Genomic DNA, 288,358 nt, shown 5'->3' with positions numbered 1-288,358 from the left:
TGATTTAAAAAATTAATCGGTCGGTACTTAACTCATTCAAAATCTTATTTGTTCAAGCGTAGTGTATGCTACTAATATCGATAGATGTAAGTAGTATGGACGAGACTATAACTTATGGACGACCTTTGAATGAATCTTAAATGACTGTGAGAAATATTATCCAATCAGAGAACAGTCAAAATATGTTATAAAAATATATTAAACAATACAGTCCATGGCATACGATTAACTGATGCGCGTTAGTTGTCCTTGACCTTGACGAGGATTGATGATTTGTTCGATATTCAATGACCCAACTGATGGATGATTTAGCTAGGGCTTAGTGACATTTCACTAACCCTACAACAGTTTAACTTAGAACTAATGAAATTATGTAATTAAGAAAGAAAGAAAGTACCAGAGAAACAAAGAAGAGAAAATGTAAAACCAAAGTAATTTCTTAATAATATCTCATGTACTTTATAATGTAACATTTGTGTGAAATGCCTAAGGGTAGATAAATGATTACGTCATTACTATCATGTGAATTGTTAAATCTAGTCTGATAGTTTAAATATTCAATGTACTGTTATGTTTGTATAGATGTTATTTGTCCCTTAAGGTTTTTTTTAAAGAGTGTTTGAATGTCATCTCTCTTACCTCTAATTGTAATTGTTGTTTGCCATAAAAGAAAAATGTCTTCATTTTCTATGATAATAAACAAGTTTAAAGATTAGTTAACATACAGACTATCAAAACGTTTAATTATAACCATTTCACTCAATCAGTCAGTCAGTCAGCAATAACGTAGAACTTCAAACGTACTTAGATCACTAGTAAACGGGGTTGTGGAGATTATTAAGTTTTTGATTGAAATCATGAACCGATTGATGTTAGACTACTGTTGGAAACCTGAAAGCACTGGATGTCCGTTTCGTCCTATTGTAGGACTCCTCAGCAGTGCGCATCGACTAACCCGCTCGCGGGATTCGAACTCAAGGCTCTCAGTCTCGCGCGCTAATGCTTAACCTGCTGGACCATTGAACCGGCATCCAATGGTGATAGTATCTAACATCAACCAACCCACAAAATTGCGCGACCATCTTCCATTGTACTGAGGTGGGTCGTGGATGCGCACTGTTGAGTAGTCCCACAATACAGCGAAACGGCCTTCCAGTGCTTCCAGGTTTCCAACAGTGGTCTAGAATCAATCGGTTCATGATCTCAATCAAGTACATACATCAGTTCAAGTTACCATATCACATTATCACAAAGATACAATTGTCTGTTCAAATCTCATAATAGTAGAGGTAGAGATTTGAATCAAACTACCAAAATATAAATGTAAATCATAATCATTTACATTTTTATCATTTGATTATAAAAAGATTTCTTTGTTTTTTCCGTTTGTTAACCCTAGCTGAACTCAATTGAATTGTATATTACGCTAGATGAATGAATTGGGAACTTAATAAGTCAATGTTTACTTTTAAGTATCATCTTAATTAAATGTAGGGCTTATTTAGTTGTTTCTCTTACAAATCAAGTACAATTTAATTTATTTTTTCTATTCTGAAATTGTATTCATCATTTTTATTAGTTTGAATATCATTATTGATATACTTTACAAAGCAATTTTATTAGTAGAATATAGCGATTTCAGCAATTCGGAAGAAACTCCCGGTTTCCTACATTGTACAAGCATTCCATGTACCTAAATAAATGGTTGCTCTGGTTGTCAGAAAGGGCATCGGCTTCGTGACTTCCGAAGGAACTCGACTTTCATCATGAGGCGTCATAACTCTTCTAAATGAAGATTTTCTGACTCTTAGGGCAGAGTTTAAATTGTTGGAATAATTTTTTCTGGTTAGCGTTTTTTAGCGAGTTAGTCTTCCACGTGATGGGGTTGCTAACCCCATGCCCAACCCTCCTCCTTTATCCGGACTTGGGACCGGCAGTAGACTCCGGAGGGTCTTCAGGCAGAGTTCAATGGGATATAGATTGAATGGAATCATGTTCCGTGTTTGATTATGTTAGTACATGATGACTGACTATTCCTTATCCAATAAGTGCTAGAGGATGCTAGAGAAAACTCTAGAATCTTCTTATATAAAAACCATAAATCTATTAACATGCTCCTTGCTTCCATCTACCTTTGTTATTTAGAACATAATTTTGTTCCGGTCCAATCGTATTCTGAATTAAGGACTTGTCGAGTGAATTAGTGTCCAAGAATACTAAGCAATAAGAATAGCTAGGTCATAACAAGAGAAAATATAACAAGTTTATTAACTAAAATTCATAATCAGTAGGTAGAAACATCTCACTCCACAGAATATCCAAACACAAAGAATATTTGAGAGAACAATTGTTTTCAATTACTGTATCATTAGGCTCTACAGTTGTAAGTCCATAATTATTGTGATATGTTACAAAGGCTAAAGTAAGGCATGTATTAATGAATTCGACAATATTATATGCGCCTGTCAAGACAAAAATTGTAAACTAGAAACGTCATTGAATTAGCCATTAACCGGACATTTTATGCAGCTCAACTGTGTCATTATTAAAAAGACAACAACCAAAACAGCACGTAAGCGATTGTGTCTATCAATTTACATGTATTTGCGAAAACACGTACATAGGGAGGAACAATCGTGGTCTGAAACTAAAGGTGGCTGAACACAAACATTCCAATGGTCAAATAAGATCACAGGATAAACAGACATCTTCCTCCATTACGAAACATTCGATTGAGACTGGTCATAAGGTTGATATTAAGCCAGTATTTGTAGTTTTGTACAAAACTCTTCAATGACGTATACCAAGGTTTATTGAAGCATTTGCTATACGGAAACTGAAACCCCCTTTGTGTGTTCTAAAAAACAATTTGTTCTCACGCCTACCCTGGTAATACTGATTTATTATCCAGTTTGATTATCACATTGTTTTCGTATAATTTACTGTCCTTTGTTACGGCTTACTTTTAACCTGACTAGTTGGCCTTTTAATTTTCATATAAAAATGTCTTAACAAGTATAGATATGTGATCAGATTGTATTGCCCAAATATATTACGGAATTTTGATGATCTTCGTCTTCTTGTTGTATTACCGAAATTTTTCAAAGGAACCAACTGCTTTAAAGGTCATTGAATAGAGGTCAAAATGATTTATAGTCGGTTGAAATTAGACATTAACACAGTTGGATGCCAGCCAGCTCAGTGGTTTAAAGGTTAAACGCTCGCACGCGAGACTGATAGGTCCTGGGTTCGGATCTCGCGAGGCGGGATCGCGGATGCGCACTGTTGAGTAGTCCCACAATACAGCGAAACGGCCTTCCAGTGCTTCCAGGTTTTCCATGGTGGTCTAGCTTCAATTGACTCATGATCTCAACTATTAAATTACTATAATATCCACAAAATCCCTCTCTGTTTATAGTAAAGTGTCAATTTATAATCAACATAATGGTAATACAATAAATCGTGTATATAAAAATGCATAATAAGAGAATTTCATCTTTGATTGTTGAGGAGAACTGTTTCAGTATATAAAACAGTTCACCATGCATATTGATTGTAAAATCAGTGATTTAGTATTGAACCTGATCTAAAGTATAATAACAATGAATGGAATAACGTAACAGTTATTTATTTCACTAGTTGGTTGATGAATGATCTAGAATACATTTCTTTCAATTTGTGGAAACATATTACTGACATTTAATAGTAGACATAAAATACGGACAAACATAAATTTAGACTGATCACTATCAGTTAAACAATCGACAATTCAAGCAAAGATGGATAGTCGCCAGCAGTGCAATTCAGGACGCACGTTCCGTCTTATTTGAGATTGGTCAGCTGGATGCATCTGCATCTCAGAGTTGATGTTCTCTCCGGGACTCCAACCCAGTGCTTTTCGCTCCAAACTCCATCGCGTTATCCACTTCTTATCTACTGAGTCATGATAGCCACTTGCTTGTGTAAGGGGATGAAGTTTATATTCACTTGGTATTGTTTACTTGAATCTTCCCATTGATGTTTAGGACTGCAATTAGTCAGTCTCTTATAGGACGAATAGGGCGAAACGCGCGTCCTGGATTCCCCTGCTAGCTACTATCCACCTTTTTTTATGATGCTTGTGAATAAAAGCACTCGGCACAGTATTCACATACGCCAACAAGAGAATGATCAATTGCGTTCCTAAACATCAATTGTAGGATTCAATTAAGCAATACCAAGTGAATTTAATGGGAAATTCAGTTTATTAAATGATGATCTAACGAAAATCAGTTCCTGATATAAACTATCAAAAATACAAAATCCAATCGATAATCGAATGTAGGTGACATGATATTCATACAGACGAGCGGCGTATAAATATTGTAGATAATGATAAGTAGTTTGTTAGTGAATGTTGAAGTGAAACTTCTGCAAGTTGCCTTTAGACATCGAAAAACGATAAAATCAATATGATTAGATAAAAAAAGATGCTATTGTGACATTTGGTACCAATTTGTATGAAACCTAATTTATATTTATAGTACAAACTACTTGATAACTGCTTTGGTGGAATATAAAATCGATTTGATTATCAGACCTACTTACTTACATACTTACTTAAGTTACCCCTTGTGGAGTAGGATACGCCATCCTTCAGCGTTCTTCATCGAACTCTGTTCTGGACAATCCTTTCCAGTTATTTCTGGATTACCACAAAGCATTTAGACTATTTCCGTGTAAAGAGAGCAGAATAATAAATGGATTCATTTTATTTCGTTAGGTTCTCATCAGCTGCTTACAACCTAAATTATTTGAAATTCAACATTATTACAGATATTGACATATTTATACATAAGAGTGTGATGAAGGATCAATACATGTGTATGATGATGTAACAAGCAAAGATTCAGATAGAGTTAATGAGCTCATAAAATGTTTGATTCGAATAAATAAATAAAGTTTGAGAGGGAAAGTTCTGGAACATTGAAATAGTGATTAGAACTCATGAAAATAGATTAATGGTAATAAAGAAAATATGAATTGAAATCAATCAGTTATATATGATGTAATTTATATTTCAGAAAGAGTTGCACTAATGACGTAATAACTAAATAAATAGGAGCAAATGAATAGAAAGGGTGGCGGTTATTGTTACCAGGGTAAAGAAAGATTTATTACTGTCTCTTTTTTTATACATAGATCTGGTTTTAAACGTTTGATTGCTAACGCTTCAGCGAATTTCAAAAGGTTCGAGTTTGATTGTTTGTTAATCACCTTGAAGGACTTCAGTATATCAGCTTTATGTCCTGTATCAAGGAGATGTCTTGCGATAGCACTGTTGAATGAGTTCAATCCATTTAATCTTAAACTTTTAGGAATATGTTCTTTGAATCGGACGTAGGCTGTCCTTTCTGTTCTACCAATGTAACTGCTTTGGCAGATACATGTAAATTTGTATACATTTTATGAGTTGATTAACTCTATCTGAATCTTCGCTACATCATCATACACATGTATTCATCCTTAATCACACTCTTATGTATAAATATGTCAATATCTGTAATAATGTTGAATTTCAAATAATTTAGGTTGTAAGCAGCTGATGAGAACCTAACGAAATAAAATGAATCCATTTATTATTCTGCATCAATCTTTGTTCTTGCTCTCTTTAAAATAATAAAGGGAACTATGTGTATGATATTTCTGTGTACACATACAATCTTTTTAATTTCATAAATTTGAAATCAGTTCATGAAAACAATACTCTTTTAAAAAAAGCATATGATAAACTAACAATTCAACTAAAGACGAATACATGATTATAAGAATTTCAATATGTTAACAGAACTTATTGACAATTAACAATGAGTATAAGACCTTGATTCAGAGCTTCCTATCCATGATTAAGGTAATTGATAGAAGAAAGGCCATTTTTACCTATCCTTCCAACAGTAGTGATCGTTTTAATACAACATAAAGAATATGATTCAACTACCTTTTTTTTTAAAGTTCGAGAAATAACTATCTATACTGTGATGTTCAAAGTATATTTTGACATAACGATTATTCGACTTTTTGGTGAGACGACCTTTGAGTAACACTAAAGTGACCATGAGAGTGTTCACCTAATAACTAGCACCAAATGAGGGTTATAAACCATTATGAGGAATTACATTTATGATTTACACTTGATGGTTAAGGTTGTGAATTAGGTTTAGAGTTTTCATCACGAACTAACATCAACTATAATGTCGAAATTCTATTTAGCCAAATGTATGTGTGAATTTTGCGCTAAAATCCATGACTTGTTATCGTAAATCTGATCGATTCGTCCCCATATTATAGTCTTGCTAATGTTTTCCTTAAGTTATACATTTCTTCCCTTTATTTTTCCTTAACTATTGATTATAGTTAATTATCACTGTTTAACCGGATGATTTCATGCATAGTAATTGGTCTCCAATCTAGATTTAATTGACTGGAAACGACAAAAAAAATATTTGTATTTTGTGATCAACTACTTAGAAGTTTACACAAGATTCATTTAGTTTAATAAATGGACACAAGTCAAACTTTTTACATTTGAATTCAAAATTAAGTAAATCATTTTATACAAATGATCAATTCAAGTATGTACATTTGCATATTCAATGAGCTGGAAATTATAATTATAATTTACAATTGATTGATCATTGAGCAGTGTCTAATGTCATTGTTTGTCTAGTCGTTTAATGCTGGTCGAATAATATTGAAATGTGGCCGTTAATTTAAGTGACTCAATGTCAGTCAGTCAGTGGTCTTGAGTGCTGTTAGAGGTATGAGGGCAGTTATCACTTCCCGGTTGCGCACACCGTGGAAGGGTTCTTCTGAAGGTACCTGAAAAGAAATTAGATTAGAGATGGTCTTAGTGGCCTGAGAGCGTGACCGCAGTGCCCAAGGGACAACTGCTTGAGTTCGGTCACACAAAACCTTTTTATGAGTAATTTTTGTGTTAGCTCCGTACTTGTCGAGACTTTACCGCCGGAGACGGATATCCGTGGGATAAGGCCAGGTGTGCATTTTTAGGGTCGACCTTTTCTAACCCCACACCTCCTTGTAGGAAGGCAGCATCGCTGTCATGCTGATTGTCTGAAGGAAACACCTTACTGCTGTCACACCTCTGTACAGTTAGCAGTACGACTTCGCCTTCGGACCTTGGGTTTGTTGCTGTTAGTCTTAGCGCTCTTTAACCGACCTGTCTGACATGGTAGGACCTTGAGGAACGGTTGTTCGAGCCAGTATAGCTCGGTTGCTTCATCACGATAGGCAAGCCCGACCACCACGTCAAGGTAGCAACAACGGTCAGGACTCAATGTCACGTGCACTATGATGAGATGTAAGGTGAAGGTTGATAGTAGTCGACAGGAAACATTAGACTAAAGATTTATGCTATTTGGCACACAACAATAAGGTATATCTATAATCTCAGGGGAAATGTTACTATCTGATAGAATCAATACTAAGTCATCCAGTTTCACAGTCTTAAACAAGCTAACTAGAACGAGACCTAAGTTCAGAGTGTCCTACCGATTACCTACAATGGTAGTTTACCAGACTGGTCAGCTAGTCATTTTTGTAGCTTTTAATAGCATAAACATAAGCTGGATATTGTTGAATATATTCATATTTAGAATCTTCATTAATGAAGGATAATTGTTGTTATTAGCTTTCATGAAGTTCAAACTATGGGTCCTTACTAGTCAAATGATTTTGATTATTAATGAAATTATAAGACTATGAGATGGTGGAGTTTTGTTCTCTGAGCTGGATGGTTTGGTCGTGGAGCTTTCATCGTTCTTCTGAACGACATCATCAGCACAAACTTCAGATGATGTCGTTCAGAAGAACGATGAAAGCTCCACGACCAAACCATCCAGCTCAGAGAACAAAACTCCACCAAAATTATAAGACTATAGAATATAAATATTACTTCAGACTTTGCTAATACTTTCTCTAATCATTCAAGTCTGATTTATTTATGAACAAAATAACTGAAACCGTTCATAATGTTTTACTTTATTTGGTCAAATCTCTTTTAGAATCTGCATATTCTAAGCGGCGCATGAATCGAGTACCATTCCTAAATTCCACCGATAGTTCCAATTAAAATATACTAACAGAGAAAATATTATCTATCGAATTAATATACAGATTGAGTCATGAACGTTGTAGTGTCGGCTATTATGTTAAGCCCAAATATCTTATTTTAGCTTTCGGATAGGCCAATCTGTTCATTCTAGTTTAGTAGTATTCTGACCTTGTTAATTATTTGCTTATCAATCTTCACTGTTTTTATATGAGCACGTAGGTGTGTGACCTTCTTAACCCATTCATCACATGTCTGCAACTTATTTTTATGCGACTATAAATATTGACTAAATGGAGTTGGCTTACCGACCATCTCCACTGTGCGTCGTTTCCCTTTGTTCTCTTCCATTCGCTTCATATTACAAAATATAACGTATTCAAAAGTCCATTCTCGTTATTTGACTTATTTAATTCCGTTATTCACTCAACCTGGATTAAGTTTATAAACATATACGAGAATAGTCAGGATATATATTTCGACAGCAAACATTCATACGATCTAATTGGAGTCAGATCTCGGACCACTAAAGTTATGAGCCCGTCGACAACATCGTCCAATCTAATTGATTTCTAAATGACGGACCCCACAAAGTACACAAAATTATGTAGTGAAATTATTTCAACCTATAACATCAGTTATTTTTGTCTTGTTTCATAATTTATCATAATGATTAGTTGTTTAATAGAAGTTTGCAAACAATGTGAAGAGATTGTTCGAAATATACTGTTAGAATGGGGGGCTTGTGGAGCTTGTAGTGACTTTAATAATTGAATTCATGAGTCGATATAAGCTAGATCACCACTGATAACTTGAAAACAGTGGATGGCCGTTTTATCCTGGTATAGGACTCCTCAGCAATGCTCATCTACGATCTCATATGCGAGATAATATATTGTTTGCTTTCAGGTTTTCATTAACAATCTAATTTACATTGACTTATGAATTCAACTATCGAAATATATTGCCCAAATAATATCATCAGATGGTCTTGATAATCTTCATCTTCTTATATTACACTATCTAAATTAAAGAGAATGGCTAATTACTTTAAACATGCGAATAACAATTTATTTGGTAAACATGGTATTTAGTTTTATAAAGAATTACTACCTAACTTTTATATAATATAATACAATCTTCTATCCAATTCTTGTTCATTCTTCTCATATCGGTCTCCATTTCTCGAGGCAATGTGTTCTTTGATCTTCCTCACATCTATCACGGCGCACATTAAATCGTGTATTGGGCGAGTTGCCTGCCATCGTGTATACTTGTATATCAATAAGGGTCAAAGGCTCCGTCTTAATAATCCGGCCACAGCCTAGTCCGGTCTAGATGACTTGATTAAGATGTTGCGGTGGGTTGTGCTCGGGTCGTGGCTTAATAACAGAGAAGACAAATCCATTTTGTAATAAGAATGTAAAATGTATGTTTATGAAAGTCTATTTAATCATAAATACACTTTGGAAAAACAAACTATATCTTGGATAAAAAGGAAATAAGATGATATTTAGTGTTCTTTACTTGAATTCATTATGCTTTTTTAGGTGCTATTTATATCTGGTAAGCCTCTTAGTTTCTTTCGGATTACACTATGCTATTTTGAGAGCTTGTGTATATGCTTATGTCTTCATATATTAAATATGAGATAAATATTTTATGTATAGTTAATAAACATTCAACTATCTTCCAAATGAATAATCTTATTTTGTCAACTAAGCTCTATTCATTTTATTCCGATCAATGTTTACTCATTATGTAATCACTTGTTTCTAGCCATCCGAACTGTTGTCACAATCGATGTTGTAGAACGTACTTTCGCATAAGATATATTTACAATATTCAGTCTATTCAATTTATTTACATCCTTGCTATACTATACGAATATGTCTTAAATATAACTTCCGACCAAACCTCTCATGTAAGTCATTTAAACCCATTATGTAATTATGACTCTTGAATATAACAGATTGTAAGCAGATGACGAGAACTAAACGAAATAAAATGAACTCATACTATTCTGCGAGGTACGTTGGTCTTGTTCTGTTTAAAATGATTAAGAGAACGATGTGTATGAAATAAACATTCAGTTGTTTATCAAATGGAATTATATACTAGAAAACTAAATAATTGGATATTCATTGAATTTGATTTAGTTTTCCTTATAAATAGTATATCATGTTCATAAACATTGAAGTGGTCTTTTGTCATAATTGTTAAATAGATGTAGCAGAAGGTGTTTTTATGGAGATACAATTAATTTCAATAGTTGAGATAATGAGTCAATTGAAGCTAGACCACCATGGAAAACAAAGAAGCACTGGACGGCCGTTCCGTCCTAATGTGGAGCTCATCAGCAGTGCCCATCCACAACCTCGCATCGGAAGATTCGAACCCATAATTTATCAGTCTCGTGCGTGAGCGCATAACCACTAGACCACTGAGCCAACCGTCATTTAACGGTGTTAATGTCTAACTCCAACTAATCAACGAAATCGTGTGATACATTCACCATTGTCATCAGTGAGTGATATAAACTGTGTAAGGAATAGTATAGTGTAATATTTGAATAAGATAAATTTATGAAAGCATATAAGGTTTATACACACTGAGATTCTGGGTCAACATAACATAATTCAAATGATAATTGAAAGATGATCACAAGCACACGCGCTTAGTTTAGATTTGCCTTAAATTTCTCAGGAAACAGATGTTACTGTTTAAAAATTATGCTTAATTTTCTGAAAGGAACAGTATATATTGATGGGTGAGTTGTGCACTAATATTCGATTTAATTAGCCAGTAAAAGCTACCTACTCATTCTTGATGTTTTCATTCTAGTAGATGGTTTAGGACACGCATTTGGGAAGTACGTATATAAGTATCGGATTGAGATGGCCATTGGAAATTATGGTGAGACTATAAATTATGGACGACATTTGAGTGACACTAAAGTAACCTTGAGAGTGTTCATTTAATAACTAGCACCAAATGAGGGTTATAAATCAGTGTGAGGAATTACATTTATGATTTACAGTTGATGATTAAGGTTGTGAATTAGATCAAGGATTTTCATCACGAACTGACATCAACTCTAACGTCGAAATTCTATTGAGCAAAATGGATGTGTGAATTTCGCGTAAAAATCCCAGAGACCTGTTATCTCATACCTGATTGGTTCGTCCACAAATTACAGTCTCGCCGAAATAATTCGTTTGTTAAATTATTCTACTAATAATAAAGATGATAATTAAAATTGATCACAGTTAAAGAAACAATCATACATAATTCATTCGACATTAATTCTTCTGTCACCTAATCGTACAAGCCTTTGTTTCTGACATTTGGAGGAATTTGAGGGTGATGGATTGTGACAGATAATGACGTATTCAATAAATCATTGTAAACAATTGATTCATTCTGTCTATTTGGTTCATTTGAACTGTAAGATGTAATCAGAATTTATTATTAAACATTACTTTTCCTTTCATTCATCTTTACCATAAACAATGTTACAATCTAACCATTCAGTTTAAAGTGGGCGATACTATAGTGAACGAAAACACAGGCGAGGACAACCGGATGTGTTCGAACACGCAATTAAACAAGTTCATATTAAAATCTAAGAACCATACAGTAAATAATTCATTTACAAAAGCACAATTAACTGTACCAAACTTGATTGTTCTTTCGTTTCCACAGCAATCATTCTCTGTTGTCATTCTCTTTTCTTTGATTTACTTAATCCTCTCCCAACACATATTTCAATTTCGATTGATGATACATACTACTTACATATGTCGACATCATTAGCAACCACCACAATATTTTATTCAAACACATAAACATTGTTACAAGGAGGTATCAAATAGATAGACGCCACATAAATCATTTGATTTATGTGAGGGTTGGAATACTGCCCGATTGCCCAAACCGAAGCAGGTGGTTTACTTAGGGGTCACACCTCAAGCTATTGACCCATAGGTCTAATCCTCAAGGTAGTGGACTGACGTAAGGAGATGCATCCCCATGGTAGCCAGTGAACAACAGTAGGTTCATATATCACTTGTCTGCTCATAATCCTGGAGCCTATATAAACTATTGGTTTGGAATAATAGTTTTTCAATTCCCTAGATGGATCCTCCTTTACCCACTACAAGATGATCACTGTCTAAAATAGTTACACTAATTTGAGACAGAATTTTTGAGATTAAGCTATATTTTTCTTGATCATCTTGTCATCTTATTCTCTTCTCTATAAACACAATGTAAATTAAATTAAGGTATGAAAGTTAAACTATTCGGAATAGATTCACTTAACCATGTTATCGAAAAAAGGAATCATTCAAGAATGAAGAACTTAAAAAGAGAACGAGGCGTAAACTTCTCTTTTTATCATTTAAACAGGTCTTCTAAACAATGTGTATAATTGACAAATAATGAATTCGCTGTTCAATATTCTACAGATGTTTCGGAAAGTATTCAAAATTAGTTGATAGTGTAGTGACTGTGATTCGTTGATAACCGTCGGTAATGTGGATGAGATTAGAATGTGTAAAATGAATTGAGGATTATTTATTTCATTGATTGGGTGATTAGAAATGAGTTAATATTCTCTATTTATTAAACATTACTAACTTGTTATTATTGTAAATATTAAATGAACTATTCGGAGAGATATCTAAGTTGAGAACTCTTGCATACAATTTGACTATATGATCAACACAATCAAAAATCTACTATTGTTCAAACTAATTCACAATTGCAAACACCAGTCCCTTTAATATCATGTATGTTGTGTTTGAGGCAAGAGTAAAGAAGTAAAGCTGAAAGGAAGTGGAAAAGTGGAAGGTCAACGAACACATTACGGCAGAAACAAAACAGATATGAAAAGGATGAATAGCAACTGGAAAGTATTGTCCAGGATAAGATTGGATGGAGAGTGTTTGTGGGTGGCCTATATATAAACATAATCAGACTTATTTACTTGATATGATATAGTTAACCTTAATTGTAAATGATCATTCAGTATTGTAGAATATTGAAATAATACACTTTTTAAATGTGATATACATATATTACTGATGACAAAATAAGTCGCTTTATTCATCATTACTATAAATGATATTCCAGTAAACAAATCATAGAAACAATGGTGACCATATTCTATTTAACATATATATATGGGTATACTGTGTTATAATAAGAACAGATGAAATAGTTATTACATAATCAATCATTATCAGTCACGAAATGTCTTTATTATTTCAGCTGTTTAGACTAGTTTTTTCCATTTACCCTAAAAGATACATGAATTCATATATCGTCATTTTAAAGGATACACACGTAATTGTCATTGTATCTATTCAAGATGTTTTAGTTTGAACAATAGTAGATTTTTGATTGTGTTGATCATATAGTCAAATTGTATGCAAGAGTTCTCAACTTAGATATCTCTCCGAATAGTTCATTTAATATTTACAATAATAACAAGTTAGTAATGTTTAATAAATAGAGAATATTAACTCATTTCTAATCACCCAATCAATGAAATAAATAATCCTCAATTCATTTTACACATTCTAATCTCATCCACATTACCGACGGTTATCAACGAATCACAGTCACTACACTATCAACTAATTTTGAATACTTTCCGAAACATCTGTAGAATATTGAACAGCGAATTCATTATTTGTCAATTATACACATTGTTTAGAAGACCTGTTTAAATGATAAAAAGAGAAGTTTACGCCTCGTTCTCTTTTTAAGTTCTTCATTCTTGAATGATTCCTTTTTTCGATAACATGGTTAAGTGAATCTATTCCGAATAGTTTAACTTTCATACCTTAATTTAATTTACATTGTGTTTATAGAGAAGAGAATAAGATGACAAGATGATCAAGAAAAAATATAGTTTAATCTCAAAAATTCTGTCTCAAATTAGTGTAACTATTTTAGACAGTGATCATCTTGTAGTGGGTAAAGGAGGATCCATCTAGGGAATTGAAAAACTATTATTCCAAACCAATAGTTTATATAGGCTCCAGGATTATGAGCAGACAAGTGATATATGAACCTACTGTTGTTCACTGGCTACCATGGGGATGCATCTCCTTACGTCAGTCCACTACCTTGAGGATTAGACCTATGGGTCAATAGCTTGAGGTGTGACCCCTAAGTAAACCACCTGCTTCGGTTTGGGCAATCGGGCAGTATTCCAACCCTCACATAAATCAAATGATTTATGTGGCGTCTATCTATTTGATACCTCCTTGTAACAATGTTTATGTGTTTGAATAAAATATTGTGGTGGTTGCTAATGATGTCGACATATGTAAGTAGTATGTATCATCAATCGAAATTGAAATATGTGTTGGGAGAGGATTAAGTAAATCAAAGAAAAGAGAATGACAACAGAGAATGATTGCTGTGGAAACGAAAGAACAATCAAGTTTGGTACAGTTAATTGTGCTTTTGTAAATGAATTATTTACTGTATGGTTCTTAGATTTTAATATGAACTTGTTTAATTGCGTGTTCGAACACATCCGGTTGTCCTCGCCTGTGTTTTCGTTCACTATAGTATCGCCCACTTTAAACTGAATGGTTAGATTGTAACATTGTTTATGGTAAAGATGAATGAAAGGAAAAGTAATGTTTAATAATAAATTCTGATTACATCTTACAGTTCAAATGAACCAAATAGACAGAATGAATCAATTGTTTACAATGATTTATTGAATACGTCATTATCTGTCACAATCCATCACCCTCAAATTCCTCCAAATATCAGAAACAAAGGCTTGTACGATTAGGTGACAGAAGAATTAATGTCGAATGAATTATGTATGATTGTTTCTTTAACTGTGATCAATTTTAATTATCATCTTTATTATTAGTAGAATAATTTAACAAACGAATTATTTCGGCGAGACTGTAATTTGTGGACGAACCAATCAGGTATGAGATAACAGGTCTCTGGGATTTTTACGCGAAATTCACACATCCATTTTGCTCAATAGAATTTCGACGTTAGAGTTGATGTCAGTTCGTGATGAAAATCCTTGATCTAATTCACAACCTTAATCATCAACTGTAAATCATAAATGTAATTCCTCACACTGATTTATAACCCTCATTTGGTGCTAGTTATTAAATGAACACTCTCAAGGTTACTTTAGTGTCACTCAAATGTCGTCCATAATTTATAGTCTCACCATAATTTCCAATGGCCATCTCAATCCGATACTTATATACGTACTTCCCAAATGCGTGTCCTAAACCATCTACTAGAATGAAAACATCAAGAATGAGTAGGTAGCTTTTACTGGCTAATTAAATCGAATATTAGTGCACAACTCACCCATCAATATATACTGTTCCTTTCAGAAAATTAAGCATAATTTTTAAACAGTAACATCTGTTTCCTGAGAAATTTAAGGCAAATCTAAACTAAGCGCGTGTGCTTGTGATCATCTTTCAATTATCATTTGAATTATGTTATGTTGACCCAGAATCTCAGTGTGTATAAACCTTATATGCTTTCATAAATTTATCTTATTCAAATATTACACTATACTATTCCTTACACAGTTTATATCACTCACTGATGACAATGGTGAATGTATCACACGATTTCGTTGATTAGTTGGAGTTAGACATTAACACCGTTAAATGACGGTTGGCTCAGTGGTCTAGTGGTTATGCGCTCACGCACGAGACTGATAAATTATGGGTTCGAATCTTCCGATGCGAGGTTGTGGATGGGCACTGCTGATGAGCTCCACATTAGGACGGAACGGCCGTCCAGTGCTTCTTTGTTTTCCATGGTGGTCTAGCTTCAATTGACTCATTATCTCAACTATTGAAATTACTATAGTATTCAGAGAACCCCCCTTATCATGTATCATTTGGTACATAGTGTATTGTTCCATTAAGCATTTAGTCTGAATTTTAGTCACAGTATTTCGATAATGTAAGTGAAAGATGATGGAGTAAATTGATTTATTCGCGCCGCACATTTTGAACAATCTGGTCGCTCATGTACTTTTTTGACACTTGCATATACGGCTCACTGTGTACAAACGTAATTCCTCCTAACCGTGAATCATCACAGGTAATCTTTAGCTCAGTCTTAGTTACTGAAGTTATACTGTAGTGGATGGAGACTTAGTAATAATCAATTTATTGATAAATGCAATACTACAGAGTATGTTCATAAGATTTCGAAACCGTATAATAAATACTTCATTTGCACATGCTCCATCAATTGTCTATTACAAACTTCATAGTTCACCTGTTGTTGTTGTCATTACAATTACGATCTATTCATATTTCTGTTCTCTTTATTTCAATCTTTTCAATCTTCTTTTGGCATAGTTCCCACATTCGATTATTGCTACATATTACTTATATCTGTCAACATCAGTAGCATACACCATAATATCATTGTGTTTTGACTTTTAATCTGTTATTGATTTTGATTTGTGGATTATTGGGTTCTGTCATTTTTGTATGGCATTATGGATACCTTGTCCCATTCACTGTTTTTTTTCTTGTGGATAAGTGACGTCGCTATAGTTGTTCCTATTTCATTGTAAAACAATTGTCCTACATGTGTAACATTTTTCATGTTGATCTCGCTTTTATATCGACCAAACTACTTGTTTTAAGATTAAACACCTAAGTACAAAGACGTTCATATCAACTTTCTTTATTTTAATGATTCTGCTTACACAAACAGTTAACTTGACTTTTGAAGTTACTTCCTACATAACTGTAAATGGTCGAAAGACTTCCCAGGGTTAATCGTTTTTCAATGATGTTCTTTATTTACGTTTTAGCTTCCTGATGGTATTCTAGAATGTGGGGGATTCACCTTTGATATGTGAATCTGTCAGTGTTACGTAACAATACAAATATTCGTTATAATTAATACTATGAATTTTAATGCGGTAAAGCAATATTACTACGAATAATTCTCTCTTTACCATTGAAGTAATCTGCCAATTTAAGTTTAACAACGATTTTCCAATTCATCATACATAAGGTGCTTGAATTTCAATTTCAATGTCTTTTGTTATGCCAGTGGTTAGATCAAAAGAAAAAAGAAATTAGCCATGAACTGTAATATTTCTGTTCTAGTTTTTCCTGTGATTAGTATCATTACAAATTGTAACCCTTTCAAAATGATAGGTGAGCAAATATAGATTAGGAATTCATAATTATTTAAAGCAAACATCACTTAAACAGTTATGTTAATTTCAATATTTGAACAGTTGGAAGAAATGGGTGAACCAAACATTTGAGCAGGCAAGTGCATTATGACAAAGTTAATCCGTGTTGGGTATAGACAGGTATCTACCTCACTCAGTACAATGGAAGATGGTCGCGCAATTTCGTGGATTGGTTGATATTAGACATTAACACCGTTGGATGCCGGCTCAGTAGTCTAGAGGTTAGGCTTTCGTGTGCGAGACCGAAGGTCGTGGATTCGAATCCCGCAAGTGGGATCGTGGATGTTCACTGGTTAAGAGTCCCATAATAGGACGAAACGGCTGTCCAGTGCTTCCAGGTTTTTAATGGTGATCTAACATCAATCAGTTCATGATCTTAATCATAAATAGAATGGCTTAGTTACTATATAATTTAAATCTATGACTAATCTCCAACTCTTAACCACCGTACGGTTATCATATACGATTGATTTAGATTTTTTTTTCTAGAATCATGATAATCTTCATCCCAATGTCATTTGGTCATGTTCAAAAAGCATTTTATTTCCTGTAACAATTTAGTATTATGAATTTTTATCGCATGATCCATGTTCAGTTTATAGACTATAACAACTGACATTGTTATACATCTAAATTATTTATCCTGTCGTTTGGATAGATTTTAACAATTCAGCTAGCATAGAACTAGTAAATCATTCTTATCATTATTATAATTCTATTGTTTACAATAGGAAACTATGGTTTGTATCCCATATCCTGTTTTTGTATCCCTATAATACTACACAAACGTGTGCACTTGTTTGGATGTCTGTACTTTTATTATTATATTCAATGAGTATTTCTTTATTGTATAACCGATATCTATTTCGAGCAATATCAAAGCTTGTTATAAGTAAGTTACCTTCTCTTGTTCATTTCTCATCTGACTGCCTGTGTTAAGTGAATAACTGAAATAAATTCATCCGGTTTCATTGATATTTTTGATTTTTTTTTATTACCGGCCTTTGTTCAAATAGGGTCAACTTAAGTAAAACATATGAAATCAAACAGAGAATTTATATTCATGGTTAATTCAATGTTCATTCGTTATAGCTGTATACCACGAGGGCATTTAAGTTAACCTGAGGAACACTAGAATTACAACATTTTTCGGATATAAAAATAGGCCACAGAGAGTACTGGTAAAATGAAAATAGGTAATTTTTTTCACTATGATTATTAAAGTTTACCAGTATGGAGATACAAAACAACAGATTTCTAATGTTAAATAATAAGTCACTTCACAGAAGTTTGTATGACTGTCAACATGACTTATTTACATATTTCGTTAGGAACTTAGTAATTACTCATTAAAGCGATTTTATTGACATCCTGCTCGCGGGATTCGAACCCAGAGCCTTTCGGCCTCGCGCACGAACGCTTAACCTACTGGACCACTGAGCTGGGATCGTGGATGTGCACTGTTGAGGAGGCCCATAATAGGACGAAACGGCCGTCCAGTGCTTCCAGGTTTTTAATGGTTATCTGACATCAATCGGTTCATGATCTCATTCAAAAACTTGATAATCTCCACAACCCCGATACTAGCAAAGGTTTTAGTTGAAAAAAAAGATTAATTATTTCTTATCGACATTATCGTTATTGCCGCCGATATACATACGCGTTTCATTATGAGGTGACAGTTATAGATAGACAATAGGAAACTCTAGACCTAAGATTCTTGCTAACTGGGACTTGTCGGCAGGGTTTGTTTGTATAGTTAAAACACCTTCAATCATACTTCAGACTGTATACATTTAAATTATTTAAATGTTTTATTAAACTCATTCAAAAGACAGTGTAATTTGTGTCAGTAACTATTTGTTTATATCTTTATCCTATTATTCCCATGCTTCTATAAATATGCATACTTGATCATGTATTAAAGCCTGTACATACTAGTTTAAATGTTGGTTACTTAAATAGCTCGATAACCCATTCATTTGCTTATATATATATCCTTATTAAATCATATTCATTTGTTGATTTACATTCACATTTCTGCTCGTATTCCCTTCATATGCCTGTGACTTTGTGATCTACTCTTTATATCCTTAAGCTATGGTCTTTTGAAATTTATACACAGTAGAGAGTTACGTATTGAGGTTATCAGGACAAATTATTTCGCAGATATTTCCACTTCATGATTTTGAAAGGAATGAGGCTCCTCAACGGATTAGCTATTACTTTTACTTGGAATACATTGTAATAAGCCTGGAAATAACACGGAGATGTTGAAATGTAAATTCAAACAACATTGAAGTAGCTTTGTTTCTAGGTCAACTAAATAACAAAAGGTTCCTTTCACTGAAACTCTGTAGATTGCTTACTATTGTTGTTTTCCCTTTATGTTAAAACCCAATATTCTTTATAAAAGATGAATAGTCATTATCTGTAACACTTAGTTAACATACGTAGGTATTAAGTTTATTTTCTTAGTTTGTGTATATAGACGAAGAATCAAATCTACAGTATTCATTAGATAAAGCACCGGTCTACATTTAATTGGTATTTTGGTGGACAAAAACATGAATGGAGACAATCAAATGTATTCGAATGCAAACTTACAGAACATGTTACTAAAATCTGAGAACAATATAGTGAATACTTCATTTGCAAAATATCAGTCAATTGTCTAAAACGCGACTGTTCCTTTCGCAAATATCAGTCCATCGTCTTAGATTTCATTGTTCCTGTATTTCCATTACCATTCTTTTCTTCTCGATCTTCTACCGAAATACATTCTATTCCTGACCATCATTATATACTACTTATGTGGATATAATCAGCTCACACCACAGTAGTAGTTGTTTTGCATCTACGATCCAGATTACATTGTAATATACTACTAACCCATTTATATGACTATTTATGGTAAATTATTTCGACATTATGGTGTTTAATCTATAAACAACAAATTGCTTAATTGAAGACGAATATCTGTTCTATTCTGTTGATATCTATTATAAACCTTGTTTAGCTTCGTTAATGTTTATGTGCACAATTAACTGTTACCCAGTTCCCATAGTACAAAAATTAAAATCTAATGAATTCATTAGTTTAATAATGAAATTAATGTTATTACATAACTTTCTTATGTTCCTATTCAGCAAGAACTTAGAACTAGTTTATTTATCTAAGGGTTAGAGTAAATCAAACAATAATTAAGCACAATGTGTTATAAGAAGTATAAAGTTGGATTAGATTAGTGTAGAATGATAACAAGTGGATAACATAATGAAAAACCGGTGGGACTATAATTTATGGACGACCTTTGAGTGACACTAAAGTGACCTCGAGAGTGTTCGCCTAATAACTAGCACCAAATGAGGGTTATAAACTAGTGTGAGGAATTATCATCATCATTTACAGTTGATGGTTAGAGTAAGAATTAGATCTAGAGTTTTCATCACGAACTGGTATCAACTATATTGTGAAAACTCTATTTAGCCAAATGGATGATTGAATTTAGCGCCAAAATCCATGACCTGTTATCGCGAATCTGATTGGTTCGTCCATAAATTATAGTCTCACCAATAAATATAATAAAATTTCATAGTTTGTTCAAGCCTAATCATAAAAATTTAATATAAAAGTACCCAAGAACGTAGTTATGTAATAGCAATAAACTATTAGTTTACTGCTTGAGTAAATTTTCATAGTTAAAAGATTTTTATTTAACGATCTTAGGAATCCTTAGTTCGAAACCATCAATTAATAGAAAAGAATTCAATACATTAGTGATTGTTTCTGGTTTACAGAGTAATAATAACAAAATTGTTCATGATGGTCTAGCTTTAATCGATTCATGAATTCGACTAATAAATTATATTTTTGATTGAAATCATAAATCAATTCATGTTAGATCACCATTGAAAACTTGGAAGCATTGGACAGATATTTTCATCCTGAGTAGTGCGTATCCACGATCCCGCCCTACAGGCTTCAAACCCAAAACTTATCGGTCTTGCACATGAAGGCTTAACCACTAAACCACTGAATTAGCATTCAACAGTGTTAATATATCCAACCTCATCATATAAACGTAATAATACAATTGTACAAAATGAATAGGAAACAACAAAACACTAACACACACTTACATAAACCCTTTAAAATAATAGAAAAATATTTCATTCTATTATATGTCACTGATAAAATCTAACAGTTCATTCAATGGATATTGACAATGCATTAAAATAACACTTATTTATTTGTTTATATTTAATTCTTAAATATAAATCATTTACCGCCAATAGAATGGTGTTAATGATTCGTTTGCTTATCATGATCATTATAATGAAGTGAATTGTCACTTTATTACGTAAATAAATTATATCAGTAGTTTGTTATTGTGTTAATGAATGATAAAAACATATAACTATTGTATATTAATGAATTACAGTTTAGTAATAATGAGAAAAATAAGGAACAGTTACATTATTTGTAGTCGTATCAATTGTATATATATATTAATATATGTACTGGTGAAGTAGTGAAACTTCATCAGTTGAGATGGCTGGGACACGTGTTACGTATGCCCAACCACCGACTGCCTCGACGTGCGACTCTCAGTGGTATAGGAGTAGATTGGAAGAATGCTAGGGGCGGCCAGATCAAAACATGGCACAAGTCCATGAAGTCACTGACAAGTGGACTGACCCATGTTGTTAGATGTAGACTACCAGGTTGGGGACCGAGAAATGATAGCAGCCGATGGTTAAAGACCCTGAATGACATGGCTCAGAATCGTTCGCAATGACGCAAATGCATCCACTCTTTATATTCTCCTAAATTCTAATTTTCTGAATCCTCCTTGTCTCTTATTTTCTCTTTCCAAATTTATTTCACTGTATTATACTCCTTGAATAACATCTTAAAACCCTAATGTTTCCGATTACTGCTTATGTGGCGCGTGCTACTTATATCGATGTAAGTAGTATATCATCTGTGTTCTTCACTACACTTATACTCTTACTACCTCTACCACTACGGGATTTAAATCAACAGCTGCATCTCTGTGCTAATGTGGTATGACAACTCGAACTGATGTACGTATATATATATATATATATATATATATATATATATATATATATATACTTGATTGTAATTAATGATATATTCTTTGTAAATGAGGATATTTTCATCAGTATAATGTAGAATGTAAATAGAGAAACTTATTTGCTGTTTTATTTCATCAAACAAAATATCACAGAGAGACTATAATTTAGGAACGAACCAATCAGGTATAAGATAATAGGTCTTGGTTTTTGACGCGAAATTCAATCATGCATTTTGATTAAATAGAGTCTTGACATTATAGCTAATATCAGTTTGTAATGAAAATCCTACAATGTGCTGTAATATTGTTGATATGGAAACAGAAAGAGGTTTTCCCAATAATTCACATATTATAGAATAGAATGAAATCTTTTACTTATGAACATCATTAAAAGAGATAAGATGACAAGTGGTTGTTGCTTTAGATGGTAAACTTGAACATCAACACAAAAATCCTGCTAATTCTACATTAATAAAAGAAAATAGGGGAATTACTGTTCAGTATATGATATGTTATTGTTTACTTATTTCTTCGTCGAGATTATAATTTATGAACGAACTAATCAGATATAAGATAACAGGTCGCGGATTTTGGCCTCGAAATTTACACATCCATTTGGTTAAATAGAGTTTGACACTACAGCTGATGTCACTTCATGATGAAAATCCTAAATCTAATCCCTAACCTTGACCATCAACTCTAAACGATAATGATAATTCTTCACGCTAGTTTATAACCCTCATTTGGTGCTAGTTATTAAGTGGACATTCTCGAGGTCACTTGAGTGTCACTCAAAGGTCTTCATTAATATCACTAATAAAAAGGCAGTTTTCAATATATAAAAGACAGTTGGTTACAAGTGAGTCTTTTTTTGAAAAGTTAGATGAATATTGATGAGTCTTCTAATTGAACGCTAGATTTGATTCCTAAGCTCTTCTAGTAACCGTCAGACTAAATCTACACAGCGACGTCAACAAGTGAGAAAAGATCCGAGATATAGAAGAAAAGCTTTACTCCAAAGGTTCGTTCATATACAGAAAATCTAGGGTTTTTATAGTATTTTAGATATCCTTTGGCTTTCCAGAAAATTCTTGAATGCTACTAAACATAGTAGCAGTATAAGTAATAATCCAATCAGAGACTCGACATGTGACATTTCAATTTCTAGATGTTTCTGGTAAAACTTTTAGTGGACGCTGATTGAATAAGATGCTTCTCAACGTTTTCAGTGCCTTTCTTGACTTTTTTCAAAGAGTTTTCTGGATCTCTCCAACCAATATCAATAGAGTGAAATTCAAATAAGAGGGATAATGATAAAAAATAAATAGTTTTGGCACAGAATCATAGTCACTAACTCCAAACTTAAATATCATCTGTAAACCACTTTTATATCATCGAAGATTTTGATCAGGAATTTTAGATTCAAAGGGTTTGTATAGTAGAACAACGCCTGAAAATGTAGCTTTCAAGATTTGTGCAACACATTTCTTGTTTAAGGAATTTTTGAATAGTCTTTTGAAATAAGTTCTTAATTTCCGAATTAATCAAAGGTAAACTGTAGTTTTGATCAGCTTAATATGGATCTATCAGTTTAACCGCTTTTGTAGACACATTATCACATCTGGCTAAGTTGTAGGGGCTGGTACTATATCAAGTCCACATGGGTTATTCTAGCCTCTGGACAGTCAATCTACTCATTCTTCTTGAGTTACATTTTTACAGTGACACTTATTTGCTTATTAATTCTAACTGTTATCTATATGATCGTATGTGTGCTAATTACTTACCTTACTCATTATGTATCTGTAACATATTTTTGATTGATTATAAATATCAAATCACACTTGGCTAAATTGAATTGGCTCACTCACCTTCTCTATCGCGCGTCATTTTGTTTTGCTTTGCTTTCCGATTAACAATTTCACGAAATAAACGTATTCAAACATACCTTCTCGTATTTAACTTATTTAATTAAGTTATTCATTAATGCGAGTTAAGTTGATAATTATATGCGAGGATTGGAGACATGTATATCTCAATAATAAGCAGCAAAAGATCTACCTGGAGTCAGATCTCGAGCCACTAAAAAGTATTACTACTAAAATCATCATTGAGTATTATCTATGATATCAAAAGTTCTGAATCAAGGAGTTTGGATTAAGAATTTCAGCAGTTTGAAAATACAGCATTGATCTCTGTATCCATAACATTTGTTGTTAGCCGAACCATTTACTATGGTTTACGATTATTTCCAAAATCCAAAGTTCTCCATTTAACTTATTCACTTATTGAAGTAAAGCATTGAGAAAATAAAGGGAATTTCCACAGCTACGTAATGTATTAACAAAATACATTTGGGAAAATTCAATCAAACCTATACTTATTGAGTCATTTATACACGATAGATAAACTAAAAAAAGTGATCTGATTGACTTCTACCGGAAGTTTTTGTTGATAACGTCGTTCAGAAGAACGATGAAAGCTCTACGATCAAACCATCCAGCTCAGAGAATAAAACTCCGTCAAAATCATCCACCTGAGCTAAAAATCTTCTCCAACATCTCAACATCTGGTTGAAAACAATATTGTTTTCTTATATATGTTGTACTAATTCTGTTTATTTTTCAATGATTCTATATTACTTTCCATCGAGTAGTTCATTCACAACTAATTGTATATTATCAGGAAATAGATTTATTGTATTGTATGAGTAACGGCATTATGTCAAGTATTTTGTATAGAGGAACAAGGAAATGTTAAAATCAATAATTTCAACTTGAAAACGAAATTTGTTTACTGAACTTACTTACTTATGCCTGCTACTCCCAATTGAGCATAGGCCACCGACCAGTATTCTCCAGCCAACTCTGTCCTGGGTCTACCTTCCTAGTTCTATCCAATCGTTCTTCATTCTTCTCATGTCTATTTCTATTTCTCGACGTAATGTGTTCATTGGTCTCGGTCTTCTTCTATGGCCTTGAGGATTCCAAGTGAGGGCTTGCCTTGTGACACAGTTGGGTGCTTTCCTCAATATGTGTCCTATCCACTTCCAGCACTTCCTCTTGATTTCTTCCTCCACTGAAATCTGATTTGTTCTTTCCCATAAAAGGTTGTTGCTGATAGTGTTTGGCTAATGGATCCGAAATATTTTATATAGACATCTGTCAATAAACACTTGTATCTTCTAGATGATGGCCTTCGCAGTTGTCCAGGTTTCCGCTTCATACAGTAAACTGTGTTGACATTTGTATTAAAAATTCTGACTTTGCTGTTGGTTGACATTTGTTTTGAGTTCCAAGAGTTCTTCAGTTGTACATATGCTGCTCTTCTTTTGCCGATCCGCGCCTTCACATTTGCATCAGATCCACCGTGTTCATCAATGATGCTGCTCAGATATGTTAAGGTTTACTGAAACTAATTAATTATTTTATTAATCAGTATATCCAATTTATTTATTTTGTAATAGATAATGTTTATTTTCTCCCAATGGAATCTATCATTCATTGAATACATTACATGCAAACATTTCTTAGTATAAAGAGACAATCCATATAGGATCCACATATGCCAATAAGAGACTGATCAATTTCAGTCCTAAACATCAATCGGAAGATTGAAGTAAACAGTACCAACTGAAATTAAACTTTACCCCATTACACAAGCAAAAGGTAATCAGGACTCAATAACTAAGAAGATAACACGGCGATATTTAGATTGAACAGTACTGAGTCCCGGATTGAACATCAACTGCGGGATGCAGGTACATTCAACTGATGAGTCCCAAATAGGACGAAACGCACGTCATGAATTCTATTGCCAACCATTATTCATCTTTAATATCTGATGGGTTTTGTGGATATTATAGTAATTTCGATGGTTAATATCATGAATAGTTGAACCTAAACAACCAAGGAAAACCTGGAAGCACTGGACGGCCGTTTCGTCCTATTGTGGGACTCCTCAGCATTTTGCATCCACGACCTTGCCCCCTGCGAGATTCGAACCCAGAACAAATGTTGATAATTATGTTACAATGACAATTCATATTATTTATTCAGTTATTTTCATTGGATTTGAATTGTTTTATTATTTCTCTCGGTTTAATGAACTCTTTTTAGATAAAAATACTCTGATTAGTTTTTGAAACATAATTTTTAGATTTCATTTGATGTTACATTTTTGTTTTATCTCTCCCTCCCCCTACAAATGATGTTTATTGTTTGCATTCAAAAGGATGAAATTTTGCAGTGAAACCATTTTCTTTTTGATAAACTTTACATATGATCTGTATAGTTCCCATCATTGAATGTCATATCTTTGTTTCAGTTGACTGTAAGTAACCTAGGATATGAATGTTTTTGAATTGATTCAGTTTTAGATGTTTTGCGTAGAAGTAAGTTGTTTTAATGGATAAACAATCCATTCTTCTGACTGATGTTATTGACTTTTGTTGTCATATTATCTTGATGTTTAATATTAATAATTTGAAATGATAATCAGATATTAGATGACAACATAATATTGTGGTGTATGCTACTTATGTCGACAGATATAAGTAGTATGTAATATCAATCAGAAGTGGAATATCTGACAGCAAGAGAACAGAAATGTAAATAGTTCGTAATTGTAATAATAACAGACACTTAAGATGTTTCAAATGGCTAAATATTTTATCAGTATAGGGGTTGTGGAGATCATTAAGTTTTGGGTTGAGGTCATGAACCGATTGATGTTAGACCACCGTTGGAAACCTGAAAGCACTGAACGGCCGTTTCGTCCTATTGTGGGACTCCTCATCAGTGCGCATCCACGATCTTGCTCTCGTGATTTGAACCCAGGGCCTTCAGTCTCTCACGCAAATGCTTAACCTACCGAACCACTGAGCCGGCATCCAATGGTGTTATTATTTAACATCAACTAAATATTTTAGTCAGTTACATGTAGAGTCATATTATTAAAGGATTGAATTCGGAGATGTAAACAATTTCATTTTAAATTTAGTGCAACTGACAGGAGATATGAAATTCCCTAATCCATTTCTTTATTGATTTACATGTGGCGATTTATGAGAAGTCACGAGTTGGGACAAAACACATATCTAGTCTACTCTGACAATCAATCAATCAATCATAAACTGAATTCTTCATTATTCATTAAAATAACTAGTTTACTATTTCTATGGTTGTTTCTTGGAGAAATCAACACCAACTTATTTAAGATTTTTTTCAGAAACCAAGTGTCAATAACAAATTTGGTTTTGTTACATACGTCAGACAAAACTTAATTAATGAAATGGAAGTTTATTCTTGTAAACTATTGTTGTCTAGATTTGCCTATTAAGTACCAAAAATAAAAACTATCATGTCTTATATTGAATAAAAGTAGATTTATTTTTATTTTATTTTATTTTAACACATAGATATTGGTACAAGGAGGTACCAAATACATATGCGCCACACAAATCTCATTTGATATATGTGAGGGCTGTGATACTGCCCGGGTGCCCAAACCGAACCAGGTGGTTTTCTTAGGTAGCCACACCCGGAGCCTTTGACCTGAAGGTCTGATCCACAAGGCAATGGAGCAACGTAAGGAGATGCAGTCTCATGGTAGCCGGTGACCAACGATTGGTTCATACACCATTTGTTCCTTCAGGATACTGGAGCCCATATGCACCATTTGTCTGGAATTATGGTTTTCGAACTTCCCTAAGTGGAGTTTCCATGTCCACCAACCTGGTTAAGGCACCAGACATTTGCTTTTCGTCCTCTCAATTTCGTAAACAACACCCCCGCCACGAGACGGTGATGAGTAAGACTTCCCTGGCAGAGGCTATATACGCGTGACCATGTGAGAACATTTCGAGAGGGAGAGCGGACTCTCCCCACTCTCGGCCGTACCAGAGCATTTGGGGGCGAATAAAAGTAGAACAAATGTAGAGCTCATCGAGTGAACTGTCGATTTCAGATGTCTAATAGTAGATAGTTCACCAACTTAGCGTTCTAAGCAGTTGTTCAATTATTAGAAACTTGTTTGAAAGGAGTTTAATTTTAATTTATACTTTGGATTATTAAGTTAAGTATATATAATAAAGTATCATGAAATATATAAATCACGATTTGAAATTGATCTGAATCAGTATCTATGTAAGTAACACTGTGCGTTTCGGACTTTATGTCATTAAACCTGATTTTCAAAGAGTAGATGCTTCCATATTCAAACAACCTCATAAAATATGGACATATTGTCTAATATGAGTTATGCTAACTTTGTTAAATTTGTAACGATATCATTCTCTAAGTATAATTTAAATTCATCCTATGTGACAAAGTTCTAATTCGTATTAAGATAATCCATACAGGATGTCAATATGCTAAAAGCGACTGACAAATTACAATCCCTAACATCAGTTAGAAGATTCAGAAAGTAAATACAGTTTGTCTGAATTAACGAATTAGTACTTATAAAAATACTTGAAGCATTCTGGTTAACGGATAGGAAGGCTCAGACATTAATATCGTTGGATGTCGTCTTAGTGATCTGAATACTAAGTATGAGAGATCAGAGTCCCTGGGTTCGATTCTCGCTCAGATTCGTGGGTGAGCACTGCTAAGGAATCCCATACAAGGATATGGGGCTCATTTAATGATCCCAAGTTTATTCATTAAAATTATAAGTTTTATTTACTCGCTACTCACTAGACATGTTGTTCATATCAAGTGTTACTTATTTCATTGAAGCAACTGATTTGAGCATCATCATATATTATTACACTTCACTTATTATTATCATTAGAAAATGAGTTATTAGTTAGTTGAAAAACAATAACATTTTTTCATTACAATGATAATGAAAATTGTTTGTTTCGTCCAATCTACCAACAAATGTACTATTATTACTATTGTTTGATAGGTAAATCAGTAATTTGTAATCTGTAAAAATGATCCATCATTGTCATTGTTCAATGAATACGTTTAAAATGGGAGACAATTACTGATTAGTAGATATTGCCACATACATATTTCATACATTGATGTTTAAAGATATTATCACCAAATATTATTTTGCTAATATTATATGTGTATAAGTTCAATTTGTGTTGTTTTACTTGTATCTTCCCATTGTTATTTAAGACTGCTATTGGTCAGTTTCACGTTGGTATATGTGCCTCATATGCGGATTGCCTCAATATAGTCTTAAGTCACAAGCTTTTTCAGCATAGATGGATAGTGGCTAGCAGTGAAACCCAGCCAACATGAAACTAATCAATTGTAGTCCTAAATAACAATGGGAAGATACAAGCAAAACAATGTCAAGTGAATTTAAACTTCACCCCATTGCACAAGCAGGTGGCTGTCAGGACACAGTAGCTAAGTGGATAACGCGATGACGTTCGAAGCGAACGGTACTGGGTTCGAGTTCTAGAGTGAACATCAGCTCTGAGATGCAGGTACATCCAGCTGATGAGTCCTAAATAGAACGCGTGTCAAACTGGATTTCATTGGGAACCACTATCCATCTTTGCTTATTATATATATATATATATATATATATATATATATATATATATATATATATATATATTGTCGCAATGCATTTCGAACCATTCGCTCACACACACTTGTCAAGAACATTTATATATAAATATAGAAGGTGACATAGACAAATAGAAGTTAGGAAGAAACAAAGATAATAAATAATATAATGTGAAATGAGTGTGTAACTCATCACTCTGGATAATAAACCAATATTATCAGTGCGGGTTCAAGGCGCGAACAAATTGTTTCTGATTAGATAAGAGAGGTTTAAATTTTCGTATAGCCAATGCTTCAATCAACCTTAGTATACACCCTTGAACACTTTTGTGCAACACCGAAAGAACCGTGTTAAAATCAATCTTATGACATGTTTCAACTGAATTTAGCAACAGTGGGCGATGGATATTTGTCGTCTACTCTTATTGGATTAATCGATTTTATTTGCTTTTGCAACCACTTTGATACACGTTCAGAAACCCTAATTCACAAACCATGATTTCTCCCCCCGTCTTTGCGTATGACCACACATATGTAAATTGATAAGCACGGTGATATGCAACACACATGTTTACATGCCATTTATGTTTCCGATAGAGCATCGACTTTGTTTTACAATAAAATGAACTTCTCAGAATGGTACGTTCTAACCAAAGTATTAGAGTTTGAAGCCTATTTTCAGAACGCTGTAGTGACCTACTTTTATCAAGAGAACTCGGTTGGTGTAATGGAAACAATTATTATTATAACTAATTGTAACACGGATTGTTTTACCGTACTTGTTTGTTTAACTGTACCAAAACACATACATTCCTCTGTTGATTGTGACCTTGCACGATTTTGGTATTCTTTCGATACCACGAGATCGCCAACAAAGACATCTCGACTACAGCCATCAGCTGCCTTCTGGTATTTGGCTTACGGTGGATCATATCGGTTGACTGGCACGTAGTCTTCCTGTAGTTGTGATCATAGTCAGCCACGACTCGACGCCACAGTGGTAACGTCTTTGACTGTGAAGCTGGGTGACACTGGATCGAATCCGTAAGGGGGCACCAGTTCCCTCAAGATTACAGGTAAACCTTGCTGACGCGTGCCAAGTAGCACGAAACCCAGGTCCAGGGTCTTCTGTCGACTACCTCCAACCACCATATAATCTCAGCATATAGTGCCCGCAATGTCGAGTCACCTAGACTGGTGGCCAAATCGGAACATGGTCGATAGCATACGGTCTGCACAAAATAAGGACTTGACACACATGACATTGATCACCACCCAGTGATCAACCAATTGTGGGTTCAACACTTTATTTGGTAGCAAGGTTTTAATTTGCACTTGGTGAAATTATCCACTGGATAAAATAAATATAATTCTGATCTTTTTCTCAATGATGTACTGGGACTACTGTTTAAAAAACATTGAACTATGAAAAAGGAGTTTGAAGTTACTCTAAATATGTCCGAATCGGATAGTTTTAATTCACAAAAATTTTGTCTTGAAGATAAATCAAAGGACGGTAATTTGGAATATTTTCACACCTGATTTTAAGCAGAGCTGGAGGAACATGAGACTTATAGACTGGCTACAAAGAGCATCATCTTGAACCATACCCTGATCCGACAGTGGCGCTTGAGTAATCGCATTCAGCTAGTAATGGCCATTAAAACTGACGAGATCGTTAGCTCTATGGAATGTTTGCCTCATCATTTAAAACAGTCACTTGTAAATAAAACTTAATCAACTCACTATAATGTTTCGAATTATTTGAATTATAGTACGAAATAAGAGTCCCAGAAAGAATGCAATTGAATCAAGAAGTACTAGATAAGCACAAACGAATGTACTGTATTTAGAATTCGAAATCAAGCATTCAACAAGTACAAAGAAATCATCAGTTCATTCAAACACCACATTCACGCAGTTTGAAATATCTTCACCTCCGGAAGTTTCTACTTATACTTAAAGTAACCCACATCATACAAAGCAAATAGAATTGTAATTATTCCTATCCATGGTTCTGATTGATTCGTTGCGAATTACCTTGCCTCTGAACAATTCCGTAATTGGTGTCACTGTTCTCCCATTAAATTTTTCTTTTGCTAGAAAATTCACAATTTAGTGTGGCGTCGAGTCGTGGCTGACTATGATCACAACTACAGGAAGACTACGTGCCAGTCAACCGATATGATCCACCGTAAGCCAAATACCAGAAGGCAGCTGATGGCTGTAGTCGAGATGTCTTTGTTGGCGATCTCGTGGTATCGAAAGAATACCAAAATCGTGCAAGGTCACAATCAACAGAGGAATGTATGTGTTTTGGTACAGTTAAACAAACAAGTACGGTAAAACAATCCGTGTTACAATTAGTTATAATAATAATTGTTTCCATTACACCAACCGAGTTCTCTTGGTAAAGTAGGTCACTACAAGAGCCATCCGCTAGAATGGGTTCACGCATTTGATACGTAGCAGTTTCGTTCGTGGGACTAATCAGCAAACGTGCTATTGTATGACGATATGGTTGGCATAACAAGAAGCGATCATTAATCCTCGAGTTGTCACCGAAGGTCTTTTAAATAGAACGGTACCACAAGAAACGTGCTGTATCTGTTGCTCGAGTTAGCGTACCACACCAGATTGGTTTGTCTCCAGGATCTGAAGATTGCATTCGTAGTGGTTCGGATAAGAAAACGGTGCAGACGTAGGACAAAACCACGTTGAACGAAGAAACCAGAAGCGACCATAACAATGAAATGCGAGACCAAATGTATGCCAGACATATTCGGAACCAGAACATCGACTGAGTTCGTTGGCAAGAACATAGTTGGTCAGGCCAGCTTTCGCCAAAATTGGCTGAAGTCGACAGTACCAAACTGACGATGGTCGGAGGCGTTGGCTCAAGATGCAAAAAAAATCGGAGAAAAAGAGAAAAGTTGTAGCATGCATGAAGTATAGGGTTAGAGTCCGATGCCGTATTTCTTGTTGATTGGGCGGTTGGTTGCGAAGGCGTATGGGTAGGCGTACTCAGCGACCGGAACGTGAGACTCTAGTCTCGTTCGTACTTTGTGAGCCTGCAATCTCATCCGAAGTCAAGGGCAGCGTGGTTTGCTGATCTGAAGTCTCGTCCGTAGATGGTGCAGATGACACGTGCTATAGACTGAGACGTGAGAATGAGGTCTTTGATGTATCCGATGTACATGTAGGGATCCCTCTAGTAGGTTTGATGGGTCTAGCATTATTATTATTATTATTCACAAACATCTTATGGGTACATAAGTGTTGTGAAGAAACCATTTTGGGTTTCTTCAAAAAATGCAATAATACACGATTTTCAATAATGTCAGCATTCTACTTACCATTTAAAAAAAAATTTTGAGCAATAATCAGGTAGGGCGCTGTCATCGACGTGTGCTGGTTCGAGACGATCAATGCTGAAGATTTCGACACGATCGTGTAGATCAACCTTGAAGGTCATTTCGTGACGAGAAATCACATGGCAAGGTCTTTCGTAAGGCTGTTGCAGAGGCTTGCTTACCGAATCTACTCGCATGAAAACAAGTTAACAAGTAGATAACTCTCGAGGGTGAGCGACCTGTCGATGTTGTATTCGAGTTGACAACAGGGGCAGTGTTCGCACGAATTCGAACAGTCGTTGGAAGCAGTCTGATTTACTAAAATCGTCACCGCTACGTGGTGTGAAAAATTATCCAGGAAGACGCAACGTCGAGCCATATACAAGTTCAGCGATGGAACATTGAATATCTGCCCCTAAGCTCGTTCTGATACCTAAGAGGACGAGCAGTAAGGTTTCGTACCAATTGTTGTTTTCGTGTGCTCGAAGAGCACTTTTAAGTTGGCAATGAAACCGTTCAACTTAATTATTTGATGCTGGGTGGCAGGCGGTAGTGCGTATGCGTTCCGTACCAAGCAGCCGGGTCAGTGAGGTGAGTAGCTAATTGGGGAACTTTCTCGAATAAAGCGTGGAATATATCGTCACGCGAATGAAAGGCACCTAGGATTCGATACGCGTTCATCGGGGTCTATTATATAATTACCATTCTTATCGTTATCCGTCATCTCAAGTTGTTGCCAGAATTTTATATATTGAAAAATACCAATATCAAAATGTGCAACAGACGTGGATAGATCCACCGTAGTAGTCTTCCTTGGGAGACTTTCCAGAGGTTGAGACGTTTTCCCAGATTTGGCTCACCAGTTGTAGCATGGCGTCGAGTCGCGGTTGACTATGATCACCACTACGGGAAGACTATGTGCCAGTTAACCGCTAAGATCCCCCGTAGGCCAAATATCAGAAGCCACCATAACAGACAATTGCGTTTTCCGTGCCTCTAGGTAACCCTCGTGCTGTTGATAGAAGAAACCAGAGAAGTAGTGAATAGGTGTTTATTTAAATCTTCGTGCAGTCACAATGGAGCGTGGGATTATTTGTTCAGACAAACAAAGCCTCTCAACATTCAATATAAGGTAACAGAAAATATAACGCCTATACAAAATAAGGAAGTGAATGAATACTTGAACTATACTGTTTTGACATATGCTTAGTTGTTTGAGGTGAACTCTTAACCAACCAACCTAAGCTGTTACACGTTCTCTGAATAAAAGTAGGTCACTACACTATCATCATCGGTTTCGTTATAGGCCGACAATGCAATGATATGGAGAGTGATGAAAAGCAAAGATGTTAGTTTAGAGCTTGAAAATGACATGTATACAGTATTCGTGCATCGTAAACTTGAGTTCCGCATACAAGCAGCTAGCCCTCACCTAATAAAAGACGGTGAGCTGTCGGGAAGGGTTTGTAGCGTGGTGTCGAGTCGAGATTGACTATGAACGCCGCCACAAGGAAAGGCGTACCAAACAAATCAGAAGGCATAGGTTGAACGTAACCAGATTTATTTCGTTGGCGATCTCGTGGTATCGAACGAATACCAAGATCGTGCCAAGAAATGGCACAAGCGAAAGCAGGAGAATGGAGTACGTGCAAACAAAGCCAAAAACCGCGGAACAATGATGGAAGGTAGTGAAAGTACAAAAATGGCTGTAATTAGCACAGTTAAACAAAAACACATTAAAATAAGCACTTGTACAGTTGGTTATAATAATAATTGTTATCATTAAACCAGTCGTGTTCTCGTGATAAAAGTGAGTTACTACAGATTCAGGGAACTGCAACTAAGCCGATTCCCGGAAAATCAAAGCTCCCGTGTGATAACAGACTGGATAAACTCCACGTAGTTTTATTACCATATATTCAGTGTTTGACAACGCTTTTACCAGCAACACCTAATATAATTTGTACCCACCGAAAGGAATCAAAAAACAGAGTCGAGGAGATCGGGAGAGTGTATTTGGCGATTACCAATATATCGGGATTCTCTGATCTAATCTGGCTAGCGATTGAGCACAGCGTTACCACACGTGATCTGGTGCGGATGCATGACCGAGCGCCTTCAGCTAGAGGAGTCTATTAAAACATATGGTCAGCATCCAATGTCGAAAACTTACAGAGCTATTTATTTTGGGGATTTATTTACCGCTACAGATCACTCCCCCCCTAGTGGTGAGTGATGACCATGAGACGTGGACAGCCAGAAGTTTAAACCCAGCGAGTTTGTCGTTGGTAAACACTCTTCTGATAGCTTGCTAGGATTAGCAGCGTCTGGTCGTCTTTCCTTACTATATGGGACCGAGGTACAACATAGTAAAAAAAGAAAATGTATAATGAAAATTTCAGCTCCTCATAAACGTCATCGTTCTTTTCCAGCCGTCCTGGAAAAGAAAAAAGGAAATGTAAGTGCATGTCGAAATACACTCGTATGTGTGTAAAAACACAATGTCGGCGAAAAGAAATGGAAAATAAACTCAAGCACACGTAATAGACTTTTTAAAAAATTTCCCATGTTTTTTGTTCGTTTTTTGTTAAATATAAATAAAAGTATATAAGCATATTAAAATTGTTTTTAAATATTATATATCGTTAAAAGAGAGATCGAGATAATATAAAATGTCGAGTAGTGCTTACGTGCAGTAGTCGTTTAAATGTTCTGTAAATCTTACTCTTCTTCCAGAACGCGTCGTTTTAAGTTTATTTTCAGATACATTCGGAGTATCATCGCTAGTGTTGGTTGTCGGTTGAGGAATTATGAGTGTAGGAGTCGTGTTTTGCGATTGTACCGAAGGAAAATCGACGTGGATAGGATTTCCTTCTAAATACGCTGCTTTTAAGTGATCGACGCTGATGCTATCGTTTGTTCCGTTCTTATCGACTATATAGTACTTAGATTCACGTTGAAGAACTTTGAAAGGCCCTCCGTACGCTGATTCGAATGGTCGTCGATGCGAGTCTCGACGAACGAAAACGTGTGTACTATATCGTAAGTCAGGTTGAACGAAAACATCGGTTGATTGTGGTCGAGTGGAAGCAGGTTTAACTGATCGCATTGCGTTTGTAAGCCTGTTCGTGTAGGAGGTTAGATCCATGCTCATTGAAGAGGATGAAGGATCCACCAATTCTGCTGGAAGTCGAAGTGTCGTTCCATAAACGAGTTGAGCCACAGTGTATCCAATGTCAGCTTTCACTTGTGGTGGTTCCCAAACAAAAGGAGCTTATACAAAATAGATTGATACACTAGGTTAATAATGATATACCAAAAAAATTAATAGTAAAGAAACCTAGTTGTCTGTCCGTTAGTAAAACCAAAGGTAACAAAATACCGTTAGCAATACAAAAGGTATATTAAACAAACAGACGCTAACGGTTACTATAGAATGAATGTTGCTTGTGAACTGCCTCGTGAGAACAACGACCACAAACTGAGTTCACTTGATTGACAGGTGTTCCTCTGAAAGTGACTGCACCAATGACGTAATGAGGAAGACGGAGTCCAATAGTATTATACAATAGTAATCCGCGCCAAAAGTCCAACTTTGAGTCGGAAGGCTTATAATGATGTTATAATACTATTATAGTCTTCAATCAAAACGGTGGCCAATAAAATAGAAGAACAAACGGCGTAGACAGTGTTCTTTATTTTAAACAACGCGGTAGTAGTATCGTATATCATTCATCGTCTTTTTAACAAGTGATACAGCAAAACAACAGATGTTGAATAAAAATGTGGTTACAAATAAAGTGTGACAAATTAGAGAAAAAACGTGGTTTTTATTTTTGTTGTTACAAAAATCACTGAATATATGTCACCATACACTTCATTGCGGATACCTAGTAAGACGAGTGGAAGAGCGTCGGTCCGCTGTGAAACGTTTGCAGCTGATAGTGAAGCTTTTAGTTGTCGGTGAAAGCGTTCTACCAACCCGTTTGCTTGTGGATGGTAGGCGGTCGTTCGGAAGCGAGTGATTCCTAAAAGTGTGGTCAGACGACGGAAAAGTTCAGATTCAAACTGACGTCCGCGATCTGTAGTGATGGTTGAAGGGTAGCCGAAGTTTGCTACCCATCGTTCGACGAAGGTGCGGGCCACTGTTTCAGCAGTGATGTCCTTGATAGGTACTGCTTCTGGCCATCGAGTGAAACGGTCTACGCAGGTTAAAAGATAAGAGTATCCATTTGAATCTGGTAAAGGTCCTACCAAATCCAGATGAACATGGTCGAAACGAGCATCAGGAGTTTTAAACGAGCCAAAGGGGCATTTATTGTGTCTGATAACCTTAGATTTTTGGCAGCTTACACAGGAGCGTGCCCACTCCCTCACGTCTTTATTCATGCCAGGCCAGCGAAACCATTCTGCGATAAGCTTGATGGTTGCATGAACACCTGGATGAGAAAGTTTGTGCAACTTGTTGAAGACGTTGCGTCGATAACGTTTCAGCACGATTGGGCGATCCCTACCTGTAGATCTGTCACACAGTAAGGTTTCCTTACCTGTTCCCATCTGTTTGATGCGTAGTTTAAGAGTTGTGGACGATAACTCGTGCTGAAGATCAGTGTCTTCTTTTTGAAGCTCGGCGAGTTTAAGAAGGTCGATTCCTTGGAAACTGATCATGGAAGTTATGCGAGACGAGGCGTCTGCAACTACATTGTTTGCTCCAGAAATATGTTGAATATCTGAAGTAAACTGCGAAATGTAGTCCAGTTGTCGAGACTCACGAGGAGAGTACTTGTCTGAAGGAGAGCCTAACGAGAAAGTGAGCGGTTTATGGTCGGTGAAAAGAGTGAATTCACGGCCTTCGATACAGTGTTGGAAATGCAGTACAGCACAATACATAACTAGGAGTTCCCTACCGAATGTGCTGTACCTTGATTCGGTGTCTAGCAACCTTCTAGAGAAAAATGCCAAGGGTTGCCAAGAGTTGTTAACCCATTGTTGTAAGACGCCTCCTACTGCCGAGTCCGATGCGTCTACTGCTATACTAATGGGTGCTTCGGTGTCCTGATGTGCAAGTATTATTGCTTTGGCGATCAGTTCCTTAACTGTGGAGAATGCTTTTCGTGCGGTGTCGTCCAAATTAATGGATTTCGCATTTCCACGAAGTTGGTCGGTTTGCGGTTTCATAAGTAAAGCGCATTTAGGTATGAATCGTCTATAGAAAATTACAAGGCCGTTAAACGTTCGTAAATGCTTGACGGTGGTCGGTTCTGGGTAATCCAGAATGGCCGCCACTTTGGTCCTAGGGGGTTGAATGCCTTGAGCATCTATAGTGTGTCCTAGGAAGTGTAATGGGTCGGTTCCGATTTGGCATTTCCGAACGTTTACAGTAATGCCATGTTTATGTAGTCGGTCGAAAACAAGATCCAGATGCTTGAGATGTGTCTTCCTGTCCGGACTTGCGAGTAGGCAGTCGTCAACATACGCATGTACGAAGTTGTGACCTCGAAAAACGTCGTCTATGAATCTTTGGAATGTTTGAGCAGCGTTCCTTAGACCGAAAGGCATTCGCAAAAATTCATAGAGTCCGAAGGGAGTTATGATAGCTGTTTTCGGTATGTCGTCAGTAGCCATAGGGATTTGGTTATATGCTTTAACCGAGTCGATTTTCGAAAAGACAGTTGTACTTTTCAAGGTAGCTGTCAAATCGTGAATGGGAGGCAACAGGTAACTATCAGGAATGGTTTTTGCATTCAATCGCCGATAGTCACCAGTTGGACGCCAATCGTTGATGTCTTTTTTAGGGACCATGTGCAACGGAGATGCATATGGGCTACTTGACGGTCGTATGATTCCTAAGTCTATCATATGGTCGAACTTGTTTTTCGCCAACCTCAGCTTTTCAGGAGCTAGTCGGCGTGCTTTAGAAAATACAGGTGGTCCTGTAGTCGTGATGTGATGTGTAACGTTGCTGGTTACACACGGTAGTTTCGGTTGAGTTTGTTGTATCCCAGGGTACTTACCGAGTAGTGGTTGATAGAGTGGGTCTATCATATGCTTAACTGTGACTGGGGATACTCTGCAACCAGTAAAAGAAGTTACGCAAACGGATAAATTAGTGTTTCCGTCTACTAGCCTCCGTTTGCGAGTGTCGATGATCAGATTGTGGTGTTGTAGAAGGTCCATACCAATGATTGGCATAGAAACATCTGCAACGACGAAAATCCAGTGGATGGGTTTGCGTAAACCCACGTTAAGGTAAACGTACCTTTTGCCATATGTAGCGATCGGTGTTCCGTTTGCCGCCTGTAAGTTTAGAGTCGATTCGTGAAGTCGGTCGTTAGGATTCGCTGGGAGAACGCTAACTTCTGCGCCAGTGTCGACGAGGTAGCGAACTCTCGTTGTCACATCTGTGACGTATAACAGACGGCTATGTTCGCCGGCTACGGTTGCCGCTAACGCGTGCCGGCTTGGAAGTTTCCCGAGTTGTTTTTCGAGTCAGTCGGTTTCGTGTTGGGAAAATTGCAGGGTTTTCTGCAATTTCTGGAAGACTTTCCATTCTGGTTATGATACCAACACCAGTTGGGATTATCCGTCTCTCGTGGTCTAGAGACAGATTGCTTACGTGAAATGCTTCTACGTGGGGTGTGCGAGCGATTACGGTCGTTACGAAGATTAAGATAACGCGTGAGTGTATGACATAACTCGGTTATGTCATTCTGAGTCGTGTGAGGCTTTTCTTTGAGTGAAAATACCTCGGTAGTAGAAGATTTCGTAATTCCTAAGATACGATCAGCAGATGCAGCCAGTTCGTCTAAGGCTTTGTTCTGAAACGAGAGCAGAACCGCTTGCACCTGTTAGGGAAGTTTAGACAAGTAAAGTTATTTTAATAGACCTTCGTCGAAAGTTCTTGGGCCTATAACCTCTCTCATCCTTTGCAACATGTCCGTCGCAGAACCGTGCTGCAGGTCTATGTTATTAAAGAGTTGATCTAACCTTTGTCGATCGGTTAGTGTTACGGGAGAACTGAAGACATTTGGCGGATTAAAACCTTTTATTGTACATTAATAATTTACTGTGTTTTTTGGATGTAATTGTTTTACTTAACTTTGAACTTGTTTGTTTATATCATTATTTCGGACATTTTGGTTTGTCTTTGGTTTGGTATTTTGGTGCTCTCTTTGCCTTTGGTTTGGTATTTGGGAGTTTTGCTCCGGGAACCTACAAAATTGAAGGTTTGTTTTGTATTTGGTATAATTATTGTTGTTAGAACGACATTTGGTCGATTATTTGTGAATTACGAATAAATTTGGTATCTAAATTGGAACTTGGTTCTGTTGTTAATTTGGGTTCGTAATTTGCAAGTGGATCGATAGTCCGTACTTCAATAACTGGAACGAGCAAAACTCATACTTGGACGTAACAGTTAGGTCTCCTCGTTTAAGAATCGAACGTTTTAAGGTTTCATAAGGTTCAGAAACATCATTAGTAAACATACTAGGTGTTACGTACCTGTTGAATTCCCGTGGTAGTGCCTTGACTACTGAGAGGAATTGTGTGTCGTTCACGCCGTGCTCGTGGAAGTCGGCTTCTGCGTAACAGAACCAGGCTTCGATATTGTCGGGCCAGAAGGGCATGAGTTGGAACGAGGGTGGGGACATGGTCTTAATCTTAAATACTTTAGGAGTCTGTTCGGTCATAGGGGAATATTAAGTACTAGAGACACGGGGAAAAATATCAAAATGTATAAAAATTAAAAAAATAAGGCAATAATATATAAAAATCCCAAAAAGGAACAGACTCACAGTTGCAATTAGGTGTACCAGATCACGTCGGTCTCACCAATGAAGATGACACAGGTATTCAGTGTTTGACAACGCTTTTACCAGCAACACCTAATATAATTTGTACCCACCGAAAGGAATCAAAAAACAGAGTCGAGGAGATCGGGAGAGTGTATTTGGCGATTACCAATATATCGGGATTCTCTGATCTAATCTGGCTAGCGATTGAGCACAGCGTTACCACACGTGATCTGGTGCGGATGCATGACCGAGCGCCTTCAGCTAGAGGAGTCTATTAAAACATATGGTCAGCATCCAATGTCGAAAACTTACAGAGCTATTTATTTTGGGGATTTTTTTACCGCTACAACAGTATTTTAATTACTTAGTGATACATTTGCACCTGGTATGCCCTCATATTTTCTGACTTCCAAAACAGATAATTAAATGTGGTTAACATCAATAAAGATTTAAATAAATTTTGAACAATGGTGCACTGATGGTTGTGAGGTCATCATGTAGACATTGAAACCATTTGAATTGGAAGTTGCACCGGACTTTCACGTGTTGCGTTACTTAGTTGTTAGGTGGCAGCCGAATATGAGTGATGAGCTAGTACTGTTAGATGCTCAGTGTGCTTTCATTTTGGGACAACATCAACTGGCTCTTAAAACAATTCAAAAGTTGAAGGTAATATGGTGTATTATATTTTAATTTTATTATAGTCGGGTTCTTCAGACGTAGAATTGCAGGCTAATGTGCTTACTTATCAAGTATACATAGCTCAAAAAAAGTACGGAGTTGTGCTCGACGAAATTCCTGAGGACGCCAAAGAGCCAGAGCTGAAGCTTCTTAGGCTCTTGGCGACATACCTTTCGAAAGGTGTATCTGAGTATGTCTATATTCCATTAATAATGGCGGCAAACCTTCAATGTTTTTCCATATTTGAAGGGACGCTGTGGTAAAACAACTTGACAGAATACTGGAACAACATATGGATTTAAGCCAAAGTGCGATTGTCATTGCAGCAACTATATATCTTCATTTAAATGTAAGTTAGTACTAATTCCTTTGTCTCACTTTAGATGGTGGAATATGCTTTGAAAACCTTAAATAATGGGAGCGACACGTACTGGTGAGTTTCTCTTGTAAAACCATGTTCAGTGTGGAAAGTCGTAATTCAGGGTTTCAGAAACAAACATTTAGTTGGTAGTTCACATAATTGCTTTTGAAGTCGTTATAGTAATCTGTGACTTGAGTAGCTCCTGGTTTATAAGAGTCGGCAATTACATTTAGCGTAATAACCACTTAAAAAACACTTTTAAAAACAATTGACATCGTTTTGCAGCTACTGGAATTTACTCGGTCACACGACATAAATGCTCGCAGTTTGAAAGTGATAGTATGTCTTCGTATTTAAATTTGTAAGGATACAATTTTATGTTAGGCTAGTCCAGAGAAAAGAGGGGATTCGTTAAGCTTACAGTAGTATCTCTAATTCATTATACATCTATACGGGTTCGATTCTTGCATTGTATTACCTTGCTTCTCAGTAAAAAAATTGTCAGTTTCATTTCCCTTTCATGCTTGTTAGCCTTTGTGCTCATCGCTAATATTGTCACTGAGTGTGAAATGACATTACTTGAAAAAATCCTGGTATGAAAAGCAACTATAAACCGTTCACTCAGTCATTGGTAGGTTTCATGATGACAACTACGTAAGAAACCCGATTCGTTGCTACCTCAACATGGTCGTCGGTCTTGCTTAACATAATGAACCAGTCAAGCTACACTGGCTGAAGCTTTCGGTCCCCAAGGTCCCACCATGCCAGACAGGTCGGCCGAAGAGCGGTGAGACTAAAAGCAGCAAACTCAAGATCCGGGAGCAAAGTCGTACTGCTGACCATACAGAGGTGTGACGGCAGTAAGGTTTTTCGTCAGACAACCAGCGTAACAGCGATGCTACCTCCCCATAAGAAAGGGTGGGGTCAGAAAAGATCGATCCTGTAAGTGCACACGAAAGCAAAAGATATAGTGAAGGCAGCGGCTGTAGTTAACTTCAGACAGCTTTTTGGACTAATAAAAGAAACCGGAATTAAGAAGTCAACTGTAAGTGTAACAATTTAGGAAAAAGACGACACTTATCTACTCTCAGTCCAGACGTTTAGAACGATGAACGGAACACCAAGAAGCAGTTCAACTGGCCTTCAGCTACTCTACCACATATCCATCATTCATCAGATTTTAGAACACAGACATGCTTATCGGCGTCCGACAACAGTGGTCCTTCTTGACTTAAAAGCAGCATTCGACTCTGTAGACCGAGATGTTTTGTGGTAGTATCTATCATTGAAAGGTGTGCCTCAGAAGTACATAAAACTTGTGAAGACTCTTTAATCGAACACTACCAGTCGAGTGAGAGCTTATGGCGAACTGTCATGTGATTTTGTAACTTCAAGTGGTGTCTGGTGAGACCGTCCACTGTCTCCATTTTTGTTCAACTTCATACTTACTGCTGGAAATAAAGTTCTCGTCAACTGAATTTTCAGGAATTGATGTCTTTTCAGGAGTTTCACTGATTGACTTAGAATATGCAGATGACATAGTTCTGTTTGGTGAATACGTTGATATAATGCAGTGTTTTGGCAACGCTGAGCAACAATACCAGGATGCTTGGAGTGCACCTAATCAGCCCTAATGTGTTGGTGTCTGACGAAATCTGTACATGAATTCAAAAAGTTAGTTTGATGGCAAATCAGTTGATGAGGTTGTGATTCTACATCGACTGAGTTGGTGGGCCACCTATTACACATCCCCAACCATCGATTGTCAGGGCATGTAATGCTGAATAGTGTTGGAGACTGTTGGGAGAAAGGTAAGGGACGATAAAAGCGAAGTGTGGCATCAGTACATAAAGTCACTGACTTCTAGTCTGAGCCATATTGGTAGATACAGACTACTTAGTTGGGATCCGCGTGACCATCGTAGCCAAGGGTTGGAGACTGGGTGATATGGCTCAGAATCGGTGACAATGGCTTATGTGTATACACTCTTTGTCTTCCCTTAAGCCTTGAAATTAAAATTACTTTATACCTTTCTACTAACTAATTCTTTCTTCCCTGTATTATATCCTTATATGCAATCTTCTATATATTACTACCATTGAAATAACTGCTTCTATGAATTTGGTGTTCATCTTGTTGTGCTAATGAGGAATGGCAACTTGGACCGATGCATATGTTTACCTGGTCCTACACTGTATCTGACTGACTAAACATATAAGAAAATTCACGTTTGTAATCTTCCTGATTCTAAGGTAACCATTAGCCCCCTAAGCTAAAGATCTGGCTAAAATATGTGTAACTCTATAATTATGGACGCTTAATACTGTGACTAATGAGTCAGAAAACTACAACACAATTATCACGTAAATAAATTTTTATTCTTAGCTCTATCAATTTCTTTCACTTTGTAACGTTTACAATAGTTTAGTTGGCTTCTGTCGTTCGTTGGACTGTCAACATTATTATAAACATGTAATTACATCACTGTTTGTTATAATCTGTTTCTTACAGTGTGACACAGCTATTCTTATTGCTTAGTATTCTTGGACACCGAATTACTCGACAAGTCCCCAAATCAGAACACGGTTGAACAGGAAAGAGATTATATTCCAAATAACAAAGTTAGGTGGAAGCAAGAAGCACGATAGGGAAAACGTCAGTATATTTATAATTCTTACATCGGAAGATTCCAGAGTATTCTTCAACTATCGACTAGTGCTGATTGGATAAGAATTAGCCAATCAGCGTGCGCCAAAGCAATCGTGCATTGAGCATACTTTAATCCAGTCTATGTCCCGCTAACACTGTTATGGCTCACTAATCCGTTTATTTATCTCCCTATGGTCATGTAAACTCAAGACTAGTTTGTTTTGGTTTTTATTTCTAGTTAATCCTAGTTTGATAAGTTTACTACAGAATGTTAGCATTTTTGAGAAATTATAGGAAAGCCTAATATCTCAAGTTACTTTTCCTTTTAGCAACGCTTTAACAGTTCAGTGTCTACTTCACATGAATCGTTGTGATCTTGCTGGCAAGGCTGTTCGACGTATGCAAACTGCAGATGAAGATTCTTTAGCAGCACAACTTGCCGCAGCTTTATACTACGTGAAAAAAGTATGTTCCTAATAGTGTTGGTTAAAAAATATATGCATCCCACCATTGTACTTCGCTTTATAAATGATATTCATTTTGTCCAGGGCGGTGATCAGCTACAAGAATCCATTCACATATATGAAGAACTTAGAGAAAAACATGGACCTTCAACTTTACTGTTAAATGGTCAGGCTGCAGCTTTGATGGGTATGAATAATTGGGTTGAAGCCGAACCAGTCCTTCAAGAAGCTATTGATTTGGTTAGTTTATTACTTATTTATTTTTCGGTGTGCAAAAATCATCTCTGAAAGGAAGAACTAAATAAATGAAAACGTCTTCTATCTCCCCGTTTATTTGAGATGTACAAAAGTTTACAGGTTTTATCATAAGTTCTCAATACGACTATTTTAGGAAGAGATAGTTGTTTATAAATATTTATTCCCTTTAAATAATCTGATTGATATTTTAAAAATTTAAGATTTCATTCTGTAAGTAGTTTGACTCCGCATTGTTAACGTACAGGATTCTACTCATATGATAGTTATTATGATTACCCATAATGCAACCCGAATGCAATGAGGGATAAGTTTTATCACCAGTTAGGTGTTCTTATACAGAAAGTTTGTTCGACAGATTCTGTAGTACTAGCCAAAGACTTGAATGCGTAGGTCGGGCGTCTAGGCACAGAAGAGTCATTTAGATGGCCAATGTGAACTTGTTGGTCGCAGGTCAGATAACGGTAACCGTCTACAGCAACTTTGCGCAGACTACAACCTATTTCTGACTAGCACTTGCTATCGGTACAGTCATTACCTATGTGCTACCTGGAGTCCTCTGCATCTCAAATGTGGACTCAAATCGATCACACCGCGATCAGCTACCGCGGGTGTGGCTGTGTACAGGACTGTCGCTTCTTTTGGAGTGCTTATCTGGACTCTGATGATGTCCTTGTTGGCGCAAATCTTATCTTGCGTTTCAGCGGTCAGCAAATTCTTTGTCCTAAACGGGTCGGTTCCAGCTTCTGTTGCAACTAAATATCAAACCAAGCTATGTTCAAAGCTAGCCATCATCCCAACGAAAAGTATAGATAAGCATTGGTTGCAATTGCATGACGCTATGAAAATGGTGAGTAAAGACACTTGTGATTTCGCGAAACATCCTGCTTATAAGCATTGGGTTTCTTCAGGCTCCTTATAACTCATTGGAGCCCGGGTGACCGTGAATTTGACTATAAGTGAGGATTGTTACGCAAAAGAACTGTGCAATCCTTGTGTAAGGACTGAGAAGCTTGGTGGTCGGAGCGTTCAAACGAGTTGGAAAGATTAGCTGCTTGTGTTAATTGCCAGAAGCTCTTTCAACTCATCGGATTCACTGGCAGTAAGAAGTTTGGTGTGAGTGAAAAAGTTTGTGAAGCTGAAGGGATATCAATCAATAACATCTATCAACATGAGGGCAAAACTGCTCTTATTATTATTTTACTGTCATACACTAATTTCTGTTCTTCGTTTCTCTTCTTTTATTGTACTCACTTTCCACTCTTTATCTCCACAACCTCATTGTTATTATGTGGCCCATATAGTACTCCCATGTACCAATGGTAATGTGTTCAAATAAATTAATAAAAGTATAGTATACAGCTATATTGTGTAAGATTGTGCCTGTCTGTTATTGTGAAATGTATTTTGGGTATTGTGGTTTGGTTAGGTCCGGATAAGCATAATGATTGGTAACTTTTGGGATCCATTTATGGACTAATACTATGTGTATATTTTTATTTGTATCAGTGTTAAATAACTAAACTAGACACATTCATGTCCCTCTTATTATAAGCTTTATCTTGACCTATGAACTATTATTATACGATTTACCATTCTTGAATTATGTCCTGTTTATTAGTTCACTGCCTCCCACACTCACAGTCACATTTGGCTAAGTCTTTTACAAATGTTATTTTCTATTTTATGGTACGTTGTGGTCTGTTTGGTTTGTATATAAACTCAGTATGTTTGAAATATAATGATTCATATTGCAGAGGCTAAGATTGGCGTTCTAGACTTAACAGGCAAGGCTAGGCGGAAAGCAGGATCGATAAGGACTCTAGGCTGCTCGTACTTGTTTTATGCGTCATTGATCCGATCGATAAGTCACTGTTCTCTGATTGGCAGTATCGTTACGTTATACATTAGCAGGGCACTTAGGCCACAAATTATAACAGTGGTGCAAATTTTTATCTCTGTTAAGCACATTCTGTAATATTGTTAATACTAGTTATGATTTACGAAAAAGTGTATTATTAGCATAACACTATACAGATGTATTTTCCTATTTATATATTTGTATGTATATTTGTTACATTTTTCTAGGATGGTAATAATCCTGATACAATTGTAAATATGATTGTGGTTTATCATCATTTAGGCAAACCGGCTGAGGTAAGAATGTGTTTATTTTGAAAAAACAATCTTAAATTGTCCACTTTTCTTTTTAAAAAAAAGACTATCAACAGACTAATATCTCAACTACGGGATTGTTGTAAAGATCATCCATTCCTTGTAGATTATGCAGAGAAGGTAACAAAAACTATTCACTTTGAAAAAAACACAACTAATTCTTATGTTATTTTATAGGAGGATGAATTTACACGTTGTGCAAAACATTACGCTCCAAGTGTACCAGGATAATATTCTTTTATATTTTGTATCAGTTTCTATTGTTATAATAACTTCTATTTGTTTTGTTTCTTTTTACTTTTTTTGTCATTTGGTCTAATATAAAATGGTACTGATTATGATCTGATTTTTGTCTTATTGTTTATTTTATCTGGTCTTGACTAGTTTATTCGATATAACTATATGGTCATTGTTATTAGACTTGAGTATGCTGGCTAAAATAAATGTACTTTAGGGTTTTAAATTGTTTTGGAAAATCATAGTAGGGTTAAAATCTGTCGTGATAATGTTGTAAGAAAGCTTCAGAATAAGGTTTCGTTGTCAATAATACCACCTTTCATCAACCGAGTTTTATGCGTTATAGGCAATGTACTAACACGATATAAAGGAACATAGTTAAAATTCAGTTCATTTAGGTTCACTGCTTGTATTATATTTTATCAGAATATGAACGTTACGTAAAAGTTGACATTTTCTTGACTAATCTTATTCTCACTCTGATAACCTTTAGATCTCAGTACAGTAAAATCTTATCGAACGTTTTACGTACCAAAAAAAGCAGTAACATATAGATTGAAGTATGCTAATGACAAAATTGACAGTGATAACGCTTAAAACGTCTATGTTCTGTCGTTGCAAGTACAGTCACTTGCTGAAAGGGAGTGAAATAATCCAAAATTGGAATAGATCACTGTAGAGTTCCAAAGCGTGATATTAATATGTGATCTGTCCGATATATGGGTTCATTTTATTTGATTCCAAGAATTATTTTAAATTTTGAACAGTAATGAAATGGAAGGCTACAAATTATCAGTTTATACATAAATACATTTTCCATTAAATTCCATTTCAGATTACTGATTGATAAACTAATTCTTCTAGGTTGGTTTCCGAGATAATTTTTCTTAAGTTTTGTATATTATTATGATTTAGCAGTAATGAATATCATAGTAATAAGTTACTCCTCATGAAACTTAAAAGTGGTTTGAATTTTCAAGAAAAAATTATGGACCACATTGTAGTAGTCAACAGTGTCATTTCCATATACATGCAACAAAAAAATTAAGGACAGTGACAACTAATCTATATTGACAGAATAAACTATCATATATGAATGAAAGACTTCAAATAGCTCACTCTTATCTGGAGTTTGCTCTGATATTGTTGCCTAGAAAGATTTTATAAGCTTCAGAACTGAACCACATAGCCCAAAGAATGAAACTTCACCAAGAAGTGCCATTTTCATCCTTAACTAACTATGACATCTTGTTTGTAAACACATCTATTGTTCAAAAACTAGTTGTACAACAAAACTCGGCAAATCTGATTGGAATTCATACTCGAAATTTTCTATGGTCACGAATAAAGAATTTGTTCTGTTGAACTATAATTCGATACATTGGTTTCTAATTAGTGTACACATGACAGTTAAACCATATTTGAGTTTAGTGGGAAATTGGGTTTACTAAACAATTTCCCAATATTGTCTGATCTAGATCAATGTAGTGGACACAAAATTATCACAGTTCTCACTGTACACCTCTTTTCATAGAGTATAATTTTCTTTCTATAAAATTAGAAGTAATAATTTGATCATCTAGTGATATTACTCTTTCTATAAAAAAAATGACAAATAGTTAACAGCAAATAAATAAAGGAGATCATACGTACACAAATTCAGAAATAAGGGGAACATAGGATCATCTATCATCAATATATCGTAAAAATTCCTGATGTTTGAAGTTTCAAAAATTAATCAAAGTAAAGATTGTAGAAACATTTTTATAAAGTTATCATTTCAATCAAAAGAACTTCAAGTAATTCATTCGTTAGTGATTTGTAATTGTGCAATGTAGTTAGTATACAAACAATGTTGTAATCCAATGTTATCTTGTTCTTGTTGTCAAAGTAGGTGGTGTATTTTTTTCGAATCATCTTTTTGTCTCGTTGAGAAAAAAAATTCTAATAAGTGTAGTAGAAGTTGACAATGTAAACAATTAGAATGATCTTAATATTCTCCTTGTACACGAAAGACTGACGACAATGGTGCAGATTGATCTGTTCAATAGAAGAAATAAATATAATTTAAACAAATATAAATAAGAAATCGAGTAGTGTTATTGCGTTCTATTTACTATTTGATTTAGTATTCTTCATTCTATAACTCTTATTCTGAAACTAATCTCTAGGACAAAATATATTATCATTTATATTATAAAATAAATAATGGTTCACAATAGATTATTTATCATACGTTTAAATAATCGCAAACAGTTAGTAGTTATGCAAAGATGCATAGTGGTTAACAGTGGAATTCAGGACTCGTGTTTCTTCCCCTTTTGGAACTCATCAGCTGGACGTACCTTCACTCTGGGACTCGACCTCAGTACCGTTCGATTCAAACACCATCGCGTTATCCACTTAGCTACTGAGACCTGTTAGCCGCTTGCTTGTGTAATGAGGTGAAGTTTAAATTCACTTGATGTTGTTTGTTGGAATCTTCCCATTGTTATTTAGGACTGCAATTGATCATACCCTTATTGGCATATGTGCATATTGCCTTGATATAGCCTTAATTCATAAGCATTATATGCAGAGATTGATATTGGCTAGCAGTAAAATCCAAGACTCGCGTTTTTGTTCTATTTGGGACTCGTTATCAGGACTCAGTAGCTAAGTAGATAACACGATGACGTTTGTAGCGAATGGTACTGGCTAGAAATAGAGTGAATATCAACTCTAGGATGCATGCACATCCAGCTAACCAGTCCTAAATAAGATGAAACGCTCTTCTTGGATTCCACTGCTACCCACTATCCCTCTTTGCATATAAGGCTTGTGAATTAAGGCTATATCAAGGCAATATGTACACTATGCACCTATGCTAATAGGAGACTGATCAATGGGATAATTCAAACAAACAACACCAAGTGAGTTAGTAGTTATGTTTAGTTTATTAAGCTTCATGTACTATTGTTTCTCACTATATTGCCTAGAGGTTTTAAATCAGAATACTTAATCTGCACTTCTTTTAACATAAATTTCAGAATAATATTAAACATTGATATATGTTTGTGCAAAGTTCAATTTGAATAATCTTGGGATTTTTTCATTAATATCACAATTTACTGTGATGTAATTTATTAGTTCCTTAGTTTTTAGTCGTTTTACTAATGATAATGATTCATAACGAAAGATTCAAAGAAAAAATTCATCTTTAATATAAGTAATAGTTGTGTTCATCACAAAAGAGTAACTAAGTAATGAAATACATGAAGTTCCAGTTTAAATCCATATCCTGTAGCATTACCTATATGAAACAATTTCATAGAATGATATAATCTTATGGCTAAAATTGTACTTACATTAGATAAATTTTGATGTTAGTAAATTGTGAAATTGTGACTATTTTCAACTGATTATTACCTACTATTCAAACTACTACTAATGGTCATTTTAGTAGTAATATTTGTAATAGTAGAAAATTTCGATTTACATAAATATGTTCATGCAAAAATTGTTGAATTGTGTTGGTAAAAAAGTAACTAATAGATAGAGTAGACCAATTGACAAAGAATAAGTTATCATTTAGAAACTGTACAAATAAAAAGATATTTCAATAAAGTATAGAACAGAATAGAAGAATGAAGAGTGAAGCAAAACTATTCAACAAATGAATATTGAAAAACATGTACAATAATAGCAGTTTCCTCATACATAATTGGTACAGTACCTACTTCCGTATTTAATAATGAGTCTTAGAATGAAATTTTACTTTATCTGCTGAAATGAATTGGATAACCAATGGAACTAATGAATATTAGATAGTTGTTTCATTCTAATTTTGTGTTCATCATGTATAATAAATCTATTATCTCATATACTAAATCAAACCTATGACTTTTACATGTCATAATTAATAAGTTTCAACTAATGAGCACAATGACTTGACGTATAGGTGAGCTTCTTAGTTTCCAACGTTTAAATGAAAACATCTATGATCGTAAAGAAAAGTAATCGTAGTGAAGTGTTGTAACGGGTGGACTGCAGGTTTTGATAAGCAGCGTTTTATCGATCGATCACAGTAACACGGAAAACACGTATGGACGACCTAGAGCCCTGATTGGTCCCGCTTTGCAGTCTGTCCCAGCCAGTTGAGTCAGGAACACAAGTCACAGCCTCTGAGTTATGAATCATTGTATTTCAGACATACTCTATTTATATACCAAACAAATAACCCACATGGTACCATAAAATAGAAAACAACATTTACACAATATGTAACGAATGAATTAAATAATAGCCAATAGGGGATGTACATTTAAAGTCCAAGGCCACCATAGACTTAACACGATAATTATTGGTATATTTTTCCGACTATCCTAACATGAAGATTCGTTACTAGCCCATAAAAGTTATATTTGCTAGGCTGTTTGTCATTAGTGTCAATCAGACAGCCAGTTACAACGTAGGACCAGCCACATATATACATCGGTTCAAGTTGCCACACCTCATTAGCACAGCAAGACGAACACCAGATCCATGGAAGTAGTTAATTCAGTGGTGATAATATATAAAAGAAAAATTACAAATAAGGACATGGTACAGGAAGAAAAAATAGTTCGTAGAAAGAAAGATATGAGGCGGTTTTAATCTCACAGTTTAAGGGAAGACAGAGAGTGTATACACCAATGCCATAGTGATCGATTCTGAGCCATGTCACCAAGAGTCCCCAATCATTGGTTATGAAAGTCGCGTGAACCCCAACCAAGTAGTCTGTATCTACTAACATGGCTCAGACTAGAAGTAAGTGGATTCAAGCGCTGATGCCACGTTTTGGTTTGTCCGCCCCTAACTTTCTTCCAACCATCTCCAACATTAGTCAGCATTGCGCCTCATTAATGTGCCCTCAAGTCATGAATGTAAAGATTGATTACAATGTTCCCTGTTTTTTTATCTGATAGTTCGTCAACATTACTTATTTTGCGACACAGCCTTCATTCAAAGAATAATTTTCCCATTCCCGTAAATAAATCGAGGCAGGAGCAAATCTGTCAAGATAGTTGTACAAGCATTCTGGTAGTCAGCACTTGTGCATATATTTTAATCATTGAGAAAACATTATGTCATAGTTGCTCCATTTTGAGAGTAGATTGAAAATGGTATGTTGGATTTATTGAATTTCAGTTAATTGATTCAATCTCAAATGTCTTACTGTTAGGTAGTGAATTTATTTGTTTAATTCAACCATAGAAAACAGAATTGTGTGGATCACTAAACAGTTCTAAATGTAAAGTGAAACATGTATTCAACTCTTTTTAATGTAGTTATTAAATCAAGACTGATTTACAACCCATATAAAATTGTCTTTTTCAATAGTCTAAATTTTTTTTCAGAAAAACAAAACAAAGTTAATCTAGAAATTAAAGTAGGTTAAGTGTTTGCGTGCGAGACTGAAGTCCCTGGGTTCGAATCCCGCGGGCAGGATCGTGGATATGCACTGCTGATGAGTCCCACAATAGAACAAAACGGCCGTCCAGTGCTTCCAGGTTTCCAACGGTGGTCTAACATCAATCGGTTCATGATCTCATTCAAAAACTTAACAATCTCCACAACCCCTATACTGAAAATTACATTGTATTTGTCATAGATTTTTCAGTATAAACATTCACATTACATATTAACAAACACACTTTCTGTAAGTAAAACCAACATGGACGTTAAATGGTTCTAGTATATTTAGATTGCTGACCTCATGGATACTTATCTTCTTAAAGTATAGATGATCAACACTCATTAATCAATGTTCTATTCAAATATTGTAATATATTTAATTCAAACTTTAATACTGAAAAGTTCAGCAAACATTTTAGTCTAGAACAAATTATCTTGCATGATGTTATGAAAAATAATCTACTTTACGCTCTTTAGGTGAAATGTGTTCAAACCCATAATAACGTGTTCGTAACTGTTATCCTGTTGTGGTGGTTTGGCTTGCATATCATGATGTCACAGTCGAGTTACGTTGGTTAGAATCTTTATTCCCTTAGGTTATACTTCCTCCCGAACGGATCGGTTGGAGAACAAGAAAACTGTAAGTCACAACTTGAAGTAAGAGATTGAAATTGTACTACCAACTGTATGGAGGTGACACGACAATTAATTATTTCTCTCAGAAGACTACAGGTTAAGATTGGTTATAAGAGATTAGTACATCTCGTATTGCCCCCGTGGACTACCATCGCCAGCAGTAAAGTCTTTACTGCTTCAATACATCAAGAACTACCCGGTAAAGGCAATGTATGACTGACTTTAAGCAATTATACTTCGAGCTCTGTAATCACACTCTCAAGTTATTAAGATCATCCCCAACCCAATTTACTTTTCAGTTACCTTAAGAAAAATTGTTTTTCTCCAATATGGGCAACCTGGAAGTAATAACCACCCACGTACTCCTAGAAACATTCGAGATCACCTGATTGACACAAAAAGGTTTCAAAACACTTTGTGTATTGAATCATTTGAAACAATAATTCACATCTAATATGATATAACAGTATAAGTATAAGAATAAATGTGTATCAGATCCAAATGAATTTTACCCATACCCTACAATAAAAGATCAATCGATTAAATGAGTCCGAGAAATAAGAACAAAAGAGAACAAAATCAAAAAACAAATGGGGAACATATAGTGTTTAGACAGAAAAGAATATGAAGATATATATTAAATTCTTGAAAATAATAAATAAATACAACAGAGACAAAACAAAACCAAAGGAAAAAGGAGTTGTTGCTATGCAACACCGATTTATTTGCATTTTAAAAGCAAAAAAAAGTAGGTTGCTTTTTTCTGGGTTAGTTTTAAAACTTCAACTACCAATGTGTCTGAGTAAAAATGTAAACTTATAATCACCTGATACATAAATATAAAGAATAAATTATTCATAAACTAAATAAACAAAAACTTGTTGATGTATGTGTGTAAGGTGAGTCTACTTATAGGTTACTCTCGATTATGTTAAGTTGTCTGAGGTGGAGGTTTCACTGTGAGATTTTCTGGCTGTTTTCAAATATTTTGTTAGTTTCATTTTTAACTATATTTCTGTTGACTGTTATATTTAGTTGACTTGTGCTTATATGATCGCTTAATTGTTTTTGTGTAGATCAGTAAATAGGGTTTATATTGATGTAAATGGTGATTGCAGATTATTATGAGTATCGTGCCCAAAAGTCAGTAAAACAAAATAATCAATATATATATATAAAGAAGAACGAACCGTACGAAACGATTCGAAGGAAATCATACACAAACAAATATGTCAAAAGAGATTGATTTGGTGCAAAACTTAAAAATCTCATTTCTACGCGAAGTAAGTACTGTTAGTGTTGTTCAGAATGAAACTAATGAGCTCAGAGAATAGAATGACATTAAAAGTTTCCACCTGAGGTATAAATCTTCTACGTTATTCGATAGAGAAATACAATTGAAATTCTCCATGAAAATGAACGCTGAATAACTTATGTATTCTTACTCGATTATCACATATAAGAATGAACCGAAAACTTCCGGTTTTCATGAGAAATCAGATAATTTGAAACTGAATTAAAACAAAATATTTATATATATTGGGACGATCAGTGATTGCGAACAATCAGATGGGAGCCCGACTGGCTCATCACGATAGGCCATCCCGACCATTACATCAAGGTAACAGCAACGGTCGGGGCGATGTGAACCATTTTTATAATAACTATTATATGTTAACCCTACGTTGTAAATACAAGTAGTGACTTGATGAGTAAGATAGATTAAGCTTAACACATTAAATACAATATTAGAATTTTATTAATTTGAATTGAGAAGAGAATAATGAAACTTACTAAGACTTTGACGATATTCATAACGACCTGCTTCATGAGAAAATGAAAAAAATGGAGATGATAAGAAATTGATATTATATGGTGGATAGGAAAACTACAAAAGTGATATGCTTTATAAGCTTATTGCTTTATAATAGCCAAGATTTTAAACTAAGTAAAATAAAGAATGATTAATTGGATATATTAAGTGATTGAAGGTAGTCTACAGGGAAACTTTCTCGATCTAAGTTTTGTGGCTAGCTACCTTTCATTAGTAAATCTCAAGTGTAATCTTGAGATAACTAATGCTTCTTGTTAAAAATCGAACCTGCAGATTTTAAGTACTATACGACTACCTCTGCATATTATTGAAATATTTCATTATGTAATTTTTATTTATCATTCTTAGTTTACTTAACAAGTTGGTATAAAATAGCTTAAACTAGCAGCTGAAATATTATAAAACCTCTGGTAAACAGCCGAAGAACGATAGGAGTCATAAAGTATTTTGAATGAAATATTTGGATGAAGGATAACAACCAGCTGACCTCACAAGAACAAAAAGCTTTGAAAGAACTCAGAACTAGAAAGGATCTTGTCATAGTTCCAGTGGACAAAGGATGCACCACGGTGATTATGGACAAAGAATAGTACGTCAAAAAAGCCGAGGAACTACTTGAAGATAAGAGCACATACACACTGACATCATCAAAATCATCCATCTGAGCAACAAATCTTCTTCAGCTTCTCAAAGTCATAAAGTATACTTATTATGCTCACAAATATGTTTTCAGTAAAAGTTGTACGCCTATTCGTGAAAGACTGAATACTCCATTTTTATTAATTGCGTAACAGAAAACTAAATAAAATGAAGAACTAACTGAAGATATTTCAAATGTGAAATAATTGTTTTAATAATAATATTACTCAAAAGAAAAATCAATGGTATTCCACTTCATTAATAATACTTCATCACATTGTGTTTAGTCTTGAATGAATATTGATTAATCTTAGCTAGGACATATGCATCCTAGGCGGATTGACGCAAATAGATTGAATATGGCTAGTAAGGGAATTCAAAATGAAGTTTTCGTCAAATTTGATACTTATTAAATGTACCTACATCCTAGTGTTAATATAAATTCAACTGATGAATCTTAAATGGAACGAAATTCATAAATTGGATTCTATTACTAATTACAATTTTTCTCATGAAAAACAATCTCTATGCAAATAGTTGTTTTTAATAATCATTTTTTTATCGGCAGGGGTTTTGTGGAGATTTTGATCATTTCAATGGTTGAAATCATGAGTCAATTTAAGCTAGATCACTATAAGTAACTTAGAAGCACTGGACGGCCGTTTCGTCCTAGTATGAGACTCCACAGCAGTGCGCATCCATGGTGATCTAGCTTCAACTGACTCATGATTTCAACCAGTGAAATTTCTAAAATCTCCACAAAACCCCTTCTGATTAAATCTTTTTAGTGAAGAGATTGTTGAGCATTCCATAATTTGTGTCTAATTAAATAAATTCGCAAACTGATTAATTGTGTTTAAATGGTTCCCAAATTAACAACCATCATAAAACTTTTAATTTTATAATGATAATAAAAAAACTCTGTTTAAACCTTAAAACTCACATTGAGTTTAAATTAGATTAGAATCAGTCATAAAATCATAGATATTAATCTATACATAAGTAGAGTTCATTATTAAACTGATTATTCTACTATGAAATATTTATTTATTATGTGATGAAAGTTACACCCAAAATACTAAATAAAATTTACAAGTACTATAAACCACAATCTAATAGTAAATACTGTGAAGAAATTGATTTCTTTTTTTAACTAGTTCTTTTAATTGTCTGATATTCTTTTGTTAACATAACAAGTATCACTGATATCTAATGTGAAATCAGAAGTAGAAATGGGCGTTTCTCTAATGAGTTTAACTACTCCTCATACGTGGGAACTTCTCTTTTTATTTCTTTCTGATTTTGGCAATGAATTTCAAACTAACGGAATGATCCTGCTTATTTGCGTCACGGGATGATCATATTTGGAAAATCATTGAAAAACAAGAAGCACTAGACAGAAATTTCTTCATAATGTGGGAATTGTTAGCAGAGAATATGCACAATCCAACCCGTAGTCAAACTAAGGAACTTTGGTCTAATCTTTAAACCATTGAGACTGCGTTTAGTAGTTTAAATGTCTAAGTTCAGATACTGTACAACTATCTTCTACTGTTTACTGTGAATACCAGCTTCTAAGTCACCGTGATTGAACAACGTCAGATAAAGCTCAGTAATCAGGAGGTCAAGAGCTCTCCATAAAACAGAGGGTTTTGCGTCCCAACCCTAGTGGGGCTGTAAGTGCTCATTCCTGAGCAGTTCTATACTACGATGAGACTTGTCAATGCTTGTTAGATTTTAGGAGTGTTCCAAAAAAAACCGTTCGTGATTTAAACTATCCTCTTAACTGTTATGTTTTTTTAGTATAAACAGAGAATGATTTTAAATTTTTCGACAAAATTGATTCAGATCTTAGTTAGTGATAAAATAAGCGATATATTGAAGATTATTTACCTTCTTCTGTCAACTTTCTAGAACATACCAAATTTCATTATGGAGCTATATAAGAATATGTTATATAACAATGTCTACATGTATTTGTTATAATTATCTCTGTTCATAATGCTTGTGACTTAAGGCAATATCGAGGTAAGATGTACATATGTCAATGACAGACTGATCAACTACGGTCCTAAACATCAATGGGAAGATTCAAATAACCAATATGATAATGAATTCTATTGTTTGTTGTATATGAGTGAAATACATGAGAACTATTAATAAAAATAACAAGTATCATTAAACACATGAGGCAACTTATATATGTCAAAACAAAAACTGTAGTCGTATGCCAATAACAGACTGATCAATTGCAGTCTTAAACCTCAATGGGAAGATACAAGCCAAGCAATACCAAGTGTAGTCATATTGTTTTAGAAAAAACTTAAGATACACTATGGCATGTGTTCCACAAACAACTTAGAAATAGTAACACTATTGTACACATATTTTGATGTGTCATCGTTATTTCATCCAAGTTTCCAGAATGTTATCACTTGAATACATATGAAAATAAACGTCAAATTTATTTTAACATGAGACTATTCTGTGACATAAAAATTACTAGTAGCAACCTAACACAGATCAGGATAGTCAGGTAAACATTTTGAAATTCACACATCAGTCAGTCAGTCAGCTACAACATAAGACCAGGCACATATATACATCGGTCCAAGTTGCCATACCGCATTAGCACAACAAGATGAACACCGAATTCATAGAAGTAGTTAATTTTGGCAGAGTTGCTCAGTGCTACCAAAAGATTCTGCATTTTATTAGCGTCTTCACATATAGAAACCAAAATAAAAATTATTATCAGTTTAGTGGTTGTGGAGATTGTTAAGTTTTTGAATGAGATCATGAACCTATTGATGTTAGATCACCATTGAAAACTTGGAAGCACTGGATGGCCGTTTCGTCCTATTGTTGGACTCCTCAGCAGTGAGCATCCACGATCCCATCTGCGGAATTCGACCCAGGGCGTTCAGTCTCGCGCGCGAACGCTTAACCTACTGAACTACTGAGCCGGCATCCAATGGTTTTAATGTCTAACCTCAACCAATTCACGAAGTTGCGCGACCATCTTTCATTGTACTGAGGTAGACACCTGTTTCTACCAGACACGGATTAGCTCCACTGGTCACGGGCTTCTCAAATTTTTTTCAAAATGTAACTAAACGAACATTTTATTATTGGTTAACAAGTAGTTTATTTTGATGTTACCAAGAAATAAAGAAACCATGAGTAATTGAGAAAATTTAGTTAAATTCATAAAAATTAAACATTATAATTGTTGAATCTATTAACAAGAAGAAGAAGAAGAAGGTTCTTTGATTTTCAAGTACAATTACCTGTACAATTTGAAGTACAAGTTCTTTGTCTACTGATGTATACATGTAATCATACATTATTCTCTCTTCATTAATAATTATTTAAAGTTCAATTGAAAGAGTTTTGTGAAGATAAATTTAGATTGTAAATTGAATTCCTAAAAAGATAATTTAGATAAGGTACTAATTTAAACCAAAGAAAATTGGACAATTTACTCTGTTTTGAAGTTCATATCTTGAATTCTCAATAGACAAGGAAGAATAGGAATAGTCTTAAGGTTTATAGAATGATTTAAAGTTGTATAATGTAATGTGAAGTATAGATTCAAAAACTAGATAAGAATATAAAAACATTAAGTGTATAATTTTCCTTAATCTTATCATAAGTAATGACAGACTTCTATAACGACTTGGAAATGGCTGTGAACGGAAATTTTATATATTTTTTTAATAATGTACAAATCATAAATTAGTTTTTGTTAGCAACCATGAAGTGAATCACTTCAGTTTGAGTTCATATTATTAAGATAATTAGACATGATGACACAAAGAGAATGTTAGCCAGACCACTTAAGTGTATGAAAGAGTGTTCAACAAAAACTAGTTATGTTAAATAATTATAAAAAAATACTGAACATTAAAAAAACTAGACGAACTTTTCTTTATCATTAAAACGGAACTTGATTCAAAATTCACTTTAATCCAAACATCCATAGATCTGAGCTAAAAATTTCGTCTAGTTTTTTAATGTTCAGTTTTATTATTATCAGTATAGGGTTGTGGAGATTATTAAGTTTTTGATTGAGATCATGAACCGATTGATTGGTTGAGGTTAGACATTAACACAGTTGGATGCCAACCGGCTCAGTAGTCTAGAGGTTAAATGTTCGCGCGCGAAACTGAAGGCCTTGAGTTCGAATCCCGCGAGCGGGGTCGTGAGTGCGCACCGCTGAGGAGTCTGACAATACGACGAAACGGCCTTCCAGTGCTTCCAGGTTATTGATGGTGGTCTAACATCAATCGGTTCATGATCTCAATCAAAAAAACATATTATTATTATTATTACTTATTATTATTGAGAGAGATTTCAACATATTTGACTGAACTAAATAGTTAAAGAGATTATAGATTTTCCGTAAGTTGTATAGCGCTACACTTCCATTTTTTGATTGATTGAATAATCTAACAATTTTCTTTATTTAATCAAATTCATTACATAGAAATTCTTACATACAAAACATTAAACAATAAGTAGAGGAAAACGCTATTTTGTGACTTTTCTAATTTCACAGATCACAAGTGATTTATTCACCGATCGAAATACCACTTATTCAACATTAGTACTGTGTTAAATCAATGATATTCGACCGGTATGAGCAGCCTAGTGTCCTTATTGGTACTTTGTTCTCCTAACCCTTCCATTTGAGTTCACAACGTAAACAACAGCTCCCACTATGCGAATCATTTGTTTTAAACATACTTGGTTTATATACTAGCCAAACAGGCCTCATCACACCATAAAATACGAAAGAAAATTTATACAAGATCCAGCCAAAAAGTGGCTGTGATTGTGGGGGACGGTGATAAATAAACTGAACATAACTTAATAACAATAAACTGTATCATAATAATCTATAGGTCAAAATGAAGCTAATAATAAGAGGAATATGGATATACATAATCTAGTTACTGAACGGTTATACAATAGGAATATAGATATAATATTAGTCCATTAATAGTACTGAGAAGTTATCCATAATTTAATCTTCAGGTGGATATAACAGTAATGACTACTAATAACTTGAACATTGGACACAAATGCATGTAAATGATGAGTTATTTAAATTATAATCATTTTTTTCTAAACCATAATGAATTAATCAGTATAAATTGGATAATTAGATTATCACATTAAAATTAGTATCAGAAAGGAAACGAACGTTAACCAAAGAGAATCAATGATATTTATTAATTTCCACGTTGTCTCTGTGCTAATGAAAATTATGTATTCAATAGAGACCAATTTTGACAAGGTAATTCTGGAATCTCAGTGAGAAGCTGTAACTAGTGGATTTCGACCATATTAATTGTGAGGCAATTATCCACTGAAGACAATCTGAAAATAGTTGCATAATGTCACGAATTGATTGAGTCTAGGCATATATACCATTGAATGATGGCTTAGCGGTCAGGAGTCTATACATTCTCTTCTAAAGCAAATGTTTTAGGTTCTATCCCTATAACATTTCAGATATTCACTTCTGAAGAGTGTCACGCTACGACGAAATGGCCATTCAACGTTTCCTGATTTCTAACAGCTGTCTAACTTAGGTTGGTTAATGATTTAAGTGACACTCAATAATCTTTAAGAACCCCTTGTTGAATTGATAATTGACATAACAGTTATAGCTGACCATTTATTTGATACTCTTAACAACATATCAAAGAAAATGAGAACATTCACGATTGATAGAATTAGTCAGTATGATCAATAGGGATATTACCGGTTAATTAATTTATGATTATAGCGTAACACAATCGACATATATCATAAATGAATAATAAGAATATAAAACTTGTTTTACTTATGCAGAAATATCTTTCCATACTAAAGTAAATAATCTTTCAGTGAATAATTTACTATTCAGTAAACAGATTCGATAAACAATGGATAGGAATTAATAATATCTAGAAACGAAAAGAATCTACATTTGGACATGAAAGACCTTTTGTATTCTGAAATAATGAGTGATATACATAAATCCTTATGTATTCTACCATTAAAAATGATGAATGAAAGGAAAATAAATGTTATTTATTTATTCTTACAAATTTACTGAATTTCAAACTGCAAATTATTGAATTACATGCCAAGCCAGTTACACTCGAAAGTTTCTAATTGTAACACTATTTGATATAGTTCGAAATAACACACGTAGAAGACCAAAGATAAGTTCTGATGATAAGTGCTAAAAAAATTCCGCCTGGATACTCTCTGGGTCTACTACCGGTTCCAAGCCCAGATAAAGGAGGAGGGTTGAGCATAGGGTTAGTGACCCAATCCCGTAGATAACTAACTCGCTAAAAAAAACGCCAACCAGAAAAAACAGCGTTTTTTTTAGCGGAGGAAGAAATCAGGAAGAGGTGATGGAAGTGGATGGGACACAAATTGAGGAAACCAAATTGACGAGCCCTCATATGGAATCCTCAAAGCCAAAGGAAAAGAGGAAGACCAAAGAACATATTACGATGAGAAATGGAAATAGACATTAGAAAAATGAACAACAATTGAAGAGAACTGTAAAAGATGCCCCAGGACTGGGTGGGTTGAAGAATGATCCATTGGGAATAACAGGCGTAAATAAGTCAAAAAAGCGCTAACCAGAAAAGTGCCAACAACCAGGAAATCTAAATCTTGTTCTGTTTATGAAACCCTCCAGTCCAGAGAATAATACATAACATCACGTAGTTTAAAGAATATATATATATATATATATTTGTAACATATGAATAAGAAAGGCTTAAATACATTAGAATATATTGCCTTTCTGAACATAATTAATAAGTAGAAATAGAAGCATAACATAATTACATTGTTACTTACCACTCATATGAAATTGTTCTATATAATGTGGCTTACAAAATATCACTCCATCTAATGATGCGAAATTCCCAACTCTAAATGAACATATAGAAATAAAAAATCAAAACGATAAAAAAGATGAATTTTGGAAGTAATGAACTGAATTAAGTTCATCAAGAGAACTTTTGCAAAATTGAAATAATTTTTATAACCGGTCAAGTGAACAATAATCGAATGCTTGCAAATAAATGATCTGTAGATTAGATGGTGGTTGGATGTAGTCAACAGGAAACCCTAGAGCCGGGTTTCGTGCTACTTGGCACTCGTCAGCAAAGTGTACCTGTAATCTTGAGAGAACTGGTGATCCCTGACGGATCCTATCTCGTGTCACCTAGCTTTACAGTCAGAAACGTTACCACTGAGCTATCCGGGCAGCAACCAACCTCCTGTATGACTGAGATGTAATCACAATTGATTGATCACTGGGTGGTGAGTGATCAATGTAATGTGTGTCAAGTCCTTATTAGTTCAGATCGAATGCTATCGACCATGTTGCAATGTGGCCACCAGTCTAGGTGATTCGACACTGCGTGCACTATGTTGAGATCAGATGGTCTGCACTAAAAAGGACCTGACACACATGATATTGGTCTCTATCCAGTGGTCAATCAATTGTGCATATATCTTAATCCTCCAGAAGGTCAGTCACGACCTGGATAGCTCACTGTTAACGTCTCTGACTGTGAAGCTGGGTGACATGGGATCAAATCCGTCAGAAAGCGTCGATTTTCACAAGATTACAGGTACGCCTTGCTGAGAAGTGCCAAACAGAACGAAACCTCGGTCCAGGGGTTTTTGTTGACTACCTCCAACCATCATACCAAATTCCTGAAGCTTTTGTTCAGGGCTATAATTTTTATATTTGATCAAATCGAAGACAATACGCTTACAGACGAATAGTAAATAATGATAGTAATAACGTACTGTGAACTCATAAAATGGAAAGTTCTGATCACTTAAAATTAAGTTGTTTGGATAAACAGGTTGGTTCTTAAGCTAAAGCTTACTACGTATACTACTTTCGATGAGTCTTTACAAAGAAGAAAACAGTAAGAGCCTTAAATTATTAAGATAAATATCAGAGTATTAAAATTAGTCACATTATCAGTAATAGCTGAAAACATTTGACACAGAAAGGAAGAAATGAATTAATGGAATAAAAGGTATAAGAAAATTTTTAAAATCATGATCTAAGTGAAGAAAGATTCGCAATCTTCCTGCCCTATTGAGACTCATTTTAAAGAGTTTTACTCAACGTTTCTAAGCATTGATCGCCACTATTACAGAAACTATAAATAAATAGTCTGCAATTATCAACATAGCTGAGATCAATATTGAATGACTCCATAGACTGATGTTACGTCTTGATTTGGTTGTCTCTATCTTCCAACTTACTTTCATTCTAATAAAACTGAGCGTCGAGTTAGGCTGTAGTAAGCACAGTTAATATATGTAGTTACATGTAAATTACTTCAAGTTCTTTATATGCGCGAAATCTGAGTTTTCAAACAAGAGTGAACTCTCGCAGTATAGTTATAGAAATAAGAAAGACATATGCTTTGAATTACAGTACATTTAATCAAAATACAAGTTGAGTATATTCAGTGGACCTTTCAATGAAATTAGTGACTAAACAGGTCATAATTTTGCTAAAATACTTGATAAAAAAGAAAATTCAGTAAACAATTGAGTGAGAGTTAAATAGTAAAAAACTGGTCAACAGTCAACGCCCCCCAAATGCCATGGTACGACCGAGAGTGAGGAGAGTCAGCTCTCCTTCTCCAAATGATCTCACATCACCACGTGCATACAACCACTGACACGGAAGTCCTACTCAAAGCATTCTCACAGCAAACGTGTTCTTTACGAAATTGAGAGGACGAAAACCAAATGTCCGGCACTTTAACCGGGTTGATGGACACGGAGAGTCTACCTAGGGAAGTTCGAAAACCATGATTACAAACAACTGGTGTACATGGGATCAAGTATCCTGACGTAACAAATGCCATATGAACCTATTGTTGGTTACCGGTTACTATGGGACTGCATCTTCTTATGTTGCTCCACTGTCTTGTTGATTAGACATTTAGATCAAAGGTTCCGGTTGTGCCCATCTAAGAAAACCACCTGCTTTAATCTGGGTACCCGGACTGTATCACAGCCTACACACAAATCAAGTGACTTGTGTGACGCATATATATTCGGTGCCTCTTCGTACCAGTATCTATGTGTTTAAATAAATAAATAAATAAAATAACTTATTTATTTTATTGCTAACCGGTGTTGGAGATGGTTGGAAGAAAGTTAGCGCGGTCAAACCAAAACGTGGCATTAGTCCTTGAAGTCACTAACTTCTAGTCTGAGCCATGTTGGTAGATGCAAACTACTTGGTTGGAGTCCGCGTGACTATCGTAACCAATGGTTGGAGACTGAGGGCGACATGGCTCAGAATCGATCACTATGGCATTGGTGTATACACTCTCTGTCTCCCGTTAAACTGTGAGATTAAAACCGCTTCATATCTTTCTTTCTACGAACTAATTCTTTCTTCGTGTACTATATCCTTATGTGCAATCTTTCTTTTATAAATTACCACCTCTGAATTAACTACTTTTATGAATCCGGTGTCCATCTTGTTGTGTTAATGAAGTGTGGCAACTTGAACCGATGCGTATATGTGCCTGGTCCTACGTTGTAGCTGACTGACTGACTGACTGCATACATTCAATAATCATGATGAATTATCTAGTTCATAAGATCATATTGTTTTCTGTTCTATTTTCTTTATATAAATTTTATTTATTTTATATCGAAAGACAAATATATTGATCGATTTATTTGACCATGAATAGGTACTTGAAATTAATACTACTTTAGTTCAGTACTTAAGCTTATTGTTTACTCAATTATTCTTCTTTTTGTTTTAAATATGGAAAGTTATTATTCTCATTTTTTTTATAGATTTAATATAAATGCGTTCTCTTAGCAACAATTTAAGATTTATCATGATTACATTCATTTTTTTAAATGTTCATTTCATTCAAATCATTGTTTTGTTAGTTACAATTTCTCATAGAATCTCATGCAATACACTTTAAGTATTACTTTTATATATGAAAATTGTATTAATCTGTAATGATATGAAGTTTGATGAGAAAAGTAGTAAGTTAGAGTCTCAACATGAATGTCAACACTTGGACAAAACTACATCTAGCTGACGTGCTTTTTGAAATCCATTGCTAGTTGCAATCTATCAGTTCTACAAAACTTGTGACGAGATGGATGACATTCAGCCAATCTTTACAGAACGTATAAATCCCAACAAATCCTGTTACTCGATAGATGAGAAAGTGTTACTAAGGCTTTAACTTATATGGTGTGGCTTTATGAAAAAGTTTACTTTTGATGATTTTCAAATTCAGTCAACCTTTTTATTTTACTGCCCCTCAAATGCCCTGGTACGACCGAGAGTGAGGAGAGTCAGCTCTCCTTCTCCAAATGATCTCACATCACCACGTGCATACAACCACTGACACGGAAGTCCTACTCAAAGCCTTCTCGTGACGGGCGCGTTCTTTACGAAATTGAGAGGACGAAAACCAAATGTCCGGCACTTTAACCGGGTTGATGGACACGGAGAGTCTACCTAGGGAAGTTCGAAAACCATGATTACAAACAACTGGTGTACATGGGATCAAGTATCCTGACGTAACAAATGCCATATGAACCTATTGTTGGTTACCGGTTACTATGGGACTGCATCTTCTTATGTTGCTCCACTGTCTTGTTGATTAGACATTTAGATCAAAGGTTCCGGTTGTGCCCATCTAAGAAAACCACCTGCTTTAATCTGGGTACCCGGACTGTATCACAGCCTACACACAAATCAAGTGACTTGTGTGACGCATATATATTCGGTGCCTCTTCGTACCAGTATCTATGTGTTTAAATAAATAAATACAGTAGTCAACCAAAAGATCACTTTATTTCTACTTTTCTTGAAAGGATGTAGGCATATCTTTTTAAAAAAAAATAAAACAAATGAGATGATGGAAAAGTACAGTCTATAAGGAAAATAGAATTAGTTGAAGCACAAACTTGAAAAGAAATTTAGGTATTAAAATTTCTCTGTAGATGATTGTTTTCTAGCTCTGTTGATTAACTACTGAATAATTGTTTTCATTGAAAAACACTTTAAGGTTGAATATAACAAAAATGAATATACAGAATGTCAAACTATTAGTGATTAGCAACAATAAATATTATTCCATTTCCACAAAATGATTATTTACTCAATTGAGTACAGGTTAGAGTAGTTATCTCTACCTAAAGATTATGCTGACTGTAAATAACAAAAGAAAACCCCTGCTAACTAATAAAAAAATCGGTCGTTCAGCTTAGGGAGAGAGAGAGGAGTATTATCAATTAGGTTTAGAAGGTTTGAATAAATTTTTTTTCTGGTTAGCGTTTTTTTAGCGAGTTAGTTTTCTACGGGATGGGGACGCTAACCCCATGCCCAACCCTCCTCCTTTATCCGGGCTTGGGACCGGCAGTAGCCCCCGGAGGGACTCCATGCGGAGTTGTATTATCAATTAATATAACATAAATTTCAGGTAATTCAAATATCTTTGAAAATTTAAAAACTTAACTAAGAATAGTTTCGAAATGTTTATGTTTACCTTAACAACTGTATTGCATTATTTTCAATGAAAACAATTTGATTGCGATCTAATTTATAGGCTGAATTTTAATGAATAATCAAATAAAATGTCCTAAAACTATGCACTTATTTATTATTTAATTTTAGAAAAACAATATTTTATCAGATTTCATTATGTTTGCTTAAATATTTTTATATTATACTATTTTGGTGGAGTTTTGTTCTCTGAGCTGGATGGTTTGGTCGTGGAGAGAAAAAAACTTCACCAAAATCATCCACCTGGGCTACAAATCTTCAACACCATCTCTATATTATACTACTTTTGATGAATTAAACTGTAAAATCGTGTATTGAGGACAGCTGATAGATTGATTAGAAATAAAGACCGGTGTTAGGCAAGGTTGCTTACTCTCACCCTTCCTCATTCTCCTGATGATCGACTGAATCATGAAGACGTCAAAATCTGAGAGGAAGCATGAGATACAGTGGACAGCCAGGATGTAGCCGGACAATCTAGACTTCACAGATGATCTGGCTCTTCTATCACACATGCAACAACAAATGCAAGAGAACACGATCAGTGTAGTAGCAGCCTCAACAGTAGTGGGTCTCAATATACACAAGTGGAAAAGCAATATTCTCCGATACAACACATCATGCACCAATCGAATCACACTTGACGGAGAAGCTTTGAAATATGTGAAAACTTTTATACATCTGGGCAGCATCATTGATAAAGAAGGTAGATCTGATGCAGGTGTGAATGAGCGTAATGGCAAAGCAAGAGCAGCATATCGACAGTTGAAGAACATCTGGAACGCAAAACAACTTTTAGCCAACACCAAGGTCAGAATTTTCAACATAATTATCAACACAGTTCTACTGTATGGGGCGGAAACTTGCAGATTTACGAAAGCCATCATACAGATGATACAAGTGCTTATTAACAATTGTCTACGCAAAATACATCTGATCCGTTGGCCAAACACTATTAGACACTGACAAAAAACTGTGTGAGAGAAAAAATGAGATCCCAGTGTAGGAAGAATTCAGGAAGAAGCGATGGAAGTGGATAAGACACACATTGAGGAAAGCACTCAACTGCATCACAAGGCAAGCCCGCACTTGGGGTCCTCAAGGCCAAAGGAAAAAAGAACGATCAAAAACACATCACGATGAGAAATGGAAATAGACATGAGAAGAATGAACAACAATTGGATAGAACTAGAAAGGAATGCCCAGGACTCGGTGGGTTGGAGAATGCTGGTCGACGACCTATGCTCTGTTTGGAGTAACAGGCGTAAGTAAATAAGTAAATAACTACTTTTGATAGTTATTAGTACTGAAAGCTCTGATGAATGTTTCACTTTAGTTGGGACTTCAGTTAAGGTTAAGTACATCGGGGTGATGTTGATTTTCATATTGAGTATAGAACTGAAACACCCATCACTTCAAGTTTCAACGCTATGTATACTGAATTAGTGTCACAAAGAAAGCCAGAAAATGTTGTACGTTGAACTACTATCAGACAATATGGAAAAGCTTGTAGCAACTTGTAATATCAAAGTATCTGCTCTAAGAGCCTCTATACTAGGAAAGACTGAAATAATTCAACCAAATGGAGATCAACAGTGGTAATTGTTATGGATGCTGAGGAATAATGTGCCAATCATTATCATGTTAAGTCTAATGATGTCCTTGGACGTTCAATGAACATTTCCTATTGGCCGTTATTTATTTCACTCGTTAAATATTGTACAGATGTTGTTTTCTATTTTTATGGTACGATGTGGTCTGTTTGGTTGGTATGTAAACAGAGTATGCTTGAAATATAACGATTCATAACTCAGAGGCTGTGACTTGCGTTCTAGACTCAACTGGCTGGGCTAGACAGGGAAGCGGGACCAATCGGGACTCTAGGTCGTCCTTACGTGTTTTACGTGCCAGTGTAATCGATCGATAAAACGCTGCGTATCTAACCTGCAGTCACCCGTCACAACAGTAATTATAATAATACTGTCTTTAACAATAATATAAACCTTTTTTTTAAAAAAAACAGTCAATTTGTTCGTCTTCTATGAACTAACATAATTTTAGATGATCCATTGAAAAGGCAAATATAATAGCTGGAAGCATCTCAGATAATTACTATGACATTAATGTTTAACAAAAAATTATAGTAAAAGGTCAACTAGACAAATTAAACGATAAAGAAAGATCAAAGATGATATAGAATATAATTTTGAATCATTAATATTATAATGATCAGTTCAAAGATAGATCTTGTTAAAAACATAAAGAGATGTTTAATTAACCTTAATATTTACCCCTGTTCGATAAAATGGTATAAAATTTTTCATTACAGATTAATACAATTTTCATATATAAAAGTAATACTTAAAGTGTATTGCATGAGATTCTATGAGAAATTGTAACTAACAAAACAATGATTTGAATGAAATGAACATTTAAAAAAATGAATGTAATCATGATAAATCTTAAATTGTTGCTAAGAGAACGCATTTATATTAAATCTATAAAAAAAATGAGAATAATAACTTTCCATATTTAAAACAAAAAGAAGAATAATTGAGTAAACAATAAGCTTAAGTACTGAACTAAAGTAGTATTAATTTCAAGTACCTATTCATGGTCAAATAAATCGATCAATATATTTGTCTTTCGATATAAAATAAATAAAATTTATATAAAGAAAATAGAACAGAAAACAATATGATCTTATGAACTAGATAATTCATCATGATTATTGAATGTATGCAGTCAGTCAGTCAGTCAGCTACAACGTAGGACCAGGCACATATACGCATCGGTTCAAGTTGCCACACTTCATTAACACAACAAGATGGACACCGGATTCATAAAAGTAGTTAATTCAGAGGTGGTAATTTATAAAAGAAAGATTGCACATAAGGATATAGTACACGAAGAAAGAATTAGTTCGTAGAAAGAAAGATATGAAGCGGTTTTAATCTCACAGTTTAACGGGAGACAGAGAGTGTATACACCAATGCCATAGTGATCGATTCTGAGCCATGTCGCCCTCAGTCTCCAACCATTGGTTACGATAGTCACGCGGACTCCAACCAAGTAGTTTGCATCTACCAACATGGCTCAGACTAGAAGTTAGTGACTTCAAGGACTAATGCCACGTTTTGGTTTGACCGCGCTAACTTTCTTCCAACCATCTCCAACACCGGTTAGCAATAAAATAAATAAGTTATTTTATTTATTTATTTATTTAAACACATAGATACTGGTACGAAGAGGCACCGAATATATATGCGTCACACAAGTCACTTGATTTGTGTGTAGGCTGTGATACAGTCCGGGTACCCAGATTAAAGCAGGTGGTTTTCTTAGATGGGCACAACCGGAACCTTTGATCTAAATGTCTAATCAACAAGACAGTGGAGCAACATAAGAAGATGCAGTCCCATAGTAACCGGTAACCAACAATAGGTTCATATGGCATTTGTTACGTCAGGATACTTGATCCCATGTACACCAGTTGTTTGTAATCATGGTTTTCGAACTTCCCTAGGTAGACTCTCCGTGTCCATCAACCCGGTTAAAGTGCCGGACATTTGGTTTTCGTCCTCTCAATTTCGTAAAGAACGCGCCCGTCACGAGAAGGCTTTGAGTAGGACTTCCGTGTCAGTGGTTGTATGCACGTGGTGATGTGAGATCATTTGGAGAAGGAGAGCTGACTCTCCTCGCTCTCGGTCGTACCAGGGCATTTGAGGGGCAGTAAAATAAAAAGGTTGACTGAATTTGAAAATCATCAAAAGTAAACTTTTTCATAAAGCCACACCATATAAGTTAAAGCCTTAGTAACACTTTCTCATCTATCGAGTAACAGGATTTGTTGGGATTTATACGTTCTGTAAAGATTGGCTGAATGTCATCCATCTCGTCACAAGTTTTGTAGAACTGATAGATTGCAACTAGCAATGGATTTCAAAAAGCACGTCAGCTAGATGTAGTTTTGTCCAAGTGTTGACATTCATGTTGAGACTCTAACTTACTACTTTTCTCATCAAACTTTATATCATTATTTACAGAGCTATTAAGTTCGTACAAACACTAACTTGTCTAACAAATATGCAAATATCAACACTGGGATGTAGTCACCCTAAGATGACGAGTTCCAAACAGGACGAAACACGGATCTTGTTATCCATTACTAACCACCATCCATCTCTTTTACATTAGCCGACAAATGTTGGAAAAGGAAGAACAGTCGATAGCTCTCAGTCAACCAACACCCAACACATCGTTTATTGTACAACGAAGAGTCGCTCAGTTCGATGATAGTATTCGGGGATTGATCAACGTCAAGGATTAAACAATATGATGCCGGCTACTTTTAAATGATCAACTGATAAACTGTGCTACAATCCAACTCAAGGTCAACAAAATATTTAATAATAATAAATACTGAAAACATTTAACGTTGAACTAATAATGATTTATAATCATTCTTATTATTACCTCCGTATTAAAAAAATGTAATCACCATTGGTCTTGCATACTGATCAAGAAACAAACAAAAACACACATTTGACGGGATTGATCAAATACAACCATTATTATTATGTTGCTACTATTACTCACCTGGTTAATAAGTAAAGTAAATCAATAATATTAATAATCAAGCCATTGTATTAGTAGCAGTTTAACTTATAGACTAAAATTTCAAAGTTTTCCGCTTACTCAAAACGGAATTTATTGATTAACTATGAAATATAAAACAATCATATGATTTAAGGTAACTATAGCCACATACCATGAAATGATTGAAAGCAGAACGAAGACAAGTTGTAATAGCAGCGAATAATAATAATAATAATATAAATCTCTATATCTGACTTTATTACAATACAAATAAACAAATCAATCCATCGTCCGAGATTTCATTGTACATATCAATTGCGTTCCGTTCCCGTTCTTTCCTTTACAACCTTCTACTGAAATACATTCTATGCCTGATGATCATTATGTACTATTTATGTGAATATAAGTAACCCACACCACATCATAACTAATGTTAAATACAATAGAGTTTAAAAGATATACAGATAATAACTGGTAACTAGTGTAATAAATTCTAAATTAATGAGACTAATGGAAATCAATTGGTCAAATAAATAGTTTAACAATATATCGTATACTTTATACTATATTTTGGTAATGCCTCATTCTTAAACTGTATTATTCAATGGTCCTATATAAATGTGTACTTGTATTTTCATGGATTGTTTTTTTTTCGGTAGACTTTTGATCATTTGACTGATTGATTCTTATCATAACCATTTGAAAATTGGTGCTATATAAATGTATATTTTGATTGTATACTTATCTGAATTCAATATCTTACAGACTTCCATAGTATTCTTGATATTTTCATAGTACATATTTTCAATATTTTCACAACATTCAATAGTCATCAAAATGTATTGATATCAGTAACATCACATCGTGTCCCTTTTTGTACTAGTCTCAGTTCTTATCTATATGTGTATATGTGTTGGCCAAATGAGTTATATTTAAAATTATCCAATAGTAATCTTTGTGGAGATAGTTTTTACTTATTTCGGTTATAATTTTAACAACAGCATCCGAAGTATTTAGAAAGACAAATACTGGGCAAATGATCTTACATCCTGTTGTTAAATGATTATCAACATTAATGGAAAATAAAAATTTTCAAAAATATATCAGTTTATTTAGATTTGTCCTAATATGTATGTAATAAGTAATCAAAATAAAGAATGAATTATTAAATAGTACTGTGGTGTATGCTACTGATGACGATATATATAAGTAGTACGTCTCATCAATCGAAAATGAAATACCTGGCAGTAGAAGGTTACGAAGATCGAAGAGAAGAGAATGATAACATGGAGTGATTGATGTGAAAAAGAACAATCATTCAAGTCTGAGACAATTGATTGACACTTTACAAATGAAGTATTTTACTGTATGGTTCACAAGTTTTTACTAAGAGATTCTGTAAATTTGCGTTCAAATACATTCGACTGTCCTCACTTATGTTCTTGTTCACTATAGTACTTAATAAGTAATAAATAAGTAATCGTTTATTAATTACATCATTATTTCACTCCATATGACAAGTCAGCTTGTAAATAAATTTAATTAACAATTTGGACAGTGGAAACAATTACAGCTAGCTAAAATCTATTCTGAATGTGTATAACAATAATTAACAGATTTTCTAGTAAACCTTTACCTAGTATTTTTAAGTGAAAATAATAAACACGAGAAGATTACGTGAAATCGGTACATTATATGTCGATTATCGGGTAAAAAAATACCCATGTCATTTTTAATTTGTAGAAAGTAATTATTTGTTTACGACTCTTTAATTTTTAACTAAATGAAAGTAATTTAATAGTTGAATCCATGAGTCGATCTAAGCTAGAACAAAATAGGAAACTTGAAAGCATTGGATGACCGTTTTGCCCTAGTATGGGACTTCTCAGCAGTGCGCATTCAAGATTCTGCCCCAAGAGATTCCGATTCAGGTCCTATCAGTCCCGCGCGCGAGTGCTTAACATCTATACCACGAAGCTGGCATCTAATAGTGTTAATTTCTAACTTCGACTGCTCCATGACGTTGCGCCACCGTCCACCATTCTCTAAAGGTTGAGCGCTCGCGAGCGAGACTGATAGGTCCTGAATTCGAATCTCACGGGGTGGGATGCGCACTGCCGAGGAGTCCCATACTAGGACGAAACGGCCGTCCAGTGCTTCCAGGTTTTCCATAGTGATCTAGCCTCAATTGACTATTGAATTAAACCATTAGATTACAATGATATCCACAAAAAACCCTCTCTAAATGAAAGTAATTATTGGATAATTATTCGAAAGTTAGCAAGTGGCACAAAATATAAAACACCTAAGATATTTATATAAATATAGTGTATGAAGACCTCCAGTCGTCGTAAATATCTTAGTTTTGATGTAGGTTGATTCATTAGTAATATAAAGAACTGTGATACGAGTTCATACAAAAATTCTATATATATCTCGGCAATACTATAGTGTATACCATTTATGTTGACATGTATAAGTAGTATATAACATCATTCCAAAATGAAATATCTGCTGCTAGCAGAAGGTTAAGAATATTCAATTGAAGAGAGCGGAATTGTGAACAAAATGTAAATGTAATAACAACACAACTGAAAGCATGTAAATGATAGCTGATGGAAGATGTGCAAACAATATAATTAATGTATGGTTTTCATATTTTATGAAAGCACTCTGTAATTTTGCGTTAAACAATAAATTGGTTTTCCTGCCACCTAAATTCTCGTTCAGTATAATACGCCTTACCAAGTTCAAAATATAGGTTAGTCAGAACATCCTGTGAAATTTCCGCTACACCACTTTACAATTAATTTGTACACTAATTGATTAAATTGAAACGAAGCAGCTAATAATCAATAGGACTTCATTAAATGCAAAAGAAAATACTGTGAACCTAATTTCTTATCCCATTTTCGGCTATACATTGATTTTTCTGTAAAACATTTTACGGTGTAACCACTTTTCTATTTCTTCTTTATCATACCACCTTTGGATGCTGGCTCAGTGGTCTAATGGTTAAGCACTCGCGCGCGAGACTGATAGGTCCTGGGTTCGAATCTCGCGTGGGGTGGGATCGTGGATGCGCACTCCCATACTAGAACGAAACGGCCGTCCAGCGCTTCCGGGTTTTCCATGGCGGTCTAGCTTCAATTGACTCATGATTTGAACTATTGAAACTACTAAAATCTACACACAACGCCTTCTGATGTTTTTCATTGAATCTCAATCATATAGCTTTTAAAAAGTTTGTATTGGTCATACAACATTCTTTTTAATTCTTCTAACAACTAGGAGGTTTCCTAAGTATTTATATATAGAATGACAATTAATTTAAACTAAAGAATTAGAACTTTCTCTTTGTTGATAAACTTATCATAAATTTTAGTTTAGATGCAGTAGACGCCTATCTTTGAGATCAACAGGGTGGATTCCGTAAAGATTGGTCGTGAACAGACCAAATTGCGACACTACGGATCATCGTCTAATAGCCAGTTGAGTGGAACTCGTCACTGTACATCAACTCAATTGATTATGAAAAGGCATTTGACAGTTTAGACAGAAGAACATTATGGGTACTTCTTCGACACTACGGAGTTCCTGAGAAGACTGTCAACATTATCCTGAACTCATACGACGGACTACAGTGCAAAGTCGTGCATGGAGGACAAGTGACAGATGAATCCCAAGTTAGGACCGGAGTCAGATAAGGCTGTCTACTGTCTCCCTTCTTCTTTCATCTGGGGTTCGACTGGATTATGAAGACCTTGACATCTGAGGGAAAACACGGAATACAATGGACAGCTCAGAATCAATTAGATGGTTTGCAATTCGCAGATGACCTGGCCCTCCTATCGCATACACACGAACAGATGCAGATAAAGATAGCCAGTGTAGCAGCAGTCTCTGCATCAGTAGGCCTCAGCATACACAAAGGGAAAACCAAGGTCCGCAAATTCAAAACAGAGAACACCAATCCAATCACTCTTGATGGCGAAACTCTGGAAGATGTGAAATCCTTCACATACCTGGGAAGCATAATCGATGAACAAGAAGATTCGGTTGCAGATGTAAACGCAAGGATTGGCAAATCAAGTGTCACATTCCTACAATTGAAGAACATATGGAACTCAAAACACCAATATCAAAGTGAGAATCTTCAATACGAACGTCAAGGCAATTCTATTGTACGGGGTTGAAACTTGGAGAACTAATACAACCATCATCAAGAAGGTACAAATATTTATAAATAGTTGTCTACGCAAGATACTCAACATACATTAACCGGATACTATCAGCAACAGCCTTCTCTGAAAGAGAACAAACCAGCTTCCATCTGAAGAGGAAATTAGTAAAAGACGATGGAAATGGATAGAACATACATTACGGAAATCACCAAACTGCATCACGAGGCAAGCCCTAACTTGGAATCCTGAAGGGAAGCGGGAAAAGGAAGGCCAAAGAACACATTACGTCGGGAAATAAAATCACATATGAAAAGGATAAATAGGAACTGGAAGGAGCTGGAAAGGATTGCTCAGAACAGGGTTGGATGGAGAATGCTGGTGGGCGGCCTATGCTCCTTCACGAGGAGTAACAGGTGTAAGTAAGTAAATTTTAGTTTGTTACACTCACATTTGCGGTGTAGTTTACATTCATTAAGATCATAAAATAATTTAACTCATTATGTTTCAAACGTAAGCAACAGAATTATAGGTTGAAAGAATACAATTACTAATTGCCTTTTACAGTAAATATTGTTTAGTCATACATCATCTTATAATACTTTAAGAAACTAAGATTGCAATTAATTAGAGAATATTCGTTAATAGCTGATTAATTGTTTAAAATGACAAATTCACTAAACAGATATATCATTTTAGTCTAAGCCTTTCCAACCGTGTATAATAATATCACATATAGAATTGAACTTACTAAATATAACAATTTCAAACTGCATAGTAACCAATGATGAGAAACCTTATATTGAATAAAAATAGTTATCTATTACCACGACGATTTCAGTTGTAATCCAAAATGGTGTCAGTCAGTGACAATGAAAAGTTCGTCAACTCTCTTTAAGTAAGATGGTTGTCACCTGTGACTTTAAGTAACTATCACACTTTATTTTGAATTGACGAAAGTTATGGACGTAAAAAACATGTATTCTGACTCTATTGGCTAAAAATATTGTCAGTTTTATTCAGGAATCGATCTAATCTAGACCACCATTGAAAAATTAGAAGCAGTGGACAGCCGTTTCGTCCTAGTATGAGACTCATGAAAATACTACAATCTCCACAAATCTCCATAAATCTCCATACTGAAAAAATACTATATGTATCATGAAACCTGAGAGCATTGATTTCAATATAGGGTAAAAGCTTTTTAGTTTATTTGCCTGTATTAAACTACAATATAATGACGTTTAAAAGCTCTCTATATTTCAGCGGTCCTTCCCCTGGAGTTTACGGCTAAAACATAACTAACGATAAGGAACAACAAACCCCATGCAAATTTCTCATTTGGTTATTTTATTCAATAAGAAAGGAAACATTTCCAGTTCATTTAGTTAATTTAGGAAATGTACTATGGATTAATGAACAGTCACTTCACTGAAAATTCAATCATTCATTAACAGGTTGGCAACATATTTTACCAGTGTAATGAACAAAAACTTGGTCAGAGTAAACCAGTTTATTGTACTAAGCGAAATTATGCACTTCATTTGTAAAATTAGAAAGTAATACATCAAATCAAAAAGGCAATCACTGTCTTTACCAATCACGTAGACGATGTATGGATCCAACACAAATACATAAACAATAATACACTTAAACGTTTGCACCGAAAGTGAAAAAATCATATAAGCAGCAAACTCTTCATCCAATATACTTTAAGTATTTTATGTAACTTGTTAAATAGTAATAATCATTTCCATTACATAAATGTTCAGAGAGAAAAGTTATTTTAAATTACCCAATTAAAATGTAAAACTACTTATTATTAATGTAAATTATTCACAACAGGGTTCAATATGCAAAGAATCTCATAATTAATCTAATCATTTCCTTATATTCTATATAATCTGGTATTTACTGAACTTGAGCTGATTATCTCAATATTAACATTTAGTCACAAGGTTTGAGTACAGCTGGATAATAGAAATAAAAGATACAGGGTTTGGGTTTTATTATAAACATCAATGTTGGAATATAGGTAAATACAGCTGACAGAAATCGAATATGACAAAACGTGAGCCTTGGAATACATTGTTAGCTACAATTCTTGTTATGATATAGCTAGTATTCAAGCAATCCATATATGTAATACACATATAATAATAAAAGACTGATGGAAAAATACAATTCCTCATATGAAACTTATATTTAAAATGATTATGCTTGTAGCATTTCCTTTTAATCTTATCCTAAAAACAAGTGTCAGTTACATTATCATTATATTTTACCTATCACATGAGAAGTTACTCAAATGACCATTTAAACATGTATGTATACAAAACATTATTGAGTATAATGTTAAAAAGAAACAAGTATGAAATTCATCAATCTCTGTCATCTGATATGGTTATAAAATTGAATACTATCTCTGATGAAATGAAGAAAACTTTTAGGATTGTAGAAATAATAATATTGCTATGTATATTCATCTGAATGTATTGATTTAAATTTTCTCACATTTTATAAATTTCGAAGTGTTTTATGTTTGTTTAGGGAAATAACGATTATATGATGAAGTAAATGATGTTGAACATTAGGGGTAAATATAGTACTCTGATGGAATCAGAAGTGTTTTTACTTAGCGTAATTCGACTTATGAAAGTGTCAATTCAAATTAGATGTAGTTTTCAATAGAAAGAGATTTTAGTTGAGATAATAACGAGATCGGATAAGTAGAAGATATCTATATAAACCCTTTTGAAAGTTGCCTGTAATTGATGTTCACTGACTCCATTGATGTCGAAACAATCATTATGGTATTGAGACAGTTCTCATCAACAAAAATGAATAGCAGTTGAGCCTTATCTCAAAATAACAGGTTGAAAATGTAGGCGAATGAAATTCTACATAACTACCTGTAAATAATATGCTTCTTATGAAGTATGAAAGGACGAAGTTTGAAAATATTGTGGAATCATGATGACAAATCGAAAATAAAGACAAGACAATTATTTAGTGCTACGTGGTTTTTCAGATGATGCAAGTTAGGGGCGGAAAAAATTTTATATATTGTACATAGTCCTACAATACGTTCAACTAGAAAAAGGAATTGTTAACATGTTCCAAAGATTTTAGAGTTCTGCACTACATATAGATGTATTTCCTCATTATATTTTGAAATAAAAATTTGGTAATGAAACTAATCCGAAATACAATAAACAGCAAAAAAATATGTGAAAAGGGAATTAAATCCATAGTGATGATGAATGGGTGAGACTATAGTATATGGACGACCTTTGAGTGACGCCAAAGTGACCTTGAGAGTATCTACCTACTTAATAGGGCGAAATGAAGTTTACAAAGCAGTTTGATGAATAAAGATAATAATTTACAGTTGATGGTAAATGTTAGGATTTAGATTTATGGTTTTCATCGCGAACTGACATCAGCTAAAATGCTAAGACGCTATTTGGACGAATGGGTGAGTGAATTTCGCGCCAAAATCTAAGACCAGTTATCCTAAATCTGATTGGTTCGTTCATAAATTTTAGTCTCGCCGTTGAATGAATGTAGGTGCACTATTACAATCGCTTTCAATCCATATAACTTTAATTCATAATACAAATAGTAATGATTTAATTATTGAACTCTCAGGATATCTAGAACTGACAATATGTACTCTGAACTTTCATTATCACGTTTATGGTGTGGCAATCATCTCTGGTTATACATAAGAAACATTCAATTAATAAATGTTTGCAAACTTCATTTATCACTGACAGATACCTTGATTTAAAACTATTCAGTAACCAGTAATAATAAAGTTCACCATCAACTATATTTTTATGAAATGGATTCTGATAAAAGCCAGGTAATCAAACCATACAAGGTGTTAAGTAGGTCAATCTTCCACTCTAGCGATTGAACATCAATTGTTCAATTCATTAAATGATTTTCATTTCATACGATAACCCAAACAAAACTACAGTATCTCCCATAAAACTGTTCATCTAACTAACATAATAGATAAGGCTGATTTACAAAAACCAAAAGACACTTTCAGTATCTTTCACTCCTTACTCTCTAGTTATTCATTATAAATTTCTATTACATCATCATTATTCTCAAAATATTGAACAAGATAAAAATAAGCACAATTCATAAATATAGTAGTATTCAAAATGTTTTGTAATAATGATTGTTACAACAACAACAACGAAACATAAAACATTCAGTCTAAGTTAATCATAATGATCATTTGAAAAATATAATCCATCAATAAAATTTTGTAAACTGATACAATCTATATACAAACAATGGGAAGATAAATGGATTATTTAGACATCTATGGTAACAATAAAAACTGAACATTGTAATATTTATGAATTTCATAAAATATTAGTCATATAAAGAAAAATGTTTAAACAAAGATATATTCATTATGTTCAGTTGTCAAGTTGTTGTTATGCCATCTATTCCTATCTGGTAAATATATTATTCTCAGAAGACGTTTTATGGATATGGTAGTAATTTCAGTAGTTGAAATCATGAGTGAATTAAAGTTAGACCATCATGGAAAACCTGAAAGCAGTGGACGACTGTTTGGTCCTCATATGGGACTCCTCAGCAGTGTGCATCCACGATCCCGCCTCTCATGATTCGAACTCGGGACCTATCAGTCTAGCGCGGGAGCGCTTAACCATTAAACCACTGAGCCGGCCGGCATTCAACGATGTTAATGTCTCGCGGGGAGGGGGCGGGATCGTGGATGCACACTGCTAGGGAGTTCCATACTAGGATGAAACGGCCGTCCAGTGCTTACAGGTTTTCCATGGTGGTCTAGCTTCAATTGACTCATGATTTCGACTATTGAAATATATTATTCATTTCAATTGGATGAGAATTAGGCGACAATAACAGATAGCAAATGAATAGAAAGAATATAATGATGTAATTTATGGAATTCAATTGTAGTGTTAAAAAACGAACAAACATATTTTCTAATTGAATGATAAAAATTAGAATGTATACATATGATATTGTCAAGATTATTATCTTGGTAAAAGATAAGGTCAAGAAAGTAAACCATAAATTGTTTACATTTTACATAGTTATTTCAATAATTTTATTTGATAAGAAAAAGTCCTATTCAATTTTATTTAAAAATACTTTTCTTTAAGTATTAACGCTTTTTCTTTGATGTGACTTACTTACTTACGCCTGTTACTCTTCGTGGAGGAGCATAGGCTGCCCACCAGCATTCTCCATCCAACCACATTATGGGTAATCCTTTCCACTTGTTATTCGTCTTTCTAAACAGGCACTTCGGTGTAACTGCATTCTGTGATAAGATGTAACTAAATTATGATTTAATATTTTAGGTCATTAGACCATTAGCTAACAATTTATTTACTACTAGTCAGTCAGTCAGTCAGCTACAACGTAGGACCAGGCACATATACGCATCGGTCCAAGTTGCCACACTTCATTAGCACAGCGATTTGAACACCGGATTCATAGAAGTAGTTATTTCAATGGTGGTAATTTATAAAAGAAAGATCGCATATAAGGATATAGTGCAGAAAGAAAGAATTAGTTCGTAGAAAGAAAGATATAAGGCGATTTCAATCTCATAGTTTAAGGAAAGACAGAGAGTGTATACACCGACGCCATTGTGATCGATTCTGAGCCATGTCACCCTCAGTCTCCAACCATTGGTTACGATAGTCACGTGGAGCCCAACCAAGTAGTCTGCATCTACCAACATGGCTTAGACTAGAGGTTAGTGTCTTCAAGCACTGATGCCACGTTTTGGTTTGACCGCCTCTAACTTTCTTCTAACCATCTCCAACACCGGTTAGCATTGCACTTCGTGTTAATCGGTGTTGTGGAGAATGTTGAGTATTATCAATATCACAGACCGGCCTAAGTTTCGTTTATTTACTGTAAATTTTGATTCATGATGCTAAATAGTCGGGATAACTTTATTAAAAATAATTATTTTGATTATTCACCATCAATCATTCAAACACCCATTTTATTGAATTTTTAGATTTGGTTAAAATTAAATGCAGGCAGGTGAATTTTTGCTAATAATTCCCTAGTCAAAGGCCAGGTGTATTTTAGCATTCCTGGCATTTAGTAAACCATATGGTACTGAAAGCAAACAGTCAGTAGCCAGCATATTCATTTAGCTTACTTTTAATCGGTGATATTGATATTATCTCTCAATGTATATATCATTGAATAAACTTTAGCTCATTTTGCAAATTATACAAGCTCAAAGTGAAATAGACCAACTACAGTGATATTGAAGCCTTCAAATCAATTTCATAACAGTATGTCAACCGAATGAATTACTAGCTTTATACATGATTTCAACTAAGATTTAGTAACCGATTTTTCCCTTTGGCTCGAATAAGCACAACAAATGTGTAAATTTTGTCCTCTTAATAAATAATAATGATTTTTCATTTAATCATAGGGTAAATATATTTTTTGTAGTTTTCAGTGAACAATTTTCCCTGTTTAATATTCCATATCAATGTTTTCAAATGTCCAAACCACCTTCACGTTTAATAATGGGTCCCGTTACTAAAAAAAAGCCAAGTTAGGACAACACAGATATCCAGTAAAGACTGAATTCCAAACACTTTCAACATATGATACTTACAGTTGATTGTTGTCACAAAAGATTATCTGAAATTTTAATCGAAAGTCGTTGTCATTGTAATTTAGTATTGCCAACAGTCAGCAAGTCAGCACCAACGGCAATGAATGAACATTGTGTTATAGAACATAGTTACTGAAGTCATAAGTCGGGAAAATGAATTAGAGATTTGGATTTGTCATGTCTGTTGTGATATATGAAGGATTTGGGTTCGACTCTCTGCATAACAGTTGGTCCTGAATTTCAAGTGGCCCTAAACTGAGCAGAACCAGTGATCCCTACGATGATGTTTATTTGTGATCCAAAGTGTCTTAAAATTTGCATACACATACATCTTATAACAAAGTAAACAAAATAACATCACTCCCATAGATTTGACATGTAGTGCAAATTACCTGTGATTTAAATTCTCTGTGAATAAATTTATATGTAGTTGTTTACCAAAAAATACTCCATTTACCAACTAAATGATACAGTGTTCATCTCCAGGACCATCTAATTTTAAGTCTTAATTCAATAGTTTCATACTACTTAATATCACACAAAAAAAATTAGACACTCAAAAGTACCTTTAAATGAAAAATTGCCCCCACATGCCTTGGTACGGCCGAGGGTGATAAGTGTCGATTCACTCTCACGAAATGCTTTCACACAGCCACGCGTATATAGCCACTACCAGGGAAGTCCTACTCATTGCCTTCTTGTGGCGGGCATGTTGTTTACGAAACTGAGAGGACGAAAAGCGAATGTCCGGCGCTTTAATCCGGTTGATGGACACGGAGAGTCTACCTAGGGAAGTTCGAAAACCATGATTACAAACAAATGGTGTACATGGGATCAAGTATCCTGAAGGAACAAATGCCATATGAACCTATTGTTGGTTACCGGTTGCCATGGGACTGCATCTTCTTATGTAGCTCCACTGCCTTGTTGATCAGACATTTAGATCAAAGGTTCCGGTTGTTGCCACCTAAGAAAACCACCTGCTTTAATCTGGGTACCAGGACTGTATCACAGCCTACACACAAATCAAGTGACTTGTGTGACGCATATATATTCGGTTCCCCTTTGTACCAACATTTATGTGTTCAAATAAATAAATAATAAACTATCCACCTCAATTTTATCTTCAAATCTGAGCTATTATCGGATCGCTAAGCCGTAACTTACAAGAAGAGAACATTTTCATGGTTATTACGAGAGGAAGTTAATAGAAATTATTGGAGTGAATAATTTAATTCATAGACTGACCTTAAATAGACAATCATTAGAATTAAGAAAGTACAAAGCAATTGCTTTAGTTTGATATGAGATGATGGATGCTCTCTGTTGATTCCGATACCAGAATAAAATAACTGTCCAATGCTTCAGGGTTTTCAATAATTGTATCATTAATATTAATCAAACAATTAAACTATGAAATTATTATTTTCAACTGATTCTCCATAAACATATTTTAGATTAGCATAACCGGCAAGCTTCCTAACATATATATCAACTGAGATAAATTTTTTATCACATTTCTTTTCAGGTGTTTTGGCAAGGGCGGCCTGCTTGATCATCTGGGCTACCTGTTCCTGCCATCTAGATATTTCAACAAGTTATCTATTTTTGTTTGTTTTAATATATCACTATGTTTATTAATCGTATAACCTATTCTGTTGCGTTTCGGAAAAATGTACAACCTTTCGTTGTCAAAATTACAAAAAACTCAATAAGAGACAATGTGGTTGCTGGCAATATACAACGGAAAGAATGCACAGTATTCAGATGTTCATTTAGTGAAATGCTAACATCTAACTGGCAATCACTCAATATTTATCACCAGGACCGACCAAGAAGAAAGAAACGGAAACTTGTTGAAATACTTTACGCTGAGAATTCTATATTGTACCAAAAATATAATATTGAATAAAGCTGATAATAATAATAATAATAATAATAATAATAATAATAATAATAAGATTTTGATAATTTCAATGGTTGAAATCATGAGTCAATTGAAGCTAGACCACCATGGAAAACCAGGGAGCACTGGACGGTCGTTTCATCTTAGTATGTGACTCCTCAGTATTGCGCATCCCCGATCCCACCCCACGCGAGATTGGAACCCAGGATTTATCAGTCTCGCGCGAGAGCGCCTAACCGTTAGATCACTAAGCTGATCGGAATAAACTGTTTTAATGTCTAACTTCAACCAATCCACGAAATTGTCCCACCGTCCACCATTGTTTTCAGTGAGCTGATATCTCACAACAAACCTGGTTGAACTCCACTGGACTCCCATACTAGGACGAAATGGCCATTCAGTTTTCCCAAGTTTTCTACGGTGGTCTAGCTTCAATCGACTCATGATTTCAACCATTGAAATTTCTTCTCAACATACATTTTATTGCATCAACAACAACAACAAAAAAAAAGAACGTAACAAAAGATTGGAATGTTTAACTTAAAATTGTTCGGATAACTAAATTTTGGAAATTATAAATCTCATCATCACATAACTTCGTTTTTTTTTCTTTAAAATACTATGGATACCATAGATATAACTCTTAACTTATTGATAATACTGAAAGGTATATACGTATATGTTTATATATATTTATATATTCCTTCAATTTGTACATTTGAACAGTTAAAAGAAACAATTTTTACATTAGTTTATTCAAAACATTGAATAATCATACATTAATGATTTTCATATTATTATTGCTATGATTATTATTAATATCAGTGATAGTACTGATTGAGAAATTTCTCAATTCACTCTATCAGTTTATCTTATAACCATAAAATTGACAAGTCACTAGATTATCATTGATTAAAAAAGGATATAAATATGACTTATTATTTTTATGTAACTAACACCACAGTTTTTATTATTATGACCTTTATGTTTGTCGTTTTTTTTCTTTATATCTGTCAATTGGAATATAATTTGACCCATAAATTATTTTCTTCTTTACCTCTTGATTAGGACATAACCTCAATTGTTATTTAGTCTTGAATCTATTTTATGATGCAATCTTTTCTATTCTCCTATAGACATATATTTCCCATATATAACTATATATGTATATGAATATACAGTTTAAGTAAATGATTTCGTCGAGAAGAGAAAATTTTCTTCACTGAATTCTCTTTTTCTTATTCAATACCGTAGTAAATTGTCTAGCGTTTACATGATCTCATTGATGATATTCATGACTGAAACCATATTATTCTTAGTTGGTAGATGTATATCCTTTAAAGATTATATTTACATAGTCACAATATAATAATTCATTTAAAATTGATGGATTATTTGGGACTCGCCAGCTAGGTGTACTTGTATTATCAGTTTGAATATCAACACTGTAATGGAATAACACTTAGTTGATTAGTCTCAAATAGGAAGAAATGTACGTATTGGATCACTGGTAATAACCATAAGTATACAAATCTATAAGTCATCTTATAAGCTCAAAGAATCGTGAATGACGAGAATACGAATCTCATAGGGTACAACCAGGTACAACTAGTTGAGGAGTACATATCAGCACAAAACGAAAATCCAAAATATCCTGCTGACTAACACCAAATAGTTAACATTAAAACACATAATTAAGTCACTCCTGCTCATAACCACGTTTCAACTTACTACCCAGAACTCAATCAACATTGAAAGACTAGTAAACAATAACAGTAGTCACTACTCAGTGATCAGTCATAATATATATGAAAGAGATGTGTTTTTTTAGAAGACGAAACAAACTACTGATATCCTTAAATTTTTTTAAAGATATATATATATATATAAATCAGTGTACATACATATTACTTGGTTTACTCGAATACACTCCATTTAAAATGGAAAACATTTTCTGAACCTAACAAATACATTTGTTAACAAGAATCACTTATTAAAGTTAGTTTTTGTCATTGTTTGATAATAATTGAAGAATCATTGAGAACTAAAATACACTGGACTGACGTTTTTCTACCTTTAAGTATAAAATTTTTCTTCAGAGAGTAATCACAACCTCTTAAGAGATCAAACTTAGAACCTTAAAGTTTTTATAACGAATGTGTTATCTTTAAACCAAAGAAGTAGAACACAATAGTTTCAACTTTTTAACTTCAGTAAATTACTGATATACTTCGATATTTTTCAATATTACTATTCCTATCTATTCACCATATATAAAAATCTCATGCTCCAATATAATTATTAACCAATGATACCTAATCTTCCAGTGAAACTCCATTTGTTATTAATCGATAACAAAAAAGTAACCAAATGAATGACATATGTGGATTTTAATTTTTCTTTTAAAAAAAGTAATACACAAATATGATTTCATCAATAGTTTATTTATTGAATTCGAACAAAGTCATACATCATAATGTTACTATGGCTAAATCACTATATGCGTTTCACGTTTCTTCTATTCTTGTTTATATTTTAATCGATATGATGCTTCATTCGATTTTGTAATCAATATTGTGCTTTAATCACTTGAAATATCTTATTTTTTTTTCAGAAAAAAAACACTTTCGTTGGTAATATCCTGTAAGGGGTGGGGATAAATATTTCACGTCTAAATGAGTAGTACACTATTCAGTCATCTTAGGATAAATTTTAAACTTCATCCGTTTAATTGATCTTGTTCTGGAAAATATGAAATGATTGTGAGGTTGTGGAGATTGTCGAAATTGATCAAAGCCGGATCTAAATTATCCATTATGAAATCCACACTGAAATTTTTGGGTTCATTTCCAGATTGAGGGGTTGTGAATTTATATTTCTGAGGAGTTTTATATCGAAAAGCTGATATCCTGTGCTCCTAGGCTTTTCATCGTTACACAATTTAGGTCGCTTCGTCATCTCGAATCAACATGTCTTGTTTTAGACAAGGAGTGAAATACACATCTAAGCTTTTTAAAACTACTAAAGTGACTACTTTATTGTGGCTTGTGACACTGCAACTGTGGTTGTTGTTACAACTGTGTTATTGTCTACTTAAAATTGATTTTGATTACCGTATTTTTAATCTGATACCTCAGCTTGTAGTTTTCTTTCCGGTTTTTTTGATAGATTACTGTGAATGATTACTAAAAATCCACAAGCGCGCAGATAGCAAGCACACAGGGAAACGATTGAATGTGAGTGAGTGTTAGAAATCCATATATATTTATGAGTGTTAATCCATTGTGGGTAAATTATTGATTGTCTGTGTGTTACAACTAATGGGAGAATAGATAAAGATTGATATGCAGACACGCGCTCGGTGTCTAAATTACAGAGAGTAGACAAATAATAAAATATCAGTAGTTGAGATCAAGAGTCAACTGAAGCTAAACCACCACGGAAAAGCTGGAAGAACTAGGCGGCCGGTTCGTCCTATTGCGTGACTCCTCAGCAGTGTGCATCCACAACCCCACCTCATGGGATTAAAACCCAGGACCCAACAGTCTCGCGCGCGTGCGCTCAACCATTAGACTACTGAGCTGGTCGGCATCCAACAGTGTTAATTTCTAACTTCAACCAATCCATGAATTCAGCTACTAAATTACTATAATATCCAAAAAGTCCTCTCTAATTAAGTAATTGCTGAAAAAAAGTGAAAATCACGAGATGATAATGTTTTTATATAAAATATTTTAAACTCAATACCTCGAAGCATATGTTTTAGTGTCAGCTGAACTAATATGAGGTATCATAATGCGTTAAGTATTTCACCGTTTAAATATTTTTAAGAAGGGTGATGATGATTAGCATTTTCCAGATAGCTGAAAATCTAACTAGCTCAGATGATGATGTAACGACTAGAGTTAAAAGTAATTGGTTTCAAGAGATATTCTTTCAACATTTGAATTGTAGGCTCTGATTAACGCGACCTACATCATTTTGGGTAAGCAGCATTGGACATCACCAAGTATGTTTATGTATATCTGAAAGCTATGTACAAGAATGTTAGCATCATTTAACGCCTATGGTTACAAACAGACTGAGACAAGATGTTATAGCATACTCTACGTTATCCTATGTATTTAGTGTAAATCAGTCACAATAGTCAGATCAATTTTTTTTTGTGTGTAGAGAAGTTTTGACTCATCACATCTATTACGTGTGTTTGATGTGATTGAGTTATTTTAGTTCATAAATAATTATTTACATTCAAGACTATGGGTCAGTCATATGAATTTGCAGACATAAAAACACCATTACAAATTAATTAAATAAGATTTATAATCATTTGTAGAACTCGTAATTAAGGGAGGTCAACGTATAGAGTTTTCTGAACAGACATATGGATACTGCAAATTCAGAAACATGGACCACTTGGAAAAAAACGTCTGCTCATGAAGCCGCAAATCGACGGTGATACAACTAGTGACTTATTATACGACAGTCATACTGGAACAATGAAAAGGACTTTTGATCCAGGTAACCACTGTTTTTTGGTCTCCATTCTATCCATAATAGTTCCACAACTGAAGGACAAATGATCCGCTTTTCTCACATCTTTATGTATTTATGAATCCAATTACTTCTGCGGAGAAAATTTTACTGGGTTTACGACCAGACAACTTAGCCAACGAGATAACAAATATCTCACTTGGTGGTTTAGAAATAGTCAGAATAAAACCATACACCTCTCCTTTTTATCACAGTTAATAGATCAAACCAAAGCATTCACCGTGGTTCATCTTATAACATGGAATCTTTTGAATGGGGTTCGATTTTATTCTCCACCTGTCAGTCAGGCTAATAGCTTCACTTTCTACATTCAAAAGAGATTTGTAGCACATCTATTACTTTCTTAATTAACTGTAACTTAAGAGACGATCCTATCATTTGTTTACATCTTTTGGTTATCTCGATTGTTCTCCTTTACTATTTATGTGTTTTCACCGACTACTTGCATATTTCTTAATACTTAATATTTAATATAATCATAATCTTTACAAGTTTATTATTTCTAGTTTTGGTTTATTTTATGTGTTGAAATACTTATTTAGGTTATCATTATTCTCATTACTACTAGTACACATGTCACTTTACTACCAATTCACAATCTTTAATTATTATATTATGTAATTAGTTATGCAATGAATCTCAATGTTACTACTAACTCATAAACTGACCTAATATTTTTCATATGTATACCTAAATATTACTTCTATCAGAGTTAAACTTGATGATGGAAACAGTATTGTTTGCTTTAAAGAGGAAGGATGTATGAGTAAAATATGAGAGAATGAATTTGAAGGAAATCTAACATTTCACTCGACAATCTGGTTCAAGCTTTTCAAAGGAACATAGTCAAACAACAAAATTATCGAACATAAATAGTTCTTAGGTTAACTGTATACTAAATAGGTCATCCAATCATGTTAACAATATTTAAAGTAGGTATTTGATATGAGACATGTGGTGTATAAAGAAAAGAGTGTTAAGATAATGGATTGTTTATATTCGTAAACGGATCTGAGGTATGAGAAGAAATTTCATTCACTGTTTATCGCCTCTGATCGTATTGTTTGCTTATATGCGTTGCTCCAATAGACGGTTACTAATAATCAATTCTAATAATGGTAAATAAGTATATGACAATAAATCACTAAATTAAAATTCAGTTCACAATTTTCACTTTAATCGCTCTGTGAAAAATTATATCTCAAACCTAGTCAATAGTGTTCAAACAGTAATTGCGTTTTACAGCTTACATTATTTCTAGTGTTTTTACCGATAATTACAATCAGTGATAATGAATTCTAATAGTTGGATTCATGAGTCGATCAAGCTAGAACATCATGGGAAGCTTGGAAGCAGTGAACGACTGTTTTGTCCTAATGTAGGACTCCTTAGCAGTGTGAATCCAGGGTCCCGCGTGCGCGACTCAAACCCACGACCTCTTGTCTCCGTCGCGAACACTGGACCTCTAGATCACGATGTGGATGTCTAACTTCAATCGATCCATGATCTTGAGCAACCATTCATCAATTGCCTGAGGTAGATACCTGCCTCTACCCTACACACATTAGACTCCACTAGTCATGCAAGATCATGGATCAATTGAAGTTAGACATTACCACCATGAGGTGATGGCTCAGTGATCTGGAGGTTAAGCGTCCGCGAAGGAGATCAAAGGTCCTGGGTTCGAGCCTCGCATGTGGAATCCTGGATGCACACTGCTGAGTCCCACACTAGGATGAAATAATCGTCCAGTGCTTCCAGGTTTTCGATGGTGTTCTAGTTTAGATCAACTGATGAATTTAACTATTAAAATGACTACAATCTCCACAATCCCTCATTCTAAAGATAATAAATTTCTCCAATATGTATTATATCATAATAGCTTTTGTTTATCATAGTTACATGAAAACAACTTCATAAACAAGTTTCATTTCAATATATCATTTGACTCACGAAAAAATTTTTTTAATTTAATTCACAAGAAATTCAAATTATTTTCTCCTCTTATATTATAAGACTATTGTAACTAAGTAATTATATAAAACGATTAATCAAGTAAACTATTAACTGAGATGGTGACATTTATGATGCTGTTTAATAAGAAACTACAATAACGAGAAGTGAGAAATCTATATTCCATTCATTCATTGTTTTTTCATTAATAAAAATATGTGTTACATTAACCTAAATGAATGATGAATGTTTAACTTTTTCAACCAATGTAATGAATAAACTGAAATTGATTTATAAGCAGAGATGGATAGTGGCTAGCAGTGGAATCCAGGACGCGCGTTTCGTCCTGTTTGGGACTCGTCAGCTGGATGTACCTGCCTATCAGAGTTGATGTTCACTCTGGGACTCGAACTCAGAACTCAGCAGCTAAGTGGATAACGCGATGGCGTTTGAAGACATTTCATTTAGTAGGTTTACTATAGTTTAAAAGATAAATTTCAGGGGTCTTAGTTTCATTCAGTCATCAATTTTATCATAATTAATGTAGAACTTAGCATAAGTGTTTGTATCGCAAAACGGTCCACACCGTTTTAACACAATGCGATGAAAACATCAAGATGAATAATTAAGAAGCAATAGTGTTTGTAACAGCAAAAGTTGATTAGGGTTAGGGAATATAATTAGGAAAGAGAGAATAATTAGTGGAAAAAGTACGAAAAAAGTGTAAAACTCAAAATTTAGGAATAGATTAAGAGTGGGTCCGTCCGCATCATTGCGACCAATTCTGAAACATATCGCTAAAAGTATCCATCTATTGATCACGATAACCATTAGAACTGTGGTTAGGTAGTCAACACTTACTAACATAGCTCTGACCAGCATTCAATAAAATCACGGGCCAATGCTATGTCATTGTTTTACTACTCCTATCTTTCTCACGACCTTCTCCCACTCCAGCCAAGGCTGTACATTGAGGTAGTCCGTGATTATACAGACGTAGCACATATTCTAACCGCTTCACTTAATGGCAATTCACAGTTTCACAAACCGATTTGTCATCGTTGCGTATTACCAAATACCTAATCTCAACATCAGTAACTTGGTAATTCCAACATACATGACCAACGCTCCAAAAAGCGCATGATTAAATGCTAGTAATCTATAATTCTTTCTACTTCTTAAAAGCTATGTTTCACAGCTGTAAAAAGTTTCTCCGTCATACATTTTAATGACAAACATTACCACGAAACCTTTAAGTTCTCGCAATTGAATGCTGCCATTAAGTCAAGAAGTTTCATTATTAACGAGTGTCAATACGTACCCCATGTTCTGGAGCCTATTAAAACGTGACTACTTTTTTTCAATAAATATATTTCTACATCTGAAACTATGTCGAATTTCACATATTTACTGTCTACATGTTTTAATTAACGGCTGGAGGTCCAAGAAAATCAAAAAGTTAAACTGATTTTCTATAAATGATAGGTTAAATGATAATTTTTTTCAAAATTATTAAATGATTTAATATTGAAATACATATATTTCTGTCTCTGAAAAATGTTTACACAATGTGCTCTATTCTTACTTAAAAAAATAACGGTATTCTATTTGATAATTAGTTATGTAAGAAAGATTAGTTCACTGAAGAGTTCTCTTTTCAGCGAATTCATCTTTCTTTTCGCGGAAAAGAGAACTCTTCACTGATCTAACTTTCTTACTTAATATCTTAATGGGTGTATTCCGTTTACTAAAAAAAAAATTAGTTATGCACAAATTATAGGAAACTCCACCTGAAGCTCCTCTGGGGCTACTGCCGATCCTAAGCCCGGATAAAGGAGGAAGGTTAGGCATGGGGTTAGGACCCCATTCCATAGAAAACTAACTCGCTAAAAAACGTTAACCACAGAAAACAAAAAATTGATCAAACCACAAATTATAAGAAACTGACTAAGTAACAATATTTTTTTCTCTAAAAAAAAGAAAATTAAAACAAAACTTACAATAATGTTCTTTGACATGTTGCACAACGAAAACATGCCTTATGATAAACTCGTTCACCGGTAGATATACGATCTACAGGATAAATACGTTTTCCACAATCAAAGCATAAATCCATATATTGCTAATATGAGTGAATATTTTAGAAAACAAAAAAAAAATTCATAAAACGATAACATTATATATTAATTAGGCATTATCATTATAAATAATTATAATTTTAAAAGAAACGTTAAGATATGAATGAATACTTCTTAATGTAATTTATACTTTCAATTAAGAGTTCGCTAAACAATTTGAATATCATACATTTGATCATTGGTTACGTTATGAGCACAAATCGATAAACAAACAGTCTAATACTTGGACAAATCTTCAGATGATGTAGAAGTTTTGTAGCTCAGGTGAATAATTTTGATGGAGTTTTATTCTCTGCTCTGGATGGTTTAGTCGTGAAGTTTTCATCGTTCTTCTGATCAACATCATCAGCACAAACTTTAGGTAGAAGTAAACTATCCAACTCAAAGAATAAAACTCTATCAAAAACTTGGACAAATCAAATCGTTCAGTTCTATTTGATTTTTAATAATATCTAAACTATGATTATTCTCTAACAAATGCAACTTGTAAATTAAATCTCCTGTAGACAGACATATTCTAATTGTTAGTATATTGAGTTACATAAATAAAAATGAAGTAATTGAGAATGCTGAAAAATGTTTATAAGGAGTTCATTGATTTAAATGTTACTATTACACACCTTATAAAATAATGAATGAATGTATGTTATTCCTCTACAATGAACATAAATCCATTTATTTGGATGCCAATACGGTAAAACAATGTTTTACTTGAGATCATGAACCGATTGATGTTAGACCACTATTGAAAACTTGGAAGCACTGGAAGGCCATTTCGTCCGAATGTGGGACTCCTCAGCAGTGCGCATGTACGATCCCGCTCGCGGGTTCCGAACCCAGGGTCTTAAGTCTCGCGCATGAACACTTAAGCTGATGGACCACTGAGCCGGCATCCAATCGTGTTAATGTCTAACATCAACCAATCCACGAAATTGTGCGACCATCTTCCATTGTACTGAGGTAGATACCTGTCTCTACCCGACACGGATTAGCTCCACTGGATGCACACTGCTGAAGAGTCCCACAATATAACCGAAACGGCCATCCAGTGCTTCAAGGTTTCCAACGGCGGTCTAACATCAATCGGTTCATGATCTCAATCAAAACCTGAATAATATCCACAACCCCAACACTGACAATGTTTTACTGTTGTATGGTTAATAACAGAGTTTATTCTCATATAGATAAAGCAATGATTCACATACATTAAAGAACATTTCTTCCTGTCAATAGGTTGTTTTATGTTTCTGTGTAACATTTGCTAATCTTTGATTTTGTTTAACTGACAACAAATAACGTATTTCTATGCCTAAAGATTTTAATAAATAAGTTATTTATGAACTTACTATTTACTTTAACATAACTCCATTATTGTTTTTTATAAATAACTATTTTTATACTCACTTACCAAACACTTAACTATTTACAAACTATAAAATATGATCCCGCTGTAGGTATAATACAAATAAAATGTTATTAAAATATTGCAATAAATCAATTTCAGTAAAGAATTAGCTTCAAAGAAATCATTTTGAGAAATACAATTGTCAGCTAACTAATAAGAATTTAAACTGTTAAACATTGGTTGTCAACTTTCATCAAAGACTTGTACTCTTTTTGTTGAATAAAAATACAAATAGTGAAAACAATTTACAAATTAATAACAAATTATCAGTATAGGGGTTGTGAAGATTATTCAGGTTTTGATTGGGATCATGAATCGATTGATGAGAAGTCCCACAATAGGATGAAACGTCCGTCCAGTGCGTCCATGTTTTCAATGGTGGTCTAACATCAATCAGTTTTTGATCTCAATTAATAATAAATTATCTAGCTTTCAGATTGACAGGCTTTTTTCTCAGTATACTATAGTGATATCAATATATTTAAAAAAAACTGATGAAATAATAGAGATGGATTCCCCGTAAATATATTTATTCGCTAAGTTTTCATTATCATTTATTGGCAAGATCATCAGTCTCCGCTTTGAGAAGAAGATATAAATAACGTTATCCTATCGAATCTTAAAAGTCAAATATATCACTTCAAATGAATGTAAAACCAGGAAAAAAATGACAAAACTGTATACTGAACTATTTAGTCAGTCATATAATAAGGAAACCATTTCAAAAACTTTTATCAGCATAACAACGAAAAAAATTGATTAAGACATTAAACAAAATGTAAGCATTTCAGTAGACAATAAAATAAAACAAAACAATGTTTGATAATATTTATAGGGTAAATTGTTAGTTGTCATGATGTATTGTTTCGTGATAAAACTAAAAACCACTTTTAAGAAAAAATATAATTTAATGACACATTTCAATTGACTCATGATCACAGCTATTGAAATTAATATAACATCCACAAAAACCCCTTCTGATACTAATCAACATATGCTCACTAGTGACTGGCTTCAAGAGGTATATCCTGGAGTTCTACTGAGAAGCAGTGACTAATGGAGTTCAACCAGGTCTGTTGTGAGATAGTAACTCACTGAGGACAATGGTGGATGTGTCGCTCAATTTGGTGGATTAGTTAAAGTTAGACATTAACACTGTTGGATGCCGACCAGCTCAGTGGTCTAGTGGTTAAGCGCACGCGCGCGAGACTGATAGATCATGTGTTGGAATCTTGTGGGGGCGGAATCGAGCATGGGCACTGCTGAGGAGTCCCACAATAGGACGGAATGGTCGTCTAGTTCTTCTAGGTTTTACATGATCGACTAGCTTCAAGTGACTCATGATCTCAACTGTTGACATTTAAAATGAGCTAACTTTATAAAATTCAGAAAGTTGTTCTAAATAGCACCAGAGTTATTCTAATCAATTGAAATAAATTTTTCTTGGGTGTGTCTGATTATGTAGACATGTTAATTTCTCAATTTCGCACGTACAAATAATTACTTTACTTTTCTTTTAAAAAAGTGTTTCAGTAGACATTCTATCAAATCAGTTCTTGCTAATTATTTCATTAATACTTCACAAATGAATCACGTATTTCTCTAGGCACTGATTTTTTTGTGTTTGTTGATTTCACATATTACACTTAGTACTAATGAATAGTGATTATTAGAAGTTCATACTATTTTCAGTGACTCTTATCTATCATCAGAAGGGGTTTTGTAGAGATTTCAATAATTTCAGTAGTTGAAATCATGAGTCAATTGAAGCTAGTCCATCATGGAAAACCTGGAAGCACTAGACGACCGTTTTGTCCTATTGTAGGACTTCTCAGCAGTGCACATCCACGATTCCGCTCCCCACGAGATTCGAACTTGGGACCTATCAGTCCCGCGTGCAAGCGCTTAACCATTAGACCACTGAGTTGGCCGGCACTCAACGGTGTTAATGTATAACTTCAACCAATCCACGAAATCGCGCCACCGTACATCATTTCATTGTTACTGTTAGTCTAGTAGGGCATGAACAGTAATATATTTAACGATGAATTGTATCTTTTCTGCCACTGACATAAATATCTGGTTGTAAATCAGTTTATAGACTTAAAAACAACCAAGTATCAATACTTTAAAAAGTGTAAGCACAAAACATTTGAAATCAGAATGATCATTTATTAGTAGAAATGAGTGAGAAAATACAACTATTCATCTTGTTAGTAAATTAGATCACAAGAAAGTCTGTTAACGTTTCAAGATTTTAATGGGTCAAACAATAAAAAACAAGTAATTTTAAATGATATTTAAAATAAGATGGATAATTTGATGCGGTTGCAGAATAATAAATAAGAACTTTCGACTAAATTTGATCGAATAGTTTCACACTATTTGGGCGCCGAATTAATGTGAGACCATAAAGAGGAAGAATGTATTTGTAACATCTTAGCGAATGAATTTTGAAGTAAATCCAACGTTATAATTTCCTTGAAAAAGATTGGACCAGATTGCTAGGTGAAACGTTGGATTTACTTTAAAATTCATTCGCTGAGATTTTACAAATACATTCTTCCTCTTTAAAAGTGTATTTGTATATTATAAATTTTAATTGCTGAAAAATTCCCATTATAATAAAACACAATTTATATGAACAAAGAATATTCTTTTCAATAATGTTGGGGCTGATTAATATAAAGTTGTTAACTTGAATCAGTTTAAAAGTGAAATGAAATTGTGTGATAAATGATCAGAATAAATATGGTCAACATGGGGTGGCAGAGAAAATGGATATCCGGAGAAATTTATAAATAAAAACGTAGCCAATAAAAGACAGCATAGAGAATGCCTAACTGGAAATAAAAAGCCTCTGTATATACGCTTACAATTCAGAGGCGATGCACCGAGTGCAATGCTAGAACTGAAGATAAGAAGATCAATTCAAAGGACTTTTAATGCAGGTAAACTACAACTAATGTTTTCCACACGTCCAAAAATCACTCCGAAGTTGAAAGGTAAATTGCTTAAACTAGCCACGTCTTTCTGTATCTATCAATTCAACTGCTCCTGTAGAGCAGGTTATATTGGCAGACGTCCTAGGCATTTGTACATTCGGGCTCGTGAGCACCTTCCGGTGTGATTAAGCAAACGTTTGGTCAATACGGTTAACAGCCCCATTTTAGACCATCTAGTTCAGACGGGACATGCTGCTAACATGGAGCAATCTTTTGCAATAATCTATCGTGTTAGCAATAGTCTACCTAGTTCCGTCAGATTGAGAATCATACAGACGGCTGAAGCAATTGCTATTCGGTTCAAAAAGCCAGAGCATTGCATCCAAAAGAAATATGTTCAGCCACTCCTTTTACTCTGGCCAACCTTGGGGCCAACTAGTTAATAATCAATCTTATAATATGGTGACGTAATTTGATTAATGTTCATTTTATGTCCCAAACTTATTATTATTATCTTTACCATTGTCATTATCATCTTTATCATTGTCATTATTATCATCATTACACTTAATAACGTATTTGAGGAATTTATTCAGCATCCGCCCCTATCTACTATATCTGACCTAATTCATAATATTCTACATATTACGTAATTTCTGATTTTCATTCCATTATTTTCTCTCTCACCCCATGTTGATCATATTTATTCTGATCATGATTTATCACACAATTTCATTTCACTTATAAACTGATTCAAGTTAACAACTTCATATTAAGTTTTTGATTGAGATCATGAACCGATTGATGTTAGACCATCACAATTGAAAACCTGGAAGCATTGGACGGCCGTTTCGTCTAACATCAATCGGTTCATGATCTCAATCAAAAACTTAATAATCTCCACAACCCCTATACTAGTAACTTCATATTAGTCAGCCCCAACATTAACGATTTGATTTGATTTCATATAACAAAAACAACAATTCTTAATTCACATATTACAATTTCCAAATGATGTACTCTGCCTTGAAACTGGTCAATTTATAATTACCTGTTGCGTTTCATATTCATACTTCATCGACTAAATTATCTATCTATTATAAACCCTATGCTCAAATGCCACCATATTATTCAAACAAATAAACTGAAAACACGTCTTAGTTTCTTCATAACATCTATTTTAGACAGATCAAAAAAGTCCACAGAATGACTATGAATATGTCTCAAAAATCTATACGGTTTTTCTAGGAATGACAAATTATATATTCTTGAGAGAGAAAAAATATCAGGTTGTATTTTTGAAACGTATATTAACTTAAGTTGTTACGTTTTTGAAGTAAACGAACATTAAATCGAATCAAAAATGTATACTATACTTACTGAATAAACAGATTGATGCTATCCAACGGTGTTAATGTCTAACTTCAACTAATCCACCGAATTGAGCGGCACATCCACTATTGTCATCAATGAGTTACTATCTCACAACAGACCTGGTTGAACTTCATTGGTCACTTCTTCTCACTAGAACTCCAGGATATACCTCTTGAAATCAGTCACTACTGAGCATATCATTATTATTATGAGAAGGGGTTTTGTGGGGATTGTAGTAATTTCAATAGTTGTGATCATGAGTCAACTGAGGCTCGTCCACCATGGAAAACCTGGAAGCACTGGATGGCCGTTTCGTCCTATTGTGGGACTTCTCAGCAGTTTAAGTTTTCCATGGTGGTCTAGCTTCAATTAACTCATGATCTCAACTAACTGAAATATGCTTAGTGAAAAACAAATTGCTTACTCCTAATCGTTTCTAATTAAATCAAGGTGTCTCATCTAATGTAACTTTATTTCGTGTCAATAAATTTTCAGGGAGTTTAAAAGTGGTTTAATGGCTGTTAAGATGTAAAAACGTAGTTTCCGTTCCAAATTAAAATCAACTGAAGTGTTATTGAAATGAGGTAGCCCTGGAAATTATTTTGTTTTATTTCGAAATTTATTCTCATTAACTTAGAGATATCATGCTTGCTTGAATAATCGATAGGTGCAGAAAATATATGTAGATGGTCACAACCGTTTTTGGAGCACTGTTCGAGCGTATCGAGATTGACATGCAAGCGATGTGATGGTTGGACTCTAAATCTCCATCTATTGAGGTGATTGTGACATTTGTTACGTATGAATAACCTCAGACTATCTCTAAATGTATTATTATCTGATGAAGTTAACTGGAAGAAAGCTAAGGGTAGCAAAACGAAGACATAGTAATAGTTTATGAAATCACTGACCACTGGACTTAGTCATTTTGGTTGGCGTAGATTACCGTGTTGTGGTTTGGGCGATAATCTTAATCAATGGCTGGAGACGCTGTGTGACATGGCTGATAATCTGCCGCGATGGAACATGTATCGTGTTTTATCTATCCCATTATTCCTTCATACTTGCTTTCTTATCCTCCTTCACGAACCATTTTGTCAATGCTTAAATGATCTCATCACAAGTGCTCGCACAATTATTTCAACTTAAACTGTTATTTACCTTGTTTATTTAGTCTCATTATCCCCATTTAGTACAGCGCCTTAGGCTAATGTAAATCTGTGTTAAACTCTATACTGATTATGACTATCTAACCACAAACCTTGAAGTTTCTAAACTCGATCCTACGCGGATTCATTGATGTTCACAACTAAAGAGTACCAAACCAGGATGTAACTTTTGTCTAATGTTTCCTAGTTTTTAATAGTTTTTCCTACCTTATGTCAATTTGTAGTTAAATCTATCCATATCTTTTCACAAAACACCCAAGTAAGTAAAGAAAATAACCTGAGAAATTAAATGTTTATTATTTAAACAATGCTTATTAGTAGAATAAAATAATGTTTCTTTCTGGCAAAAACCATTCACTATGGCACCAGGTGAACAGTGTAACATTGTATGAGATAAGCAATACATGTACAATTCAACGAATATTCACTTACCAAATAATGTTTCTGTAAAAGTGTTTTCAAGTCAAATGTAAGTTAGTATATAATTAACTGGAAAAACATTGATTCACAATAGCAGTAGCATTGTACTAACTGCAACAAATTACGATATATATAAATATGAAAGCATTGGTAGCTGTTAGATTATAATTCAGGCTTAATTGTTATTAAGTGTTATAAACCTAGAATTCTGCATGTTTGTTAGCTAAGCGCACTACGTCATCTTAAAGAAATGCATATTTTGCAAATATTGATCACTTAGGAGTAATAAAAGGTATGTTGATCTAACCCTGAGTCTAAATCAAGTTCTTTCGATTATGCTACAACGAGGTTAGTAGTCCAAGTTGTTGAACATCGCAAGCAATATTATTTCAATGTTGGTCGATTAATAACGATTAGTAGCAAGCTTTATATCTAAGATTTCCGGTAGTTAAGACTTGTCAATAAGTCTCCTCCGTAACCTTAATGGGACTGATCGATCAACACTAAGGACTAGGTAAGCATGACACTGGCAGTTTTCCAGCTGTTAATCAATATGAGTATCGCAGTTTTACAGGAAGTCAGTCAAAACCCCGATAGCTCAGTGGTAAAGTTTACAACTGTGATAGTGTGTGGTTCGAGCTCGAGTCCAAAGAGTAGTATCAGTTCTTACTACATCGCAGAAATGACTTGCTGGTAAGCACTAAATTGCAATTTTAGAGTTCTCCAGTGATCACATTTATCTAACATGCTCTCTTTGGATTGGTTAACTTACTTCAGGTATAAACTATATAATAGAGTTATCTCTGAAATCTTGGGTAATATTTTGATCATTAATTACAGAAGTCAAATTTATTAATTTTAGTAGTGAAGTAAATGTTTGCATACATTTTATGAAAATGAACTTCGTTGTCTTTTTATTTTACTCAGATCTATTAATTAAGGTTTAAGCACTATATATATACTTCGATAAATAGAATCCCAAGGATAATGAAACCACAGTAAAATATATCTGGCAATTATGGTTTACTACTAAACAAAACGACGGAACAATAAACTAAAAAAATATATGTCATTAAATGAGTTACAGTATTGCAGCGATTGCTTTTATCATTGAGTCAAACATTTCGTTAAAAACAACTAAGGCTGTTGATTAGAAAAACTCATGAAAATGAAATACTTGAACTAAAAGCATCCAGTTTATGAATACCTACACCGTGATCAATCCATGGAATAAATAAATGTGCATAAAACAATCGTCTCAATGAAAAATCCTATTTTAAAAGAAACAAATAAATGAGTTCTTTGTTTTTTTCCTTATGAAATTGAAGATTAAAAGCATATTTATTCGTTTACATGTTTAAATGGTTAAAAATAGAAGTGATGGAAATTTGCTAAACAAGTGTGTGCTTACAGTCTAATGCTGATATACTTGTTATAGATTTATTTCCAAACCATAATCATGGAAAAGATTTGTAGTTTAAAAGGATGGTTTTGATGACGTTGTGTTCTCTAAGAACAATGGTTTAATCATTGTCTTTCTAGATGACTTTATTAGCACAAACTTCACATGCAAATGAGGTATAGGAAACTCTCAACATATGAATAACAGTTTATTCTACTGACCTTGATGTTCATTGGTTGTTGATGATAATGAATTGCCCAACATTGTTTATTGATTTGTGTAACTTATGTTGCACAAAGCAATAAGCTGATATACATCTTAGCAAATAGATGAAATAGAGATTTTAATACAAAGTAAATACTCCTAAAGTGTTAATTACTTCTATAGTCTATAAAATTTAAATGAGTTGCTTCAACTACTTGTAATAATCCACTTAATAATGTATATGTTACTTTAGACAAATAGTGAGTTCACAGTACTTGTCAATGAATCACTTGACGTGACAAAAAAGTTTGGATTTATGTTTGGCTTTTAAAGGGTTTTCGAAAGTCGTGTATTCATTGTGTCTGAACTGGAGTCAGCTATGATGCTGATATTCATGGCTACATGTTTTTTTTTCATTTTTAAGGTTGACTAAATTGTAAATTAGGTGTTTCGCAACATTCAGTCTTTTGATATTTACTTAGTGCAGATTGAAAGCAATAATTTTCGTTCTTCATCTTGATAGTAATCTATTAGTATAAGTTCATTGGTCTTAAAACATCGAATACCTGGATGATGTATTATCATAAAACTTAGACTATCATTACAATCGCTCCCCAAATAACTTTTTAGCAATCAAATATAAGACCGTTAGGTGCTGCTACAAACAAATGATTCCGGTCTCATAATTATTTTGAAGACATGAATTACTAACAAGTCTCAAACTACGAGAAAGTACTTGTCAGTTAATGTATTGGTCATTGAGCATTAAGCAAGTTCATAATTGTGCTAGTCTTTGGTACCATTTGAATCCCATCTACCAAGTTATGTGGTCAGTAATCTAAGTTTTTCGACATCATGTGCACCATGTTTTGATGTTAGATTGATTGAAGTTGTTGGCACGATACACTAAACTTAGGGATAATGCCAAAAGGCCTTTGTCAGCAATGAGTTCCTTCAATCTTAAAGGGACTGGTGCATACCGAGGTATTACAATCCATACCACTCAGGTGTACAATTTGAAACATCAACACATGGTCAACATCAAAACAAAGTGAACATGATGTAAAGTCCCTAGGCTATTAGTCCAACGGCAACTTGACAGACGGCATTCGATTAGCACTAGAGACTAGATGAGCATGAAATCAGTTACTAGTTAGTGACTAACCAGTACAAATATCCCGAGCCTACAGGGAATCATATCTTAGTGACAACGACCTAGACTGAGGTGATTGAACAACGGAACGTCGGTCATACATTCTGGTGTTATTTATCGATGGATAGATTGACATTTCTATTCATGTTGGTGATTGTGAAAAAATGTCAGCCAGAAAAACCTCCCGAATTAGATAGGACAGGATATCTATTTCGGGTACAACTTAAGTCAACACACTACTTTTTAGCTTTCCTCTAATATTTCCATAATGAGATCACCTAGGACCACTAATAATGTGGTACCTACAACTAACAGATCTTAATAAAAAATGGTTGGTAGGATTTCCGTGGTTAGTGATTTTCACTTACAGTCAATTCGGTATATTATATGACCATTGCCGATTGTCATATGGTGTTATTTTTATTAGTGATTTAGCTACCTATTGAGCTTTAAAGTTACATTTCTAGGTGACATAAAATAAAATGACAAATGATAAAAACGATTTCATGAAAATAATAAGTGTTATCAAAACCATACTTGATATCTTCTTGACATCTGTTCACCAGAAAACGTTTTGGACCGACGAAGACCAATATGATTTTCCTGATATGATACCTTTAGTAGTGCGAAAAAACAAAGGAAGATAACCAAAATTATTATCGAAGAAAATTATCAGTAAGAGTTCACTAACATTATAAGGATATTCGTCTCCAGTTACTCATTTATAATATAACTATTTTAATCTGATAATTACTCAGTGTATGATCATAGAGTGTGAATGAATTAAATCACTGTTAACGGCTTTTGGTGTTATTAAACTGTCAATTCCTAGTTTTTGTTTCATCAGCGTAACAATAAAATATTGCAATAGTTGAGATCATGAGTCAATTGAAGCTACACCACCATGGAGGACCTGGAAGCACTGGACAGTGTTTCGTCCCACGAGACGGGGTCGCGGATGCGCACTGCTGAGAAGTCCCACAATAGGACGAAACGGCGTCCAGTGCTTCCAGGTTTTCCATGGTGGTCTAGTTTCAATTGACTCATAGCCTCAACTATTGAAATTACTACAATCTCCACGAAACCCCTTCTGATAATAAAACATTGCCCAACAAACTTCCTGAAATGGCAGTAAAATTACAGTTGAACCGATGACCATTCTCTAATCAGCGGTGTGATTCTCTTAACCAACAGCTGTAGATGATGGGTGAAATAGAACGTAGTCGGTTGCAATGGCACAGTCCTATTTACTTGTTATCTATTTGATCTTGTGTTTGAAGATTGTCCTGTACTTTTCATCAGACAAATTATTTTTACTCAAGTAATATTGTATGCCTAATGCTTTTAATTACCACTAGTACCGTGACCATTCCTACTACTCTGGTATTTATCTTGATATCTTCCTCTCGCTCAACGAATGTAGCATGATAACTTGAACCGATCAGTGTTTGTTTCAGTTTTCATATTCTGAATGAATAATTAGCTGACTGACTGAACTCGTAATTAAAGTTCGAAATATCATCTAGACTCTGAATAAAGTACTTTTGATGAACGTTTCATATCACAAATTGTTCAAACAACTATTTTTTCCAGTAATATGGCTTAAGACATAATAACCAAGACCTATGAAGTAAAAATCCCGAATAATAGATATCACATGTTAGTGTTGCATCCTGGTTGTACAAGCTTTTTCGATATCAAACATTTTTAAACTTCTGTGTCTCAAACCATTATGACAAACAGTGTAGACCTTTAGCCTACTAGGTCACGTACTGACGTACATGAATAAATACCACTTGGTTCTACTATGTCAACGACATGTATAGCATACAAGCTCTCAATGAGATTGTATGCGGCATTTTGAGATGGTGGAGATGATTTGTAGCTCAGGTGGATGATTTAGACGGGATGTTTTTACTCTGAGCTGGATGGTTTGGCTGCAGAGCTTTCATTGTTCTTCTGAACAACATCATCAGCACAAATGTTTACCATCCGGCTCAGAGGGGAAAACTCCACCTAGGTGTCTGTAGCATTGAAAATTAAACATAGTAAGTAAAATTGCCACTTATTAGTATGATAACATGTTTACATGTAGTGGAAAATAAACGATTTCTTGAATAAATGAATCTCGTACCATTAATATATGCTGTGTCTCCGAGACACGTATACAGAATCCTAGTGTGACCATTCACTCGACCTCACCTAGCGAAAGCGGGGAGCCGACGAGAAATACCTTACGTTTATCTGAAGGCCCAACGGCTAATTCTCGTGGACTGGAGAGTGTAGGCATAGCACTGAGTATGTAGGCAGAACAAGCACTTTTAGAATGGGTCAGTGCTAACAGTCGCCTATGTGCCGTTCAGTTAAATGTAAGAACTCGAAAGGTTATGGACACACGTTGTTACCTTTTCGTCGGTTCTGCCTACACCCCCATAGACTGAAACCCGGATGAAGTGAAATATGAATTTTACAAAAGGCTCCCTGAAATTCTCCAAAAAACTAAACACTCAGACATAGCACTCGTAGTAGGTGACTTTAATATCCAACTAGGTCTCGTAAACCAAACAGAAAAACATTTAAGTGGGTATTTTAGCATTATGGTTCGGCGAACACAGTATTTGTAGCTACTAGTTATATGTTCTGAACACATGCAGTTTTAATGATTTTAAATCCAGATTTCTTCAATTTATTCTTTTACGGCTGCTTACAGCATTACTATTTGGTATTACAGTTTAACTAGCATAGTGAAGTATTAGACAGATAGAAACAGTAAGTAAAAGTTTTACGCTAGAAACATCCGGTATATAATATTGGAAAAAGTCACTGTTATTATTACTAGGTAATGGAGAAATATGTTATAAACAGTGGTACTACCACTCGTTAAAACCAAAACGAAGAAACACAAAAAGGTAAAGAAACAAAAGTATCGAACAAAAAGTATGGTCTATTAAGCTTTTTAGGAGTTTGATTATAAACCATTGTTTTTCCTCCAGTTCATACAACTTCAGAATATCCCACCAAAACTTTTAGTCCCTCATTATCTTTGACGACAGTAGTGCATTTAAAATTACAAGAAGTTATTCAGAATATGTGAAACAATTACAATTTATTCATGCATACACTTGATAAAGTTTCCGACCTCAGCATTATAGTCCTATTTAACCAGACTAATTGTATTTGTATAAACTAATAGAATAAGGTTGAATCACACTGAAACATTTCAACTGGATAATAAATTGACCTACAAGCAAGAAATAATGAGAACGTGTACAGTGTGCAAAAGCTCTATAATTTGGGTGAGAAAAACTCAGTTTATGTTGACCAGCTATCACTAATCTTTGGTCATCAAATCATACAAAATATTTGCCTAAAATTTAACCAGTCGGCTAATTAAATACATAGATTAAGAAGTAGTATAGCACAAAATAATCGGTACTTGACTTCTAATTTTTCAAAATTCCTTCTGCCATAAAACGAGAAAACTTTACACAACATCGATTTTGAGACGAGTGAGTATCATTTTGACTGAGAAGGTAGTAAGACCAGGAGGACGAAGAAGGTGAAAATCAGCGAGTCAAAGTGGTTTACTCACCAAAACTTGGTATATTGCAAAATAAATGTCCAAGCAGACTGACTAATAGTTAGTGGATTAGCACCTCTGTAAATAATTTGGTTCATTCTATTTTGAGACAAAATTTATGAATTTCGCTGCTCTCTGTTGAGTGTTAGTTGGAGTAGTAGGTGTACTTAATTCCGTTTAATCCTACTGAGTTTCCCAACAATGCTGGTTCTTATCTGTTTCTCACCTTGTAGTTTGTTTACCTTCAGTCATGAGTTTTCCGACTTAATTTACTAATGGAGCGCCCACTGACCGTATCTAACGAGAAAGTCAACACGTCTTTCAAACTGAAAAGGCTAGACTCATTTATATGAATCATTTTTATTTCTTGTCCTGCAAACTCCGAGTTTGTTAAACCTAATCACATCATACATCGTATGTGGTGTCGTTAATCCGCGTTTAAAATAACCGTTTATCACGTGGTAAATGTTTTATGCCAAGTGATGGTTTCACAGACCTTCACTGACATATATTTACATACTACACAGTGTTATTTTGAAGGGTTCTTTCCCTTCAATAAATCATACACTGTTACTTACAAAAATGGATAATGGGAATAAATAAAGTCATTATAAAGTCGTCTTTAGAGTTATTGGAAGGAGTAAGTATGAACGAGAACTCGGATTTTAATTATGATGAATACCAAACACAAAACTCACATCAGATATTTTCCGTTCATCTGTGACTTTTCTAATTGACTTTGTTTCACTATTCTGATCAGTTCCTTCTAATTCTTCTGATTTCATGAGTGCCTTGAATGCTTTCACTCTGGACGCAACATCATGAGAGCAAAAATCATCCCTCATCGAAGGATCTGGGGCATTTACTTCTATTTTCATGGATTCCAGACGACCGTTTGTTTGCCGAAATGGTTTGTCCATTGTTCGGAAAGTTTCACGACGTGGCACAATGTTATTTGTGTTTGGATTTGGCTTTTGGACTTTTAAATTGTTTTTTAATTCACATAAGGGAGCGACAGTTTTCAAACTTGCTGGGCATTTAAGGGCAAAACAATCTAACTTGGAAGTGGGATCTACAGGAGCATTATTTAGCATAAGAGCTTTCTTGTGTTCAGGGAAATGACTTTGGTTATTTTTATTATTATCATGTACTTTTGACAGACTTTTTGCGAATAAACCGTACTCGCATTCCCCTCGATCATCATGGTCTGATGACATATGTTCATACGATTCAGGACTACTAACATAGACAGGGGAACTGCGACGGGCCGAAACGTTCCCGCGCAAGGGTTTTTGTCTTTTGTATTTAGATAATCGGTGAAAACCTCTGTGGTCTGTATGAATAACTGGCTCAGATTTACGTTGAATAGAATCAACGTGGATGCGGTTAAGAGGTTTTGTATTAGGTGTGACTGATCGCCGCTTTTCAGTCTCAGAGCGTTTTACAACTGGAGTTGTTCCATTATTTTCGGTGACTAAATAAGCTAGATTATACTTATATTCATCATCAATAGTCAGTTTTGAAAATTTAGTTACAAAAAGATGTTCCAAAGGAGCAACGTCTGTAATAGATCCTTTTGCAGAGTCACAGTTGTGTACAGTGGATTTCTTGAGCATTTTATTATGAGATTCATTGCCATTAACTTTACATAAGTGCATAACGCATCATATCATTGCACAAGACAAAATTATTCAATTTTGCACCGAAAGTGAAGGCTATTCAGTATCCAACATATATTTGTAATGAACTGACTGAAATTAGATTGTTTCTTTACACTTCGATCTTATTGACAGACAAAAATATTTTGTTACCATTAGGGACTAGTTATCCTACACTATGTAGATATTACTTTTTACTGAAATAATACATCCATAAATATTTAAGACACGCGATTCATTTTTAGTATAACAGAATGCTTGATGCCCTGTGTTAGTTCTCGTAAGAGAAGTCTCTAGCCAGGTTTAAAGTTATGTTAAAATAAGCAGTTCTGTTCATTGGTTATATGATAGGAATATCAGTAATCAATAAACAACTCATTGGTTCTGTTTTTGTAAGATTTCAGAGTGTCTTCAGAAATTCTGTTCCTGTGTGTTGGGGCAAACAATAATTTTTTAGACGCACTCTTGTTATTCAGTGATGTAAAACTGTGGTTGGGTCACCTTTAGACTATGTCTGTTACTAGGGTACTAGACCTAGCTTAATGTATGAGCTTGTAACAGCTCAGGTTGGTTGGTTAAGAGTTGACCCCAAACAACCAAGCTTATGCCAAAACAGCATTGTTCAAGTATTCACTCACTTCCTTATTTTTTATAAGCGTTATATTCCCTATTATCTTGAATGTTGAGAGCCTTTGTTTGTCTGAACAGATAATCCCACGCTCCACTGTGACTGCGCGAAGATCGAAATAAAGTCATATTCACCACTTCTCTGGTTTCTTCTATCAATAGCACGAGGGTTACCTTAAGGCACGAAATTGGTGAGCCCTTTTTGAACACAAATTTAACCTCATTTCTGTTATTAACATTTTTTTTTACTTAATCGTAAAAGTAGACCTGATTATCCGTAAACTAATTTGAGTATATAACTAGTTTATTCCGTATTATCTTAAGTTATTCGTGTTATAGTAACCACTTTTTGTGCTAACTTTATTGCTATATTTGTCACATACTTCATGTCAGACTCAATAGAAACCCATAATCTGGAGGATTTGTCACCAGTGGAGATAGACACTGTTATGACTACGAAATCCCGACTTCCAGAATTTGATCGTAGTGATCCTGAGTTGTGGTTTGCTCAACTAGAGCATTATTTCACGAGACACAATATCAAATCTGAAGGGATTCGCTATAGAGACTTGTGTTCTATCCTTCCTCCTTCAGTCGCCAAAGAAGTCCGTGACTTGATTTTAAGTCCACCATCACCACAACCATACACCATCTTAAGACGAGAGATAATGAACCGTTTATCATTATCAGACAGTCAAAGAATCCAAAGACTTTTTCAAGGTGAAACACTAGGTGATCGGTCGCCGTCACAGTTTTTACGTCACCTCCAAGTCTTAGTGGGTGATAACACAGTGGGTGAAGCAGTCCTAAAACAAGGATGGATACAAGCTCTCCTATGCTACGTCCAACACTGTTTGGATGCACAGGATCCTGAAACTTCATTATCTCATTTAGCGCGTATAGCCGACAGAATAATGGAAAGAGGTCCTCCAACTGGATCAGGCACAATAAATCACACACAAAAAGTAGAATCAGCAAAAGACCTCGTCATAGAAGGACTCATTGCGAGTGTTAAGAGTCTCACTGAGGCTGTCACCAGAATGCAAATGGGTCATAGAAACAGGAGCAGGTCACCACAACGACCACGATCCAAGTCACAAAACAGGTCACAAATGTCCAGACAATCTGGGCAGTTTTGTTGGTACCACTGGAAGTTTGGTGTCAACTCAACCAAGTGCATGCAACCATGCGCCTGGCCTAAGCATAATTCTAAGACAGCGGGAAACGAGTAACCCCTCCCCAGGTCGCGACGACTGAGGAGGGGCGCCTAAACAGTCGCTTGTTTTATGTTAGAGACAGAAACTCGGGCTTGAATTTCTTGGTGGATACTGGCGCTGCTCTTAGCATCATCCCTCAAAATAAAACTAAGATTAGTCGAGAAACATCATCAATTACACTTCAAGCTGCGAATAAAACTAAAATTGCGACATTTGGGCAGAAAACTTTAACCCTAGATTTGGGGTTCAGGAGGCAATTCCCTTGGGTTTTCACGGTAGCCGACCTAGATCTGGCAATACTAGGGATGGACTTTCTAGAGAGATACGAATTTCTAGTTGACACCAAGAAACGGCGATTAACACTAAAAGAAACTTCGTATTACACAAAAGGCAAAGAAAGTCACATCAACTCTCTTAACTTGATTCAAACTCCCCCAGTAACAACAGCGAAATTCCAAGATATACTCGCGGAATTTCCAAACTTAACTAAACCAAACCCACAGCCTTCTAAAGACAAACTAAAAGTAAGTCACACTATCAAAACCGAAGGTGCACCGGTTTTTGCAAAACCCAGGAGACTAGCACCAGATAAGCTCAAAATCGCTAGGGCCGAGTTTGATTATATGCTACAACTGGGTATCATCCGTCCCTCTGATAGTCAATGGGCATCCCCTTTGCATATGGTCCCAAAGAAGAATGAAGGTGACTGGCGACCGTGTGGGGATTACAGAGCCCTAAACCGTCAAACCGTACCAGATAGGTACCCAATACCTCATATCCAAGATTTCACCAACGGTTTACAGGGTATGAACATATTCACTAAAATTGACTTAGTCAGGGCATATCACAATATCCCGGTGGCTGATGAAGATATTCCCAAGACAGCTATTACTACACCCTTTGGCTTATTCGAGTTTGTACGCATGCCATTCGGCCTGAGAAATGCGGCACAGACATTTCAAAGATTCACAGATAACCTACTTCGAGATATGCCATTTGCGCAGGGGTATATAGACGACTTGTTAATTGCCAGCCCCGATTTGCAATCACACGAACAGCATGTACAAGCAGTGTTGAAAAGACTGGATGAACATGGAATAAACATATATCAAAGTAAGTGTGTTTTCGGTGTTCAAACATTAGAATTTCTCGGTCACACAATAAGCCCAGAAGGGATTAAACCTATAAAAAAAGAAGTGGATACCATCAAACAATACCCCGTACCTAGTTCTCTAACACAACTGAGAAGTTTTCTAGGCCTAATTAACTTTTATCGCAGATTCATACCAGGTTGTGCACAATTAATGCAACCTTTGACAGATTCACTTAAAGGAAAACCAAAAGAATTCAAACTGTCTTCTGACGCCGTCGAAGCTATTAAACAGCTTAAAGATAAACTGGCTCAAGCAACTACGTTGATATATCCGAATTCTCTTTCCCCACTTGCTTTGATGGTGGATGCTTCAGATAAAGCAGTAGGCGGTACCCTTAACCAACTGGTTAAAAACGCCTGGAAACCAATTGCTTTCTTCTCGAAAAGACTCGCTCCAGCCGAAACAAGGTATTCTACCTTCGGGCGAGAACTTCTTGCAATCTACCTGACCATTAAACACTTCTGACACATGTTAGAAGGTAGGGAATTTATAGTCTTTACGGATCACAAACCACTGACGAATGCATTAAAAGCGAGAGCCGATACTCACCTCGAGAAGTCCGACACCTTGACTATATATCACAGTTCACAAGCGATATCCGACATGTCAAAGGTCAGGACAATCAGGCGGCAGATGCTTTATCCAGACTAGAAATGAACGTGCTACAGCAGTCTACAGTAAACTTCGAGACGTTAAGACACGAACAAGAGCAGGACCTAGAATTGCAAAACCTACTTAAAACAAACAATTCAAGTCTTAATTTAAAACAATTCCCATCACCTATCGATGGTATTCTAATTTATTGTGACACGACCAAGGCAATGCCGCGACCTTTCGTTCCCAAAAATATGCGAAAGTTAATATATAATAACTTTCATTCTTTGTCTCATCCTGGCGCGAAAGCTTCAACAAAACTAATCAATGCCAGATATATATGGCCGAATTTACAGAAGGATGTACACAAATGGGTTAGAGAGTGTTCAGCATGTCAACAATCAAAGATTAATCGTCACACAAATTCACCCATAGGTGTTTTCTCGCAACCAGATGCACGTTTTGCCCATGTGCATATCGACTTGGTAGGTCCTTTACCACGTTCAAACGGTTTTAATTATCTTTTTACATGCATAGATCGATTTACCAGATTCCCTATAGCCATCCCGATAGCGGACATCACAGCGGAAACAGTAGCCAAAGTCTTCATGCAGAACTGGGTAACCATTTTTGGTACACCCATAACAATAACGACGGATAGAGGAGCGCAATTCGAATCCGAACTATTTAATAACTTGGCTAAACTTCTAGGCTCCAATAGGATACGCTGCACTGCATATCATCCTCAGGCTAATGGGATGGTAGAACGTTTTCACCGTCAGCTAAAAACCGCCCTTATATCTCACTCAAACCCCAATCAGTGGACAGAATTCCTACCATTAGTTATGTTGGGAATACGAACATCTGTCAAAACTGACGCACAGTGTTCAGCTGCGGAACTGGTTTTCGGAACAACTCTGAGACTACCAGGTGAATTTATTAACCCCAATACTAACAGTCAAAAACTTAATTTAGGAAACTACGTAGATCAACTACGGGACCATATGTCCAAACTTAAGCCAATTAATACTCGCGAACAATCGCGTGCCGTATATGTACCTAAAGACCTAAGCAATTGCACGCACGTCTGGATAAGATGTGACAAAATAAAAGCACCACTTAGCCCTCCATTTGAAGGTCCTTTCAAAGTCGTCTCAAGAAAATCTAAATATTTCGTGATAGAAAAACACGGAAACATCGACACAGTAAGTATTGATAGGCTAAAGCCGGCTTATCTAGATCATGAACCACCATACGTGTCGTTAGATCGTTTAACTAACAAATCCATTACGGAATCGAAATGCAAAAACGATAAATCTTTACAAATGACTAAAACGGTTCGCTGGGCACATCCGATTAGCCAATCAAGGATGTTGACAGTTTCAGCTGCAGGATAAAATCTAACCACGTAGCTAATCAGACCCTGCATCTACTTAAAAATAACTTTTCTCCTCATTCCGCCTCACCTACAACTCCCCAGACCTTTTGCCTTTGATATATAAGTGTTATGTTAAATTTTTTTTAAATACTGGACACATAAGCTAGGTATTCCGAAACGATGGCTGCGGATTTTAATCAAATTCATACAACTAACACTGGCAAATACAACGAATTCAAAAAGCAACCCAGGCGAGTTTTATAATTTCTTTTTCTGGTTAATTAACTATGTTGGCTGTACTTCTTATATATCTATATACATTTTTCACGTAGACTGGCTATACATATATACCATATGAACTAATTCTAAAAGTTTTCGGTCGAAGATGTGTTCAGTAGCTTGATACGATTAATACTACTATTAATAAGTGGTTTTCTAGACAAAACATTTTGGATTAAACCATGGTCAAATACTTATTAAAGTTCTCATCATTTTTTTTCATGTTTAGGAAACTTACATAATGACTTAACCAGTTTTCCTACAGCATGCTTTTTAGTGTGATCATATAACCCATCTTTATTGGCAATATTCAGATTTTTTTTAATTTCTGACATTTAAGAATCAATAACCATGAAGATATAGTACAGTGCGTTACTGTAAGGTTACTATGTCAGCCGCATTGATTCCACATACCTAATTTTAAACAACTTATAAGAGAACTTTTTAGTAATCATAACATTGAACTGACAATATGAATATCACGACTATGCTAACGTTAAACCAATTATTATTAGTGGCCCATACAAAGTCCTGGAACTTAACATTAGCGTTATAAAAAAGACATTTTATGTCAATAACTGATATATATATATATATATATATATATTCGTTGGCTTAAATATAACGTAAAATGGAAATTTACTAAACTTGTAGTTTTTTTTCTATAGTAATAATATTAATGTAAACAAAGAACCTATACTTTTCCAATATGGCACTTTGATATATCAATCTGTCCTCTTGTCATTTTTTCTCTCATATGTGAGCGACTTACGGGCAACAAACATCGTATTGAAGGTGGGTCTGGTGAACAAAAACGCAGGCCCCACACGCACTCAAACCTCTGCCCTCCTGAATGCTAGACCGCGTGCTCAGCCGTTCAACCACATCAGACCACGGAGGAAGTAACTTCAATATTTCCTTACACCAATTAATCACTCATAATACTAATGAGTAATAGGACTTACACACTTCTGAGGTGCAAACCAATTCGTTACTTGGATGAATTGACGAAATATTGCTTCAGTATATCATGCATACCTAAATCAAACCAGAAAAGGGTATTTGACACAACTGTACTTGATCCGCATACCCTACACAATTTTTTTTGCTTCTTAACCGTATATTCTTATCCGTTTTGTGGAGTATTCTGATGCACCCTTGGTTACGCGCTTAGTTGTAAAAGGCGGCCATCACAGGCTCAAGGTCACGCGTTTGATCGATTTTGTTAAAGGGTCCAACTTCTAGCAAGTTCACCCTTTTACATATATGCATTACAAAAGAGTTTTTTTTGTTTTCATGGTTTTTCGTGAACAAGATATCTACACTATGTCTATTCTCTTCCAGAATACCAATCCTTTCTGGAGGCCAATCACTTACGTGGAACCGAACAATTATAAATTATATTTTTGTATTTCCATTTTGTATCTTATTATTTTTATGCAGGCAGTGGAGCAGTTCTTCAGGTGTGATTGGTTTTCACCATTACCTTTGAAGTAGATTCTTCTTTACTTTTTACTTGAGAGCGACTAAAGAGGCAGGTGAGTAAACACCTGATAGCCGGTCTGAGCATGGAAAAATCGTACCTCACCAACATGGTGTTGGGTAGCCCGCTCGCGGCACTTCCTCAGATATTCTTATTCCACATTCTCACACTCTTTCTCTTGAAAGCACGCAGTAAACCGTCAGCGATAGTTGTAGAATAGATCACATGCTACAAAATAAGATGACAAGCTAGTAAATGAGGAGACATCCATGGACTATCGTTGACAGCGTTAGTCGTCACTGATTGTAAGTCAAATAGTGAGCGAGTTGATAATTTTCCCTTGGGATGAGAAATAGAACTAAGGTGTTTTCGATAGATAGGTTAATCGAACCGACGTTCCTACGGAAGTCGATTCTAGGGGGAAGCTAATGTAACAGCTCAGGTTGGTTGGTTAAGAGTTGACCCCAAACAACCAAGCTTATGCCAAAACAGCATTGTTCAAGTATTCATTCACTTCCTTATTTTTTATAAGCGTTATATTCCCTATTATCTTGAATGTTGAGAGCCTTTGTTTGTCTGAACAGATAATCCCACGCTCCACTGTGACTGCGCGAAGATCGAAATAAAGACATATTCACTACTTCTCTGGTTTCTTCTATCAATAGCACGAGGGTTACCTTAAGGCACGAAAAGCTTTCAGATTTAAAGGTTCGAGTTATGATTTTTAACGGCCCAAAAATTGTTAAACATGATCAAGCTGCTTGTACACACCGTTCGTATTTCCGCTGAGTGGACATCGTTCATATAATTTGGACAAATGTCATTTGAAATAATACAAAATTCTAAAGTCTCAGTGTTAGGCTCAGAAAACTTGTCAGCAATTCACCTGTAGCATTAAATAAATCACCAAAATCAATAGCTCTGTGAGCCTTCGACATTTGACGCTGACCATATTAGTTTTGATAGACCCATCTAGCTGAAGGCACTAAGTCACGCATCCTCACCAGGTCACTAGTGGGAACGACGTCCTCAACATCTCCTGCAACCGTTAGCTAGTTTACATCAGTCACTTCTTGACATATTGATAACCTGTAGTGGCATTAGACCATAACCACACAATCTTCAAAGCTGAACACAAGACTACTCAGAGAATAGATATTCAATATTCAACGCGGAGAAATACCTAACAATAGAGAAGGCGCGAAGAATGAATGGAATGGAGTTGACCGGATGGCATGGCTCGGCCATGCAGGCGTGGTCTCTGCCGAATGTTACCTTATATCTTCTATTCATATTAAATATATTGTTCTTTCTCTAGCCTAACCTTGTTCTACATCATGTATTGGTAATTGATACGATACAGTGAGTTGGTGTAGTCGATGGTGTGACTTGCACGTAAGATCTTATGGATTAGGCAGTTATATTATGACAAATCTACAAACTTAGGATTAGGTCTATTATTAAAGCAGTACTAATATCATGGTAGACCATAAATTCTACATTGGTGAGCCCAACTAAAGAAGCGCAACCTATTATTGCTAATCCTTAGATCCACCTTCTCAATCGATTTTTATCTGTGTAAACCCATTATTCTAATAATCCTCTGATTAATGCTCACACGTATTATCGTAATGTTATATTGATTAGTTCTCATAACATACTAACTCATTCGATAATAAAAACTGGTCGTCTATATTAACTAATTAGCTTTGATGGATTGTTAACAAGCTGTAATAGCATTTACATGCTTCAGCAACATAGTCTTGTTTAAACATCAAGCTCTAGCAAATATGACCTGTAAATAGCGTAAATATACATTGACTAACAATGCGATCAAGGACTAAATAGTTATCTGGATCTAATTCTCAGTGTTCCTTCACTTAACACCTCATCCTGTTTTAAACGATGCACTATCCTGTAATATCTTTTCTTCCGACCACTGCCTGCCTAATTTCATATTTTCGAGTTCCATTGCCAAACAACGAGGATGACTACTCCAAAAACATACGGTGAGTTTCAGCTATAAGTTTTCTGCAATCATTTTTAGATGGTTCGTTCAATGACAACCATACAATTATCTGGATTCATTCGATTGTTCTGATCCGAGCGAGTGTCAAAAACCTCAACAGCATCAAGCACCCTGGAATTAATTGCCATACTGCATGTTTTATTCTGTATGCTTTTGGATCAATACTACTCACGAATGGCGTTATATATGTCGTCCACTGAATAATCTAATTTTCAAAAATAATCAAGGCGAGTTCAACTATTTTACTGGATGATTTTTTGTACTTAACGTGTATATGTTTTTCAGTTGCTTTTGCCATATATTTGTAAGTGTCACTAAGCTAAATGCAGTAACTTCTTATGGAATGTTTATAACGCATCATATTCCTGCCTGAAGTTTCACAAGCAGTCTTAACTTTAAAATTATTTTCTGGTCATGTTCATTATTTTTAAATCGTCATATACGTCAACAACCTGCATGTTAACCTGGCCCATACATACGTCACACTATATCTCCATGTCTTCTAAATTTAGAAATCATCTGGATCGCCTTTAACATTTATCAATAAACCCATCGTAGTCGTTGTTGCTAATCGTATTTGGGTTTATGGATTGGTTTATCATATTAGCAGCCTGAAATGCGAACATAGTTTAGATAATAAGATTAAAAATTTAAGTACTATCAACTGCACTAGTAAAATAAATAAATCCCCAGGTAGCTGTTGGCTAAACAAACGTTCAAAATCAAAACTCCGTAGCCTACTAGAATTAACACTAAACGAATATTTCTGAATTGAAATTTATAATTAAATTAAGCGTCTCGGATTCTTTAACGTTATAAATTTCTGATGATTTCGAATCACCTAAAGCAACAATACCTATTTTTCCACTGACTAATCCTCAATCAACACTATAACTAGTTAAATTTAATAGTTTCAGGATATCGTCATAAAGCATTGTCATAACTTGACAATCACGTAATATGACTGATAAAATTAATGAAACTATTAACGAAATCGGTCAACAAATTGACTTATAATTACCATTAAATGGTGTTGTTTTCTTGGTATCTTCATCCATCACAGATGATCACAGTACGTTTCTCTCTCAGTTGCTCATTCAGTAAATATCTCAAAACCTTGTCAGTCTAATTGGAGGTTTAGCGACACAATCATGCATGCAAATAATCAGTATAAGCAGTCGAGCAAATCTCCTGCAAACTAAAAACATCAATATCGAATTTACCCCAACACTGACTAGGGTTCAAGCCATTATCGTAGACATGAGTTGGGAGTGTACTCCCTTGGTTACAACTTATGTACTCCCTGATAATCACATGAGCATCACTCACTATTAATCATCTTGTAAAAACTTATTTAGCCAAGTCCATCTTGCAACACCACATCACTTAGTAATATGACACATAGGCTTAACTGATTTCAATAACTTATAACCACTATATCTCAGTTAAATCGTGTTCCGCCTTATGATAAACTGCATACTTGCAACTAACTTGTATGCCCAATCAGCCAGCAAGTATAAATATAAATAAATAGTCTGCCGCAGATCAGAACATTGAGTCTAGAGCATGTCTCCTACGAATACACTCATGTTTAACGATTTTTCCTAGCTATCTGTCCAAAATCCATATAATTATCACTCATGTATTTAAATTTTATTTTGATAACCATTCATGTGTATTAGTAGTATTACTAAATTCTATCACGGTCAAGTAAAAATGAGGTTGAGAAAATCTCCACGTAACTAAATAAACCGTATCAAACTAACTGGAACACTAGTTGGGATTCTTCTCCACGGTAATACTTTTGTTCCTTCAGTTAGCCTACTAATACAGATGCAATTGGAATTCAACTCATATGGACAACTTACCGGCATAATCGTTATTTGATTTCATAATTTAAACCAAAACTAATACCAATATTAACATTTCTACAATATTCATTACTTTAATATTTCTAAACACAAAATACTTACTACCTATACGTTAAGTTATTAACCAACGGCTATTAACACGCATCGTTTTATTTTTATTATTGTAACCCCATTTTTTATAGCTCAAATAATCTTCACCCAAATTTTCATTTCAAGCATGTTAAGCATGAAGGCAGATATTTTAAAATTACTACATGTATTTCCCGACCAGATGCTGCCGCCTTCTTTTTGATTTATCTTTCAGCTTACCAATACCCGGAGGATTCTTATTATCCTTGGTAACCTCCGGCGCGCGACGATCCCATCCAATTTGGTATCGAACCAACATCACGTTGATTCTGGTGGGAGAGTAGTGTAGTGGCATTAGACCATAACCACACAATCTTCAAAGCTGAACACAAGACTACTCAGAGAATAGATATTCAATATTCAACGCGGAGAAATACCTAACAATAGAGAAGGCGCGAAGAATGAATGGAATGGAGTTGACCGGATGGCATGGCTCGGCCATGCAGGCGTGGTCTCTGCCGAATGTTACCTTATATCTTCTATTCATATTAAATATATTGTTCTTTCTCTAGCCTAACCTTGTTCTACATCATGTATTGGTAATTGATACGATACAGTGAGTTGGTGTAGTCGATGGTGTGACTTGCACGTAAGATCTTATGGATTAGGCAGTTATATTATGACAAATCTACAAACTTAGGATTAGGTCTATTATTAAAGCAGTACTAATATCATGGTAGACCATAAATTCTACATTGGTGAGCCCAACTAAAGAAGCGCAACCTATTATTGCTAATCCTTAGATCCACCTTCTCAATCGATTTTTATCTGTGTAAACCCATTATTCTAATAATCCTCTGATTAATGCTCACACGTATTATCGTAATGTTATATTGATTAGTTCTCATAACATACTAACTCATTCGATAATAAAAACTGGTCGTCTATATTAACTAATTAGCTTTGATGGATTGTTAACAAGCTGTAATAGCATTTACATGCTTCAGCAACATAGTCTTGTTTAAACATCAAGCTCTAGCAAATATGACCTGTAAATAGCGTAAATATACATTGACTAACAATGCGATCAAGGACTAAATAGTTATCTGGATCTAATTCTCAGTGTTCCTTCACTTAACACCTCATCCTGTTTTAAACGATGCACTATCCTGTAATATCTTTTCTTCCGACCACTGCCTGCCTAATTTCATATTTTCGAGTTCCATTGCCAAACAACGAGGATGACTACTCCAAAAACATACGGTGAGTTTCAGCTATAAGTTTTCTGCAATCATTTTTAGATGGTTCGTTCAATGACAACCATACAATTATCTGGATTCATTCGATTGTTCTGATCCGAGCGAGTGTCAAAAACCTCAACAGCATCAAGCACCCTGGAATTAATTGCCATACTGCATGTTTTATTCTGTATGCTTTTGGATCAATACTACTCACGAATGGCGTTATATATGTCGTCCACTGAATAATCTAATTTTCAAAAATAATCAAGGCGAGTTCAACTATTTTACTGGATGATTTTTTGTACTTAACGTGTATATGTTTTTCAGTTGCTTTTGCCATATATTTGTAAGTGTCACTAAGCTAAATGCAGTAACTTCTTATGGAATGTTTATAACGCATCATATTCCTGCCTGAAGTTTCACAAGCAGTCTTAACTTTAAAATTATTTTCTGGTCATGTTCATTATTTTTAAATCGTCATATACGTCAACAACCTGCATGTTAACCTGGCCCATACATACGTCACACTATATCTCCATGTCTTCTAAATTTAGAAATCATCTGGATCGCCTTTAACATTTATCAATAAACCCATCGTAGTCGTTGTTGCTAATCGTATTTGGGTTTATGGATTGGTTTATCATATTAGCAGCCTGAAATGCGAACATAGTTTAGATAATAAGATTAAAAATTTAAGTACTATCAACTGCACTAGTAAAATAAATAAATCCCCAGGTAGCTGTTGGCTAAACAAACGTTCAAAATCAAAACTCCGTAGCCTACTAGAATTAACACTAAACGAATATTTCTGAATTGAAATTTATAATTAAATTAAGCGTCTCGGATTCTTTAACGTTATAAATTTCTGATGATTTCGAATCACCTAAAGCAACAATACCTATTTTTCCACTGACTAATCCTCAATCAACACTATAACTAGTTAAATTTAATAGTTTCAGGATATCGTCATAAAGCATTGTCATAACTTGACAATCACGTAATATGACTGATAAAATTAATGAAACTATTAACGAAATCGGTCAACAAATTGACTTATAATTACCATTAAATGGTGTTGTTTTCTTGGTATCTTCATCCATCACAGATGATCACAGTACGTTTCTCTCTCAGTTGCTCATTCAGTAAATATCTCAAAACCTTGTCAGTCTAATTGGAGGTTTAGCGACACAATCATGCATGCAAATAATCAGTATAAGCAGTCGAGCAAATCTCCTGCAAACTGAAAACATTAATGTCGAATTTACCCCAACACTGACTAGGGTTCAAGCCATTATCGTAGACATGAGTTGGGAGTGTACTCCCTTGGTTACAACTTATGTACTCCCTGATAATCACATGAGCATCACTCACTATTAATCATCTTGTAAAAACTTATTTAGCCAAGTCCATCTTGCAACACCACATCACTTAGTAATATGACACATAGGCTTAACTGATTTCAATAACTTATAACCACTATATCTCAGTTAAATCGTGTTCCGCCTTATGATAAACTGCATACTTGCAACTAACTTGTATGCCCAATCAGCCAGCAAGTATAAATATAAATAAATAGTCTGCCGCAGATCAGAACATTGAGTCTAGAGCATGTCTCCTACGAATACACTCATGTTTAACGATTTTTCCTAGCTATCTGTCCAAAATCCATATAATTATCACTCATGTATTTAAATTTTATTTTGATAACCATTCATGTGTATTAGTAGTATTACTAAATTCTATCACGGTCAAGTAAAAATGAGGTTGAGAAAATCTCCACGTAACTAAATAAACCGTATCAAACTAACTGGAACACTAGTTGGGATTCTTCTCCACGGTAATACTTTTGTTCCTTCAGTTAGCCTACTAATACAGATGCAATTGGAATTCAACTCATATGGACAACTTACCGGCATAATCGTTATTTGATTTCATAATTTAAACCAAAACTAATACCAATATTAACATTTCTACAATATTCATTACTTTAATATTTCTAAACACAAAATACTTACTACCTATACGTTAAGTTATTAACCAACGGCTATTAACACGCATCGTTTTATTTTTATTATTGTAACCCCATTTTTTATAGCTCAAATAATCTTCACCCAAATTTTCATTTCAAGCATGTTAAGCATGAAGGCAGATATTTTAAAATTACTACATGTATTTCCCGACCAGATGCTGCCGCCTTCTTTTTGATTTATCTTTCAGCTTACCAATACCCGGAGGATTCTTATTATCCTTGGTAACCTCCGGCGCGCGACGATCCCATCCAATTTGGTATCGAACCAACATCACGTTGATTCTGGTGGGAGAGTAGTGTAGTGGCATTAGACCATAACCACACAATCTTCAAAGCTGAACACAAGACTACTCAGAGAATAGATATTCAATATTCAACGCGGAGAAATACCTAACAATAGAGAAGGCGCGAAGAATGAATGGAATGGAGTTGACCGGATGGCATGGCTCGGCCATGCAGGCGTGGTCTCTGCCGAATGTTACCTTATATCTTCTATTCATATTAAATATATTGTTCTTTCTCTAGCCTAACCTTGTTCTACATCATGTATTGGTAATTGATACGATACAGTGAGTTGGTGTAGTCGATGGTGTGACTTGCACGTAAGATCTTATGGATTAGGCAGTTATATTATGACAAATCTACAAATTTAGGATTAGGTCTATTATTAAAGCAGTACTAATATCATGGTAGACCATAAATTCTACAAACCTATCAAATATATCTACGAACCTTCTCGCTTCTGTCCTTTGGTTACGTTCGTTGGTCACGATTTAATTACAGGTGTTACTAGTTAAAGTGTTGTCAAACTACGAATACCTATGGCATCTTCATTGGTGAGCCGAGGTGATCTGCTACACAAATTTGTAAACTATGAGTCTGTTCTTTTCTGGAATTTCATACATCATTGCCCTACCCTAATTTTTATACATTGTAATATTTTTCGTGTTATTGAATATCTTTCCCTTGTTCATTCCTGTACTTCATATTCGCCATAACAGAACAGACTCCTAAGGTACTGAAGATCAAGTCTATGACACCACTCTCATCTTAGTTAATGCCATGCTGGCCAGACAACATCGAAGCCTCGTTCTGTTACACAAAGGCTAACTTCTACGGGCACGACGTGACTAATACACGTGCTCAATTACTCTCAGCAGTGACGGCACTACCACGCGGATTCAACAGGCACGTCACACCTAGTATTTTTATTAGTGATGTTTCGGAACCATGCGAAACTCTTAAACGGTATATTCTGAAACTCAGGGATCTAACCGATCGACAGGGGCTAGATCAAATACTTAATAACATCGATTTGCCACATGGTCCAGCAACAGACATGTTGTTATGAATAAAAGAAGTGATTGGTGAAAGGACCTTCGACGATGTCCTGTTTAAACAAATTTTATTGTCTAAGCATACTCAACAGGTGCAGGCAGTGCTTGTCTCATTTCAAAACAACGCCGTGGATGAGCTGACTGCATCTGCCAACCGCATTTTAGTAATCATCAAATCTTCTAACGTCAAGGTTTTCTCAGTCAAAGAAAAGCCTCAAGCGACACAGAATGACATTACGGAACTATGTCATATACTGACACGCTAAATTCGTATTCGTCATGACATTAAACGATCAGAAACCCCTTGAAGGAGTTGTTCACGGAAACTATGTGTCTTCAGATCACAAGACAGTGATAACCCCGACTGCTGCTGGTATCATAATCAGTACAGAAAATCTCAAAATAGCAGAAAACCCTGTAATTTTCCGAATTCCAAACCGACCGACATGAAAAACGTTCCGGGAAACTTCCCAGCCAACATGCGCTGACGCCAACCCTAGGCATTGAACACAACCGTCTGTTATACATAACTGATGTGACTACGAAAGTTCGCTACCTCGTCGACACTGGCGCAGGAGTTAGCGTTCTTCCACCGAATTCTAACAACCGGCTTCACGAACTAGTTTTAGACTTACAGACGTCAAATGGAAATGTGACAGCTATCATTATTCTTTTCAGTCTCCACGAGTTTTCGCGCATGCTTTTCAGTTTAATAAATGCTGCTCAGACCTGTCAAAGGTTGATCGATGATGTCTTGTGAGGTCTCAACTTCGTACATGCGTATATTGATGACTGCCAAATAGCAAGTCTGGAGAGAGAATCTCATCTCTAGCATCCGGACCTTGTTTCCGAACAACTATGAAAGTATTTCACTCGAGAGTCTTGACAACCAGACTACATTTCACAGTTTGCTCTGGATAAACATTTTTGGAATAAATAATGCTGTTGCAGGCTCTATGTCCCGTATGACTTCCTTGAACGGTTCCCAAGGCATCAACATTCTTGAACGCGTTCAGCTTCAAAAAAAAGACACAGATCTTCAGCACGAGTTACCTTCAACAACCCTAAAACTGTGAATTAAACAGATGGAAACATGTAAGGAAACCTTATTATGCAACACATCTACCGGTAGGGATCTTCCAGTTGAGCCGAGACATCAATAGGTTGCACAATCATTCCCATCCAAGTGTTCATGTAACCACCAAAACGGTTTTTCTGGCCTGGTATGAGTAAAGACGTGAGTGAGTGGGCACGCTCCTGTGTAAGCTGCCAGAAATCTAAGGTGATTAGACAATACAAATATCCCTTAGGCTCATTCAAAACTCCTAATGCTTGTCTCAACCATGTTCGTCTAGATTTAGTAGAACCTTTACCATCCCTTTACTGTTTACTATTTCGTTGATAAACCAAAAGGTTATTCCAAAAGAATGGACTTATTCCACCGTAAAGGAGGGGAATGATAAGAAAGTAAGGAGTGTTCATCTTTTTTAACATCGCATTCCATGAATTCTTGGACTCCTCAACAGACATACAGATCAAAGAATTAACAGTGTTAGGTGCATCTGATTGGGCCTAGAAAGTCTTGCAGACTGAATATGAAGATATGGCTGTAGTTAATAGTTACAGTAATGAAAGGGAAAAGTACTGAGGGGTTTTTGAAGTTGCGTTAAACAACCGAGCATGGAAATATCATACACAATAGTAAAGTGATGACCATGAACGAACGAAACATCATCTTCTGTACCTGCATAGAAAATAAAATTGTGGGACAAATGGAGCAGAAAGAACATACTGAAAACCTCTTCAGGGCATTTTATTAGGCAGTATAGTCATTTACTTGTTTCTTCTGTCTTTTATTCTAATCAATATTCAGATCTCTTTTAGCCACACTTTACGATCTTCAGCCTTTCTTGAATGAGCTTTCCTTATTTGGCTTTGTTTAAAGACATGTCTTTTGTTGCATAATTTTGAAACGCTTGGTGGAAAATCACTTTCAAATGATTATCATACCGAAAAAATTTGATGGATGTAACCCCAAATTGTAAAGAGTAAAATATATACGTAAATGTGATAATATCAATTACGATATATTGTTTGTCACACTGAAAAATGAATCATACATTTTAGAAACAATCACACATTAAACCCGACTGAATTAATAAGCCCGGAGTACAAATGATTATGTAAAGGTCAATGTATCCCAAAAATAAATAGTCCTGCAAGTCTTCGTACTCGATGTTGACCTCATCAGTCTTACTGGGCGCAACCTAGCTGAGGTAGCTTGGCACCGCATCTGCACCAAAACACCATATAGTATGTCTTGCAACGCACCTCTCACGATAGCTAGCCAGTTCAGATTACACACTCCTTGACATGCCGACTATCTTTCAAATATTTTTTCAAAATTCCTCGTTCCCGACTTATGATCTGGCTGCATAGTTCACAAGCTTATTACTGACAAAAGAGTTTTCAAAACTTGAATATCAGTGACATATATACGCTTTTGAGTTTTATACCGAAATATGCAAAAAAAGGAAATCATAAACAAACATTCAAGCAAATTTTGCGTCCCAGTAATTTTTTTGTACTTCTATGAGTGTCTCTTCATCAGAAGCAACAACCGGTTCACAAACTGGTTTGACTAAAAGTAGCATCTTGAATCTATCAGATGGAGACTATGTTTTTTATAATTTTAAAGCTTTTCATCCAAAATATAGTGAAATGCAACGGTTATTTAAACACATTCTAAGCGAAGTTTGGAGCCTTTGACGTGACCACTATTTAGTAAATTGAACTATGAATTCACGTTGTCCTTGAGTCCTGCAATTATTTTTATTATTACGCTGTTACTGCGTACTCAGAAAACAAACTAAATTTCCTTATATCATACAACAACAAAAGGCGCCTACCCGTCTTAAGAGGACAACATGTTCCTTTCAGAGAGGAAGGCTAGTCATTCCCGTGATACTCAAGGAAATATTGTTGGTATAGACTTTTCGGGTGATGATGGTTCAGATTCTACATCCAAAGAATGGGTTTATACAAGATGGGCCAAGTAATATGTGTTTATTTATCATAAATCTAATTTATATAATCTGATTTGATTATTTAATCGAATTTAAGTCTCTAATGGACCAGAATTTAGCCTAAGCTGACTGGTAATACAGGTACTTATTTAGTATGTGGTCACTGACGTGAGTGGCTCAAAATCACATGAATTATGTTGAGATGCAGAATGATGAACAGAGACAATATGCACTCGTGGAATGAATGACTCATTGATAATTTATCTTTCTGTGAATTTGTGTGAAATGTGTTTGAACCTAAGATAAACACTAGTTTCCCCAAAATTAATTGTACACCCAACTTGAGAGTAGCTAATGGCGTGAAAGCTAAGTTCAGTGAGAGCTATCGACTACGTTTGAAGGCCAATTAATAGATAGTTTTGAACATGTAGGTGAAGATAGAGAGTCTTGAATTTATTTACCAATTTAGAGAATGAGGCGCTTCATACGTATGGTATGTTAATATATAGCCACTCTGCTTTAACAAAGGCCTCCAGCCCGTCAACCAAGTCACAATGAAAAACGTTACCCACACAACACATAAATCATATTCCGCGGTGGCATATATGTGCTAATATCTTGGATATATTTCAAAGAGTAATTTATACTTCAGAAATATAGACTCGGTTTAGATAATGCACTACCATTTATAGAGCAGCAGGTATTTCATCGTTTAGTAAGCGCGTATCGGCATTCTCCACGCTGTTTAATTGGACTGAAGTCACCAGCTGCCACCTCATGGGTATATTTGCTAATCGTTAATTCTGTTGCGTTAACGACTGTCGGATAAAACTGTCATAGGTCGTTAAACAAACCGACTTCTTTTGATGGAACTATGGTGCTTGCGTTTTTATGACAATGAAGCAGCGGATACACTGTTATACTTTATTCAAAAAACTAAGTGAGAATAGGTGACTTCAGGGAATATTTGGCTAATTTATGTTAAGTTACCAACCAGATACTAGATTGACTGATAGCCTACAAACATTTAACAACTGATGATTTCGTAACCTGATGGTACCATCAGTGTAAAACTGAAAAAACTGATATATTAGGGCAGTTCACCGTCAATAAATATGTTTCGGTGAATACGTACTTGAATTCCGTTTCATTAATTCTTCTAAGATATTTCCAACAATGAAATTATGCAGAAATAATTCTTCATAATTAATCGTTTCGTGTTCACACACCCATACCCTGAAATGTTTCTGCCCATTATATATAGCAAAAAACATTAAGGACAATAAAGAATGTTTCAGGTCTTTCTGAATGAAAAACTGGCTCAAAAAACACCCTGAATATAATGTCAAGGGTTATTCGCATAAAACTAAAAGCATTACCTTGTGCGAGTCTCAGATATTTACTTTGATGGGCCAGCGAAATTCAGTGGTCATTTCTATTTTTCCAGTTATAAGAAGTAAATGTACATATAGGCTGTTATAAAATAAATAAAGTCTACGCCTTGTAACATCTAGACAAACTTGGTTCGTAGCAAACCAAATTATAACATGGGATTTAATAAAGTTAGATCTCGGTCAGTTGAAATCCTGTTCCACACAGATTGTTTTGTACTATTCTAATAAACTTATGCCTTCGTTCTCCCCCAACTACTTTTGCCTATTTTAACATAGAATAATTGAAAGAACACCAAAACGTTTCTCTATTATGACTTGTTATTTTAAGACAATGCTTTGATCATTTTAACAGCTATATGTTGTGAGTGAAATTAGCCATACAATATTTGATTTTTCTTCATAAACAATCAGCTTTTAGTTTATTCTAGTAGATTGCTAAATAATTCGAAATATAATGTTTAAGGGCTACATGGATATACATGAATGAGGTTTTGTTCAAAGTTAGCTTTTGGTCACGTATAGTACTCTTACCAAACAAAACCTGATAAAAATGCTGTTGTGTGAACTATGCATTCTTTAAGGATAGTGCATTCATCTATACACCACTTCTGAGTGATAGTTAGGTAGATGATCATCACGTTGAGTGGTGCTGCTCTGAAGTATTTAGCTGATGTATAATTAATGTAGTTACATATATGCAACAATACAGGTGAATTTATCGTGGAGTACTAATTAGTTTTAATTTTTACACGTCAGCTAACTATTAAGCTCTCTCAAAACTTTCAAGAAATGTTCCTTCATACACACAATGTTTGCTGTAAACTACTCTCCCGATTAATCGCCAAATGAGTGCAGAAATAAGTCTACCTATAGTTATCAACTATTACTTACCAAAACAGGAAACATACAAAATAAATTTGTCTGTAGTTTTATCCAACTCATGAACCGATTTTAGCTGGATGACTGTTAAGAACTGGAAGCACTGGACGCTTGCACTGTTCTAGAATGAGACTGCCCAAAAGTCCTCATCCATTCGCATCCTATTTATAAAGAAAGCGTTTGTAGATTTTAGAAACAGATAGTTGCTTTTGTTTATCTGTAGCTGTTATGTTTTACGGCGTTACTCTTAAGAAATATTTTAGGTTTAGCTAGGGTGATCAGCAAGAGAAACTCATATATAATTTTGCTGATGTACAAAAATTACTGTCAGACATTTATTAGTCCCTGTTTATCTTTGTATAAAATTTTTATTTTGATCTGTAACTCTTCGCGATCCATTTGACACCTAAAGCGTTCAGATTCACGAAAACATATTACTGACCATAACTTCGGGCAGATGTCTCAACTAGGATTTGTAGAGAACCATGTCGTTATAAAACATTTTTTAGGGAGATGATAGATTTACTTTGATGAAGCTTACGTCGCGGTTAAGTTATTTTCTGCTTTATGTATTCTACAAAAAATCATGACTTCTTGTTCAATTTAGGAATAACACCTCTGTTGTCTGAAAAGCGAAAATAGAAAAACAGGTTGTCGCATAACATAAACCTGATTACTATGAAAACTTTGCCGAAGTTTCATAGACATTTGTCAACTCAATATAACATAAAGGTTTTAAAGAACACATTTTACTTACATTTGTATTTGCTTATTACCTGTACGACCGGTAATAAGGGACAACAGACTTGGTAAGACCAGGTTTAGATACACACATAATGTTTATTGTGCCATGACCAATATTCAGGTTCGGAATTCTAGGCTAGGTAGGATGTCAAGTTTAAAAGAAATCGCAACTTATTAGGTTATGGGCGCACTCGAATAAAAATCATTACCACAGGTGTCATGGATTAAGGATTATGAGTCGCGTATCCAAAAGTCCAAGGAAAAGGACGTGAACACTAACTAAGTTCCAATTGTGATTTATCCGTTGAATAATTTTCTTTGGTGTCATTTTATTTTGAAATTTTCAACTAAACACATTTCACAAAACTGGATATTTATCCTGACCTTATCCGTCTTTAGGTGTACTTGAGTTGATTAAAGTAATGAACTAGTCAACAATTTATTACAAAATCTATCATGATCTTCATGTTTTGTGAACACATATAGGAAAAATATTTACGGTTTAAAGATCTGAAGTTTCTCGAAGGTTTTAAAACATTATATTATTATAACAATACCCAGATAGATTTTTAAGTCTTCTGAAGACAAATAACAAAACAGTTTCTGTTCAATATTCCTCTGGGATGCCAAAAATATAGTTATACTAGCAGATAATGTCTAGAAAACTGTGGGCTTGAAAATACCCATTACACTTCTTTTTCTCATAATATTTATTGAACGTTTCATACAAATAAGTTTATTTTGTTTACAGTTTCATGCTTCATTTTATTACTGAAGTAAAAGGAAATATTTATTTAATTTATTTATGACTGAACTGCTGCGAGTCATAAGATCAACTTTCAGTCTAGTCTACATCGTTTCACCATTTTAAGGTGACCAAGTTATTTCGGATTCTTATTTTATTGTTCGAATAAAAGCTATATGCATTTCTATAAGTTTATTTGGTTGAAATGTTCATTGTTACCTCTAGGCTACTGTACGACTCATATGTCTATATTAGTCGAAGTAGAGTAGTGGTAATCAAGTCAAAGTATTCCCATACTTTAGTTAAAATGAACGATTAGAATAAGGAAATTTCTTTTCAATTAATTTCTCATCATAAGTATATATACAACGACTATAAAATAATATTCAATAACTGAAATAAAGATTACAATTATCAAAGTAGTTATTCGGAAAATTAAATAGTTACTGCATAGCATAACAAATAAAAAGTACCACCAAAACAGTTTGATGAATGGTTAGTAGTTATGTAAGAACCAAGAGACGGACTTTAAGAATATATTAAAATGCGAAAGTGGAAGAAATGAGAGAAATTTCTGAATATTTTGAATGAAAAGGTTTGATCAAATTTCAGATAAAACTCACTTCTATACCGATAGCCAAAGTAGTGAGAGTGGTTGTACGAGCTTCTTTTAAATGCAAAAGTTAGGTTTGTTAACATGAATTCCGACAGCTTCAGTCATTTGTAGCAAACTCGTAAACTGTGTGGTAAAGTTGATGGAATATGGTGGACAAAATTAAAAGTTTTATTCAAGTCGTGACATGTATAGTTTCCATCAAGTGAGCAAGAATAGATCTCTTGATAACTCTTACCTGTCTCCTGCTCAGTCAAGACGGATGACGTTTCGCTGTGTGATAGGCAGTTGAATTTGCAAATACACTTTGATTATTATGATACCCTTTCTTTCAATCACTTAATATGGATTTATGATCACTGTGGCATTATATAAGCAATGCAACTACACGATGAATATTCCACTGTTGCAAATCATATATATAAGTGTAGAATCATGATGAAAAACTAGTTGAAAAGAAGTTTCTTCGTTCATGTTTAATAAATATCAAAATAAGAATTTTCGGTTTACTCATCATTGACGATATATCTGAATATTAAACTAAGGAGTATTAAAAATATCTAAGTTGATAGATATATGACATACTTGTACGATGATTATAAGATGTGAACGAGGTAAAATACGAGTGGAACTGCATAAAATATACTTGATTTTTAAATCTGTCGATTTCATTGTTCCATTACCGTTGATTTTTTCTTGCTATTGTATCTCACTTTTCTCTGTGCTGATATAAAATACCACAAATTGATTAAACTCTTACAAGTGCCAGATCGTTAATAAATTATCTTAGTATTAGTTGGTTAGATACAACTTTTTAGAAGATTTGGACCATCGTTTACATCTATAAGGTATATTTATGATTTTGAGGAAACTGGCTCTACCTGTGAAATCTGAGCATGCATAATCGGCGGTCAAAGTCAAAACACTATCATAAATCTACTTAAACTACATGTGACTTTTATGGCTCCCCATAATTCCCTTAATTGTTAAACTTTGATTAGGACTAAGAAGTTGACCATCATTATGTCGGTTACTAGTTACTGATTATTTATGTAATTTCTGACCGTCTGTACAACCGAAACGTAGGTCATTTTCAATTGATAGAAATGTAATTCATGACATAAGCATCATTATTTAGTTTTATTTTCAGAATGTAGCTAGTACTTAAGTTCAAAACATTCGTTTTACTTTGTTTGTAACTTATAAAACATGTATGTCATTATCATGATGTTAATGTTAACACTGAAACTCCAGTTCATTACATTAAAAACAGCCGCAATCTAGAAATTTATTAATCTTGCTATTGTGATCCGTTTTCATACATACCTTCATGGAGCATTATATATCGACATAGAATAGTCAAATTTATTCTTGAATTCTACCGACAAGAATAAATATGGACGCTTGAGAATTATATTTCGTTTTATTTAACATTGATAGTATTGTGACTGTGTATTATTATTATAATAAAATTTTAATTTATTAAATCATGAAGGTAAAACATTTTTGTTTTCAATATCATGCAAAATCTTAAAACTCTTCTCTAGGCTTTTTGGATATATACTGTTGAACAGTTAAAACAAGTGTTCAATCCTCTCTAATGTTCAATGTTCGATCAATTGGAATTAGATAATGATAAAATATTATTTTCATAAAAGGCCACGCTATAATTTATGAACGAACCAATCAGATACAAGATAATGAGTCACGAATTTCTGGCGCGAACTTCATAGATTTGTCTAAATAGAGTTTTAACATTGTAGCTGATGGTAGTTCGTGATGAAAACCCTGAAATCTAATTTTTTTTTAAACCCTAACCATCAATTGTAAATGAGAATTCGAACTGCTTTATAATCCTTATTTAATTTTAATCAGTAGGTATCCACTCTCATGGTCACTTCAGCATCGTTCAAAGGTCGTTCATAAATTACAGTCCCACCGAAAAAAATAATAAATAAACAATAGAATTTTTTCATTATTCGTATGTTTACATCCAACAAATGCTGAAAAGGTATGAAATTCTATAAAAATTTATAGAAAAAACAGTCGAAAGTAAAGATATAAATAATCTAAGCAAATACGTCATTGAAAACATTGAATTTGTCTTTATTTATGTAAGAGAATAGGAATTGTTTCTTTTTTCATTTAACGACAATCAAATAGTATCAACATTCAGTTAAAATCATATTGATAATATTTTTTAAAAATATTACTATGCAATTACTTGTATAAAAACTAACGGACATATGCTGAGGAGTCCCACAATAGGACGAAATGGCCGTCCAGTGCTTACAGGTTTTCCATGGTGGTCTAGCTTCAACTGATTGATGATCTCAACCATTGGAATATGGAACTGTTAATATATACAATTGTTGAATTTATGAGTCCATCTAAACTAGATCATCAGTGAAAACCCAGAATTTCATACACTTGGTTCCTTTTATGAGTTTAAATAAAGTCAGAACAAACATGGATGCAGAATAATATGAATTGATTATATATCGTGGTTTTTTATCAGCTGTTTACAATGTTAACTTTCAATACATATATGGTTGTAAGCAATTGATGAGAAACCACGAAATATAATGAATTCATATTATAGCTGAAATTATGAGCCAACTGACGATAGGTAACCATGGAAAACCTGGAAGCACTAAACAGCTGTTTTGTTCTAGCATGGGACTCCTCATCAGTGCGCATCCACGATCCCGCTTAGCAAAAACCTATCAGTCTCGTGCACGAGCGCTTAACTTCTAGACCAATGAGCTGGTCGGCGTCCAACGGTGTTAATGTCTAACTTCAATTAATCCATGAAATTGGGCGACACATCCACCACTGTCATCAGTGAGTTACTATCTCACAACTCACCCGGTTGAACTCCACTGGTCACTGTTTCTCACTAGGATTCCAGAAAATAACTCTTGGAAACTAACTAGTGAGCATATGATTATTATTATGAACAGGTATTTTGTGGAAATTCGAGTAAATTTATAGTTGAATTCATGAGTCACTTGAAGCTAGACTGCCATGATGGTCTAATAAGAATTCATATTATTCTGCATCTATGTTTGTTATGGCTTTATTTGAAAAACCTAGAAGCACTAGACGGTTTTCAATGGTGATCTAGCTTAGATCGACTGATGAATTTAATTGTTAAATTACTATTATCTCCACACATCCCCATTCTCAAATATTACTGCTTTTTGGTCAAAAAAATATCAGCAAGTAGATATTTTTCGAAATATCCGAGATTATGTGTTGATAATTCTATAATGCTCTATGATGCTAAATAAAACTATTATTATCATCATTACTATTATTATTATTGAATGATTTGAACTATTATATATAGAGGAAATGAGCCGAACGAAAGAAACTTTCAGTTGTCTTTTTAAACTATAATAATTTAGGCATCTCAGAATAAAAAAGATAACTCCTTGTACACTATGCAATGTCTCCGTATAATTATTTTTGTGGAAAAAAGATTAATTTGGTCAGTACGATAAATATTTAGTTATGTTTATGAACTGTTTATGACGAAATATGTATATTACAGTAAATATCTTATAATGTTCTTAACTATTCAAGCTTAGATTTACAAAATCTCATTACTATCAGACCAGGCGAAATTTACATGTGATTCTAAGGTTGTTTAATGTGGCCCTAATAACATTAAGTAGGCCTAATATGCTATGCCCTCAAGTTACAAGGTTAATTTATTATTATTTAATCTGAATAAAAAAGAAAACTATAAAACGAAACTCTTACTGTAATAAAATGAAATCGAATGATTTATTGTGTTTTTTAGGATTCATAATTAATAACAAAGTTAGGATGAAAATACCAGACTAATCATCAAGATCCTAGCATGACATCCCATAGCACAAAGGAAGTACACATCACAGACTTATATTGTACTGAGGAATCTCAATAGCGTTCTTTTTTAGCGAGTTAATTTTCTACGGAATGGGGTCACTAACCCCATGCCCAACCCTCCTTCTTTATACGGGCTTGAGATTGGCTGTAACTCAAGAGGGGCTCCGGGCGGAGTCCTCAATAACTGAGGCGAAAAGAACATCTGTCTATTTATTGCATGTAATAACTTGCCAGGAATCATCCTGTATCCTGACTGAATTAATGGCTTTCAAATAGTGGAAAGAGAGTGTAGCCACAATATAAACAATCGTCATATTGTTGGAATAATCAGAACTAACTTATTTTAAATATTAAATTGTGTCGGTTGATTTGTTCCAACGTTTCTTATAAGGTTAGTTTATGTAGCTCCTGGTCATTGGTTTGAAAAATCATTCTTTTGATACCAGTTGATAACACTCAAACAAGTTATCGTGAAATTGGAGTACTTAGAAAATAAGTCTGGAAATTCTATGACTCTTTCATAGTACACACTTTCAACAGTTTAAACTTTGCATTCTCTTAAACTATATTCGATTAATCGAAATTATAGTCGTGTAACTTCAGCGCTAACTCACTTTCCATTGAGCTTATTTATTTTAAAACTAATTCATAATTATCTAAAAGAGAGGAATAGAACAGATAATATATATCGAATAATACAAACTTTTTAAAATTAGCATTGTGAAATCATAGCATCTGAGCAGTCTAAATCAAGGAGTAAAATATTCAACTTATTTCATAAAGGCCATACTCTTGTGATATGAACAATAAACAAATTATTCGTTGTTAACTTGAACATGTATAAAGATGATGAATTTCAGCCTAAAATGATCTACCTGCTTTTAATGATTATGAAATAAATATCAGTTTATAATTGTAAAAGAAAATAAGTCTTTTTAATTAATCAGTCCTTTGAAAATCAGAAGCAATCCCTGAAATCAATGTTAGTTTTATACTCAAATACCTAGGTATAAATGTAAATTACAGTAATAAATCTTAAAGGAAATTTACTGAGAACAAATATATACATACTATATATGAATCAAACGGTCTGAAGTGGCTAGAGTTGTATGTTAATTTGATTACTAGAAATGAATACAATAATGAGAACAATCAAAATTGACTTAAATACTGAATCATGTTAAGGTTGCAGCCGACGCTATTTCTAGTTGACTGATCTCTTATTCAGGGTTAAAAATAAATGCAGAACTATAAATGAAAATTTAATTACTCAAACCCATAGCCTTCAGTCTCGCGCGTGAACACTTAACCTATTGAACCACTGAGCCGGCATCCAGTAGGTCAAGCGATCGCGCGCGAGATTGAAAGCCCTGGGTTTGAATCTCGCGAGTGGGACCGTGGATGCGCACTGCTGAGAAGTCCCAAAATGGGACGAAACGGTCGTCCTGTGTTTCCAGGTTTCCAACGGTGATCTGACATCAACCGGTTCATGATGTCAATCAAAAACTTAATAATCTCCACAACCCCCTATACCGACAAAAGTTTATAAATTACACCTATATTTTAATGTTAATAATCTATAATCATATTTCATACATTTTTCTTAAAAATGAATACAAAATATGACAGTTATAAGAAGAATTAAATATTAAAAATAAAAACCAAGATTATTCTAAATGTTTAGATAGCTAGTCTGAAATTCTCATTGATTATTTTATTCTCATCAGTCCAATAATCCAATCAGAATAAAGGTAAATAGATGTATGAATGAGAAAAACGGTTTCTATTTTTCTTTCTATCTATTTATTTTATCTCCCTCTCCTTTTAGGATAAGTAGACTAGCTCGTTTATGTAAAAAGCAAAAAAAAAAAGAAAATATTAGTAAATGAAATATTTTCAGAATGAAGATTTATGGAGATTGTAATAAGTTTAATAGTTGAATTCATGAGTTGATCTAAGCCAGAATATCACTGAAAAGCTGTAAGAACTGGAAGGTTGTCTCGTACTAGTATGGGAATACTCACGAATGAGCATCCACGATCTTGCATACGAGACTTGAACCAAAGATCTTTGGTTTCACGCTCGGACGTTAAGCCTTTAGACAACTGAGCTGGCATCTAATGGTGTTACTGTCTAACTTCAGCCGATCCATGATCTCGCACAATCCTTTATTTATTGTCAGAGGTGGATAACTGTCTCTACCCGACACGAATCGAACTCTATTGATCACAGGTTCTCATTAGAACTCCAAGGAATCCATCTTGAGGCTTGTTACTAGTGTGCAAAAGATTATGGAGATTTGCAGAGATTGTAGTAATTTCTAATAGTTGAATTCATGATTCAATTGTGGATGCTCACTGCTAAGGCGCCCCATACTGGGACAAAACGGCCATCCACTGCTTCCAGGTTTAAAATGGTGCCCCAGCTTAGATCGACTCATGAATTCAACTATTAAAATGAGATATTTATTCAGCCAGTATAAACGTAATGAAATGAAGCTATATAATCAATGAATAAAAGATTAATGTCGAATATCGTATTTTGTTTTAAATATTATATAATCTTCTTAAATCCTCATTTCTGATAACAATAGAGACAAACATACAATTCACACAGTTCAGTGTAATGATCTACAGTACACCTAGCATACACAGTTACAATAACCAACAAAAATTAATAAATATACAATAACTGTTGGTAGTCATCTCAGTTCAGAGTTGACACTGAATTACAACCATAGGAAAGTCAATAAAAAAAGTATTTTAATTAGCTAGGAATTTTTAGTTCATAAGAGGGCATCGATAGAAAAAATTTTGATTTAGGAAATTGTTATCAAATTTAATAGATACCTCTTTAAGAAATAAAATATTTAATGGCTTAAATAGCTCAAAGATATCATTTGTTTTTCATGGAACTAATTAAAAAGAACTGAATTCTTTAAAGGCTTAATCTGCTTTTACGTGGGTAAATGAATATTACTTATTCATGTTAATCAGCATGAAATATGAGATCAAGTTCAGTATTTTGTCAAATAAATTTTATTCCCCTCAATTATCATGAAAAATGTGCCATTACATTTTTATTCGCATGAATGCTAACAAGCATGTAGATAGAATATGAAGTGAAATGAAGTGGTTTATGAATAAACTTAGGCGAAATGTCCTCGACACTGTGCATGTACGTTGACTCAAGTTAGTGTTCTTAATATCTTTACGATATGATTAATTGGATATAGTATTCTTATTTGTATATGAAATATGGTATTCAGTTTGACACAAATGAAAATTTTTATGCAAATGTCCACCTGGATATGAATGGTTAATGACTTCAAAACCTCACTAGTGCGCATACACGATACCGCCTCTCGAGGACCTATCAGTCTCGCACGCGAGACTGAAACCTTTAGACCAGTGAGCTGGTCGGCATTCAGCGGAGTTAATGTCTAACTTCAACCAATCCACGAAATTGCGCCACCGTACACCATTGTCTTCAGTGAGCTGATATCTCACAACAGACCTTGTTGATCTCCAATGGTCACGGTTTTTCACTAGAACTCTAGAAAATGCCTCTTGACTGATAGGTCTTGGGTTCGAATCTCACAGGCGCGGGATCGTGAATGCACACTGCTGAGGAGTCCCACCATGGGACGAAACGGCCGTCCAGTGCTTCAAAGTTTTCTATAGTGTTCTAGCTTCAATTAGCTCATGATTTCAATCATTAAAATTACTACAATCTCCACAAAACCTCTTCTGATATAATTAGTTAATTACTAAAAGTGCTAAGCATTTACCCATGTAGTCGAGTAAATCAAATTACAACCTTATATATATACATTCATTTTAACGTTATTTCATGTACCACAAATTATTTTTATCACATTCATTTGTTAAGTTAGTCAGTCATATTTAACTGAGAACTTGGAACTTATATTTATCAGTTCATGTTATAGATTAACACATCGAGATGAAAAATACCAAAATATACGTCAGAGTTGTAGAGGTAGTAACAGTCTCAGTGGAAGTAAAAAATATTAGGTGCATACGTTATGATTCGTGGAAAATGAATCTGTACACATAGTAAGGCATATAAAATAGTTTTAGAACTCATGACTTAAGTAGAGACACGTAGTAGAAGCACCTGCTCCATTAAGACCTATTCTAAACAATGTCATCTAACACCGAAAACTGTTGGATACGATAATCACACAGAAACCAATTAGGTAGTCTTCAGTTATCTACGTGGTTCAGTCTGATAGTCAACGAATTCATAGATGCGATTCATTGATGCAATCACTTAGTTTGACGGCCCCTGGACTTTCTTCAAACCTACTCATATACTAGTCAACATCGTGCATCGAGTTAAATCGTTACCGGTTATATGTTGTACACCTCATTCGTTCCTTCTTAGTTATATGTTTGAATATATTTGAAATTAAAAAAAACATCTTACTCTTTCAAATCTTTGACCTTATTTTCTAAATTTTCTTTATAGAATAATGTTTCGAACAGCTGCTATGATCAGTCTGGCATCAGTTAGTATGAATACACCGGATACATTTAGACAAGTTCCAGTATTAATGTATATTACTTTTATCTTGGATTTGATGGTTGCATTATTATTCACAGTGGAAATGATCAGCAAAATGTATATCGAAGGCTTATTTGTTCCTGCATCAAGTCAGGTTAGTAATTTCATTATCTAAATGTGACTCTTTCCCCGAAAGAAATCCCTTGATTGTTTATCGATTCATCATGATATGTTCACGCTGATAAATCTTTTCAAGTTTTTTGTGATCTATCAAGAATTTTCCTTAGATTTCAGTTTGATAATGAAGTTAGTTGGTCAGATATCTGAAATGCTTTTCACAAAATTCGCACTATTAGTCATCAGAACAATTTTGTAATACCGTAATTTAATAACTAATGCTTGTATAATTAAACAAGAATGTTTGGTGTTCAGAATTTAGCCTATTTTATCGACTAGAGATAAGAGGGAAACTTGAAACTAATTTGTGAACGGAGCGGAAAATACTAAATCGGTCATTTTATAAAACTTCGACATATACATGAGAACTAGTTGAGAATTCAAAATTTATCCAAACTCAAATTTTTCGTTAAACAATGGATTCGTCCCCATGTAATAGCTGCGAAATTTACAGTAGACATTAAAGGGGACAGAAGGTACAACATTATAATCCAGCCTACCTTTATCCAGTAGTATCAGCTAAGTTTAAGATGAATATTTTGTATTAGAATTGTGATCAGCGGTAGAACCCAAGGTACTCATTTCGTTTTACTTGAGACTCATTAGTTGGATGTACCTACATTTTAGCGTTTATATTCACAACGAAATCCTACCTCAGTGTCTTTCGTTACAATTGATGGAAACTAAACATAAAACCAATTATTGAAAATCATAAAACAATACCAAAACTCAATATTTGGTCAATGAATCACTACAACAGATGTAAAGTCATGATATCTTAAGCTTTCGGATAGTGATTATGTCTACGTAATGGACTTAGACCAGAGATGTACACATCATTACAAGAATAGTATATGGTTTTATCAACTATTATAATTTTTGGTTTGATTTGCTCACTTTATTATCAATTATGGCTTATATTACGGACTGATCTTAGTTAAACAACCACTAAGCAGCACGAAATGTTGAGAACCCATTTTGTTCTGGTATGCTGCATTGCATATCCATAGTGAACAAGAACTCAGGTGGAGAAAACCAATTTATTGTTTAATGAACAATCACACGGTGGTTTAGTAAAATGTGAAAATCATACATCCAATATATTATTTTCACATCTTTAAATTTTCTCTCACAAGCTTCATTATTCCTTCATTACTGTTATTATCTTGATAGCTTTCAATTTACTTTCCTCTTCTTTTCATTTCAAGTTTCTCAACCACTTGCTCTCAGACATTTCACTTACAACTGGTGTTACATACGACTAAAAACATAAGTAGCACACACAAACCATATATCTACACTATATATATTTAGCTATAAAATTCAACAATCTTCGCAAATGAGGAGAGGTTTTGTGAAGATTGTAGTAATTGTAATAGTTGAGATCATGAGTTATATAAAGCTAGACCACCATGGAAAGCCTGGAAGCATTAGACGGTCGTTTCGTCCTATTGTGGGCCTCCTCAGTGGTGCGCGTCCACGATCCTGCCTCGTGGGGACCTATCAGTCTCGCGCGCGAACGCTTAACCATTAGACCACTGAGCTGGTCGGCATCCAACAGTGTTAATGTCTAACTTCAACCAATCAAAGAAATTGCGCCACCGTACACCGTAACGCCGTTGGATGCCGGATCAGTGGTCCAATGTTCAAGCGCTCGCGTGCGAGACTGATAGGTCCTCGGTTCGAATCTCACGGGGCGGGATCATGGATGGGCACTGCTGAGGAGTCCCACAATAGGAGGAAACGGTCGTCCAGTGCTTTCAGGTTTCCATGATGGTGATACATGATTTCAACTATTGACTTTTTTATATTGATTAGAAAACTTATCGGATGGAAAAAATAAACTAGTTACAATGAATAAATATTTTGATTGGTCACCTGAATTAATGTAAATAATGATTTAAAAATATCTCATTAAGTAAATATGTAACATATTTGATTAAATATACGATTGAAAGGTCAAACTGGGAATAAATTGTTCAACAATTAACTGACCGATAAATTATTTACTTCCTTACGCCTTGATTGGTATGTAACCTCATTTATGATGCAATCTTTTCTATCCTTCTATAGACATAAATTTTCCATATATAACTATATAAATACAAATGTACAATTCAAGTAAATGATTTTGTCGAGAGAACAAATTTTTCTTTAATGAATTCTCTTTTTCTTATTCATTGACACTATGGGTTATTTTAATTATCAATAATTATCACTTCCCTTACCTTATATTATTATTATTATTATTGTTATTAATGTTATTCCTGTATAATACTGATTTCATATTCATAGAACTGAGATAAACCAATCAATCCAATGGTAAATTATGAATACGCAGCATTTTTCTTTTATTGAAAACTTGTATTTCATTAAACTTTTGATATTCATACAAGCTATTATTATTATTATCATTATTACTATTAAGTCTTATATTCACAATTTCAGATGACCTCTTTAAGTAGGATTTTTCTGTAAACAATTTTTATTCTTATTAAATAATGATTAGTTTATTTAATATACTTTAATTATGATTTCTTGTAGTTATAATTAAAAAGGTTATTTAACATAAAGGTAGTGGAGAAGATTTATAGCTCAAGTGGATGATTTTGATAGTTTTGTTCTCTGGGGTGGATGATTTGGTCATAGAGCTTTCATCACATGTGGAGAAATTTGAACGCTTCACTTCTATCTGAAGTTTGTGCTGATGTTGTAGTTCAGATGAACGATGAAAGCTCCACAATCAAACCATCCAACTCAGAGAACAAAACTCCATCAATAACATAAACGTAACTATCATTAAATCAACATTTTTAAATAACATGAAACAGTCAGTAAATATACACCATTTGATGCAGGCTCAGTGATCCAGTAGGTTAACAGTTTGGGCGCAAGGCTGAAGGCCCTGGGTTCGAATCTTGCGGGGGGTGGGATCGTGGATGCGCACTGCTGAGGAGCCCCACAATAGAACGGAACGGCCGTCCAGTGCTTCCAGGTTTTCAATGGTGGTTTAGCATCGATCGGTTTATGATATCAATCAATATACAAGAGATATATCAAAGGTAAACAATATTTCAATGTTGAGGTGGTGGAGAAGATTTGTAGCTTAGGTGAATGATTTTGATATTAAATTAGTATGATCCTATTTTCTAAAAGGTAATAATTGTTATCAAGGTATATTCAATTTTATTTATGAATAATCGATGTCTAAATTTTATGGAGTGAGATTTGATGAACAATTTTTTTATTGTTGAAATGAAAGAAAAAAATTACTGATCAATCATTGATATACAGTGATGCGATATGTAGCCAAGTGGTGGTTTCTCACAAAGTAATATTGTGGACACGCGTGACTAAATGACTCCAAATCAATAACAAAACCAACAACCAAAAGAATAGCTTTCTTTTTTCTTATGAAATAACACGCTTATATAAAAGATATGGCGAATACGCAAATAAACATGATTAGATGGCATTGAATAATATGAACGCTTGGAGGATATCGCAGCTGCATACGTCCAATGGGATGAATGCCTAACTAACAGAATTAATTCATACTCTATTACAGCACATCACTACAACTTTTCAATAACTGTTTGTTCACAAGGACTTTTCATTACCAGTTGACATTTGATTTGCTTTGACATGATGGAGCAGTTTTACATATACAGTGGACTCTTTTCATGGTATTACATTCTCGGAGTTGAATGGTTTGATTGATAAAAATTCATCGATGTTTCGGATATATATATTATGGTAGACGTTTATAGTAATGTTGAAGTATATATTATCAGAACATAATATCAGGAAAAGCGATGTTGCTTTTTGATGGTAATCAAGTGTAAATATCTCAGATATACAGAAGGTCCGTAAACCTCTTGCAAAGCTTGGTGGTAGCTATTCAAACCGTGACTTATGAGTGATGTGAGTTCAAACCCCATTGGGGATATCAGTTCCCTCAAGATAGCAAGGGTGCGACACTAGTGAAGTTTTTCTGCCAACTACATCCAACTACATAACCAACACTGAAAGATCGTGAGATTCGATCATGTCGAGTGCGAGTTATTTAACTACAGGCAATGGATGCTGATCATACAAGACCACCAACGGATTAAACTTAACAGCATAAACACATATATGCTGACTCAGTGGTCTACAGGTTAAACATTCGCGAATGAGAATAAAATCCTCGGGCTGTATTCTATATGATGCAATCGTAATTATTGAAATGTGTTACTTTCTATATAGTTTTCAATGAAAAATACGTTATAAACATACTACTCTATATTATCATTGTGTTCATATTGTCTTCATATCATCAATTTTCATTTCAAACAATTTACTTGAGTGTAAACAGGTATCATTTTGATCAATAATAACTTTTTCTCTTCTCATTACATTCTTGTAATTTCCATATACTGAATTCTTGATAAGTCCGACTTGTTGAGAAAAAAAATGTATTTCTTCATAGTATCTATATAAGAAACAATTGAGATAATAGTCCTTATCTACTATCTGTATTTTACTATTCACTAATAGATGTTATCAAAGTAATTCTCTTTCTAACATTCTTACACTTCACTATCATCCTAATCAAACAAAAAAATTATTCATTTTAAATGTCATTAACTTATTAAGTTATGTGATTATATGTAGTAATTAAATGATAAAATAATCCTGTTATTAGTACAAACTATTATTTAGACCAAAATCATTAAATTGGAGAATTTGACTTAAATGTTATTTGATAATCAACAAAATATCTCAGACTTTAGATCCGTAATAATAATCCAAAAAAAATTCTATTACTGATTATTAATATTAGAAAGGTTTTTGTGGATATATAGTGATTTCAATGGTTGAGATCATGAGTCAGTTGAAGATAGACCACCATGGAAAACCTGAAAGCATTGGACGGCCGTTTCGTCATACTATGGGACTCCTCAGCAGTGCTCATCTGTGATCCAGCCCCCCGCGAGGTTCTAACCGAGGACTTGTCAGTTTCGTGCACGAATGCCTAACTACTAGACGACTGAGCTGGTTGGCATCCAACGATGTTATTGCGTTAATGTGAGATAGTAACTCACTGAAGACAATGGTCGACGGCGGCCCAATTTCGTGGATTAATTGAAGTTAGACATGTCGGCTCAATGGTCTAGAGATTAAATATGAGCGTGCAAGACCGACTGGTTCTAGCTTCGAAACTGACTAGACAGGATCGTGGATGCACACTGGTGAACAGTCCCACAATAGGATGAAACGACTATCTAGTGCTTCCATTTTTTCCATGATGGTCTATATTCAATCGATTCATGATCTCAACCATCGAAATTACTAATTTTTACATGAGAGGGAAACTATTTAGTTTAAATGGATAATTTCAGTAAATGGTTTTGTTTTTCTCATAAACGATCAATTGAATCAGCAATATCATCAATATAAATTTTAAATAAATTCCCTTTTTTTACCTAAAGTTTATTTTACTGATATTGACTAGAAACTGGAGATAAAAGTTTCATTATTGAAATTACTCAAATTGGATCATTTAACTGTATCAAAATAATAAAAACGATGAATGTATTTGTAAAATCTTCTTTTTTTCCCTTTTAATATCTCATATTAACTCAGCATTCAAATACTGTGAAACTATTCAAGCAAATTTAAACAAAAGTTCTTATCTTCAGGAAGAGTTTTGTGGAGATGCTAGTAATTTCAATAATTGAAATCATGAGTCAATTGTAGCAGGACCACCATGAAAAACCTGAAAGCATTGGACGGCCGTTTCGTCCTACTATGGGACTCCTCAGAAGTGCGCATCCACGAATCTGCCTCCACGAGATTCTAGCCCAGGACCTATCCGTCTCAAACGCCAGCGCTTAACCATTAGACCACTGAGCTGGCATCCAACGATGTTAATGTCTAACTTCAATTGACTCATGATTTCAACTACTAAAATTACTAAAATCTCCACAAAACCCTTCCTGATAATAATCATCTGTTCACTAGTGACTGAATTCAAGTGACACTCCTGGAGTTCTAGTGAGAAGCCGTGGCCAGTGGAGTTCATCCAGATCTGTTGTGAAATATCAACTCACTGAAGACAATGGTGACAGTGGCGCAATTCCGTGAATTGCTTGAAGTAAGACATTAACACAGTTGGATGTCGAAAAGCGCAGTGGTCTAGTGGTTAACCTCCTGGTGCGAGACTGATATTTCCTGGATTCGAATCCCGCGGGGGGAGGTATCGTGGATGCGCACTGCTGAGGAGTCCCGCAATAGGACGAAACAGCCGTTCAGTGCTCCCAGGTTTTTCATGGTGGTCCTGCTTAAATTGACTCATGATTTCAACTACTGAAAAGTTCTTATCTATTAAAATCTAATTGATGATAAGTTAATAACCAGGATAATGAAAACTATGCTATAAAAAAATATTGATTTCTTTTAATTAGCAACAGTTTTGTTTTTTCTTCAATGTATTTAGAAATTATCTAGTTCATTTCATTCAATAAGTGACTCAATTCTTTTCTCTTCCTTTTTGTTTTTAAAAAAAAATAATAATTTTTTTGTTTTATTAATAAATTAACATATTTACCAAATAATATAGAATTTGAATCAACTAATTCGAACACAAATTGCTGCCAAGGTAATAATTTATCTATTATTTATGATATATATTTATGATTAAGTATATACATATTTATAATTTATATGATTCTGACGATTATATCCCATCAATCTATTATTCAAGTACCATTTACACATATGCACACAAGCACACACACACACACACACGGAAACATACACAAAATATTACAGTTTTAGTTACATACTCGGATTAATTTGAGTTTAAATCTATTGAAAGTTCTTTTCAGATGTTTGTTTGTACAAGTTTTCCAGTTTATTTTTATTTTCAGTTATATTGTTTTGATTTATTTTATTATTATTTGAGTTGACACATTGTTTGTGTGTATGTGTTTATATGTTGATATAATAATGAGAAATATAATTTTTGTTTATTTTATTTGTCAGAAGGAGTTTTGTGGAGATTTTAGAAATTTCACTAGTTGAAATTATGAGTAAATTGAAGCTAGAACACCATGGAAAACTTGAAAGCACTAGACAGTCGTTTCGTCCTAGTATGAGACAGTGCGCATCCATGATCCCGCCTCGCGAGTACCTATCAGTCTTGCGCGCGAGCACTTAACCATTGAGCCACTGATCTGGTCGGCATCCAACAGTATTAATGTCCAACTTCAACTAATCGAAGAAATTGCGCCACCGTACACGATTGTCTTCAGTGAGCTGATATCGCATAACAGATCTGGTTGGTCTTCACTAGTAACGGCTTCTCACTAGAACTCCAGGAAATGCCTCTTGAAGTCAGTCACTAGTGAGCAGATGTTCGCGCAATTTCGTGGACTGGTTAATGTTAGACATTAATACCACTGGATGCCGGCCGGCTCAGTGGTCCAATAGGCTAAGCGTTTGCGCGCGAGACTAAAGGCCCTGGGTCGAATTCCGCAGATGGGATCGTGGATGCGCACTGCTGAGGAGTCCCACTATAGGACGAAACGACCGTCCAGTGCTTCCAGGTTTTCCATGGTGGTCTAGCTTCGATTGACTCATGATTTCAACTATTTTATTTGTATTACGACTAGATAATAATTTGATGGAACAGTATTATACACACAGGAACAAGCTATGCATGTATATTTGTCAGTTTCTAATAGAATTTAATTAAAATAGGTAGTTTATTAAGTTCTTAAATCCTAAATCATCTATTTTATAACAAACATAATGGAGCATTTAATATATGAATTCAAATTACAGAAGTTTAGTTTCACGTGTTCCGATACAATTTTACATTTAAGGTTTAACAAGTTCATCTAACTTTTTATTAATATGTACAGGGAGTCTTCTTAAAAATTTAAGTCAATTAGTCCCTTTGATAAATTTCGATAATGTAATAAGAAGACGATGATCTTCGTCTTCCTAACTCCAAACAGTTGAGAGAGTAAATACTTAAGAATATACATTTATTACTAATAACGATAGAAAGCGTACGGATATTTATTGGATAGTTCAATGAAAATGGACAAATCTAAATGTTAGGTAGCTGATTAGCAGATAATGTGCAATGAAACATTGATTAGATCTTATTTTGACCGACCGTTTTTCATATGATAATAATAAAAGGTCTGGTTATTCATTGTTTAAGCATCAGTCAGACGTTCTCATTCACGAATTTTTTTCATAAATGTAGAATCGAAGATGATTTTCCTTTGTGATTTGTGGGAATACCACTAAGGTGTACAAAAATATCGATGAAATAGCCGTAACATCATATATCAAGTCAAAATGTAGTATGGATATTTTTTATTCAGTCTTATTGTTAATCAATATTAAATCAGTATTTCTTATAGTGGTCAGATTTGTTATATATTTTACATAGAAATGTGCAATTGTGTCACATAACTCATATTTTGTCGTTCCATCCCTCACTATATGGATCAAAAATTCTGATTTGTGAATACCCGTCACTTGATCACTCTAATAATAATCACTAATAATCACGTCAGGAATCGACCGCGCAAATCAACATCACTCATATGAAAATTTCCTCCTTTTATAGCGAATCCGCATAAAGTATAAACTTCAAAAGACCAATTCTGGTTAATAAAACTATAAATAACTGTGAATTATTTGACATATTAAAAGTTTTAATAGTGATAGATGAATAAGCTAACATACAGAAATTCAATGGGAAAAAAACTACAAACCTTCATATAAAAATCAAAATAATGATTTGTATTGTCTTTTTGATCAAGTTGTATAAATCTAAAATCATAATATGAATCTCATGGGACTTTGATCCATTGTAAATTGTGTCATGGATTTGACTTCATTATTAAAGTTTAAAGAATATTGTTGCTCATTATTCTTAAATATTAAAATTTTAAATAAATTTTAAATTCTATTCAAAAACAAATACCCTTATCCTTTGGGAAATTCATGTTAATGATGAAGTTGGTTAATTGAACATTTAGCCAACATATACATGAAGTAGAAGTTGATGAAAATGTTCACAATGACAACGAAAGTTTTACAACTAGAACGTCTGAATAAAAGAATACAATTCTAGAAAAATTCTACAATGTCTGTATTTCAATAAATCAGCTAGGAAGAGGAGTTTATAATGACAGTGCATGGAAATTGTTGTATGTCACATAAACCCATCAAAAATGTAAACGTTTTGGTCTTTGAGGTAAATACCTTCAGTATCATTTGATAATGAATAATAGATATAGTTATGATAGCAATCCTAATATAAAACTTGGTGACTGTTGATCTCATTTACTAATATACAAACCTTTATTCATAGAACTGGCCCTCAATATCACTAGTGTCATATTTCAAGATTCCTTGGAATTTATGATGGGAAATCTTAATCAAGAGGATTCATATATGACGGTAGTGGAACGGTTATGATCAGTCATTCCACTATATTGCGAGTGACTAGTGTTGTAACTGTGCTACTAAACATCAAATCAGTGGATCTAAAGGTTAAGCGTTCACTTTGAGAACTGAATACATTGGGTTCAATCCCTGCCAGATTGTTAGTCAACATTAAGGAGAAGTTTCAAACTAGGATAAGATAGCTGTTCAATTTTTTCTGATTCTACGTAGTACCTCGTATGCGATCAGTCTATGAAAAATACAATACCCAGGAAAAAGATACAGATAATCCAGAATTTTATTAGTATAATTCCTAATTGGATAATCCTCAGTTATGTAGGTTAACCTTATAGAAAAATATACACTCATCTTAAGAAATCAAAGCTTATATAACACCAACACAATGATCGTTTAGCTAATTTCTAATAATAATGAATTTTCTAAATAAGTTAATATATTTGTAATATCCCAATGAGTAGAAAAATTAGATTTTTTGACGTTTCGTATATTAATTTATTTGTAACAATCTCATTTGGGTGATCATTGGATGGTGACCAATGTTATGTGTGTCAAGTTCTTCTTAGTGCAGATCGAATGCTATCGATCATGTTGCACTGTGGCCACCAGTCTAGGTGGCTCAACACTGCGTGCACTATGTTGAGATTAGATGGTGGTTGGAGGTAGCCAACAGGAAACCTTGGACCCACGTTCCGTGCTATTTGGCACTCGTCAGTAAGGTGTACCTGTAATCTTGAGGGAACTGGTGCTTTCTGACGAATTCAATGCCGTATCATCCAGCCTCATATTCAGAGACGTTACCACCGGTCTATCCGGGCCGCGACGGCTCCTGATCTATAGCATTCAATCTGTACTAAGAAGGACTTGACACACATGACAATGAACACCCATCACCCAGTGATCAAACAATTGTGATTACATCTCAGTCATACAGGAGATCGGTCGCGACTCGGATAGCTCAGTGGTAACATCTTTAACTGTGAAACTGTATAACACGTGATCGAATCCGTCAGGGAGCAATAGTTCCCTCAAGATTACAGATACACCTTTCTGACGACTGTCAAACAGCACAAAATCCGTATCCATAGTTTCCTTCTAACTACCTCCATCCACTATCTAATTTATAATAATCTACCCAATACTTAATTTATTAGAAATTATTCAATCAAACATTGGTAATGACACCTACAATAATGAATTCATTATTATTTTTTTTAAAAGTAATAAACACTAGAACTATCAAAAGTATCATTATCATTATAAACCATTGAATGCATGAAATCTCTTTATTTATTTATTTATTTATACATCACATCTAATCTTCAAATTAATTTCTTTTCATTAAAAAGTTTCATTAATTTGCGTTCATTTTTTTTATTTTTTTTTATTTTTCGACATTTATTTCGTAATACATTTTTGTTATTATTTCATTTATTTATTTAATTTTAGAGAAAACCATATATATATATATATATATATATATAATTTGAGTTTCATCACCAACTTCTTTATTTCCCTTCCCCCCTCCACCTCTGTTACTGTGTATAATTCGACATTAGTTTAAAATACTTTTTTTTTGTTGATGATTTTTATTTTCAGTTCGGTTTATTTTAACACAGCACCATATACTATTTGTTTTTGCATGCTATCACTTTGGTGTACTACTATTAGTAGTATAATATAAATAAATCAATTATATTCTGTAAATAATTATGGAATGCATGCTAATTTATAGATATGCATAGGTTGATACAGAAAATAAACTTACATTTAAAAGGAGTGAGGGTGGGAAATAACATGAATTTGTTGGAAAAGATGTAATTCATGAGTTGTTGGTAATATAAAGCAGTGATTGTGTGCCAATTGTTCTTATTCGATGAACTTTCGCATCTTGTTGATATATGAATAGTGCTACTTTTGAGTCATTACAACTAGAGAAAAGAAAATGAAAATAATTAACAAGGAACAACAAAACTTACTGTGATAGATCCGCTACTATACATATGTTATGTTGTCTTCTGACGCGCTAATTTGAGTAAAAACTGTTTAAATTAGGCAAATTAATTAGGAGTAGTGTAAGTGCAAAACATCTACCGTAAGAGAAATTTAGTAGGCATGTTCAGTGATATACATATTAAAGACAGTTCGACGTTGACATATACTTTTTACCTACATAGCAACCATAACAACAAAGAGATATAGATATCAAGTATTTGGTCAACTTTATTTCCGGTTTCCAGTGGTTTATATGTCCCATTACAACATATACTAATATTTTGATTTCTATGATGGTTTAAGTCTAATGTGAATTTTTTATAGAGGTCAGTTAATAAGATAAAATATAGCCCCATTCAATAAATGATGCATATTACGATAAAATATGATCTAAGCACTAACCACTGAGAAATAAAGGTCCTGTGTCCGATTCTTACTTGTTAGGCCGTTTATGCTCACTGCTGTGGAGTTCCATACTAGGATGATTATTTAACTCAGGTCGATTCATGAGTTAAATGGTTTGCTAAGAGATTACCCACATAACTGAACCCCTGATATATACCTGTTCAACGAACTGGTTTAAAAAATTCTAACAAATGTCTAGTAAACAAGTTTGCTTTTTGTCCTGACAAAACGATCAAATGGTATACATTATATATTAACGTATAAATAAAAAGATTAACGAATAGCTGTGATAACGTCTCTGACTTTGTCAGACCACTCAAGGGCGCTAGTTCCCTCAAGGTTGCAAAACTATCTTGCCGATGAGTGCCAAATAGCATGAAACCTATGTCCAAAATTTCTGTCGATCACTTTCAACCACCACCTCACATTTCAACATTGTGTATGTAATGTCGAGTCATTCAGTCTAGTGAACAAATTGTGGTTTGATCGATAGAATTCGATTAGCGGATTGTATTTTCTTCAGAATAACCATACTGCTATCATACTTTATATGATTGTGCTCTACAAATCAGAACTAATCTCTTCTAAAGAAAATTGTATGAACTTTAAAAAGTTGAATAATATACAAATTATAATATGAACCGACTGGGATTCGAGGACCAACAAAAGCAGGGATTTACTGGACATATGTTGCATTCTAACATGGGGCTCCTAAGTAGCATGCATTTACAGCTCCGAGCGAGACCAAGCCTATCAATTATTAGCTGTCGTTGTAATTCAAACGATAGAAAATTTCATGCAATTTTTGATGTATTTTTTAGACAGTTTAAAAATATTTAGCACGCAGTTCTTAATGAAGATATGTTTTTTAAAACAGTTATCATAGTTAGGTAACTTCGTTCACATTAAACTGGAATGCTAGTTTACTCACTCTGCACAAATTTCTTTTACTAATCACGATCCTGAAATGCTACACAAATTTATACGGTTATCATATAAACAATACGACTACATTATTTAATTTGGAATAGAAGTTGGTATTGACTATTCGTTTTTCGGACTGTTACACTAGATTAATCTTACAAAATTTCATCTAATAAAGTCTATCAAACAGATGTCCTCTTCAGCGCATCTCTTCATTATCCGATTTTAATATTCGAACAGAAGTTATAAATTGGTTTGCAAAAATTCGAATTTTCTGTGCGTTTAACTTATTTCATCTTCAATAATCTCGACGATTATCGTCATTATTGAATCGAAGCACTTCACATGTTACTTACTTACTAACGCCTGTAACTCATCGTGAAGGAGAATAGGCCGCTCACCAGCATCCTCCATCCAACCCTGTCCAAAACAATCCTTTCCAGCTCCTTCCAGTTGTTATTCATCCTTTTCATATCTGCTTCTATTATCCGACGTAATGTGTTCTTTGGCCTTCCTCTTTTCCGCTTCCCTTCAGGATTCCAATTTAGGGCTTGCCTAGTGATGCAGTTTGATGATTTGCGTAATGTATGTCCTATCCATTTCTATCGTCTTTTCCTAATTTCTTCTTCAGCTGGACTTCACATCTATGGTATATTTTATTGTATTGTATATCTCTTCACAATAAATAACGTTTATTATTGCTTTTTTCATCGATCGACCTACAACCAACGAAACTGAACCTTCAATTAACGATTTCCTACTTTAGTTAGTGACAAATCGTTAGGCTGGTTGGATGACCTGTGATTAATCAGATATTATGAATAACAAAAACGTATTTATTACCTACTCTTATTTATATTCATATTAATATCATTTTTCTCTCTATCTACCTTGCTTTTTAATTGAATGTACTGTTGGTTGATATGCTTTGAAAGTCAATTACCTTCAAATAATTAACTATGGGAATTAACCTAATTAGGTATTGAATTCTATCTATAATTTATAATAAAGCATTTCAGGATTGTATTATATCTACACATAACTGTAAACAATTGTATATTCATGTTTTTGTTTGTATTTTAATTGAGGAAAGAAGTAGATATTTCAAAATAGAACATATACTATTCATATTATTCGTCAAGATTATAATTTATGGACGAACCAATCATGTATAAGATAACAGATCTCTGGGATTTCGGCGAGAATTTTACTCATCTATTTGGCTGACGTCAGTTCATGATGAAAATCCTAAATCTTATTCACAACCTTGACCATCAATTGTAAATCATAATTCTAATTCCTTACGCTGGTTTATAACTCTCATTTGATCCTAGTTATTAGATGAACACTCTTAAGGTTACTTCAACATCACTCAAAATCGTCCATAAATTATAGTCTCATCAATTATTCAATATAATATCTAACTATAGTAATTTATTCATCATTTCTTTAATATATATTAACCTGGATACTTCTCACTTTTTTATTTATTTAAGTCATCTGGTGGCATTGATCAAAAACGTAATCGTGCTTATTTTCAAAAATCATGGAATTATTTTGATGCATTTATGTTATTATGTATATGGGCTTCATTAGCATTACAATGTGTAGAATTTTATGTCACATTTCATTGTTCAGTTAATAGTAATGATAAAGAAAATATTCTTTACAATAATAATATCAATAAAGATTATTTTACATGTTCAAATAATGAAAATTTTCGACGAAATTATGGTTTTTTAAGTGTTATACGCTGTCCAAGACCATTGATACTTATACGTGTATTTCGTGCAGTATTAAGACTTCAATTACCTCAAGCACGTGTAAAAGCTATATTTCAGTAAGTAGATCTTTATATATATAAAGTATTTTATTTTTATTGAATTATAATGATCATATTAAGTTTTAAAATAAGAGTAACTTCATTGTGATTAGAAATATACACTGCTGAGGAGTCTCATACTAGGACGAAACGGCCATCCAGTGCTTCCAAGTTTTCTATGGTGGTCTAGCTTCAATTGACTCATGATTTCAATCAACAATCAATTCTTCTTGATTTTATTATTATTATTTTTAATGCTGAATTATAAAAATAAAAACAATAATTTATGATCAGTATGAGGGATGTACACATAATTAAGTTTCTGATTGAGATTATGAATCGATTGATGTTAGACCACCATTGAAAACCTGAAAGCACTGGACGACTGTTTTGTTCTATTGTGGGACTCCTCATCAGTGTGCATGCACGATCTCGCTTGCGAAATTCGAACTCATAGTTCATGATCTTAATCAAAAAATTAATGTGTGGGATAATACCAGTGAAGGATGTAAATAAATAAATCTAGATTTTTCCATAGGAACACTTACTATTGTGAATTATTTAGGGGAAAGACCTTGAAGATCTATCTTCCAGAATATGTGCTTATATATATATATATCTGACAAGACAATCACCTTCTATTAAGTTCATTCAATTTCTAACTGGATTTCTATGGATCCAATTCTAGTATTCTATAGTCTAATAAATGTTAAATAACTATGATTCTAATGGTACAACATTAACGTACAATATCTTTAAAATGAGAATTTTATTTACGAAATTATTTAGTCTATTACATGAAAATTAATAAATTCTAAATTTTCTAATTTTGAAGTTTTGTTCAACTTTATTCATTTATGTTGACTATACAAATGAAACATTCTACACCAGAAAGTGATAAATGAATGAGATAAACAGTGTAAAATAGTAAAACCATAATAATACAAATAAGCAAATTTATTATTATTATTCGTATTATGTAATCTAGTATTGGAATCTTTCTATTACGTCATCTTGGTTATTCATATTCCCATCTCACAGAATTGGTACTTTATGATAAGTCTTGCGGATTGAACGCTATATTCGTCTCTTAAGCTATTCCGTAACCCCTAAGCTAAAACTATGCAGCGACCTGAACACAAGAGAGAAGATTCAAAGTATGCGAGAAGTAGTTTACTCCAAGGTTCCTTCTAATACAGAAAATACAGGGTTTTTATAATGTTTTAAATGTCCTTAGGTTGCTAGAAGATTCCGGAATGCTACTAAACATAGTAGCAGTGTAGCAGCCAGCCAATCAGAGCCTCTGTATGTGACGTTTCGCCTCCTTGGTATTTTTGGCTAGGACTTCAAGTGAGCGCTGATTGGATGAAACGCTTCTTAGTGTCTCCTAATCCTTGCTTGTCTTTTGCAAGCAATTTTCTAGATCACCCCAACACTTTAACAAAAAATTTTCATTTATATATACTTCTCGTGGATGAGCATAGGCCACCCACCAGCAATTTCTATCGAACCCAGCTACTAAAATTTAAAAGCGAAATTGCTTTAGAGCCTCATGTTATATAGTAATCAACATCTTATTTTACAAACGATTTATACTTAATATGAGTTTGAAAATACAGTTTTTTTCCTACATACGAAATAAATTTAATAAATTGTTTTTGTTTGCAAATTACTTATCCTTAAATTGTTTATTTTAAATTTTAGACGATCCACACATCAAGTATACAATGTGACAGTATTTCTACTTTTCTTTATGTCACTCTATGGTTTCTTGGGTGTGCAATTTTTTGGCGATGAATTAAATTATCATTGTGTTTTAAAAACAGCTAATGAAACGTAAGTTTACCCAGAAAATTATAGCTTGTGTACGTTTTCCCATTGATTATCTTTATGATGTCATATAATTTATTCATTTATTAGTAGTTCAGTGTGTTATTCCTTCATATTTTATAACTTCTATACATGTAACTCAATAAGTTAATAGTTGAATTCATGAGTCGACTTAATTGAGACCATCATACAAAACCTGGAAACATTGGATAACCGCCTCGTCCTAGTATGAGACTTTTCTGTAGTACGCATCCACGAGCTCGCACTCGGGACTCGACTCATGAATTCAACTATTAAATTAGTACAATCTCCAAAACCCTCATCCTGATAACTCAATTATTGTAAATTTGGAATTATATCTTATCATTAGATGACATTGACCGTTGTAATTCTGAAAGCATCAGACAATTTTAACTCCTATATTGCATTGACAGACCAAATACTTTCAGATTATTGAAATTAAATTCAGTTCACGGTCAAATCTAATAAATAAATTATATAATATGTGAAAGATAAATATATACTTCAACTATTTGCCGGTGACTATAATTTACGGACGACATTTGAGCGACGATGCACTGACCTTGAGAGAGTTCATTTAATAACTAGGACCAAATGATGGTTATAAACCAGTATAAGTAATTAAGATTATGATTTACAGTTGATAGTTAAGGTTGTGAATTAGATTTACGATTTTCATCACGAACTGACATTAGCTACAATGATAAAACTCTATTTAGTCAAATGAATGAATGAATGTCGCGCCAAAATCCCAGAGATCTGTTATCTTATACCTGATTGGTTTGTCCATAAATTATAGCCTCACTTAAATAATTATGATAAAATTTTATAAAATAACCTATTTAATGGATTCTCCGTTCTTTTTCTTTATCGTCTTTACCAAAGTTTTCAACACATTTAATCATTCTAATCTGAAACTGTTCATATACCTAAACACTTGATAAAATATATAAATAAACATTACATATAACTGGTAAATGCTTACCACATATTACTTATCTAAAATACTTTAATAGTGTAATGATCAAATTAGTTACTAATCTTAGTCAGAGCTTTATGGCTCTGATAAGTGTATTTTAATCCTTTAGTATTCACTGAGCTGGAAAATTAATTTTTAAGGACATTTATCGTCGTTTTGAACAATGACATCAAAGTTTACTAAAAATAGTATAGAACTTGAAGTAAATACGAAATGTTGTTGTTTATAATGACAAGAAAAGATTCATTTTTAACTATACAGTTCTAGAAAATAAAATCACTATTAATTGGAATATATATGACATTTTACAATAGAAAAAAAAACATAAACTTTTAGATACATCGTAATTGATGATTGAAAATTGACGAAAATAAGAGTGACTATATTACGTCACATTCACTGTTTAGTATGCATTAACAACAGAATTTTATAAGTATCAGTAGGGTTTTTGTGGTTGTCATAGTAATTTTAATGGTTAATATCATAAGTCATTTGAAGCTAGAACATACGCGTTCGCACGCGAGACCGATAAGTCCTGGGTTTGAATCTCGAGAGGTGGGATCGTGGATGTGCACTACTGAGGAGTTCCACAATAGAACGAAACGGCCCTCTAGTGCTGCTAGGTTTTCTAGGATGGTTTAGCTTTAAGTGACTCATGATCTCAACCAATATAATTGTATAAACCATGAATAACGAGTATTTTAACAAATATATGTGTGTGATCAGAATGTTAGAAATGTATTGTGATAATATATCACCACATACTTTTGTTAATCTTCGTTTTCTTATAATATACTATCTACATATGCATAATTGACAATAATATTCACGAACATATATATCGGATCAGTATAAAGGGAAAATGTTGTGACTTTTGCCCGATTAATTTATTACGTGATTTACTAGTTAATCTGAACACGACTTATACAATGTTAGTGCTGTGCCAAACTAATGACGTATCGACCAATATGAATAGCCTAGCATCCTTATGGATCCCTTTTCCTGCTTAACTTTGCCTGTTGAGTCCAGAACTCTAATAACAGTTTCCACTATATAAACCATATATTTCATACATACTTGGTTTATAAACAAACCAACGCCCAAAAATTGGCTGTGATTGTGAGCGACTGTAATTAATAAACTGGTTATAATTTAGGAAAAGTAAATCATATAGTAATGGTCTATAGGTCAAAATAAAGAAACAAGGAATACAGACATACATAATCTAGTTACTGAATAGTTATACAACAACAGCATATTTACAACTGAGGAACATCTGGAACTCAAAGTAACTGTCAACCAACACCAAGGTCAGGATTTTCAATACAAATGTCAAGACAGTTCTACTGTATATGGCGGAAACCTGGAGAACTACGAAAGCCATCATCCAGAAAATACAGGTGTTTATTAACAGTTTCCTATGCAAAATACTTCGGATCCGTTGGTCAGACACTATCAGCAACAACGTACTGTGGGAGAGAACAAACCAGATCCCAGCGGAGGAAGAAATTAGGAAGAAGTGCTGGAAGTGAATAGAATACACATTGAGGAAATCATCCAACTGGGTCACAAGACAAGCCCTCACATAGAATCCTCAAGGCCGAAGGAAGAAAGGAAAACCAAAGAACACATTACGCTGGGAAATGGAGATAGGCATGAGAAAAATGAACAAGAATTGGATGGAACTAGAAAAGAAGGCCTAGGACAGAGTTGGTTAGAGAATGCTAATCGGCGGCCTGTTCTCCATTAGGAGTAACAGGCGTAAGTTAATAAAGTAAGTAATAGTTCTTATAAGTTACCCACAATTTAATCTTCGCTAGGATATAACAGTAATGACTACTAATAACTTGAACATTGGTTGTGAATAAATGTAAATGATAAGTAAATTTTTTAATGGCTGTTTTTATTTTCTTAATTCTAATTAGAACTAATAACTACAGATTTTCAATGAGTACCTTAAGAAAAGAAACATATTTTTATTCATTAGTTGAATTCATAAGTCGATTGAAGTTAGAACACCATAGAAAAATTGGAAGCACTGGATGGACGTTTCGTCCTAGTATGGAACTCCTCAGTAGTGAGTATCCACTATCCCATCTACCGAGATTTGAACCCAGGGCCTATCAGTCTTGCGCGCGAGCGAACGCTCAACCTCTAGACCACTGAACCGACATTTAACGGTGTTAATGTCTAACGACCTTCCAGTGCTTTTAGGTTTTCCATGGTGGTCTAGCTTTAATTGACTCATGAATTCAACTATTAAATTACTATATTATCCACAAAATCCTACTCTGATTTTAATATTTTTATTTATTTTACCAAAATACTCATTTTAATTACAATAGTTGGGAAAGAAATTTTTAGAGATTTTTCATTTTAATGATCAGATGAATTAAAATTATTTACATTAACTGATCTAGCCTAATACAAGCTAATCGGTAAGAAATGCAATTACACTCTCTTATAGATCATATGTTATTAAGGTATAGAAATATCAAAGACCACAATTAGCTTGTAGAGGTAATGCAATACTATTGTATGTAAATTACAACCAGCTTAAAATGACTGTGAGGAAATGACTGAATATCTCAGTGTTTAAACGTACTGTACAGTAAGGTAATTCAGACCATACAACAATATAAAGCCATATCTGGAAATTGTTTTAGATTTCTATCACTTTAGCTAACAGCGGATAATGTTGATTTCTAATATGAGCACTAGTCAGCAGCTTATACATTGCTTCTGATTTCTTACTCATGTTTATTCAACTGAATATATTTCAGATATATTACTAAACGAGATCTAGCCATACCAGATTCTTATTGTAATCCAGCCAAAAATCCTGATGCTCAATGTCCCAGTAATATGAAATGTATACGAATTGCTAGTTCTATACAAGATGATGGGGGTTATGCTGGATTTGAAAGCTTTTGTAAGTAAATACATTTTTTGTTCAATAATAATATTTTCTCTTTTTTCACAGGAGTTGCTAAGTTAATTATGAGCGTTATTCTGTTACTTTGAAAAATATTGATAATTTTAAAGCTTTAGAAGTTTCAAAAAACCATTCATAGTTTAAGTATTCTTACGTTATACTATCTGTCAAAAGCCTAATAACATTATTGTTTCGTCAATGACAAATATAAACGCAGTCTGAGTGTTTTGGAATTATCAAATATCATTTGATTTCATTAGAAGAATGGCTTTGTTCAGACACTGAACAGACCATAAGCAACTATGAAGTGCTTTTTTTATGCAATAAAAATAATTCACTTCAATGATAACTTAATGTCTTTACACTGCTCATCTACAACGGTCACTGACATTAAAATCCGAGAATTGGAGGGGACGTACAAATCTTTGTGATATCTTATTCAGTACACATGTAGTACTACGCTTATACTGTAGGGTCAGCATCATTTATAAACATTGTGGTTGAAGAAACGTACGTACATGTACTTTCCGTTGAAAACAGTATGATTCATAAGGTCTTTTGGCAATTTCTTGGTTATGATCGGTGAAATTTACACATTGGATGACAGCTATTCTCTAACAGTAGCTTTCCATTTATAAGCTACATAGGTTTAGATGAGATCATGAACCAATCAATGTTAGACCATCATTGAAAACCTGGAAGCGTTTGACAGCTGTTTCTTCCTAGTATGGGACTATCTGGTAGTTCACATCCACGATGCTGCATGAAAGATCCGAATTCAGGACCTTCAGTTTCGCATATAAATGCTGAACTTCTAGACCACAGGCATCCAACGGTGTCATCGTCTAACTCTAACCAGTATATGAAACTCAATGTTTGGTTCTTGATTTACGGAAACCTTTTACGCAGAAATACTGGCTGAGAATAACTTAGTGAAGAAAGCAGGATATTCACATACTTTATATATATATTCAAATATTTCTTCACACATGTCATCTCAAATACCTAAACAACGATACTTTTCATGATGATTAGTATTTATTTGCTTAATTTTCAGATATTAGTATATTTACGGTATATCAAGCTGCGTCTCAAGAAGGTTGGGTCTTCATAATGTATCGTGCTATGGATTGTCTTGCGTCATGGAAAGGAGTTATTTATTTTATGTCTATGATCTTTTTAGTTGCATGGTTAGTTAAGGTTAGTAATAAGAATTCTGTATTTTTGTTTCATGAAATTCCAAAAAAACCTAAACACTATAATAAAACAATGTGTTCACTAATACACATATATTACTGAAGAAGACCAATCTTTGTTAAATTTAACAGTTAAACACAATGGGATTTATATGTTTTATATGATAATTGAGTCAGTTAAACTAGTGAACATATTGGAACTTGATCGGCAGAATTCAATCAGTATTTAAAATGACTGGACATAAATGTCAACGGTCACTACCTGATGGTCAATCATTTGTAAACAATTTACTCTTATAATTGGGTCTCTAAGAGTATAAAGCTGAATGATACAGGTTTGAATCCAATATCGGTAATCCATCTCATGAATAGTGAACGTATACTTCATTAACGAGCTTTAACTAACACGAAACATATGTTTACAGTTCCTGTCAGCTACCGAACACTTACAATGCACAACCAGGGTAGGAGGTTTTTGGACATTACTCAGTTATTGGAAAAGTTCATTCGCTTACTAAATTTAATTTCGGAACCATTAAACATCAAGGAGCACAGGTTGCAACGACAATGAAACAATTTTTTACTGCCTCTGAATTTTCAACGACTAGCCGGCTAATATCAATTAGTAATTTCAAGCTATCTTCAAAGACTCTGTATGCATTTACATAAAAATTCCAAATGTACAACTTCAACTTATTTCCTATCTGAATTACACAAATGAATATGTGAATCAACAATATGGATGTAATAACTTTTTTATCTATAATTAAAAACTCCTAGAAGACACTGATTTCAAAGCTACCATAATCCAGAAAGTGATTGCACATCTACTCATCATTTCTCTTTAAAAAGCACAATCTATCAAATGAGGTTGTTTGATTAATAAAGAATTGAAACAATTAAAACCTTTCGAAAACTAAATGATTGTTAACATGCAAGAAATAATGATGAACAATCATCATTACATTTAGTTACAGTTAAGGATAAGAATATTGAAAATAGGTTTCTTATCTTCTGATGAATACTAATCAATAATGTTTAGCTTATATTATCATCTTTTTAGGTGTTTGCATCTTAATAATGAAAGGCATCAGTGGATTTCTTCCCATAGCATTTATTGCCTTAAAACTGAGCTCAAGTCACATTATTAGAACTCAAGGTTTTAACTTTTTCTTATTTGTATTGAATATAATCACCGATTATCATCGTAAACTGTTAATGAAAGTAATTTCATTAACAGTATTACGCTTGGGTTTAGTTGTTTAAATGTTCCTGAAATGCATTTTAGGTATATTATAGCTTATTAGCAAATAGGTAGGTACAAAATCAAATATCCTTATACTATCTCACAATTGACGGAGAAGATTTGGAAGATGTAAAAACAATTACATATCTGGGCAGCATCATTGATGAACAGGGTGGATCTGACGCACATATGAAAGCGCGGATGAGTAAAGCAAGAGCAGCATATCTATAAAAGAAGAACATCTGCAACTCAAAACAACTGTCAACCAACACCAAGGTCAGAGTTTTCAGTACAAATGTCAAGACAGTTCTACTGTATATGGCGGAAACCTGGAGAACTACGAAAGCCATTATCCAGAAGATACATGTGTTTATTAACAGTTGTCTACACAAAATACTTTGCATCCGTTGGCCAGACACTATCAGCAACAACCGGTTGTGGGAGAGAACAAACCAGATTGCAGTGGAGAAAGAAATCAGGAAGAAGTGCTGGAAGTGGATAGAACACACATTGAGGAAATCACTCAACTACGTCACTATACAGGTCCTCAGTTGGAATCCTCAAGGCCAGAGGAGGAGTGGAAGACCAAAGAACGCATTATACCGATAAATGGAGACAGACATGAGAAAATTGAACAAAGATTAGAAAGAACTAGAAAGGAAGGTGGAGGACAGAGTGGGTTGGAGAATGCTAATCGGCGGCCTATGCTCGATTGAAGGTAACAGGAGTAAGTAAGTAAGTAAGTAAGTAAGTAAGTAAGTAAGTAAGTAAGTAAGTAAGAAGTAAGTGAGTAAGTGAGTAAGTGAGTGAGTAAGTGAGTAAGTGAAGTAAGTGAGTGAGTGAGTGAAGTGAGTGAGTGAGTGAGTGAGTGAGTGAGTGAGTGAGTGAGTGAGTGTAGTGAGTGAGTGAGTGAGTGAGTGAGTGAGTGAGTGAGTGAGTGAGTGAGTGAGTGAGTGAGTGAGAGTGAGTGAGTGAGTGAGTGAGTGAGTGAGTGAGTGAGTGAGTGAGTGAGTGAGTGAGTGAGTGAGTGAGTGAGTGAGTGAGTGAGTGAGTGTAGTGTGAGTAAGTAAGTAAGTAAGTAAGTAAGTAAGTAAGTAAGTAAGTAAGTAAGTAAGTAAGTAAGTAAGTAAGTAAGTAAGTAAGTAAGTAAGTCTCGAAAAATTGGATAGGCATCAATAATCATCAACCATGATCATGGGAGTTCAACCGTGTTGGTTGTGGAACAGTTATCTACCGAAGACAATGAAAGATAGTCGCGTAGTATCGTGGATTGGTTGAAGTTGGATCTCAAATCAGTGATCTAGAGGTTAATTACTGGCCCAAGATCGAATGTCTTAGGTTCAAATCCCATGTGAGGGATCGTTAATACTACTGAGGAGTCTCACACTGGCCATCCAGTGCTCTCCGCTTTTCATTTGTGGTCTAATATTGTTGGGTTTATGATTTCAATACATCGTACATTACGCTTGATTTTATTTACTATAAATATATACTGATGTGAATGACCAGTGGGCTAAAGCAAACAAAAACCAGGCTTTCTGAATGTTATTACACTACTTTGTTTTGTAAGTTTCTACCTATTATTAATTTCTACTTTGATTTCACTGTAAACCTTGCTCTATTTGAATACTGCTTTTAATGATTTCAATCTAGTTATCGTCTAGTTCATTATCTGGTTTTAAATTATCGGCCATGAATCATGTAGTTAGGGATGCTTTGATCTAGTCTGTATATATATATTAAATCAAAAAGAAGTAATATCTTATTATATTCCGTTATAATTTTCCTCTTGTAGTTGAACTTTAACCAAAAGACTACAATCTAGTGGTTCAGACATTATAATTTTGACTCCAAGTTTAACAAATTTGAAAGTCACTTCAGCTGCAAAAATTTGAATGGGAAGGTAGAATAAATAAACCTTATACAAATACTGGAGTTGATAGCTATATAATTGTACTTGTACATGATTCTCAGATTATATAACCAATAGATAGACCAGTACAGACTGTTTAAACTAAAGTAGAGAACAGTAGTTGTGAAAATATATATTCCAAAACATAATTGGTTTGAATTTATTTCATCATTTAGTAAGTCAACAACAGTAGGTTTACTTTTTTATTGTAATAGTGAATGAAAGATTAGTGAAAAAGAACATTTTATCTTTCAATCGTTGAGATCATGAGTCAATTAAAGCTAGACCATCGTGGAAAACTTGGAAGCACTGGACGGTCATTTCGTCCTAATTTGGGACTCCTCAGCGGCGTGCATCTACTAACACCGTTGTATGCCGGCCCAGTAGTCTAGTGGTTAAGCGCCCGAGCGTGAGACTTATAGGTCCTGGTTTGGAATCTTGCGAGGCGGGATCGTGGATACGCAGTGCTGAGGAGTCCCACAGTGGGACGAAATAGCCGTCGAGTGCTTCCAGGTTTTGTATGGATGTCTAGTTTCAATTGATTCATGATCTTAACTGTTGAAATTACTACAATATTAACAAAAACCCCTTCTGATTTATCTTTCCTTAAATTTATCTAGTGTATAAATGTATATTGTAATATCACTTTATTTCTTTTTTGATATTTTTTATTTGACAGAATGTATTTATTGCTGTGTTAATTGAAACATTCGCTGAGATTAGAGTACAATTTCAACAAATGTGGACACCAAGACATACTGCAGATGCAGATTCATCAAAGGTAAATGCACATTCATCTCTATAATATTTAAATCATAAATCATTAATTTATTTTGTTAACTGAACATTAAGTTTTTTTCTTAGGGAATAAAAAAATCTAAATTATTTCTATTTTGATCACAAACTATTTTAACTGTGTGTATATATTATTTCCAACATTCGACTTAAGACCTTCTTGAGGCGCTGCTGGATAATAAGAGCAACCTTGGTAGAGCTTAAGCTTATGTGTGTGTCATGAAATACTAAAGCGGTAGCCATCACATCCACGCGGCGGGTTCGTGAACCTTAAAAACACATAGTTCATTCGCAGGAGGAGATACAGGCCTCTCCAGAAAAGGCTTTACTAACCAATCTGTCTGGCACACCACAGAAGCTGTTAATAATCAATCTTATAGACTGTAGAAATAAACATAATGAAATTCTGAAATTCACTTTTAATATACTGATGTTACCATTTAGGTAAAGAAAACAAAAATCTTTTTAATCCTCAATACAAATTATTACAATCTATTTTTAGCATTCATTTTGTGTATTTCAGTAATTATAATTAATCATTAAATTATTCATAATGTTTAAATTCACATGGTATTATTTACTTGAATCTTCCTATTGATGTTTAAAACTACAATTGATCGGTCACTTATTGGCATATAAGCATACTGTGTGTATTGCCTCGATATTGTCATAATCAATGGGAAGATTCAAGTAAACAATACCAAGTTAATTTAAACTTCACTCTATTGCACAAGCAAGTGGCTATCAGGTCTCAATATTTAAGTGGATAACGCAATGGCGTTCGAAGCGACCAGCATTAGGTTCGAGTCCTAGAGTGAACATCAACTCTGAAATGCAAATACATCCAGCTGACGAGTCTCGCATGGGATGAAACGCTCATCCTGGATTCCGCCGCTTTATCTATTTATTTATTTAAGCGCACAAACATTGGTACAAGGAGGTACCAAGCAAATATGCGCCATACATATCATTCGATTTGTGTGACAGCTGGGATACTGCCTGGGTGCCCGGACCGAAGCAGTTGGTTTTCTTAGGGGGCCACACCCGAGCATTCGACCTAGAAACCTAATCCACAAGGCAGTGGAGCAACGTAACCAGATGCAGTCCCATAATAGCCAGTGACCAACGATTGGTAAACACGCCATTTGTTTCCTTAGGATCCTGGAGTCCATGTACACCATTAATTTGGGATCAGGGTTTTCCAACTCCCCTAGGTGAATCCTCCATATCCACTAACCCGGTTACAGCGCCAAACATCCACTTTTCGTGCTCTTAATTTCGTAAACAACGGTAACGCCGCGAGAAAGAAGTAAATTGGACTTCTCTGTCAGTGGTTGTATACACGTGTCCACTTGAGAGCATTTCGAGAGAGAGAGAGAGAGAGAGCTGACTCTCCCCACTCTCGGCCGTACCAGCGCTAGTCACTATCCATCTTTGTTTATAATTCACAATGTTTATCTATTAATATTGTTAATACACTGAAAATATAAACTAAGTTTATATTTAATTTAATTATATTCGATCTGCACCAAGAAGAACTTGACACACATGAAACTGATCACCCACTAACCAGTGATCAATCAACTGTGATTATATCTCAGTTCATACAGGAGGTAGGTCGCGACCCGGACAGCCCAGTGGTAACGTCTCTGACTCTGCAGCTGGGTGACACGTGATCGAACCGATCACGGAGCAACAATTCCCTCAAGATTAAAGGTACATCTTGCTGATGAGTGCCAAGTAGCATGAAACCCGGATCCAGAGTTTCCTGTTGACTAATTTAAAAGATGTTTTAACTAAACATTTTTTCCTCTTTGTTTATGAATTGGTCAAAAAAGGGAAATATTCATGAAAATGTATAAAGATTAAATCTTGAATTGAAATAAGTTTTCTCCTTTTTTTTCTTTTCTTATAAATTTTATGTTTTTCGAAACGTAGCAACCTAGTAATTCATAGTTTCGAATTCTTTTTTTATTTTAAGTGTTTCCCATCATTCAAGTAATACTTATGATGTTCAATTACTATTTAATTTCAATTTTGTTCTCAATTAGCTTTGAAAAAAAACAAATAAAAAGAAATGAAACTGTACAAAAATATTACCTTCAATCGAGCATAGGCCGCCGATTAGCATTCTCCAAACCACTTTGTCCTCCACCTTCCTTTCTAGTTCTTTCCAATCTTTGTTCAATTTTCTCATTTCTGTCTCCATTTATCGGCATAATGTGTTCTTTGGTCTTCCTCTCCTCCTCTGGCCTTGAGGATTCCATGTGAGGGCTTGTATTTTGACGTAGTTGGGTGATTTCTTCAGTATGTGTCCTATCCACTTCCAGCACTTCTTCCTGATTTCTTCCTCCGCTGGGATCTGGTTTGTTCTCTTCCACAACAGGTTGTTGCTGATAGTGTCTGGCCAATGGATGCAAAGTATTTTGTGTAGACAACTGTTAATAAACACGTGTATTTTCTGGATGATGACTTTCGTAGTTTACCAACTTTCCGCCATATACAGTAGAACTGTGTTGACACTTGCATTGAAAATTCTGACCTTGTTGTTGGTTGATAGTTGTTTTGAGTTGCAGATGTTCTTCATTTGTAGATATGCTGCTCTTGCTTTACTGATCCGCGTCTTCACATCTGCATTAGATCCATCCTGTTTATCATTGATGCTGTCCAGATATGTTAATGCTCTTACCTCTTCCAAAGCTTCTCCATCAAGTATGATTCGATTAGTGCATGCTATGTTGTATTGGAGAATCTTGATTTTCCCTTTGTGTATATTTAGACCTATTGCTGCTGAGGCTGCTGCTACACTGTTCGTCTTCTCCTGAAATTGTTGCCGCTTGTGCGATAGAAAAGCCAGATCATCTGCAAATTCTAGATCGTCCAACTGCATCCCAGATGTACACTGTATCGCATGCTTTCCTTCAGATGTTGACGTCTTCATGATCCAGTCGATCACCATGAGAAAGAGAAAGGGTGAGAGAAAGCAACCTTGTCTGATATTTGTCTTTACTTCAAACGAGGCTGTCAACTGTCCTCCATGCACGATTTTGCAGTTTAATCCATCACAGGAATTCTGTATGGTATTAACTATCTTCTGGGGCACGCCGTAGTGTCGAAGAAGCTTCCATAGTGTTGTTCTGTCCATGCTATCAAATGCTTTCTCGCAGTCAATGTAGCTGATGCAGAGTGATGAATTCCATTCAATTGATTGTTCCACAATGATTTAGGTACATGGAACTGAAATTATTCATTGACAGATATTTATGTCAAAATATTACTTTTTAAGAAATTAATGAATTCCATACTTTACTTTTACTTACGTCTATTACTTCTCGTGAAGGAGCATAGACCGCTCATCAGCAATGAATTTCATAACAGATTAGAATAATAAAATAATGTATTTTATTAAATTCCACTTCATATTTAACATAATTCACATTACCTTTTAAGATTAAACATTTGAATAGTTATTTACAAGATATATATATATATATATATATATATATATATATATATATTATTACATAATAAATTTTCCTCATGTCTATTTAGATATTTCAGTTTGATGGTTTAACATGGAAATTAGTTCCTGTACATGAGAGTAATCCACGTGGTTTAGCACCAAAATTTTTTCAAGAAGTAAGTATTATTAAATTGTAGAGGAATTCAACTAAAAGTGCTTCTTTCCTCTCTCTCTCTTTCTCTCCAGGCTCTTTCAATATTCGATTTAAGTAAATAGTTTTATTAAAGGCTATCAGTTTTTAAAATTCTTGTAATTATGCGTAAGTACTGCTTCTAATTTACATATAAGCAGCTTGTTTGATATTATATTCGTTCAACACAGTTGATTTACGAGTGTACATGTTTATGTAATTAGCTTTAAGCTACATAATTTAAGTTTGAAATTATAATACTACTTGTTTGCCGAAACTATACTAGATGGAGTGACTTTTAAATCTGTGATCTGCTGATTTACAATTCAACCAGTTCACTTGGACACAAGCAAATTAGAATCTGTCACACATAAACGAGTCCAGTCGATTTCAGTCCTAGAGTGAACATCGAACCTGGGATAGTGAGGCATTCAGCTGACGAGTTTCAAATGGGACGAAACGCAGATCCTGGATTCTACTGCTACCCACTTTCCATCTCCGTTTAAAAACTCCTTGTAACTTCATGGGACTATCGAGGCAATCCTCACCGGATGCCCCGTAGTGGCTGTGCTTCGTCGACCAATCACCATCGTAACCGTTACAATATAATCCTCAACGGTGTTCGAAATCAGAAGGCAAAGAGAATCAGCGACTACAGTTTTATTGGCAAATAACTCAGACCACAAAGCATAGGCAACTGAATCAGCGACTCGAAAGAGTAGAGTAGTGTGTGGGTTTGAATGTACATGTATATATATAAGGAAATGGATGAATCATCGAATCATTTAAGCAACTAATAATAAAGCTAGCAGAATGAATATATGCGTAGGCGGTAAGCAATGTTCAAGCATACATGTTTCATACAAGCACAACAATAATAAAGGTACAATAAGTTGTTATGCTACAGATGGTTCTGTCCACTAAATAAGTTGACAAAAGGGCTTAACCGAAATAAATGAGAACAAACTCAATTGCACGTGAGTCACTATAGCCCATGGTCCAAGAAAAAGGATTGACCAACCCTATTCATAGGCAGAATCAGGAGATTCAAAACAACATATACGAATAAGCCGTATACATCAGTTTAGGTTGCCACACTAAATCAGTACAGCTGGATGAAATTATCAATACAGATGTTAAAGAAGCAGTGGTAACAGTATCAGGCGTAGTAGAAACAATGAGACACAGACGATATGACTGAAGAAGAAAAATAAGAATTTTTTGAATAAAAGAGCATAAGATAGTATGAAACTTGAAATCTAAAGAGAAGACAGAATACATCAACACCATCGTAACTGACTGTAAGCTAAGTGTTTTACTCATTATGCCACTATTTCATCGACATATATTCACGGCACTACCAATGATCGAAACCAAGACTTCCATATTTCTCAGCGACTTGAGTTGGCATTTAATGGTTTTATTTCGAATTTCAGTCAATCCCAGATATTACTCAACCATGCTCCAGTGCCATGGATGGCTAATTTTCACATTCCTGAAATATTTTAAAATCCTCTGATCACGGGAATTACCATTTGGTACTAGTTACTAGTAAGCATATAAAGTTATAAATATGAAACTTTGTGTAGCAACTTAGTAATCTGAAGGTTAGGCACTCACCATGATGTCTGAAGTTCCTGGGTTTGACCTCTAATGAGATCGTGGATGCCTACCCTTGAAGAATCCCATAACATGACAAGAAGGTTATTCAGTAGTTCCTGGTTTCCAATGGTTGTCTAATTATAGTCAGTCGGTTAATGGAGACTTAAAAAATTATTAGTAAGAAATTTTATTTACTTCCAAATGTTGCAACGCCAATTAAAACAATAATCATTATTGACAACTTTTGAAATCATATATGTAAGAGTGTTGTTCTCCAGTTCTTTAGATTATTTTCAGGTTATTAACACCAAAACATTCAATACTTACTTAGTCGGACACTTAATTTTGAAAAAACACATCATACAAAAGACTAAGTTTCCTCACCTTCAAATATTTATCATTCTCAAATTATACTTATTCATCTAGTTTCTTTTCCCACTGTAAGAGGCAGATATAACAAAACATCAATGAAAATAATATAACAGTGTACCCAAAACAAATGTTTGTTGCACGAACCAAGCTAACATCAATTCAATATGAATATGACTAAAACATACTTTTACCCCTCTGACTCTCGTATTATAAATTGGCCCTAAATAGAATTGACTGTTCATTCCGACTTGGCATAATGTAAATTTCCTCTATTTATATGATAGGAGATCAATTTAAAATACGTTGTTTACCTAGAATCAATTCATTATGATAACCGAAAAATGGAAACATTTCCATTCTAACAATAACCACGTACACCTCACTGACTAAATTAGATAAAAATTCCCGTGGTTTTAGTGGTAAACTACATCCTATGGAATCTAAGCATATCGAGCGCGAAATCGACATCATAGGTGACAATGTAAAAAGGTCGCGCAATAATACAGACTGACTGAAATTATAGATGTGAATAAGTGAATACCAACTGTATGGCTTAAATGTAACCTTTCTTGTTGTTACGAGGCCTTATAATTTTGAGCACTGTTGATTCAAGTGATTTCATACTGCTGAGGATACCCGTACTATGGCGAAACGGACATCTAGTGTATATTAATTTTCATTCTTTGTTTAATAATGAACAATCAGTGACGTAAACTAAATACTAAGCTATCTACACAAATTTTCTGTGATAATTATCACTTAGTAGTTACATATTATATTTTGTATCAATTCACATAGAATAAATATTATCTAAAAAACAATCACCTTTTGTTTCCCACATTAATTCATAAATCCTTGTAACATACATTCCACTGAAATCTCTTCTTTTTCAATGGTATTCTTTACAAAAGTGCAGGGAATTTTACTGCTTAAGTAATGTTTATTATCGCGTGAACTATCAATTTCGTACAGATTACTGATTTCTCCTCTCCCACTCTCTCTTTCTTGCTCTCTCTCTCCCAACAAACACATTACCTGTCTTACATTTTGAAGCTACTGTCTATACATATTTCCTCACTGAGAAGAAAAAAACAGACCAAAGGATTAAGATCAAATACCAATTTTCCTGTCTTCAAATAACACAGAAATAAATAAATGAATTGCCTACCTAAGTATTTTGTCGTATTAGAACATTTGGTGTACAGTGGGGAAAAAAAAACAAACAAATGTAATGTGTATATATGTGTATGTATGGCCCAAATGGTTAGATTAGACAAATGTTGACGGTGATCAATAAAAAATGTCTATAATGTAATTTAGAATATTAAGAATTCTGCTTGTTCTTAAAAAAAACATTTCATAACTACTATACATGTCAAATAAATATATAGAAAAAATCACTTGAAAATTGATCTCGTAGAGATTAATTCCTTCCCACTTAGATGTTGATATGAATGTTGAAAAATTTATTTTATACTGAATGATTCTGCTAACAATCCACATTTCGATACTTATTTCTGTTTTAAAAATGTAATACCTTGAGTATACTATTGGACAATTAAATCGATCAGCTTTGTTGTATCAATTTGTGTTCAGAATTAATTGATCACTGGGTGGTGGGTGATAAATGTCATTTGTGTCAAGTTCTTCTCAGTCCAGATCGAATGCTATCGACCAACCACCATTTAATTTCAACATAGTGCACACAACGTCGAATCTTGAGGGAACTGGTGCTCCCTTACGGATTCGATCTCGTGTCACCCAGCAGTGTCAAGTTACCTAGACTAGTGGCCACATTGCAACTTGGTCGATAGGATTCGATCTGCACTAAGAAGGATTTGACATACATGACATTGATCACCCACCACCATTCAGTAATCAATCAGTCATGATTACATCTCAGTCATACAGGAGATCGGTCGCGACGCGAATACCCCAGTGGTAACGAAGTTGGGTGACACGGCATCGAATCCGTCAGGGAGCACTAGTTCCCTCAAGATTACAGATACATCTTGCTGATGAGTGCCAAGTAGCACGAAACCGGGGTCCAGAATTTCCTGTTGGCTACCTCCAACCACCATCTGACTTGTGTTCAGGCACAATATTTATCCACGTTACAAAGGGTAGGAATTTTGCATTTCATTTTACAGTTCACTACTATGTGGCTTATAAGCACTTCAGATGTTAAAAACATGAATAGAGTGCAAACATTTTTGATAATAGAAAATTCCAATGTATTCCTCAGGTATTTTAGAACCGCAGACTATTAAATAAAGAAATTGAAATGAAGATGGGGTGAACGAGAACTGAGGTAGAGAAAACTAATTTGTCATTCGATCAAAAATTACATAGTGTTTTCATAAAATATGACAACCATACATTACATACATTACGTGTACATCTTTCTTCAATTGTCGTATATATGATTCATGATTTTTTCAATTCTGCTCTTACTATAATTGCTTTCTGTTTTCCTTTCTGTTCTCTACAATCCAATTTCCTCAAACTTTTGCTGGCATGTATCCCACTTCCGGATTGCATTACATACTACTTATATATGTTAAAATAAGTAGCATACACAACAAAGACAGTTGATCGATGATAATATGAACCATCATTGGTTGAAGTAATTGGGCCTAAGAAGCCCTTAAAACCAACACAAAAATTTAACAAGAATATAATTAGGTTGAAAGATAACTATTGATGGCATTGAATTATATGGTTATCATATCTATATCTTATCAGTGTCGGGACATTAGAACTGTCATGTTGAAATCTAGAAGATAATCGTGATCGATGGTTAAAGAGCGTAGATAATAAACCATGAAATTTGTTAAAGTAATATCAATAAATTGATTTACAAGGTTAAATGACAGTGAACATTTCAGTGTACTTTAAAGGTATGTTTTAGATAAATTAACCACCTAAGGCAAAGAGGTCCCGGGCATCTATTTTGTCATTATTAAGTGTTATTATTAAGTGGTCTTCACCTTCAAAAATACACACAATGGTATCTAAAGTCGGTAGACTTTTTCTACACATAGAAACATTTGATCAACATATCATGGTCCATATTTACAACTACACTTCATTTGTTATACTAGTCTGTCCGCTACTCCATCTGTGAAATAGTGTTTCTTTCCTAACTTGGATGACTTCTTAGCGATCTCAGTCAAATCGTATAAGTGTACTATCTGTGAACTTGAAACTCAGACAGAACAACCATACACTGTCTTTTTATTTTCCATGGTCAACAAGCCGACGTCGTTTCATGAAGAAAACTGCCCGCATATTATTTTCTTTTCTTATACTGTACACAGTTGATGAGAAACTAGTAAAATAAGGTGAGCTTATTTTACGAATACAGTTTTCCATTCATAACGAAAGTTTATTGAAAAGAGTGAATTCTATATGAAACTGTAATATTCAGGTGATTTTTAATTTGAGAGGTAACATTACTTGCCGAAATATTTACTTCAGGACAATAACAGTTTTACGGTATCTGATGTAGATGCGTGTGTATTGACTAGCATTTTTGTGACTTAAGTAAAGACAAGGTTATTCAACTTCTTTAAGCACAGTTGGATGGTCGCTTGCAGGGGAATCTGAGAGTCTTATTTTGAACTGATCAGGTGGATGTGCTTGTTTCCAACTGTTGATGTTCACACAGGCAATCAAACACACGTCTAACCACTATCGAATTCCGCCCAGAAATCTTTATGACCGATAGCAGCTGGGATTCAGGCACACCCGGCTGATGAGACTCATGTAATAAGCAACGCATGTCCTGAATTCCACTTCTATCCTTTATTTAACTGTGCTTAATAATACCAGTAACTGTTGACAATGGTGATGGAATTCTTAAACAGACTGATTAACTGAAATCCCTAACTGTATCAATAGGAGAATTTAAACTCTTACGATTGAAATATCTAACAACGTTTTATGAATTATCGTAGAACAAAAGCTGTCTGACTACTCTGTAGTAAGTATTGGGCTAGGTAGATTGTTGATTTTTATTGAAATCCATAACCGACCTAATTTTGATCATGTGCTCAGTAGAAACTGGCTTTGAGAGGCAATTTATGGATTTCTGATATGAAGCCGTGACCAACGGAGTTCAACCGTGTTTGATGTGAGGCGATTACCCATCGAAGTCAATGGAAAATGGTTACACATTATAGTAGATTTGTCAAAGTTAGAAATTAACACCGTTGGATGCCCGGCTAGTGGTCCTGAGTTTAAGTGTTTGCGCAATACTGAAGGTTCTGGGTTCAATTCTCGTGCGTGGGTTCGTGCATGCGCACTGACGACGAGTCCCATATTAGAATGAAACGGCCATCCAGCGCTTTCAGGTTTTCATTATTTGTTTAACTAAGATCTATTCAGGGTTTCAATGACTACATTGTACTATAAAATTGCAAGTATTTTATTTTTGTTTCCTTATCTTTGATTTGATTAACACGAACTATCTATACTTTTTATTATATTTTGTATGTTTAATAGACGATACTCAGGTCTACTGGATTCAATGTAGTTATCATGGTCTTAGTATTGGCTAATGCAATCACAGCAGCTGCATTACACTTTAATCATCAAAGTTTACGAGACAGTGACAATATGAAAGTTCAGTTAGACGGTTTCTATTATGCTGAGGTACTACACATTTTTATTGAATGAACCAACTGTCATGTTTTTTTTTGTAAATTAATAGTTTTATTTATTTTTGTGTGTAATTTCTGTGTTGGACTATAGTCAACTGTAGTTAGTGGTTTTATCCTAAATTAAAATTCGAGATCGATAAAGGCTGACTTACATTCTAGTTACGATATACAATTGTTTCGATTGTATAAATCTTGTTGACAAACATAAGACTTTATGTTTTATTAGAAATCTAGGCTAATACTATGATAATCTGATTTATATTTCACTGGTTAGTTGTTCAATCTTAACCGATTCCTCAAGTATTATTATGAATACAATGAAATCATCTTATTACGTTCTTAACAGTCAAGCTGTTAAATTTAACCTGAGACATGAACAGCATCTAAACATCATTTTGGGATCCCGTAAGGCTTATGCCATTAGAGACTCTTTGATAAACACAGTGCCAAAGGTCAATTATCTTGGTGTTACCTTTTCCTCTTATTTCTCTTGGTTTTCTCATGTTTTACTGTTATTGAAGAAAGGTTTCCGTCTGACTTACTACATAAAGAGGCTGCATGATTTTGAGATTACTCGACATTTACTCTTATAATTTGTTAATTCCTCCATATTACCTATTATTCTTTACTGTTCTCCATTGTTTTTTCCTGTGCTTTTGAGGAAAGACTTTGCTGTATTGTGGAGAGTGCTGAAAACAGTTAGCAAGGTGTATGTTGAATCCTTCGACGCCATTATTAATATGATTGCGAATAGACATCTAAACAGTTACGATAAGCGAATTGTTCAACTCACTGAAATAAATCCCTAAAGATATATTAAGATAGTGATAGACATGTGCAAAAGAAAAAGATTAATACATTACTTATAACTGTCAAAAGTAGTTACTTACTTACGCATAGGCCTCCGATTAACATTCTTCAGCCCACTCTGTCCTCAGCCCTCCTTTCTAGTTCTATCCAATTGTTCTTCATTCTTCTCGTGTCTGTCTCCATTTATCGGCATAATGTGTTCTTTGGTCTTCCTCTCCTCCTCTGGCCTTGAGGATTCCATGTGAGGGCTTGTATTTTGACGTAGTTGGGTGATTTCTTCAGTATGTGTCCTATCCACTTCCAGCACTTCTTCCTGATTTCTTCCTCCGCTGGGATCTGGTTTGTTCTCTTCCACAACAGGTTGTTGCTGATAGTGTCTGGCCAATGGATGCAAAGTATTTTGTGTAGACAACTGTTAATAAACACGTGTATTTTCTGGATGATGACTTTCGTAGTTTACCAACTTTCCACCACATACAGTAGAACTGTGTTGACACTTGCATTGAAAATTCTGACCTTGTTGTTGGTTGATAGTTGTTTTGAGTTGCAGATGTTCTTCATTTGTAGATATGCTGCTCTTGCTTTACTGATCCGCGTCTTCACATCTGCATTAGATCCATCCTGTTTATCATTGATGCTGTCCAGATATGTTAATGCTCTTACCTCTTCCAAAGCTTCTCCATCAAGTATGATTCGATTAGTGCATGCTATGTTGTATTGGAGAATCTTGATTTTCCCTTTGTGTATATTTAGACCTATTGCTGCTGAGGCTGCTGCTACAGTGTTCGTCTTCTCCTGAAATTGTTGCCGCTTGTGCGATAGAAAAGCCAGATCATCTGCAAATTCTAGATCGTCCAGCTGCATTCTAGCTGTCCACTATATTCTACACTTAGCATGATTTATTACAGGAATATTTTTTGACATTTTTTTCTTCTCACTAACCTTAATTTATTCCAAGAAAAAAAAAGAAAAGAAAAGAAAACTGAACTCCTAGCACATGGCAATTATAATTGAATTAGAAAGATCTACATAATTCATATTATGTAATCAACAAGAAAAGGAGAATTTAAAGAAGAAGGAGAAGAAGAAGAAAATATACATAAATCATATTTTATTGATTTTGTCTAAATATTATTCCACAACTATTCATAAACATACAAACTATTCATGACATTTTAAATAGATGGATAAAATCTCTAATGAGGAATTCTAGAAAGTAGTTGTTTATTATTATGACTAGACAGTGATAGTTTGATGATAATAGAGTCATATGTTTTATAAGTCCATTATAGTTATGTTGTATAGAATTACATTTGGCAAAGTCAAATTGAATTTATCATGTAAATAAAGAGATTTATGTCAAAATGTCTAAAGAATTGATAAATGAATGATATTTATAAAAGAAAAATACAGTACAGATGCTTTCCAATACACAGTAAACACATGTGACCAGTGAGATGGCGACTTACTGAAGACAATGGTGGATGTGTCGCCCAATTTTGTGAATTGCTTGAGATTAAACACTAACACCATTGGGATGTCGGCTTAGTGGCCTGGAGGTTAAGCGTTCGTGCACGAAACTGATAGGTCCTGGTTTGGAATCTCGCGAGACAGGGTCATGAATGCTTACTACTGAGGATTCCCATACTAGGACAAAACGGCGGTCTAATGCTTCCAGATTTTCTGTGGTGGTCTAGCTTCAATTCACTCATGAATTCAACTATTAGATTACTGTAATATCCATAAAACTCTTTTCTGATAACATGTTGAAATGTTTTACCAAGATATCAAAAAGTTGTCATATTTTTTATTCCCTTATAAATAAACAAATCGACTGAAATAATTGAGTAACTGTAAATTTAATAAGAAACTTAATGTTTCATGGCTCTATTTTCCTTTTCAAGTATTGCATATATAACATACCGTTAAGTGACTTAATAATTCGTTTCTGTTGGGTCAAATATTTGAATATTACTGAAAGTTATCAGTGATCTGATCTATATTATCTATACAAGTTAAGGTAATAATAATTCTATTACATTCGTAGAAATGATCGGAATATACAACGTTAAATCAAATAACTGTTGTCTGATCAAATTCTATGCACAACTAATGTTATGGACTGAGAGCATTTCCATGCTATTTACTACATATGATTTTGAGATGGTGGAGAAGATTTGTAGCTCCGGTGGATGATTTTGGTGAAGTTCTGTTCTCTGAGCTGTATGTTTTGACCGTGGAACTTTCGTCGTTTTACTGAACGACATCATCAGCACAAACTTCAGGTAGAAGTGAAGTCGGAGGTACAACCAAAACAAAACAGTAAACAATGACAGGTTTAAGGTCAACATGAACCAATCAGCATCATAGTGTACCGGACAAGCAGTGAATTACATGTGGAGAAATTCGAGCACTTCACTTCTACCTTAAGTCTGTGCTGATGATGTTGTTCAGAAGAACGATGAAAGCTTCACGACCAAACCATCCGGCTCAAAGGACAAAATTCCACCACTACCTATGATTTTAAAATATTGAAAATCCCCTTATTGTAAATTAGAATAAAATGTACAGGTGAATAATGTTGCTTCCAGTCAGGTCTTTATCAGGCTTTACTCTAATACAAAATAGGATCTGTTTGCGTATACAAAAATATTAAACCAATCAAGACAGTTTATTAGTCAATGATAACAGTGGAATACATTACATAAGTAAACATAATAAGTGAAAAGTAAAAATAAATAGTGTGATGACAAGTGTACCAGTTGTGATAAGACTGATAAAAGCTTCATTATCAGAAAAGGGGTTTTGTGGTGATAGTAGTAATTTAATAGTTGAGTTCATGAGTCGATTAAAGCTTTGATTGACATTTCATCAGTGGTCTTGAGTGCTGTTAGAGGCATGAGGGCGGTTATTACTTCCCGGTTGCCCACACCGTGGAAGGGTTTTTCTGGAGGTGCTTGAAAAGGAAATTGGATTGGAGGTGGTCTTAGTGACCTGAGAGCGTGACCGCAATGCCTAACGGACAACTGCTTGAGGTTGGTCACACACGACCTTTTTATGGGTAATTCTTGTGTTAGCTCTGTACTTGTTGAGACCTTACCGCCGGAGACGGATATCCGTGGGATAAGGCGAGGTGTGCATTTTTAGGGTCGACCTTTTCTAACCCCGCCCCTTTCTTGTGGGAAGGCAGCACCGCTGTCATGCTGGTTGTCTGAAGGAAACACCTTACTGCTGTCACACCTCTGTACAGTTAGCAGTACGACTTCACCTTCGGACCCTAGGTTTGCTGCTTTTAGTCTTACTGCTCATCAACCGACCTGTCTGACATGGTAGGACCTTGAGGAACGGTTGTTCCAGCCAGTATATCTCGGTTGCTTCATCACGATAGGCAAGCCCGACCACCACGTCAAGGTAGCAACAACGGTCGGCATTGATATTTCATAAAAGGAGGTAGATCAAAAAAACTGGAAAAACAGACACTGAGATAACATTTATTAAAGATAATAATCTTAGATGATAAGAAGAGTTCATATAAATAAATAGTAAAGCGTTTATTAAAAAAAGATAGTGAGGAATGACAAACAAACAAAGGGTATGAGTGATAATAATAAGGTTCGTTAGACCCAATTTACCCAAGGAAAAGTAAAAATTATTACACATTTTCATCAACACGAAGACTTGGGTTATTAGCTCGAACCCATATGACTTTCACCACAAGTAAAAGACAAGATCGAACACCAACAGGAAAAGTAGTAGTCAAGTGACAATTTTCTCTGGATGATGTGGTTTGATTTACTACATTATCACTATTGACCAAATGTGATCGCAGAGAGCTGTGCATTATTTTAGTCACATCCTATCTTAGCTATGAAGGGAGATGTTCATTAACTCAAAGGCTCAGCTATACGTTTGCTTTGTGTTTGCTTACTATGTTTACTTCTGTCATCTATTTCGTTGTTATCATAGATTCACAAACTGCCTTGATTAGTGTAATATTTTCATAAATGCATTTAGATATGATTTGTCGACCAAAAAATGAAGTATCTCTGCTTACAGATGCAGATATATACATAGGACTGTTTTGTAACTAAGGCTGAGTATTATCTAACTACATGTTGACTCAGATTATTTAGAAAAGTGTGAGAAAAACGATCACAGAAGAATGTGAGTCCCTTTGTTTCATGATTTCTCATTAGTAAAAACAAAGTAAGTATACATAACTAATATCAGGAACATTTTAATTTGGGTACAACATACAAATATAAATGAATAAAGGACAATTGTTGTGGGAGAATTAAGAAAGTCTTTCAAATGGTTGGTTTTTTGTTGTTGTGTATTCTTAAATCGAAATCTGAAACAAGCATGGAATCGAACTTCGTAGAAATAAATGATTCATATCGTAGTTTATATGATGCTTAGAAGAATCGATTAGCATAATAAAGCCCAGATAAAAAGTAAGAAATAAAAGGTCAACCATTAACCAATAAAACTAGGACATGATCATAATGAATTATGTATTCTATTCATCATTCATCAGTTGTCTTTTTTTCATTCTTAACTAATCTCTTTTCTCTTTGTACTTTGACAGATTTTATTCACTATACTTTTCAATCTCGAAGCTGTTTTTAAAATTTGGTGTTTAGGATGGGGTAATTATTGGCATAGATCATTGTTCAAATTTGAATTATTTCTTTGTATCGGTACAACAATTCATTGTATACCAATATTATATCGTACAGAATTCACATTTTTATCTGTAAGTTATACATAGTGTAGTTTGAAATTGGATATGAGTTTTTTTTATTATTCTATAATAATCGGTTTCTAAGTTGTTTAAGTTAACCTGATATCACATTGAGTTTTGAATCGACAAATTGTAAACAATATCTACATTCTATTTTAACTACTAAGATTTCTACTGTCGTACTGTGGTGCGTGCTACTTATATTGATATAAGTAGTATATGACGCGAGTCAGGAATGTAATGTCTGGCAGCAGAACATGGAGGTGATCAAGAAAGGAAGAGCGGGAATTGAAAGTAATTAGTATGGAAATACAAGAACAATGAAGTTCGAGACAATTATTGAACATTTTTCAAATTAACTATTATAGTATGGTTTTTCTATTTTACCAAGTAACTCTATAATTTTGTGACAACAATAATTCGATTGTCCCCACCCGTGTTCCGTTCACTACAGTGCTACTTACTTATTGAAGATAATAAACAGAACTATTTATTTTTTGGATAAGTATAATTTATAGAGATTATCTTTTATGTTGCATTTGTCACCAACTGACCGTATTGTTGGTGGCATGAAGAGCAAGAAGATTCAGACATCGACCTCGTGCTACTATGTTACTCCTCGAAAGTCCATGCCTACAACAGAATAGGAGAACGAGCTCAGGACATTCAGATATTGCAGTGAGCATTACCACTAAAACTGTTGGGTTGATGTGCACAGTGGTATAGTCTCGATATCAATCATTTTAAAATATAACGTGACTATTGTTTAATGTAGCTGGTGACCATTGTTTAACTTCTAACATGTCCGAACTCCAATGATCATCGTTTAACATTATAATTTCAGAAATATATTAAAGCTAGTTACTAGTGAACTGACTCTTTGTCTTTTTATACATTCTACGTGCTTAACATATCAATTTATTTGTGTTAAAAAACATAATTTTCAAACTTCATTGTGTTCTTTACAGGTTTTAAGAATTGTGCGTCTGATTAAAGCCTCTCCAATGTTGGAAGACTTTTGCTTCAAGGTAAAAACAATCTATTAGAAATAGGGTTTTTAGTATTTATTCATTATATATATATATATACGGACTCGACATCGGGATGTACCAACATCCATGTTTATCTTTAATGAGACTCGAACCCATTACCTTTTGCTTCTAACTCCAACACACTGAACTACTGAGTCCCACTGTACAAGCTAGTGACCATCGGAACTCAAAAACCTAATAAATGACAAGTTGGCATTTGGAGTGTTAGGCTCTGAACTTAATTTTCACTATAAATGTTAATACAAGTCTAGGTACTTCTAGCTGTCGAGTTTCAAATAAAATTAAATACGCGTCTTGGATTCTGCCGTTAGACACCATACAACCTTTTAAAAAATTGCGATTAATTGGCATTGTTGAAGCTATCATTTCAGCATCCATATATGCCTACAGCAATCTTTAACACTAACAATAGAAAAGTATAAAGTCTTATACATTGCTAATAAAAGTCAACCCATATAAATATTGAATCGACTAATATATGATATATACTTCAACCATAGTTTGTGTGAATTAAACATATGGTGAAAGAAACAATAAGATAATTTGTAATTTTACATTACAGATTGACTTTATCTAGGCTAATAATAACAATGTAATTAGTAATCAGATAAAATGTGTAATGATATAATATGATTTAAGTAAGAGATAGGAGAATGTAGTAAAACAGAATGATTTTTTAAATATGTGAGAAATTTATTATATGAATGATTACTGAATAAGATAACTTAAAGAAATGAAAATATAGAAAGATATAGCGAAGGTAGTACTATTGAATGTGTTGGAGTGATCCAGAAAATTGCTTGCAAAAGACAAGCAAGGATCAGGAGACACTAAGAAACGTTTCGTCTAATTAGCGTTCACTTGAAGTCTTTGCCAAAAATATCAAGGAAGCGAAACGTCACATGTAGAGGTTCTGGTTGGCTGGTTGCTACACTGCTACTATGTTTAGTAGCATTCCAGAATCTTCTAGCAACCTAAGGACATTTAAAATATTATAAAAACTCTGTATTTTCTGTATTAGAAGGAACCTTGGAGTAAACTACTTCTTGCATACTTTGAGTCTTCTCTCTCGTGTTCAGGTCGCTGTATAGTTCTAGCTTGGGGGTTACGGAATAGCTTAAGAGACGAATATAGCGTTCAATCCGCAAGACATATTAGAAAGAAACAATGGTTCAACATAAAATAACATTTTATTTATGCTTTCAATAATAATGATAATTGTACTAAAAATGATTAGAAAATTTAGTTTTTATTGTGGTCCTCTGCTGGCTAGCATAACAGTAGGCTGGAATAGAACACGTTACATAGTCAGTTCATAATGTTATTAACTAATGGCTTGATCTATATCAGGATATCCAAACTGCTGGATTAAAGGTTCGCATGACAAATGTAATCTATATTTATAGATTCTAAGTAACGTTGCTTCAAAATCTACCATATTGACGCAGATGCGCACATTGTTTATCATAATGTAAGTTTTGAGATCAGGGAAGTTCTATAGTTAACAAATTTCTATCCGTTATACTACACTACGTACTAACTTGGTGTGAATACTACGACATCACTTTCATAATCTAGATGAGAAGTTCCAAAATAGGACGAAACACACATCCAGGATTCCACTGCTAGCCATGTTCCACTTAATGTACATAAACTTGTATCATAATAGTTATATCAAGCCAATGCTCACAGGTGTACAAATGTCAACCAAGACTGACAACATTTCAGGCAAAATATCATAAGTCGGATAATCTAAATCATTGCAAGTTAAGTAATTATTACGATAGTTTTCTTCTTTTGTGTATCACTACAGAATTAAACAACATAAAATACTATTCATCTGTGCCACATATCAGATTATCTAGTGACCGACTTATACATACACAAGCACTCCAACCAAACTGAATCATTTTTTTTACTTATATTCAGATATTTGGACCAGCTAAAAAATTGGGCAGTTTAATTTTATTCACTACATGTTTCCTAATAATCACATCAACGTTTAGTTTACAGTTATTTTGTTGCTTTCAAGTATTCGAACCAACATTTGATAGGTTCTCGACATTTCCAAAGGTAAACGAATTGATTTTAATATGTATTTGCTCTTGATGTTTCATTATTTTGCATATATGTGAATAAAAAGTGTTTTGACCCATAAACATAACCTCAAGATCATTGAGTTGGCATCTATCGGTGTTAATGTTTAGCTTCGATCAATCCATGATCTTACATAACTCTTCATCCATTGCTTGAAGTAAATAGTTGTCTCACACCCGACATGGATTGGACTCCACAGGTCACGGCTTCTCACTAATACTCCAAGAGTTATATCTTGAAGCTAGTCACTAGTGAACACATGATTGTTATCAGCATCAGGATTTGTGGAGATCTAGGATAGAACACCTGTGAAAACCGGGAAGTACTTGACGGCCGTTTCGTCATAGTATTGAACTCCTAGCTTAGATCTAATCTGGCTTAGATCGACTCGTGATTTCAACTGTGATACTGATAACAATTGAAGTAATATTAATTAATGTGGTATTCACCCTTCAATATGACGGTCTTCTGATAGTCCTTCAATTGTCATAGTAATAAGTCTATCATAAGTAACATAACATAAGAAGACTAGTTCATTTTACGTTGAGATACAGGGATATGTGGTAAAGAGTGAGAACTAGATGTAATTATTATTATTATTATTAGCTTCATTCATTATTATATTTTTGGTACATTACAGAATTCTCAGCTCAACGTATCTCAACAGGTTTCCATTTCTGAATTTCTTGATCGATCCTGACGATAAATATTGAGTGATCGCTAATTAGATGTTAGCAGTTCAGGAATCGACATCTGAATAATGTACATTCTTTTCTATGTATATTGCGAGCAACCACAATATCTCTGATTGGGCTCTTTTGTAACTTGTACAGCGAAATGTCATGAAATTTTCAAAAACGTACCTGAATAGGTTATGCAATTGGTTGACATAATGATCTGTTGAAACAAACAGAATACAAATAATTTGTTGACGTATTTAGATGTCAGGAATAGGTAGCCCTACTTGAGATCGTGAAATCACCTCAGTGTTTAATGTTTATTATTCAAATAAAATAGGATATTAATTACTATTTTATGTAGGTTTTAGTAATTTTATAGTTGAATTCACGGGGCTGAATCTTAGATGCGCACTGCTGAGGAGTCCCATACTAGGACGAAATGGCCGTCTAGTTCTTCCAGGTTTTTCATGGTTGTCTAGCTTCAATTGACTCATGAATTCAACTACAAAGTTACTATTTACTAGTAAACTTACTAACAAGTGCATTTTTAAATATGAAATGTTCAAAAGACTATAAATAATAATAATAAAAAAAGAAAACATACTTCAACTATAACATTTCAATATTAGAACATTAATTAATCTAATTCCTTCGTTTACTTTTTCTTTTTTCTTTTTTTCCTCTTTCCATACTACATAATTGTAGGCATTTATGTCAATGTTTCAAATACTTACACAAAAAGGTTGGGTTGCTGTGATGCATGATACAATGGATGTTGTAGAAAATGAAGCTGTAACAACAGGAGTTGCAATTTATTTTGTATTTTATCATTTAGTTGTAACATTGGTAAATAATTTAATCACCTTTTTCTTTATTTATATTACATGATGTACATTGATAATTCATAATGTTCAGCTATTGTAATGTTTCATATTATCTTAACATATGTTGTACTGAGATGATTTGGTAACAACATATACAATGCATTAATGTTTCAAAAACAAACAAAGAAAGTAGTTGATAACATTAAACATTAAAAACACAAAGTTCAGCGAAGGTATCTCTTTTCAACGAATCGATTATCAAGTTGTACAGTCGTATATATATATATATATATATATATATATATATATATATATGAAAATTTTAAAGGTGATGATCAAGTATAGAACTCCTAACTGCTTTCCTATCACCTTGATAGAGCCAAACTGGGATATGTTCCCGTCAGTTGTGAGATCGTAACTCACTAATAATGATGGCGGATGTATCGCTCAATTTCGTGGATTAGTTGAAGTTAGACATTAACACTGTTAGATGCCGACCAGCTCAGTGGTGTAGTGGTTAAGTGCTCATGCACGAGACCAGTAGGACCTGGGTTCGAATTCCACGGGACAGGGTCATGGATGCGCACTGTTGAGGAGTCCCACAATCGGACAAAACGGACGTCCGGTGCTTCCAGGTTTTCCATGGTGGTCTAGCTTCAATTGACTCATGATCTCAAGTATTGAAATTACTACAATCTCCACAAAACCCTTCTAAAACATTTTAATCATCTTATTATATTGACTAAATCTATTGTTACTATTCGTATTGCTTAATCTAGTATTATAATCTTTCTATTACTTCATCTTGGTTGTTCGTGTTCCCATTTCCTCACTGAATTAGTACTTTAACAAACAAACTGTAATTTTCATATATATATATATACGATTATACAGCTTGATAATAAATTCGTTGAAAGAGCTCCCTTCGCTGAACTTCGTGTTTTTAATTTTTAATATTTAAATGGGAATTATCTGTCAAGGTAATTAATAACGGTTAGTAATAAACAGGTGATATTAAGATCGTATTGTACTCCTAAGTAAAAGGTAATAGGTTATGGTTTCGTATTTATGTTACGCTGGTACGATTTGTCTTGCCAACATACTGTTGCATATTCATTATGAAATAAATTTTTAGTGTTCTATATTTCAATGTACTATATTCATTAGTATGTATATTGTTGTTGAATGAAACTATATTTTACAGTTAAAATTGCTATTTGACGTGATTAAAATATCTAGTGAAAATCAACAATCAATGATGGCTGTTTCATTGTAGCATTGGGCTCTTCAGAAGTGCCCATACTTGACCTTGATGGGTATCAGCATCCGTTGCGGTTACTTTTTTCTGCTCTCTCTCTCTACTGCCAATTGTTTCCACGTATTACTTATCATCTTTGAATAAATCCAGTGATTATAAGTGTTTTGTTCCTCATTTTCTGCATAGAATCACTTCAGCTGATAAACTTAAATTCAGTTTATGTTTATTTGTAAATCAGTGACGAAATGAATGTGGACAATTGTATTTTTATTCTAGAGTTGTTTTTTTTAAAGTTAGCGAAGAATGTAAAGGACTCGAAGGACAAGTAATGAAATGTTAACAAGTAATCTTTTCGTACTTTCATCATTTAGTTTTCTACTTGCATGAAAGCGGTTTATATAATATCCTCATAAAGCTGAAATTTATTTTAAAACAAAATTGTTATCAGTATAAGGTTGTGGAGATTATTAAGTTTTTGATTGAGATCATAAACTGATTGGTATTAGACCATCATTGAAAACCTGAAAGCACTGGATGGCCGTTTCGTTCTATTATGGGACTCCTCAGCATTAATCATCCACGATCCTGCTCGCAGGATTCGAATCCAGGGCTTTCAGTCTCACGCGAAAGTGAACGCAATGACTTGAATTTATTATGGAAAGAGAAAAAAGGTTTTCGAAACATGAGAACTTATTAATTAGATTATACAATTATACAAATTATTCTAATAACTTTGTGTGTGAATGGTTATCTTAGTGAATTTATAGAGGGGTGAACAAATCACATAGCAATAGGTCATGAAGGTAAAACACTCAAAATAAATGCTACGACATAAAACCATTAAGAAAAAACCGTCTGCCAACAAGGTCATCAGAAAAGATGGATTTAACACATGAATTAATTAGATAGCTTTCTTCTACTTGAGGCAAGCTCTGATGAGATTGTTTAGTACGACAATGAAAACTTGTCAATTAAACCACCCCCGGTTCTTTACACAAAACACAACTAAACTTATCCCCATCTAAGCTGTAAATCATTTCTATGATGTCAATAAATGATTATTTCTTCTTATCAAATACTGTTCATGATATCATTTTTTTTTGTCTAAATAGATCGTCCTTAGTTTGTTTGTTGCTGTCATCTTAGATAATTTGGAATTGGATGAAGATATTAAAAAATTAAAACAAGTACGTTTATATGATGCGGATATTTCTGTCTTAGATATTAATTTATGTTTCTATCTGAATAATGTATTGCATTTACTAAAAAAAAGAAATGAATTTCCCATGTATCAAGTATGCAAATCAACTTCTGTTCAAGATCATCTGTTTTAATCATTCATGTATCACTAATATTATAATTGTTCTTTTACATAATCGACTGGCAATAATTAATCCTAATAGCCAGACTTTGATTTCATGAATTCATGAATGACCTATGCGACCCATATGTTGTATGTATAATAATTTGTTGTACAAAGTGACTTATATTTAGTGACGAATCAATCTGTCCTTTCACTTGGAGTTGTACAACAATAAATCAGGGTTTGTAGTTCGTTATCGATCATTAACGAAAACTGTCGGTCCAGGAGATTAGTTATAATGAACACAATCTTATAGTCTTTTATTATTTATGAGAAGAGATGATAAAGACTCGCCATTTTAACTTTTGATTTGAAATCTATTCCGTATTTTAAGTAAAATCAATTTCCGAAGTCTCCCACTTCTGAATTATTTTCAGTTTACAGTGTATCAATCACATGCACCCACTGGGTGACTGGTATCGAATACCTCATGACTAAAGCAAGGGTTCAGTTTGCGGAAGCTCTATGACAAGGTTGGTGGGACTTAATGAAAGTAATAGAGCAGTTCAATATGACAAGCAGTAGATATTCTGCTTAGAAGGGTATCACAAGGGGGCGGTTATTAAAAGAACTTTTCTGACTATGTAATGTGTTGGCAATAATATATTTACAAAGGTGCTACTATAATAATATGTGTATTTATACGCGAAGTGCAGACACAAATAGGATGATCACGTCGGCTTCACTACAAAAATATGTGGCGTATTAAATAAAAGTAAACAGAAAAATGGATTGACAAACAGTTAAAATGTAAATCCATTAAAAGTCACTGTAAGAGCAAAACTGATGTTGTTACAACAATTAATTACGTGAGTGTTCAGAACTATGACCTATGAAATTAGTCCGAATCTCCACATAAATATTATTTTAAAATCAATAATTTCACGATGTCCAATACATATTATCGACAACGAAGAGTTATTCAAGAGGCAAAGTATATTTTATCACTGATCAATTAAAAACGTATATCCTCACCAGAGAAATCACATCACAGTTTTTGATGGAGTTTTGTTCAATGAGCTAGATGGTTTGATCGTGGAACTTTCATCGTTATTCTGAACAACATCATCAGCATAAACTTCAAGACACTTCAGTTCTACCTGAAGTTTGTACTGATGAAAGCTCCACAATCAAATCATCCAGCTCATTGAACAAAACTCCAACAAAATCATCCATGTGAGCTAAAAATCTCTACCATTATAGTTTTAAATATAATGTTTTATGATCAGTCTGGGAAAAAGTTACAAATTGGATAGGAGTTTTAAAGTTAAAAACATTCACACAAATTATTTGAACACTATGCATTTTACTTATTTCTACAAGATAAACGATTATAGTCTAACAATATAAACTAATACCGATATCAGTGCTTAGAATCATCTAAAATGTTCCCTTTTTTACGGTTCAACGGATGTATATGCCGTTTACATTCCTAATGTATTCTGTTTAACACATTACTAGTAGATTATAATATTAACAGAATGATGCATATTCTCCTGTATGAAGTTTATTCGTAGTCAGTTATGAAGACAGATTATACTAACTTATTTTATCCCCCCCCCAAAAAAAATTGACTTATTCAATGATTTTTACATCCAGTGTAACAATCCTTCACAAATTAGAATTGATATAGATTTTTATTTTTTCTCATAATTATTTTATATTTTCCTTTTAAGTTAAAACTTAGAGAAATCAGTGCTGAAACACAACAGAAATTACCTATGCGTCTTCGAGTATTTGAAAAGTTTCCGTAAGTTAATTATATGAAATTAAGTTTAGTTTATGTTACTTACTTACTTACTTACTTATTTCTGTTACTCCCAACGGAGCATAGGCCAACGACCAGAATTCTTCAACCCACTCTGTCCTAGACCTTCCTTTCCAGTTCTATCCAATTTTTGTTCTTTTTTCTCATGTTTGTTTCCATTTCTCGGTGTAATGTGTGCTTTGGTCTTCCTCTCCTACTTTGGCCTTGAAGATTCCAAGCGAGGGCTTGCCCTGTGACGCAGTTCGCTGATTTCCTCAACGTGTGTCCCATCCACTTCCAGTTTATGTAGAAATTCCCATTTTAAATAATGCTAACTTTCATTAAAATTTCTAAATGTTTACTTCAATTAGGTTCTTAATCCATGATTCAATTAAACTGTGAATAAAAACCAGTATGATTGAAAATTGTTTATTTTTTCCTTGGAAATTGCTACTTTGAGTGGTTTTATAGATGATATTTTGGCATGTACTACTGATGTCGATAGATATAAGTAGTATGTATTGTCAATCAGAAGTGAAGATTCAAAAAGTAGAAGAAAGGAGAACGAAAACAAAAAATGATTGGTGTGTGAACGAAATAAAAATGAAGTTTAAGACGATTGACTGATTGAAATTGATTGAAGTATTTACCGTCTTATATTTGAATTGAGTTCAGCCACACCATGTCTAATAATGTCCATTCTTTCAAGTGACGAAGACGATACCATCATGATGATGCATGATATAGGATGAATCTTCAATGACATTATGTCATCTCGAAGATTTACAAGTTGGGACAATTTTGAGACCTATTTGAAAGAAGTACCTAAAGGTTCCGTCCTAGGTCCTTTATTTTTTATAATATCGAGACATCTCAGAGGACATAGCAGGCGAGTAGAAAAGCCAAGAACGAACAAACTACCCGTGGTATACAGGTTTTCACACCGAGTCATCAATACTTGGAACGTTCTGCCTGAAGCAGTGGTGTCCACACCTTCAATTGACTCTTTCAAGAGAGGACTGTACACTCACAGAAACGTACTAGATAAGGAGTGACATAGGCCGTAGGCCTTCTGTCCTTACTACACAAATCTGAACCTGTATGGTTCTCAGATGTGCTGTAATTTTGTGTCCGAATATATCTGAATGTCCCCACTTGTGTTCCATTTTATTACAATATAGCAATCATTACAATAAAAATATATGCTTGAAATTTGATTCGAACTAAATATATTTCTATATTATATTAACATTAGTTTTACTTAGATAGGTGGTTTATTGTTTAAACTGTCATTGTTTTTTTTTCTCAACAAAAACATAAACACAAGTGATGATTTTGGTGGAGTTTTGTTCTCTGAGCTGGATGGTTTGGTCGTGGAGCTTTCATCGTTCTTCTGAACGACATCATCAGCACAAACTTCAAATAGAAGTGAAGTGTTTGAATTTCTCCATATGTGTTTCAAAGCTTGTTCTGTGCACCTCGATGTTGATTGGTTCTTATTGACCTTAAAACACATGTGGAGAAATTCAAACACTTCACTTCTATTTGAAGTTTGTGCTGATGATGTCGTTCAGAAGAACGATGAAAGCTCCACGACCAAACCATCCAGCTCAGAGAACAAAACTCCACCTGAGCTACAAATCTTCTCCACAAGTGATGATTAACAGTTTATTTTGTTAATTTTGGTTTTTATTAATTGTTGCCAAAATTTTTGTTGTCTTATTGTTGATATATTTATTTTAATTGTCCCCATGCCATTTATTCCAATTTTTTTATAACCTGATCGTTGTTTATGGGATTTTTAATTGGTTAGTAAATCACATTTATTTCATTATGTTTATTGATTATTGATTAGTCTAAGAGTTAAACTTTTGGAAGTTCTCCGTTCTTTTTTTTATCTTACATCGACGAAATCATTATTCCAAAAAACCCATTATGCCAATGAATAAAAATAAAGAGAACTTAGAGAAGATAATTTTCGTTTCAACGAAATCATCATCACTATGGGGTTATGGAGATTGTTAAGCTTTTGATTGAAATCATGTATGATCTCAATGAAGAAATCGTCGAAAAGAAAATTTTCTTCGTTGAATTCTCTTTATTTTTAAAATGTTTGTCATTATTCACAAACTTTCACTACTATGATTCCATATAGCAACTCACGTACAATTGAGTTTTCCCTTTTGGTAACTTATTTAGTGGACAAAGTTATCCGTACTATAGCAGTTCATTGTACCTTTATTATTGTTGTGCTTGTGTGAAACATGTATGCTTGAACATTGCTTACCGCCTACGTATAGATTCATTCTGCTAGCTTTATCAGTAGTTGCTTAGATGATTCGATGATTCATCCATTTCCTTATATGTATGTATCTGCTAATAAAACTGTAGTCGCTACTTCTGATTTCAAACACCGTTGAGAATTATATGATAACGGTTGCGAAGGTGATTGGTTAACGAAGCACAGCCACTACGTCCACATATATATTGTATTACGTCATATGAAAGATATTATTACATTTAGTTCTCCTTATTCACATGATACAATGACCTAAACAATAAAACTTAATGTATGTAAAGTACCGTTTTTTGTATACTTTAGAAATTACACAAATTTATATAATGTGGCTACTGGAATGGAAATATATCTAAGAGCTTTTTCTCGGGGTGGGGTGGGGTGGAGTAAAATTATTGCCATAAATTGTAAAATTACTCGGTTTTTATGCTTTTAGTTATAATGATAAGCTTGTTTTTTTGTTGTTGTTCATTATATCTATATAAGCAGTTACCAAGTGAAGATGTATGTTGTTGATAAGTTTAGTATTAAAAAGAATTAAGTCTTTGAAATCACCTTCAAATGATGTTACATATATTTATGTAACGGTTATAATTAAATTAATCAGTATTAAAAATAAAATAGTGTTAGAAAATAATAAATTTCACGTTAATTGTACTTTAATAAACACATATAAGATGCATCATTAATAATGTTGAAAGGTCAATTATGATTCATTGACTTACTTATAGAAAACAAATGTAAATCATATCCATGTTACGACAAAAACTTTTTTTCTAAAGAATAAAGACATTGAAGCTTATTATCATGAATAGAAATAAAACAAATAACAACTAGGTCTGTTATGAGATAGTAACTCACTGAAGAAAATGGTGTACGGTGGAGCCGATTTCATAGATTGGTTGAAGTTAGACATTAACATCGTTCATGAGACTGATAGGTCCTGGATTGGAATCCCGCGGGACGGGATCGTGGATACACACTGCTGAGGAGTCCCATACTGGGACGAAATGGCCATCCAATGCTTCTAGATTTTTCATGGTAGTCTAGCTTCAAATGACTCATGAATTCAACTATTAAATAACAAATCGTATTATACAAATAATATCACAGAAAATACAAGTGAAGCATTGAATATTGTTTGAAGTCAAGCAACTCATAAACCTGAATTGCCTCTTCAAAAGAGAAGAAGATGAATTAAGCATTATCTACAAAGTAAATGACTAGGAAAGAACTGAATAGAAGTAACCAAAAGAAAATCAGAGGAATTTCGGGACTTTAAATACTCAAGTTGACTAACAATCAAAAGGCTCAGTGGGTTTATACACCGTTGCAATTAATTAAGGGCTGAGACTAAACTCAAGGTTATAATTAAAAATGTTATGTTGACTGTAGACTTTCGATGACGGAGGTATCAGGAATGCACGTCACTTATTCTCATCCTCATTCTATCCCAGTAGTCTATATTGGCCAGTATTCTAGCAAATCAGAAGAATGTTAGGAGGTCCAAAAAAGATGTAGCATTAGTCTATGAAGTCTATGATTGGAGAGATCGAGAGAAACAGTTTAAATCAGTTATACTTTTTCAGCTGCACTCATTTTATCTCTTTTTATATCTTGAGCTATGAGTGATGTTTTTACTATTTTGAACAATATTAAGTGACTTTTCTTTTTTCTTTTTACTGTAACGGATAACACCGTATCGACACTCGCATTTTGTACCATTTAATTTTCGCTCAAACTGTTTCAGCTTTCGTTGTCTTATGTAAATAATCACTGGTACCATTTTGTCCCTCTTCAGATGAATAATCTGAAAAACAAATCCCATTAGTGTACATATATTTCCATTTCTTTTTCCTAAACATTTCTCATTAGTTTGTGGGGCCCTTTATTTTGTCGTCAATTAGATCGAACGATGTTGTGGAAAGGGCTCTCCACTATAGTGGCCCGAGATCTGACTCCAAGGAGATCGTAAGAATGTTTGTTATCGCCTATCCTCGTATATAATCATCGACTTAAATCGCGTTAGTCAATAACGGAATTAAATAAGTCGAATAACGTGAATGGACTTTTGAATACATATATTTTGTATATAGAGCGAATGGAATAGAACAAAGTAAAACGATGCACACTGGAGATGGCGGTTATTTCAACTCCCCTTTAACCAAACGTTAATCAATATTTATAGCTACGCAAAAGTAAGTTACAGACATGTGATGAATAGGATAAGAAGTGTACACACACCTACGCGCTCATATAAACCAGTCAACATTGATAAGCGAATAAATAAGAAGGTGAGAATGTGACTCAAGTAGAATGAATAGAATGGGCTGTCCAAATGCTAGAATAAGGTATATGGGCTTAACATAATAACCGACACTACAAGTTTAAATGTTTTATTACTATGGTCTCTATGTTACTTTTCTTTTCACTTACATTCTCTATGTTTATTTTCTGATACAGATTTCTCATCCTATTGATTCCCACTATCTTTGCATTATCGTCTTTGTTTAATTAATTCATTGACACTATGAATTATCAACTTATCTCAGTTTTCTGTCCGTATAACACTTATTTATCAACCTACATGTATCCTCATTAAATATGTTTGATCAACTTCTGTTAGTGTAGAAGTGCGCTGGAAGAAAGTAAAGAGTGATCAAACCTAAAAGTGACGCAAGTTCATGAAGTCACTAACTGTTATTCTAAGTCGTGTTGATGGATAAAGACTATCCGTTCGGGGTCTACATGCTAACCAACTCTAGGTGTTAAAGACTTTGAATGGCATGGCTTAAAATTCATCATGATGACTCAGAAGCATCCACTCCTTGTCTTCTCCTAGATATTTAGTTCCAGCATTCTTTCATGTATATTTTCTTAATTCCTATAGAGTCATATTCTTAATGCTTAGTTTATCTCATTATCATTTCCACTATAGTGTTTCGAGTTCTTCACTATTCATCTTATTAACTTCATCTTATTGTACTATTGTATTATGATAACTTGAACGAATACATATTTGTGCCAAATACCCCGATAATTACGACTAACCGATTATACTAATTTTTCTTTTTTTGTTGTTTTTTTTCTGTTTTTAAATAAATAACCAAGAAATCGTCCACAAATGTTACAACTTACTCGACTTGTATCTGACTTCTTAATGCCTAAAATTCGTGATAGTTTTATGCGTCAATTCGCTGTTATATCAGCTCTTGAAGAAGTTGAAGATGAAACTATTGAAGAAATGTTAACAACAATGGCTAAATCACAACAAACAACAGAACAAAATCAACTCAAATTAAATCCATTTTGTGTAAATCCTTCTAATGCTAATCCTAATTTTATTAATTATAATACCTTAACAAAAGAAGCAATTCCTAGTCATACAGATGTTGAAACATTAAGAGCTATTAAACGCAAAGTTCATGGATTACATGGTGAAGAGAAATTTCGTGCAATTATTTATCTTTTAAAGTAGGTAAATGTAAACTTTTCATATTGATTGTCTTAATTTTATATTTTGGTCTGTCGGTTTACTGGAAGTTGATCAATGTGATAGATAGATTTCAATCTAGCCTATGATAGATTTGAAATTCATGGAATTATTCAATACTCAGTGGCTAATCAAATGTAAATAAATCTCAGTACTACAGGAGATAGATCGATACCCAAATAGCTGAGCAATAACTTCACTGACTGTATGCCACCAAGAAGCATCGATTTATTCAATGGTACAAGTACACAGTGATGATAAGTGCCAAATAGCATGAAACATAGGTTCATGGTTTCCTGTCAACTACATCTAATCACTATTTTACAATTGACTAACTTTTACATGTGACCTCACAGCTCAGAGTACCTTAATTTGGAAAACCCACCACAAATAATTAGTAGATTCTTACATTTGTCTTGATTGTTTTCTATAAAATTAATCGCTTTAAATCATTTTTTCATATCAACTAGACATTACCAAAAAACGTTTAAACAGTAATGATGTATTATTGCTCCTAATACTGAAGAATAAGGTTAAAATAAATTTCTATTTCGTTAGTCAGAACCATGATTTACAGTTTAATTGTAGACTTGAGTAGCTCTTTCATTGAAAACTGAAAATAAATCATTCGATTTTTGTGAGGGCTGGGTCACCATAAGGGTATCCAAACCGAAACAGATGGTTTCCTTAGGAGACCACACCCGGAGCCTTTGACCTGAAGATCTAATCTACAAGGCAGTGGAGCAACGTAAGGAGATTCAGTCCCATGGTAGTCGATGACCAATAATTGTTTCATACGCCATTTGTTTTCTTAGGATCTTGTAGCCCATGTGCATCATTGGTTTGGAATCAGGGTTTTTCAACTCTCCTAGGTGAATCGTCCATATCCACCAACCCGGTTAAGGCGCTGGGCATTTGCTTTTTGTCCTCTCAATGTCGTAAACAACAGTGATGCCGCGGGAAAGCAGTAAGATTTCCATAGCAGTAGTCGTATGCATGTGGCTATGTGAGAGCATTTCAAGAAGAGTATCTGACTCTCCCCACTCTCGGCCATACCAGAGCATTTGGGGGGCACAAATAATCATTATTTAACACTGAATGCTATTCTCATTTTAAATAATAATATTTCACTTTGTTTAATTGTTTTTGTCATTTCTAAAGTGAATCGAATAAAACACGTTTATTGACAATTGAAAAAACTTCAAACATTGGAAATAGATCCTTATTATCAGCCCAACATCAAATTCGATTAGAAAGAAGGTAAAGTTAAGAGTATTCACAGTTCAAATTTATCTTCATTCACATTTATCCTGTAAAATAGTTTAATGTGTTTATGAATAAAAATATAATCACTAACATGGAGACATCTATTCACAAAAACATTTATCTTATGAATGATATTTTATTTGTAAAGGTAATACAGATTATGTAGTCGTGGATAATGAACATCTGTATTCAACTGTATAATTTACATTGAAAACTTTAAGTTTTAGACTCTATGTGTTACTGTAAATATTTTTGAAGTGCTCAAGTCTCAACTAACAGTATACTAAATCTAAATGAATACTATTCTTTTTTTTATAGTTAAATTCATAAGCCAATTGAAGCTAGACCAACATGGAAAACCTGGAAGCACTGGATGGCCGTTTCGTCCTACTATGAATTGATGAATTCAACTATAAAATTACTAAAATCTCCACAAAACCCCTTTTTGATATTATTCAACATATGCTCACTAGTGACTGACTTCAAGAGGTATATCCTGGAGTTTAGGTGAGAAGCAGTGATCAGTGGAGTTCAATCGGGTCTATTGCGAGATAGTAACTCACTGAAGAAAATGGTGGACGGTGGCTCAATTTTGTCAATTGGTTGAAGTTAGACATTAACACCATTGGATACCGACTAGCTTAGCGGTCTAGAGGTCAAGCAATCACGCACGAGACTGATAGGTCCTGTGTTCACATCTTGAGGGGAGAGGGCGGGATCGTGGATGCACGCTGCTGAAGAGTCCCGTACTAGAACGAAACGATCGTCCAGTGCTTCTAGGTTATCCATGGTAGTCATGCTTCAATTGACTCATGAATTCAACTACAAAATTACTAAGATCTCCACAAAATCCCCTTGTGATAAGAATATTATTCTGCTGAGTATTTGAAAATTTTTATGCTCAGATATTTTCTTTTCAACTAACCCGTTAATTGAAGCTTTATTTTGAAAATAAGTATAAGAAAAGTTCAATATCTTCTCATTTCTACTGTCTCTGCAATTTCAATGTTTATTTCGACTAAACTATTATCATCTAAACATTCTTGTGCAGCGTTGCATAAAACCGAACTCACAAACAAGAAAAAAGAAAACCCAAACCAAGACTTTAATAATTAGACTTTGTGGTTGATTTTAAAATTCCTCAAAAAAAAAAACGCTCAAAAGGGCTTTGAAAACGCCTGGAAACATCTTATCCAATCATCATTCAATGGAAGTTTCTCAGAAACATCTAGAAAGTGAAAATTCACATGTCATATTTCTGATTGAATGATTAACTTTACTACTACTATGTTTAGAAAGGTTACAAAACTTTCTCGAAGCCCAAGGCCATCTAAAATGCCATAAATACCCTAGATTTTCTATACATGAACTAACCTTGGAGTAAAGTGTCTTCTTTATATTTCACGCCTTTTCTCTCGTGTTTAAGTTGCTGTATAGATTTAACCTAGTGTTATAGTAAAGCTTAAGAAACTGATTCAAGCATTCATTGGTAAGATTTATCACACTGAAGACGAGAATTATATGAAATCAAGTTCATATTCACTAGGTTAAACCATATCGTTTTCATTGTGATACTTAGAAGTTCTATGAATTCTCATAGTATAGACCCTTTAAACTAGAATTTAAAATATGATATTTCAGTGCTGTTCGGTTCTGAATGTTTCTTAAACTCCTATCATTTAATAATAAAAATATTACAAAATATTATAAATCCATTCTTGACAATGATGAATAACAATTATTTTTTTACAAACGATGTTTCCTCTTGAATATTTGAAATTCTCTCAATCATTAAATTATTAGGGAGATAGATCCATTGATCATCAAAAAGGTAAATAATAGTTTATGTTCAGATTGTGAAACTGATTTTTGGGAATCGCTTGATCATTGTATTAAAATCTTATGGAAGTCTTCTTCAAGTCGATGGTAAATCATTGATTAAATATTTAACTTGGCAATTTTGCATAAAAGATATATTCACTTTAGTGAATAGTGATTAATGTTGTTTTCCTATGATATTAAAAGGAAATATCAGTATTTTTTATACTGTCTGCATCTAAAAACGTCTAATTGTTGAATACTGTCCATTGATCTCAACTCCCTATCATTTGATAAACGATCTAATGGACATGAAATTTTATTTAACAATAAACCGAAATAAAGTCAAAGTAATAAGTCTTTTTCAATGGTGAGAGTATTTAATTCATAATATTTCAAAGATGACAGTTGAAAGGCATTAAATTCTGTTTGTTTGAAGTTGATGTATTCAAAATCAAGATTGAATACCAATCTAGTAGTGTGTACTTCACACTGTTCTTCAGGCTTATTTTACCTTATCATGAATCTATCCAACTATGTATTTTTGACTTTGAATTATAAGTAATGATTTGTATACTATATGTGTATTTGAAAAATCATGGTTACGTAAATATATTCTACCATTTAAAATGTCGTAAAATGTCTTGAAACTACTTATTATTTTCAAAGTAGACACAAGATTATGACAAAAAGATATTTCAGAATGTCAGTTAAACTAAACCATTGATATCATCCATTTACAAATTTATGATATAAACTAGTACTTTTTGTTCACTGTAATACTATCCCATGTTCATATATTGTAGAAGCACAAGAAACAGAGTTGGAAATCCAATGGGGACACATAAATCATTTAGGGCTAATGGAGAAGTTAGAGGAGGAAATCCCTCAGTAAGACCAGATCGTAATGGTGAATCACAAGCAACAACTGGTAATAGAACAAGTCATGATGATATCAAACTATTACAACAAAAAGCTCAACTAGCAGAACTTAAAAGGTAAGATAATCATATAAGCGGAACAGTATTTTGCATCTTACTGTTCTATTAGCTATTAGCTGAATAACTCCTGGTATTAATTTAATGATAAATAAGAGTTTAAAGTATCAAATACTAGAGAAGATTTGTAGTTCAAGTGAATGATTTTGGTTGAGCCTGTGTATTCTAACTAACAGGTTTATTCATGAATCTTTTAATATTCGCTTGGACATTATCGTCAGCAAAAGACTTGAGATAAAATTCCTCTTCTATATGAAGCTTGTGTCAATGGTGCTGTTCAGATAAACTTTAATGGACCGATATCTAACTCGTTATATTGTATGATAGTTTTATGAAAATATACATGGTGCCAACTCTCGTATATAATTGTCGACCTTAATCGCGTTAGTCAATAACGGAATTAAATAAGTTGAACACGAAAATGGATTTTGAATACGTATATTGAGTACACTCAATGGTTAGGACAAGCATTCAGTGAAACGAAGCGAAGGAAGTGAAGAGGAGGGAGCAATGCGAAATAAAATGACACTTAGTGGAGAAGGAGAGTGAGGCAACTAGATTTAACCAAGATGACTCGATATTTGTAATCAAAGAAAAACAATTTACATGCACATAATGAATAGGGTAAGTAATTAACACACATATGTTCATGTAAAAACAGTCAGGATTAATGAGCGAGTAAGTGACAAGGTTAAAATGTGACTTCAGAAGAATGAAAAGATTGATCTGTCCAGAAGCTGAAACAATCTACATGGGCTTGGCACAATGCCAGCCCCTACAGGACAATGGAAGCTTCACAGTTAACTCGTCTACTTCATAATACAAAACCCCATCAAATTCATTTGATATTATATTAGTCATACTTCTAATGCTTTACGATATTTCTTCAATGTAATATAGTTGGCAGGTAACATTTATCACTCCACATTACTACAAAACAATTATTTTATGCATAGGTTGAATATTCAGTGTTACCTGTTGTACGCTTCATATTCTTGAACTCCACTGACCATAGTTTCCTAATAGAACTCTCTCAGTTTTCTCTCCACATTAATCTTCTGTGTTCATTATTAGTGGAGATGATCAAGGTTGTTTAGTGTTGTGAACTGATTAAAAATAGAAACGTAAACCACTGTTTGTATCGTTTGCTGATAATCTGAACAGTAACATAATTCAGATATTCGGTATTTCTTTATGATAAACGTGAAAAGTTTTCATACAATTGTCTTCTTTTAAGAATTTGAATAAAACCAAAATAAAAACAATTGAGGCAGAATAGCATAAACTCGCTTTATTTTTTTAGTTCCTGATCAGCTGATTGCAACTGTATTGTTACTAACGTGTAACATTGTGATATGATTTCATATGAAGTAATTGACAATGATGACTAAGAGAATTAGAATTACAAAGAGGTTATTTGAAGCTGAATTCAAAAGCAGGGAGATGAAACAGGAATTAAATGAAGTCCGGAAACTGATAAGATCGATCGTGCGTTGATAATAATAATAATAATAATAATAATAATAATAGAACATCTAGAGAGTTTACATTAGGTTTAGATCACTTGAAAATAGATTAAGACGAACGACGTAGAGAGATGAGGTGATAAGTGTCTAGATTCCAAAATTGATAATGTAAATTACGTAATAATTGTAAAATATTTAAAGAGTTTATCTAATTATGAAGAATCAGATAAGTGAAAAACAGATAAATGAAAGAACGATACTAGCTTATATGAAATAACAATTAGTATAGCAAAGATTGCCTAAAAACAAATACCATGATAATAATAATTTCAATAGTTGAGATCATCAGACGATTGAAGCTAGACCACCATGAAAAACCTGGAAGCACTGGATGACCCGTTCGCCCTATTACGGGACTCTTCAACAGTGCGCATCCACGACCTCGTCCCGAGGGATTCGAATCCAGGGCCTACTGTTCTCATGCATGAGTACTTAACCACTAGACCACCGAGCTGGTCGGCATCAAACGGTGTTAGCGTCTAACTTCAACTAATCTACGAAATTGAGCGACACATCCCCCATTGTCATCTCACAATAGACCCGGTTGAACTCCACTAGCTTCATCTATTCATGATCCCAACTAGTGAAATTACTACAATCACCACAAAACCCCTTATGATAATAATAATAATAATAATAATAATTGATTTTATTCAAAATTTATCAAGGCAATGATGAAGTTGGGTATTGTCTCTTTTTCTGGACATATAAACCTGGTTTGAAATCTTTTTAATGATATCACTTCGGTAAACTGAAGAAAAGCTGGATTATTTTGCTTGCTGAGAATTTTGAAGAATTTAGAAATATCAATTATATTCCTAGTATCTATTAAACATGGAGCTATTGTACTGTTTAGAGCTGATTACATTTCTTAATTTTAAATTCTTTGGAAAGTGGTAAAAATAAAACTTGTTGACTGTTCAATATTTATTCTTTTTGATGGTCTTAGACCATTGCTATATGTTTAGTAAGCCATCTTATGAACAATCTCACAGTTAAAGGGTGGTACTTTTGTTATTCTAGATTGATTTCTCTGTACCGTACCGTATATTGACAGAATTTAAAAATCTGTTGCTTATTCCTTGGATTCCAAGTTACTGAATTATGATCACTGAAGCTTCTGTTCATTCATTTTCATATTTCATACACATAATTCCCACTAGCATTTTGAAAAGAGCAAGAACAAAAATTCGAATAGAATAGCTTAAATTCATTTTATTTAGTTTGATACTAGTCAGCTGCTTACAACTTGTGATATTTAAAAGTTGTAATTACAAAATGAGTTTTACATACCATAGGTTATAAGCAACTGAAGAGAACCAAATGAAATAAAATGTATTCATGCTATTTTACTAGAATCTTTGTTCATGCTTTTATTTCTATATTTAGTAATGATGTAAGAGGATGACAATTTCTTATTCTAACTAGTTCCAATTTTTAGTCAAAATAAAAATGGTTTGAATGCAAGATAGTCATCATGAGATGTAACTGACTCATGATTTCAATCTGTGAAATTTCTAAAATCTCCACAAAACCCATTCTGATAGTAATCAACTGCTCACTAGTGACTGACTTCAGGAAAAACTCCCGAAGTTCTAGTGAGAAGCCGTTACCAGTGGAGTTCAACCAGGTCTGTTGTGGGATAGGAACTCACTGAAGATATTGGTATACGGTGGCGCAACTTCGTGGATTGGTTGAAGTTAGACAATAACACCGTTGGATGCCGGCTCAGTGGTCTAATGATTAAGTGCTTGCGCGCGAAGCCAGTAGGTCCTGGGTTCGAGCCCCGGGTGGTGCGGGGTCGTGGATGCGCACTGCTGAGGAGTCCCATACTAGGACGAAACGGCCTTCCAGTGCTTCCAGGTTTACAATGGTGATCTAGCTTCAACTGACTCATGATTTCAATCTGTGAAAATAAAAATGGTTTGAATGCAAGATAGTCATCATGAGATGTAACTTATCAATGTTTAGCTCGGGTTGTTTTAGTTTACAAAAGTGAATTGTTCAGACATTCTCACAGATGACCAGTTATTTTTACTTACATAGTTCTTGTATAGTGAATAGTGTCAGTGAAGAATCATATTAAAAAGTAAACTGGTAATGTGAATTTTCACTATAGTTTTAAAAAACAAGATTGACATAAATTAACATCGTCAAGTTAATTGTCTGATATCAACTTACAAAGTTAATTCACAATGTTTATAAACAAACTGAGATAATATCCACATGAAATAATCCTTTTGTTCATTTGAAATCAGTTACGATAAGCGAATTGTTCAACTCACTGAAATAAGTCCTTAAAGATATATTAAAATGAACGGAATACGCCCATTAAGACATTAAATAAGACAATTGGACTGCATCTTTGCATTGCCGAAGCAACAGCCATACATCTGGAAAAACCAGAATTGTGTGTGCAAAAGAGACTGGTACAACCTCTTCTTCTACCATAGTATTAATATAGTAAATTTTTTCTCTCTTTTTCATACTCTTGTTCCTTTACAGCCATCTGCTTCACCTTCCATCTTCCCTTCAAATCTTCTGCCCCCAACTGGTTTGTTTTTATTTCCACGATCATTCCGATTACATTTCATTTCTGTTTCAACATTTTATTTTATCATGCTGAGCCATCCTTTCCCAATGATAATTTCCCTATCTATCTTTTGATGAATACTTAAGCCAACAACAATCAAACGATTATAAAACTTTCCTTGTTTTATATTTTTTTAAATTTTTAGTACCTTTGTTTATTTAACCTCACTGTCACCATGTATAACAGAAGTTTATTATCAGTATTATTATCATCCTGTAAAAATAAGTATATATATATTTGCGACTGTACAGCTTTGAAAATGAATTCGCCGAAAAGGGAACTCTTCACTGAAATAATCTTTCTTATCTAATATTATTAAGATAGCGATAGGCATTTACAAAAGAAAAAGATTAATCCATTCCTTTTAACTATCAAAAGTAGTTACTTATTTACTTACGCCTGTTACCTTCAATCGGGCATAGGCCGCCGACTAGCATTCTCCAACCCACTTTGTCCCCGGCCTTCCTTCCTAGTTCTATCCAATTCTCGTTCATTCTTCTCATTTCTGTCTCCATTTATCGGTGTAATGTGTTCTTTGGTCTTCCTCTCCTCCTCTGGCCTTGAGGATTCCAACTGAGGGCTTGCATTGTGACGTAGTTGGGTGATTTCCTCAGTATGTGTCCTATCCACTTCTAGAGCTTCTTCCTGATTTCTTGCTCCACTGCAATCTGGTTTGTTCTCTCACACAGTAGGTTGTTGATAGTGTCTGGCCAAATGATCCGAAGTATTTTGTGTAGACAACTGTTAATAAACACGTGTATCTTCTGGATGACGGCTTTCGTAGTTTGCCTACTTTCCGCCACATACAGAAGAACTGTGTTAACACTTGTATTGAAAATTCTAACCTTGACGTTGGTTGACAGTTGTTTTGAGTTGCAGATTTTCTTCATTTGTAGATATGCTGCTCTTGCTTTGCTGATCCGTGCTTTCATATGTGCATCAGATCCACCATGTTCATCGATGATGCTGCCCAGATATTTAAAGGTTTTTACATCCTCAAAAGCCTCTGCGTCAAGTGTGATTCGATTAGTGCATGCTATGTTGTATCGGAGAATCTTGCTTTCACCTTTGTGTATGTTGAGATCTACTGCTGCTGAGATTGCTTCCACACTCCTGCATTTGTTGTTGGGTGTGCGATAGAAGCTCCAGAACATCTGCGAAGTCTAAATCGTCTAGCCTCATCCTAGCTGTCCACTGTATACCATGCTCCCACCCCAGATGCTATAGTCTTCATGATCCAATCAATCACCAAGGGGAAAGAGAAAGATTGATGAAAATAAGCAAATTGAATATATTATCATATGATTGCTTAAATGTATTAAATCTATAAAATAAGATTATATTCCATACTTTATTCATAACAATGATTTCAATGCTGAATAAAATATTTTCTATTAATCATTTATATAGAACACAACAAGAAGTTGAACTTAGAGAAAATCATCCATTTTTTGATCGACCATTATTTGTTCTTGGACGTGAAAGTCGTTTTAGACGATTTTGTTTAGTTCTTGTTGAAGCAAGACATAAAGCACACGATTCAATGGATTCAACGGATAATGGAAACTTTATACAGTAAGTTATTGTTATTTAATTAAATTGACTTATTATTTTTCCTAAAACTCCATTTTATGAAATTTTCATCATTAGAAGAAATCCTTTATAGTTTTGTGAATAGATACTCGGTTCCAAATGTAAATTGATAGATCCTAATGTTATGACTGTGAAAATGATGCTGATTAAGGGGTAGCGAATTATTGATCGGACCAAAGACGCGCAAACACGTAGAACGACCTAGGGTTCTGATTGGTCTCGCTCCCCTGTCTAGCCCAGTTAGTTGAGCCCAGAACACAAGTTTCAGCCTCGGATATATGGATCATTATATTTCAAACATACTTTGTTTATATACCAGTCAAGCAGACCACAATGTACCACAAAATAGAAAATAACATTGTACAATAGTGGTCAGTAGGAAAATGACACATTAAACAAATATTGACCAATAAGATGATACCATTTCATGTCCAAGGTTAGCATTAAGCTTAACAGGATGATTTTTGGGATATTTTCCTGAATATCCCAACACCTAATTAACTAGTTACATGACCTGATGGTCTTGTGTTTGATCACTGACTAGATTGTTTTGAACACATAACTAAAAAGTCTCATTGTGGAACGAAGCAGTCATGTAGTGCGAGCTGGTTTACGTAGGTTATCTGCAAAATGTCAAATAGTGATGTAAACTATATTCAAATATGACAATCTCCATAAAATGACTAGTCTAACTCGTATAAAATACAAGTTATTTTCACACTGTTTTATTGTAGAAGTCGGTTATATCGAAGTGATGTACTGGCAGCATAATAACGTTCTAGATTGTTAGTTGATTTTTTTGAAAACAAAGTATTTGTGACATTTTTGAGATCTATTTTTGATTGAAATATCTGACTTTGACAATGGGTGAAGTGGTTTGGAACCTCATAAGGAGCATCAAGATCCATTGGTTATATGTGAGAACCTAGAACAAAATCTAGGTCCACCAGGATTTCCTACCGATTACTACCAAAGAATACATAATTTACAAAAATTAAAAATGTGCATCGCTCGATACAATGCAACTTGTCTAATTGTTCTTACTTGTATTACGACTAGTGTATACACGTCACTCATAGAGTAAGTGAAGTATGTAAGCATAATAATACAATCCAATTAATATAGTCTAGTTAAAGACCATCTGTAAACATAGAATTTCATCTATTGCTTGAATTAAAAATTATGTAACTTTCAAGCTGATAATGTTGATGGCATATCGTCTTCAAATAATAACTTAAAAGCAACTCTACCTTCAAATTTTCCTTTTCTATGTAATTTCTTCTAGTAAATTTCTTGGATTAGTTACATATTTGGATTGGATAGCTATATTTGTAACAACTTTATCATGTGCATCAATGTCTTTAGAAACACCACATTTTAGATTAATGAATACACCAGAAGTGCAAGTAAGTCATTTGTAATATCATTTATATTATTGCTATTAGTATCACTGTGTTTCTACCTGGACAGTTGACAATACTGAGATCATGAGCTGAGTATTAAATACCTGGCAACACTGGACAGCTGTTACGTCCTAGTATGAGACTTCTCAATCTAAATATGTTGGGCTTGTGGATGGTATCCGCAGAAGACAATGAAAGATGATCGAGCATCATTGTTGACTAACTGAAGCTAGGCTTGTATACAAATGGATCCCGGCTCAGTGGTTTAGACCTAGGTCCTGAGTTCGACTTCCTGTAGTGAGGTTATACATGCGCCATTATACTTAGTAGCCCAAAATAGAACGTAACCTCCGTCTAGTCCTCTTAGATCTCTAATAGTTGTCCAACTTAAGTCAGTCCTGGCTTTTATTAAAACTCAATAATTTTCACAACTCTATACTGACAGTTAATAACATATCTACTAACTTAACTAGTGCATTTCTTACTCGATCAATTGGTCTTATGACCTATCACGATGTTAAACCTCTAGTATAGATACCCAAAGTTCAGATAATTGATTATAATTGATGAAAAATTCCCATTATATTAAAAACACAATTGTATGAATGAAGAATATTCTTTTCAATAATTCCTCATCAGGTTCTACAATTATCTCATATCCAAATGAATAATCCATAAAATTGGTCAGATATAAGGCAAAATACATCATCATTTGGAAATTGTAATATGTGAATTAAGAATTGTTTGTTATATAAATAAAATCGTTAATGTTTGGGCTGATTAATACGAAGTGTTAACTTGAATCAGTTTGTAAGCGAAATGAAATTGTGAGATAAATCATCATCAGAATAAATATGGTCAACATGAGGTGGGAGAGAGAGAGAGAATATTTTGATTACAAATCGGAAATTGCGTAATATGTAAAATAATTAGGTCAAATATAGTCGATTCAGGGGTGGATATTGAATAAATTCCTCAAAAAGGGGTTATCAAGTGTAAAGACAATAATAGTAATAATAATGATAATAACAGTAATAATAATAATAATAATAAGTTTGGGACATAAAATGAACATTAATCAGATTATGTCACCACATTATAAGATTGATTATTAGCTAGTTGGCCAGGGTAAAAGGAGTGGCTGAACATACTTCTTTTGGATACAAAGCTCTGGCTTTTTGATCCGAATAGCAATTGCTTCAGCCGTCTGTACGATTCGCAGTCTGACGGAATTAGGTAAATTGCTGTTGACACGATAGACTATTGCAAAAGATTGCTCCATGTTGGCTGTATGTCCTGTTTGGACTAAATGGTCTAAGATGAAGCTGTTAACAGTTTTGACAACACCTTTGCTTAACCACACGGGTAGGTGCTCACGAGCCCGAATGTACAAATTCCTAGAACATCTGCCAATATAACTTGCTCCACAGGAGCAGTTGAATTGATAGATACAGAAGGAGGTGGCTAGTCTAGGTAATTTATCTTTCAACCTCGAAGTGATTATTGGTCGTGTGGAGAATACTAGTTGTAGTTTAGCTGCGTTAAAAGTCCTTCGAATTGATCTACTTAACTAAAGTCTTAACATTTCACTCAGCGCGTCGCCTCTGAATTGTAAGCGTATATATAGAGGCTTTTTATTTACCGTTGGGCATTCTCTATGCTGTCTTTTATTGGCTAAGTTTTTATTTATAAATTTCTCTGGATATCCATTTTCTTTCAGGGTTGTAAACAATGTCTTTGTTTCATTTTCATATTAGTCAGCTCCAACATTAACGATTTTATTTATATAACAAACAATTCCTGAGTCACAAATTAGCTTTCCAACGCTTGATAGAACAGACTAAATATATTGGTTTGCAGAAAATTCTAGGTAACAAAACTGGTGATACAATGCTAACATACATTATTTGTGTCTAAAGTTATTACTAGCCAGTTTATCTAATTATTTTATTTATTACCTTTTAATTATCAATATTATTAAAGACCATGATATAACTAAAATATTAACTATGATGAACTAAAAGGCAAGTTTCATAATGAATGAATGAATGTCGGTTGGTGCAAATATGTTCCAAAGCAGTTTACTTTCATTTCAAAGTGTCGCTCTCTCTCCCTCTCTCCAACTGATGTCAGTTTATAATGAAATGAAGTTTAGGTTGATGGACGCGCACTGCTGAGGAGTCCCACAATAGGACGAAACGGCCGTCCAGTGTTTCCAGGTTTTACATGGTGGTCTAGCTTCAACTGACTCATGATCTTAACCATTGAAATTACTACAATCTCGACAAAAAACCCATCTGAAAATGATTATCACAGAAGATGAAATTTATGTACGTATTATTATTCAATAGTTTTAGTTATTTCTCTGTATTATTTATTTTCTTTAACAGATATGTGAATATATTTTTTTCGTTGTCATGACACTGGAAATGACCTTGAAAATATTTGCCAATGGACTAATATTTACCCCTAATGCACTTTTAAAAGATTTTGGCGGATTCTTAGATTTATTTATTTATATAGTAAGTGATTAATTATATATATATATATATATATATATATATATATATATATATATATATATTTCTCAATCTGTATATAAGAAGATTTAACGCAATGTATTCCCTTCTCTTCAACCGTTCAAACATTTTTAAAGGTACTGTCATTATATTACTAAGTAAATAGTAGTAGTTAAAATATAACCATTAAATATTTTGATGGTATATGTGCATTCTGTGCGAATGGCCTCGATACTACCTTAAGTCACAAGCATTATAAGTGAAAATGGATGGTGGTTAGCAGTGAAATCGAGGACATGAGTTTTCAATCCCGGAGTGAACATCGATTCTGGCATGCGTATCAAATAAGACGAAACGCGCGTCCTTCATTGCACTGTTAGCCACCAACCATCTTTGCTTATAGAATAATCTGTTTCAAATAACTTGAGGTTACTTTTCGACTAAAAAAGAATCCTCATAAAGTAACGTGCATAATGAAACAGAAAATTTTTAGTTTATTAAAATGCAATTGTAATTAGATCAATGCTACGAAATCTAGTTATTGAATTCATGAGTCAATTGAAGCTAGACCACCATGGAAAATCTGGAGGCACTGGGCGTCCTAATATGGGACTCCTAGTCATCAACGCCCCCCCTTCTGGACTCGAACCCGGACTCGAGCGCAAACGCTTAATCTCTAGACCACTGAGCAGGCATTCAAAGGTGTTTATATCTAACTCCAACCAATTTCCAGACGCGAAAACAAATCCACAGATTAAGTGATTCATTTATAAAAATGAAGAATATTCTATGGGGATGTTTGAACTACTGACACATTTACACCACCAATCACGACATAAAATCTATAATATTTGTTGAATGTATTGAAACCACTTAATAAAATCAAGTAGTATGTAAGCGCAAAATGGTGATTGGTTGAAAGTCCTATTTGTCAATTGTTTATGCATTCATAGAAAGAATCCTATATCAACTACTTTTTGAAACATACCAATATCTTTGAATAATAAGACGAAACACGTTATTTACGTTTTCAATATTTTAACATCTTAAGGCTTTTAATTTGTTTCATAAGGTTAAATCAACCACTTAAAAATAAATACATGAAGGATGAAGTTTACAACAAGTATTTATTCTTTTGGGTAGGTTCGGTAATAATATTAGTTAATTGGAGGCATTTGAAACTTGGAGGTTGTGAGTTTTAATCCTGAGATTATCATGATTGAGCATCGTTTGAAACTTTCATTCTATGACAAACAAACTGTCTGATATCACTAGCGTTCAGTGGCACACTAATTGAAGTCAAACCTTGATGAATACCATATACAAATGTTTATTACACTGTCAAATTTCTATCTAAAATAACATTCAAAAGAAAACAACTATTTAAAATTGACTTTTAGTTATTAAATCTATTTTTTGCATTACTTTCATTCACCATAAGACTTGAAGATTCCGGATTCTATCTTTCTTGAGGTCATGGATACAAAGTGTTAACAATTCTCGCACTAGGATCATACAGTTATCCAATGTCTTTCAATGTTCCATAGTAACAACTTTTTCAATTAGATTTCTTCTATTTCTAAGTTTTTGTTTACAAAAAAGAAAAAAGTTTCCTTCCATTCATTAATTAATTTATTTTTTCAATTTATTTATGTATCCATAGTTGTTGTTTCCTATCTGTACTGGTTGTTAGTGTTAACTATTTAATCACTGTATGAAGAAATCAACTGTATAATGAGTAGGGTTTTTTATGAAAAGAAAATATAAGATAATCATCTTAATAACAAATGAATACAGTAAATAATTATTTGACCTAATTATTTGACTTGATGAATACAATTCTTCACAACTAGCTGTAGTTGTGTGTGTATATATACAACAATAGTAGTATGATGTATACCACTTATGAGGACAGTTATAAGTAGTATATATCAGGTATAAGAAGTAGAATTTTTTACGAACAGAAGAGAAACATAGAAAGAAGAGAAAAGAATTAGGACAGTAATCGGAACAACAACAGAATTAAATGAATAATAGGGTAATTTAAAGGACAATTCAAAGATGTGTAACTGATGTATGATTTTCATATTTTATGATAGTTGTTTACTACTACAGTTTGTTTTTTTTCCTTAATTCTATTATTTATTTTCTAATTTTGTTTTTGATCATGACAAATAGATCAGTTTAATTTTTGTCAGTTATATGTTACGTGTTGATGTGATCGGTCCAGGATCTACTGGTCATTTACTTATGGTATTAAGATGTCTTCGACCATTAAGAATATTTTGTTTAGTTCCACAAATGCGTCGAGTTGTTTATGAACTTGTACGAGGATTCAGAGAAATTCTTATGGTAAGTTTCATTTGAATGTATTAGATTAAATTAAATTAAACAGTGGTCAAATTTCTTTTTAATTTGATTTACTAAATAGACTTTACTAAAGTTTCTTCTCAATATAAAGTTGTATTGTATGTGCAAGATAACTATTATAACAGTTCACTTGAGGAGATATCATAACTGTAAATATAAAGTAACGTACTGATTAGGAATCTATCTGTTTAATGAAATCTATAAATTTGGACATATTACCTTCAGGAACTACTTTATTCATTTTTTAGATGGTGGTTGGAGGTAGTCAACAGGAAACCCTGGACCCGGCTTTCGTGCTCCTTGGCACTCGTCAGCAAGGTGTACCTGTAATCTTGAGGGAACTGGTGCTCTCTGGCGGATTCGATCTCGTGTCACCCAGCTTCACAGTGAGAGACGTTACCACTGAGCTATCCGATCTGACTGTGAAGCTGAATGACACGAGATCGAATCCGCCAGGGAGCATCAGTCCCCTCAAGATTACAGGTACACCTTGCTAACGAGTGCCAAGTAGCACGAAACCTGGGTCTAGGGTTTCCTGTTGACTACCTCCAACCACCATCTAAAATCTCAATACATAGTTCTCGCAGTGTCGAGTCACCTAGACTGGTGGCCACATTGCAACATGATCGATAGCATTCGATCTGCACTAATAAGGACTAGACAAGCATGACATTGATCACCACACAGTGATCAATCAATTGTGACCTTATTCATTGTTATATCGGAACCTGGAAATTACATCAGAAGGTTCAATTGTGAAATATATAATGATGGTTATTTGATGGTTGCTTTTATCACTAATGAATATCAGTTAAAGTGTTGGTGAAAAGTAGGATGTATTTGTAAGTCCATTAATGACTAACTTCAACATCGGTTCCCCGACGTTCTAGTTAGAATTCATGACAGGTAGAATCCGACCAGGTCGAAAATGTGGCAGTCGTCACCAATGTTAGTGAGTGGCCGTTACAATAGTTATCATCAAAAAATCGCCTTATTTCACTTTCTTATGGAAAGTTAAATATTTCATCCTGATCCGAGACTACTCAGTAGTATGGAGTAGATGACATTATATACTACCTGGGTTAGTATCTATGAATTTATTGTGTTCGCTGAGTTCATTTAAAAGAACATATGTTTATAATCTGAATGTTGGTATAAAAGTTAATTAAAACCCTGAAATAATATTCTGCGTTCAAGTGCTTTAGATGGGATATCTAAGTTTCTTAAAAATTAATGAACTAATATAATTCCCATTCTTCATATCTGCTTGTATTTGCAAATCTTGACAATATGTTCCATCAGCTCACGAGATAAATGAATAAAAAGCGGTCATTTATTTTTCTGATGAAGTACATATCTAGCTAGAATTTAATAAGTCTCCATATAAGTTTAATTCATGATGTCTGTCGACATAAGTAGTATGTAACACCTATCAGAAGTGATATGCCTGCCAGCAGAAAGTTGAGAAGATCAAAGTGAAGAGACTAGACATGTAAACAGAGATTAATTGTAATAATAACAGAAATGAAAGAATCATGAAGTATATAAAAGATAACTGATGGAAGGTGTGCAAATAAAGTATTGAATTCAAATAAAGCCAGAACGAACATAGATGCAGATCATATGAATTTATTCTATTTTACGGTTCCTTATCAGCTGTTTACAAGCAAATATGTATTAGAATTTTATATTGAAGTGAACTCTTCAAATCTCGTTCTAAATTTACAATATGGGAATATTTCAAAATTTTGAAATCTTGTTTAATCATTACGCAACCCATTTTACCAGGGTTTTTTTAATCCCATGAATCTTGTGCAAACCCTTCATTACTTCTATAATTATCACACATTTGATCTTATCTGTCTCTGAAATTCATTCAATTATTATATCACTCACCCCTCAGTGTTTTTTGATTCCAACACCAAATGACTTCTATCTGAAGTTTGTGCTGATGATGTCGTTCGGAAGAACGATGAAAGCTTCACGACAAAACCATCCAGCTCAGAGAACAAAACTCCATCAAATCACCAAATGATCTCCGACCTGTTCTTACATATATATATATATATATATATATATATATATATATATATATATATATATATATATATATATATATGGTTATTATTGATAACCTTTGTCAGTCTGATTCTTTGCATTCATTCATGTCAATTGTTTCACACTATATCTTATCTCAATGTAAAATTTCAATACATATTTGGTTGTAATCAGTTAATGAGAAATCACGATATATAACGAATTCACATTATTCTTAATCCAGGTTCGTTCTGTCTTTAGTTAAATTAATAAAGGGAATTAATTGCATAAAAGTATTTGGTGTTTAGTTTTGGTATTCTACGAAGACATTTTGTAATGTTATATTAAACAATAAATTATTCTTCCCCATTTGAGTATTCGTTCACTACAGTGTGATTACTGGACCACACAAAAATATATAATTTTGACTATCGATTCACAAGTCATTTTATCATGTCTGTAATAAGTGTAAATAATATTAGCTGACAATAGATATTTGACATTAAGCAGTGAACAGTGGAGTTCAAGCACGTCTGTTGTGAGATAGTAACTCACTGAAGAAATTGGTGGATGTGTCACTCAATTTCGTGGATTAGTTGAAGTTAGACATTAACACCATTGGATGCCAACCAGCTCACTGGTTCAGTGGTTAAGCGCTCGCACGCGAGATTGATAAGTCCTGGGTTGGGATCTCGCGAGGCAGGATCATGGAGCGCACTACGGAAAACGAAATGGCTGTCCAGTGCTTAAAGGTTTTCCATAGTGGTCTAGCTTCAGTTGACTCATGATCTCAACCATTGAAATTAAGATATGTTCCCATTAAATATTTGTCTATACTAATGAAATCAAACAAAATTATCTGATAATTTAATGTTAAGATTCTCTATACAATCTCCTTTGTTATTTTAAGACCGATAATGCAATGTGAAGACAAAGTTAAGACATTTTTATATGATAGATAGATATCCTCCTCTATTGTGAAACATTTGATTGAGACTGGTCATATGGTCGACATCAAGTCATCATTTGTAGTGTTGTATAAAAGCCTTCAAGGACGTATACTAAGGTTTATTAAAACCTTGGCTATACGGAAACTGAAACTCCCTTCTATGTGATCTAAGAAACAATTTGTTCTTACACTTAACCTATCCTGGTAATACTGATTTATTATCCAGAGTGGTTATCACATTGTTTTTGTGTACTTTAATATTTTTCCTTTGTTATGACTTACCCTTAACCTGTCTAGTTGACCTTTTAATTTTTCATATGTAAATGTTCTTAACAAGTATATGTGTGTGATCAGATTGTTCGAAATGTATTACGCAAATATATCATCACTTAGTTCTGATAACTTTAAAAGAAGAGTCCTTTGGAATGATGCGTTCGCAGTTAATTAAATGCTCTTATATCGAACTAATAACCTTTATCTTCTCATTGCATTATCGAAATTTATCAAAGGGACTAATAGTTTTAGATTTTGAGGTCTAAAAAACGTTTTTTCAAAGAAAATATTATTATTATTATCGTTATTTCTTTTTTGTAGGTTTCTGTTCTGTTAGTTGTATTCATGTTTATATTTGCTGTATATGGTGTACATTTATTCGGTGGGCGTTTAGCTATATGTAATGATAGAAATATCATGAGTAAAGTAAGTTTTAAATTAGTTAGTATACAGTAAATATTAATATTTCAATTGTTGAGATCACGAATTAATTGAATCTAGACCACCATGGAAAACCTGTAAGCACTGGACGGTGGTTTCGTCCTATTGTGGGACTCCTCACCAGTGCATATATATATTATCACCATTGAAATAACTGCTTCTATGAATTTGGTATGGCGACTTGGACCGACTCAAAAAACAACGGTTTCGTAATCAGTTGGTGTCGAATTCTCAGATAAACACGTGAAATAAAAGACTGATTTAATTGAGAGAATAGTACGGAAGTATAACTTTTGAGACCATCATATGAAGGATTATTACTTATACTTAATTTTATGATTAGTAAACTCTTTGTCTGTTCCATTTTTCTATTTCCCCATCTCGAAGCTTTCTTTTGATCTATAAGTCTTTGTTATACGTCATATTATTCCATTCTTACCATCAGCTTATTCGTCCCTATTATTCTGGATTTGTATTACTTGTGACTATGATATGCATATATTTTCATTTTTAATTGTGTCAATACGGCCCTGTTTCACGCGACTAAATACGTTCCAAAAATATGTTTTAGTTGGCGTGACGAAAACTATGATTGGTGAAAAAGCAACTGAAACAGGTTATAACATAAACTTTAGACTCGCTGGTTACGATAGTCACACAGAACCCAACCAAGTAGTCTACATCTACCAACATGGTTCAGACCAGACTTTAATCACTGATGCCACGTTTTGGTTTGGCCATCCCTAACTTCCTTCCAACCGTCTCCAACACTAGTCAACATTGTGCGTCGTAGTAATTTGTATTCAGGCATACGTAACACGTGGCCTAACCAACTCAGTCGATGAGGTTGTAAATCATCATTAACTGATTTACCATCATTCCTTAATACCCTAAATCTAACCTCACTATTACTTATCTGGTGATCCCACCAGATGCTGGCAATATTTCTAAGGCATCTGTGGTCAAATACTAGTAAATTACGAGTATCTTCCACCATAAATGGTCACGTTTCGCAGCCATAAAGTAGAACAGAACGAACTCCCGTGCAGTATACTCGTCCCTTATTTGATAGACGACCATCTCGCCTTCACCAAAGGCGACTTAATTTGGCAAAAGACAAACGAGCTTTATGAGTCCTTGCAGAGATTTCGTCAGACACCAACCCATTAGGACTAACCAGACTTCCAAGATAAGTTAAGTTATCGACGCGTTCGACTATTTCACTCTCTATCCTCAGTTCAGGTGTTAACACAAGCCGTTCCTGAAAAAAACCAGTGTTCATTTAGAGAAGAAGAAACGTATCCCAAATATCCTGGCATTGGCTTGATTTGACTATTCTATCAGTCTTGTTCGGATTAAAGTTAATTATAATGAACTGGAAATCGTTTTTCTGTTTTTTATCATACTGTTTATATCGAATCCAGAATGTTTTAATCAATCATACTCAAAGCATCTAAGTAAACAAACCCAGCAAATCATTTGAGTTAATTTTTTCATATAAGTTAAAACACTAACAATGTTACATACTTAATCCACTTCACCTATTCTCAAATCAACATGAAACATAAATTTATTTATCTTCGAATACATTCATTTACTTTTCAGATATAAGTAATATAGATTTAACAGTAAAATTAATAATGATTACTGCAAATAACTTTACGAGTTTAAAAAAAAAAAAGATTTGACACAGTGTTCATATTTTGAATAGAGCATTGTAATAGAAATTTAGACTCTCGTATTGACCTAAATAGGATTCGTGAGCAAGAAGGACTCCTTATGTCAATGGATACGAATCAAATCGAGTTTTGAACCTATACAAAAAGTTTGGATTAGTTTTTCCACTCTCTTTCTGTTATTTTCTGTAATTAACTGTTTTCTAGTTGAGTGAGTCACAGGTACAAGGTATGGTTGTGTCCATCTTTTATTTTCTTTGCTGAACACTGACCTATAATTATTTTAACTAACCAGCAAAGAAATTGAATAGTGATAAAGTTACGATGTCTATAAGTTATGTTTTAAAGAAATTAAATAAAATGATTATTTTTAGAAAATCTATTCTCAGAATAAAGCTTATTTTAACCTACGTCATCGAATGGCTTTGGTTAGATAATTATTGAAAACTAGAAAGCATTGAACAGTCGTTTCATTGCAGTACAAGACTCACCAGCTGTACGAGTCCATGATTCCATCGGGAATCAATCTTAGTGTGATATGTGCTAGTTATACGGATAGGTATAAGTAGTATGTACGAAGTGTTGGAAGTAGAATTCTTATATCCTGGGACTACCGAGTAAGTAATGCAGTTGTTAGGAAACGCGTACTAGGTAAGGATGGCAAATTAGTTGATGAAGTGGTGAAACTTCAGCAGTTGAGATGGCTGGGACACGTGTTACGTATGCCCAACCACCGACTGCCCCGACGTGCGATGTTCAGTGGTGTAGGAGTAGGTTGGAAGAAAGCTAGGGGCGGTCAGACCAGAACATGGCACAAGTCCATGAAGTCACTGACAAGTGGGCTGAGCCATGTTGGTAGGTGTAGACAACCTGGTTGGGGACCGCGAGATGATAGCAACCGATGGTTAGAGACCCTGAATAACATGGCTCAAAATCGTTTGCAATGGCTCAGGTGCATACACTCTTTGTGTTCTCCCAAATTTTGATCTCCTTATTCCTCCTTGTCTCTTTTTTTTCTCCTCTCAGATTTATTTCATTGTATTATACTCTTTAAGTAACATCTCCAAACACTAATCTTTTCGATTACTGCTTATACTCTTATTACCTCTACCACTACGGGATTTGAATCGACCACTGCATCTCTGTGCTAATGTGGTGTAGCAACTTGAACTGATGTACGTATGTACGAAGTTCTACGTTGTTACTGACTGACTGACTGAGAATTTTTACCGATAGGAGAGAAGCAAGAAAAAAACAAAAAAGAAGAGGAAAAGCAGATCAAAATCGCAACAGAAATAGAAAAACGATGGAGTTTGTAGGAGATAATTCAAAGAACCCGATCAAATAGTATATTTACTGCATTGTTTTCATATTTTACAAGTACATTGAGACAGTTAATTGCTTTACCATAATTAGGTCTCTGTACATTAAACTAGGAGCTTTAGTTCATATGGTACGAGTTCAAATTTTTCTACTGCAATCGCTGATGAACACTTTTGTAAAATGTCATACCAGAAAGATAAAATCGTCCATTGAATCCCAGTTTTCTATGATTATCGAACCAAAGTCTCTCCGTAATGTAAAATACGAAAATGCAATTATGTCCATAAACTCTCTATGCTATTATAGATTATCTTTTTGACTGCTCCACTAGAATTTTTCCTGCATAATCAACATAAAATTTTGTGACGCTTTATCTCTTAGAAGAAATAATTTATGTATATTACTTACTTACCTACGCCTGTTACTCTCAATGGAGCATAGGCCGCTGACCAGCATTCTCCAACCCATTCTGTTGTAAGCCTTCTTTTCTAGTTCTATCCCATTTTTATTCATTTTTCGCATGTCTCTCTACATTTTCCGGTCTAATGTGTTCTTTCGTCTTCCTCTTTTCCTTTGGCCTTGAGTGTTTCATGCGAGGGTTTCCTTGTGACTCAGTTGAGTGTTACGTACATTATATCCAGTTATTTTCAAGAGCTATCATTGTTGACTTCATAGGATTGTGAACATTTCACAAAATGATAAATCAATGTCAACTTTATGATTCATCCTCATGATGATAAAAATGAGTTATTTGATCGACTAGTCAAATGAAAGGGGAAATATAAATTACCGATTATTCTATATACATTATAAAAGAGATATGTTTAGATTGTATCAATTCAATCCTGATTATCTATACTTATGTGAATTTATTGGTTTGAATATTCAATTTGAAAGAATTTTTTGAATACAAAAGCTAAATCTTCATTTCAGAAGAAGTAAAGAAAAGCAATATTCAAAGATTTTGTTTAAATATCTATGTCAGATAAATTGAGAGAATTGAAATAACCATAGTGAATCTAAAAGTATTAGATAAATGCTTATTTCAGCTAGAAAGCTCATAACAGTATTTTATTAACAACTTAATTGTATGATATATCATATCGTGATTCTTCTAATCTCAATAACCTAAAGAACAAAATCTCTATTCACTTGGTATTACTTTACTTGAATCATCCCATTGATGTTTAGGACTGAAATTGATCAGTCTCTTTTTGGCATATGTGCATACTGTACGTATTGCCTAGATGTCACCTTAATTTACAAGCATTATAAGCAAAGATGGAGTCCCAGAGTGAACATCAACTCTGAGCTGCAGGTACATCCAGCTGACGAGTCTCAAATAGGACGAAACGCGCGTCAAACTGGATTCCACTGCTAGCCACTATCCATCTTTACTTATAAAATCTTTATTGTCTTAGAATAATAGTCTACAATCTTATGAACCGATATCTAATTTTAAAATATGTATTTAACATCAGAGAAAAGAAATATAATAATGATAATAATAATAATAATAATAATTTATATTCTGAAAATAATAATTACAGAATTCACGCCACTTTACAGGCATGATCAATTTGATATAAATAATAACGTTAGACGTGCAGAACAAACATGTGATAAAAAAAGTTTTAAGTATACTAGTTCAGTAAGTGTTGAGGTAGTACATGTATTACAGCGTTCAAATGCATCAGCCGGGAACTTTTAGTTTTTCTTAAATGGACAGCCTGTTGGTTTATGAACGCTGTAATTAGGGTCATTTCGTGTGCCAGAACGAATTTAATGATAATTATCTACAACTAGAGAAATTAAAACGAAAACAGAGAGCACGAAACAACAAAGCAGTAATTACCAAAATATATGAATCAGGTCTACCAAAATGCATGTGTCATGTGACTCAGTGATATACTGTTCATGTTATTCAAATTAGTTAAAATTACTAGGGGCGGTGTTAACATATTGACAGCAAGTGGGTTGTTTTACTAAGGGAATTCACTAATAAAGATGGCTAAACATTTAAGGTTCCTAAAATATCACTTGTGGAATGATATACACTTGAAGGCGCTAGACCATTCAATGCATTTTCAGAGGAGTAGTATGCATCGATGCAGCGAACAAATAATGGGAGTGATTTTATCGTGCGGATAGATTGTGGTAGGTTATTCCAGAGTCTAGAAAATTTACAGGTGAAGTAATTCATATAAAGAGATGATTTAGAATGAGTTTGTTTCACTAGTGACAAGGAATTACGGATGTCATAATGAGAGGTTTCTGCATATTGAATCGCGTGATCGGATGTAAACGATAGTTTATGAAGTAGTTTGAAGAAAAAGATAAGATTTAGTTTGAGTCTCCTCCTCCATAAAGGGTCTAGCCCAAGTTTATTACATCTAGAATTATAAGTTATATACTTTACTTATCTTTGAGAAAGTATTATTATTTATTCATTTTTATATATATACACATATGTTTAGGAAAAATGTGTTGGACGATTTATGCGTGAATTAGCTTCAACCAAATTGAAAAGTGTTAAAGGTGAATCAATTAAAATACTTGTACCAAGAGTATGGGCTAATCCAAGAAATTTCAATTTTGATAATATTGGTAATGCAATATTAGCATTATTTGAAGTGTTATCACTTGAAGGTTGGGTTGAAATACGTGATGTCATTAAAGAACGTATTGGTCCAGTAAGTGATTAAATTGTATTTATCTATCATAATTTTCTTCTTTTTCTTTTTAGAGATCTGTATAGATCTTTTTTGATTGTCTGAAAAACTATTCGAAAAATGTGTATGTAATGTCTTAATTTATGAACATTCAAGGCTATGACTTTATCAGTGTAGGGGTTGTGACGATTATTAAGTTTTTAATTGGGATCATGAACCGATTGATGTTAGACTATCAGTGAAAACCTGAATACATTGGATGACTGTTTCGTTCTATTATGGGACTCCTCAACAGTACGCATTCACGATCCTGCTTGCTGGATCCGAACCCAGGGCTTTCAGTCTCACGTGAAAGCGAACGCCATGACTTGAATTTATTATGGAAAGAGAAAAAAGGTTTTCGAAACATTAGAACTTATTAATTAGATTATACAATCTATTCAAATTATGCTGTTCAATACATCAATCTTTGTAACAATGAATGATAAACCGAAATGATCTAGTCTTCTTTAGCTTCATATGAATAAAGAGGATACAATAGTATGTTGTTAATATTATCAAAAGTATTCAAATTAAATGCGTTCAAATTCTTCTGTAGACGTACAGATCTAATTTGTTTAGTCTTATCGTACAATGCACAATTAATGTTTACACTATAGAACCTTTTCTGAATGTTGCAGATGTAAAGTGATAAAAACACAACAGCCTTTTTTATTTGATCTACAGTTTCAGCAATCGTACCTCGATGGTTTTTGCATAATTTTTCATGATGTAATTTGATCAAACACATTAACCCTCACTGTTATAATTCATCGTTAAATATTGGAAAGGCATTCGAAGTATTCCTTAAGTGTTTTGAAACTACTCAGTTTAGAATTAGGGTTCTAGAAAAATATGGCGAATCACTTAACTAGGTCGTGAATCTTCATCCACTGAGATAGTCAGAATACATTTACATTTATTCTAACCATCTCTCACCTCGACCTACTATGTTTGCTGGTGTAGGAGTATATTGGGAAAAAAACTAAGTGAAGACCAAAGTTATGATATCAGTTTACGAAGTTATTGAGTGACGAACTAAGTGGTACTGTCAAATGTAGAGCGATTGGCTGTAGTTTGCGCAATTATCGTAACTAGTGATTTTATCTATCTGTGGTTTATTATTACATTCCGCATCACAGTAAGCATACAGAGGAATCTTCGTAGTCACTAAACACTGGATAATAATTGAATAGTTTCATAGCTCCATTATTCAACGGCTTTAATTATTATTCAGTGTAAAACTACAAGTTCGTATGCATTGGTTGCTGAGAAAGTCCTGAATTCTTTACTTGCAATTCACTTCAATCAAAGTGATAATTCGTTTGCAAAGCATTTAATCTTATTTAATTCAATGTTCTTATATCCAAGTGGGATATGTATCACCATCTGCTGAAATGTTTTCCTCATTATAATTATTTAAGTGATTATTTACAGTGTAGATTGAAGAATTTAAATCCCGTTTCACTCCAATTAAGTTAATACCAAAGGTAATTTGTTTAGAAAAAGAAAAGATTGACTTTTGGAAACACATTTTCTTTGCTCTTGTGTTTATTCTTATTATTGACCATACCATTATTTAGACCAGTTTCCTATTCATCTTGTCCACTTCATCTCATTATGTTGAAAAGTATTTAAACTAGATACTAATTTGATTATAACTGACTAAATAACTCTATATTGAATCCACAGTAAGAAATCACAATGTATAGTGTAATTGTAAAATATGCAAATAAATTGCTAGTGGAGTTCAACCGGGTCTGTTGTGAGACAATAACTCACTGATGACAGTGATGGATGTGTCGCTCAATTTTGTGGATTAGTTGAAGTTAGGCATTAACACCATAGGATGCCGACCAGCTCAATGGTTTAGAAGTTAAGCGCTCGCACGCGAGACTGATAGGTCCTGGATCAGAATCTCACTAGGCGGGGTCGTGAATGCGCACTATGGAGGAGTCCTACAGCAGAACGAAACGGCTGTCCAGTGCTTTCAGGTTTTCCATGGTGAACTCATGATCTCAACTAATAAAATTAAATCACATATATATTAAGTAATACTTTTCAGCACAAACTTCAGCCAGATGTTGTTCAGAAGAACGATGAAAACTCCACAACCAAACCATTCAGCTCAAAGAACATAACTCCATCAAAATCATACACCTGAACTACAAATCTTCTCAACCCTTTCAATATTTTTCATTGCTAAGTAAAGTAATGTAGTACATAAAACCAGTTATTTTAACGCGAATATAATTGATGCCTACAAAAAGAAATAACTTGTTTATTTATTAATCATATATTGTGATGTTTGCTACTTATATTGAAAGATATAAGTAGTATGTAACACCAATCGAAAGGGGGATGCCCGGCGGTAGAAGATTAAAAAGAATAGAAATGTTAACAAAGATTACTTGTACTAACAATAGAAAATGAAGGAACGATGAAGTTTGTAAAATACAATTGATAAGAAATATAAAAATGATGTATTTAATGTATGGTTTTCATATGTATGATGGTGGTAAGTTGGTTGTCTCCATCACGTTTCCGTTCGCTATATATATATGTATATGACAATATAATTCCAGTTTAATTCGAAATTTGATCATCTTTACTTTCTAATTTATTATTTTTGACAATTTCATTCTTTTCTGTTGATTACATGCATATAATTAATTGAATAGAATTTGCATACTTTCAATTAAATTGAATTCTTCTATTCACTAATTACATTGTGATTGTCTAATCAGATGATTTGTTTAGATGAATTCAATTTGAAAATAATTATTAATATGCATGAATAGAGCCAAGAAAAAGTATTGAGAATCATAAAGTAGTAATATCACAAGGGATTTTGTGGAGATTTCAGTAATTTCAATAGTTGGAATCATGAGTCAATTGAAGCTAGATCACCACGGAGCACTGGACGGCCGTTTCGTCCTATTGTGGGACTCCTCAACAGCGCGCATGCACTACCCTGCCATGCGGGATTCGAACCCAGAACCTACTATTTTCATGTTCATGTACCGGTTCATTGGTCTAGTGGTTAAGTGCTCGCGCACGAGACTGATAGGTCCTGGGTTGGGTCTCGCGGGGGGGAGAGATCGTGGATGCGCACTGCTGAGGAGTTCCACAATAGGATGAAACGACCCTCCAGTACTTCTATGTTTTCTATGGTTGTTTAGCTTCAATTGACTCATGATGTCAACTATTTATAAAGTATTGACCATCATTTTGTCCTAGTTTGAAAATTATTAGCACTATTCAATCATTTATACAATCGAAACCACTATTTTCAAATGTCATAATAAATTTAAGTTCTTTCATTATATGATTTGTGAATTTGATAGTCTACATTTTCCAACTTTAGTCGTTTACACAGCTATCAAGGTTAGAGATCAGGTCAAGGTAGAAGACAATCGAAATAAATATACAAACAATAACTACATAAATCTAGACAACAAACATTTATATACCTGGTCATTAGGTCAAAATATCATCCATTTGTAGAGAAATTCGATTAGCTCATTTTTCTTTGAAGTGAACACTGATAATATTGTCTAGAAAGATATTCACAATTTAATGATGAAACTATGTAATACAAAGAACGTCTCTAGAATAACAATAAGTTAGTGATTAATTGTTACTAATCTCTAACTATCTCACACTATAATTTAATTGTCACCACTTGTCACTATGCCTAGTGTCATGGTTTTGCACTAGTAACACATATTAAAGCTCAGTCAAATAGTTGTACAGTATTCTCTAGTATTCAATGACTTTTAATATAAATACCAAACTGAACTGTTAATTTATTTTAACCTATTTGAATAACATTTCTGCTTTTATTCTCTCCTCCCTTTTTTTTACAGCGACATGTTATTTACATACACTTATTCGTTTTTATTGGATGTCTTATTGGTTTAACATTATTTGTTGGGGTGGTTATCGCAAACTACAGTGAAAATAAGGTAAATGTTCATTTCTACTATTTTCGTGTAGTATTTTACCATGGAAATAAACTGTTTTCAAGATGTGAAGCATTTCCAATGTACCTCCTCCCTTATATACCACATAATCAAAACCACAGTTAGACATCAAAAATGGTTTTGTTCAGTGACCGACTTAAATGTGTACAACATTAATTTCACAAGTGAGAAGACTTACGTATAGGTCATAGATTAATGTTTTTAACCAGCTGACAGAATATATCATAGAAAAAAAATTTGCTCCCAGACCAAACAGGAAACATAAACATGTTCAAAATCGAAACATCAGGCAAAGTAACTTTTTTAATGTTATCTAAAATACAAACAATTTAAGGCATGGTTACTATTACTAGATAACACAACGTTAACGGAAACAATATCATTTCATGTCAACACCATTATGTAACATAATCAATCAGACAAGGCATAAGATATTTATTAAGTAATTTCAGCTTACATCATCCAGTCATTTGTCACTATTTTACTTACTAAGCCTGACTTTATTCTATTCACTGAGAGAACCGGATAAAATTGATAGTATGACGTTAAAATCTCTTTCATTCCCTAATAGTGTATTTATCAAGGGAAATTTACGGCTAATAAATCAGTCAAGATTGAGGAAATATTATAAAGAGGTTCCGTACAAAGTACAATTCCATAGAACTTCAAAACTTCTTCCGAATAAATATATAATTTTCCTTTCGAAGAAAACCTTCAGCAACATAGTGTGCAAAAACGATCCATGTGTTTCGCATCAGTACGAAACTCTTTAGTGGTATATAAACTAAATGACTGGAAATCAAACGCAGAACTCTCAGGTGCTACAGAGAACGTTTCACTCTTTTATTGCAGAGTTGTTATCTTATAGGTTATGCATCCGATTCTACTAGATTTGTTATTTAGCTCGGCTATTATCAATATCCATCGGTGATATCTATCTCATTCCTGACATGATTGAACTTCCTACCTAAAAGCAATATATTCCATACGCATCACTTAACAATCCTTTACTAGGGATGAAAGAGCAGTTCATTGCTACTTGGTTATCAGTGATTCATCAGCTGAGGTCAGTTTGTGTCACGATGGAAACTGACTAACTGAACATTCGTGTCTAGCTCAGCAGTTAAATATCAAAAGCTGGGTTGTAGCGCTTTTTCAAACATCTATTTAACTACACAAAATTCTATCAAAAAGTTTCTAATCCTTTTATATTCTTTGTGGTTCAAGAAGCCTTTGTTTTTATAGCCAAATGAAAGCTTGAAATCGGACTTCATGTATAAGCAACCTTGGTCAGACTTCTAAAGTTAATTGAATTACCTATCTCTTCTCTTCAGTTTGTATAATATACAGTCTCAAAGAAGATCTAAGTCTGAAATAAGAATCACAATGTCATCTCTACAATTAATGCAAATAAATATTTTAAAACTTAATCACTTATTTATAGAAACTATTTCAGTCTTAGATATAGTTATCTAAACACATTAATAAGCATATTTTTAAGACAGTCCCCTAAATGAATTTGGATAGTATAATGGGAAGAGGAAGTTCGTCAGAGCTGTATTACAGTAGGATGATGGGTTTTGAACAGTAATATGACAGGTAACGTTTTAAGATCATTTCTACGAAAAAGGTCAAATTAGATCAGTATTGATATAAGAACAAAAATATTCATCACGAAAAATCTTACATTGAATGATGTTAGCTCAAGAAACCATAAAAACTATGGGAGGAGGTTATTGATGGAAGGACACAAGCACAACAACAAATTAGTCCATGAATCAAACGAATCATAATTTCAGTCAATATTCCAGTCTCGTTGAAATCCTGAATCGATCTAAGTTGGACAACCATTGATAGCTTAAAGACACTGAACGGGCGTTTTTTATCATTACAAAACTCCAAATCAGTTAGCATCCATGATCCAGCACTGGGATATCGGACCCAAAACCGTCGGTCTCGCGTGCAAACGATTAACCCCTAGACCACTGAGTTGGCATTCGACAGTGTTAACGTCTAACTTTAAACTATCCACGACATAGCGTGACCATTTTCTATTGTCAACGGTGGGTAATTTCCTCACACTCAACACCGTTGAACTCCACTAGTCACAACTTCCTCTCGACGTTACTCACTAGAGAGCACATGACAATTTTCAGTGTAATTTTAATCCAATTCAACAATATTCACAACCCTATGCTGGAAAATATTGTAATCTTGTTAACAGCGTGTGAATGTCTCATTTTCAGAATGATTCATTAAAAAATGCGGTAATGAGGTTCAGTGTTTCCAGCTTCCAGCAATATTTCCGGATACTATCAACATATGTACTCATCTATCTTTAAATAATGTTATTGTTGATAAAAAGTGATAACAGTGTGACATGATTTCTGCATTATTCTGTTTGTTCATATGGCAACAACCTAAAGGATTTGTTTCCTAGAAGTCATGGAACAACTGATATTCTAGTTATTTACCTGTTTCACTGATATTTGATTCTATTTATTTATTTAACCCATGTGAATTTGTACATTTTAAACTTATTTTACCTGAAATCATAAACCAATAATGTTAGAAGAAGACAATAAATAATAAAGTATATCAATCTTTCAAACAAATTATATGCTGTTATTGACTCTATCCAAACACTCACTAAAAATCAGTGATGAAGTGAACAGCTGTTATGTCTTAGTTTGACACTTATCACACCTTAGCAACTGTTGATTCCATTAAGGTTTTGAACTCATCAATCCCACTGGTTTCACTAGTAACATTGTTAGGACTTCAGGATGACTTTTTGTGGAGGCCCGTAATTTTGTCCTCATTTAGATTGGACGATGTTGTGGAAAAAGCTCTCCACTTTAGTGGCCCAAAATCTGACACCAAGGAGATCGTAAGAATGTTTTTTATCGCCTATTCTCGTATATAATCATCTACTTAAATCGCGTTAGTCAATGACGGAATTAAATAAGTCAAATAACGTGAATGGACTTTTGAATACATATATTTTGTATATAAAGCAAATGGAATAGAGAGAAGAGGAACGACGCAGAGTGGAGATAGCTGGTAAGCAAGCTCCTATTTAACCAAGCGTTCATCAATATTTATAGTTACACAAAAGTAAGTTACAGACATGTGATGAATAGGATAAGAAGTGTACACACACCTACGCGCTCATATAAACCAGTCAACATTGATAAGCGAATAAATAAGAAGGTCAGAATGTGACTCAAGCAGAATGAATAGAATGGACTGTCTGAAAGCTAGAATAAGATATATGGGCTTAAAATAATGACTGACATTGAAGACTTTCCAAATTTTAACCAATATTAAGTAGAAGACCAAGAAAAATTACTCAGTGATTTTTAAGAAAATATGTTTTACAATGTTTGTTTGGATCAAAAGCAAGTTTTTTTTGGATTTCAACTACCTTCAAAACTTTAAAAAAATTTCAAATAATTTCACATATTCACTTGGTGTTGTTTTACTTGTATCTTCCAATTGTTATTTAGGACTGCGGCTGATCAGTCTGTTGTTGGCATACGTGCATCCTGTACGGATTGCCTCGATATAGCCATAAGTCACAAGCTTTCTTAAAAACGAAAATGGATAGTGGCTAGCAGTGGACTCCAATTTGACGCGCATTTCGTCCAATTCGGAACTCATCATCTGGATGTACCTGCATGAGACTGATCAATTGTAACCCAAAATAACAATGGGAAGATATAAGTAAAACAACACGAAGTGAAATCAAACTTCACCCCACTACACAAGCAGGTGGCTATCAGGACTCAGTAGCTAAGTGGAAAACTCGATGGATGGCATTTGAAACGAACGTTACTGGGTTCGAATCCCGGAGTAAACATCAACAATGGGATGTAGATACATCTAGCTGACGAGTCCCAAATAGGATGAAATGCGCGTCAAACTGGATTCCACTGCCAGCTACTATCCATCTTTGGTTAAATTTCACATATTGTTCTCAATCAACAACTACAAATATAATTTTAATGTATGTTGTTTGCTTGTTTTTTTTGAAAGCAGTTTTTTTTCTAAAATAAAAATTCCAAAAAAAATCTGTCAAAAAGAAAAAAAATGTTTTTCTCTTCATCTGTTTCCTCATATAAAAAATAATACACAATTGATAATGATCAGACAGAGTTGTTCATTGTCAATATATATTGAGACTAAAAGAGTCCTAATCAAAGCATATGGGAAAAGAGACAGTGAATTTTGTTTGTTTTTTCAATCTTTTATACCGTACCATCATAGTTTCAAATCATTTCACTTCTTTTGTATTTTATATTGTATTTTTCATTCGAAATTATTTTAATTTCAACTTGTTATGACAGTTGGACTTGTCAATACTACACGTATATAAATATGTGTGTGCGTGTCTGTAATTGTGTATCCATGCCCACTAGTGAATTGTATATACAATAGTTGATATTGATAGAAAACTATAGATGATGTTCCAGTTTAGATTCTGTTGACTTAAATATAGGTCCTGAGTTCGAATCTCACGGTGAGGGAAGATGGGATCGTGGATGCGCACTGCTGAGGAGTCCTATACTAGGACGAAAAGGCTGTTCAGTGCTTCTAGGTTTTCCATGGTGGACTAGCTTCAATTGACTCATGAATTCAACTACCGAAATTCCTAAAAAATTATCACAAAACCCCTTCTAATAATAATCATCTGCTCACTTCAAGATGCATTTCCTGGAGTTTTATTGAGAAGCCGTTACCAGTGGAGTTCAACCAGTTCTGTTGTGAGATATCAGCTCACTGAGGACAATGGTGTATGGTTTTCCATAGTGGTCTAGCTTCAATTGACTCATGATTTCAACTATTGAAATAACAGATTATTCTCAAATTATTAAAATAAATTCAATTCATAATATTTTAAATAACATATTCATTTAATCTAAACATTCTCTATAGGGTACAGCATTACTTACTGTTGATCAACGTAGATGGTTAGATTTAAAAGGTCGTATAAGATTAACTCAACCATTACAAATTCCACCACGTCCAAGTAAGCTATTTCTATAATATATTCATACATTTTCAAATATATTTACTAATAGTCTAATTATATTTTTGTAAATAATTATTAACTTCATTACTATGAGTAACCTATTCATTAATAAAGAATTGAAATGTATTCACTAAGATACAATCACAAATACATTTTAAGTTTCAAAGGATCGGTGATTATGTCATAACAAGATCAAAATTAATCATGTGGAGATATTATGAGTTTTAGTATCTGAGGTAACTACATTAGCTACTCAAATCAATGTTAACTCATTACCAGATAAAAATTTATGGACTTATCTCTGAGTTATAAATGAAGTGTGAATGGTACTGATATCACCTGGTTAACGAAATCAAATTGGGTAGGATAGGATTTGAACTTGTTAATTAATGGCTGAAAATTGAACATAACGTTTTGAGAACGTTTTAAAACTGTAACCTTGTAAATGAGTAAAATCGTTCAACAAATAAGGTAGTCTTTTTCATATTAACCAATTAACCATTTAAATACAAGGAGAACTGGATGGCTTTTCCTTGACAGTGTACAAGTTATCGGAAGTGAGTACATATACCCGCAGATGGACAAATTCTAGCAATTCAGTATATTGTGGTTTCCAACTGCTGACCATATTGTACATATTGGTGACGAAAATCCCTATTTTAAATTTATTACGTGACATTCTAAGTTAATTATATTGTATGTGTTACTGAACAATCTTGTCAAAATAATTCTGAACATCATTGTTCATAACTGAGCAAAGAACAGGATAAGAATATAAGGAGCGTTGTACTTTTACCTATGATGGTGGGTTATATAGCGTAACATATTCAATTTTCTATGATTCTCAATTACTTACAGCAAAACTCTTAAAGACTCAATTCAAATTTATCATATTTTCAAAAAGCATTCATATAACCACTTGATTTACTCTGACTACCTATATATTCGAATGGGTTCTATATTCTACTCAATATCAATCATCTTCATACATTAACTAACTACTTAAATAAGTCCATTCAGGCAAAGTTCTTTATTCACCAGTGGTCACTAGATTGCATACTGGTACTATAAAAACTTGGGTTAACTCGAAAAATAATGAGATCTACATGGAACATTAGTCAACCAGTATCTAATTTTCCACCCACTGGAATATTATAATCTACTCAATGGTCAATTAACAAGTTAAACCTTACTATTTGCTCTGACTTGAGGATAACTTACATCATTCACTGCCGATAATTGATTAAATCAGTGAAAAATGGGGACTATGTAATGATACATAGATTAAACTGCACATTGAATCCAGCATGTGGCCTTGAGATCTATTAGGGATCATGATTATATTCAGTCAATGAGTTAAATTTCATCAGGACATAATTTCTAATTTTATATAATTTATGATGTGGTTTCATAATCATTCAATGTTATCAGGGATTTATATTCTTGGACTTCAAATAATATCCTTCCATTAAAATTTAGGAAATGTTTCAGCAGTAGACAGTTAAGATTCTTGTGTTTAGTGATTTAAATAAACTTCCAAATGTTGATCATTCACTTTTTAAAAAAATTTGATTTCCATGATATCAGTAAGAGTAATAGACAATCAACTTCATTCATTATGAAGTCATAGGTGTACATTGTCAAGAAAAACATAACCGGAATAAAACCGTTGGTTTTATGCTTTTAATACACCCTCAGCTAATCTCAATTCATAATCAAGTTTAGTGTTTAGAATACTAAAATGAAGTATGAAATGTTTTTCACTTACTATATATCTTTTCTTTACTTGCTTTTAAACTCGTTTTTTTTTAAAAAAAAAATAGAACTTCATCAAGAACCTGGTCTAACAAGAAATATCGTCAGTCCAAAATCGAATAATTTAGAAAAGAAAAGTTTAAAATTTCGTTGTTTCATCTATGATATAACTCAGCATATTTTATTTAAACGTGCTTCAGCAACTCTTGTTGTTGCTAATTGTTTTCTGTTATTCTTTCCAGTAAGTTATATTGTTACATATTTTTAGTTTGTAACTTAGTCGATAGTATTCGATCTGCACTAAGAAGGACTTGACACACATGACATTGACCACCCACCACCAAGTGATCAATCAATTGTGATCTATTTTTAGTTTAATTAAACATTGAGATTAGAATTTGTAGACGAATCAATTAAATTAAATTTTCCACATCTTGAATATCGGTGCAAAAATTTGTTCATTCATACAGTTAAATAGAATTTCAGCATTCTAGCTGATGTCAGTTAGTGGTGAAAACTCTTATTCTTAACTTCCAACTCTAAATCTTAATTATGATTTTTCATTTGACCCTTAGTAAGTAGGCGAATCTTCTAAAGATCAGTTTAGCATCACTCAATCATTATCAATACGTTTTAGTCATACCAATTAAAATAACTATTTCAGTAATTTGATCTTAACCATTGAAAGTACTTTACATCAGAAACTGATCTCAACTGACAAAATTTTGGAAACCGGATTGGATTGGGTGGGTGTTTCACTTTGTTCTAATGGTTAATATTGAGAAAAGTTGCCGAAAATCTAGTAAAAAGCTATGAACAATGTAGTTCACTCATATTAATTGAAGTTAGGAAAATGTAGTATTCAATACCAGCCACGTGATCTAAATGTTCTGTTTACCATGAGGTCGAAAGTTCATGGATCCAATCGTGATTCCGTAGTTGTTGTACACTATTGACAAGTCCTATACTGAAATAAAACAACTCAATGTTGTCTAATTTTTAGTATTTATCTAACCATAGTTAGCTTGTAATATAAACTATTCACAAAAACAACTAATCTTTGCAAACCTTCTATTCTAGTACATTAATAATCTTGTTGTTCATTTTATGATTTCGACTATGATCGATGGCTGATATTTTGCTTTTTCAGACTTGACAGATTTTCAATTGTTTGAAAAAGAAAAAAATTTTTAATAAAAACTCATTAAAAATTTCCTCTCCAAATTAATTCTTTGATAATGCATCAAATTTACTCGCGGTCTTTCTCGTGGTTAAGTGCTTGCGTGCGAGACCAGTAGGTCTTGGGTTCGAATCACGCGAGGCGGGATCGTGGATACTCACTACTGAGGAGTCTAATGCTAGGAAGAAATGGCCGTTCATTGCTTCCAAGTTTCCCATAGTGGTCTAGCTTCAATTGACTCATGATATCAACTATTGAAACTTTTATATACGCAATTCAAATGTCGCTTTCATATTAGATTAGTTATTACATAAGTTTATAGAATCAAAATGATTGATTGATGAGACTATAATTTATGAATGACCTTTGAGTGACACTGAAGTAACCATGAGAATGTTCACTTATTAACTAGGACTTAATAAGGGATTAGAATTGTGATTTACAATTGATAGTTAGGGTTAATAGTTAGATCTAAGGTTTTTATCAGCTTAATTAACAAAACACTATGTAACCAAATGGATGAATGGATTTCTCGCCTCAATCCAAAATGTGCTGTCTTTAATTTCATTATTACGTCCATAAATTATAGTCTCATTGAAATTTTGATTTTCTGACTTATCATAAGTTACTTCATTAGAATAAAAACATAAATAACCGAACTAAATCGTAAACAGGTACAGGGTAGAATAGTAAGTTCCATCAAAAAATAAGTCAGATTAAGTGAATATCATGTAAATCTTTAGGTGAAATTGATTCTGTATATTACATTTCTGTGTTTATTTAGGTAATTTATAACATTCACTTATGTCAATTATTCCATACTATTTGTTATCTAAATATAATATTTGAGTACATATTTGGTTGTAAGCAACTGATGAGAAACCACAAGATATAATGAATTCATATTATTCTTCATCCATATTCGTTTTGACTTTATTTAGATTCATAAAGGGAACTTACTTACTTACTTACTTACTTAAGCCTGTCAGTCCCAATGGTGCATAGACCGCCGACCAGCATTCTCCAACTCACTCTATCCTGAGCCTTCTTTTCTAGTTCCATCCAATTCTTGTTCATTTTTCTCATGTCTATCTCCATTTCCCGGCGTAATGTGTTCTTTGGTCTTCCTTTTTTCTTTTGGCCTTGAGGATTCCAAGTGAGGACTTATCTTGTGACGCAGTTGGGTGCTTTCCTCAATGTGTGTCCTATCCACTTCCAACGCTTCTTCTTGATTTCTTCCTCCATTTGCTTGTTTACTTCTGTGTATTCAGCTTGTGCCTTGTCTTTTTCTGCTCTTGTTCGGCTACATAGAGGAAACTAATTGCATCATATTGCCTATTTATTCATTTAACTTAATCTAGTCTATCGGAATTGTGAAATATTTATTTATTTTATTCTATTTTAAATTATATTTGGGATAATTAAATAAACTCTTTAATTTTATTATTCCCCCTTGCCAATATTATATTTACTCTTTATTTCATTTATTAGTTTAATGAATTAGGTACTGAAAGATCCAGTTGGGTTAAACCAAGATATCAAATTCAAGTCTCTTTAGGTATTATATTTACCTTATTCTTTTGTATTGAATGTTTATTAAAAATTATTGCATTAAAATTTGGAGGTTATTGGCAATCGAAACGTAATCGTTTTGATATGCTTGTTGCTGTACTTGGTGTAACATGGATTATTTTACATTTTATACTAAGACCAATTCCTGTAAGTGTTAATTCATTCTATAATGATTTATTTATTTGAATATATAAATATTGGGGCACCAAATACATATGTGCCACATAATAACAATGAGGCCAGTAATAGTTATCACTGATATGTGTGAGGGCTGGGATACTATCCAGGTTCCCAAATCGAAACAGATGGTTTTATTAGGGGGGCACACTCGGAGACTTTGACCTAGAAGTCTAATCCACAAGGTAGTAGAGCAACGTAAGGCGATGCAGTCCCATGGTAGCCAGTGACCAAAGATTGGTTCATACGCCATTTGTTCCCTCATGATACTGGGACCCATGTGCACCATTGATTTAAAATCAGGGTTTTCGAACTCCCCTAGTTGAACTCTCCGTGTTCATCAACCCGGTTAAATCGCCAGACATTCGAGTTTTGTTCTCTCAATTCCGTAAACAACACCTCCACCATGAGAAGGCAGTGAGTAGGACTTCCCTGGCAGAGGCTATACACCAAGGCCATGTGAGAGCATTTGAAGAAGGAGAGTTGACTCTCCCCACCCTTGGTTGTACCAGGACATTCAGGGGCAATCAAGGTTGTAAAATTGTTAACAATTTACTGGTTTATCTTTTTATTGCACTCTCTCGAATATATGTAAGTGACACACTTTAATTTTAAACTTTCTTCGAAGTTTTGTAAACTGGTATAAAAAAATTTCTCGACCTAGATTTACGAATAAATAATTATTCAGACTTGGTTCATAATTCGGAAGTTTTAATACCAGAATGCTAGATTTATATTGAACCAACTTAAGTTAAGACTCGTTTTATGAACGATAGAGATGTTCATGGAATCCTCTTATCTATAATAATTGAAACTACTCGGTTATACATTTCGTGTATAGAATCGTCAAATAAACTTGGACACGACAATTTTTAGAGCGCGAAATTTTTTTAGGTGAATATAAGATTGTTTAAAAAAAGACATCGTACGAGTGTGAAGAGTCAGTAACTATAGGCAAGTAGTACTTATCAGCCTTGAAAGACTGTGAAGATGTGAATAATTCATATGACTGATACAGATATATGTTAATAGTATTATGTTGTTTATTACTTAACAAATGGTAGTCATGGTAGTCTAATTTAAATCTGATTTTAATTGCTGGTTGCTGACAAATGAATCAAAAATGCCTACTTTTTCATATTTACAATTCAGTGGTCTTATGTTTTTATATCGTAATGGATGTAAGTTCCCAAAAGGATATGAATTTCACATTCAGAGAAAAAAATATCAACCCCAATAATACCAGATCTAGTTTTTGCATCTAATAAGGATTAGAACTTTTGATGGAGTTTTGTTCTCTGAGCTGGATGGTTTGGTCGTGGAGCTTTCATCGTTCTTCTGAACGACATCATCAGCACAAACTTCAGATGAAAGTGAAGTGTTCGAATTTATCCATATGCGTTTCATGACTTGTTCTTCTCCACCATCTCAAGGATTAGAACTCATAATGTCAGCCAATATTTTATTTAAAACTTATACCCCGTTTCTAGAAATTGGCATACATCGTTAAATTAATCTTTCATCATTTATTTGATATTGACTTTATACTTTATTCACTAACTCTTACATATCAATTTAAACACTTGGTTAGAAGCTAATTGTAGAACAAAATGTTTCTACGCTTAAACATAATAAGATGTTGCATTACAAGTTTTATATTTAACAAACAACAACATTTTCTAACAACACATCATTTTATGCAAAGATGGATATTGGCTATCAGTGGAATCTAGAACGTGCGTTTCATCCTATTTGGACTCGTCAGCCGGATGCATACTCATCAGAGTTGATGTTCACTCTGGGACTCGAACCCAGTACCGTTCGCTTCAAATGATATAACATTCTCCAATTAGTTACTGGGTCCCAATAGTCACTTATCATTGTTATTTTCAATTATCTATTTATTCACAACCTTTTCTGTGTTGTTCTTTGTCTTTTTTTTTCAAAGGAAAAACATATGATAAGCAATAATTTCGGCTGGTTTGTTTTAATGCTTAGATTTTTCACAATTGCTGGAAGGCATGTAAGTTAATAATCACGTGCAAAGTTATTTCAATAGTATTTATTTTATTTATTCATCAGGAAAAGAAAAACAAATAAACAAACAACAACCTCTTGCGTGGTTCAACAATGTTTGTATTCAAACGACAACTTTTCTTTGATTTCTAAAATTTAACTTTTTTTTTCATGTTGAAGAATCTTCATGATGGATTTGATTATAACCACCAACACGAACACCACCACCAACAACAACAAACCCTCACAACTGATTGATCACTGGGTGGTGGTAAATGTCATGCGTGTCAAGTCCTTATTTAGTGCAGATCGAATGCTATCGATCATGTTGCGACGTGGCCACTAGTTTAGGTGACTCGACACTGCATGCACTATATATTGAGATTAGATGGCGGTTGGAGGTAGTCGACAGGAAACCCTGGACCCGGGTTTTGTGCCACTTGGCACTCATCAGTAAGGTATACCTGTAACTTTGAGGGAACTAGTGAAATAATATAAGAATAGGTTGTTAGTTTATAAAATGAATTAAAGATTATCAAGGTAGATTCAAAGTTACATTACTTCTTCAAACTTAAGAATGCAAAAATAGTAATAAATATAGAAACTTCCGAATGTTATTTTAAGATCAATCCTAGAATGTATTTTAACTATGTGTTTTGCTATTGATGACAATAGTTTTCTACTTTCTAATTTTGTAATGACATCTAACGTTAAATTATCACGATGACATTTCGGTACAAGTTTTTACCATACAATAACATTGCCCTCAAATACTCTGGTACAGTCAAGAGTGGGGAGAGTCAACTCTCTCTGTAGAAATGCTCTCACATAACCAGGTAAGTCTTACTCACTGCCTTCTCGCAGTTGGAGTGTTGTTTGCGAAATTGAGTGGACGAAAAGCGAATGTCTGACGCTTTAACCGGGTTCGTGGATATGGAAGATCCACCTAGGAAAGTTGGAAAACTCTGATTCTAAATCAATGGTGCACATGGACTCCAGGATTCTAAGGGGACAGATGGTGTATGAACGTATTATTGGTAACCGGCTACAATGGGACTGCACCTCCTAAAGTTGCTCCACCACCTTGCGGATTATATTTTAAAGCCAGGTGTTCGGAGTGCGGTGTCCTAAGGAAACCACCTGTTTTGGTTTGCACACCCTCACAGTATCCCAGCCCTTACACAAATCGAAGGATTTATGTGGCGCTTATACATTCGGTGCCTTCTTGTACCCATGTTTATGTATTTAAATAGTAATAATAATAATGAAGTTACATTATCTAATGATCGTATAGCACTTGTTGTATTTGTTTTCAATAAATAATTATAGCATTATTTTATTTTTTTTCGATTTCTTTACTACAGGTTACATTGAAAATGTTAATGTTAACTGTTGTTATGTCAATGTATAAATCATTATTTATTATTATGAGTATGTTTTTATTAATGATGGTATATGCATTGGCTGGTGTTATTTTATTTGGATCTGTAAAATATGGTGATAATCTTGGTCGACATGCAAATTTTCACAATACATTTCGAGCAACTGCTTTATTGACAAGAATTGTGACAGGTAATATTAATTTCTTTTTCATTAAATCTAAGTTATTTAATAATTCAGTTCCTGAGTTAATTGAAGCTAGACTACTATGGAAAACCTAGAAGCACTGAGCGGCCATTTCGTCTCAGTATGGGATTCCTCAACAGTGCCCATCCATGATGGTGGACGCTGATGCAATTTCGTGAATTGGTTGAAGTTAGACATTAACACCCTTGGATGCCGGATCAGTGGTCTAAAGCTTAAGCATTCGCGTGCGAGACTGATAGGTCCTGGGTTCGAATCACGTGAATTTCTCCAAAAAGCCCCTCACTGATTAAAATCTAAGTTAATTTATCATGTTAAAATATGATTTCATTAAAGAATTTTAATAAAATGAAAATCCGTCTTTACAAGTTATAGAGAATCTTCCAATCTTGAAGTTGTTTTCAAATAGTTTAATTTTTTTAGAAAAAATCAACTGATTTCTTCCTGAAGACTTTATTCATTCAATGAAAATTTCTTTGTTAAACTGCTCTAATCTAGAGAATTATATAAAACTAGAAATCATTGAATAAAAGTTTAATCTTTTCAATGGAACTATACTGATTTACTCCATTGTATTTATCCACATATGACAGTAATCAAGTGCTTCGAACTTGATACAGTAAACTGATTCATTGAACTGTATTGAAATTATCCCTCAATATTTTCTTATTGAATTCTAAATATAAAGCTAAAATCTATTCACAGTAATGAAGTCGAATAGTCGACATTGAAATAAGATAACTGTAACATGATTTCAGAAGGGAAATTTAAACAATCATCGGTTGAATGATATTTTACTTTCTAAAATGACTAATAAGACTCAAATTTACTATAGAATAAACCTCTTAGATTTGTGTTGTTGTGAAATATCAAACTTTATAGAACTTTGTAGAACATATTTATTGTGACTAGTAATGAAATCGTTAATATACATTTCAAATTATTTGGTACTAGTCAGCTAAATCTACCTGAATTCTAGTGTTAATGTTGATATTGAAACTCGTACACGATATCTGTTAACTCTAACGGATTATATTACTGAGCTACTGAGTCTAATTAGCCACTTGTCTATGCAACAGATATGAATGATTTGTATGAAACTGTATTTTGCGATCAGTAAACTTGTCGTTCTTTTTTATTATTGAAAGTCTTTTAATTACCACTTCACGATCGATTCTATAAATATACTGTCGTTTTAAGGACACGTTCAATGTCAGAAAGACAAGGAATCAGTTTTATTTAATTCAATACAAAGGAATCAGAAGGGGTTTCGTGAAGATTTTAAGAATTTTAATAGTTGAAATCACAAGTCAATTGAAGCTAGACCACCATTTAAAACCTGGAAGCACTGGACGGCCGTTTCGTTCTAGTATGGGACTCCTCAACAGTGCGCATCCACGATCCCACCCCCCTCGAGATTTGAATCTATGACCTATCAGTCACTGGTGACTGACTTCAAGAGATATTTTCTGGAGTTTTAGTGAGAAGCCGTGATCAGTGGAGTTCAACTAGGTCTGTTGTGAGATATCAACTCACTGAAGACAATAGTAACGGTGGCGCGATTTCGTGAATTGCTTGAAGTTAGACAATAACAGCGTTGGATGCTGATCAGCTCAGTGGTCTAATTGTTAGGTGCTCGTGCGCGAGACTGATAGGTCCTGTGTTCGGATCTCGCGGGGAGGGGGCGGGATCGTGGATGCGCACTGTTGAGGAGTCCCATACTGGAACGAAACGGCCGTTTAGTGCTTCTAAGTTTTCCATGGTGGTGTAACTTCCATTGACTCATGATTTCAACAAAAGAATGAATCCAAAATAACAATAAAAATATATAATTTACCTAATTAGATTATACTATGGTGTTGTGCTACTTATGTCGACATAAATAGTATATAACGCTAGTCAGGAATAGAATGTCTGGTAGCAAAAAGTTGAGGAGATCAAAGGGGAAAGAACAGGAAATCCAGGAACAATGAAATGTGAGACAATTAATGAACATTATGCAAATGAAGTACATTCTATGTTCTCGTTTACTCTACAACAATACTAATGAATAACTAAGCTGAAAACGTATTACTTACTTATTTACTTACGGCTGTTACTCCTCGTGAAATAGCATAGGCCGCTCACCAGCATTCTCCATCCAACCCTATCCAGGGCAGTCCTTTCCAGCTCCTTCCAGTTGTTGTTCATCCTTTTCATATCTGCTTCTATTATCCGCCGTAATGTGTTCTTTGGCCTTCCTCAGATTCGAACTCAGGACCCATCAGTCTCGCGCCAGGCGCTTAACCAACTAGACCACTGAGCCTTCGCTGATTCCCAGTAGTGCTAAATTGTATCTCCTCATTTCCGTTGCTATTTGAATGGTCTTCCCAGTCTCCCACATTGTTCGGACGTTCCATGTGCCTACAAAAAGTTTTGCTCTGGTTGTTAGAAGGGGCATCGGCCTCGTGGCTTCCGAAGGAACTCGACTTTCACCATGAAGCGTCATAATTCTTCTAAATGAAGACTTTCTAACTCCCGGGGCAGAGTTTAAATGGTTTGAATAATTTTTCTGGTAAGCGTTTTTTTAGCGAGTTAGTTTTCTACGGGATGGGGACGCTAACCCCATGCTCAACCCTTCTCCTTTACCCGGGCTTGGGACCCGCAGTAACTCTACAGGCGGAGTTTGAAAATGTATAGTAATATTCAATATAAGATACCTATTTTTTTCTTATTGTAATTTATTAATTAACTTATGTTTAATAATAAAAATAAAATTTTAATATTTTTTAGGTGAAGATTGGAATAAAATTATGCATGATTGTATGATACAACCACCATTTTGTCGAATGCATGCAACATTTTGGGAAACAGATTGTGGAAATTTCAGAGCATCATTAATATATTTTTGTTCATTTTATGTTATTATTACATATGTTATGTTAAATGTACTTGTTGGTAAGTTAATCTCATGATCATTATTGATTTTGTTAAAATAACATAATTAAGTTATTGCAAATAAATCGATTAATGTTAGATCATTATTGTAAACTTAGTAGTACTTGACGGTTGTTTCTTTCTAGTATGGGACTCTTCAGCGGTGTGCACCTGTAATACTCTCAGTAAGCCATCTAGTACTTTTAGGTTTTAAATGATGGTCTAACATTGATTGATTCATGATTTGAATCAAAAACTCTGCAATCTACACAACCTTATACTGATATCGTAAATCAAGTTGAAAAGAAGAGCCCAGATAGATTTCACAATCTAAATCATTAGATTTACTTAATACAAGCTAATTGAATGAACATCTAGATTTTCAGTTTACTTGTTCGTTGAAGATCGGCGGTGTTCACGTGAACATTGTACAGATACAAAACGATTTATGTTACTTATTACCAACAAAAGGAAAGAAAGTTAAAGTTCTTACGAACGAAAACTTTATGAATAAACAAGAGGTAAATATCTTAGTTTAAATTGGTTAGATCAGTCATTTATTTGTTAACAGTTAATGTCAAGTTACCTTTTATGTTACTTAGGTGCTTGAGCATTCTGACTTATTCCAGTGGTTCACATATATTTATATAGATGTATGATATAATCATCGTTTCGTTGACAAGTGTACGCGTAATCTACGTGGAAGTCATGTACACACAACAATAAAACTATTCACTCAATAAAGGAAAAGTTTTGTATTAAAAATACTTTGATTATGCATTGAAAGTCGGTTTAAAAAACAAGATATATTTATAAGCCTTGTAAAAATCTATTTCATAACCGTTTGTGAGCTAGATTCTTAGTCGAACTCTATAAGGTGTATACAAGTTAATAGTTTTCTCTGTCTAAAATCAGAAACAAAATAATTGAGTGTTTAATTCTGAGTACGAAGTTTTTAACTAATTGTTTCATTATGGATTAAATGTCTTTTATGAATAAGTATCAGAAGGGAGTTTTGTGAAGATTTTAGAAATTTCAACAGTTGAGATCATGAGACAATTGCAACTAGACCACCATGGAAAACCTGAAAGTATCGGGTGGCCGTTTCGTTCTATTGTGGAACTCCTCAGCAGTCTGAATCCACGATCCCGCCCCCTCCCGCGAGATTCAAACCCGTGATCTATCAGTCTCGTGTGCGAAACGCTTAACCCCTAGATCACTGAGACGGCATCCAACGGTGTTAATGTCTAACTTCAACTAATCCACCGAATTGAGCGACACATCCACGATTGTCATCAGTGAGTTACTATCTCACAACAGACCCGGTTGAACTCCACTGACCACGGCTTCCCACTAGTACTTCAGAATATACCTCTTGAAGCCGGTCACTAGTGAGTATATGCTGATTAGTATCAGATGACGTTTTGTGTACATTGTATGAATAATACTAAGAAAAGAAATACAGCAGTTCAAATGGTTTTTACATATTCTCTGTCTGGTATGTAATAACCATCACTCAAATCAGAATATTTGAATTACTTTTCAGTACCATACTTCTTCATTTATAGTTTTGTTTCAGATGTTGAACATATGAGTCGATCTAATCTAGACCACCACTGAAAACTTAGAAGCATTGGATGGCTATTTTGTCCTAGCATTAGTATGGGAATCGAGTCCCGCATATGTGATCGCGGATGAGTATTGCTAAGAAGTTCCATACTAAGACGAAACAACCATTCAATACTTCCAGGTTCTCAATGGTGGTCTAGCTTAGATCAACCTATGAATTTAACCATCAAAATTATTACAGTCTCCACAACTTTCCATTCTGGCATTCGTTAAAGTTTTAAAGTTTAATAATAATAATATTCATCCATTATTTGTCATTAATGCTACACAATGAAATTCCCTTTCACAAGAAACGGGTTTTCTTTTGAACATTCTCGTGTTTTTTCTTTCCTACTTTTATTCTCTTATAGCTATTATTATGGAGAATTTCTCTTTATTTTATTCAAATGATGAAGATGCTATAATGAGTTATAATGATATACGCAATTTTCAATTAGCTTGGAATATTATTGATGTGAATAGAAAAGTGAGATTATTTAAGTAGTATTATTAGTAATAATGATGGTAATCGTATATAAATATATTTTTTTTGCAAAACTATAAGCAAAGTCTATGCTAAATATTGAGTAGCAGTATATACTTGTAGAATTATGGTCTACTATAATATTAGTACCGCTCTAATAATAAACTTAATCCTAAAATGGTAGACTTGTCATGATGTAACTGCCGAATCTATAAGATCTTACGTAGAAGTCACATTATTATTTACACCAACTCATCATGTCTTAACAATTATCAATATATGATGAAGAACATACTTGGACTAGAGATAGAACAATATATTTAATATGAATAAAAGTTATATGCAAGGCCAAGCCATGCCATCCGATAGATTTTAACTAATTAAATTCATTGTTCCCACTTTCCTCATCTTTGGGTTTCTCTCCGTGTTAAACGTTAGATATCTATTTTCCCAATTGTCTCGTGTTCAGCTTTGAGGATTGTGTGATTAGGGTCAAGTGCCACTGAACACTTACTAGTAATGAATTTTGCAAGGTGACTAGTGTGGTTCAATCAAATCCGATATAAGTTATTTACATAACAATGGAATTAGTGGTGATTAGTTCAAGTTAGAAATATAAAGTATTGGATATTGGGTCAATAATCTAGAGTTTAAACGTTTGTCACAAGACTCAAAGGTCTTAGATTCAATCTGTACTTTACTCCTGGGTACTCATTGCTCAAGAACTTCATACAAAGACTTAACAGATCCTTAGTGCTTCTTGATTTTGAATGTTTGTCTAAATAGGATCATTTTATAATGTAAAGTATGAAATTTAATGATCTTTACAAATCTCCTGCAGTAATACATAAGATTCAATTCATTTTCGGAAAATTCGTTTCCATGTAATTAAAGATTTATACGATAAGCTTTTGTCATACCTACCATCATCTATGATTATCATAACACGATAAACTTATACTGAAAACTTACTCGAATGAATTTTTAGTTCAAAATGAAGTGAGTTACTTTTCAAGTGTATATTATTCCTAATTAAATTTATATTACTTAATATTGAATACAATTTATAAAAGTCACATTGTTAAAGTGACGGATATAATTATCGGTAAAGAATAAGATACACTAATGTAGCTGAATATATTAATCATTAGTAAGTTTGTAAGAAACTTAATCAATATGACCTACTTTTTAATGACTAGATATTATTATCAGAATGGGTTTTGTGGAGGTTTTTAGAAATTCCATTTGTTGAAATCATGAGTCAATTAAAGCTAGACCACCATGGAAAACCTGGAGGCACTGGACGGCCGTCTCGTCCTCGTATAGGACCCCTCAGCAGTGCGCATCCACGAACCCACACCTCGCGGGATTCGTACCCAGCACCTATCAGTCTCGCGCCGGGCGCTTAACCAACTAGACCACTAAGCCGGAGTTCTATTGAGAAGTCGTTACCAGTGGAGTTCAACTAGGTCTGTTATGAGATATCAACTCACTGAAGACAGTGGTTTACGGTGGCCCGATTTGGTAGATTGTTTGGAGTTAGACATTAATACCGTTGGATGCCGACCAGCTCAGTAGTCTAATGGCTAGGCGCTCGCACGCGAGACTGATAGGGGGCGGTATCGCTGATGCGCACTGATGAGGAGTCCCACAATAGAACGAAACGGCCATTCAATGCCTCCAACTTTTCCATGGTGTCTAGCTTTAATTGACTCATGATTTTAACTAATAAAAAATTCTCAACTTCGATAAGTACTACTGAAACACTTATAAACCATTTATTCGTTAATTATCAAGTAATACTTTATATTAATATGAATGTATAAATTATTTGTTAAGTGGCTTTCAATTATGTAATTTTTTTGTTCTCCTATATTCCCATTTCTTGTAACCTCATTTTCCGTGTCCCTTTTTTTCTGTTTTAAAGAAGTAAAATAAATGGATTTTTTCTCTTTTTGTTCTTATTAATTAGGGTGTTGTCAAAGCTTATTATGTACGATTTCTACTACGTCTTATTCCACGTGAACGAGTTGGTTTTGATTTAGTTAAAAAGAAAGATCAACAATTATTTAAAGAAATGTGTTATGAAGTAGAAACACTTCGTGGTGGTCGTGATAAAGATGTTAGTTTTCATGATGTTTTAATGTAAGTACATTACTTGAGATTATGAAAACTTTTATACATCTATATGTATAATGGTATAATTCAGCTGTATAATAAAGTGCATATTATGATCGTTTACAGTTAGATTTATAGCGTGGTCTATTCTACGAATCTAGATTAATTAAATTTATATATAAACTATTAACGATTAATTTTTTAAAAAGGGATTTTTGTGGATATATTATAGTAATTTTAATAGTTAAGATTATAAATCAATTAAACCGAGACCACCATGATAAAACCTGAAGACATTAGTGAAGAGTCCCGTAACAGAAAGAAACAGCCATCCCAAGGCTTCCAAGTTTTCCATGGTGGTCTAACTTCAATGAATTCATGATTTTAACTTTTGACAATTAATTATTTTCAGAATGAGGTTTTGTAGAGATTTTAGTCATTTCAATAGTTGAAATCATGAGTCAATTGAAGCTAGACCACCATGAAAATCCTGACAACACTAGGCCAGTGGAGTTCAACCAGATCTGTTGTGAGATATCAGCTCAATGAAGACAGTAATGTTCGGTGGCCGAATTTCATGGATTGGTTGAAGTTAGACATTAACACCATTGGATGCCTAGTCTAATCGTTAAGCGCTTGCACATGAGACTGATAGGTCCTGTGTTTGAATCTCGCGGATGCGCACCAATGACGAGTCAAACATTAGGACGAACCAGCCATCCAATGCTTCCAAGTTTCCCATGGTGGTCTAACTTCAATTAATTCACAATTTCAACTATTGATAATTAATTATTTGTTATTGTTTTCCTTAATGTCGATTATTCCCCCCCCCTCTGTCTCTCTCTTTCCCTCTCGAAAAATGGTTTTCTGAATAAAGATATTTATTACTTATTTTTGTTTTTCTTTTTCTAATCACGAAAACTTTAATATAATTGAATAAAATATTCAAAATAAATTATATAACTGAGTGATTGATTGATTGATTGAAAACTTTAACTCCAAGAAAGTGTTAATGTATTCCAATAAATAAGATACATAAAGTGAATAAATGAAATGACTATTTGTTAAAGCTTATATATGACTTCATATAAAATGGTGGTCTAGTTGGTTAAGCACCTGGCGTGAGACTGATAGGTCCTGTGTTCGAATCTCGAGGAGACGGGATCGTGGCTGCGCACTGTTGAGGAGTCCCATACTAGGACGAAACGGCCGTCCAGTGCTTCCAGGTTTTCCATGGTGGTCTAGCTTCAATTGACTCATGATTTCAACCAATAAAATAAAGTGTTTAACATGCAGTTTTGTATCAAATGAAATTGATTTAATACAAAAGTATGTGATCTAATAATCAGATCTCAGCTCAATTCGTACCTTCTTTATTTACTAGATCTCAGTTTATTGAAAAAGATAATCAACACAACTATTTGTTTTATATCTTAATGTAAGAAAAGGAAATGATAGAATAATTGAGAAAAGTATATATCGATGGGACAGTATCGAAACTATAATAGTTCTTGGTCTACTCTTTTAAGTAAATCTTTATAAAATATTCTACTAATTATTACTTACAATATAAAGCATAAATCTATACATATAACTACTACTTAAATAAACTACTTAATCAAATTTTCTTACTTCATTTATTCACTTCATCACATACTTCATTTATTATGAACACAAAATACTAATATAAGTAAAGAATTAATTCATTAAGGAACATAATCAAAGTTAATTTAATAAATTTAAATAAGAAGGGGTTTTGTGGAGATTTTAATAACTTCAATAATTGAGATTATGAGTTAATTGAAATTAGACCACTATGGAAAACCTAGAAGCATTGGATGGTCGTTTCATCCTATTATGAACAATGTGCATCTATGATCCTGCCCCCACCACTCCGTGAGATTCGAATCTAGGACCTATCAGTCTTGCTCGCGAGAGCTAATCATGAATATGCACTGTTAAAGAGTTTCACAATAGGACGAAATGACTGTTCAGCACTTCCAGATTTTCCTTAGTGGTCTAGCTTTAATTGACTCATGATCATAACTATTAAAACTTTAAATGAAACATAAAGAAAATTAGAAATGTTACAGAATAAATAAAGTAAATAGTCTTGGAGATGACTAAATTTACTAAATTGAAACTGACTTCACTCAACTGAGTATATATATATACATATATATATATATATATATATATATATATATATATATATATATATATATATATAAGGGGAAGTGAAGAAGAAAGCTTCGAAATAAACTAAGGAGTAATAAATGAAATAAACAATAGTACTAATATTAATATTAATCAATAATACTGTTAATAATGTTTATACTGATCTTAAATATAAGAGTTTTTATTCAGTTAACTTAGAAACAATATTCCTAATCTTGTTTCGGTCTCTTTATTTGTTTGTCTGTTTGTTTACTTTCCCTTTCTTTTATTGTTTTTTTTCTTTTATTTTCCTTTATTTTGTGAGAACTAATCAAAACAAAAATTATGCTTCATTTTGAACTTAATATTATAATCATAAACTTTTGAGTAAGATAAGAAAATACACAATATTTATTGACCTATTCAAATAATACATTTAAGTAGTTAAGTATGTGTACATATTTATATTTGATTTGCTAAACTTACTACTACCCAGTAGGTCTTGGGCTCGAATCCCACGAGGCAGGATCGTGGATGTGCATTGCTGAGGAGTCCCATACTAAAGCGAAATGGCTTTTCAGTGCTTCTAGGTTTTCCATAGTGGTCTAGCTTCAATTAACTCATGATTTCAACTATTGAAATTAATAACAAATTGTTAATTCAATTATGAAATTAAAAAGAAATTAACAAAAAGTTAATTTAATAGTTAAGTTCATGAGTCAATTGAAACTAGATCATCATAGAAGACCTGAAAACACTGGACGACCGTTAATTTTGTTATTTTGCCATTGTTTGTATATATTTGTCATTAAAAATTGTCATCGACTAAAAAAGCTCCGTAGTAGTAGTGTCTATCTGGTTTATTATACTTCTCTGCCAGTTTCTTCGTTGAATTATATTGCCTTCCCTTGCAGTAATTCCCGCTGTTGTTGATAAGTCTACCATGTATTTTTGTTTGTCAGCTCTAATGCTTCTCTTCACTTACTTGTTGGATTCTATGTGTTCAGCCTGTGTCTTCACTTTCTCTGTTCTTGTTCGGCTGTTGTCCAGGGTTTTGATAGACATCCATTCCTTAGGAAGATGCATCTTGTAGCCCAGCACCTCCTGATACGTTGAAATTAGTGCTTCTTTGACCCATTTTACAGTTGTTCCCTATGGTTGTTTCCTCATCCTTGAGTAGATTTTGTAAGGCCTGAAACTTTTTGTGGAGAGCTATCTTGAATTTTTCGAGTTTGTCGGTATCTTGAAGGAAGGCTGTATTGAACCTTTGTGATGCTGTTTGTCCAGTTGTCCATTGCTTCTTTGGCTTCCTAACAACCGGGTGGTGATCTGGAGCTACGTCAGCTCCTCCCCTTGTTCTCACGTCTTCCATTAACCGTTTGATGCAAATTTGATCGATCTGATTCTGTATAATGTGATCCGTCGAGATCCATGTAGCTTTGTGTATGCGTTTGTGAGAGAATATTGTACCGCTTAAAACCATTTTGTTAAATGCATACAAATTTGCAAATCTTTAACCATTCTCGTTCCCTTCTCTCAGTCCATGTCGTCCCATGGTATCCTCATACCCAATGTTGTCCATTCCGACCTTGTTGTTTATGTCTCCCATAAGGATGGTCAGATCCCTTACTGAGCACTTCGCTACCATCGATTGCAGCATCTCATAAAGCTGATCTTTACCTTCTTCGTTGCTATCACTAGTAGGCGCGTTACACTAGATAAGATTCATTGTAGTTCCCTCCTTTGTTTTGAAAGACGCTTTAATGATCCTGGATCCATGAGACTCTCATTCTGTGAATGCTTTCTGTTCTTCTTTGGATAGTGCCAGTGCAACTCTTTGTGTGTTGGAGGGATTTTCTTCTTCATGACCAGAGTACAACATCTCTCAAACCTAATCTTTTCTATCCAGCTTGGGTCCAGTGCGTTTCGCTGATTCCTAGAACCCCCAAGCTGTATTTTATTATTTCGCCTGCTATCTAGCTGGTCCTCCCAGTCTCCGGAAATTCCATGTACCTTTATTAATTGTTGCTCTGGTTGCTAGGAGGAGCATCGGCCTCGTGGATTTTGAAGAATCTCGGCCTTCACCATGAGACGTTATAATTCTTCTAAATGGAGATCCTTTAACTTCCAGGGCAGAGTGGTTAAATAATTCACTATGGTCAGTGTTTTTCAGCAAGGTTGTTTTCTACAGGATTGGGTTGCTGACTCCATGCCCAACTTTCCTCCTTTACTCGAGCTTAAAACAGACAGTAATCTTACGAGGGTTCCAGCTGGAGTTATCTAAACAATAAACAGTAAAAATGTAATTTGTTTTTACTTATTAAAGCATTGAACGAAACAGTGATTTTCTCTTTCTCTCAATATTTTTTAAAAGGGTTTTAGCTTATAGAACTGTTGATATTACTAAGACTTTACAATTAGAAGAACTTATAGCTCGAGAAGAGTTAGAATATGCAATTGAAGAAGAAGTGGCTCGACAGACTATTGCAGCATGGATTGAACGATGTATTTTTAGAAATAGACAGGTAATTGTTCATTTTCCTAAAGGTTTTCTTTTCAGTTAGTACCAATATTAAATATTAGTTATGTTGTATTTTAACGAGACATTTATACTTATAGCTAAAGTGGGTAAATCTTACCCCGAGATCATTATGATCATAGGAATTAGGAAATACAGCCACTAGCTGTATGCACCAGCTATGCCAGATAAAAACCTTTTTTAAACGCTTTGTTCCGATTTAACTTTAGGTTATTGATATATTCTGCAGTATTTACCAACAAATTTATAGATGAAACCATAATGGCACTTGCATATATCCCTATATATTGTTAATTAGTTTCCCCATTAATGGGCTAATTACAGAGATATATATGATTAGACACTTATCCAGTCCAACTTGACTCTTAATATATCATCAACCAGTATCAGAGCTTGATGGAAATTATCTGTAAACTACATAAACCTTTCCTTAAGATCTTAACTATATAAGGAAATATATATTAACGAAATATCAAAGAAAGCAGTTTTTCATGAACATTAACGAATGACTGAGATGATAAAAATCCATGTCAACCACAATTTTCTTTCATGACTAACCATACCGACTAACCTTATGTTGCCAACCTTTGAAAACTGAGAAACACTGAGGAGCTTTCTCATCTTGATATAGAACTTCACATCCATCTAGCAGTTTAGTTAGTAGATTACTGTTTTTGACTCACCACAGATACTTACAGTTCAGGAATCTTGTAGTAGGACAATTTAGCTCTCCATTAATTCATGATTTCCAATCGTTGTCCTACGAAGCTCAGTTTATGATTCAGACTAGAAATTTGCTAGAATGGCGGTTTACTATATTGTTTTCTACCCACCCAAACTGCAATAGTCATAATGGCGTCTGAAAATGGTACTTGTTAATACTAAGCCACTGGTTCATTCAACACCACAGGTCACAGATCTTAAGCGGAACATGAGAAAATCCTATTAGTGTGTATTCCTTCAATGTATGCATTAATACATTTGGTAGTGAGACGAATATCGATAGTAACACTCGATCGTTGTTATGCAACAACACGAATTGATAAAAAAATAGAAAAAAGGTACATCATCTTCTGACCCTGCTCTGGTACAGCCGAGAGTGGGAGGAGTCCGCTCTCCCTCTCGAAATGCTCTCATATGGCCACGCGTATATAGCGTTTGTCAGGGAAGTCCTACTTACTGCGAAGGGGGTGTTGTTTACGAAATTGAGAGGACGAAAAGCGGATTCCGGCGCTTTAACCAGGTTGGTGAACATAGAGAGTCCACCTAGGGGAGTTGGAAAACCCTGATTCTAAACCAATGTTGCACATGAGTTCCAGTATCCTGAAGGAACAAATGGCGTATGAACCAATCTTTGGTCAGCAGCTACCACGGGACTACATCTCTGATGTTGCTCAACTGCTTTGTAGATCAGACCTTTAGGTCAAAGGCTGCGTGTGTGGCCCCCTAAGAAAGCCATTTGCTTCTGTTTGGGCACCCAAGGAATATCACAGGCCTCACACAAATCAAATGAGATTTGCGTGGGACATATGTATTTGGTGCCCCTCCCTTATCTGCTGACTCGAAATTGTAGAGATAACCTAACTGTCGTAAGGCCTGATTGTTCATGGTTTAACTCATAGCCAGTTAGCTATATAAGTATTCTTGATGATCCCAAAAACAGGGTAAGATAACTGTTCAATGCTTCATCGTTTTCAATGAATTTCAAGCCAAAATAAGTTATTGATGTAAACTATCTTTATATATATATACATATGATTATCATTTCCGTTTGAAAAAAAAACAAAACAAATTAGAAACATGGTCAATTGAAATTTAAAATGCATTCAACTATTGAACGTCAAATAAGCACAAGCATAGATGATAATGATGATTTAAATAAAAAAAGTGATTTTCTAATTAATAAAAGTGTACGTATTAAAAATCAATCATCAAACATCAGTAAATCATCATCATCAACAACAACAATAACAACCACAACGACAACAACCTCATCATCATCATCATCATCATCAATATCATCACCACCGATAATAATAACCATTAAAGATAATGGTGGAAAATCTATGGAAAATCCAATGGAAGCAAGTCATGAAAGAGCAAATAAAATATTAGCACCACAATTAAAAATTAATAAATTAACAATAAACACTATAACTACTACTTTTATTCATCATACAATCAATACTATTCCTATGACTAAATCAATAAATCTCTCTTCAATATCAACCTTAACAACTATTCATTCTAATATGATAACAACATCAACAATAGTTAACAATTCAACAATTCAAAATAATTCACTTCATCAACATTCAAATAAACATAGTACAATTTTAATAAAAAATGATTCTGATGAGATGACTACATTGACAACTACTCCTTTTAAGACAAATATGATTGGCAAACATGATGATGATGCTGCTGCTAATGATGATGATGATGATGATGATGAAGATGGTCAAAGTTCGATCATTGAACAATATGATACAGATTATCAACAACCATTATTATTATTAGATTCGAAACAAGAAAAGAAATTATCTAATCCTATTGATAGTGGGACTAGTCAGTTACATCAATTACAACATAAATCGATTTCTAATAAATTCAATATAGATCAAATACATAATAATAATAATCTTATTCATTATATTAATGATAATCATCAAATGACAACTCCAACATTTATTGATACATGTTTAATGAATAATGAGAATAGAACAAAATTATATCAAACTAAAATCAATACAAAATTATCTAAATCAATGATAGATGATCAAAAATCAATACAATCAATTGAACCTTATCAAGTGACAATTATTGAAAATGTGATGGGATTAGATATGGAACAACAACAACAACAACCACAACAACACCACCACCATCACCAACAACAACATCCTCCATTATCATCGAATATAAATACATCACAATGTATTCGTACAAAACCAACTGTATTATCAACAATTAAATCTTTATCCACTCATAATAAATCAAGACAAAGTGTCATTCAAAAATTATCTAAATTACCAGATGTTGTAGAAGATTCAGATGAACAAGGTGAGAAACGTTTAGTTTATAGTTGTGCAAATAATAATAATAATAAGGATAATAATGATAAATTCGATAGAACTATATCACAAACAATGGAAATGTATAATTTGAAAGGTGATTCAATGAAAAGAAAAGATATGAATCATTGTAATATTGATAATAATTTACTATCTAGTGATTATACTACTCATATCGTTACTGGTAGTAGTAGTAGTAGTAATAGTAGTAGTAGTGGTGGTAGTACTAGCAACAACAATAAAATTCAAATAAAAACAAATGATAATTCATCTATACAACACGATATAATATTACCATTACAAAATGAAATGATCGATAATGAGAGTAAATTAATGGATCCTAATTATAAATATCATCATAATATTTATTTAAGTAAACATATAAATGATTCATGTGATGATGTGAAAAAATGGTGGCGTAGTCAACTTTATCCAAATTTACAAGGACAACAACAACAACAGCAACATCAAAATAAACAAGCACGGATACAATCAAATATTCACCATAGTAATACTCTTAATTCTACTAATACTTCTACTCTTACTCCTCCTCCTCCTCCTCCTCCTCTTCCTTATTCAACAACAGTAATGGATGAAGAAATTATTTCAATACTAAATAGTCCTAAAAAGAAACAACAAAGAGGACATAAAAATCAGCCTAGAATTATATCATCATTAGCTAGTAAACGACGTTCAGGTGTAGCTGCTATAATTTCACGTCGTCCATATCATCAATCAAGAGTAAATAATCTATATGATGTTACTATTGATGAATATACAAATGATTATATTGCTAATAATAATAGTAATAATACTACTAACCATAGTAACAATAATAATAATCGTACTGTTACAAATATAACTAATCGTATTGACATCAAAGGAAGTCATTTATTACAGAAACATGTTTAACATTATAGCATAATATAGTTGAATGTAGTTTGATTGTTTGTTTGTTTGTTCTTGTTCTTATTGTTTATTAATGAAACAATCATTTTCAATTCCATTCCTTATGTCAATATTATTCTGTTTATTGTTTACAATTCATTGATCAATTTTATTTGTCATTTGTGTTTCTAATATTGATATATTGAAAAAAAAAAGAAAAGAGAGAAAAACTAAAAATTTCATTTATATTACTTCAGTCATTAGAGTTAATGTAATGTTTATCTTTTAATAAACAATAATATTAATAATATGTACTTACTTACTTACGTCTGTTACTCTCAATCGAGCATAAGCTGCCGACCATCATTCTCCAACCAACTCTGTCCTCCACCTTCTTTTCTAGTTCTATTCAATTTTTGTTCATTCTTCTCATGTCTATCTCCATTTTTCGGCTTAATGTGATCTTTGGTCTTCCTCTCCTTCTTTGCCTAACCTTGAGGATTCCATGTGAGGGCTTTCCTTATGACAAAGGTGGATGTTTTCCTTAATGTGTATATTATCCACTTCCATCACTTCTTCCTGATTTCTTCCTCCTCTACGATCTGGTTTGTCCTCCCCCACAGTAGGTTGTTGCTAATAATGTCTGGCCGACGGATCCAAATTATTTTGTGTAGACAACTGTAAACAAACACTTGTATATTCTGGATGATGGCTTTCGTAGTTGTCCATGTTTCCACCTCATACAGTAGAAATGTGTTGACATTTGTATTGAAAATTCTGACTTTGGTGTTGGCTGACAGATAGTTGTCTTGAGTTCCAGATATTCTTCAGTTGTAAATATGCTGCTCTTGCTTCTTCTATCCACGCCTTCATGTCTGTATCAGATCCACCGTGTTCACCAACGATGTTGCCCAGATATGTAAACACTTTTACATATTCCAAAGCTTCTCCTTCAAGTGTGGTTCGATTGGTGCATGCTGTGTTGTATCGGCGAATCTTGCTTTCCCCTTTGTGTATGTTGAGACCTACCTTCCTACTTCTTTTCAAGTGTTATTCATTCTTCTCATATTTGTCAACATTTCTCGACGTAATGTGTTCTATGATCTTCCTCTTCACTTTTGGCGTTGAGGATTCCATGTGAGGGCTTGCATTGTGACGCAGTTCGGTGCTTTCCTCAATGTGTGCCCAATCTACTTCCAGCGCTTCTTCCTGATTTCTTCCTCTGCTGGAATTCGGTAATAATAATAGTAGAAAATCTATGCATTTGAGTTTTGTGTGCTTGATTACTCTCTATATTCTTATACTTTGTAAAATAGTAAACATTTAGAGTACAGTTCATAATACTTATTTACTTACACCTTTCACTCTTCGTGAAAGAGCATAGGTCATTGACCAGTATTCTTCATTAAATTCATGATACAGTAGAATTACAAAATATAATTTTCTTGATTTTAACTAGTAAGTTTGATTATTTATTATTAAGTACAAAATTAACTAATTATCAATATGGTGAGTAGCAATATAGATAAGTTATATGTACGAAGAGTATCTTATTACATGATTCACCAGCAGGGTGTGCCTGAATTCCAATGACGGTCTTCACTCTGAAAGTCAAACTCAGTGCCTTTCTTTTCAAATGACCGACGCCGTAGCCGCTGACATCCGGCTGGTAAGACTCATGTAATAATAAATGCCTGTCCTGAATTCCTCCTCTGTACCAAGAGTATATAATGGTTTGCTAAACTATCAGTGTTTTAGACGATTTTTCTAACTCTAGTAATGTTTCACAATTGAAATCTGGATGAAGTTAATGGACAGCGGTTATGAAATAGCTACATTGTCCAGGTAAAGTATATACACAAATCAGGTGGTATGTGTTTAAATATGCCAATGACGTTCATATTCTGTAAGCTCTTTCAATGATACCCATATATATAATAATTTGAAAACAGGTAAAGATGTCACTTGTTTTCAAATGTCACTTGAATATACTTAAAAATATTAATCGACCAGGAGGAATTTGAGAATTGCCAAAAAATTTATTGATATCTGTAGATTGTGTTCCCTATAGATTTCTCTCATTTCGGATATCACTGCAAATCAGATGTTTAGTTCCATTATAAGATTTTTGAGCAATGCACACTAATGACTATTCCAAGGATAAAACCCAGGACCTCATTGTCTTGAGGCTAACTTATAGCTATTGGAATCATGTGGTAGGCCTTCAGTGATGAAATTACAGCTTCAATAAATTTGTGATATTGTGTGATGGTCATTTATTGTCATTCGCGAAAACTGACACATCCGAACTCCAATCATTATTTGTCACTAGAACTTCAGGAACATATTGAAAGAAGTCTTTAGTCAGCTGACTGTTGTAGCTTAGTTCAAATGGGTTTCATAGAAATTGATTTGTCTGTAGATTGCATTTGTCACTGATTTAACGTTCCACAAAAACCTTTCAACTAAATTATTAATATCTCCTATTAGACTATGAGTATTCATGATTAGGTTAGATAATCGGTAACGATTACCCCCAGGTTAGATTGGTTAAACTTTGGATCTTTGGCAACTGAGTTGATAAAGTAAGGTTCTATTTTCAAAAAACATAAATTTGTCATGAAATGTGAGGCTTTTGTTAGAATCCTCGGACTTACTCATCTACATATATTCATAATCTCAACTGATATATATACTTAGACCGTAACAGAGTAAAGCACATTGAGTGTGTCTGTTCCCACCACCCCACTTTTAATTTCTAAGATAATTGAACAGTAGAAAATTAAATTCTTTATGGGTTCAGTCAGTCAGTAAGCTACAATGCAAGACCAGGTACACATATGCGTCGGTTCAAGTTGCCATACTTTATTGGCACAATAAGATGAATACCAAATCCATAAAGTAATTACTTCAATAGCAATAATATATATAAATAAAGATTGCATACAAGGATTTGATACAGCGAGAAGGAATTAGTTCGTAGGAAGGAATATGTAAAGTAAATTTAATCTCACAGTTTAAGAAAAGACAAAGTGTACACACCGACGCCATTGTGATCGATTCTGAGCCATGTCACTTACAGTTTCCAACCATTGGTCACGATAATCAAGCGGACCCCAACCAAGTAGTTTACATCTATCAACATGGTTAAGATTAGAAGTTAGTGATTTCAAGGACTGATGCCACGTTTTGGTTTGTCCTCCCTTAACTCTTTATCGGTTAACACAGAAGCATTGTTTAAAATGTTGACATGGTTCTTATGAACTAATGAATAGCTATGCTATTTATATTTGATAAAATAGGCTCAAATGAATGGTGTATTTTAATCCCTATATTTGAGAAATAATAACATTTCAAGTCTAAGATGTCATACAAAATAATTGATTAACATAAAGATTAGTCAGTTCCTTAACAGTATTGACTATAAAACTTTCCGGTTGGCAAGCATTTAACCATTTATATTCGTAGTTATTTTATGCTTTCTTCAAGTTTTCTGTTACTGAGTAGTGAGTTATTTACAATAACTGATCATGGACTAATGATTACTTTGTTTTTAAAGTCTTTGGTGTTGAACAAATTACTAGCATTAAGATATAGTGTTGACATTAGGCTAGATGACTTGAAATCGCCTTTCCATCTGTTAGATGTTGTGTAGTTAAATGTAACTTAGGGGTAGCGATCGACATTTGATGTATGTAACTTGATAGTTTTTCTAAAGCTACACAGTGGTTAAAAGTCAAATGCCATAACTAATGAGCAATCATTCTTATATATGAGACGACTGAATATAGCCTATTACCACGAAAATCCAGGTGATTCACGGAATGACTGAAAGAATATACAGTCTCCAACATTTTCTGAATAAACTAGAAATTATCAGAAAGGGGGTTTTGTGGAGATTATCATAATATAATAGTTGAATTCATCAGTTGATTCACACTATACCATCAAGGACTTTAGCACAATTGGATACCTGTTCAGTGGTCTAGAGAATAAACGTTCACACGCGAGACTGATAGATCCTGGATTCAAGTCCCACATACGGGATCGTAGATTTGCGCTACTAAGGAGTCTCATACTAGAATGAAACAGCCATCTAGTACTTTCAGTTTTTCAATGACAGTTTAGCTTAAATCAACTCATAAATTCAACTATCAAGCTAAAAATTACTTCTTAAAGTACAAATTTTGAAGAAATCATTTTACATTCTCAAAATATCTTCTATTTTTATTTGAGGAAAACGCAACAACAACAAAAATTGTTAGGGACGTTAGTTCCCCAGAACTCAATTAGGAAAGGACCTAATTTTGTAATTTTATTTAGGAAATTTGAATTTCATTGTTTTCGCGCCAAAGGCGTTCTTGTCACCTTCATGTCGTATTCCCCACTGGGAAATATCTTAAATACTATTGGTCCGTTGCGTCTTTTAGTATGCTATTTACTAATTCTCCCCAAGGACGATTTTGTACTGTACTGCAGAATATACTTTCCCATTCCAAGATTGGACTTGTCCCTCTAGTTAGCGGGGCTGGGACTCATCAAATAGCTAGCTTACTGGTCTTTGGTCACCGAGTCTTGTTTAAGTAAACTCGTAATAACTTCAACTTTAGCAAAAACAAAACAAAAATAACAATCCACTGAAAATTGATCGAAAAAGAAAAATAATTTCCATCGCAACAGGACTTAACAACAAAAAAAGATAATAAGGACTCAAAATCTAATTTTACCAACAAAATAGAAAACGTTTCCAGGTGAACGTTTTAAAACGAATGTAAAACCAACAAAAAAAAACGAAAGAAAAAAACCCTTCAAACATTTTAAACTATTTATACAAATCTAGATAGAATATAACATGAATGAATATAAGTGTTTTTCAATAATTATTCAAATTTAATTATAGCGCTTTTAATTCATTTAAACAAAACATAATTAAGAGTAACATTGAAAATTGAATCACATTTTTACATAGGATTTTGGTGAAGTAGATAATTTAGTTAATTGATTTATCATTGCCAGTTATATGATCGTTGTTGTGGTTGTTCATGTTGTTGTTGCGGTTGTCGTTGTTGTGATTGTTGTTGATCGTCTACTTTAAAGTTTAATGGATATTTTAATAAAATGATATGAAATCATTTATTTACAATGATCCAAAGGTCTTGTTCTACTTAACGTTGGGTTAAGTAAATTGAAACTTTAAATGTAGTTTATGATATTGATGAAATTGTAAATTTCTGTTGAAATTCTATGTATATCAACTTATATGTAATTGAGTTTGTTTACATCTAATTTGATTAAGGTCTTTTGTTAACTTATTTAACGGATAGAGTCATTCGTATAAGAATAGCATATCTTACATCACTGTACTTTTAGTTTTTGTTTCACTTGTATGAATATGTATGCTTGTGGTACGTGCTACTTATATTGATATAAGTAGTATATGACACGAGTCAAGAATGTAATGTCTGGCGGCAGAAGATAGGGAATATCAAGAAAGGAAGAACGGGAATTGAAAGTAATTAGTATGGGAATGCAAGAACAATGAAGTTCCAGACAAATATCGAACATTTTGTAAATTAAGTATTATAGTATGGTTTTTCTACTTTGTCAAGTAACTCTGTAATGTTGTGCTGAATATAATTCGGTTGTCGTCACCTGTGTTCTTCTTCACTAAACCTAGTATCGCTACAAACCAGGAGTGGAAGGGTGCTGTTCTGCGAACGCCGTCGCAGGCCTGGAGCTGATGTGCTAGTTGGGGGCAGTCTGTTGCGGAGAGGTTTCGTCGAGTGGAGTGTTCTGGCAGGGCGGCGTTGGCTGTAGCGAGTGCTGTCGACGGAGAGGAGCGGTGGGATGTATGGCTGCTGGGCGAAAATCGGATGTAGATGGCTCAGCAGGCCGGTGAAGCACGGGTGTTAAACGTCCCAGGTGCCGGGTGGATGTCGGATGTTGTTGCCCCGGCAGGTCGACGGGGCTATGGAGGTCAGAGCACCGCAGGCTTGACATTTTGACGGAGAGCGCATCGCAGACTCCAGAAACGGAGAATGTGGCACGGCGAGCATGAACCATCACAAGAACGACTGCTTCAAAGGGGGACGAGTATGGTGCATGCTACTTATATTGATATATGTAGTATATGACGCGAGTCAGGAATGTAATGTCTGGCGGCAGAAGATAGGGAATATCAAGAAAGGAAGGACGGGAATTGAAAGCAATTAGTATGGGAATGCAAGAACAACGAAGTTCGAGACAATTATTGAACATTTTGCAAATTAAGTATTATGGTATGGCTTTCCTATTTTAGCAAGTAACTCTGTAAATTTATGCTAAATATAATTCGGTTGTCCTCACTTGTGGTCTTGTCTTAACTTTGGGTAAAGTTTATGTCGTTTAATGTCGTTTATGATGTTAGTGAAATTGTAAGTTTCTGTTGAAATTTGATGTTTTATTATATGAATGTAAATAAGTGATAAGCTTGTAGTTGTTATAGAAACTTATATCCTTGTGATCGGTTGAATTTGGTATTGATTTTAATACTGATTATATATGGGTGATTGTAAGTATAATGAAAATGTTTTTGATTGGATCGAATTATTGAGTTAATCCTACGGTTACAATTCATAGTTGACTCATTGATCGAATGATTCAATATTTGTAGTCGTGGTAACGAGGTATATGAATTCATGTTTTATATGACTTAGTAAATGGGTTCATAGTGTAATCAGCTAGTTAATTAGCTTCAATTGTTGATACTTTAATTATCTTATACTCTTATTCATGAATTTTTATTGAAATTAATTTTCATTTGGTATGATTTACTTGAATCTCCCCATTGATCAATCCCTTATTGGTATTGCCTTGATAATGCCTTAATTCACAAGCTTTATAAACAAAAATGACATAATCAAGTGACTATCACGACTTAGTAGCGAACAGTGTTGGGTTCGAGTTCCGGTGGTGAACATCAACTTCGCGATGTAGGTACATCCAGCTGACTAGTCTCAAATAAGATGAAACGCATGTTCTAAATTCCATTGCTAACCACCAACCATTTATAAATCTAATTTTCTATTCAGAAAATCATAACAATTTCCATTAATTAATGTATATGTAAATGAGTCATTATCAAAATTAAATAAACATTATCAAGTCAGTTAACTATAATTAATCATTTGAATAAACAAATAATACACAGAATTAATTGATAATTAATACATAATGAATGAAGAATTCTCTTCGCTTTATCTTCTTCTCCTTTCCTTATGTTGATCAATCTGAATAGCAAACAACAAACTAATACAAATAACTATCTATCAGGAATTTCATTTCAATTAAGCATTAAGACAATGTGTATTGTACCGTATACGTATGTATGTATGTGTTATTTTCACAAGTGTAAATTATAATCAGAATGGGGTTTATAGAAATTGTAGCAATTTTAATAGTTGAATTCATGAGTCAATGTAAGTTAGATCACCATGGAAAACTTGGAAATACTGGACGGCTGTTTCATTCTAGTATGAGACTCTTGAGCAATGTGCGTCCACTCGGTATGCGAACTCATTCGACCTCGTGCTCAACTGCTTAACCTCTGGACCACTGAGGAGGCATCTAACGGTGTAGATGTCTAACTTCGATCAATCCATGAACAGCTGCGCAACCATTCCTTGATTGTCTGAGGTATATACCTGTCTCTAACAGACATGGATTGAATTTCATTAGTCACGGCTTCTCATTAGAACTACAGGAAATCATTTTGGAGCCATTTCACTAGTAAGCACATGATGATAATGGTCAAGATGGGGTTTGTGGAGATTGTAGCAATTTTAATATTTGAATTCATGAGTCGATTTATGCTACACTACCATTGAAAACCTGAAAGCATTGGACGGCCATTTCGTCCCTGTTTGAGTTCGAATTCTACGTTCGAGATCGTGGATGCGTACTTCTAAGGAGTCTCATACTAGTAGTAGTAGTAGTAGTAGTAGTAGTAGTAGTAGTAGTAGTAGTAGTAGTAGTAGACATAGAATAAGCAAGAAATTCGTGTGAATAATTTCTAATGACCGAAATGATGATAACACATGTCAAACAATTTCCTAAGAATGTATATTACTTTGTTTTGTGTACATAATGACAAATTATATATAAATATGTATATATTACCTAGATAATAATTTAGTGCCATCTGGTCAACTGTTGAATTTAACATATTACTAATACAATCACATGTTGTATATATCATTTACAGAAGGAATTGAGCATGAAAGACAATTATCAGTATGAGGTTGTGAAGATTGTTAAGTCTTTGATTGAGATCATGAGTCGGTTGATGTTAGACCTTCATTGAAAACCTGGAAGAATTGGACGGTCGTTTCATGCTATGCGTATTGACTTGATATTGCCTCACTTCAATGGGAAGATTCAAGTAAACAATATTAAGTGAATTTAAACTTCATCCTATTGTATAAGCAATTGGCTATCAGGACTTAGTAAGTAAGTGGATGGCGTGAAAGAGTTTGAAGTGAACGGTACTTGATTGAAGTCTCAGAATGAAAATCAACTCTGAGATGCAATTACATCCAACTGACGAGTCTCAAATAGGACGTAAACTCACGTCCTATATCTCACTGTCAGCCACTATTCATCTTTACTTAAAAGATAAAGCAGTTTAAAAAAATAGATCCCAGAAGAAAGCATTACCAATAAAAACTCAACTATCAACATCAACCTTAATATCAGCAACACTGGTTTACATTGATTGTTTCTTGTTCAAAACAAAACAAAAAAAGAAACATACTGTTCAACATATGCTTATCATTCATTAGGCAACAATAGTAATCAGAGATGGATGGTCGCTAGTAGTAGAATCCAGGATGCCTTTTTCATCCTATTTAAGACTCGTCAGCTGGATGTACCAAATAGAACAAAACACGCGTCAAACTAGATTCCACTGCTAGTCACTATCCATCTTTGATTACTATTGTTGCCTAGTGAATGATAAGCATATGTTGAACAGTACGTGACTTAAGTCTGTATCGAAGCAATCCACACAATATGCACAATCCTAAATAACAATGGCAAGATATAAATAAAACACCATCAAGTGGATTTAACAATAGTAATCATTGCTAATTAATAAATCCAAAACAAAACAAACAAAAAAGTGGAATGAAGAAATTAACACGTTCAATTGAGTCATTGAACAAGTGTTTACAACATAACACATTTAGTAAACATTCTAATAATGAATTCATGATTTTAATCTGTGAAATTTCTAAGATCTCCACAAACCCCTTCTGATAATAATCATCTGCTCATTACTGACTGACTTCAAGAGGCATTTCCTGGAGTTCTAGTGAGAAACCTTGACCAGTGGAGTTCAACCAGGTCTGTTGTGAGATATCAGCTCACTGAAGACAATGGTATACGGTGGCGCAACTTCGTGGATTGGTTGAAGTTAGACATTAACACCCTTGGATGCCGGCTCAGTGGTCTAGTTGGTTAAGTGCCTGGCGCGAGACTGATGGGTCTTGGGTTCGAATCTCGCACAGTGCGAGATCGTGGATACGCACTGCTGAGGAGTCCCATACTAGGACGAAACGGCCATCCAATGCTTCCAGGTTTTCCATAGTGATCTAGCTTCAATTGACTCATGATTTCAATCTGTCAATACTGTTTGCCAAATATTGACGCAAGATATAAAAACTTTATAAAAAAAACTAACACACAGTATGAGGTTTATATTTATTAATTAACTATTTACATGGTGATTATGTGTGTAATCTATGCATGGTGTAATGATTCAGCAAATATGTTACATAAGAGATTACATATATATATTAAACAAAGAAATACTACAGTAATCGAAATATGCCATCATTCATTATGTAATTGAATAATCATAATAATGAAAGGGGAATATTCATTCTTATTGATAGATTTGATTAGATAGGTATTTAGGAAATGCCAAATGTAGCATAGGAATCTTACTTTTCCATTAGTTATTCATTATGATGTTGCGCTAACTAATATTATTTGGAATGAAATAATAATGTTACATAACTGATTATGTAAGTTATTTCGGATGATGTACATAGTAATTCGATGTAGGAAAATGAAGAGAATATGATAATTGTAACTGACAAATTCATTGTTAGTAAATTAAATATGTTGTTCGAAGGATTGGGAGATTGATTTAATCAGAGAGATAGGATTATGTGGAGATTTTAGTAATTTAATAGTTGAATTCGTGAGTCAATTGAAGATAGGTCATGATGGAAAACCTGGAAGCACTGAATTGCCGTTTTGTCCTAGTAGGGGTGTGTTGTGAGATGAAGACAATAGTGAACGGTGGCGCAATTTCATGGATTGGTTGAAATTGAACTCAGTGGTCTAGAGGTTAAGTGTTCGCGCGCGAGACCGATAGGTCCTTGGTTCGAATCTCGTGGCACGGGATCATGGATGCGCACTGCTGTGGAGTTCCATACTAATAAGAAATGGTCATCCAGTGCTTCAAAGTTTTTAACCGTGGTCTAATTTCAATTAACTCATGAATTCTAGTATTAAATTACTACAATCTCCACAAAACCCTTGTCTGATTATGTTCAATATATGTTTGAAGAAGAACTGAGCTAGTTTTCCGTATTCGGATGAGAACTTATTTTATTGATTTGGAATTTTATCGGTTGTTCTTGATTAATCTGTTCTCTTTACTAGAATGATGTTTGACCTACTAGTTATTTATCGTTGTTCTGATTATCCAACAGACTTGGTTTATTAAATATGCATTTCAACAAACTTATGATTCACACGTTCATAGATCCGGCTGACATCACATTAAACAGAACTTTCTTAAACAGTTTCCGGTTTCTCATCAACACGTAGCTATTTTCACACAGTCGATCAATTTCTATTCTAATACTATCCCAGCTTTCTAAGAATGTACTTTTTAATGAGTCTAATCAAATTCAGTTGAAAGGAGGTGTTACAGTAGCAGTAACTACTCCACATTTTCTTCAGCAAGATTTGGGATAAAGAGCAAGTACCAACAGACTCGAAAGAAAGACACCTGATCAAGATACCAAAGACAGGCGATCTCAACAAGATTGAGAACTACAGAGGTATCACTCTTCTCCCATTATCAGGAAACGTCTTCAACAGGGTATTATTAAATACAAATGTTAACACAGTTCTACTGCATTTGGCGGAAACATGGACAATTACGAAAGCAATAACCCAGAATATACAAGTGTTTGTTTACAGTTGTCTACACAAAATACTTCAGTTCCGTTGGTCAGACACTATCAGTAACAACCTACTATGGGAGAGAACAAACCAAATCCTAGCGGAGGAAGAATCAGGAAGAAGTGTTGAAAGTAGATAGGACACATATTGAGGAAAGTACCGAAATACGTCACAAGTCAAGCCCTCACATAGAATCCTCATGGTTAAGCAAAGAAGAAGAGGAAGACCAAAGAACACATTATATCGACAAATGTAAACAGATATGAAAAGAATGAACGAGAATTAAATAGAACTAGAAAGGAAGGTGGAAAACAAATTTGCTTGGAGAATGCTTGTCGGTGGCCTATGCTCGATTGTGAGTAACAGGCGTAAGTAAGTAAGTAAGTAAGTAAGTAAGTAAGTAAGTAAGTAAGTAAGTAATCAAATTCAGTTATTGAATATTCAATAATTCACGCCTTAAACTTTCTAGTAACTTTAATTGAAATCAAACTTATCAGGTCAATAAATACTTATGGAATAACACAATTCAATAATACAACTATCTCACTAACTAACTAACTAACTAATCATTAACCAAAAATACAGTTCCATTTAATCTTTTTCTATTTGATAGGTCGACTTATTGTTCATTCAAGCATTAGTGATAATAATTATTTATTTATCTATTTGTTTCGGAAAAATAAAATTTAATCAAGTTGACCGAGTGAACTAGTTTCTTTTTTGGGGAATAAAAAAGAAAGAAAGAAGGAAAAACAGAAAGAAAAAAGAAAAAAGAAAGAAAAAGAGAAAACGAACGATCATAAAGTTATTTAGAACACATTTTGTAATAATAGTTAGATTGTTTACGCTATACTTCACATTTGAAAGTAACTTATGAACAAGGAGGGTATATATATATATATATATATATATATATATATATATATATACTGTGACTTTGGTGAAATACTTATTTAAGGAAATAAACAATATCAGAAGGGGTTTTGTCGGGATTTTAGAAAGTTCAATAGCTGAAATCATGAGTCAATTGAAGCTAGACCACCATGGAAAACCTGAAAGCACTAGACGGCCGTTTCTTTGTAGTAGAAGTTAGACATTAACACCGTTGGATGCTGACCAGCTCGGTAGTCTAATGGTTAAAGGTTTGCGCGCGAGACTGATAGGTCCTGTGTTTGGATCTCGCGGGGATGGTGCAGTATCGTGGATGCACACTGATGAGCAGTCCCACAATAGGACGGACCAGTCATCCAATTCTTCCAAGTCTCCTATGGTAGTGTAGCTTCAACTGACTCATGATTTTAACTATTGAAATAAACAATAGACCATTTTTATTTATCCAGATTGAATTGCATTAATTCGTTTTAGTTTATGCTCCATTATGATAGGTCTTATCATAATGTATGTATTGATTGTTGATCATTATTATGATGTAAAACTTTCCAGTTGAAAATTTGAATGCTGTTCGAAAATCACTTTGATCTTATGTAGGTGCGGTTTTATTATTAATTATTTACTTTCACCTACTACTGACAATCGAGCATAGGCCACCGATCAGCATTCTCCAAACAACTCTGTCGTCTACCTTCCTTTCTAATTCGATCCAATTCTTGTTCATTCTTCTCATATCTGTCTTCGTTTATCGGCTTAATGTGTCCTTTGGTATTCCGTTCCTCCTTTGGATTTGAAGATTCCATGGGAGGAATTACTTTGTGACTCAGTTCAGTGCTTTCCTCAATGTATATCCTATCCACTTCCAGCTTTTCTTCCTGATTTCTTCCTCCACTGCAATCTGGTTTGTTCTCTCTCATAGTAGGTTGTTACTGATAGTGTCTGACCAACGGAACTGAAGTATTTTGTGAAGACAACTGTAAACAAACACTTGTACATTCTGGATGATGGCTTTCGGAGTTGCGCATGTTTCCGCCACATACAGTAGAACTATGTTGACATTTGTATTGAAAATTCTTACCTTGGTGTTGTCTTGTGAACAGCTGTTTTGAGTTCCAGACGTTCTTCAGTCGTAGTGATTTTAATATATTGTTATATTAACTGTAATAGTTGAATTCATGAGTCGATATAGGTTAGATCACCATTGAAAACCTGGAGACACTAGACGATCGTTTCATGCTAATATGGAACTCTTCAGGGATGCACATCTACAATCTTGCATATAGAATTCAAACCCAAGACTTCCAGTCTCATATACGAACGTTTATTCTGTAGACCACTAAGGAGACATTTAATGGTGTTAACGTCTAACTTCTATTGATCCATGTATAGCTACGTAACCATTCATCCATTGTATAAGGTAGATACTTGTTTCTACCTAACATTGATTACACATGACATTTGTTTATTACTTGTATTATTCAACAGCATCAAATCGACATTCAATAAATAAGAATAATAGAAATATTCAATACACAATATCAAATGTAACATAAAGATGTAAAATAGTTAGATATGTCAATTAGAATAAGCGTTCTTCATTCATTTACTTTTTCATTGTTGTTGTTGTTTATAGCAGCAGTCTCTGCATCAATAGGCCTCAGCATACACAAAGGGAAAACCAAGGTCCTCAAATTCAAAACGGAGAACAGCAATCCAATCACTCTTGATGGCGAAACTCTGAAAGATGTATAAGCCTTCACATACCTGGGAAGCATCATCGATGAACAAGGAGGATCCGATGCAGACGTAGAGGCGAGGATTGGCGAAGCAAGGGTTGCATTCCTACAATTGAAGAACATATGGAACTCAAAACAAATATCAACCAATATCAAAGTGAGAATCTTCAATACGAATGTCAAGACAGTTCTATTGTACGGTGCTGAAACTTGGAGAACTACAACAACCACCATCAAGAAGGTACGTGTATTTATAAATAGCTGTCTTCGCAAGATACTCAACAGCCATTGGACGGATACCATCAGCGACAGCTTTTTGTGGGAGAGAACAAACCGGCTTCCAGCTGAAGAAGAAATTAGGAACAGATGATGGAAGTGGATAGGATATACATTACGCAAATCATCAAACTGCATCATGAGGCAGGCCCTAACTTGGAATCCTGAAGGGAAGCGAAAAAGAGGAAGGCCAAAGAACACATTGCGTCGGATAATAGAAGCAGATATGAAAGCGATGAATTACAACTGGAAGGAGCTAGAAAGGATTGCCCAGGACAGGGTTGGATGGAGAATGCTGGTGAGCGGCCTATGCTCCTTCACGAGGAGTAACAGGCGTAAGTAAGTGTTGTTTATAGAATTCTATAATGATTAATTATATATATCATTCAGTTGGTAATGTTTTACTGGGTTCGAGTCCTAGAGTGAATACCAACTCTGAAATGCAGGTACACTCAGTTGATGAGTCCTAAATGGGACGAAACGCGCATCAAACTGGATTTCACTGCTAGCGATTATCCATCTTTGCTTATAAATATATATACATATTGTCTATTGAAAACTTCAGTGTTATTATGGTAAACTATTTGCTGAATCATTACACCATATATCTATCATACATAGTTCATTAATGAATACAAACCACATACTGTGTATTTAATCTAATCTATATGGTTAGGTTAGTAGTTAATATTGAGTTAGTTGTAAATAAATTCTTTGTTAATCATTTACTTTTCTATATACATAGAGTGATTGAATTGTTCTATACTTATCCTTGTTGGTGGTTACCTGCTGATTAATTAATTAGCTAATAATTAATTGAAAATATCCTAGTTAATAGAATATTATGTAAGAATAATGTATATTTGAAAATGAAATGTATGCATGAATGTATGCAATATTATGCTAATGAACAATAGTAGTATGTCATGTTGATATTCTAGAAAGCTTCATTACGTTCTGATTGAATGGGACTCTTTGGCTTCTCTTTAGGGCCTTGGGAGGGTCCGTCGTAGTTCTCGGAAGCTGTCCCAACAATTATTAAGTGTTCTATTATAGCTACTATTATTACGTGCTAGTAAAATTATTGCTAATTTATTCATGAACCACACTGAGTTGTCAGTATCATTAGACTACGAAGCTGACTTAAATAAATAGGAGACAAATTGATCATCAGCAGAATGAAGGTTTGTGGAGATTATAGTAATTGTAATAGTTGAATTCATGAGTTGATGTAAACTAGACCATCATTGAAAATCTGGAAGCACTGGATGACTGACTTGTTCTAGTATGGGACTCCTCGGTGACAAGCATCCACGATACCGAACGCGGGACTCAAAACTTGAACCTTTGGTCGTGTGTGCAAATGTTTAACCCCTAGATCAATGAGGAGGCATCCAACGGTGTTGATGTTTATTTAACTTTAACCCACCATTGTCTTCAGTGAGTAAGTGCCTTATTATAGTGGTCTTGCTTAAATCGACTCATGAGTTCAACTATTGAACTGATCATCATCCAAAAGTTGTTTTTCAAATCATACCATACTCACTTTCTAAATGGAAGATAAACATAATTTACTAACATTCTTAGACTATTTAGTTAAAAGTAATTTAAATGTAAATCTAAACTTAACCATTTACCGAAAATCAATGTATTAAAATGTCAACATCTGCACATCCATTTAGTAGAAGATTCTCCTTGACTGTGGTTTCATTTAGAAAAGCCTTCAAGATCATTACCTCAGAAGAACATGAGCTATAACAAGACAAACTAACATCATAAACATTATGTGATTTATTAATTTGCCTAAGAATAAAAAGAAAAAGGATGATAAAACAGTTTGAATAAAATATCATACGTTGAGATCATAGTTCTACCATACTACTACAGTATGATAGAAGCATTACAACATATCCTGAAACTATACAATATTAAAGTTTTACATAAAACAACCAACATTCTTTGAAGCATCATAATTTATATTACTTAGTTACTTACTTACGCCTGTTACTCCTCGTGAAGGAGCATAGGCCGCTCACCAGCATTCTCCATCCAACCCTGTCCTGGGCAATCCTTTCTAGCTCCTTCCAGTTGTAATTCATCGCTTTCATATCTGCTTCTATTATCCGACGCAATGTGTTCTTTGGCCTTCCTCTTTTTCGCTTCCCTTCAGGATTCCAAGTTAGGGCCTGCCTCATGATGCAGTTTGATGATTTGCGTAATGTATATCCTATCCACTTCCATCATCTGTTCCTAATTTCTTCTTCAGCTGGAAGCCGGTTTGTTCTCTCCCACAAAAAGCTGTCGCTGATGGTATCCGTCCAATGGCTGTTGAGTATCTTGCGAAGACAGCTATTTATAAATACACGTACCTTCTTGATGGTGGTTGTTGTAGTTCTCCAAGTTTCAGCACCGTACAATAGAACTGTCTTGACATTCGTATTGAAGATTCTCACTTTGATATTGGTTGATATTTGTTTTGAGTTCCATATGTTCTTCAATTGTAGGAATGCAACCCTTGCTTCGCCAATCCTCGCCTCTACGTCTGCATCGGATCCTCCTTGTTCATCGATGATGCTTCCCAGGTATGTGAAGGCTTATACATCTTTCAGAGTTTCGCCATCAAGAGTGATTGGATTGCTGTTCTCCGTTTTGAATTTGAGGACCTTGGTTTTCCCTTTGTGTATGCTGAGGCCTATTTATGCAGAGACTGCTGCTACACTGACTGTCTTTATCTGCATTAGTTCATGTGTGTACGATAGGAGGACTAGGTCATCTGCAATGTCCAAATCGTCATATTGCTTCTGAGCTGTCCATTGTATGCTGTGTTTTCCCTCAGATGTCGAGGTTTTCATAATCCAGTTGACCACCAGAAGAAAGAGGAAGGGAGAGAGTAGACAGCCTTGTCTGACTCCGATCATTACTTGGAAGGCATCTGTCGGCTTTCCTCCATGCACGACCTTGCACTGTAGTCCGCCGTATGAGTTCCGGATAATGTTGACAATCTTCTCCGGAACTCTGTAGTGTCGAAGAAGTTTCCATAACGTTCTCCTATCTACACTGTCAAATGCCTTTTCATAATCAATGAAGTTGATGTATAATGACGAGTTCCACTTAACTGATTGTTCAACGATGATCCGTAGTGTCACATTTTAGTCTGTGCACGATCGATCCTTATGGAATAATTCATATAAAGGAAAATATTCATTTCATTTCTATACAGGATTATGTCTGCTGATTAAGTTATGTCAATTTTTGATGCTTTTTAGATTAGAGAATCTTCTTGAGGAGTTTTGACGTAGTCCTAGAAACACCCAAGCTGCACTAAGATGAACATCTAAATAATCCTGTAATAATGAAAACCAATAACACTACATGATAGTTTTTAACAATCACTAGGTCAATATTAAAAATATCAAATTAATTACAAAGAGAGGCGAGTAGCATAGATGTTTCATATAATCCTGAATCCCACTGCTCTTATTAAAAAAACCCCTAACTGAAACAAATCACAGAACTGAAGTCAAGGCTTTGTATGTAATCATATGTAACCTGAGGAGTGAGGAAAGTCCCATCATAAACTAATTTCACCCTTTTAAAAAAACAAGGATTAATTAAGTACTTAAAGGACATAAATATAAAGACAAAGACAATGTGCTCCTTTGATGTGAACACATTATTTATAAATATACCTCTTAGGAAAAGGATTGATATTTTGTGTGACTATATCTCTTTGAATAACCTTCCATTGCCACTTCCTGTTAAAATTCTTAAATATTTATTATCATTGTGTACTGATAATGTAAAATTCACTTTTGAGGTTGGGCATTTTCGACAAATCGATGATGTAGCTATGGGTAGCCCTTTAGGACCGTTACTGGCTGATGTGTTTATGGGATATGATGAAAATCTAGCTAAAGACTCAGTTCGAAAGATGTGTCTGTACGTTGATGATATCATAATCATAAGGGATAGAGGTAAAGATATAAAGCGTTTGTTAAAAGGACTCAATACAAATCAAAAGCACATTTCTCTTACATGTGAAGAAGAAAAGAACAACCAACTTCCTTTTCTAGACATCCTAATTAGTAGGAGAGTTGATAGTTCCATTCAACGTTCTATATACAGAAAGCCAACATGGACAGGGCAATATCTTAATTTTCATAGTCACTGCTCAATTCATTACAAACATGGATTAATAAAAGGGTTGTTCAATAGAATCAATCTTATTTGTACAAGTGATACTATTGAAGTAGAGATGAGGCTCTTGACAGATATGTTAATGAATAATGGTTATTCATCGAAGTTCATAAACCGCTGGAAGGTTTACAGTACGACTAGACCTATGACACTTCTCGTACCCAAAAACTGAGTTTACATCATGTTACCATTTAGAGGCGACACAAATAGTCTCATCGTTGAGATGGAGATTCAAATTAGCTATCAACCGGACATTTTATACAGCCCAACTTGTCATTATCGAAAAGACAAGGTCTTTGTTTCACCAATAGCCCAAATAAACCGTAAGCGATTGTGTTACATCCCATTGTGTCTATCAATTTACCTTTATGTGAGGAACACGTACATAGGGGGGAGCAATCGTGATTTGCAATTAAGGGCGGGTGAACACATACCAAAATGGTTGCATAAACGAATGGATTCTAGTGATTAAATAAGATCACAGGATAGACAAACATCATCTTTCATTGCGAAACATTTGATTGAGACTGGTCATAAGGTTGATATCAAGTCAGAATTTGTAGTGTTGTATAAAAGCCTTCAAGGATGTATACTAAGCTTTATTGAAGCCTTGGCTATACGGAAATTGAAACCCCTTTAATGTATTCAAAATACTGATTTGTTATCCAAAATGCTAATCACATTCATTATAAGCACAAACGGAATAGTGGCTAGCAGTGGAATGTTTGTAAATTAAGGCAATACGCACAGTATGCACATATGCCAACAAGAGACTGATCAATTTCAGTCCTAAACATCAATGGGAAGATTCAAGTAAAACAATACCAAATGGTAATCACATTGTTGTTGTGTATTATAATATTTTTTTTCTTTGTCACAGCCTACCTTTAACCTATCTAGTTGACCTCTTATTTTTTCATATAAAAATGTCTTAACAAGTATAGATGTGTGATCAGATTGTTTGAAATGTACTGCGGAAATATATCATCACATAATTCTGATAATCTTTGTCTTCTCATAGGGTTATTGAAATTTATCAAAGGGACTAATTGTTTTAAAAATGCTAATAACATGATCGAAGCAAATATCAGATTTATTCGATGGATTTGAGGTATTTTAAGGATAAGGGTACTATAACTGTGAAAATTATGCTGCTATCTAACCCAGCCAGTTGAGTCCAGAACACAAGTTTCAGCCTCGGATATATGAATCATTATATTTCAAACATACTTTGTTTATATACCAGTCAAGCAGACCACATCGTACGATAAAATAGAAAATAACATTGTACAATATTAACCAGTAGGAAAATGACACGTGAAATAAGTACTGACCAATAAGTAAATAATACCATCTCCAAGTCCAAGAATAGCATTAGACTTAATAGAATAATTTCTGGGATATTTTCCTGTATATCCCAACAAAGGGAAATGTATATCACTGTACTTTATTGCGAACTGCCTGATTTTAGAAAACCATTTCAATCAAAAGATTGTGAATGGGCTCTTGTTCCTTGTTCATAGTGCTGTCTAAGCATAACATTAGAAATATAGCTCATTAGATTTAGTGAATCCAGTAGTCTAAATATATCTTGCTTGTAACAAGATTTAAAAGTTTAAAGTTCAATCACGCATAGAAATTGAAAAATCTGAGACGAGAACAAAACAGTTGTACTCTGGTCCCTTGTTTTCATTACTTATCTAACTGGAATCAATTCATGATATCTGAGTAATATGATATTGTTTGCTAGAGAAACAAAGGGAATGGTTTTAAATGAAGATAGAAATAAATGATGAGCTACATCATCATCAGTGCATGTATATATATAGTGATCATAATAATGATACAGATTAAACCGTAACCGGATATTGCGTAAATGGAAACAACTGAGTTTTCTAACATTTATTTCCACACAAATTTCTCTTTTAAATCAAATTTACCGATTAATCACTAACAAAATACAGAGAATAAAATGATCATTAACCTTCATTAGTTTTAAAGATTTATCTAACATGTATTTAATAGAAATAGTTGAATTCATAAATCAATGTAAACTAGGCCATCATTGAAAACCATACGAGACAAAAATTCTTGGTTCGAATCCGGCGTGCAAGATCATCAATACACACTGCTGAGAATTCCTATACCTGGACGAAATAACCGTCCAATGCTTCCAGGTTTTTAATGGTAGTCTATCAATATTTGATTCATGAATTCAACTATTCAAATTACTACTATCTCCACCAAACCCATCCTAATCCCAAAATATATCCTCAATAATTGAAATCATAAGTCAATAGAAGCTAGACCACCATGGAAAACTTAGAAGCACTGAACGGCTTTTTCGTCATAGTATGAGACTCCTCAGCAGTGCGTTTACACGATCCCGCCCCTCCCCTCGAGATTCGAACACAGGACACGTAAGCCTGGCGCCCGAGCGCTTAACTTCTAGACCACTGAGCTGATCGGCATCAAACGGTGTTAATGTCTGACTTCAACCAATCCACGATAATGCGCCGCCGTACACCAGTGTCTTCAGTGAGCTGATATCTCACAACAGACCTGGTTGAACTCCACTGGTCACGGTTTCTCACTAGAACTCCAGGAAATGCCTCTTGAAGTCAGTCAGTAATGAGCAGATGATTATTATCAGAATGGGTTTGTGGAGAAATCTCCACAAAACCCCTTCTGATAAATATAGTTTTAACAAACGATAAAACTAATAAATAGAATATTTTTTTATTCGTGAAAAGAAAGAAAAACAAAATGGAGTATTGAAAGTCATGACAGATTTTGTTCAGAATTTTTTGTCTAATATCATAGAAACAATAATAGTAATTATTATTATTACTACTTTTATTATTATTATTATTATTATTATTAGTAGTAGTAGTAGTAGTAGTAATATTGCCCCCCCCCATTGATTACTCCAATATATAAGCTTAATATCAATTCATTAAGGTAACTAATGTTTGAAAATAGTTGACAAGTATTATTTCAAAGTTCCCAATTGATATTTAAATAAACTGAAATGAAATTGTTTTTGTTTTGTTTTCTTTGTTTGTAACAAAGAGATCAATGTTTTTGATGGAGTTTTGTCCCCTGAGTTGAATAGTTTAGTCATAGAGTTTTCATCGTTCTTCTGAATGACATTATTATCATCATCATCAGCAGCAGTAGCAGCAGCACAACCTTCAGGTAGAAATTTATTGGAATGTATATTGTCTATTGTATTATGTATGATTTGACATGAATGAATGGATGGGTGGTTTGGTTGTTTGTTTGTTTGTCCTTATCAATAAACAATAGATGGTTGAATATTTCTATTGTATAATTTTAAATAATAACTTAGTTGACATAACCACTATAATAATGAAATATCAATTTTCATTTGCATTGAATAGTTGATTTAGTTAAGATTGTCATTGTTTGAATTCAGCAAAGTAATATAAACAGTCTTTTAGTCGGTGTTGAATAATATGAGAGAAATGAGTATTTGATAAAGGCGAAGTGTATATAAAATTGGGGGGGTAGTGAATAATTATAAGAAAGTTATTTCCAGTTGATTGAGTTCAGTTGATTGTGCTGTATGCTATTGATATCGATAGATATAAGTAGTATGTATCATTAATTGAAATGTTTGGAAATAGAAGGATAAGAAGATTGAAGAGAAGAGAATGAGAACAGTGAATGATTGATATGCCGACGAAGTTACCATGAAGTCTGAGACAATTGATGAATACGTTGTAAATGAAATATTTACTGTATAGTTCTAAGATTTTACTTCTCTTTCTCCTGATGATCGACTGGGTCATGAAGACATCAACATCTGAAGGGAAGCATGGGATACAGTGGACGGATAGGATGCAGCTGGACGATCTAGACTTCACAGATGATCTGGTTCTTCGATCGCGCACGCAACAACAAATACTGGAGAAGACGAACAGTGTAGCAGCAGTCTCACCAACAGTAGGTCTCATTAAATACAAATGGAAAAGCAACTTTGGAACATGTAAAAACTTTTACATATCTGGGTAGCATCATTGATGAACACAGTGGATTTAATGCAGATGAGAAGGCGCAGATTGACAAAGCAAGAGCAGCATATCTACAATTGAAGAACATCTAGAATTCAAAAAAACTGTCCACAAGACAACACAAAGGTCAGAATTTTCAATACAAATGTCAATACAGTTCTACTGTATGAAGCGGAAACATGGACAACAACGAAAGCCATCATCCAGAATATATTAACAGTAGTCTACACAAAATACTTCGGTTCCGCTGGTCATGCACTATCAGTAACAAGCTGCTATGGGAGAGAACAAACTAGATCCGAAAGGAGGAAGAAATTAGGAAGAAGTGCTGGAAGTGGGTAGGAAACACAAAGCAATTCCTCACATCGAATCCTCAAGGCCAAGAGAGAATTGAAAGACGAAAGAACACATTAGGCCGGGAAATGGAGATAGACATGCGAAGAATGAACAAAGATTGGATCGAACTAGAAAGGAATGTGGAGGACAGAGTGTATTGTAGAATGCCGATCGGTGGCCTATGCTCCACTGGGAGTAACAGGCGTAAGCAAAAAAATCCTAAGATTTTACCAATACATTCGGTTTTCCCCATTGGTGCTCTCATTTATTGCATTACTACTAATACTTCTATTATATTCACGAACTCAAGATTAAGAGAATTTTCTCATTTTGTAGTTACTGTTTATTATTGTGAGACTAATTATTTATAGAGGGTTTTCACTTTGCATATTTTGATTCTTTATCTCAAACAGTGACAGATGAATGAGAAGAACAGAAATGACAATTTGAATCGTATATACAAAAGACTGTGCCAATGATGTATATAGGTACGTTTTTACTCATGTGAGCTCGTGCCTCAAAGTATTCAAAATTAAATAAAAGAGATCTGAATATTTTATTCTATTAAATTAATGTGATAAATGCTTGAGATGCGGGAGATAATTTATAGCTTAGATGGATGATTTTGATGAATTTTCGTTCTCTGAGTTGGTTGGTTTGGTCGTTGAGCTTTCATCGCTCCTCTGAACGACATCATCAGCACAGACTTCAGGTAGAAGTGAAGTGTTTGAATTTCTCCACATATACTTCACAGCTTGTCCTGTACACCTCGATGTTGAACATGAATTAGCGGTCAAACGCTATGACATGTCCTCACTTATATCAATGCACGTGAACAACTTCAGATACACATTTGACTGGGAAGTGTAAAAATCTTGGATAGAGGAAATTTCAAAAACACTCGAGAATTTTCAGATTTTTTGGCAATCAATCGAGGTCTACATGACAATCTGTCAGCCATATATGGAGAAATTCAAGTTTTTCACTTCTATCTGAAATTTGTGGTGATGATGTCGTTCAGGAGAACGATGAAATCTCCACAACTAAACCATCCAAGTCAGAGAAAATCATTCACCTAAGTTACAAATCTTCTCCACCAACACTAAATACATCGAATTAAGGAGAAAAAACTACCGAGTACTTGAATTTTATTGTTTCATTTCTTTTAATAATTTTTATTTGTTTTCTTTTTCAAGTGAAACACTCATAAAAATGTAGAATTGAAGGCAAAAAAAATCTTTTTTAATTACTTAGTGATTCATTAAAACAACTTTATGGTATATCAATAATTGAATTTCTAAAATCCACATTTTTGATGAGATCTTTGAGCGATGGTATAAAATGACCTTGAAGGGGTTCACCTAGTAACTATAACCAAATGAGAGTTATAAACCTGTGTGAGGAATTTACAATTGATGGTTGAAGTTAGGAATTAGATTTAGGGTTTTCATCATAAACTGACATCGGTTATAATGTCAATACTCTATTTAATCAAATGGATGAGTGAATTTCGCGCCAAAATCTGAGATCTGTTGTCTTATACGTGATTGGTTCATCCATAAATTCTAGTCTCATCACAGTTCCGTTTCATGAAATTATTGAAATGAGACTTTTTTTGTGTGTTTTGAATCAAGTCAATTCAAACTTCACATGTCAGTAGTGGTGTAGTGAACAAGAACACCAGTAGGGACAATCGAATATATTTTTGACAGAAAATTACAGAACCTGTTAATAAAATCTAACAATCAAATAGTAAATACGTAATTTGCAGTGTCCATCAATTGTCTCATAATGACTCAGATTTCATTGTTCTTGCATTTCCATACAAATTGCATTCTGCTCGCATCCTTTACTGTTCGATCCTCTTGTCTCTATGTTTCCAGACCTTCTGTTCACGATTAATATCATATACTACTTACGTCAATATAAGTAGTACACACCATATTCTAACTATTAATTAGTGTCAATAAAATATCCGATTTTCACAAAACCAGAGATAGAAATACATCAGGAGAGCAAAACAAATTATGATTAGAACGGGGTTTGTAATAATTTTTTTTAATAATTGAATTCTTAAATCGATGTGAGCTAGACGAAAACTAGGAAGAAACGGCTGTCTAGTGCTTCCAGGTTGTTAAGTCCCGATAAGCATAATGAATGGTAACTTTTAGGATCCATTTCTGGACTAATACTGTACGTACAGTTTTATCGTATCATTGTTAAATAACTAAACTATTCATATTCTTGTCCCTCTCATTATGAGCTTTATATTGACCTATGAACTGTTATATTATACGATTTACGATTCTTGAGTTATGACCTGTCTATCAATTACTGTCTCCCTTATTCACAGCCACATTTGGCCAAATCTTGTACAAATGTTGATTTCTATTTTATAGTACAATGTGGCCTGTTTGGTTGGTAATATAAACCCACTACGCTTGAAATATTGCAGAGGCTAAGGTTGGCGTTTTAGACTTAACAGGCAAGGCTAGGCGGAAAGTAGGATCGATAAGGACTCTAGACTGCTCGTACTATAGAATAATTCTACTACTGAATAGAGAATAGACATTTACTTCATCTATGTAATACTGTTTATTATTCTTTCATGGAAATACTTTTAAACGTTTAGTTAATTCCACTAATGGATAATGGAAGTTATTCTTCAGTATGGTATAACCTTGTTCATAATTGGTTATTAAGAAACATATAAAACAAATGTTTAACATCATATGAATACAATGGTTATAACCAATTTCTTTTATAAAATAATAAATGAAAGATTGACAATCCATCTAAATGAAGTGAAATAATGTAGTTGTAATAGATTGATAAAGTAAGTTGAACAGTTGTAAATAATGTTATGTGTAGTAAATACTTAACATTTTTTAATGCTTATAGTCTACCAATCAATCAATCAGCTACAATGTAGGATCAGGCACATTAATGCATTGGTACAAGTTACCATACTTCATTAGCACTACAAGATGAAAACCAGGTTCATAGAAGCAGTTACTTCAATGGTAGTAATGTATAAAAGAACGATTGTGGATAAGGATATAGTACAAGAAGAAAGAATTAGTTCGTAGAAAGAAAGATATGAAGCGATTTTAATCTCATAGTTTAAGGGAAAACAGAAAGTGTATACATGCACGCCATTTTGATCGATTCTGAGCAATGTCACCAACAGTCTCCAATCATTCGTTACGATAGTCCCGTGGACCCAAACCAGGTAGTCTGCATCTACAAACATGACTCAGACCACAAGTCGGTGATTTCAATCACGGATGCCACATTTTGGTTTGGCCACTACTAACTTTCGTCCAACCGTCTCCAACACTAGTCAACATTGCGCGTCATGGTAATCGCTGTTCAGCCATACGTGACACGTTACCCAACCACCTCAGTCAATGGAAATTCACAACTTCATCAACTGATTTACCATCATTCCTTAATACCCTAAATTTAACCTCACTAGTAATTACTCGGTGATCACATCAGATGCTAGCAATATTTTTAAAACATCTGTGATCAAATACTAGTAGCTGACGAGTATCTTTCGTCCTAAATGGCCACGTTTCGCAGCCACAAAATAGAACAGAGCGAACTACTGTGCAGTATACTCGTCCCTTATTTGATAGACGAATATCTCACGTTCACCATAGGTGATGTAAGTTGTCAAAAACCAAACGAACTTTTTGAATCTGTGCTGAGATTTCGTCAGACACAAACTCATTAGGGCTGATCAGACTTCCAAGATATGTGAAATTGTCAACGTGTTCGACTACTTCACTCTCTATACTTAGTTCACATGTTGACTCAGTTCAGTCCTGAAGCAACAATTTGCATTCAGAGAGGGAGAAACGCATCTCTAACCTCCTGGTATTGTTGCTCAGTGTTGCCGAAAAACTCTGCAAAGTTATTTGTACTTTACTAATAACTTTGTAAGATTTTACTTGTCTAGATGATTGTTATAATTCAAACTTAAATTATCATGTAAGCTACCGAATGTAGTTATCATTAATGACTTGGATTTTATGACACGCTTTAGGTGATGGGTCTCAGTGAAACAATCTCTCATTGTTCCGTGATATTTTACTCACTATTTCCAACCATATAAGACAAAATACAAGTTTACATTTGATTGAATATTGTCTTTAAATATAAGCGCTATATGTAGATAGGTTTTTACGTGTAAACTATGTACATTATTAATGATGATTACTGTTATGCACTTTTTCCTCGTTTTATTATCACGTGATTTATTTCCTTATCACAGTACGACTTATAGAATGTAAACGCTGTGCCAAACCAATGATGTTCAGCTTAGCGTCCTTATTGATCCTTTTTCCTCCTAACCCCGCCAGTTGAGACCAGAACATCAATATCAGCTCCCACTATGCGAATCATTTGTTTCAAACATACATGTTTTATATACAAGACAAACAGACCTCATTACAATAAGAAGATATATAGAATATTAATCCATTAATAGTTCACAGTCAGTAAGTCAGCAACAACGTAGAAATTCGTACGTACGTTCGTACGTACATCAGTCCGAGTTGCCATACCACATTAGCACATGCATACAATTGTCTATTCAAATCTCATAGTGGTAGAGGTAATAAAAGTATAAGCAGTGATCCGAAAGATTAAGGTTTGAAGATGTCATTCAAGGAGTATAATCCAGTGAAACAAATTTGGAAAGAGAAAAAAAGGACATGAAGAATTCAGAAGATTAGAATTTAGGAGAACACAAAGAGTGGATGCACCTGCGCCATTGCAAACGATTTTGAGCCATGCAATTCAGGCTCTCTAACCATTGGTTGCTATCATCTCGCGGTCCCAACCAGGTAGTCTACACAATTTACAGAAGTTACCCGTAACTTAATCTTCACTTGGATAATAATAATTACTATTGTGTAGTCCTATCTTTTTATTTAATAAACAAACCTCTTTATATATTTTTGATTGAAATCATGAGTCAACTGAAGCTAGACCACCATGGAAAACCTGGAAGCACTGGGCAGCCGTTTCGTCCTGGTACGGAACTCCTCAGCAGGGCGCATCCACGACCCGCGCCCCGCGAGATTCGAACCCAGGACCTATCAGTCTCGCTCCAGACGCTTAACCAACTAGACCACTGAGCCGTCATCCAATGGTGTTAATGTCTAACCTCAACCTCTTTATATATATATATCAATCTGATATTAGCTTAGAATGCTTTCTTTCATCATTAATAAAAAAACTATCACTATCATTCAATTTTGTCATATATCTATGATTAGCACAGTCCATTAATAGTTCACAGACAATCAATCAGTAACAACGTAGAACTTCTTACGCGCATGTACGTACATCAGTTCAAGTTGCCATAATACATTAGCACAGAGACACAATTGTCTATTCAATTCCCATAGTAATAGACGTAATATATTTCTACATTTATTCCATTAAGACAACTCAATATTAAAAAAAAAAGAAAATAAGATTAAAAATTCTGATAACTTTCAAAAACCTTTAAGTATGTCAAGTTTTTTTCTTGTTTTCTTTTCTTTCTTTTTTCTTTCTTTTTTTCAATTTCCTTTCCAAATAATCTTTTCTTTTTCTTTATTTTATTTTTCTTTTAATAATAAATATTTTAATATAATTCGCATCATTGATTATTGCATGACATATTACATAGAATTAAATAGAATAATGATATAAATAACAATTCATTGTTTATATATTGGTAAACAAGTAAGTTGCTTTAACCTACAGTTGTATCCCTTTCTCTCCCCCTCTCCCCCTCTCTCTCACCCTCTCCATCTCTCTCTCTCTCTCTCTCTTATATATATATATATATATATATATATACTGTATGAGACCATATCTGTATTGACAGAAAGCGGGTACAGATGTGATAAACTTTATCCTATTTTTTACAATATGTTTTTATTTACTTCAATTCTCATCATGCCATTGATGATTATCTGTTTAGTGAAGCGACATTATTGTTATTACAATTTTTGAGAGAATAGAAAATCTAAAATGAAAATGGTAATCTGTTTCATTAAGCCAAAAACAAATGGATAGTAGCTAGTAATGGAATTCATGATGAGCGTTTTGTTTAATTTTGGGACTTGTTCGTTGGATATACCTGCATCTCAGAGTTGATGTTCGTTCCGGGATTTGAAGCCAGTATCGTTCATTATTGAGTTAACTGCGCGCTTCAGTGGATTCCAATACTAGCCATTATCTATCTTTGTTTAAAAAGTCTGTAACTTAAAGCTATATCGTAACAATCCGCACATGATGCATATATGCCAACAAGAGACTGATCAATTTCAGTCATTAATAACAATGAGAAGATACAAGTAAACAATACTTAATGAAGTATGTTTAATTGTTGATTTCCTGTCTAAAGATTCTAAGTAATTAATTTCAACAACTTATTTACGTCTTTTACTCTCAGTGGAGCATAGGCCACCGACCAGCATGCTCCAACCAACTATGTCCTCCATGTTCCTTTCTAGTTCTATTCAATTATCGTTCATTTTTCTCATGACTGTTTCCCTTTCTCGGCGTAATATGTTCTCTGGTATTCCTCTCCCCCTTTCGCCTCCAGGATTCCATATGAGAACTTGCCTTGTGACTCGGTTTGGTACTTTCCTCAATGTGTGTACTATTCACTTCCAGCACTTCTTTCTGATTTCTTCCTCCACTCCAATCTGGTTTGTTCTCTCCCACAGTAGGTTGTTGCTGATAGTGTCTGGCCAACGGATCTGAAGTTTTTTGTGTAGACAACTGTTAATACACACTTGTATATTCTGGATGATGACTTTCGTAGTTCTCCATGTTCCCGCCCCATACAGCAGAACTGTATTGACATTTGTATTGACAATACTGACCTTATTTCAATGAGATAAAACAATATTTTTTGCATAAATAAACGGAATATTGACTAGTGAATAACTTTAGTAAAAAAAATTTCGAAGTTATAATGTAGAAGCTATTACCAATGAACTAAACTCATAACCTTAGCAAGACAGATGGCACTGAATGATGACCACTGACTGAATTTGACTGCTATATATGTGTATTCTGAAAATTATTGAATACGGAGTTTTACATCACCGGCTGATTGTAATTACACAACTAACTGAAACCAGGAATCAATGGATTAATTGATGCCACTTCATTAGTCTAAATGTTTGATGTTTTCTATGAGCTCAGAAAGTTCTGAATTTGATCCCTGGTGAAATCATGACTGCACACTCCTGAGTCTATGTTTTTAATATCTACGATATCTATGATGTGGAATACGAGATTGTTTAGAATAACTACTGGATGTAAACACAGTGGTTTAATAAATTTCCATTCACTACAAACGGTTTTTGAGGTTGCATTATTGGTTTCTAACGTGTATTTTCGAAAAGTTGTGGATTGGAATAAAAATGCTCCCTAGCGTACTGTTCAGTACGTCATATGACATCATCTGAGATCGATTAGTGATGATTATTAAGTTCCAAACTAACAAAATAGTTTGAAAAAAGTACAGAAAAATACTAGCTACACTGTAGTAATGATAAAACTAATTTTTCGTGGATTGGTTGAGGTTAGACATTAACACCTCTGAATGCTTGTCAGCTCAGTGGTCTAATAAGCTGGGTTCGAATCCCACGAGTGGGATCATGGATGCGCACTGCTGAAGAGTCCAATACTAGGACGAAACGGCCGTCAAGTTCTTCAAGGTTTCCAATGATGATCTAACATTAATCAGTTCATGATCTAAATCAAAACCAATTTTAACCAAGAATATTTTAATTTCTTATCACCAGCGAAAAAGCAACTTGAGCTGACTTGCTTTTTTAAGTACACTATTATCAATAAAATAATGCTATAAAAACACATATCTTCCTGTGAATGATCATAATCATTAAGTTCATCAAAGATTTAGATGTAATCACTTGAGGTTGTTATTTGTATGGGACATATTATATAGCGTTTTCACTCATATATTAAAGTAACAAAGTATAGTTCAATCAAGCCGCAAGACTTTCTAACCTATTCCTGAATTGGATCTCATTGTTTATCTGAATAGATGGTGATGAGAATTGTGTAATGTAAATTTTAAACCACCTTAATTCTATAATAATGTAATTCATCAACTTAAGAGTTTCACCTTGTATTACATTAAAACGAACCTGTGAATTACTCATTCGTATAATAATAAAATGAATACTAAGCTAATTTCTCTAAACTATCCATCAATGATATTTCATTTTGTTAACTGAGCAAACTACTTATTAGTAGTTTAATAGTTGGATTCATGAGTCAATTAAAACTAGACCACCATGGAAAACCTTAAACCACTGGACAGTCATTTGGCCTTAGTATGGGACTCCTCCACGATCATTCATGTGCGACTCGAGTACAGGATGTTCGGTCTCGTGCGCGAACGCTTAATCTTTAGACCACTGAGCTGGTCGGCATCCAACGGTGTTAATGTCTAACTTTAAGCAATGCACGAAATCGCGCCTCCATCCACCATTGCTTTCAATGATTTACCATCTCACAACAGATCCGGTTGAACTCCACTAGTCACGGCTTTTCATTAAAACTCCAGGAAATACCACTTGAAGACCGTTACTAGTGAGCATATGATGATTATAAACAGAATGCGATTTTGTAAATATTATGCTAATTTCATAGTTGAATTCGTGATGCCAGCTCAATAGTCTAGAAGTTAAGCGTTCGCACGCAAGACTGATAAGTCCCGGATTCGAATCTCACAAGCAGAATCCTGTATGCACACTGATAAGTAGTTTCATACTAGAACGAAACGACTGTCCAGTGATTCCAAGTTTTTCATATTATTCTATCTTTAATTAATTCATGAATTCAACTATGAAATGACTATAATATCCAAAAAATTTCTAATACATACTTCGGTCAGTCAGTCAGTCAGTCAGCAACAACGTAGGACCAGGCACATATGTGCATCGGTCCAAGTTGCCATACCGCATTAGCACAGCAAGACGAAAACCGGATTCATAGGAGTAGTTAAATCAATGGTAGTATCAGATAAGAGAAAGACTGCACATAAGGATAAAGTACAGATAAAAAAGATTTAGCGTGTAGAAAGAAAGATATGAAGCGATTTTAATCTCTTATTTTAAGGGAAGACACGACCTTTTTATGAGTAATTTTTGTGTTAGCTACGTACTTGTTAAAGCCATACCACCGAAGACGGATTTCTGTAGGATAAGGTGAGGTGTATATTTTTAGGGTCAATTTTTTCTAACCCCACCCTTACTTCTGAGAAGGCAGTATCGCTGTCATGCTGGTTGTCTGAAGAAAACACCTTACTGCTGTCACACCTCTATACAGTCAGCAATACAATTTCACCTTCGGACCTTGAGTTTGTTGCTTTGAGTCATACCGCTCTTCAACCAACCTGTCTGGCATTATAAGACCTTGAGGAACAGTTGTTTCTGCCAGTATATCTTAGTTGCTTCATCACGATAGGCAAGCCTGACCACCACGTCATGGTAGCATCAAAGGTTGGTAATACTTTGCATATAGAAATATATATATGGAATATTCTAATCAAATACAAATATGCATTTTGAGATGGTGGAGAAGATTTGTAGCTCAGATGGATGATTTTGATGGAGTTTTGTTCTCTGAGCTGGATGGTTTGGTCGTGGAGCTTTCATCATTCTTCTGAACGACATCATCAGCAAGAACCAATCAACATCGAGGTGCACAGAACAAGCTGTGAAACACATATGGAGAAATTCGAACACTTCACTTCTATCTGAAGTTTGTGCTGATGATGTCGTTCAGAAGAACGATGAAAGCTCCACGACCAAACTATCCAGCTCAGAAAACAAAACTCCATCAAAAACAAATATGCATCAATCTAAACATAGAAATGAAAACATCAAATGTCCATTTCGTTTCTTTTTCTCTTTTTTCCTTCTTTTATTTCCTCTATTATTATTTTTCTTCTTTTTTTCGGTTATTTATTAATAAACATTATTCTGATTAATCATAGATTAGAAATCAAAATTGTTTTGTTTGTTTGTTTGTTCGTTTTTTACATTGACAGATAGAGTTTTCCATTAAAAACTATTTTTCATTATCTGATTGGGAAAAAAATTACCACCCCCTT

At 34.1% G+C, this 288,358-nt stretch overlaps 3 protein-coding genes across 6 annotated transcripts; 2 read left to right on the top strand and 1 right to left on the bottom strand.

Annotated features, from left to right (window-relative positions):
• The first annotated feature begins 41,649 nt into the window (after positions 1–41,649).
• On the top strand, positions 41,650–48,067 carry MS3_00005831 (uncharacterized protein). 2 transcript variants are annotated; one of them, XM_051213926.1, is made up of 8 exons: positions 41,650–41,805; positions 41,841–42,166; positions 42,201–42,250; positions 45,157–45,292; positions 45,376–45,531; positions 47,635–47,703; positions 47,767–47,841; positions 47,899–48,067. In XM_051213926.1, the coding sequence occupies exons 2-8, from the start codon at positions 42,110–42,112 to the stop codon at positions 47,950–47,952; spliced, it is 597 nt and encodes a 198-aa protein (XP_051069943.1). In that variant the 5' UTR covers positions 41,650–41,805; positions 41,841–42,109; the 3' UTR covers positions 47,953–48,067. The 2 variants fall into 2 exon arrangements, with proteins under 2 accessions (XP_051069943.1, XP_051069942.1); XM_051213925.1 differs by having other exon boundaries at positions 47,635–47,841.
• Positions 48,068–49,255: 1,188 nt separating this feature from the next.
• Positions 49,256–109,465, bottom strand: LIMA1_2 (LIM domain and actin-binding protein 1; the record flags this gene model as incomplete). Of its 3 annotated transcripts, XM_012944264.2 has the most annotated exons (6): positions 49,256–49,998; positions 55,825–55,854; positions 63,377–63,450; positions 93,975–94,096; positions 104,722–104,799; positions 108,463–109,422. In XM_012944264.2, 6 exons carry the CDS (start codon positions 109,420–109,422, stop codon positions 49,949–49,951), a joined length of 1,314 nt encoding a protein of 437 aa, XP_012799718.1. In that variant the 3' UTR covers positions 49,256–49,948. The 3 variants fall into 3 exon arrangements, with proteins under 3 accessions (XP_012799718.1, XP_051069941.1, XP_051069940.1); XM_051213924.1 differs by lacking the exons at positions 49,256–49,998; positions 55,825–55,854; positions 63,377–63,450; positions 93,975–94,096 and adding an exon at positions 102,468–102,696 and having other exon boundaries at positions 108,463–109,465; XM_051213923.1 differs by lacking the exons at positions 49,256–49,998; positions 55,825–55,854; positions 63,377–63,450; positions 93,975–94,096 and adding an exon at positions 102,806–103,144 and having other exon boundaries at positions 108,463–109,465.
• Positions 109,466–127,513: 18,048 nt separating this feature from the next.
• MS3_00005828 (uncharacterized protein) lies at positions 127,514–255,742 on the top strand. The gene is made up of 35 exons (XM_035729481.2): positions 127,514–127,785; positions 140,499–140,688; positions 155,006–155,349; positions 157,036–157,167; positions 160,945–161,093; positions 162,154–162,296; positions 166,130–166,231; positions 169,798–169,884; positions 176,379–176,528; positions 181,935–182,102; positions 183,059–183,118; positions 185,072–185,215; positions 186,625–186,765; positions 189,114–189,188; positions 191,041–191,114; positions 196,519–196,881; positions 198,062–198,160; positions 200,791–200,982; positions 206,512–206,676; positions 207,980–208,100; positions 210,488–210,619; positions 212,795–212,968; positions 216,567–216,671; positions 222,163–222,378; positions 226,266–226,364; positions 231,321–231,414; positions 233,241–233,413; positions 235,844–236,071; positions 238,050–238,124; positions 239,482–239,689; positions 242,474–242,638; positions 244,597–244,712; positions 246,682–246,854; positions 251,359–251,509; positions 253,320–255,742. The coding sequence occupies exons 1-35, from the start codon at positions 127,658–127,660 to the stop codon at positions 255,507–255,509; spliced, it is 7,326 nt and encodes a 2,441-aa protein (XP_035586582.2). The 5' UTR covers positions 127,514–127,657; the 3' UTR covers positions 255,510–255,742.
• The last annotated feature ends 32,616 nt before the right edge of the window (positions 255,743–288,358 follow it).

The sequence above is a fragment of the Schistosoma haematobium genome, chromosome 3 (genome assembly GCF_000699445.3).
Source record: "Schistosoma haematobium chromosome 3, whole genome shotgun sequence".
NCBI classification, from domain to species: domain Eukaryota; kingdom Metazoa; phylum Platyhelminthes; class Trematoda; order Strigeidida; family Schistosomatidae; genus Schistosoma; species Schistosoma haematobium.
This window is presented reverse-complemented; position numbering and strand designations above follow the sequence as displayed.

Excerpts from the sequence above, each read along its gene's own strand:
- MS3_00005831 (XM_051213926.1), top strand. The coding sequence starts at position 42,110 with ATGGATTTAAGCCAAAGTGCGATTGTCATTGCAGCAACTATATATCTT. Across the intron at positions 42,167-42,200 it reads CTATATATCTTCATTTAAAT|ATGGTGGAATATGCTTTGAA; the intron begins GTAAGTTAGTAC and ends GTCTCACTTTAG. Across the intron at positions 42,251-45,156 it reads AATGGGAGCGACACGTACTG|CAACGCTTTAACAGTTCAGT; the intron begins GTGAGTTTCTCT and ends TTTTCCTTTTAG.
- MS3_00005828 (XM_035729481.2), top strand. The coding sequence starts at position 127,658 with ATGTTCCTTTCAGAGAGGAAGGCTAGTCATTCCCGTGATACTCAAGGA. Across the intron at positions 191,115-196,518 it reads CGAGTATTTGAAAAGTTTCC|AAATCGTCCACAAATGTTAC; the intron begins GTAAGTTAATTA and ends TAAATAACCAAG. Across the intron at positions 231,415-233,240 it reads ACAAATTCCACCACGTCCAA|AACTTCATCAAGAACCTGGT; the intron begins GTAAGCTATTTC and ends AAAAAAAAATAG.